The 288,358-nt window shown below is 46.5% G+C and overlaps 2 protein-coding genes and 1 pseudogene across 2 annotated transcripts in view; 1 reads left to right on the forward strand and 2 right to left on the reverse strand.

The window, feature by feature from the left end:
- The window catches only part of Adam12 (ADAM metallopeptidase domain 12), a 275,101-nt gene extending 271,222 nt beyond the window's left edge, over positions 1-3,879 (reverse strand). The window contains exon 1 of the mRNA XM_070011400.1: positions 3,798-3,879. Coding sequence (XP_069867501.1) covers positions 3,798-3,879 — 82 coding nt within the window. The remainder of the gene's footprint in view (positions 1-3,797) is intronic.
- A 36,548-nt stretch (positions 3,880-40,427) lies between these two features.
- CUNH10orf90 (chromosome unknown C10orf90 homolog) lies at positions 40,428-239,044 on the reverse strand. The gene is made up of 11 exons (XM_070011476.1): positions 238,964-239,044; positions 236,988-237,391; positions 221,024-221,096; positions 109,362-109,453; positions 99,860-100,904; positions 61,142-61,432; positions 58,470-58,651; positions 56,228-56,405; positions 44,476-44,539; positions 41,353-41,452; positions 40,428-41,266 (listed from the first exon to the last, which is right to left on the reverse strand). Exons 2-11 carry the CDS (start codon positions 237,213-237,215, stop codon positions 41,228-41,230), a joined length of 2,292 nt encoding a protein of 763 aa, XP_069867577.1. The 5' UTR covers positions 237,216-237,391; positions 238,964-239,044; the 3' UTR covers positions 40,428-41,227.
- On the forward strand, positions 229,778-230,612 carry LOC138819827 (small ribosomal subunit protein uS5 pseudogene; annotated as a pseudogene).
- Positions 239,045-288,358: the final 49,314 nt, after the last annotated feature.

Raw genomic sequence — 288,358 nt, forward strand, 5'->3', positions numbered from 1 at the left:
CTTTTTATAGATTTTGCAAAGAGAGTTTAACAACATTTAAAAATGGATCTAATTGTTGTTTCCATAAGAAAGGAAGAGAACGAGCCAAGTGCCAAGTGTGAGGAGGAACGTGGTCTGTGCACGCGTGGCCGCCACGCTGGGCTGGCTCTACAGTGTGGTGCGGATTCTCAGGTGCTTCTCCACACACCCTCCAGAAGACTACAGGCAGGAACACTCGGAGCAACAATCAGAAGCAAGGGGCTGGGGAGAAGACCCAACCAGAGAGGGCCCATGGCTGGAGGAGACGTTCAGCGGTGGCTCACATGTCTTGCAAGCGTAATGCCTTGTGTCCCACCCCTGGAAAATAAGAAGAACCATGTAAAGAGGATGGGACAGTGATTTCCTGCCTAGCGGAAAAGAGAGGATGGAATCCATGGACTCTACAAGAGACGAAGTAAGCCAGGGGAGTAGGTAGGGTCAGCAGAACACGGGGAGCGCTGGGGAGAGGCATTCCTGTGCCCCCATCAGAACCAGCTCAGGCTGGCCAAAGGCCTCCCAGCCCCGGGGCTCTGGGAGTGCCTGCCACTCTGCACGGATACGCGGTGTGCGTCCAGGGACAGAGGCAGAGACGTCTGAGCTCAGCACTTCCAGACCCACGGATGTAAAGTGGTAATGAGCCGGACTGAAAGCAAAAGGATTAACTTTAAGAACATATGCATGGCGGCGTGGGGTCCCCTTTCTCCCTGCTCCAGAGCTGAGCTCTAGCCTACCACCGGCTTAGACTTCTAGTGGGAGACGAGAGGGTTCTTTCCTAGAGAATGTGATTAACCTGAGCGAGGGGAAACAAGAAAATCTAACCCGTGATAGAGGGAGATCTCCAACAAAATGAAGGCCCTGCAGCTAGTAACTCTATCTGTGGAGACACATGGGATTTCCAATGTCTCACAATTAAATGTCAACAGAAAGCCCAAACCAGACTGAAAGAAAGTCAAAGAAAAAGAATCTCAAAGCTAACATATTCCTTTAAAAAAAATCATCCTGGGTGGCTAACAGTGACTGGATGGTGTATTCTGAAAACCTTATTTTCCTGTAAAAATGGAATTGGATATCTTTGCCTTTTGCTTTTATTGCCCTATTAGTGCCTAGAAAGAAGATGTGACAGCAAGAGACATGGCCACCACCATGAGACCATGAGGACTTCAGCACAAATGCCCTAGCTAACATCGAAGTGTGGCTGCTACAACAGAAGGCGCTGTGTCTCTGGCGGTGTCACTGACCTTCCAAACCTCACAACCGCTCACTCCAGGAGGAAAAGAACTTTGAAAACACTGCCGCAATCAGCTGAAAGCAACCTCCACACCCAAGTACTTAAAGCTGTATTCCCAAACCCTCTTCCTCAGGAAGAGGCACCCCACCAAATCACCCCACAAAGGAAGAGAAAGCCACAGTGCTGAGAACAGGCCAGTCAGCAATGGAAGGACAGGAGGAGCGGATCTGGGATTTGGTAGGAAAGGTCATCCCTAGGTGACCTCTGACCCCTGTGCCACAAAGTGATCAAGTCACACGGGGACAGGAAAGATGATACCAAGGAAAGAAGAACTTGCATGAGCCAGGCACTGGTGGTTCACACCTAAAATCCTAGCTACTCAGGAGACTGAGATCTGAGGATCGAGGTTCAAATCCAGCCTGGGCAATAAAGTCTGTGATTTTACTCTCCAATTAAGCACCAGAAAACTGGAAGTGGAGCTGTGGCTCAAAGTGGTAGAGTGCTAGCCTTGAGCAAAAGAGCTCAGGGACAGTGCCCAGGCCCTGGCCCTAAGTTTAAGCCCCAGAACTGACTGGGGGGGGGGAGGAGAGAAGGAGGGAAGAACTTGTATGGTGCAGCTGGTGGTGGACAATACTGACCTTGGCAGTGGCCTTAGGGAAAGCACAGCCCTCTTGGTGGAGAGAAAGCAGCCAAGTGTTCCAGAAGCTTCTGCAGCAGGGCTCTGACTGCAAGCTATGTCGGTGGGAAGGTCCTCGAGATGGAGGACAGGTCTGTGGGAGTACATGCTGGTATCTTCCTAAGTGCCGCAGGCCCCTGGGTGACTTGGTGAGCATCAGCAGGGGCGGCTGGAGGAGGCAGATGGGGCCGCACACACTGGGGAGGAGGGACGGGTGAGGATTGGGACCTGAGGACTTGGGTTCTGTTCTGAACCATGGGGTTGAGTTGCCACAAAAGGCACCAATGGGGCAGCTGTGCCTGAGCGCAAGTGGAGCCAAACTCAGGACAGCCCTGCCCGCAGCCAAGCTCGTTTCTTCCCTTGCCAACTGTGAAGAAATGTTTCACTAGTTGTCTAGATTTGCAAGCACCCTCCATGACATGATTTGCGGATGGATTGAAATTTGATACTGAGAATCCTAGGGTGAATAAGCTACGGATCCACGATGGCATTAAACGTGCTTAGGTCTTGAAGCTAGAGGTAGTGGGGCACACCTGTAATCCTAGCTACTCAGGAGGCTGAGATAGAAGGACGGCCATCTGAAGCTAGACAGGGCCAAAGTTAGACCTACTTACTTAGCTATTTGGGGGTAGTGGGGCTGGGAGTAGAGGGGAAAGGAAGGGGGAGCAGGGAGAAGGGATGGGAAGAGGGAATAAAGTGCCTGGAGTCCTATCTACCCTACGAACACACTGTCCACTAAACTTGTAGTCCTGACATAATAACACCCCCTATGAAATGATTTCGTATTATTAGCTTGATGTAATAAACATGTTCCTCTAAGGGTCATCTGTGTCCCGCAGACCTCTGGATACATCGCTCCACATTAAAGACCACCGGAGGCACACTCCGAGGCTCTGTTTAAAATCTTGATTGCAATAAACATCCAGAGGAACAAATTTGTAAAAAGAAAGGAAAAGGAAGGGTGGGGGAAATAAAAAAAAGTCTCTCGGGTTTCTCAAACCGAACCTCCCCTTGGGGCTACTGTTACTTTCATTTGCAGGTCGCAGGGTTCTTTGAGGGGTCCGTGGCATTCTTCCTTGGCTCTTAATTGTGTATAATGGGGGGGGGTCCTTTTATAATTAATCACGAGGTTGCCATTCGGCCTTTGACATTAGCAAGAACAGTGTTCTGGCCTCCTAAAGAACGGGGTGGCGGGGGGGGGGCTGCGACCACCACGAGGTAAACCCCAACCAAGAGAGCTGCTGAAAAACAGCTGCTAGAGACCCGCGGGAAAGAGGGGAGCCCGGGGGCTGGAGACCGCGGGCCAGGGCTCGTGGACGGGCCGACAGCGCCCCCGGCGGCCCCGGGGCGGCGCAGCACGGCACGCGGCACCTGCTGAGCGCGTCCCGAGCACGCGAGCCGCGGCCACAGGTGCGGGCCGCGCGGGCTTCCGACGCCGGCGGCTCCGGGGCTGGGGGAGCGCGCCTGGCGCTCACCCGAGGCTCTCGCCCCGCACGCGGAGCCCGGCACGCCGCCGTTTACCGCCCAGAACCGAGCCTGCAGGGGTGCGAGGGTTCCTTCGACCCTCCTTCCACGTGTGGGGCGCGGCGGGAAGGTGCGGGGTGGGTCTGGTCATGGACAAGGAGGGGAGCGGCCGCCGCGCGGGGCGCCCCGAGACGGGAGAGGGGCGGGGAGACACCCCACGCGCGCGCGCCCCTCGGACGACACGTGTCACGGAGCCGATGTCACCGGGAGAGGAGGGGACCTGGTGGCCCCCCAGGCTGTGAGCCGGTGCCCGAGTCAGGGGTCCCCTCCTCTCGCTTGGGGGGGTGGAGCGGGGGTCGGTATCCCGGGGTCCCGCCGCCGCGCGCGCCCGGGCCGGGCGCGGGGACTTACCTCGGGCCGCGCGGGGCGCCAGCAGCGCCCCGGCCAGGGCGAGCAGGAGGGCGCGGGCGGGCGCGGGCGGGCGCGCAGCCATGGTCGCCGGGCTCCGGTGCGGCGGCGGCGGCGGGCAGCTCTCGGGGCCAGCGGCCAGCGCCGCACCATTCCACGCGGGCTCGGGTCTCCGGCTGCCCCCGCGCAGCGCCCCGCCGCCGAGGAGCGACTCTAGCCTTGCATTTGTTCCTAAAGTTTCCCCCGGTGTGCGCGCGCGCGTGTGTGTGAGTGCGCGCGTGTGTGCGCGCGCCTGTGCGCCTGCGCGCGCGCCCTGGGCTGGCGATCGCTGAGCCCGGCGTCCGCCCGCCCGGCCCCGGCGCAGCGGCGCGCGGCAGCCGTCGCGGCGAGGCGGGCCTGTCAAATGCATCCACCGCCAACCGTGGCCGCTCCGGTTACCGTGGAACAAATGAGCCGCCCGCCCGCCCGGCCCCCGGGCGTCCCGCGGGTCCTAGAGACCGCTTCTGGGGACCCCGCCCCGCCCACCGGGCCCCCGCCCCGCGCGCCGCCGCCGGGCTCGTGCGTCCACCCCTGGGGGCGGCTGGGTGCCGGGGCGGCACCGACGTGGCGGGGGGGCGCGGGCGGGGCGCTCACGGCTCGCCCCGGGGACGACGGGGCGGTGCGCGGGGGGGGGGGGGAGCGGGGGGGGGGGGGCGCCGAGAGCCCAGGCGGCGGCGGCGGCGGCGGCGGCGGCGCGGTCCAGCTTTCCGGGCTGAGACTGGAAAGGATGACGGGGCTGCTCGGCCGCCCGGCTCGCGGGGAACCGGGTGGGGGGGTGCGAGTGGCGGGTGTGGACGGCGATCCGCAGCCAGGCGCCCCCCACCCCGCTCCCCCCCAGACCCCCAGGCTTCTCGCGCCGGAGGACCGAGCTAGCACTGCAGCTTCTGGGCCTGGCGCGTTGGATGCGTCGCCCTGGGGTTCATCGCCATGGACCGGCGCACGGTTTCTTTCCCGGGGCCAGGACTGGGTGAAGAGTGCAGGGGGAAGTTTCCCCAAACTCCCCCCATCCTGAGAAGCACCTGGCCTCTCTGGCGTCCCCTCCTGGGTCTCCCTGAAGGCCGTTCCGGGGGCGGGGGGCGCCTGGGACAGCTGGGGGAGCGCCAGGTGTTTGGCAAAACACAAGTGAAGGAATGGACGGCCTGGCCATCTAATCCCAGCCCCCCCTCTCCCATCCCCCCCTCCCCGGTTTATGAGGCTGAGCCTCGCTGTCGGTCCCAGTAACAAGCTCCTCCCTGGAGCCCAGGCAGGGGCGGTGAGCCGGCCACACCAAGGTGGCAGGACGTGGAGAGGGTACCCCCGTGGGGAACTCCGTGGGGCTCCCCAGAACTATAAGGGTTCAAGGCAGCAGCCGCCCCCCACCAGACTAATGAACTCAGATTCTCCTAAGTGGGGCTGAGCCAGAACAGCTTTCAAAGCCCAGGTGATTGTACTGCAGCCAGCCCGCCGAGAACCAGCACAGAAATTCCATTCTGCCCCCTGTGCCAGCTTTTGGAAAAGCTCTGGTTGGTCAGCACCATCCTGCTAAAGTAGCTTTTCTCCCTGGCTCCCTGGGGTGCTTGCGAGATTCCTCTCTCCCACACCAGATCTGCCCCCTTCATAGGGGAGGAGGATTTGAAAATGAGCTTCGAAGAGGTCCTCTTCAGAGCCAGCCCTGGACATGGAGCCCGGGGCCCGTCCCTGCAGAAGACAGCCTTCCTCCTAAGCAGAACTGCATATCCCTTTGTCCATTGGCTCATTTAATCGGAATTAGCAATGCTACATTAGGGGAATGGAAAGCCAGACCAAAGAGGAATGCCTCTTCAAAGACTTGTGTGTCTCTGAGGACAACCAGGTAAATCACTGTTATTAGGCAGCGTGAGCTGGTGCCTTAACCTATGTAACAATAATTAGGTTTGCGGCGTGCTACATCATTTATGATGAACTTGGTGCCTTCCAAGAGTTCTGCCACCACGCTGCACTATTGTCCATCAACGTCCCCAAAGCACAGATGAGGAAACCATAGCCAGCATACAGAAGTTGAGGAGCTAGCTCTCCCAGCCATGGCCACCGAGAAGCAGCAGCTCCACTCAGCCTCAGACCTGGCCTCCCGTAGAGTGTGAGTCTCTGGCCCTGAGGCCCCAGCTTCGATTTTAGCATCTGTTAGTTGAGAATAAAATAAATGCAGACCTCCATGCTGAAAGAGCTCCAGCCAAGTCTTCCCACGCACCTACTCCCTGGGAGCTTGCCCGTGGGTTCTGACGAGGGAGGTCTGGAAAGACGGGGCTTAGCAAGTGCTGACCTAGGTGATCTTGGCTCCACAACTACCCTTCCAGAGAACTCTGGGCCGGGACTGAGCAGTCGTTTCCACTGCAGTCAATGCAACAGACCTGCAGCAGGGTGAGCACAACCTGGCTCCAGCCACTGACAGGGAAAATGGTCTCTCCATCCTGCAATGAGCCTGTGCTCAGGGCCGCCCGCACTTCCTCTCCCAATGCTCCAGTTCCTTTCACTCTTTCATGGTCAGCTGTCACCCTTTCCTACAAATGTTTAATCTTTTAAACTTAGGAACTGTAATGCTTTTTCCAAAAATGGTTCAATGTGCCACTCTCCTCCCCAAAGACTGTCTTTGGGTTTGACTGAATGAAATGAAGCAGTCATTGCATCATTGCAGGGAGAGAGAGAGAAGGGGGGGGCGGAAGGGAGGAAGGAAGGAAGGAAGGAAGGAAAGGAAAGGAAGGAAGGGAAATCCTAGCTACACACCCCATTTCCCAAACCTCTAGATCATCATCTCTATGGAGTGAGAGGTCTGGCTGATACTCCATTCCTAAAGACTTCATGCACAGCAGCAGCCGGCTAGGCCAAGAGCGAAGCTTGGGTGGGGCAGATGGTCTGCCTTCAGATGGGAATTCTGGTCCCCCATTCCCAGGAAATGGAAGCCCACACTGCATTCAATACTGGATTGTGAGGTAATGGTGTGGGGTCAGAGGCCAGGGTCTGGCTCATTAAAATTTCAGATAGATGGCTTGTTGTCCCTTCCTTTCTAGAAGAATTGACCTTTGCGATCCTGTTTCCTGTGTGTGCTATTTTTGTCTTAAAAGCCTGGGCATTCACAATGAACAGGGCACTTATTTCCTACCCAAGTTCACATGTAGCTCAATGGACACTGAGAGAGAAAATGGAGAGCAGTGTTGTAATGGCAGGGTTGTGCAGGCAGCTCCCCTGATGTGGGCAGCTGAGTGGAGAGCCGGCCTCTGCAGCGCTCAACCTCCTGATGGAACTTGAGACACAGTGGATCTCGCACAACAGCTTTTCTCTCTCCAGGCACAGCTCCCAAAGCTTGCTGCAAAAGTAAACAAACACAATCACCCATGATTAAGATTCCTGGAAATCTTTTTAATTCCATCTCTTAGAGAGGTTGACATTCGAGTTCCTCTTGGCCTGGAATAATAGAGTCCATTTTCCTTTTTGTAGATTTTTCTCGCTGCAAGAACCCATGCCTCCCAGCCCCTCAACTTAGAACCTGCTCCTACTGAGTTCTTCTGGGAAGATCCAATCCATGGGACTCATGATCACACAGAATCCACACTTAAGTACCCCCTTGGCACACGCCAAAGAAAGAATGGGGGGGCTGGGAGGCTGCTCATGAGGAGCAGAAGGGCCAGGAAAGGTCCCATCTGTGTGTGTCTGTGTCACCTGGCAGTTGTCCAGTTGACTTACCCACCTATGTGTATTGTGAAGAGACCCCACCCTCCCTACCTCAAGCGCCCCACCTGCACTGGGAAAATGGCGCCAGCTGCTGAGACAGCTCTCATACTGTGCAAGGCAGAGGAGGAGAGAAAAGAAAGGCAAATAGAAATGTCAGCGACAAATATGAACTCACAGGAAGGACAGCACAGTTGAAGCTATTCCTTCTTTCACTCAAGAAGTGGCAGGGGTCCCAATTTTTTTCTACAATACTTATCAAGAAGACTTCCTTCCCTCTCACAAATGCCTTGGTTTGCAAGCAACAGGTTGAGTTATCCTATCTACAGCTAAACCTGTCATTCGTATGACATGTGTAGCAAGAGGAGGAGGCAGGCACAGGGGCCTGGCTCTACAACTTGACTTGATTCCTTTGGTGGTGGCTGGTAAAGAGCAAGCAGCAACTATGACACCTGGAACACAACAGTCACAAGAGTGAAGCCTGCCAAGTTCCTCTGAGCATCTTCCCAGTGCAGTTCGCTAGTCACTCTCCTGCGCTGACCAGCCGCTGTTAGAAAGTCAAGTTATTTTTGGTCGTTGATTGTTGATTGTTCATTCATTTTTTTTTCACCAGCTACATAAAAACTTTGGGCTTTGCTGTGTCTTGAGTAGATTCAGGAGAAAATGCAACAGGAAGTCATGGTTACTCTTGGAGCAAAGATACACTGCCAGGGTCCTGTTCTGTGCCTCTGAGGGTCCAGAAGGGTCAGGGTGGATGAGGGCTGTGGTCAGGACTTACAGGCACGCTGGAGATAAGCTGGGGTCTCCATATCTGGTGTCTAGCAGGCTTCCTCCCGGGGGGAGGAGACAAGACCTATTTTACAATGATTTTCAAGGAAATCCAATGTAAGGGGGTACACCTGTTCTAAAAATGTGTTCTCTTTTTGCAACACTAAGATTTGAACTAAGAGCTTTGAATTTGCTAGGTAGGTCTTTGTGTGCGTGTGTCACTTGAGCCCTCCTCTTTTTGCTCTAGTTGTTGCTGCTGTTATTTTAGATAGAGTTGTGTGGTTGAGTTCAGGCTCGATTGAACTAGGATCTTCCCCTTGTGCCCCCACACAGCTAGGATGTGGTTATTCACAGTTTGTTGAGATAGGGTCGCACTAACTTTAGCTGGGATTGGTCTTAAGCCTCCTACCTCGACTTCCCAACTAGCCGGGACCACAGGTATACACTGCTGCACTTGGCCTACAAAGTTCTTTTTTTTTTTTTTTCAACCTGGATGTCAAACTGGGCTATTTTCCTCTAACCCCTATGCTTGATATCGGAACATAACCTGGACACAGATCTGCGCGTGTACTGGACGGTGGCTCCCATTTCTTCTTTACTGTTTTAGGCAAATCAGCCCCTGTTTCTTTCACGTGCCTCCTGGGTCCTATTTTCACTCTCTTTAATCACGTTGATTGTTCTCCTTTGGACCCATTCCACTTTCATGATTTCTCTCAAACTGAGGAGGCCAAGTGTGGACACAGAGCTCCAGGCAGGGATGCAGGGGCTGTTGGATTGCCTCTGGTGGGGTCTGGGCCTCTGAGACTCCTCTGATTCTCCACTGGATCTGGGAAATTCTGGGGATGAGGGAGTTGGGTGCCCTGAGATGGGTGTTGCTGGTCCTGTACCCCATCTCCCAGCCCGCCTCGCGTGGCACACACACTCGCTTCTCCATAGTTATTTTGTTTCACCTCCTGGATCTCTCTTTGGATCCTCTCGATTCATGGGTTTTTTTTTGGGGGGGGGGTAAGGGGACAGTCCTGGGCTTGAACTCAGGGCCTGGGTACTGTCCCTGAGCTTTTGTGCTCAAGGCGAGTGCTCTACCATTTGAACCACAGTGTCATTTTTTAAACTTTTTTTGATAGTTAATTGGAGATAAGAATCTCATGGACTTTCCTGCCTGGCTTTGAATTGTGATCCTCAGATCTCAGCCTCCTGAGTAACTAGGATGCAGATGTGAGCCACCAGTGATTGGCTCCTGGTAGACATTTTTTAATAGTTTTTGTTGGTCATGGGGCTTGAACTCTGGGCCTGAGCGCTGTCCCTCAGCTCTTCAGCTCAAGGTGAGCACTCTACCACTTGAGTTACAGTACCACTTCCGGTTTTCTGGTGGTTTATTGGAGGTAAGAGTTTCCTGCCCCGGCTGGCTTTGAACCGCAATCCTCAGATCTCAGCTTCCTGGGTAGCTAGGATTACAGGTGTAAACCATTCGTGCTTACAAGACGTTTTATTCTTATGGCACAGAAAATGGAGTCATTGGGAGTACCATGACTCATACCTCAAATTCTAGCTACTTGGAAAGCTGAGATTTGGAAGGATCACAGTTCAAAACCAGCCCAGACAGAAAAGTTTGAGAGACACTCCCCCTGTCTAGCAAGCACAAGGCCCTGAATTCAAACCCTAGTACTGCAAAATAAAAATAAAAAATAAAAACAAAGGCAGGAAAGAAGGAAGGAAGAGAAAAGGAAAAGAGAGAAGGAGGGAAGTGAAGAAGGAAGAAAGGAGGGAGGGAAGGAAGAAAGAGAGGAAAGGAGAAAGGAAGGAAAGGGAAGAATGGAGGGAGGGAAGGAAGAAAGAGACGGAGAGAGAAAGGAAGGAAAGAAGGAAGAAAATGGAGGGAAGGGGGGAGGGAGAGAATGAACAAATGAACGGAAGCAGTCCTAACAGATGGCATAACCTTCTCTGACCTGGACACAATACCCCAACCATCTGTCAGAGGGACCAACTACTATTGGGTTTAGCCCCAACTCTGCTTCCTACAACCGGTGCCTTACCAAAAACCCTTAAAGCTTTATTCCAATTGTCCTGTGAAGCCATGGAGTTTGGCCCCTTTCCTCTTTAAAAAAGGAAATCTTTACTTTCCTACTGTCCACGTTGACATTTTCTTAGGCAGTTCTTTCACATTGCTCATCCTAGCTGAAGCCTCCAGACCTCGTGGGCTGAATCCCTTTCCTGGAGCGCCCCGGCTCCTTGGGATTAGACCACAGCCACGGTTCCCAGGCTCATCTCCTTCCCACTCTCTAACACACAGCCCCTCCCCTGGGGTCACTGCACATCTGCCAGACGATTCTCCTCTTGTGGTTTTCCATATGCTTCTCTCAAGGTTAGATTGCCCATTGTGCAAGGTGCAGGGCAGTACTGTTTCCCCGAGATGTATCTCTACTGCTCTGGGCAGGTCAGGACTTCCTTTCCCTTCTCCAGTTTGGTGTGCCCACTGCTCACCTGAGGCTTCCCACTTGGTGGGTAATTATAGTCAGTACTGTCTTACCAGACAGAGTCGCTGTGGAGTCAAGGCCCTATCTCACTCACTGTTGTGGGCGCTATGCACCTTTGTGCCTAGCCCGGAGCCTGGAAAGAGAAGGGCAGGTGTTTCTGGTTGATTAAATGAGCCAGTGGGTGACTATGTCTCTAGCTGGGCTTTTACCAATTCTCTTTCTTGTCACTTTTCCACTCCAGGCTCAAGAACGGTGATTTTTCAGACATGTATTTACTGCTGAGGGTCAAGAAAATAAGTGTATGGTGCTTCATTGTCCTGTTAAAGGCTGTCAGCATTGCAAATCAGGCTAGAATGGATTTTCACCAAGCAGCATCCTGTTCTGAGATATGTTTTAGTTTCTAAAGTCCTTGATACTTTTTTTGACGAAGTCTATTACTTCTGGTACTATTTCTAAATTTAATAGAAACAAAATGAAAGCCCTCTAAGGCTCCAAACCACCTCAGTCTGTGTTTTGTTCTAGTAATCAGACAATGGATTAGGACTGTGGTTACTTGAGGATATTACCAACAACGGAAAAAATAAATCAGAGCTTGAGTCAGAATAATTCGAAACCAGAAATGTGTGTTGGTAAAACTCAGAAAATCACATGGAAGAGACTTGGATACATAATCGAATTCTGTGTGTGTGTGTGTGTGTTTTAATCACAATCACATATATTAGAGACGCCTTTCTATCTGGCAGAAGGCCAAAAACGCTTTCAGAATCCTGTCCTGTCAGGAAAATGCTGTGTCTCTACAAGTTGTAGCCTGTCTTGGGCGGCATCTGGGGAAATGCCCACAGCCATGAGGAAGCATGGCATGGGACTCGTGTTATAGGAAGGTAAGGCTGTGGCTGTGGCCTGGTCTTTTGAGACACACTGCCAGCATCCTTGAGAGAGCTGCAGCATTACCGTGGGTGGAGGTGTTATGGAGTTGGGTCCTACGTCCAATTCCACTGCCCTGACATACCAGGAGCATGATCTAATCGTGTGGTTTGGCTACCACAAGCCGGTCGCTTACTCATCTATCTGCGGAGGGAAGCAAGCATCCTGCTTAATCACCCCTGAGAAGATGTGGCCCCAGCCCCAGGCTGGGAAATCTCCCTGGGCTTCAGTCTATCAGCTTGTTCTCAGTGATGAGCCCTGGGCCCGGAGCAGTTGTAGTGCAAGAGCATGGTGTTACACGTCTCCACAGCCCCCAAGGGGCCAAGTCACGGGTTTCTGCAGCTGACCCCTGCTGTGTTCTTCCATGTAGTTTTGTGCTACAGACTTATTCTATACCTCTTTGACCTACTCTTAAGTTCTATTTTGGAAAGTGACACAAAAGTCTCTTGTACTTCTGGGGGAAAAAAAAGGAAGAATGTCCTACAGTGTCCACCAACACAGATACCAGCCATGCAGGCAGTAGAGACTTGGCACACAGCAGCGTTTGTTTTCTGCCAGAAAAAAGCAACAACAACAACAACAACATCTGCACAACTTGTCAGTGAGTACTTAAGAAATTGTTAACAGTCCTCTCAAAAATACAAGCATATATATGTTAACTTATTAGGTTCTTATTTTTAGGCAGAATGCCCGCGCGATGTTGTCAAGTCTGTTCTGACTTACGGGAGCCATGAGTCATGGTGGATTCAAACACCAATGTCTCTCTGCCTAGGAATGCTTGCACCCAAGGTTGCATATCTGAGCTGTTCCCCCAGGGTCAGCTGGTGAAGTAAAATCACATATGTTCTACAAAAGAGATTTCTGCTCTGGACAGTCAGCAACCAGACATTCAGCTCTCCAGTGCTGGTGAGCGTCTGCCCAACAACAATTTGTGGGGATGGCAATGACTCTGCAGTGAGCGTTGACCATGAATGGTCCACACACTTCATAGGTGTTATTTATAAACCTCTCCATGGCTGGGTGAGGCGTATATTCAATTCCCTGGTGGCAGAGGAAACAAAGACTCAGTGGCGGTATTTTAGTAGGTAGAAACACAAATGAAGACTCCCACCCAGGGCTGTTGAATTCCAGAACGGCCATTTTCTTTCCCATACTGACCAAGTAGATTCTACCCAGATTTACTCTGAAATCCTGTGGCCAGCCCACTTCCTTACCACTTAGAAAATAAGCGACGTCATTGACAGATGATAGATAGCTCAATTACAAATGGAGAGATGCCGAAGGCAGTTCTCCGGGTTGGGCCTACAGAAAGGATTTTAGTGAAAAAATGGACTGAAAGAGGAATAAAAGCTGGGGTTTAGTGAGCAGCCAACATACTGATGCTGGTTTCTGCGATCTAACAAATGGACTGGGTGGTGGGTAGTAGGGAAAGTTTTGGTACTATTTTTATGTTTGTACTGAAGTCTTCAGTTATCCCAAAACATGGGAGGGAAAATAAGAAGGAAAAATAGAATAGTTCTCCCATGGGTCCTGACTGGAAAATTCAAATCAAGGATTACACCAAATACTATTAACTACAGGCAGAACCTACATGACCAACCCACCAGCAAGTTAGGACGAACAAGTCTGCTTTAAAATGCTATTGGCTGGGTGCCTGCGATCACACTTGTAATGATAGCTACTTAGGAGGCTGAGAGGTGAGGATGCTGATGTGAAGCCACTTCAGGCAGACAAATCCAAGAAAGGCTTAAATTAACCAGCCAAAAGCTGGGGGTAGAGGTGTGGTTTATACAGCAGAGCTCCAGCCTTGAGTAAAAGAGCAAAATGAGAGCCAAGGCCCTGAGTTCAAGCCCTAGTGTGGACACAAAAAGATAAATAAGTAAAAATACTACAAACAAATCATAGGTTATTCTTCTTTGCCAGCAGAAAGCCAAAATGGAGCTATAATCCAGCATAAAAAATGTTGATATTATAAAGGGGTCTCACCCAGAAACGCAACAAATCAAAGAAAGGTTGGACAAATGGGATTGCATGAAATTGAAGAGCTTCTGCATGGTAAAGGACTTAGCTAGCAAGATCAATAGAAAACCCATGGATTGGGAGATCTTCACTAGCCATACAACGGACAAGGGTTTCATATCTAAAATATACCTGGAACTCAAAAAATTAAATCCCCCAACAACAAATCCTCAAAGAAACAACTGCCCAATAAATAAGTAGGCTAAAGACTTAAAGAGAAACTTCTCTAAAGAGGAAAGAAGGATGGCCAATAGACACATGAAGAAATGCTCAACCTCTCTAGCCATAAAAGAAATGCAAATTAAAACAACATTGAGATTCCACCGCATCCCAGTTAGAATGGCTATAATCAAGGTCTCTAATAACAACAGATGCTGGAGAGGATGTGGACAGAAGGGAACCCTACTGTACTGTTGGTGGGAGTGTAAACTTGTTCAACCACTTTGGAAAGTAGTATGGAGGTTCCTCAAAAGACTCCACATAGAGCTCCCTTGTATCCCACTTTTGGGCATTTACCCAAATGATCACAAACAAGACCATACTAAAGCTACCAGCACAACTATGGTTATTGCAGAATTATTTACCATAGCTAAGATATGGAACCAACCCAGATGCCCCTCAGTAGATGAATGAATCAAGAAAATGTGGTATATATACACAATGGAATTCTATGCCTCCATTAGAAAGAATGACATTGCTCCATTTGTTAGGAAATGGAAAGACTTGGAAAAAATTATATTAAGTGAAGTAAGCCAGGCCCAAAGAAACATAGGTCCCATGGTTTCCCTTATTTGCAATAATTAGTATATGTCTGAGATAAGCAGAAAAGGTCAAATAAATTGATGTTAGGTAAAATGAACCCCAAGATAAGGATTCAAATGCTCTTTCTTTCTTGCGATTGTTTCTAACATATTTATAAGATGATTTCTTTGTTGCTTTGTATGTCCCTCCCCCATGGTATAACCCCTGCTTTCATTGTATTTGACGTTGGTATAATTTGTAGAGGGGAAGGGAAAAAACAAATCATTTAAATAGGGATACAGGTGGACCCATTGCAACAATGAGATGTACAAGTCATTATGTTGAAAAACAAACTTTACAACTTTGGCTGGGGGGTGGGGAAGGGATGGGGAGGTGATAGAAAAGGAGGGGAAGGGGAACCAAAGGAGGAGGCAACAACGCTTGATAAGAAATGTACTCGTTATCTTGCCCATGTAATTGTAACCCCTCTGTACGGTATTTTCACAATTAAAAAAAAAGAATTAAAATAAATAAAGGGGTCTCAAAAGCCAGGTAAAGGGCAGTTAATAGTGATGCACACTGTTATACACTGGTGTATGCAATGAGAACATTGTACTATCACACTGTTTCCTAAATGAAGAATCAACTATAAATACTTTTTCAAAATTATCCCATTCTAATGAAGGTAAAGGAATTGGATAGAGAAGAAAGGAACAGGTTCATTTTCTCTGAGTATATGTTGGTGTACTGATTCAGTTTTGAAACCATGAAAGTACTTTTACATAATTACAAAATAAATTTCAATATTTAAAAAGAATCAGTCCCAGAAATTAAAAAAAAAGTAAAACAGATAAACTTAGATAAATATTGACTCCCTGCATGACCACCAAGAAACTCTCCCCATGACTTTCAAACATTGATTTGATTGTATTTCTGAGCAAGGCTTACCCTGAAAATAAAATAAGCAACACAAAAGGGCAGGGGGTGTGGCCCACGTAATGGAGCACTTGCCCAGCCAAGAGCAAGGCCCAAAGTTCAATCTCCACTACCACCATAATAATAATGCTTTTAGCTCCCCTCTGAACCCAGCAACCCACTTTTGGGCATTTAACCAAATGATCACAAACAAGGCCATACTAGAGCTACCAGCACAACTATGTTTAATGCAGCATTATTTACCATAGCTAAGATATAGAACCAACCCAGAGGCCCCTCAGTAGATGAATGGATCAAGAAAATGTGGTATATATACACAATGGAATTCTATGCCTCCACCAGAAAGAATGACACCACTCCATTTGTTAGGAAATGGAAAGGCTTGGAAAAAATTATATTAAGTAAAGTAAGCCAGGCCCAAAGAAACATAGGTTCCATGGTTTTCCTTATTTGCAATAACTAGTATATGTCTAGGACAAGCAGAAAAGGTCAAAAGCTATGTACATGTGACCATACAAGATGATGCTAAGCGAAATGAACCCTAAGATAGGGACACAAGAGGTTGTATCTATGTTGTTCTTTTTAATGTACTTATAATGTACTATGTGATTTTTTTTGTTTTTTTTTTTTTTTGTATGTTCTTCCCCCATGGTATAACCGCTGTTTTCACTATATTTGATTCTGGTGCCCTGCATCTTGTATATACATTTTGCTAATTTGGGGAGGGGGAGGGAAATAACTAAAAGCTGAAACAAGGATACAGGTTGACCCATTGTAACAATGAGATGTATAAGACACTATGTTGAAAACAAACTTTACAACCTCAGTGGGGGAGGGAAGAGTTGGGGAAGTGGGGAGGGAAGGGATGGTAGAGGAAAAACAAAGGAGCAGGTAACAATGCTTGATAGGAAATGTACTCATTACCTTACTCATGTAACTGTAACCCCTCTGTACAGCATCTTTACAATAAAAAATATATATTAAAAAAAGATGGGGTGACTTAAGCAACAAATCTTAATGTATTAAAATACACCAAATAACTTTGTACTCATACGTCTGTTAGCACAGGTGAGAGCCAAGCAAGCGTCTTTGGTGGCTCAAGCTGCTGGGAAGCCAAAGTGTTATTTGGAAAAGGAGTCAATGAAGAAACAAACCAAGCATTTCTCCCAGCTTTCCAGTGTGAACTCTACCCTGGGGTATGCAAACAGCTGGGGATGGAAACTTCTCTCCCTGGAACTGGGGCAGGTCCTAAATGGAGAAGGTACATCTCACCCTAGGTGGTGAGAGATGCAGGAAGAATTATCATGGGCATTAACTGCCCAGAGCTCATGCCTCCCCAGGAAAGCACGGCACAGACATCTCACCAAGGGGATTTCCAGGACATGAAAGGAAGGGACAGGCATGTTCCAAGACAAGCCCTGGCCCAGAATGGGCTGTGGGAAGCCCGCATGTGTGTGTGTGTGGGGGGGGGGTGTCACAGGGCAGCTTTGGCACATCTGGGCGCTTGTTGGAAATGCAGATTCTCAGGCGCTACCCCAGGCTTGTGTCTCAGATTCTGTGGGCTGAGGCCCAGAACTGTGCATCTTAAAAACCTTACCAGAGGATCCATTTGCTTCCCAAACACAACTAAAACAAATAAAAATGTGAATCACCCTAACCTGAAGGACTGGGAATGTACTTTCATTAACAAATGAACCACGAGAACACTGGAAGAGGAGCCTAAGGATTCAAAAAGAATTTTCTAAAATGATGAAATGAGATATGCAAACCTTGATGTGCCCCTGGATGAAACAACCTATGAAAGTATCTTTAATAAGAGAAATGGAAAAAATATGAACGTCAGCTGGCATTTGATATTAAGAAATTGTTAATATTTTGAAAGTATGATACTGAACTCCTGGTTGTGCTTTAAGCAACCTTTTAGCAACAAGTACTTAACCGGATATATGTTAGTTGCTACATATAGACGATATATACTTTCATATATGTAATATTACACTTTGGGGTTTGCACTCAAGGCCTCACACTTGGTAGATATATGCAGTACCACTCAACCACACCTCCAGCCCCAGCAACAAATACATAAACATCTGGGCATGAAATGATGCCATAGCTCAGAATCATCTGTAAATAGTTCTGGGCAGAAGCTAGAACAGTGTTAATAACTGCTAATAACCAGAACAGTGTTAATAATTATAGAGACTGGGTAGTGGACATGAGAAGGGCTCATCAAATTCTCTCTCTATTTAATATATCAAGCTTTTCCAGCAAGACAGTTAAAAGCCAATTCAAGAGAAAAATATAACAAATCTAACAAAAAGTTAACAGCTGTTAAATTAGATTGAGTAGGATAGATATTTTAATTTTTCTGTTATTCTGTATGCTGGCAAATTATTATATAAAGATGAAAAACAAAGTTCAATTAAAATCAAGATAGATTCTCATGCTTAAAATGTGGGTATCACTGTAGAAAACACTAATATATTTACTTAGGTTATAATTGAAGTTTATATACAGAGATCATCTCGGCTGTTATGAGCGTGTAACATACACACGGTAGGATGCATGACTATTAAGCAGATAGCTTCCTGAGTTGTATGTACATAGCCTATTCTCATAGGTCATGAGACAAAATGCTTCCATTCTTTGGGTCCTTCCTTAAAGCAATACCCTATAGGTAGCAACTGTCTAACGTCACAGAGGTCTAAATAACAGATCTAAGTAGACCACAGGTGATCTAGCTTCATGCATTCATCTTGAGGTCTGTGAGATCCATTTGCATGTGGTAGTAGCTTATTCTTTTGAATGCAGCATACTATTTCTTTTTTTAATTTTTTAATTTAAATTTTATTGTCAAAGTACAAAGGGGTTACAGTTACATAAGACAGTGAGTACATTTCTTGTCAAGCTTTTTACCCCCTCCCTCATTTTTCTCCCTTTCCCTCCTCCCATCCCCCCCCAGTTGTACAGATTATTTCCAACATAGTGTCTTGTGAGTATTGCTGCATAGTATTTCAGTGTGTGAATCTACATTGATGTATTGATTTATCCGTCCAACTACTTGATGAAAATTGGGTTGCTTTGCAGTGTTCTACTATTCTAGCACTATGAAGATTCTAATTATGATGAAGATAATGGCAACCAGCACTCTTGTAAATGTCTCTAAGGACGTTAATTACCTCTCTATTCTTGTGGACTAGATCTTCCAGTTCACAGGAACACAGATGTTTAGGAGGGATCTGCCTCAGTCTCTCCAGCATGGCCATAGCTATTGTCACTCCTACCAACACATTGTGACAGCCCCAGTGTTTCTCACTCACGGGACACGTACCTCAAATGGCTGCCGCTGTGGCCATTCCAATGCCGCCATCTTGGAGATCTCAGGACACCCCTTCCTCCAGCTCCCCTGGCTTTTCCTCCCTATTCCCCCTACCATTCTTATTGCCTCTGGCAGAAACATTTGTTTCCTGCCTATCTCCACCAGTCTTGACCTCTCTTCCCTCTCCCCTCCCCTTACTCCTTTTCTTCCCCTTCCCCTCCCACTCCACCCCAGGTAGGACAGGGGGGCGGTGTGATTCCTCACTAAATCATGGTGATTGACATTGGCTCAAGCAATGTTTGATAGAATGAATGAATGAATGAATGAATGAATGAGTAAATTATCAATGCATACTTTTCAGAGTTTACAAAGGTATTAACCTGTTAGGAGTTGATACACTGTTTATGAACAACTAAATTCTTTGGATCAAGTGAATCTATTCCCATCACTATAGCTAACCTAGGAGACTTTAGCCCACAGGTCAAAGTGCTCCTAAGGGCTGGGACATATTTCTGGTCTCTGGCTCCTCATTTTTGCTGTGCCTGGGGTACAGTGGAGCAGGACAGGCTGTCACAGGGGCTGCAAGGTTGGCACCTGATTTGGACAAGCCGGTCTGCTTGAGAAGCCTCCCTCTTCCCCCTAGGACCTCCATTTTGCTGGGATTGCAGAAAGCAACATTTGCACACTCTGCTTTCATTCCTTTTCATTCCAGCATTTGCACACTCTGCTTTCACTCCTTTACATCCCAGCATTTATTTGCACACTGCTCCCACGTGAAGCCCTGGTGGGGCGCCAGTGCTCTGGCTGTCCAACCCCACCTCCGCCAAGCTTCCGGCAGCCACCTCCCGGATGCACGTGCCAGGCGGAGGACAATCCCAGACGTGCTATTCTGGATTTCTCTAGTAGACATGTGCCCAGAAAGGCTGACATTTGTATAATGGGTGATTGAGAATTCACTGCTGGGTTAAAATAACCGAGCGTGTGCCTCTGTGCGGATCGTTGTAATAACCACTGGCGATGCAACAACAAACCCCATCTTGCAGACAAATATTTGGCTTTCTGTGAACTTGTGCAAAATTGATCACACCCGTGGACTGCCACCTGCAACTTGAATTGCAAACAGTGAATGCGCACTGCTAGATACAGACACTGCCGCAGAATGAGGACAAGACTCAAGACACTGAGCGCTGGAAGGGCAGAGCTGTGAAGAGGAGGCCTGGGAGTTGGATCCAGTTAGCTGAGTATCACCTCAGATCAGCCCAGAGGAGCTGCATGCTGCTTCTGCTGTGTTTATCTGACTGCATCGCATGAAGGCCCACAGTCAGTACTCCACTCCCAGATGTCTCCCCAGCCCCCCACCCGCCCTCACCCACAGGGCCCTCACCTCCACATCCTTGAATCTGTGTACGGGGAAACCCCAGAAGGTCCAGATGGCCAGTGCTGGGCTCTGCTAGTGAACGGTGACCCATGACCCCAGCCAGGCTGCCATGTTTCCAGAGATCTCCTTGGACCCGTAGTGGAGATAGCACGTCTCAGTGGGGCTGAGGAGCTGAGTGCTGAGAGAGCTTCCTGGGTGCTGTCATGCTCCCTTCCTTCTCCCCCAGGGAAGAAAGTCCTGTGTGGACAGGCCTTGTCCCTCACGCCTAGGGGCTGGGCTGCGAAGGGCAGGAGACGAGGCCAGTAAGAAAACCGGAGGCATCTCGGAAAAGTCCAGGCAGTCCCTGACCTTAACCAATGCCTACACAAGTAAGCTGGGGTACAGAGGAAGCTGGGGCGGAGGGCTTGGGGAGGAGGAGGAGCTGGGATAGGGTGGAGAGAATTGAAAATGGAGGATTCCAAAGAATTGAATATAAGTTTCGGGGTTCTATGATTTGAGACTCCAAAGGGAGGAACTGGACTGCCTCTGGTTTGTTTGTTTGTTTCTGTAGAACCATGCTGCTAGAATGAGACAATCCTCTCTCATCCCTGGACTCACATATGAGCGAATCTGAAAACTCAGCAGCTTCCTATACTAAGAATGGTGTCTCCCTCTCAGCAAGGCTGGGGCAGAGGGGCTGTCCACCGGCTCTGCCCGCATCCCCACAGCAAGCACAGCTTGAGGAAAGCTGGTCAGATACACCAAAAAGGAATGAAGGTCCAGGAAGGGGTTGCAATCAGCAGCAATGATAACAGCTCCCTGCTCTTCCTGTCTACCCAGCCACTTCCTCTTCTAGCACTAAGGAAAGCTACATTCGCAGGAAGCCCGGGAAAGTGAGGGCGTCCAGTTTCCAAGGCCAACCTCGAGGTCTAGTCAATAACTCAGAAAAATGTGACCCACCTAGGATAGACAGTAAAGATTCTTTTGCTTCATTTAACATCAATTCAGATCTGTTAAAATCTGCTCCTGGTGTCTGAATTCATAGGTGCAGACATTGATAAGGACTTTTGGTATATACCGTCATTCAATAAAGCGATGGTTAAGGCTAGTAAATATATGAAAGATGCTACCAAGTCAGGAAGAGGCAAACTTTCCAAAAATAGTGACATGAAATAATTCCAGTTGAAGAAGGAAGAGAAGCAAGAGTTAAGAAAATAGCATGTAAATTATTCCAACTGGGTTTCCACTCTCTGTTTATCACTAACTCTTTGCTTGCTCTCTCCCGCTACGTGACTAAATATAAAATCATGGGAAATACACCAAAATACTCACACTGGATTATTTTGGGTTGATAAAATTAGGAGTGACTTTTGTTTCTCATTAAAATGTTTATGATGACCATTTTTCCCTTAAGATATATTTGTTAGCTCTGTTGCTCTCAAAGTCAATGGCTTAACCTAAAAACCACCGTTCTCATGATTTTATGGGTCAATGGGGTTGTTCTGTAGGTCCAGGTGTCAGCCTGTGGTCCACTGATGCTGAGGGTGAATTGGGATGTCCCTGCCAGGCTGTGCTGAACTTGCTGGTGGGCTGGGGGTGGGGTAGGGGTGCTGGGGTGGGTCTGAGGACTCAAGCTGAGAGGAGCACCACTGCTCCTCATCCTCTCAGGGACCAGACCAGGGGACCAACAAGAGAAGACCACCTCCGGTGGCTAGCTAGCTATTCTTTGCATCCTCCTGAATCACATCCTCCCACATACATGGGCCTAGTCAAGACTGATGCTTGGAGAGGGAGATGCGGCCTCCTCACAGGTGGTGCTACCTGTCAGTCACCCTGTGGAACACCGCCCACCTGGGTCTAGGAAGTGGCGGCCATACAGGAAGATAGATGAAACATGTGAACGTGGGCGAACAGTTCACTTTTAAAGCATGTAACTCGAAGGACCTCTTTGCTGACCCTTGAGGAATTTTGATGGAGGGGTGCAGAAGGCAGGGTTCCTAAGAGAATGAGATATTCCCAGAAGTGGAGAACCGTTTGCAGCCATGATTAGCTATGCAATCGATTTTTAAAAGCCAAAGCCAGTGGGTACTCCTTGACCTCACTTGGATGGGCTTTTCTCAAGGGCTTTTTTCCCCCATTAATTAAATGTCAACATTGTAGTAGTCAGGACTTGAGTTCCCAGGCTCATCATGCTGCAGTCTTGGGCTGTGCAGGTCCTGTTCCAGTAAGAGAGAATCAGGAAGAAAAGTTAAGGGTGCCAGCCAGTATCGGCTGACCTTGAAACGAGGGAGCATATTCTGGATTATCAAGAGCAGAAAAGGCAGAATAGAAGGCAGAAGAGCCATTTGGGGTGGTTCCAGGCACAAAGAGACAGGAGAGGTCCCAAGTTTCAGAGCATTGATTCCCCAAGGCCAGCTCAGCAGGTGGCTTTCTGTTGACACAGGCAAGGAAACAGAGATGGAGGGAACCTGCTGCAGGGAACTCAGTCCGCTGACAACCGAATGAGCCGGGTGGTCGTCCCACCCATCCCCAGCCAGCAGGAGGAGACTCAACCCTGCTTGCCTGCCGACATGGGGGTGGGGTGGGGGGCTCTCCAGTGAGGCCCCCAGTGCCCTTCCACAAAGCTCTAGCACTCTGAGTGTGTGTCGTTTTCAGTTGTGAAGGTGATGATAGCTCTACAGACTGTCAGACCTCAAAGAACAGAGCCAAAGCCATCCACACCCCTGTGTTCTGTGCGTGGCGGTGCTGCGGCAAAGCCATCCACACCCCTGTGTTCTGTGCGTGGTGGTGCTGCGGTCCAGGCACAGTTTGTCTGTTTTGCCACCTTGATCCGATGGGGATCACACTGGACACACTTCTTGTCCCTGGCTTTTGTAAGGCAGGTTTGAACATTTTCCAGGGCCAATCAATTGTCTTTCCTGTCCTTGAGACAGACCATTCTCCAGACTATGGCACAGTTTACACCGAGGTCACTGAAGGCCAGGAAGTCCTTGGTGTCCAGCGGTGGGGACACCTTGGTGGCTTCCCTGGAGGCAGGAGGAAAACCCCACAGGGAGCACACAGGTGGCGCCAGGCTCCTAAGCCCATCCTCTCTCCTGGCCAGGCCTCTATTCCCGCCCAGAGATGCCTTCCTGACAAGAAGACTAGCACTTTCCTTTGAGGAAAGCTACTCACTCTACTCTAGAGAAGAATGACAACTTTCTAGAATATCTCCCCTCCTCTTTTCCCCTTCTCCTCCTCCTCTCCCCCTCCCCCACCCCGCAACACCAGAAACCCCAAGCTAACCTCAGCACATTCACAGTCAGGGCCTTGGAGACTTCTGGAAAAGTGGAGATCATTCGAACCTCTTGACCACGTTCTGCTTCTGCGCAGTAATTGGCTGACACCGGACAAGCACATTTAATTGTTGCCAACTCACTAGCAGGGCTTGGCAAAGAGATAGACATCCCCAGGTGTGCTCTGCCGACCGCATTCATTCTGAATTCTGAGGTGCTGGTCTGGGTTTTCTCTAGAACACATATCTATAAGCCCAGCTACAGAGGAGGCAGAGATCAGGAGAGAGGCCAGCTCAGGCAATAAGTTAATCAGACTCCTCATTTGAACAAGCAAGAATGGTGTGATGGGGTTATGCTGGTAATCCCGGCTACACAAGAGGCAGCCCTGGGCAAAAAAAGGGTGACACTCTATCTATAAAATAAGTAAAGCACAAAGGGGCCAAGGAGTAACCTCAAGTGGTAGAGTGCTCATCTAGCAGGAGTGAGGTTCTGAGTTCAAATTCCAATGCTGCCAAAGAAAGAGAAAGAGAAAATCTTTAAATTGCAAACAGCTGCTTACTATACATCCAGGGCTCAGTTCCTGCCCTTGACTGCAGACTTAGGTATGTGTTGCTGAGGGACAGGCCAACTGCCTGGAGCTCTGGCCGGCGCTCCAGGCCCTGCTGTCTGCAGACCTGTTCCTGACACCAGAGCGTTTTCTCCCAGGCGCTTGCCTGAGTGCCCTCCTAATCCCCTCTAATTCCACCTGGACCCTCATCAGATGCCCTTCCAGACATCAAAGAGCAGCGGCCTTTCTAACATAATGGCTGTCTTTGTTATTCCTGGGACATTGGAACCTTTAAAATGTCACTTCCTCCCAGATTTCATTTGGCAGAAATGGGATGGATTTCCAAGTTAAAACTTGCCTTTGGAGGTTTATTTCTAAGGACTGTGTCTCCTTCTGTTGTCGATGGCCTGGGCTCTGGTGTCCTGACACAGACACAGACACAGATGCGGGTTCTGAGTCGTCCCCATCTGACGCACATATCCAGAGACATCCAGGAGGCCACTCCACTGCTGTCATGGAGCCTTGGTCATCGAGAAGGTGGCTGTCATTTGCTTTTCCCTTCAAGCAGCAGTTACGGTCGCCTTCACCTTAGGAATGATTTTGTTTTGTAAGATCTGACACTTTTCACATCTGGACTGGCTTTCACCAAAGCCACGGGACGGACTGTTCTCCTGGAGCACCACTGGCTCCGCCTCCCTCTGCTGCCTTCTGGCACCCGCCCCGCCCCCAGCCAGGAGACCGGCCAGCGACTGGCCAGCGTGGCGTCCTGCCTTGCAAGGCCATTGCTGTTGGGATCCGTCCCTGTGCAGCCCCACTTCCACCCCACCAACCCCAGGTGTCCCTAGAACTGGAGCCTGGAGGCACTGTCGCACCCCGCCGCACAGGACACTGAATCGTTCAGATCAGAGAGGCAGCCTGGAGGTGGCTTCCAGAGCAACCTCAGGGCCTTCGTGAACCTCCAATGAAGCCGCGACCATTCATATCACTGTCACACGAAACAGACTCCAGGCCAGTAACCGGGGCTCTGCGAACTGGCCTTTGTGAAGGTGGCACTGTGTGGTCAGGGAGCAAAGGTTCTAGGTCACTGCCAGCTGGCCCTCCACCTGCCCCCACCCCCCACATAAAGGCTCACGAGTGCCACCTGTCACCTGTCCTCTTATCTCAGGGTTAGCTCAAGTGGCAGGTAGGTTTGTCTACGGAATCTTTGTCCACGTGGTAGCTCCCAGGAATGCCAGAACAATTCTAGGTCACATGAGGGAGAGGAGGAAGCTTAGGGAACTGAGAAGGGAGAAACGGAGTCTCTGCTCGGATCCTGAGAGCCCATGTCTTGGGTTTTTGTGGCCTTGGAGCTGTATGTGAGGCAGGGCGAGTCTGGCTCACAGAGCCGGTGCCCGGTCCTCTCAGCATGGGGGGTCTCCTTCAGAGGCTCCTCCCGATACACAACCCACCTGCCCACCTCCGGGCGGTGCCGACGGCCACAGGAACTGTGCTGGGCTTTCTCTGCTATCATTTCTCCATCGATGCCATCTTAATACACGAAACTGGCCCTTCATGCGATCACTGCTTTTACCACCATTTCCTAACCATTTAGTCATTTCCTAAGACATTTGGCTTATTTATATTTTACTCTCAGAAGGCATGCTGTTAGCACATTTCTTATATAATGCCCTGTTAAGGTTTTAAAATAGTTTCATAGAGTTCCAGAAATAGGATTATTGGTTCAAAAGAAATATCGCAAAGATACGTTGCTAAGTCGATTTCAAAGGAGTTATATCAACTTATTGTCTAGCCAGTGGTTGAAACATTACTTTAAAAATTTGAGAGATTAGCTGGGTGCTAGTAGCTCACAGCTGTAATCCTAGCTACTTAAGAGATTGGAACCTGGAGGATTGTAGTTCAAAGCCAGCCAGGACAGAGAAGTCCGTGAGACTCCATCTCTAATTAACCAGCAAGAAGCAAGGCTGGTGACTTAGCTGAGGTGGTAGAACATCGACTTTGAGCCAGAAAGCACAGGGAAAGCTCTTGGCCCTGATTTTAAACCTCAGAGCCATCAATAAAATAAAAGAGATTCAACAGTTAAGGTTTACTTCTTGAGATAATAGTTGCTTTTTTTGTGTCTAACTACAAAGGCAAGAAGTTTGGAAAATACAGAGTTAGAATAGAAGGATAAAATAATGATACCCTATAAAAATCATGACATGAAAGGACATGAGAGCAAATTACTATCAGAAGAATAATGTGTAATTTTTGCATAGCATGTGCTACAGTAGTACATATATACTATGATATTTCATTAAGGCATATATGTGCATTGTGTTATAAAAATTGATATGCAAACATAGGTGCATGGATGAAGGCACCATTTTATGCCAAGTTTAGGACTGGTCTTGTTTAGCTTTCTCTGCAGCAGGCTTTGCGGTGCCATTCTGATGTAATCGTTACCACGACCTCTTTATTCTACCCTGCGGATGTGAACGGCTCTTTTCCTGTGGAACCTTTGTTGCTTCCCATTCTCCATGAACAAACCTAACATTTCCATCAGGTCCGGGGTGCGTGTCTTGGTGACGTCTTGAGAAGACCCCTTCCTGGAAGGCAGGCTATCCAGGCCAACCTCAGCCAGCTCTCCACATGTCACTGCCTTTGTTATGGCCAGAGCTGGAGACATAGCCCAGCTCAAAGCCTCTCTGTGGGAGACTTAGGGTGTACCCCTGGCTTGGGGACCTCAAGGCTTCCAGATGTAGGAAACACAGCTTGGTCTTCGGAGCCCAGGTGTACCACACAAAAGTGTCATCTCTGCAGGGGTGTCCCGCTCCATCCTCCTCCTCCTGGCAAGCGGGCAGCTTCTGTGCCAGGCTTTGGGCCTGAGCCTGTGACTCAGGCTCTGAGTTCTTCAGCCAGCTGCCTGAGCCTTTCTCTTTGCTGGCAGTGATATGTACTCTGCCCCCTGCCTCAGGCAAGCTGCTCTTCAGGATGGGTGCAGGTCAGAGGAGGGATGAGACAAAGGAGACTGGGGCAGGGCAGTCGCTCAGTGTCAGGGCACGGATGAAGAGACAGTGCTGTACACCGTCGGATTACATGTCCCCCACCCTGGTTCCAGTGAGGGTTTTCAAGTCCTAAAAAAGAGGTTAGGAGCAAGTGCCAGTTGCTCAAGCCTGTAATTCTAGCTACTCTGAAGGCTGAGATCTGTAGGATTGACTTTTAAAGGCAGCCCAGGCAGAAAAGTCCACTAGAATCCATCTTCAAAACAGCCAGCAAAAAGCAGGGCTGGAGGCATTGTTCAAGTGGTAGAGTGCCAGACAGGCATGCAAGCCAAGCAAGCATGATACCTTGAGTTCAATCCTTAATACTACTCCCACCCCCTAGAAAAAAAATAGAAAAATTACACAGGAGATTGAAATTGGATAGATTTAAGTATTTGATTATTTTAATTACATTTCTTCCAATATTAGCTTTGCTGAACATTCTCATGTTTGTTGTCACAGTGTCTCTTGAGTGAAGGGCTCTAGGGTCTGTCCACTTCCATTTGCCATCTTTCTATTGGCATATTTTCCCTTAATGAGCTGAATGAAGCCATTATAAAGGATCTTGCCTCCTGGAAAATTGTTTCATGTCTCCCTATGTGTTCTATTCTATGTCTTTGATATTCAACAGAATCTGAGTCTATTCGTCCTGCTAGGTCAAAGAGTTTCCACCAAACAAGTTAACAGAGAAATGAGTTTCTTACCACCGTTCTCGAGGCTGGGAGTTCTAGGGTGAGGCACCGGCAGTTGTCTGTCTATTTCATGCATGGCGCTGCTTGCTGAGTCTTCACATAGAGGAAAGCACCATCAGCTCCCATAGGCCTCTTTTTTTAAGGATGCTGGATCCATCTATGAAGGCTCTGTCTCAAGACTCAATTGCTTCTGGAAGATTCTGTCTGTTGATTACACAAGTGAAATTTGGAAGGATGCTTTCAATCATCGCAAGCAGTTCCTCATTTTCATATACTCAGATGAGAGCCCGTTCCCCCCTCCCACTTCCATCTTCCCTCCTTTGCCATTTCCTCTCCCTTCCTCTTTCCCTGTTTTCTTCCTCTCTCCCTTCCTTCCTCTCTTCCTTACTCCTTCCCTCTTTCTGTCCATTGCTTTCTTGTATGGAGCCCAATATTTGTAGAAACGATTCTTCCATGGCTTTTACTGCAACAGTTTGGCTTTCCATGTATTCATGCATTGTGTACCCCATACCTCTTCTCCTGTCACTTTCAATTTTTGCACCCCGTCTTTCTTGGTTGTACTTAGGTGAACTGAGCATAGTGCGGTCAGAAGGCGCTCAACTCAGTGTTTACTGTTGGCTGATTGAAGGATTATGAAAATCCTTTAGGTTCTGATGATTGTCCTGCAAACAAGTTCTAGAAGCCATGTTCTAAGTGGCCCCCTTTCTCCCAGAGAGTCTGCTAGTTGAAGTCAACACCATGTTAGAGCCACTTTCCCTGAGAGGATACCAACACCATGTTAGAGCCACTTTCCTGAGAGGATATCAACACCACGTTAGAGCCACTTTCCTGAGAGGAGATCAACACCACGTTAGAGCCACTTTCCTGAGAGGAGATCAACACCACGTTAGAGCCACTTTCCTGAGAGGAGATCAACACCACGTTAGAGCCACTTTCCTGAGAGGAGATCAACACCACGTTAGAGCCACTTTCCTGAGAGGAGATCAACACCATGTTAGAGCCACTTTCCTGAGAGGAGATCAACACCATGTTAGAGCCACTTTCCTGAGAGGAGATCAACACCATGTTAGAGCCACTTTCCTGAGAGGAGATCAACACCATGTTAGAGCCACTTTCCTGAGAGGAGATCAACACCATGTTAGAGCCACTTTCCTGAGAGGAGATCTTCCTCTGCTAGTGGGAAGAGCTTCCTGCAGGATCCTGCTGTCTGATGACAGGAACAGATCTAGCTTGAAGTCAGCAACTTCCTTCCTCTTCAGAGGTTTGAATGATGATATAGATTCCTGTATTGAAATCCCAAGCAGGGTGCTCTGGATGCACTCAATTTTCAGGAAGAAATCTGATTGGAAATGTTGTTCTGGGGGCAGAACTATTTTTTTTTTGGTCCATTGTTGGACTTGAACTCTGGGCCTAGGCGCTGTCCCTCAGCTCTTCAGTTCAAGGCTAGCACTCTACCAACTTGAGTCACAGCAACACTTCCAGTTTTCTGGTGGTTTATTGGAGCTAGAGTCTCACAGACTTTCCTGTGTGGGCTGGCTTTGAACCATGATCCTCAGATCTCTGTCTCCTGAGCCACTGGTGCCCAGCTTAGGGCAGAACTTTTTGACTCCATGTGGACCCCTTGACCTCACGACTGTGATTCTCTTGATCTGTACAAATCAATATTATTTCTCTTCTTCCCCATCAGGAAAACGGAAGTTGAGATTCTAGTGTCTGGCGAAACCAACGTGTCTATCCCACACATTATGTTGTTAATAATGCATTTTTAGATGAAGTCAATATTTTATGAGCTATTAATAATCCATGTGCTTAGGGAAATGCATGCATTTTATAGAAGGAAAAGAAAATGATCAACTTTGAATCTTTGTAGCACAGCGTACTTGTGACCTATATTTGATGAAACTTGGTCTTGAAAATCCGCATTGATATAACTTGGACATCTCAGGATTCGGGGTTTGTTTCTACGTGGGGTTCAGTTGTTGCTCAGAGTTTTCTCCTTTTCCTGATCCATTCACAGCCCCGCACAGAGACAATGCCAAAATGTCTATTGGGAAGAGTTGGCCTAGAGTAGATAAACCACACTCAATGACACTGAAGGCGTCTGTGATGCCTTCTTTATCTCAGAATGTGATTCTACCAACCTTAGTAGCAATTTCCACTCTGAATTTGAAGAGGGTCTTGCCTGTCCCATTGACGTTGACTGTGGAGAGAGAACTTGAGCAACGTTTTCTTTCTTACAGGGAGTGAGACATAGTAGGGAAAGTAATGCCATAACACTGATGAAGGAACAAAAACTAAGTCCCTATGGCTGGACTACATTGAAGTGGGGACAATGTTTTTCCACCTTGGGTACCAGTTGCTGGGTGAAGCATGGTGGAGACCCAGAGCCAGGCTTTGCATTCTGAATGACATATTATTCCACATCATGATGTTATGATAAACTTACTTTATTCTTTCCTATTTCCCTGGCATTTCATACTAAGGATACAAGATTCCAAAGCAAAGATGAGTTAAAACATCTTAACAGGCCCATATCAAGCATTGAAATAAAAACAGCAATAAGCGACCTCCCATCTAAGAAAAGCCCAGGACCAGATGACTTTACAGCGGAATTCTACAAGGCCTTCAAAGCAGAGCTCACACCAATACTCCTCCAACTCTTCAATGAAATTGAAAGAGAAAGTTCACTACCGAACTCATTCTATGAAACCATCATAACCCTCATCCCAAAACCAGGCAGGGACTCATCAAAGAAAGAGAACTATAGACCCATTTCTTTGATGAACATTGATGCAAAACTTCTCAACAAAATTCTGGCCAATCTACTTCAACAATTCATCCAAAAAATCATACATCACGATCAAACAGGATTCATTTCAGGGATGCAAAGCTGATTCAATATACGCTAATCAATTAACATAATTCATCACATCAACAGGGGCAAGGATAAGAACCACATGGTTATCTCAATAGATGTAGAAAAAGCATTTGACAAGAACCAACACCCCTTTATGATGAAGGTTCTGGAAAAATTAGGAATCCATGGAACATTCCTCAATACAATAAAGGCTGTATATGACAAACCTACAGCCAGCATTGTCCTTAATGGTGAAAAACTAAAGCCATTTCCTCTTAACTCAGTAACAACACAAAGATGTCCACTCTCTCCACTTCTCTTCAATCTAGTATTAGAATACCTAGCTACAGCAATAAGACAAGATGCAAACATAAAGGGGATCCAAATAGGGAAAGAAGTAGTAAAACTCTCCCTCTTTGCAGATGACATTATCTTGTATTTAAAGAATCCCACAGACTCCACTCACAAATTACTCAAGCTGATTCAAAACTTTGGCAAAGTAGCAGGGTATAAAATTAACCCTCAAAAATCAATGGCTTTTCTGTATGCTAACAATGAGAAAAGTGTGGCTGAAATTAGGAAAGCAACTCCATTCGTAATAGCCCCACAAAAAATAAAATACCTAGGACTTAACCCAAGAAGTGAAGGACCTCTATGATGAAAACTTTAAAAACTTGAAAAAGGAAATCAAAACAGAACTTAGAAAGTGGCAAAAACTCCCATGCTCCTGGATTGGAAAGATCAACATCGTGAAAATGGCAATACTTCCCAAGGCTATCTACAAATTCAACGCGATACCTATCAAAATTCCACCCTCATTCTTCAAGGAAATAGAAGAGGCAATACAAAAATTCATATGGAACAATAAAAGACCCCGAATAGCAAAAATGATCCTCAACAGAAAGAACAGTACTGGAGGAATATCAATACCAAATTTCAAACTCTACTATAAAGCCATAGTAATCAAAACAGCTTGGTACTGGCACAAGAACAGACCTCAGGACCAATGGAAAGGAATTAAAAACCCAGAAATGAACCTACAGACCTATAGCCATTTAATCTTTGATAAGGGAGCTAAAAAAATAGAATGGAAGAAAGACAGCCTCTTCAGTAAATGGTGCTGGCAAAATTGGTTAACTACTTGTAGAAAACTGAAACTAGATCCTTATATATCACCATGCACCAGAATCAACTCCAAATGGATCAAAGACCTCAGAGTCAAAGCAGACACTCTGAAAACATTACAGAATGGAATAGGAGAAACCCTAGGTCTCCTTGGCACAGGCCAAAATTTTCTTAATAGAGACCAGAAACACAACAAATCAAAGATAGGTTGGACAAATGGGATTGCATGAAATTGCAGAGCTTTTGCATGGCAAAGGACATAGCTAGCAAGATCAACAGAAAGCCCACGGATTGGGAGAAGATTTTTCACTAGCCATACAACAGACAAGGGTCTCATATCTAAAATATACCTGGAACTCAAAAAATTAAATCCCCCAACAGCAAATCTTCAAAGAAACAACTGCCCAATAAATAAGCGGGCTAAAGACTTAAAGAGAAACTTCTCTAAAGAGGAAAGACGGATGGCCAATAGGCACATGAAGAAATGCTCAACCTCTCTAGCCATAAAAGAAATGCAAATTAAAACAACATTGAGATACCACCTCACCCCAGTTAGAATGGCTATAATCAAGAACTCTAATAACAACAGATGCTGGAGGGGATGTGGACAGAAGGGAACCCTGCTGCACTGTTGGTGGGAGTGTAAACTTGTTCAACCACTTTGGAAAGTAGTATGGAGGTTCCTCAAAAGACTCCACATAGAGCTCCCCTATGACCCAGCAATCCTACTTTTGGGCATTTACCCAAATGTTCACAAACAAGACCATACTAAAGCTACCAGCACAACTATGTTTATTGCAGCCTTATTTACCATAGCTAAGATATGTAACCAACCCAGATGCCCCTCAGTAGATGAATGGATCAAGAAAATGTGGTATATATACACTATGGAATTCTATGCCTCCATTAGAAAGAATGACATTGCTCCATTTGTTAGGAAATGGAAAGACTTGGAAAAAATTATATTAAGTGAAGTAAGCCAGGCCCAAAGAAACATAGGCCCCATGGTTTCCCTTATTTGCAATATACTAGTTAGTATATGTCTGATTCAAGCAGAAAAGGTCAGATAAGTTGATGCTAGGGAAATGAACCCTAAGATAAGTATTCAAATGTTTTTTTTTCCTTTCATGCCATTGTTTCTAACACATTTATAAGATGATTTCTTTGTTGCTTTGTATGTCCCTCCCCCACAGTATATGTTCCTCCCCCTGCTTTCACTGCATTTGTGTTGTTATAATTTGTGGAGGGGAAGGGGAAAAACAAATCGTTTAAATAGGGATACAGGTGGACCCATTGCAACAATGAGACGTACAAGTCGTTATGTTGAAAACGAACTTTACAACTTTGGTGGGTGGGGGGGGAGAGGAGGGATGGGAAGGGGAAAGAAAGGAGGAGGCTACAATGCTTGATAAGAAATGTACTCATTATCTTGCCCATGTAATTGTAACCCCTCTCTACAGTATTTTCACAATTAAAAAAAAGATTCCAAAGCAAATGCATTTTAATTTTATTTCCTTGAAGCTTTGAGGTATACTATTTTCTACTGTCTCTTTAGGGAGAGGAAAATTACTTAAACTTTTAGGTAAATCCATAAGTCCATATTTCCCTTCTTGGGCTCACTTACACCATCTACAGCAAGGGATCAACCTAATCATTCACTGTTCCAGGAGACTGGCTGAAATCTCAGTCCCTGTATTCCAAGGAGAAAACACCTGGGCAAGTCACACCTGTCCGCTATCCGACACCATCTCCCCATGCGCAGTAGAGAACACTCAGTGGAAGCACCTCACCATCATGCAGCCACTTGCCTGTGAATTGAGAGGTGTACAGGAAGAGGGGTACCACGTCACCAGGATTTCCATGACACACATCATTCCTCACCAGCCTTTGTCCTGGAGGAGGTCCAGGCAGGAAAAGTCAATCTACTCATCCATTCCTTCTCAAAGTTGGGCCTTCTCATTGTGCTGAAGGAGATTCTGGTATTTCAAAGAGAATGCTTTCTGTGTATCATGTCCCTTAAACACACCAAGATCTCCTTCAGATGTTTAAGGTGTTTCAGAGCTGGAGAACACACTGGTTGGGGAAGGATAACCTGCATTGAAAGATGTTGTCTGTTTTGAAGATGGCACTGAAGGGAATTTTCAGGGTGATTTTGATATTATGATATCCCATTTGCACCTGACATTAGAAAGTATGGCCTCTCCAGCCCCTATTAAAGGAAGCCAGTCCAGAGCCCACGGCAGTCTGCCTCCCAGGGTTCTTCTGAGATTAGGAGCTTGAAATGGGCATGATTCAGAAATGCAGAGGGAGCAATAGTTCACTGGCCATGAGATTTTTTTCCTTCCAAAACAAATTGGGGACATTCCAGAAAGTAAGAGGTCAAAGAGCAGCCCTGAACCCTGAAGGCATGTCTTCTGATATCCTTCATGAGATAATTATCTAGAAAGCCAAGGAGGGAAGTAATTCTTTTTTTTTTTTTTTTGTCAGTCATGGGGCTTGAACTCTGGGCTTGGGCGCTATCCCTCAGCTCTTTAGCTCAAGGCCAGCACTCTACCACTTGAGCTACAGCGCCACTTCTGGTTTTCTAGTAGTTTATTGGAGATAAAAGTCTTACGGACTTTCCTGCCCGGGCTGGCTTTGAACCACGATCCTCAGATCTCAGCCTCCTGAGTAGCTAGGATTACAGGAGTGAGCCACCGGCACCCAGCTGGAAATAATTCTTTTGAATCTACCGGCCTTCCAAGAGCTATGCCTAAACACCTAGGTTGCAGGAGATTATCTATTTGGTAAGGGCAGAGAGACTTCAGGCAGGACAAACCCAGAGAAGTTGACCACTAGACTGGAGAAGGCCTTTAGTCTGGTTCTCTAGTGAGTTTCCAAGCCTTTCCATGGAGCATGCAGAGAGCATCAACAAGTTTCCTTATGCCACACAGGATAGTGAGCAAATGGTACCAGAGTATGCCACCAGAGTGTGCCGGGGTGAGCAAAGCCCTCTGCAGACCATGGGGGCCAGCTTCCATGGGAATCACCACCGACCTCAGGGGGTACACAGCCCCTGTAAACACAGAGGTAGAGCATACTCGGAGAGGAGCGGATGGCCTTGAGCCCTGGGAGTTTCCCTGCTGTGGACCTGAAGAGGTGACATCAGGAGAATGGGCAAAGGTCATTGACTCTTAGGGTCAGCCAGGTTTCTGTATGAGTGAGCTCAGGCTGCTATAACAAAATACCACAGCCTGGGCAGCTTGAGCAGCAAAAATTCAGTTTTCACCACTCTGGAGGCTAAGTCTATGCTCAAAGCCCCAGGAAGGAAGGTTCCATGCAGTCTCCGTTCTTCAGCTTCCTTTCTGACTCCCAGCCCACCGATGGCCCATGGTTATCCAGGGACTCCGGAGGCAGCTTCGGAGCGCCTGTCTTCCTCTCTCCTCCCAATAAACCCATCCAATAGCTGAGTGCCATCTTGGGAAGGAAAAGTGTGGCAGCACAAATTCAAAGACCCAGTGAGCACCTTGGCAGCCATCACACCCCAAACAGATAAAATCCATGAATGAAGTGAAGCTGCTCAGGTTCTGAAGGGGCAAGATGCGAATTTTTCACCATCTCTCTACTTAGTGTCTGAAACCGCAGGTCATGAATGGGGCTTACAAGGGCTGCCGTTTATCTGGGAAGGGTAGGGGTGCTGTCACCAGCCAGGAGAGGGGAGAAAGCACGTGGAAAGTCAGTGGATTCTGGTTGGCATTCTACAATGTTTTGCTAAGATAATAATTATTTGTTTGTTTGTTTTTTAAGTTTGCAATGTGCCCTGAACTCATTAGTTCTCTGTTAGATTTTGTCCCCTACTTAGGGGCAGCTCACAATCAACTGGCCGAAGCCAATTCATGTGCTGGGGTTGAGGGACTAATCTTTCTCAACGACTGATTGAGAAATTAGGCTGGGGACATTCAAATCTGAAGCAAGAGTAAAACCATATTTCACCCATTTAAATCAATTGCACCCATCTGAGACATGTTGATATCCACCCCTGCTCCCAGTAATCCAGGCAAAAAGTATTCATTAACCAGACTGAAACTTGCTAAGGAAAACACACACACACACACACACACACACACACACACACACACACACACACACACACACACACACACACACACACACACACACACACACACACACACACACACACACACACACACACACACACACACACACACACACACACACACACACACACACACACACACACAGAGTATTCTGAGTTATTTTGCCATTTTGATTTAACAAACACTCTAGTGAAGAGAACTAGGCCTGGAATCACACTTCTAACTATGTTGGCATATAATAATTAAACCTGGCCTAACTGGCCTCAAGGTGTAAGTCTAAGCACAACACAGAACCTCTGTGTGCTGGGAAGTGTGGGATGGGTCAGCACATACCTGGTCACATGGCCACTGTCGTCTTTAATCCAAGAGATGCCGCAAAGGACCAACAGAGCACTGAGGGGAAGTCTGTGGCCATGGTGGGAAGGTTGTAATCCCCGCCCCCCCCACCTCCCCGCCTAACGTCCCTGGGCAGCCAGGCCCCGAAACCTACTGGCTTCAGGGAAAGGACATTACCCATCAGAGGGCATGGCACGGGGGCCTTGTCCTCTTTCTCTGATGTCGCTTGCAGCTGCTACTGCAGTTCAGGCACATCAGGAAATGAAAGAGGTTGAAAGCCAGGGAGAATTTTCCCTAAGACTTGAAAAGGATACTTTTTTAAAATGTTCATTCTTGGTGCTATTTAATTTTTTTAAAAAAATTTAAAGATATCTATCTTCAGCAGCCTCTTAGAACCTCCCCTTCTGCTCCCATTGCAGCTTTGATAAGAACAAGGGAGCATTCTTGTAAAATGGCCCAGATGACCTTGTTTTCTGGCCCCTCACCTCCCCGGCCATGTGCGAATAGCTGAAAGAAAGGCTAGCTCCTAAAGTCACCTTTCCCAGCGTACCGTGGCTGTCAGCTGGCATCCAGAATGCGTACATGAACCTTCTCAGAGAAGAAAGAAAAAGAAGAGAAGAATCGCAACACCTTGCCTTCTCTCTTCTCCTCTCTGGACTCTGCAGGCTGACAACAGCCTCAGACTACTGGAGGCTCACCATCAGGAGGAAAAATATTCCCTTGATCCTCAGGGAAACTGGCCAAAGTTAACCTTCCAATCCACTTGGCTAAAACATCTGGCTGAACAAAGGAGCCTCCGTCTCCCAGCCAAACGGCCCCTGGTCTGGGGAGACAGTTCCCACAGAAGCTGTGCTCTCCTGCCTGGGCCAGGCAATGTCCCCCCAGCATCGGGGTGAGGGGGGGAGGCAGTAATCTCCTGACCTTATGAGGTGACAGGGGAGTGTGAGAGGGCCGTTTGAAGGTGACTTGGTTCCAGGAAGCAGGCGGTTTCCACTAGTGACAGCCAATTTGAAAAGGTTTCTATGGTGCTAGACATTTGTGGGCAATTATCAGGTATTAATGAAAGTACAAATTCCAGGAAGCTTATCATAGGGAACCATCTGCTGACGAGCTTACTTTAATCACTTACCAGATCATTTCCTTTGCTGCTCGCGAGCATGCAAAGACTCTCACACAAACCACAGCAGGTCATTCTTTTACCACATTCTTATTTTCTTACCCAGAACTCTCACCAGCCGCTTAGTTCCCTCTCCTTGGGTAGCCACACCCAGTCTTTCCTCTCCCCTTGTCATTCTGCATTTGATACATCTCAGATTTAAACCATGGGTCAGTTGATGACTGGGGCCAGCTCATTAAAAAAAAAAAGTCTGCTTTCTATTTTTTTTTTAACCAGCAAGTGTTGAAATGGGAGAATTCCCTGAGACATAGAACTCTTAACGTTGGCTCCACAAATAGTTCTTTCAAAGAGCCTTGTTCAACTGAATAAACTTCTGCTGACTCACCCAGGGAGCTCACAACTTCCAGGAAGTTTGGTTGGCAACAGCCACTGGCTGCAAAACCCAGGCAATTGTTTCTCCATTATTCCATTACCAGTTGGCAGAGTAGACAAATAACCAAAATAGGAATTCTCCTTCCACATGAAGTCATAGAGACCACAGGGAGACCATTGCTAATTCTACCTGGTCTCCCCTCCTGGTTCGCTGATTTGCTGAAATCCGAAAGAAATAGACCACCGCTTGAAGTCTCATTTTCCAAATGTGGCCTGGCTCAGGCTCCTGAATCTCATCTAAAACCTAACACTGCAGCAAATGTTGCCTCGAACTATCTTCTCACTGGAACCAAAACACACTCAACGGTAAATATGCCCATTCCAGGAGAAAATCTGCTTACTGAAGTTACAATGGAAAATTTACCTACATCCTCAGCGTCCTCAAGATCTTTCCTGAACGCTGACTTGAGTGAAACATTCCAGGCCATGACCGTCAATTCCTGAGAGAAACTGAACCTTTGATTTCTAGAGGCTGTGACTTCCATGTGGATCACCACATTATTGTATCATCACACTTCCTGTACCTCAAGTTAAAGAGTAAGAAATGTGAACATCCGAGAAACACTGTTTAGCATTCGGAACAATTTCTACAACCATGGAGGGGAAACAAGTTCAATAGAAAACCAACTTGAACAAGTTTTTAGCCTCATCCTGAGCCGGCTGTCCAGAGAAAAGACCCATCAAAGCAGACACTACCACGAAGTCCTAGCCCATTCTCCAATGTCAGGCATCTGACTCAAGAACTAGCCTCATTATTCAATGGCATTTAATCAGTTATATACTTAGATTATAAGACTTGACAGCAGGTTTATGAAGAGAAAAGCTCTTCATTATAGGTTGGCTATCAAGTGTCTCCCAAAAGACTCATCAATTGAAGGCTTAGTCTTTAACTGATGACTTTGGGGAGTTCTAGAAACCCTGGAGGTACCAGAGGAAGCTGACCACTAGGACAGTGATGGGTAGAGGACAGGTCTTGGGGGACTCTATATAGAGTAGGTTTGCCCATCTATTTCTCTGCTTCCTATCAGTTTCGAGGTAAGTAGCCCTCCCCCTCCCCAAAGGCTCCTGCCACCTGAGGCTCTACCCCAATTCACAAGCCCAGAATCAACAGAGCTAAGACCCAAGGATTGAAATATTGAAGTTGTGAGCCAAATACAAATTTTCTCAATTATTTGTCATACTAACATAAACATATTCCATGAACTTTTGTCTAAAGTTGACTATCTGGATATTGATTCTCTAAAATCCTAGTTAACATAAATCTGTTTCTTGAAAAGTGTCAGAGAACATTCCTCAAGGGATTGGGTTCCAATTTTAAGTGGTCAGAAAAATCTTTGGAAACTGATGATATGAAAGAAAAGCAAAACATGAAAGTGTGTTGGGATCTTCATTATCTAAGATTGTTCTTAAGTATTAGATTCAATTAAAAAATCATTCTTCCAAACAAAACGAAACCTCCCACAAGCTCCAAATAGACGTTCAGTGTAGCACTTAGAAGAAGCCTTGTAGATCGCTGGAGAAGGAACTAACCTTAGGTGAGCTGCTGAAATGGTCCTTCAGACAAGAGGGCATGTACAAGCACTAAACAGCTGTGACAAGAGCTCCAACACAGTGGGCGTCTGGAGCATCTCCTAGCCATACCTAGGAGCTTTGAGGAAGACCAACTCCACGGGCCTGTGTGCTCTTTCTACCTTACACTGTAGACAGGAAAAACCCAACGAGTGTTTGCCTTGAGACAGACATCCATCACTCCACCCACACTGATTTACTCTGCTTCCATAGCAACCCCACAAATGAGGCATTTTCAAGAACTGGCAACTAAGGAAACCAAGACAAGGCTTAACAGATTGCTATGTCAGTTTCTGACTGTATTTGTCTGTCTTACCTCCCTCGTCACCCTTTTTTGCCTGCTCTGGTAAAATGGATCCAGGCCCCTGGAAAATTTTCACTTTGCATGCTTGCCCAATATCAAAATTTGTCAGGAGGGGGTGCTGCAGAGACACAGGAGGGGGTGTTTGCTGGGCCAGCAGGAGCTAGGCCCAGACAGTGCATTGGCAGTGGCTTCTCTGAACTGTGAGCAAAAACCCTCAGGGAAGCGCCTCCCTGTGCGCTGCAGATTTCTGGCAAGTTCAGAAGGTAGATTTCCAGCAAGTTCCATCAATGTGGCTGCAGAGGAACTTCCCTGTCACCAGCTTGGCTGCATTCATTCCTCTCGACACTCTTCCTAGGGGAGTACCACTCATGTATCTGATGTTCCTGGCTGTTTCCTCAGAGCTGCCTTTGCCCTCACTAGAAGATCCCTCCCTATACCTCTTGTATGCTTAATGTGTACAGTCATCTTTCTCACCTACCCCATGATATTCTCACCCAGAGGCAGCTTGACACCCTTCTGCGGGTGTTATCAGACTGCCTGACCTGGCCTGGGCAACCATGGGACATGGAATCTAATTCTACTAAAGGGCAGAGTGTGCAGGGGACGGTGCCCAGAGAGAACCTGAGCTCCTTTGTAAAGTTACCCAGCGGACACAGAAAGGACCACAGTGCTCTGGAAGAGGAACCCAGACAGAGGAACCCAGAGGGAGGAGGAATGGGACAGGAAACGGACAGGGGTGTCTGCAGGACTCCTAGTCCATCCTCCAAACTTCTGAGATACCCTAGGGATCTCTGGGGTCCTGTTGCTACCCTGTTTCTACCCTGTCTGGAAGGCAGCCTCCCGCACTGGGCTCTAAGACCCTGCAGTTTCCATGGTGGCCAGGGGTGGCGGCAGAGAACACTGCACTCTGGGGCTCTGGTAGCATTCCACACTGAGTGCTGTCAGCATTGCTCTCAGTCCAGATCAGAATATATATCACAGACATATTTACATTTCTGGTTAATTGCATTTATTTCCATTTATTGGTTGTAAAAGCTAGTTGATTCTAGCTCCGCGAATAAAATATTTATAAATAACGTTTGGAAGAACACATAGCAAAGGTGGAACCGTTAAGGACATTTCACTTTTTGGGGGCGGGGGGAGGGGGCCGATGCAGCAAGCGCTGAAGTCCCCACACGTTCAGTCAGCTCTGCCTTCCACCCATTGATGGCGACTCTTGAGTTGAACAAAGGGAGGTGCTGTTGTTGGGTAATGGACGCAACTGCTGACAGCTCCCTGGTCTGACCATTCTGGGTCATGAAAATAAACCAGTCTACTTGCTCTTTAGTCTTTGGCATGTTGCCTTCTTATTTAAAAAAAAAAAAATCAGCCTCTAGGATGAGGTGGTTCATGTTTGAGGTGATTTCTCAGGTTTTGAAGTTGTGGAATTTGAACAACAAAAACAAGGACTCTGGATCAAAAATACGATGAAAAAAAGCACTCCCTCCCCCTCCTCCAGAATCTAAGCACACTAAGTGGCTTTCTGCTGCGGTGAAATATCAGAAGCACAAGGGAAAGTCCAAAATTCCATCAACGAAGGGAAGGAAGCCTAGTGGGTTATTTAGGGTTGATTTCCCTGCAACAGATTGACCTATTTCATGGTCAATTATTGTTTCGGGTTTGTTTGGGTCATTCAGGAAGGGATACTTCCTGTAGAAAAAAAAAATCAAAAGTTGTCATGTCTTGAAGACACAGCTAAGTTTAATGGCTTATCCATCTTGAAGTCTTCACGGCTGTGGGCACTCGGGTATAGGGCAGCCTGGGGTCACACTGCGTTTCTCTGAAGGAGCTGGTCCAGTAATTGCTGCAGGGGCAGGGGGCAGAGATGTCAAGTTCCGGTTCTGTTCTCTGAGCCACACACACCGCGCCCGCTGGCCCAAAGCCATTTACCTTTTTGAAGACTTCAGCGCGGAGTCTGTTACTCTGTAAGATCACCCTTTTCTTCTGTTCTTCTTTTTTCTTTTTCACTTCTGGCAAGTTATTATAGATTCTGAAACAGATGCAAAGAACATTTTGACTGGCAGCCGACAGCGTGTGCCTGCAGTGGAGGGCATCCTGTCTTATCAGCGGGCGCTTTCATTTCAGAGGGAGAACCCTGCATGTGGGCCATCTCCGCGTGGTGAGACACCCCGCGCCGGGCTTCCCAATGTCCCCGGGACACAGCGACGTGGCGGGGGGCAGGACCTTGCTCATCTCTCCATTTCCTGGGGCAGTGCAACAGAGAGCTGGGGAGCCCAGGTATTTCGTTGGAAGTCACTTCCCTCATTTCTTCATTCCCCGTGATAAATGCTTACACATAAAGTGAGCGATCCTAAACCTACCGCTTGGCCATTCTGAGTGTAAGCTTTCCCACTAGTGCCTTTGTCTGGCACCCTATTTTTGTCTCCCTGGGTTTTAGGAAAGGAAGCAATAGCTATGTGGGAGTAGCAAAAATTATAATGATGGACATTCAGAAATGCTTCTGTTGGATTTTTAATTAGGTTTTTTTTTTTTTTTCAAATACATCCCAGGCCAGAGTCTTATGTCCTTGTCCTGATGTAAAATCAGGATCTTTTGAGTTCATGACAAGCAGGGGCCTGGGACTCTTCTTCCAGCTGCTGTGCCCAGTGGGCACCAATGCCAACCTGATGAGCTGTGTTCCCACCAACTGCAGCCTGAGCCCTTGGATTGCAATACCCATGGCATGCAGCTAAAACATCTTTCTCATTTTCTCTCATGTTTGAAAGCCAGACCAAATCTATTTAAGATGTCCTACACTGAAAATAATGAGGACAAAGTAGAATAATGATGATGAGGGCAGTATGAACATGTGACATCTTGGATGCTGAACACTAGAGTAGTCACTTATGTGAATTAACTCAAACTCACTATATAGTTGGAGGAAGCATCTGGGGTTCCTGTGTTAAATATGTGAATAACTGGAGCCCAAGACGAGGAGGCTTGGGTAGAGTCCTTGGCTGGCTGATGGTGGGCTGAGGTGTGAGCCTTCATCTGTTTGATTCTTACTCACTAAGCGCCACTGTCACCTGGCCTAAATCTGCTCACGAGACCTGGGAGAGGCGAGTGCTTGCCAGTGCCTAGCACACTGTGGGCAGCAACATGGATAGAATAAACACAGACTAGGTGAATACTCAGTTGTCTAATCTAAAAAGGTCCAAAGGAGAAGTCCATGAAGCAATCAGAGAGAAACTGACATGGTCCAAAAGTGAACAGTGGAAAGCCTTTGGTATCCAGAGACCACTCTTTCTGATCCAAGAAGCCAAATAAAAAGTCTCAGTGACTACCCCTGTCACCCCTGTGTGCTCTCAGAGAGATTCCCAAATAAGTTGTGTACCCCCAAACAGACTCCACACAGTTGGCACCCCTCAATGGATGCTTCAGAATGTCAAAAGCCAATGTGGATAATAACCATCTTCTGATATGTAAAAGCTCCCAGACATATTATGTAGACTGACAATATGCACCCTGATGCCACTAGTGGTTAGAATAAATCACCATAGCTACGTCTTACAAACGGAAGTTGAATTTTCAGGTAGAGAAAGACATATAGCAGGCATCCTAGGAGGTAGGTCTGGGGCCGAGAAAAGGAGAATGGGATAGAATTCCAGCTTCATCTCCCGTGTTTGGGATTTTACACAAAAATGCAATTGAACAGTATAATTAAAACCAACTAATATAAAGAAATGACAGTCCTGAAGAGACTGTGGGAACCAGGACCGGATCCCAGCCTGGCACATTCCACGGAGTGGAGAGCAGCTCAGCTCCCCAGTGCATGGAAAACAGTCAGGGGCAGCCCAGCGCGCAGCACCAGCAGCGCCCGGCCCCACCAAGGAGATGGTTCTCTGGGCATCCATTGTTTCCTCTTCAGGGAAACGATAGGGCAACAGTCTCTCTATTAATGCTGCTTGAAGACCTGTTCTTTTAGGTGCTTCGTTGGAAATTCTGACTTTGGAGACTGAAAGAGGAAGACTTGCTGATTTCCCCCTCACTCCACCCCCCCACCCCAGGAAAATGAAGGTAGAATGCTTCAATGTTGCCGATGCAACATTGCCCTGAAGAAACGGCACATCTTCAAACCTGGTGGTTTAGAATGCTGTGAAGCAGATCTTTAACAGGAAGGGCTTGCAGCCTCCTTCCTCCGCCAGCCCTGACTCCTCCCGGATGACAGAAGTCACCTGATTATCTCAGAAACAACACAGTCATGGTAAAACCAGAGCTTTGAGGCCTGGAATGGAAGGGGTGGGGCCGCCTTCTGTGGCCGTGGTGTCTCTCAGCGCACTGTCAGTTTGCTTTAATTGTCATAATCCTTCCCCGTGCGGGGCACTTTATTATAACCTAATGACATTTTCTTTGCACGAGCAGTGGCCAGCATTGCTGAGCTTTTACGTTCAGCTAAGAGGCCAGGTCCTAGGAAGAATGGCAGCCTTTGTGTGCACCTCGGTGGTGAGAATTACTGGGCGTCTTGGACAGCAACCAGCCGGGCAAGACGGAAAATGTGCCAGCAGTGGACTGCCAAGCCTGCTGGAGACAGAGCGCCAGGAAAGCGGGCTGTGGCCCCTCTGAGAGGGGCTCCATGGCTCCCAGTTTGGATTCCTTCCTTCAGGCTCTGCCACAATCAGGACCCTCAGGACAAGCAGCTTCTCTCCTTCCTCCTCGTGAAATCACCTTCAAAGGCGCGGAGGCACAGCGCTCTTGCCCAGAGTGACGAGGTCAATGTGTAGAGGAGTTCCAGCTCACAGTCTGGGGATCACTCGGGGACCAATTACTGGATCATTCCAGAATCCAAGACCTACCACTTTCCTAACACTAGTCCAAGAGCAGCACGAACACTCTGAGACACAATTCTTCAGTGAGACTCATTTTAGCCAGTTTTTCAGATCTACAGCCAAGAGGACTTGAGAGCATAAACGTGGTCCTAGAAGTAGACAGCCCCGCCAGACAGCGCCTGGATTCCCCACCCCCAGCCACTCCAGTCCCTCCCCAGCCCCTCAGCATCCCGTCACCACCACGCACCTCTTAGAGCGCATATGCATCTCCTTCTCGGAAATACACCTTTCTTTGGGTTTGAACAAGTTATCTGGAAGAAACGGAAGAGAATTCATTTCAGTAGGGATGGAATATCACTCTGGCAACACTGGAGTGGTTCAGGAAGTTCTCTGTGCTTTGTTTCTCCCCCTAAGCCACAATCCTGTGCAGAACTCAAGGATCATAAATGGTTGTGTTTTGACAACTAGCCAATCAGCTGCTGGCTTTAACAAGAGTTAGGTAGACACAAAGTGCAATGCTGGCATCTGACCAACGCTGTGAAGCTGCTCCTCTTAAGCCTTCCTTTAGCAACAGAGACTTGTGGCTTGCAGTGGGGAGTGTCAGGTGCACTCACAGAAAAATTCCCCCACTAGGTTTACGAGGCCTCTAAGGGCAGAAAACCTCCCCGCCATCCCCTAAGAGTTTTGAGACAAGCAGACTCTTCTTGTGCCTGCAGTCTTCTATCAAGGGGTGCTTGGCTGCAACATAAAAACACCATACCCCCCTTTGCTAATGTTGGAAGATGGTGTCACGGACACCATCATGGTCCCCTATGCTCAGAGCAAGAACACTAACTACAAAAAAAAAAATGGAAACAGGAATGCTTTTCAATGTAAGTACCTATTACTAATCGTTATGCTGTTTATGTATGGTACACTTAACAGTGGTATGTGTTTAATAATAACACTTCCTTTTTACAATAGCTGAAAAGGAACCTTTTGCAATGAATTTGAAATGTCTAAGAGACTCTCAGCCCTACAGATTAGCCAAGGGCCTGGCATACACATAAGCACAGCAGCTTTCTAGAACACTTGAATGTAACCAGCTCATGGCGTCCACTTGGAATAAGCAAACAGGAAGCACTATATTCTTGCTAAGCAGCACAGATAGTCTATGACCTCCAATGAAAATATGGGTGTGTTTCTATTTCTCTCTCTCCTACACCCAGGCCTGTCCAGTGGCTCATCCATAACTTCTATTATGGATGGATCAAACCATAACTTCTGAGGCTTGAGGATGTGTAGACTCTTCCAGAAATGTCCAAGAAGGTGGAAAAGACACAAAATCATCTAAGAAAGATCTTCCCTTCTGAGAACAGAACACATCTGCTACCAAGAATCAAAGGAGAAACAAGAGAAAGAAATCAGGACATTTCCAAGACAGAGGAAATTCATTAGTACTTAGAAAGATCAGGGAGGCATGGAATCAGGGAGAAGACAACACCACTGTGAGACATAATCGGCCAAGATGACTCCCAGCTCCCCATCCTGGTATTGCCTCAGTTCTAGACAGAGACAGGCCAGAGCTGAGGGCATCTAAAAAGTCCCAAGAAGGAATCCATGCCAACTGAACCTGTCAGGATCTTACTGAACAGCAAGTTACTGCTTGAAGAATCTACTCAGAAGATCAAAGGCTGAGACTCCATTCTGGATTAGCATTCCTTAACAGCTGCTCCAGACAGAGTAGTGGATCCAGAGTAGACAGATGGAAAGTGTCTGGAGGGGATACAAATGTAACAAATTGTATTTGTATGATTTTTCACAATCTCAATTTAATTGTGTGTGATCTAGTTTAGAAATAGATTTTTTAACCAATTTATTTCCACAAATAAGCATTCTATTTTCTAGAGAGAAAAAAGAAGATATGAGCCCTCTGAAACTTCTATTGTTTTCAGAACTCTTTAAAGCCTGCTGTGCTGGAGCAAAAAGTTCAGTTCAGAACCAAGCAGCCCACAGTAAGTGCCATACAAGGAGAACTACCAGCCGGTATCACCCCACAGCTGAGAGGGAAAGAGGGAAAGACAGAAAGGAAGAAGGGAGGAAGGAAGGAAGGGAGGGAGGGAGGAAGGGAGGGAGGAAGGGAGGGAGGAAGGAAGGAAGGGAGGAAGGGAGGAAGGAAGGAAGAAAGGAAGGGAGGGAGGGAGGGAGGGGAGGGAGGGAGGGGAAGGAGAGGGAGGGAGGGAGGGAAGGAGGGAGGGAGGGAGGGGAGCAGGGAAAAGATACTAATATTCCTGGAGCAAATAGGTGAAAGATAGTAAGTGCTCTGCCAATGTCTTCCAATCTCACCAGAGGAGGAAGAACACTCCTGTCTTGAGTAGCTCTGGGCACATTGTGCTGGGGGGTGGGTAGTCAGGAAGGGAAGGAGTGGTATTATACAGCTGAGTTGTCTGAGTGCTGATTTGCAGTGATCCTGCTAGTGTGTGTGTGTATGTGTGTATGTGTGTGTGTGTGTGTTCTTTTCATATCCTGACACAGTCTCACGATGTGGATGAGTCTTCATACTAAACCTGTGACATGCCAATGGTTGCTTGCATCTGAGCGCTGAGGTCATGGATGCTGGAAAGGGCAAGTGTTACTGCTCAAGTTCAGACTGTGAAGGCCTGAGGACCAGGGTGGGGCTTCAGCTCCTATCAGCCCAGAATCACCCACACCTGGCCTGAATCTTAGACCACTGTCCACAGTCTCAGCCACAGAATGCATATTCCCAGAGCCTTAACCAAGTATGCCTGTCTTCCCTTGGAAGATGGGAATTCACTTCTCACATGTCCCTTTCTCCCAGGGATTTCCAAACTAGTATCTCCAGATGATTCTAATATACACCAGAATTAGGAGCCACTCACATTGGATTTTGTACTTTACATGCCTATTAAGGAATTTGTCTCCAGAGCAAGAGAGATGGAGAGTCACAGGGAGATCTGACTTTCAGTGCTTGTAGCTGATGGAAGTCATTCCTCAGAACATGAAGGGGGTCTGGGAGAGGCACCCATGTAGCAGGGAGGTCCGTGGTAGAAGATGGCAGTTCTCAGTGGGAAGGGTAGCTATGAGCATACTGGGATTGTGGGGCTGGAACAAAGCATCATGACTCCCAGGGTTTGGGCTAAGCAACCTATTTACTTGACAACTGCCAAGCTTTTATGTCCTTGGCATTAGGAAGAAGGGACATGAAGATAAGTAAGACGAAGAGCTCAGAGCCCTGGATGAGAGCCAGAGTAGGGCCTTTATGTGCCAGAACCAATGTCTGTATGGGGACAGAAGAGATCTCATGGAGGAAGGTCAGACAGGCCTGACCCAGGGCCACGAGACCAGCCCACAGCAAGAGCTGGACTTTGGAGGGCATGGGTGGCATGCATTCTAAGACAACCAGGCTGATTTCAAGTATACAGCTGGCTGTACTCACTCAGTGATTTCCAGAATTTGAATTCAGTTTTAGGCACATCATTTCTACTTAGCTCACTGGGGTAGAACCTGTAATTCATTTGACATAGGCAATAAGAGTGTGGTCTATCTTACTCTAATTAGCTAGCCAGAAATCAAACAAGACCTTTCTACACTACAGAGATACGGTAAAGTCTCACAGGTGGTATGCCTCTGAAGTGCTCTTCTGATGAGAAAAGCTTGTGGTGGATTTTTCTCTAAAGCCGCTTCTTCTTCTGTGGGATCCTCTCTGTGGCAGTGAGCAGCTCGTCTGGGGGTCTGGAGGGGGAGTGGAAGCCCGCTTGTTGGCATGTACATGAGACAGAGGGCACTGTCATAATTGGGAAATGCAAGATGCAATTTCTGGCCTAGCCATGTGCAAGGCCTTTGTTTCATCTTGAGCCTCACCAAAGGAGCAAAACAAACAAAACCTCAGCATGCTGCTGGCATGGAAACAGACATATGGACCAGACTGAATAGACAATCCAGAAATCAGCTCATGCCTCTGTGTATGACTGATCTTTGACGAGATTGCTTCTGCACACTCCTTTTTAGAGAATGAAGCGGGAAGGGGTCTCTGGGCAAGCCGTGTGAACTGTCCTCCAAGGTACGGGCTTCACTCCTGCGCGCAGGGCTATCCCGTGAGCGAGGAGCTCGGTCAGCATCTCAAGGCCTCCAGGCAATCCGGGAGCGGGGCTGTTACCAGATGGGCTTCACAGAGGCCCTGCTTCCTTGGGGAGGGCAGTGCTGAGAGGGGCCTGCTGTGACCTCAGCAGTCCAGGGGGGTCTCTTGCATATGCTCCCTGGATGCAGGTTGGCACAGGGGGCCTGGGCCACAGCGGTGAAGAGAATCCTAGTTCCCACAAAAGCTATGTCTTTAAAAAGAGAAGTGGACTCTGCTCTGTCATCTTGAACCTTGAGCACTGACCTCAGCCCTCTTCCTCTGACTGCCTAGGGGTCTCATCTTCTTTGATTCCATGCTTGGAATCACACAGCTATCTACTTGCCCAACTCTCTCTCTCTCTCCAAGTAGCACACAAGGCCTCCAAGGACAGAGGAGTCTCTTCTTGTATTCTGCTCTGCAAACCAGGGCTCTGTTCCCTATCTCTCTCTGCAATCGATGTCCCTGCTCCTTTACTCTTGGCCGTGAGACACAAGATGCTTGGTACATGTGGTTTATATGTACTCTGTGTATTATAGGTATGCTTATATGTATTCGTATGTATTGACTGGTTACTCTTCAAGGAATCCAGCAAGGGACAAAGCGATCTGACAATGTTAGCTCCCTGGGACTGCTTAGATGGTCAGGCCCACACCAGCTCCTAACTCACATTGCAGCTTGCCAAAGGTTTGTGAGACCATGAGCTGGGCTCGTGTGAATTCCATTCACCGGTGTCAGCAGCATCAGAAACTCTCCAACTAAGTCAGATCCCTACTAGACCCCAGGTACCCCAAAGGGAACCTCAATAAAGGGTTCCTGTCCACTGACAATAAAGTATAACCCTGACACGTCCCCCCACCCTAGGAGCTGTGGGACAGCAATAGCCACAGGCTGTAGGAAAACAATATGGGAGCTTTGTTCCCCCTCGGATTCAGTAAGGGTCGGGGCAGTCCTTAGTGACCTCACTCCATGTGACACAAAGTTCAGCTTCTTTCTGCTTACATAATGATCATGTGAGCATTAGGAAGTTAAATGTGATGCTTTTACGATGCCCATATGGTGGTTCTTTTGATTTGCCTGACTCATGGTTACTTCAGAAGACCTCAGTGAGTGTAATTCTTTGCCTGGGGCTCTGTGCCCAGCCCAGGCTACCTGAGCGCTAAAATATCACTTCCTCCCCGCTCAGCAGGGACACGGAATCTGCTTTAAAGTTTCCTAGGACTCTTGGGAACAGTATGTCTAAGTGTGTCCCATAAACTGTGGAGAAGCTACAGGAACTACCAACTACCATTCCCCAAATGTCCCTTCTGCATTTGACCTCCAACTTTTCTATTCCCAGTTCAATTCATTCTCACAGTGACCCAGGAAAGAAGATCTCTCTTCTGTATAGGTGAGAAAATGGAGCTCTTACAGTTAGGTCTCAGAGTAAGTGGGCAAGAGACTGAGAATTGAGGCTAACAGAATCAGTGGGTCTTTCTCTACAAAAGATAGCTATGGAAATCAAAGCAGCATGGTATGGGGCTGGGGACCTGGCCCAAGTTGTAGAGTGGGTGCTCACATGCATCAGGCCTTGGGTTCAATCCCCAGCACAGAAAAGAATGAGGAAAGGTCAGGTAAATTTCTGGCCTAGCATGTGCAAGGCCTTAGTTATATCTTGAGCCTCACCGAAGGAGCAAAACAAACAAGACCTCAGCATGACACGGAAACAGACTTATGGACCAGACTGAACAGATAACCCAGAAATAAGTTCATGCCTTTATATACACCTGATCTTTGACCAAAGATGCTGAGAACACCATTAAATAGTGGCATGATAGTCACATGCAGAAAAGGAAACTGGAAATTCCTTACCCTCTCAAAATAGATTAAAGTCTTAAATGTAATAGTTGAATTTGTAAAACTCCTAGATAACATTATGGGAAAGCTTTTTAGTCCATGCAAAAGTTCTGGGGTTGTGACCTCTAAAAGCTTAGACAACAGAAGCAAATGTTAATAGAGTTGAGTCAAACTGAAAAGGCTATACACAGCCAAAGAAACTATCAACAGAGTAAAGAGATGGCTCAATAAATGGGAGACGGCATTTATAAATCACACATCAGTTAAGGGGGCAAAGTCCAAAGTACAGGAGAAGCAAAACCCTCAGTAGCAAGAACAGAATCTGATTTTAAAAACAGGCAAAAGACCCAGGTAGATGTTTCTCAGGGCCAGCATTGAAAGGCAAGTGTGAACACTGAACAAGAAAATGCATATTGAAAACACAAGGAGCTGTCATTTCATGCCCCCGAGGATGATGGCTAGGAAAAACCACCCTATAGAAAGTTCTGAGGAGGTGCTAGAGAAACAGAAACTGGAATACACAGGCCCCTGCTGGGCCTAAGCAAACTTTCATTTCAAAGGAAATGAGATCAGTGTATTGAAGAGCTGACGTTGTCCTGTGTGTTCATACAGTGTTAGGTGTATGAACAGCCAAGACATCTATGCGCAAAGGAATAGAGGGTGAGACTATGATGCGCGAGCACGCGCGCACACACACCACTCACACAGGTGCACATACCTGCACGCAGGTAAACACACATGCAACCCCCCCACACACATATGCTCACACACGCATAGGCACAATGGAATACTATTTCACTATTTTTTTAAAGAAATCACGTAATTTGTGACAACCTGAGTGAATCCAGAGGATGAATTAAAACGCACAAAACTGCAGATCCCTCATGCAGGCAAAAGGGTGAGTCCCTAGGTTCTTGGGACAGGTGGGAGATAGGGGAGACGCTAGGCAGGGTAGGACACTGGGGAAGTGCTGGTCAAAGGAACGGAAGTTCCACCCAGAGCAGGGAAGATGTTCCGAAGACCTTCTGTACGGCATGGCGATTAGAGTTAAGAAAGTGTTACATTTTATATTTGCCGAGAGAGATATTAAACACTCTCATCACCAAAAAAAATGTATAAGGTGTTGGTCTGCTAATTATCTTCATTTAATTATCTCACAATGCATTCATGTATGAAAACACAGTGTACATCATAAATACAGACAACTGCTGTCAATTAGACCTTACTGAGGCTGAAGGAAAATAGGGGTATGTTTTTCAGTGACAAAATTCAAATCACGCCACTTGTCCCCATGCGGCTGAGTGACTGCACCCAGGATGAGTCTGGAGGAGGGGCCGTTCACGGAGGCCAGCACGTGCTCCAGTTCCAGGGCTTTCCAGTGTATTTTAGAGAATAACAAAATACGGTGAGAGAGGTGACCCATTCCAGGTTGGTGGCCAGGTAGTTTACCCTCTTAGAGGCCCTACTGGGCTGATCATTTAGCTGCTTTATGGGACAGAAAAGAAAGTAAGTTTGAAGGGGAATTTTAAAATACAGGGCAAAGTAATCTCTCACAAAGTTATTTTCTCACCTTTTCTCAGTTCAGTGTCCGTGCTATGTGGTGTTTTCTTTAGGCTGTTCCTTGGACTGGAACTCTAGAGCCCTGTGCTCACTAGATTCGTTTTTGCTCACAGCCGGTGATCTACCACTCTATCCATGACTCCAGTTCCAGCCTTTTGCTGATTAATTGGAGATAAAAATTTCTCAGGCTGGAAGTCAGGTGTTGATGGCTCATGCCTGTAATCCTAGTTACTCAGGAGGCTGAGATCTGAGGATCACAGTTCAAAGCCAGCCCGAGCAGAAAAGTCCGTGAGACTCTTATCTCCAATAAACCAGAAAACCGGAAGTGGCACTGGGGCTCAAGCGGTAGAGCCTTGCCTTGAGCTGAAGAGCGCAGGGATTGCACCCAGGCCCAGCATTCAAGCCACATGACCAAAAAATAAAATGTCAGGCTAGACATTTGGCTCACACCTGCAATCTTAGCTTCTCAGGAGGCCAAGATCTGAGGATCACGGTTCAAAGCCAGGCCTGGCAGGAAAGTCCATAACTTTTATCTCCAATTAACTACCAGAAAACCATAAGTTGCACATTGGCTCAAAGTGGTAGAGTGCTAGCCTTGAACAGAAAAGCTCAGGGACAGTACCCAGGCCTTGAGTTCAAGCCCCATGATAGAAAGAAAGAGAAAGAGAGAGAGAGAGAGAGAGAGAGAGAGAGAGAGAGAGAGAGAGAGAGAGAGAGAGAGAGAGAGAGAGATTTATCTTAAGATTTGTCTGCTCAGGCTGGCTTTGAACCCTGAATCTCCAATTTTAGCTTTTTAAGTAGCAAGGATTACAGACATGAGCCCTAGCACCCAGCATCTGCATGCAATTTTAGTTGTCCTTTAAGTCTAATTCTGATCAATAGACATTGGTCTTTTCTTTAATAATAAAAAGCAACAAACGGTGATGGTGTGGCACAGTGTGGCAGCGTCTACTCTATAGTCCAGTGTGCAGGTGGGTGTCTGATCAGAGAAATAGTGACTTCAGTGACATGTCTCCTGTTTCATTTCCTGACTGATAAAAGTAAAAATTGACTTTTATCTGATAAGCACATCTTAAAATTCCTTCGTGATTAATACTGGGAGACTAACACAAATATTTATTTTAACGTTTTATAGAAAGACATTCAGGAGATCAGATCATCAGCCAGGGCTATGCAGCCTGATCGGCTGGCTGGCTGGGTGACACATGGCACATTTTTATGAGCACCCTGACTTCTGCTGCCATTTTGGATCTGCTGGGTCATATCTCCTTGGGCTGGATGCTCAGGGAATGCAAATGAATGTTAATGCTTGCTCCAGCCAAGAACCATCAGCCAAGGCAGAGCTGCAGAAGGAAACCTGCAGTGCCTTCTGGAGGATTCAGTTCTTCTACTGATCCGTGATTTGAATGGCTCTGACTTGGCTCGCCTTGGGAAGTGTGGGTGATGGAATTCAGATTAAATTGCACTGACGGGCTACATACAGCTGGGTATCTAAGTGGCGTGGCGCGGCGTGGCGTGGTATGTACCTGCCACTGTTTGTGTTCTAAGAACATTGTCCACACACAGATACCATACAACCTACAGTGAATAAAGAAAGACCATTAACCAGCATGTAAAGCCATGAGTGTTCAGATAGTGCAGGATGGATGGAGGGCTGTGTGGGAGAAGGGGAAGCTTCTTTTACAGATTTAAAGATTAAAGATACAACTTGGGCAAGACCAACGTAGGCATGCCAGGTGGATGGAGAAGGAGCTCACTCATTTGGCCACATGGGCAAGGGTTTGGGCTCTGCCAGGCTTTCTGAGTTGGGTGGAGAGTTGCGTTGTATGGCTGCAGATGTGATTCGTCAACAATGAGGCCCTCAGCTGAGATGTGAGAATTATTACAGACCACAGCATGGGTTAAGGGGGCAGAGAAGAGGCCTGATGATAAAGAGGTAGGTCTTGGCTAGGCCTCAGAGGGTGACAGGGCTCAGACAAGCTTCTACCAGGCCAGAGGTGGCAGGTTCAGGCTGTGAGGAATCTGGGTTATGGGAGATGGATGTACTCTAGGGAGTCTTGGGACCCCACGTATGGGTCAGGTCCTGGTCTGAGTCACTGCAATGTGTCAACAGGGGTGGTGAGGGCGGCTACCCACTCCCTGCAAGGACCTGTGGGCACAGCACCCTTCACACACACAGAAGCCAAACCCTCCTGCCCACAGCTCCCACTGCTTTGGAACTGTCCTGCTTCTGGCTCTGTCTGGAAGGTAGAACAGTGCCTCATTCTGAAAACTTAGTTGTTAGTCCTGGTACTCTTCATCTTGATGCAACTGGAAGTCTCCATCGGAACTGGGCACTATAGCCAGGGCCCTTTCAATGCTATCACCCCTGATGTGCCAAGAGGGGCCTCTAGCCCTAATCAACATACACACATACATGCACATACACATGTACACAGGACATACATGCCACATCCTACCTCGGAGCTTTAGAGGCTGCTCAGAATTCACAACCAACAAGGAACAGCTGGTTTCTGGTCTTTGTCATCATCATCTCTGCAAATCCAGGGCCTCATTTCTCCTGGCATTGTCAGGTGTCAGCATTCCCACCTGGGCCCCTTGGTCCTGTCCCTGAGCCAGTACTGCACGGAGCCCTGACTGGAGGCTGCTATCTGGGCACAGAGAAGCAGACCCAAGTCTTCCTTTCACCAGACACCCTGACACTGCAGCCCGCGCTCGTTCACGCTCATGATTTATTAACTAATTTAGCATGTAAGGAAAACATCTGCATTTTGCTTTTATCATCTCGCCAGCAGACAGGCTGAGGACAAGACGTGTGCTGTAGACTTGTTTAATGGGGCCTTAAACATTCCCTCCCACTTGCCTGAGCTGGCAGGGGCTCTGGTTCCAGACTTTGTCTGATTTAACTGACCTACACAAACAAACATGCAAACAGAGTTCTCACCAACACATGGGTACTGTAGGGGACCGCTGAAAAGGCCATGAAGTCAGAGCCGGTGAAGCCCCTTACCCGCAGCGTTCCACTTACCAGCACCGTCTTGGAATTGGAGGAATAAAAAGGTCCCTCAGTTATTTAACACTACGGACTGGGCCTGGATCCTCCTGTCTTGTATCCAAAGTTTTAAGATTTGGTCCATAGGTAGGTGAACTCACATTTGCTTTGCACACAACATCAAAGAAAAATGTAGTGAGTTGAACTGTGTCCCCCCCAAATGATACAATCAAGTCTTAGCTCCTGTTGGAGACCCTTAATTTGACCTTATCATTAACGAAAGGCAGTTAAGATGAGGTCATCCCGGGCTGGGTGACCCAAATCCAGTGTGTGAGAAGAGGCAACGTAGACACGAAGTCAGAGACGTGGAGAAGGAAGGAGGCCCCGTGAAGACAGAGGCGGAGCCTCCAGTGGTGCCACCGTAGGCTGACGGGGAGCAGGGCGGTCAGAAGACCCCAAAGCTTGCCCAAAGACGATGACTTCAGACTCATCTGAAAACCTTGCTGGGGTTCCCAGACACTTCTTCAAGAATGTTCCGGGTTGCAGGAAACAGACGACCTGCCCCTTGGCTGTGGGGGCTGTCCCTTAGAACACCCACTCTTGTCCTCTGCCTCCACTTTCCCTTTCTGAGATCTTCATGATGTTCGCTCGGCTGCATTTCACTATGATTATCTTCCCAGAGGACTTTTACTCAGAAGTTTCCTCATGATTTCACCTCCTGAGCGCCAACCCCCCCTTCCCCCCCCCCCCAACACACTTTCCCTAGGGAAATAAACCTCATTCCTCTATCCTAAGGGATAAAACAGAGGCTTCTCTGGGGCTCCAGATTTTATGATTTGGGTTGGCAGGCGATAAGTATGTGCTCCGAGGTCCCCCATTCCTGCCCTCACCTCCTTTTGTCATTCTTGCTAGTTTAATAGTCTGTTTCTGAGCTCTGTGAAGGAAGCTCTGAGGTCAGTCTTGCTCGCTGTGCTGTCCCCAGTTCTCCTCTGGTTCCTGGCCTAGAAAGGGTCTTGATAATTCCTTCTCCCACGAGTGAGCGAGTGCCCCCTCCCCCGCTGCCCGGGGTCAGCTGACCCGTCTCACAGCGCTAGGCAAGCTGGCTCACCCATCCCTGCTCTCAGCAGGAAGGGGGTTTTCAAGAAGACAAATGTTGTTATAGACAAGCTGGAGTCAACCTCTCGCCCCGAGATCTGTTTTGCAATCTATAAAGGGCAGAGGGGATGTCTTGCAAACATCCGTTAGGAGCCAAGAATTTGAACTTATGGCTACAGTGGTAGCAACTAGAGTGGGAAATTTGTGTCCCAAGTTATTTCTGCTGAGTTTGGTGCCCACATCTAATCTCTCAGAAGACGCTGGCTCCCAGAGCATGCTTTCTGATGAGGCTGAGCTTTGGTTCTGTGGATGTCAATGGCCTCCTTGTGACCTGTCACCCCCAGACGAAGGCTCTGGCCAGAGGACTCCTCCCCAGGCTTCCCCAGGCCCCTGGTAGCTTACCACTAAGCGGATGAGGAATGGTGAACTGCTTTTTGCTGGCACGGATGGGAGAGGAGCTCTGTTTCTGCCCCAGCTTCTCCTTCTGCTGGGCTTTTCTCTGCTGGACCATGTGTTCTAGCTTCTTGAGCCGTTCTTGTGAGCGAGAGATGAACTGAGGTTTATGGACCTCTAGTGCTTCCTAATTGAAGTGGGAAAAAAAAGCAAAGAGAAGTAACATCTCCGTCTGATTGGGCCAAGAGAAGCCAATCAAATGGGTGGTACTCAGAGCCCAACAGGCACCTCCCAAAGTTCTCCCATGGCCTGGCACACAGATGCCACAGACATGTTGATGACATAGGTCCTGGGGGGCAGTGCGGCCAGCACCACGATGCACCCCCACACACACACACACTGCAGCAGGACCCAGGGGTAACAAGCATGGGGCCTCCTGAGTGAAAACACAAACCTCTGCACATCCATTCTTCTGCCCTGTCAGGCCACAGGTTGCCAACGGACCAAAGCCCAGTGCCCAGCACCCACATCCCAAAGAGACACGGGTGGGGGCGGGATGCAGGGGAGGGGGCGGGGTCGCTTGCTCCCGCTGGAGTGGGATCTTAAGAGGTGGTGTGCTCTCTAGGGTGAACAGTGGGCCTTTGCAGGAGAGACCATGGCTCAAGGAGACCATTTTCCCTCCTGAGAATGAGCTGCAGGGAAATCTTTGCCTCTGCAGAAGGGTTCTGTGGGTGGAGAGCCAAAGTCTCCACATCTCCTTATCAGCCTTGACCCTCCCACTGCCAGCACTGATTCCCCTGCGTGCTCCCACAGTTGCTCCTCCAGGTGTCCCCCTGGGTGCTCTTTGGGCACACTTCACCTCTTGGTTCCCCATGGATTCTGGCAGGAGAGTTTATTCCCATTGGGCAGATACAAACCGAGACTCTTGATAGCTTGGTAGATGACTCGGGCCTGCGCGTCTCTGCCTTTCACTGTCTTCAGCCCACAGGCTGTCCCTCCCTAGAGGGACATCCCCAGGCCAGCCACTGGCTCAAGTGGCTATCTCCCCATGCACATGGAGCACATGGCACCTCACACTGCCTCACACGACAGAATCTGTGTGCTCAGCTGGCCTCCATGTCTCATGGACAGAGCTCTGCCGGCGGCAGGGGCTCAGCACAGGCCACAGGGGGAATGCTCCTAAGCCTCGTCCCTCTCCCAGATCTCCAGCAGGCATTGTGCACGAACGCGCGTGCGCTCAATCTGTGTTATGTGTGCATCCCCAGCAGGGAAAAGCATCTTCTGGGTTCAGGTAAGTGCCAGCCACCGGGTACTGGGCATTAGGAGGCCTCACCCACTGGTGGTCAGCCTCAGGAGACTCCAGGATTGGAGAGATGGCCCTTGAGAATGGTTGGTCTGGGGGTTGCTGTGTTTTCTGTGCATATCCCAAGAGAGCCACGGAAGCCAGGATGCTTTGGGGCGCCGTGAAGATTTCATTGGGGCCCAGCGAGGCTCAGAAGTGCAGGAGTCAGCAAAGGGAACCACTGCTTGACTTTCAACCAAATGCCCGCCAAATGCCTCCCCACGGTCACGCATGGCTCGCTAAGCAGTGTGTGCGAACAAGAACTTTCTCTGACATTGCTTAGCACCTTATTCCCCACCCCAGTGTTTTAGAGATTGAATTTAGGGCCTCATGCTGACTAGGCAGGTGTTCTCCAACTTGAGCCACACCTCCATGTCTCCAGACCCTTTTCCTTTTTCTATTGGTTATCTTTATTGTTCTATGACAGCCTGGGTAGCGATTCTCCTACTTTTGACAGACGAGAGACACTGCACCTTGCCAGTGTGCTTACCCATTAGCCAGAATAACAGACACACACCACCATACTCGACCATTGGTTGAGATGGAGTCTCATGAGTTTCTTTTTGCCTGGACTGGCCTTGAACTGCTCTGATATCCTACCTCTCAAGTACTTAGGATTACAGAGTTGGACTACCACACCTGGCTTTTTTATGACTTTAACCATGTGTGTATGTGACTTCCACAGTTAGGAAGATGTCCATGAAACCTGCTGTGTTCTTCCGCTCATGGTAGAATTTGATCCTCATTCTAACCTGGTCAATTAGTGAGTGTCATTATGTCCATATTCACACCATGAAACAGAGGCTCAGAAAAGTTAGGGAAGGAAGCCAGAACACACAGCCATGACAAAGGTGGGAAAGTGAGGTCACAGGCACCCTAACTTCCCAGGACGGACCTCCAACACCTTACCTGCAAGGTCATGAGGCTTGTGGGTGTCTGTTGAGGCTCAGAGCCATCTTCCAACAGGTCGGGGGTCTGTGGTCTATCGGGTTGTACTGGCGAGAGGGGTGCAGATGAGGACTCTGGTGTGCCCCGGTCCTCTTTTTCGCATTCTTTTATTCTTACAACTAAGTCACAGCATGTATAATCTCCTAGGAGAGAAGATTTAGAATTCCATTTAGAGGGCACCAAGTGATTTCCTCCTGGCTCCTCAACACCATTAGACACAGGAGACGATTTCGAAAATAGAAACGCCCATGGGTTATTAATGGGCCTCGTTAAGCCGACAAGATCACAACTCATCACAGACTGTCCCGGCTACCCTGGTCACAGGGAGGCACATTCTCAATCAGCCCGGCTCCACGACTGGCTAATTACACCACAGAGGACCTACTTGGCTTCTGATGTTTAGAGCGCCTTAGCTGGAAATGAAACTTCTTTATTCTGCGCTTCATATTAAGTGTGTCCTGTACAATTATTACAGTTCAGTTGTTTCGGGACAGCATATTAATCTCTTGTGTTTGCTACACTAATGATATAAGGACAGAGGATGGTGTGAGATTATTTATACCTCCCTTTAATTTGCCAGAGTCAAGCATTGGCTTTTCATAAGTAATTGGAAGGATTTGGCCCTCTGAGCTACCTGGGCCCCTTCCTGGGGCCATTCTATTGTCTGGAAAATGACAGAGAACAAGTTGATCAGACAGGGCTACCTCTGGGGTTGCAGAGGGAGGTTAGTAAGTTCGTTCCCTGGTACCTCCTGACCAAGGTCTTAGCCTGGAACACAAGAGCTGATCCTTCAACTCTCCTGTCCCCATGAACTTTCCTGCCCTCCCCATTGTACCTGCCACACCCCATCCAGTCTCAGCACACTTCTTGGCTCTAGACCTGTACAGCATCCTCCTCACTCCACCAACTCCCCTATTTCCACCAAGTCCTTCTGATTCCACTGCCAAGATCAAAAGCTGAGTCTTAGGATGCCCCTCCATTCCCAGGACAAGGCCCATCCCTGCCGCTGCCGTGTGCCCACGAGGAAGCAGCCCTTGCCATTTCGGCAGTGTGAGTCCTGAGGTGGGGGGATACCAGGATGTTTTGGCCCCAACCTGTGGCTTTCTCGGGGCTTGTTCCCAGGGGATCCATTGCCCAACATCACATGGCTTAGAGGTTCTCATGTCACTTTCTCATTTTGGAAATCATCTTCTGGAGTTTCCCATCAATCAGCCTCCCTTTAGGCATAACCACTAGCCCAGGCTACTAGCTCTACCTCTTATCTTCCAACTTCCCTGCTTTATACCATCACCACCACTGCCAAATTGTCCCCAGGACCCCCCACCCCCACCCCAAGCATTTTCACAGATCACAGGGAAGCCACACTGTCCTTGCACACCTCTCCATCTTTCTCCTCATCACTAGAGTCAGCAAGCCCAGTGCTGGTCTTCTGAGGGCTCACACCCAGTAGACTGACTGTTTACTCTCCTTGGTGGCTGGGTCTCAGCCTCATACTGTTTCCTTTCTTTGGAAGGCCATATTGTCTTTGGGACAGGTGCCTTTAGAACAGATCTGCACTGTCATGCTACCCTTCAATCCTCTGTGTCCTCACACCAGGCTCTACCCACTCCGCTCTGGTCCCCAGCCCTGCCCATATTGTTCCCAAAGTGCTTTTCCTTCAGCTCTTTGCTTTGTGTCTTGCTCTCAGCCTCCAGGATTCCTTGTCTTCAAGTATTAGGTTTAAGACTCTTAATGCGTTTCAAGTTCCTGTTCAAGAGCATTTTGCAGGCAGCTGTCTGTCCAGACCCTCTCAGGGTGTCAGGCTGTCACACGTGGAGTTAGGCGGCTGGCTATCTCCTGCACTGTACTGAGAGCTTGGGAGGACATACAGCAGGTGCTTAGTAGTGGCTTCAGTATGGATTCATGAACACAGCACTTGTGATCAACTTTAGTTTCAAGTGACACTGTTTTTTTGGCAATTACTATAATCATTTTTTAATGTTTACAACCCAAAGGTATATAAAATCTGGTAAAACTTCCTGCCCTTTTACAGTTTGCAGAGAAAATCTGTACAGTAGTAGGGAATCTAAATTCTTTTGCTGACGACAGTACCACTCAGTATTTCCTGTGGTATTATTGCATCTTGTATACATCAGTGTTCTGTGTGTTACTCAGGAGCTGGACCTCTAGGGAAATGGTATCTATTTTCTACTTGGTTCCTCCTCCATGAGGGGCTGAGATAAAGATCTGCCTTGTGAACACTGAAACTCCAGAAAGCTCATAGCAAACCTGTGCTGGCCCGTAGGGGCCGTGTCCCTCAGCCATTATCCAAGCCAGTCAGTGACCCGGCCCTCAGCCAGCCTGAGGGGCCGGGAGGTCCGGGTCTCCTGCCTTCAGAGCAGTCTACCAGTGCTCAGCCTCAGTGGGCCCTGGCCCAGAGCCCCATAGGGGTGAAAGCCTGTGGCCAATAAGGGCTGCCTTTTAATTCCCTACAAAAGTTTCACCTGCCAACTACAAAAACCAATCCTGTTCCCTCTCTGCTCTGAACACCTCCATGAGGTGAGTTTGTGGGATACCACCACCTAAAATACACTGCGCCAAATTCAGATGGTCATCAAGACATAATGGCTTCCACCACCACCCTCGCTCCTTACCTTTGGGGAATTCTCTTCCTATCTGAACACCACTGTCTTCTTGTGGAGAGGAGCATGAGTCTTGGAAGGGACAGAGAAACCCAGGCAAAGGGGCTTTGGGTATCAGGAATCTCGGAGATTGCCTCTCTGTGGGCTCAGAAAGGTCGCTAGACTGACCATCGTCGCTTGGTGAACTGTCCCCATCGGGAGGAGAGTGTTTAAAAGGCTTGTGTTCCACTGAGGGAGCTGACAGTGTCACACGGGATTGTCCTTGCTGTTCCTTGCTGCTTCCAGAAAATACTTTTGTTTCTACTAGAAATAAAATGAGAGTTGTGCTCAAAATATGTGACGAGTCCACAATCTTAAGTTCTGATGTCTATTGGCCTCCACTCTCTCTTAGAGGTAGTCAGTGGGTTGACTACCAAACTTTCAACATGTGGTCTGCATTCCTGAGAAGACGGTCCCAAACCACAGCACCTTTGGCTCTAAAGGGACCATGCTCAGAGGTGGAGTTAGCAACTCACATTAATCCTCTATCAGTAGAGTGGAAAACTTAGCACCTTGACTCTGGGGCCAGTGTATCTGGTTTCAAATCTTACTCCCACCACTATTAAGCTTCACTGATAAAACCTAGGTGAGATAGTAATGAGTTTATCACACCATGTATTATTCATTTACTTTTGTATATTTTACATAATTGTCTTCATTGTAGTTTACATCTCAAAAAGAATTTAAATTATCAGTTAAGATCAAATATTCAAACTTAGGTAATAACAGAATATGATAATAATGCATAAAATGTGCTAGTATATAGTACACTTAATGAACCTTAGTTAGCATTATTGTTGCAGAAGTACCAACGGCCAGAGAAGGCAAGCACAGAGGTAGGAAACAATCTATCAGGTCACTGTGCACAGCTCTACAGGCAAGTGAAATGTGTTGCTAGTTTCCAGGAAGCACCTTATGTCCACTAACAGGGGACGAGGGAAGTAAATATGAACACCTATGCTCTGCAATCGTTCAAAGGAAGGAGCAGAAGCTCTTGTGTGAATGAGGAATAATCAAGTGATATTGTTAAATGAACAAAGCAGGATTGGGGATGCTGTGTGGGCTTTGCTTTTTCCATATGCCTACACATGCAGAAGTTCTGCAGAGGGCCCTGGTGGCGGCCACTGCCTCGGGAGAGGGCAATGCAGGACAGGAAGTGGAGGAGCAGAGACTTTCTCTTCATTGCCTGTTTTAGACACCTTACCCCATGTCTGGGCAGGGGCCGCTGCTGCCAGTGGCATAAATACATCATAGCCATTCTGCGTGTTAACACAGGAAAAGAAGACTGGTGAGCTGTTGGATAATAACAACTGTTCCAAGATTCTTGCTCTGGTTTCTCAAATGTTTACTATGTAAGAAAAAGGAACACGCACATGACTGCCAGCTTTGAGGAGAGCAGCCACGTTCTGATATCTGCTCCTCCCCTCTGTCCCTGGGGCCTCTGGGGTTCTAGCCAAAGAGAATGGTTGAGTATGGGGTACGCAGCAACGCCTTCAGATCCTGCTCTGCAGAATCTACCTCTTGACTATGGGATGCAGCCCAGGGGAGTCAAGTCCCTTGTTCCCCATTCACCAAGGGCATGAATCCAGTGCCCCATGTTCTTGTGAACAAACAAAACACAGGTGAAGTTCTAACCAGGGTCCAGGGCTTCCCACACTGGAAGTTCTGTCTACACAAAGGGGCAGGTGTTACTAAGCCCTTATTGCTTGGCAAGGCTTGTTTACTTATTATAAACTTGGACTTCACTAAATCTTACAGAAAAATCTTTCCAAACTTCTATCTCAAGCATCGTCAGTGATGTCTAAGTATAAAATATTATAGGACAGTTTGACAACATGAATACCAGGAAGCTGAAACATGTTTTATCAGGGGTGGGGAGGGGTTATACACAAGGAGAGAGGAAGGGTGGGTGAGTACAGTCATTATATTCAATGTACAAATGTGGAAATGGAGCCTTGTAATGAGGGTGTGAGTGGGTTTGGGAAAGATGGGGAAGAATGACACATGGGGTGACATTGGTCAGGACACATTGAACCCACAGCCTGGCTCGATGGGTTGAAAAAGAACATTATGGTCAACGTTCTGAAATAGTCCTTCTTTTTAACATGATATGGATTTTAATTAGAAACTCCCACAAAGATTCAAAAACGAACTTGGTTATTAATCCAGTTTACATGCATCTTGGTATTAGGTTCATCTATATCTATATCTATATCTATATCTATATCTTGGAGAATGATCAACCCATATATCTTTTCTTCCATTTTCAACTAAGGTCTACCTGTCTCTACCTGGTACGATGGAAATTCTCAGTAAATAATAATGTGGGGGTCCGATGTTTCACTTCGGTCTGGATAGCAGAGTGCAGTCACTGTGCTAGAGGAAAGAAGAGGGACTCTGACAGCTCCTGGATCAAGTCTCTTTCTGTGAATGCTGATGCAGCACCACTGGCCACCAAGGTGGCCCGGGGCAGGCAAGGTAACCAACTCACCCCCACGAGGCCCCAGGGCCGCCCCAGACTCTGCACGTCCCAAGGAGCACAGAAAAGCAGCAGCCTGTGCCAGGCATGTGTGTGAGCCTCCTTCCCAGGTCTGGGGCATGAAGAGGCTGGGACCCTACAAATGTCCTTCCAAGGGAAGGAAATTTCTTGGACTAGTATTCATCTTGTCTACTATTGGTTGATGAGCTTGACTGTCCATCACACTAGAGCTGTGCCACTGAAAGTGAACAAAGAACACAAAGCCTGCCCCACGGTGACGCGGGATCCCGGGATGAAGAGGAGCTTGGGGCACTACACAATGCCTACTAATCCTTCTCTCAAGTCCATGCCATTGTGATGTACGACATCCACAATGTAAAGCTGCTGTTCAGATGACCCGCCACGCTGCCCCTCGGTGCCACCCGCCTCCAGTGTCCTCTCTGTCGCCTCCTGGATGACATCTACTCTCCACCCAGATGTGGCACACCTGAGCGGTGAGCACCTCCAAACACTGCTTTTGTCTGTATTTTCTCCCTCACCAACATGCCCTCACTACCTGAATAGCCAGCTCTTGTCCATGTGGCATTTTGTCCACTTGGCAGAAGCTTCTAGAGAGAGTTCAACAGTCTTAGCTGGACCACCATTTCACTGACAGCGTATGGGATAGGGTTGTAGGGCAGCTGTGTCTAGAGCAGCAGGTGCTGGCCCAGGGCTTGGAGCTGGGCTGTGGTGGGGAAGCCACTGACCCGCTGTGGTGGGGGAATGGGCTGCTCTACTCTTTCTGGTTCTCATCTGAGCCTGTTTGACAATAGATCTTACTGGTTCTATTTGTTGCTACCCTAAGTAGCCCAGGCTGTCCCCCATCTCCACACCTTCCACCAGCAGTGGGTGTCTGCAACTGAGATCAAGCTCATCCACTTGCCCTTCCTCCTTTGTCTGTGGGGTCTCCTCTAGCAAACTCTAGAACAATAGCATCTAACTAGGCCTGTGAACGGCCATGCCTGCAGAACTGGACACTTGTACAAACAGAGACAGACAGAGACAGCATTCTTCTCTCTCTCTCTCTCTCTCTCTCTCTCTCTCTCTCTCTCTCTCTCTCTCACTCACTCACTCTCTCTCCCTCACTCTCTCTCCCTCGCTCTCTCTGTCTCCCTCTCTCAGTAGGATGTTCTGCTTCCCCTTCAATCCCTGGGTCATGAGAGTCTGCTGCTCGGAGCACGGAGAGCAGCCCTCTATGCAAGGTCCACTGATCAATGGGCATAGAAGAGGACATAGAGGAGAGAGGAAAAGGCCGACACAATGGTTGTTCTAGAAAGGCATTACTTCCCCCAGTACGTCTTGTTTGCTTTATTATTTTCCTTTCAAAGAAGAGAGAAAACCTACAGCTATCTTCAATTACAACACACAGAAAATGGAATAAAAGACAGTGGAGCTGGCCTGTGGCCTCTGAGAAACAAGGGAGCAGAAACAAAGAGCAAGTCTTCTCCATGAGCAGGGGCAGTGGATGTGTTCCTGCCCCCTCTTTCTCTCTCTTCTGTCTGTCTCTGTCTGTCTCTGTCTGTCTCTGTCTCTTTCTCTGTCTGTCTCTCTGTCTCTTCTCTGTCTTGGGAAGGCTTCATCTTCCAGCTGTGGGTTAAACAATTTCCTCATGTGAAAATGGAGCTGCCCCTGATACCACTGCCTGTTGTCCCATGCAGACTTCTGTTTAAAATCAGACAGTGATTGTTTCAGTGTATCTCTGCTCAGTCTCTAAATGGTGACACCGCAGCTCAGGGCGGAGGAGGCAGATAACAAACGGGATAAGAAGCTCCACACAGAGAAGGAGGATGTCTTCAGCAGGGCTCCCAGCCGGTCCCTAACACAGTCCTCCATATTTGCACGGTGCGCCACCCGGACGAGGAGGGACAAGTCAGAAGTGCAAGGGCTGAGCCACATAAGGGGAAGAGACAGCAGCTGGGACACAGGCTGGGAAGGACGGAGAGGCCCGGGGATGAGGCACACAGTAAGGGGAGGCCCTCCCTTGTTGGAAACGAGACTTCCTGCAGATTCCAGACCTTTTCAGACAGTGGACAGGTTTCTTCTATAAACGCCAACCGTCGGCCTTCCTTCCTAAAGAAAAGGCCCAAGGGGGAGGGGGAGGGGCTAGTGGCCAAGACACAAGGCATGAGGCCACGGGAGACGGGTGAGGAAGCCAGGGCCAGTGGCCGGGCAGGGACAGCTGCTGTTGGAATGTCAACGTGGCCACAAGGGGACAAGCGTACAAGTCCAGCGATGAGCAGCACTGTGTGACCACCGCATCACAAGAAAAGGAAATAACCGCATGGTGTGCAACCCGTGCCAGTCTCGGGTTTCAGGACACCATGTGGGAAAGTGCACTCAGTTCCAGCAAGATTCATTCATGCCGTTCCTACCGAGCCGGAGCACATATCCCCCGCCCGGGAGAGCCAGGAAGGATCCAGGATAACTACCCAGAGCTGTTTCTCCAATTATGTCATAACCCCGGAGGGCCGGGAGATTTATGAACATGGCTCTAAAACACACAAAAGGCAGAAATCTCTCTCTCCCCCTTTTTTTCTTTCTCTTTCCCCTCTCTTCTCTCTTCTCTCTCTTTCTCTCTCATTGACACACACACACACACACACACACACACACACACACACACACACACACACACACACACACACACACACACACACACACACACACACACACACACACACACACACACACACACACACACACACACACACACACACACACACACACACACACACACCTGTTTCCTAACCACAGAAATACAAAGAATGATCCAGACACCCAAGTTCTGGTTAACTATTAAATCACATCCTTCTCCCTTCCACTCAGGAAATATTCTTACCTCACCAGCTTCCCACAATGCTTTATCCCAAAGCGTGACTCAGATCCCAAAGCACACAGGAAAAGAACATTTTAAGCATTTCTTAAAACGTAGCCACATTTGAAGGGGTATTTATAGGTTTCAGTTAGATAGAGTTCCATTAAATGAAACTTTCTAAATGATAGGAGTATAATCACTGTTTAAAACTTTTGAACCATAAAAATGTATTCAAAAATTAATATTCTGCCAGGTCTGGGGGTGCATACCTATAATCTCAGCAGCTGAGAGGATAAGACAGAAGGATTGCAAGTTTAAGGCCAGCCAGACTGTATAGACTCTGTCTCCAAAAAGAAAAGAAAAGAAAAAAATCTGTTCACTCAGAGAACCATTCAAAGAATTAAAGTAAGCCAGGTGCCAGTGGCTCATGCCTGTAATCCTAGCTACTCAGGAAGCTAAGATCTGAGGATCACAGGCCTTGAGCCAGGCCGGGCAGGAAAGCCTGTGAAATTCTTATTTCCAATTAACCACTAGAAAACTGGAAGTGAAGCTGTGGCTCAAAGTGGCAGAGTGCTAGCCTTGAGAGATAAAGAGTTCAGAGACAGCACCCAGATCCTGAGCTCAAGCCCCACAACTGACAAAAAAAAAGAAAGTTAAAATAGTGACAAGATGACACTCCCCAACAAAATGCTCTTGGTGGTCTTCTAAGGGGAGAGAGGTGGGGTTTTTTTGAGAGCAGTAATACAGCTATGAGGTACATCTCAGTATCAGGAGCTATTGCTCTGGTCAGCAGATCGAACCATTAGTCCTTCGGGAGAATTAGGAGAGAGGAAGTGGCCCCACTGGAGATCAGTGGAGATGTGATGGCTGGAGTCCTGGAAACCATTTTATGAACATAATGAGAAGCATGCCTGGAAAAGAGGAGAAGAAAGGCAAAGGCCAGTGCTCCTAAATGGGACATTCACTTGGAAGAATCTGTGTTTGGGAAGACTGAGGTGGATCTTCCAGACAGCCAGCTGTGACTGTGGGTGTTGTCAATGCAAGTCATCAGCTGCAAATAAATCACCTGGGGTTAACTGACAGAGCCCAGAAAGACTGACAGCCAATGACCATGGGCAAAGTCAAAAGGAAAGACCACTTATAAAGCCAAGAGCCAGTCAACACAAAATACTCTCAAGTGTGAACTTTCTTATCAGTCAGGGAAGGCTCCAGTATAACAGTGAGCAATGGCCTTGAAGATAGATCAGGGCTTCCTTTTCCCCACTCAGCAACAGCAATGCTTCTACCTGCGTGCCTGCATGGTCTTCAGGCAGCAGACTTTGGTGTTCTAACCTTGCATTCCTAGGTTACGAGTGACACCCCACCTCAGGTGACACACAAGCCTCCACGTAGGGTCCCTCCTGCCTTAGCACAGTTGTCATTCTTGTTTAGACAGCTGTTTTCTGGTAATACCTGAATGTCAATCCTACTTGCTCGTTTTATGAGAAGGCAGAATGCATGGGCATAGAAGCACGTGAGTTTATGCTTGGCACTCATAATCGTAATCATCGTCATTAAGATGAAGAAGAAAGTGGCCAGGTGCTGGAAGAATCCAGTCAAATGGATGGTCCTGGGACTTGAGCCAGGAGCTGGGAGGGTGAACTGGTGTGCTGAACTGTGAAGGAAATGGAAGAAAAGAGCCAACTACAAACATTAAATACACGCATGTGACCAAAGACGGGGCCTGAAAGTGTGGTCTATGAAATGAGGGCGTTTACAGTGCGGCCAGGGGCCCTGAAGACACATGACTCCCCTTTCTACTTCTGAGTGTGTTTGCGGGACACCAGCCATGGTGGTGAATTTGTAGGGCTTTGGGGAGCTGGCGCCTAGAAACACACACCTGGCGGACACACAACACCTCTATTTCCAGCTTCTTCGTTAGCCCCCCCCCCCAACTCCCACCCCCAGTCAGCCAGCCAGACCCTCTCCTCCATCTCTAGATCTGGAAACCCCATTTGGGGAGGATATAAATACTTCAGAGGGTTCCAGGTCAGCAGAGGAAGCAAATTCCAAGGCTGCAGGATTCCCGTGGAAATGGCCCTGCGCTCTACTTCTCAGCCCCGCTGTGATGGCTGGAAGCGTTTCCTAGCCTCGCTCACACGAGCCTTCTGGTTTTCTCACACGTTTTACAGACCTCAATCATGTCAACCAACTCAGCTGGAAGCTCGGGGCCCTGCGTGCATCTTCTCCTAAGAATGCCGCGCCCTTTGAAGAACTATTTTTAACAATCAGAGTTGGAGACACTCCCAAGGGCCTATATGAAGAGAGATGCACATGCCACATGAAAATAGTAACTGGGACTAAACTAAGCCACAAAGGGGGCTGAGTCAGCACCCGCCAGGCCCCAGTCAGAAACACGGAGCCAGCGGGATTTCCCAGCCTCCACCTCCTCTGACTTTTCTGCATTCATTCTACTCTTCTGCTTCTGGCTCCGTTCCCAAGCGATGGTCACTTCCAATGAGATAAACAGGTAGTGTCACACCAGACGAACAGACGGGCTGCACGCTAATGGCTCCCCTCCAATGCCCACTTCCTGAGTGCCTTCCTCGTCTTCACCAAGAGAAATCCCTAAGAAACAAAGCGTGTGCGGGGGCTTGACTCATGAGACCACTTAGAATGGGAAAAGGGAAATGTGTTTAACCAGCTGTTCAAAGCTAGGGTGGCTATTTTGTCTCATACTAAAAGCATTTCCTTTATGCTCCTGAGAAGGGAGGGATTTCTTTGTGAGAAATAAATGTATTGCCATCTGCAAGAAAAAGATGCACCAATTCAGAACAATGGAAAGAAGGTAAAGTCACTTCTTAATAGCAGCTTTTTGTTGTTGTTTTTTTCCTGAAGCAATTTTATTTCCTGAAGTGCTTTTATTCTTTCTGGCTAGCAAATGATGAGAAGAGAGGAAGTAAAGATCTTCCCAACATTTTCAAATGCTCAGTTGATCCACAGAGCTAAGTGTTGTAAAGCTAAGTGTTAGTGTAAGCCTGCATTGTCAGCAGTGAGTTACACCGAATGGCCACAGGGTGTGGATTTTCCCCATACCACAGAGCTGTACCCTGCCCTCTTTTATGGGTTCGAATATGCAACAAGTTCAAACATTAGGGGGGAATAAAACCAGTTCACCAGTTTTCACTGGGATTATAAACCTCTGAACATCACGGTGGAGTTTTTCCAGAGCTCTTAGGCACATGCCATGTTGGCTGTGTTTTACACCCTGGGGTCTAACCCGCCCTGCCATTGTTGGAACTATGTATGCTTCCTTGTTGATAATTTTCAAAGAAATCTTTTAGAACTAGTACCGCTTTCTTTAAAACGTGGGTTTCCAGCCAACCACTAATGGCTCATGTCTATAATCAGAGAGAATTGGGGGACTAAATTTGGGAGGATTGAAGTCTAAGGCCAGCTCAGGCAGAACCATTTCTAAACACCCCCCTCTCAACAATGCTAGCCATAATGGGAAATCTCACACACGTGTACCTGGGCAGGAAGAGAGACTTTATCTAAAACAAATGACCCTCCTGAAAAAGAGCTAGGGGCATGGCTCAGTAGTAAGGGCACCTGCCTAACAAGTATGAGGCCCTGGGTTCAAATCCCAGTTGTGTGTGTTTTCAAAAAGCAGTTCTGAGGTTGCAGTGGTGCTTATAGATTTAAGAAAAAAATCAAATTGTTATTAATAACATCTCACAGGCGAGCATTAGGGAAAACACCCAAGGCATGAGGGATGAGGAGAGAGTATACACGGGGCTCCTCAGCCAGCACGACAGAGCCTGTCCTACCCAGAACCCAGGGCTGAGAGTCCAGCCAGAGAAGGGACCCAGGAGCTCCCAAGGGGCCTGGGTCGTTGGCCCCAGCACGGTCTGCGTACGAGCCTGGACTTGAGCAGGCCCAACCCTGCACAAGGGCACAGGCTGCAGTTCACAGTCTGCTGCTGCTGATCCACATAGTGGTTGACTCTCTTCCTCCACAAAGACACCTTTCTCCCATTAAGGCTAATGGGAGTCATGTGGCTGGGCTGAAGGCATTTCATTTTCCAAATTTTCTAAAAATAAATTGTGGAGAAGGAAAGCACATGCACTGTTTCTATTTGGAATGGTAAAAACACAAACAAACAACAACAGAAAAGAAGCCAGCGGGCGTGGTGCCCTGGAGACCCATCGGTGCCTTCTCCAGGGTGGTAGCTGAGCCTCCTGCTCCTCCGAGTGTCCACTCAGGATGATGGACTTCCCTAGTGACAGCAGCCACGCCCCTGCGTCCCTGACAACTGCACCCCAACCTCTTCCCTGCAGACCAGGATGCTGGAAGGTTCTCTTGGCACGGGACTGTGGAGTGAGTGGCTCCCGATCTGGGGAGGGGCCGAATTCCAGGAAAGCTCCCTGAAGAGAAGGTTTCTAAGAGGAGGATTTTTTCCTGATGACTTTCCTCATTGTGACTGTGTAAGGGAAGAGTGAAAAAAAATGCCTCTGGTCTTGAATATAATCAAAGCACTCTTAAAACAATGAACACACATATGCCTGCCATAAAAGCACCAAGGAGGAGGAGCATAGCCCAGGGCCACCGGGACATAAACCAAGACCCTACCCCAAAAGTAGCCAATATCCTAAGGGACTGGAGGCGAGGTTCAAGTGGTAGAGCACCTGCCTGGCAAGCTCTCAATCCCTAGTACCACCAAAAATTAAACCAAACGATAACACCCTACAGACATTCCTTGAAAGGCAGTGACAAAATGTTCATGCCAAACAATCGGTGAACACCACTGCATGCCACAAAACTGCCTCCTCTAAGCATAGTGGTTTCCAGTTAGGCGCCATTTTCTGTCTCCTGTTGTCTTTAACACTCTGATGTTGCATAAGGGCCATTTCAGTCCTTCAAGTCCATTTCCCATGGCTTGGATTTGCAGGCATCTTCCAAGCATAGTTGCATCTCCAAACAATTTCATCCTGGGCCTGGGACGCTCAGGCCCTTCTAGTCTCTGCATGGCGATGAAAGGCCATCATCCCCGGGGTCTGATGAACCCAGACTACTCCCCTGCCTGTGTCTCATGGGACTGCAGCTGCTCAGCACGGGGTCCTGTGGGGGCTGTGATAACCCTGGGTCCTGTAGAGTCAATGACTGATTTGCCTCGTCTCCTCCTTCCCCCACTAGATGGAACCCATCAACAAGTGCTGTCAACTCTCTCAGGAAAGCCCACCCAGACCCACCCACTCTCTCCATCCCCTGCTTCCCCCAGGATGTAGAGGAAATCAAGTAGGCTCAGGAAAGTCCTCTGCTTAGGTCTCCTTGATAATTCCCAGCCCACCTGAAGTAAAACACATGCTCCTCTCCCCACGATCCTGGACTGCTTCCTCGGAGCTCAGGGACGCCTGTGTACCAGCCCCACAGGCCTTGGCCTCGTCTCCTGAGTGTGCCACCTCTGTTTTGTGTCATGCCAGGAACTGCTATACCAGCACTTCCTTATGCCTAAAATGCCTGTTCTTTCTACCATCACAAGGCAGGCTCCTTCCGGCCACAAAGACACTGACTCCTAAAAAGAGCTTGCAAGGACCAACCCCGTGCCATTCGCAGATGTTCTGTGATGCCCTGCCACCACTCCGTTCTGCATGCTGACATGTCCTCTTGTGTGTCTTAGCTGACACTAGATCACTGGCTTGGTCGCAGGGAGGGCCCTGTGCTGTTTGAGCAATGCCTAGCACTGAGTCAAGGCCTGGCACTTGATGGACATTGCCACGTGCCTCACCTCTTCCCTGTTCGATGACTCACATCCTCAGGGCACTTAGCCCTAGAAGAGCTAGGTCAGACCTGTCCGTCAGAGGATGGGAGATAACGAAGACAGGATTCCCACAGCCTCTGCAAGGCAAAGCATCAATGATTCAAGGCTATCTGGAGGCAGCTTCTGGGTCCAGCCCTCCAGCTATGAGCCAGGGAGATGTTGGTAGCAAGGAGACGAGGCTTCTGGACGACACGGGGATGGCAAAGTGGGTAACGTGACAGAAGAATGCCTTAAACCAGGAGATAATCCCACCGTACTCTCAGATTCCAGAAGTGTCTCAGTTCCATTGACTCCAAGAAGAGGAAAAGCTAGACTAAATCCACATGCTGAGTGTCAGGGCATTTGCACCCCCCTCTGGCCCTTTGTTTTCCTCAACGCAGTCCCCTCTGAGCTTAGGGGTGTGGTGGAAGCCACTATACTTGAGTCCATTCAGCTGAAGGAGACAGGGAAGGTGGTGGAGACAGGGAAGGTGGCAGCAACTCTTCTTTTAATACTCAGCAGCCCAGGTGCATGACTGACTGCCCTTCTCCACTCTAAAGCTCTTCTAAAGTACATGGCAAAAGCCACCAAAGCCAACCTCTCTGTGCACACTGCTGGCACAGTAGTCTAGAACATGGAATGGCAGATAAGAGCCAAGAGGCAAGGGCCTCCACTCCCTCCGCTCCTTCCGCTCCCTCTACATGGTAATGTAGCCAAGGCTTTTCTCTGCATTTGCAATTACGTGTGTAGATTCCCAACACAACCAGCCAGGGGGAGGGAAGGAAGCACCAGAACCGCTTTGCAGGCCACGCGGATCAGACAGCAGACCTCGTGTGTGACTGAAGGTAGTGAGATGCTCAGGCTTTGCCTGCAAATGGACGGAACATTCAGCTCCTTGTAGGGGGAAAAATCAGAAATGTAGGGGAAACTTTCTCTGCTAGAGAAGGAAGTAAGAACGCTTAAGGGATTCTTAATTTTGGGGTCCCCTGCACCAGTACCATAGTACATGGTTTACACAGCAACAAGCACTTCATTGCAGTTTTTTTAAAGTACCTCTCTAAAAGGTTATTACTGTATGAAGGAACACAATGCAAGAAAACTGCAGTTTGTGGATTACATATTCATGAAGCCGGTGTAGACAAATCTTTTTCAAAGCCAGAGCATTCCCCACGCTGGTAAGCATGTGGCTGGCAGGTTCGGATCCAGGCAGACTGCTGGGAGTCCCATGACACGAACTGAAGACTTTTCCCTCCCTGCAGGGGGAGCCCGAGCGAAACAGGCCACATGGCACTTGGCATTCGGGTCCTTGCTAGTCTTCTGACTTGTACGTTAATTTCTTCTGGTTGAGGAGCTAATTCAACTCAGCTGCACAGACTCCAGCTTGTGTGCTTTGCGTTTCATAATGTAATTAACGATTCACATCCAATTACATCACGTTAAAAATCCTTTCCCAATCCTTTCTCTACTAATCCCAGCCTCGATGCCTCCTGTGTGAACTTGATCGATGCCCAGGAGGACAGCAGGAAGCTCATTTGCAAGTAGTCAAGGATGTCTGAAAATGCACACATCTTTTGGGGCTTTGATTTGAGATTGCAGGCTTTATTTCTTTCTTTCTTTGTAAAAGAACACTAAGACAGAGGGAATACAGATTTAGAATCAGATAGTGGCATTCACTCTACAAAGAGATCTGATGCCCGTTGGATGCAGGTATTGCTTCTCTTATCTGCCCTGGGGAGGCTGCTGTTTGGTGTAGAACAGATGGCTCCTGTGGTGGACGCTAAGCATCTTTCCCATTATCATCTCCTGTTTAGGACATCAAGCCTCCAGAGACCGAGGGTTATGTCCTTGGTAATATTCAAGGCTTTCTGCATTTCGACTCCCACTATGGGCTGTTCCAGTCCCTGGAATGACTTAGCATAGGGTCTGGATGTCCCAGAGTCTTGGATGTGACTCATTTTGCAAACATGGTTTCAGTAGACTTCTTTCTCGCCTCCTCATATCTCCTCTCCTCCCTCCTCACTCTTCCTCCCCCAACCCTTCCCCTGCTCCCTGGGTGGATCTCAAAGCAGAGAGCGTTATCTGGCTCTTCGCTGTGTCACAGTAGCCCTCAGTACTCTGCAGTGAATGGAACTATGAAATCGGTTATTTTGCATTCCTGGTCTCTTATTGCATTTGTCAATCTTTTAAACCATCATTATTTTGAACTACCCCAATACTGAAAAGATAAAGAATAAAATAATGTGAATGTAAAACACAAGTTCAAAATGACTTAGGGGTCACTGTTCACTGTTCAAATGGCATAAGGGTTTTTCCCTATAGTCATAAGAGTTAATACGCTAAAGACCATTTACCCCAGAGAAAAATACACTCAAAAACAGATAGTGATACAGAATACAAGAAGAGAATATAGATGGCCCATAAACAGAAAATTCTTCCTTATTGGCCATTTGAAATTACTATTAAGTTTGAAACCTATCAAATTAGCAATATGTAAAAATGTTTACTGAATTCTAGGGAGCGTATAGACAGAAATTCTTACACTGACAACAGAGTACCCATTACCACAGGAAGAACCACAGGAAGGCCCAAACTTGCTCTCTGAAAGCGGCAATGGAGTTTGCTAATCAAGCTGTGGAGTATATTTTATAAGTTCTCTTAAAATCAATTGATAAAACAAAATCATATCCTTTAACAACACTCAAATAATTTAGCCAGCAATTTTCCTTCCAGGAATATATAGCTTAAGAACAACCAAACCTGTGATTAAACTTTTATATACCCAGATACTCTTTAGATATTTTCTCAAATGGTGTAACATCAGGAATCAAGCTAAAGGTACAACATTAGGTATACAGTTTAAATGTTCACATATGATATGAATGTTAGACTATTAGAGGTGAGTATTTGCTATTTCATGTGTTTGCAGAAACTTTTAGTAACAATGCAACTAGGGCACTCTAATTCATGGCTTCATAAAAAACTAACAATATTAGAAAAATGTCAGCAAAGTAATTCTCAAAGATACTGTGCAATAATGTAAATGCTAATATCATCTCCTAAGTTCATACCATAGCTTTAGAGCTACCAGTGAGGCATTAGATCATAAAAAGTAAGGTGTTTAGGACATCATCAGGTCACAGGGGTGGAGGCATGTGATATAGTATCAGTGCACTTATTAGAGCATGCCAGAGAACTGGTAACTTGCCCTTCACCATGTGAGGATGCAGTGTGAAATCAAGTGTTGGCCAACCCTCAGCAGAATCTAACTATCTTGGTCCCTTGGACTCAAATTTGCAGCTACCAGAACTTTGAGGAATAAATAACCATTCAGCCTATGATATTTTGTTACAGTAGCATGAACAGAGAAGAATGTACTATTTACATCTACTTATACATTGAAGAATACCGCCGGATACTGGTGGCTCACATTTGTAATCCTAGCTGCTCAGGATGCTGAGATCTAAGAATCATGGTTGGAAGCCAGGCCAGGTAGGAAAGTCCTTGATAGTCTCATCTCCAATTAATCACCTAAAAACTGGAAGTGGGGCTGTGGCTCAAACTGATAGAGAACTTATAGCAAAAAACATAGCTAGCAAGATAAAGATAAATAGCCCAGAGAACAGGAGATTTTTACTAGCTATGCACCAGACAAGGGCCTAATATCCAAAATATACTTAGAGCTCAAAAAAGTAAGCCTCCCTCAATAAACCCTCAAAGAAATGACTACCCAATTAATAAATGGGCTAAAAACTTAAAGACAAACTTCTCAGAAATCAATAGAGACATAAAGAATGTTCAACATCTCTGGCCATAAAAGAATGCAAATCAAAGCAACACTGAGATTCTGCCTCACCCCAGTTAGAATGGTCAATGTCAAGAAAACTAACAATACACATGCTGGTGAGAATGTGACCAAAAGGGAATGTTACTACACTGTAAGTGGGAATGTAAACTTGTTCAACCACTCTGGAAAGCAGTATGTAGGGTCCTTAAAAAACTAAACATAGAGCTTCTCTATGACCCAGCAATTCCACTCCTAGGCATTTATCCAATTGACTACAAACCAAGCTACACTAATACCACTAGCATGACCATGTTCATTGTAGCATTGTTTACCATAGCTAAGATATGGAATCAACCCAGATGCCACTCAGTGAACATAAAAATCAAGAAAATGTGGTATATATACACAACAGTTTTCTATGCTTCCATCAAAAAGAATGATATTGCACCTTTCATACGGAAATGGAAAGACTTAGAAAAAATTACATTCCGTGGAGTAAGCCAGACCCAAAGAAACATAGGTTTCCCTAATTTGTTGTAAATAAACTGTGCCTATAAATCTAAAAGTAAACACTCTGGATGGTAAGACATAAAAAAATACACTTGGACATGATAAATTATACATTACTCTAGACATTCACAGTGAGAGCAAAGGAGGCTATTCTGAAGAGAGGATCACAAAGGCTCAATAGCTATGGGCACATGATCATATACAATGGTATTTATCAAAATGAACTCCAGGAAATGGAAACAAGGGGTATTTTATTTGTTTTCTCCTTTGTTGCTGTTTTTCTTTTCTGTACCTTTTGTCTTGTAAGTTTATCTGTATGGGGGCAGGTAAGGGAGGGGCACAGAAGTGGTGGGACAAATGGTAAACAAATGTTCAAAATGAACTATAAAACTTGTCGGGGCTGGGAGGAAGTGAGGGGAGGGATGACAATGTTCAAAAAGAAAAGTGCTTATAACCTAACTCCTGGAACTGTAAGCCCTTGGAATATCAACTTTACAATAACAATTTTTTTAAGCTGAGAGATAGTGCCCAGGCCCTGAATTCACGCTTCAACAAACAAAACAAAACAGAACAATAACAATGACAAAAAAGTGCATATACAGGAAAATGAATTTTGTAAAGACAATAGACTTATGTAACAAATTTAATTTCCTAAAAGCTTCAAATATTCTAAATTTAAAAATATGTGGTCTTTATTACAAGATAATAGTGGAACAAATAAACACAAAAGCTATTATTTCCTGCAATATGGTAGAGTAGGTATCCCTAAACTCTCCTATAATGAAGCAACTAAACCCTTGGAAATAAAATTTAAGTATGCACGTTAAAATTTAGGAAGCAAAGAAACAGCAGGGTCAGGAAGAAAACTGCAGAACAATCTTGCTTTTGTGGGAGGTGATGTCTGATCACATAGAGTTTGGGATGTGAGGCCAAGCAGAGGCCAGGAAACAAAACTCTGGACAAGAAAATGTGAGAAACCTCTACAGCTAGTTCCCTGTTGGGGATGATGCCAAAGTCCACATAGCCTACTTAGTGTGAACAACCACAAGCTGAAAACTTTGCAGAGTGAGGAGTGAGCCCCACAGAGCGAAGCATGGGAATTCTTCTGTAGGAACTTCCCTCATTCCAGAAATTTCCAGTAAACATGAACTTAGAATCATTATATAGAATCGTGTGTGTGTGTGTGTGTACAAAGAATAGAAGTCACAACACATACAAGAAACAACTATTACAGGAAGAAATCAGCAGAGAAGGCATACTGTAGGTTCAAGATTTATATTTATACCTTGGATATTATAAATTACAAATGCAGAGTATAAAAATAACTAATGTATTTAAAGGCTTAAAAGATTTAAAAGTATGGGTAATAAACAAGAGTCTAGAAAAATGGCTAGAATGAGTGCCAAAAGAACCAAAAACCACTTCTAGAAAAATACAGTGAGATTAAAAACTGACGACTTTTGATTCACCTAAAAGTATAATTACTGAAGTAGAATATAAACCTAAAGTATTAAACATATCAGAGAAAGTCAAAGAGATTGAAAATGTGAAGATAATTTAGGAGAGAGTAAAATAGAATGAGACCATATAAAACATCGAATAAAAATCTTGAAAGGAAGTAATAGTCTGAGTAGTTCTCAGAACTGATAAATAAAAACAATCAGAATCATGAATCACAGCACATCAAGATGAAATCCACATTTAAATACATGACTATGAAGCATAACACCAAACACAAAGAGAAGATCTTAAATATAGCCCCAAAGAAAAGCTCTAAGTATGACATAATTACAGCTCTATTCTCTATGACAAAAGGAAAAAACTTAGTACCTTGTTACAGCAGCATGAACAGACCACAGCATACTATTAAGTCTACTTGTATGCCTAGTGCTGGTGGCTTTCTTTCGTAATCTTAGCTACTCAGGAGTCTGAGACATGGAGCATGGCAGTTTGAAGCCAACACAGGCAGAAAAGTCCATAAGACGCCATCTCCAATCAACCAGCAAAATGCTAGCTTGAAGTTGTGTCTCAAGATATAGAAGGTCAGTCACAGCAAGAATGTGAAGCAAGCTGGAGGCCTTGGGTTTAACCCCACACCAGCTCCAAAAGGTAGTTGAATAAGTCAAGATTTCAAAAGCCAAAAACACTAAGATACTGTTTTCAAAGAGCCAACAGGAAATCTTTTTCAAAATAGAATGGTGTGCAGTGTCAAGATTTTTAAGAAAATGGTAAAATAACTATGGTTTTAGAATTCTTTCTTCCCCCAAAGAGACTGTTTATTTCCCACAGTTCTCTATTTTAACATATGATATGTAAAGTGTGACATGTCAATGGACAGCTGACATCAGAAAATAAAATCTAATGTACACAGAAGCACAGGCAATGGCAATCATGGGGTACATGTAAATAGTGTATAAAAATAATAATTTGCCAGAAAACAAACCAACACAAGGATAAAACTAAGATGTGCAATATCCTTAGTGAGATGATGGGACTGAAGATGTCCTATGAGTCAACACAGTGAGGGAGAAAGAAATGTGATTAATTTTAGGATTGGTTAAATTCATGTTTCAAGTTCTAGCTTGTCACTAAAATAGTGGAAGAATAAAATTTCCAACTAACAGAGACACAAAGCAGGATGAGAAATAACTTGATTTAAAAATAATGGTTTAAAGAGATAATAAGGCAAAGAAGAGAGAATACTAGAATGCTAAACAGCATGATAGAAATAAATCCGCACTTATCAATTACCAAAACACCTGCAAATGGCCTAAACTTTTATTTAAATCTTAGAGAAGATCTCAAGTATTTGAGAATATTAGAATTCAAACAAGCAACTGAAGACAATGCAGGATATGAAAGGATATATTTATAAAGATACATGAATCTGGGGGAGGGGGAAGATGGGGAAGAGCAAAAGCTTAGTAACCCAAATATGAAAGTCAGCTGAAAGCCTTGCAAATATATGGAACACATTGAAAATAGGTCTCAGGGATCAAAGATCAACTGAAGGAATTAGATCAACCAGAGACTAATTAAAAATATGAATGAAATAAGAATAGACATGCAAGATTTCTGGACATTATCTAAAGACCAAACCCACAAATCGTGGGTATAGAGGAAGGAGAATAGGTGTCAGCTAAAGGCATAAAAATTACATTAAATAAGCCGGTGGCTCACGCCTGTAATCCTAGCTACTCAGAAGGCTGAGATCTGAGGACCGTGGTTCAAAGCCAGCCCGGGCAGGAAAGTCCATGAAACGCTTATCTCCAATAAACCGCCAGAAAACCGGAAGTGGTGCTGTGGCTCAAGTGGTAGAGTGCTAGCCTTGAGCTGAAGAGCTGAAAGACAGCGCTCAGGCCCAGACCCATGACTGACAAAAAAAGAAAAAGAAAATTACATTAAATAAAATAGCAACAGAAACCTTTGTCTATCTTGATGAAAAGGGATGATTAGCCACAGAAAGCTTTCAGAACAGCAAATGGGCAAGATCAGAAGACAAGCTTGCCTCAACAATTATGTTTAAAACACTACAAAGAACAAAGACTGAAAGCCGTGCGAAAGAATCAGCAAGGCACATATGAGAGCAAACCTATCAGAACAGCAGCAGACTTTCAACAGAAACTCTAAAAGCAAGGGGGGGCATGAGCTGGTATTTTCCAAGCCCTGAAAGAAAATAACTGTCAATCTATATTAATATATCTAGCAAAGCTATCCTTCATAATTGTAGGAGAAATAAAAAACATTCCGTGATGGACAAAAATAAAGCAAACTATGATCACTCAACCAATACTGAAGAAGATATTTAAAGGTCTACTATCCACAGAAAAGGAAGATAAACACACGAGGAAAACACAGGAGAAAAAAAAATTAGATGAGTATAGATTGGAACAATTAACATTGTGAAATGATTATTCTAGCTAAAGAAATCTACACACTCAGTGTAATTCCCAAGAAGATCCTAATGCCATTTTTCACAGAGATACAAAAACAATCCTAAAATTTATCTGGAACTCAAAAGATCCCAAACAGCCAAAGAAATTCTGAGCAAAGAGAAAGATGCTAAAGGTAGCACAATACTTGAATTCAAATTATACTACAGGGCCACAGTAACAAAACCAGCACTGACAGGAAAAAAAAACACATCAATCAATGGGATAGAATCAAAGGTCCAGAAACAACCTCACACATCAAAGGCCATCTAATGTTTGACAAGAGTGCTTAAAACCTGTTTAGGAGAAAGGAAAGTCTCTTCAACAATTGTTAGGAAAACTTGAGGATCTACAGGCTGAAGGCTGAAAATAGACCTCTATCTCTTATTCTATACAAAAATTAATTGAAAGCAGATTGAGGAGCTGGGTGCAGGTGGCTCATGCCTATAATCCTAGCTACTCAGGAGGCTGAGTTCTGAGGATCATGGCTTGAAGCCAGCCTGGGCAGAAAAGTCTGTGAGACTCGTATCTCCAATAAACTACTTAGAAAAAGCCAGAAATGGTGTTGTGGCCTCAGTGGTAGGGCATAGAGAGTCTCGGGGATAGTGCCGAGGCCCTGGGTTCAAGCCCCAGGACTGGCAAAAAAAAAAAGTAGACTAAGGATCCTAATCCTTAAAAACACAAGAGGAAAACATAGGGAAAACACTTGAAGATCTAGGGATAGGCAGTAACTTCTTGAATAGGACTCTAATTGTTAAGGGAATAAGAATAAGACTTGGCAAATGGGACTGCATCAAATTTAAAAGTTTCTTTGCAGCAAGAGGAACAATTACCAGAGTGAAGCAATTACAGCACGAGAGAAAATCTTTGCCAGCTGTTCATCTGTTAAGGGATTAATATCCAAAATATACGAAGAGTTTAAACATTAAATAAGAAAAGAACAAATAATCCAAATAATACACAAGCAAGTTAATTGAACAGACAGTTCTCAAAAGAAGTGCCAATGCCAATAAATTCATAGAAAAATGTTCAACATCGTGAGTCATAAAAAAGAGTAAATCAAGGCTGCGCTGAGATTCTATCCCGTTTATCAGAATGGCAGTCAGGAAAACAAACAACAAATGCTGGTGAGGAGTGGCAAAGTGGAAATCTTCCTACACTGACAGAGTGAATGTAAACGAATGCAACGAACACAGAAATACGTCCTAACTTTCATCAAAAAACTAAAAATAGAGCTGTGATCTGACCCTCTAGGTGTCTATCTGATGCAGCATACGTCAACATAAAAGAGGGAGAAACATGTGCTCCCATGTTTATTATTATATACTCAGAACAGCTAAGCTGTGGGATCTGTAGGTGTCCAACAACGGATGGATGAAGAAGCATGACAGATATACACACTGTGAAGTATTATCCAACTACAAAGAATGAAATGATGTTGTTTTTAGGAAAATGGATGGAACTGGAGCTCTTGTTGACTGAACTGAGCCCAGCTCAAAGTGCCAAATATTACATTTGTGATCATATGTGGAAGCTAGGCCTACGATGATGATGATGATGATGATGATGATGATGATGATGATGATGATGATGATGATGATGATAATGTGACATGACTGTAAAAGGTGGACTGTTTGAGGGAGAACAAATGGAAGGAAACATTGCTTGGAAGTGGAGGGAGACAGGAGGCACTTAGGGGGCCATAATAGAGGGGGTGAATTGTTCACAGTATACTGTTCACATCTACAGAATTATCATATATGGACCTCCCCTTGTATTATTAATATATCCTAATAACAATGTGAAAAAGAGAATTCAGTAAGCAAACACTGGAAATAATACACTAAGGGCAGAAGTGAATGTTCAGATTGAGTGTCCATTTGCTATCATATTTTTTGGTGGTACTGGCATTTCAACTCAGGGCCTTGCACTTGTTAGGCAGATGCTCTAGTTCCTGAGCCACAGCTTTAGCTGGAGTATCCTTTATCTGGAATACTTGGGCCCAGACACCAGACAGATAGGGGATTGGGTGGGGATTTTGGAAAATTCACATATACATATTAAGGCATCTAGGGAAGGAGACCCTAATCTAAACACAAGATACATTTGTGCTTCATGTACATCTTATATTATCTGAAGACAATTCCATGCAGTATTTTTATTAATTTGGGGCATGAAACAATATTGTATGCTAGTATAATACCAAAACATTTCAGATTTTTCAGCATTTGAGATTCTGAATTTCTGCATTAAGGATGCTCAACCTAATAGAAAACTGACAAATAACAGAATAATGTAGATTTTTGGACAAACCTCAGATGGACTGATAAGGCAAAAGAAAAGAAAAAAGTTCTGAATTATCAGGAATTAGAGGACATCATTATGAATGCAGAATAATAACAAAATCCTATGAAAATGTTTATGTGAATAGGTTATATCACATTGTGATGAAATGTCACAAACTGTCAAAACATAGAGGCAGACACCCTGGCTGGTCACGCTGCAGGTTAAGAAATTATATTTATAATTTCAACTTTTCTCACCAACAGAACTTCAAGCCCTTATAACTTCACTGGTGATTTTATCCTAATACAGGGACAACATAATACTAACAACCCCAAATCTCCTTCAGAGTTACAGGAGAAAAACAATCTTTCCAGTTTATATTATAAAGCTGTTATTTCCTGATTCCAAAAGCAATGGCATTTGGAAGGGTGTGTGGCTCAAGTAGTGGAGGGCTTACCTAGCGGGCAGGAAGTCCTGTGCTCATACTTATTGCTTCCAAAAAGAAACAAATCCAAACAAAACCACCACCAAATTAAGCATTTTAAATGAAAGCAATATACCAATGCTTCTCACAAAAAAATCTGGAAAACTGCATGTAGAAGCCTGCAATATATTTATTTTTAAAAGTATAATTCATCATGATCAAACAGTTGTCCCAGAAATATATAGCTAGGTTAACATGAAAATCAATGAATTCCCCAATGTTCATTAAATAAAGAAGAAAAACCCTACTATTATCCCAAAAGATGACTAAAAGGAACTTGTCAATATTCAATACCCGTGAATAATTGAAGTTCTCATCAAATTAGCAGCAGAGAGAGCAACAATTAAAAAATATTTGAATAAGAACTGGACAGAGGATCTGAGCAGACATTTCTCCAAAGATATATGAATGCCTGACAGACACAGGAAAAAAATGTTCAACATCACTGAGGGCTCATTAGGGAAATGTAAATCAAAACTACAATGAGATACCCCCGAATAACAATTAGTATGAATTATAAAAGCTTAAAATAAATACAAAATAAGTATTGGTGAGAATGTAGAGAAATAAAACCCCTGTCCATTGCCAGCACAATGTCAAATACTGCATCTTTCTAGAAAATATTTGGGCAGCCTCTCAAAATGTACACATGGAATTAATACATGTAGCAACAGTTCTACTTCCTGAAATCAAGAACTCAAGAGTTCACCGAAGCACCCTTTGCAGTAGTATACAGATGAAAGAAAGCAATCCAAGTGTCCATCAGTGGGCGAATACAGTAGACACAGCCTATGACAGAATATTATTTGGTATCAACAAAGAAGGAGGCTCTGACACATACTATAGCACAGGCAAACATTGAGGATATTGTGCTAAGGAGAAAGCAGCCAATCACAAAAGGATACAGAAATATAGATATTGGTTCTACTTATTGAGGTTCCTAGCATAGTTAAACTCGTGCAGACAGGATACTGGTTGCCAGGGAATGGAGAGTTAGTGTTTGTTAAATGAGGACAGAGCTTTAGGGAAAAGAGTCCTTGAGACCAATGTGCAAAACATCATCAATTCTCTTAATACCACCGACACCATGGAATATTAAACAAAAAAAGTAAATTTTGTGTTTCATGTATCTTATGATTAAAAAAAGTTTAAACAAACAACCAACCCTGCAAGATGTTGGCGGCTCACATGCTCTTGAAAGGCTAAGAGGATTGTGGTTCAAAGCCAGCCCAGGCAAGAAAGTCCAAGAGAGTCTTATCTTCAATTAGCCATCCCCAAACTGGCAGTGCCTCCAAGTGGTAGAGTGCTAGCCTTGAGCAGCAAACCTCAGGAACAGTGCCCATGTCCTGAGTTCAAGCTCTACACCCAACAAAAACCTAAAAAAAAAAAAAATTAACAGGAGTGGCACGAGGCTTCAGTATACATGGAGTATGTAGACATCCTTTTAAAAATCCCTACAGCTAATGAAGAATGAACCAAGGATGTCCTGAACTGTCACTTCTACTCAGATTCTACTGGGAATCATTTTACCAGTACAATAAGACAAGGGAAAAAAACCATTTTATCTGATAGGGAAAGAATAAGTAAAACTTGTTCACAACAATATAACTATATAACAACATAAATTTTGTTTTCAAGAATATAATGATTACAGAAAATTCTAAGGGATGTACAAAAACACTGCTGTATATACTATGGGTTATTAACTGAACTACAAGATGCAGTGTCACTCTATAAAAATCAAATATATATGTCATGTGTGGGCAAAAAAAATGGGACTGAAATTTTGAACAATTGGCATCAGCCTGGCACAGTGGCTCAAGCCTATAGTCTTTAGTGACCTTGGAGGTAGAAATCAAGGATCCTGGTGTCCAACCAGCCCCAGGGAAGAAGTACCTCGGGAGACGCCAACTCAACCAGTGGGTGGGTGCAGTGGCCTGCACCTATTTTCCCAGCCTCTGGGGAACCACCATGGCTGGGCATAGAGGCTTCCGCCCCCAGGAAAGCACAAAGGAGGACTGCGGCCCAGGAAAACCCAGTGAGGCCCTGCCCTGGAAATGACTGGTGCAAACTGGGCTGAAGGTGTGTCTCCAGTGATACAGTGCCTGCCTAGCAAATGCCGTGCCCTGAGCTCCATCCCCACGGCTGCAAACAAATGAACAATGTAGTAGAACTTAGAGTATGAAATAATAAAGGATAAATTAAACAGAGTACCTACATGATCTCTATACTGAAGACCACAAGAATGAGAGGGAAGGAAATCAAGAGCATTCGTCTTGGCAAAAGCCACCTTCCACAGAGCGCAGAGCTGGTGTACTGCAGTGTATGTGGGCTTTTATATGGGAACAGAGAGAAGCTATGTGGGTGGGGGGAGGGTGCTTGGACAGAGTTCGAAACTTCTGAAGTGAAAGAAATACCGCCCATGATGGCAGCCAGATGGCAGCCAGAGCCTGCCCCTGCCTGAATTCTGGAATGACTAGGTACATTACACGCCACACGTTCACACTTAGAGTCCATTTTACAGGATTCCCCCAGCTATTGTGTCCGTAGATAGTAAAAACAATGTTTGCTACTCTAACAACTCAACAAGGAAAATTACTACAGGGAAACAGCTACCTCAGTCAGCTGGGGCCCCGTTTAAACAAGGACTCCACACTTGGTGGCCCTGCGGGTCAGTTCTGACATAAGAGCTGTCTTGTCAGTGGTCCTGTCGATGACTGGCAAGTCATTTAGGGAAACTGGATTCCAGACACAAGGAATACACCCAGGAGATTGATTATAGAGTCAAATAATGCCTGGGGAAGGATGCAGGCTACAGAGGGCCCTTCTAAGCCTGTTGGGAAACGACAGAGGGAAAGACCAAGGCAATAAAGGATCTGAATGTGAAAAATCTCCACAAGCAGGCATGGGGACTAAAGGCAAAGTGACATCCTGGAATGAATCCTAGAACAGAAAAAAGGCATTCGTGGAGAAGCTGAACGTGGAGTACTTCACTGTACTTCACTTAACAAGTGCTGAGCCAATGCCATTCCTTAGTTGAGATCAGCGGCTCTCCACGGAGGTGAGGTTGCATACCTGGGCACATCTGACAACATCTGGATGAAGACATTCTTGGTTGCACACCTGGTGGGTTAGGAGACATGCTGCTGTCCTCTCTAGGTGGAGAGCAGGGAAGATACAAACTCCTGCAACTGGCAGGACAGCCCCAAAGCCAGGGCCTGCTCAGCCCAAGATGTCCATCTCACTGAGCTGACATGTCCTTTCTATTCAGTGACTGAAGTTGCATAAGGTGAGAAGGCCAGATGCAGACTATCCTTGTAGCCTTTCTGGGAACCCAAAACTATTTTAAAATGTCAAGTCTTTAAAGAAATGATCACAAATAGTAACAGGTAAGCTATAGCTGGGCATGGTAGAGCACATCTGCAATCCCAGCTGTGCAGAAGTCTGAGGCTGACCTTGGGCACAGAAGCCTAAGACTCTGCCTGGAGAAGAAACTGAAAGCCAAGAGGCAGGGGCATGGCTCAGGTGTGAGGTGCCGAGTTCAAGTCCCAGTACCACAAAAAAAGAAAAAATATTAAAATACAAAGGCTCTTCCTATATAGGCAGAAAGACAAAATAAGAAATGCTTAGAGAAAAGTGAACATGCAAAGCTCACAAGCAGCATTGTGGGTGTGAAATAAAACATGAGAAAAGGGGCTGGGAAGGTGGCTCAGTGGTAGAGCGCTTGCCTGGCATGCCTGAGGCCCTGGGTTCGATTCCTCAGCACCACATAAGCAAAAAGAAAAAAGCTGGAAGTGGCGCTGTGGCTCAAATGGTAGAGCGCTAGCCTTGAGCTGAAGAGCTGAGGGACAGCACCCAGGACCAGAGTTAGGCCCCAGGACAGGACCAAAAAAAAAAAAAGAGAAAAGTCCATTTGTCTATGGGGAAAAAACACATCAAAGCCATTTTTCACCTGTGAAAATGGCATGGGAATTTTTATAAGACCAATACCCAATGCTTCATATGTTTGGGGAAGCTGGTATTTATGCTTAGACAGTACTATTTAGAGGATCCTTTTGAAATCTACACTCAAAAGGCTTAAAAATTACCTATCTTCTGCATGGAAATTTAAACTTGATTTAAGAAAATCAGATGATATGTACTATTTAGCAACATAATTTCATAAAAAGGTAAAAACTAAAACCATGATTATTTTTAAATTTTAGGAAATTCATATAACAGAAGCCTTTTTGTCTATTAAATGACTAAAAGGGGGAAAATAAGATATAATGTGGGCCAGTCTTGGTTCTGTGAGATTCCCAAAGGCCATGTGTGTGGAGAACGCAGGTGATCTGTTTGGGAGGATAGTGGGAAATGACCTGGGAGGGTATCTCTGGCAAACAGAGATAGAGTAAGCTTCCACATTTCTCTTTGTATAACTGTGAAGGAATGACAGCCCAGGAAGGAGAGGGAGGGCCACAGCTCAGGCAGGTTTTGAGTCTGGGATGCTCAGCACAGCTTGGACATGGTGATGCAGGTGAGCCGAAATCCTCCTTGCTGTCCAGCAGCTGAACTTCTAAATGTATCCCTCGCCTGCCCCCCCCCCCCCCGTGACATCCATGCATGGATGAACCACCCGCCCAACCCCTCAGTGGGGATGTCCTGCTCCACTGCTCACAGCCCCTCTTGCTGTCATTTCTGCACTTAGATGGTTCACTTGATCTTACATGCCCACGTATGCTTATAAGGGTCAGGGGAGGATGCCAGAGGAAGTCAGTCATTGCCTTATGATCCACACACATATACCAACTGGCCCCAAACACATAAGCATTGTTCTCCAACATGCCCCAAACACAAAGTCCTGCTGAATGTACATCCAAGACTCTTATCCACTTTATTCAACTGCAGGCCTACCCGTGGACTCCATGTCCTGCCTGAATGGTGAGCCCATTTTAAGTAAAATTGTATCATTTTCTTTTTTATAATTTCTCGTATATAATTTCAGCCAACTTGTATGCTTCTGCAAAAAATAAGACAAATCCATGAGTGGCTTTTGCACAAAAAAATGTCCCATCAGATCCCATATACTTGTAAGAGGTGATCCTTGAAGATAATTCTGAATTTTCAACAATGTGGAAATAGAAACTTTAGTTCTTTTTCTTTTCTTTGTAAGTGAGCGGGTTGTGCTGATGGCTCATGCCTGTAATCCTAGTTACTCAGGAGGATGAGATCTGAGGGTGACACTTTGAAGCCAGCCTGGACAGATAAAACCTAAGAGACTCACCAGGCTCTCGCCTGCCATCCTAGCTACTCAAGAGCTGAGATTTGAGGATTGTGGTTCGAAGCCAACCCAGACAGGAAAGTCCATGAGACTCTTATGTACAGTATATTACAAAAACAAAAGCTGGAAGTGGCTCAATGGCTCAAGTGGTAAAGCACTAGCCTTGAGCAAAAGAAGCTCGGGGACAGTGCCCAGGCCCAGAGTTCACACCCCAAGACTGGCAAAAACATCATCAACAACAACAAAACACAGAGACTCTTATTGGTAATAAACCAGCAAAGTGCCAGAAGCAGAGGTGTAGCTCAAGTTATGTGGTGCTAGCTTTGAGTGAGGAAACAAGCAAGAAGGTAAGGATCTGAGATCAAGTCCAACACTGGGCACATATGCATAACACACACACACACACACACACACACGCACACGCACACGCACACGCACACACACACACACACACACACACACACACACACACACACACACACACACACACACACACACACACACACACATAGAGCTCCAGGAGAGGAAACATGACTTGCTCAGAAGATGCATGCTTCTGGAACATAGGGAGAGTTGAAAGATCTACACAAATGACATTATATAATAATGACACAATGGTCATCTGTTTACTGCAGGTTTCTCAGCACAACACCAAAGCACAAAGAAGCAAACATGGGCTCACTGAAGATGGAACATGATGTCTGCACGCTAAACACCCCGATTCACTGAGAAAAACGATTAGGAAAAAAAGAATCTCTGGAGCTTTGGTGTTCAACTTCACACTCCGAGCTCCTAAGGGGCCAGTCTCTATGTCCATCCTCTGCTGATAACTTTGGATATTCCCACAGACACATATCGCAAAAGTGGGCAAGGACAGTGACGTGAGGGCACAGACTCTAGTATCAAATTTCTTGACAGCAATGTGCTCACTGCACCTGCCCATGCAGTGAGCTTTCTAAGGACCTCAATCTTGAAGAGCCTGCTGACTGCTGTTGAGTAGCTGAGGATCAAGACACATGGAAGAGGAGATAGAATGTTCTCCAGAAAAGGCTCTTAACCACAGCAACAGCAACTTGCAGCCTTGGGTCAGTGTGCCAGCAGTGGAAAAGCCCCCAAGTGTGTCTGATGTCCTCTCTGGACAAAAATGCCTTCCCAGGCTGGCTGGAACAGCCCTAGACCAGGCAAGTCCCTCAAAGTACCTGAGCTGTGGGCTGGGGCTCTATCTACAGACACCCTCACATGGATGTGCTCTAAAGGGAAAAACAAAGGAACATGGGATAGCACGATAAAAAATGTTTCTGCATTTTAACCAACTACTTTGAAACTCCAGTGTAAGATGTATTTCTGAGCTTACTCTACCATTGTCATCCATCTCTTATTCTCCAAAGTTAGTTACTCACACAAAAGAAAATCACATTTTTACAGAAAGAGCTAAGCTTTGCTTTAAGGTTATTGGGAAAGAAGAAAAACTTCACCAAGCCAGAGGAATCAAACACATTATTTCTCATTCATTCCCCCCACCCCACCCCAGCCTGTTTTCCCGGATCACTTGTATCTAGAATATATTTCCTTACAGAATCGATCGCACTACTAACCACTTTCTCTTCCCAATCTCAGCCTAAAATTGGCTTCCTGTAGACAGCTCAGTCTGTACCGAAGATGATAACTACAGAACAGCATGGAGGCCCTACGCGGAGCCAATGCTGAATTGACCAGCACAGGATATGGTGAACCACTGGCAGAGCGAACTAAGACACAGGTGGGTCCAATCGACAAGGCCGTGGGCATCCCTGTGGACACCCCTCACCCTCACCATTCCTCATTCGCATGCAGGTAGCTGTTCTGCTGTTGTCTCATTATCCAGCCAACCCTCTTCAGGCCTTGAATCCATTTCTCTTCATCTGTCCATGGTAAATCTGAGCAAATGGTAGATTAGCCAATGACTTTCTCTTAGATAGGTAAGGATGTGACCTATTCATACAACTGATGGGGACTGCTTGGGAAAAAGAAAAGAGAAGAAAAGGTCCAATATCCACAGAGCCTGCCAGGGTTTCTGAAACAAGCAGCTTTAGTCCCTACAGACTCCAGAAAATGGTGTAAGGATCGTACTTATGACTGGACTGGTGACAACCCCATCTGGTCAAGACTTATCAAGAGTTAAACAAACAAACATCTCTGAAAGCCTTCAAAATACGTTTGTAATTCCGTGCACATTTCCTCTTCCTGACCATTAAATCTGACCATCTGAAGGACACTTAAGCAGTTCCAAGAACAATCCTTGATTATTTGGACTGAGAACCTGGGGGAAAGGAGGGAGACAATATTTGGAGATCTCATGCCTCCAATTCTTTCAAAGCAAATTCAATCGTTTTCATTACTTCCCACCACCCACTTGTGGACAGTGAGTCTTGGTCTGGGTGGGTGGAGCAGAGCTGCTGTGAGGCTCCAGAGCTGACCTCACCTCCAGGCTTTGTGAGGTCATCAGAGCTCACCCAGCACACAGGCCCTGAGCACCAATTTCTGTGTTCCACGGTGCTCTCTGCTGGTTGTGAAGTGGTCAGTACCTAGGACTCTGGTGGCGACCCCATTCTCCAGAGATGAGCAGGAAGAAGGGAAAGGACACCCCTGAGAGAGCAAATGGGTCTCACTCGAAGGGTCCACCTTGCATGATGAGGACCACATCTGAGCTCTGTTCCTGTGGTTCCTGTAGAGCCAGAAGCCAGCCGAGGGCCTGGTGCCACAGCTTATTTGGTAAGTAAGGTGAGGAAGGAAAGCTACTCCAGATGGAGTTCTGGTCTGAAGTTGACAGGAAGTGCCAGGCCTGAACACGTGCCCCAACCGTTGGCAAGTAACATGCAAGTAACTGCTCTTCTAGCTGACAGAAAGGCAAGCAGGGGGCTACATGGCAAGGTAGAATCATTAGGACCTTTGTGTTTAGAACATAAGAGATAGAATCAGAGGGAGCCAGGAAGGCTTGGCCAGAAGGAGGGTGGGAAGACCCAGAGTGGACAGGGTGGAGGCCAGGGATGAGAGAGAGCTTCCCTTCCACTCCAGTATTGCTTCTTCCGCACATTCCAAGACTCGATGTCTGACAGCATGGGGGATGGAAAACCAGGGCTCCCCAATTGAATGAACTGATGCACCAGGAGAGAGGAGCTCAAGATACTCTGTGGCCCACTGGCTACATCCACAGATGGACAGATGGAGCCTGCACAGACAGCGGACAGGCACCCAGACAGGGTGCCCATCTTGTGAGCCATGTGGTCTCTTCCAAAGAAGTCAACTCTGCCGTGGGTAAGATCAGCCACAGAACAATGTATAAACGAAGATGCTTGGCTGTGTTCCAGTGAAACTTTATTAATCAAAGCAGGCTGAGGTAGGCTTTACCCTGTGGGTCATAGCCAGCTGACACCTGCTCTTGTGATGAGAGACCAGTTTCATTGTTCGTTTGTTAGTGAACCTCAAAGCCCTTGTCTTATCTTGTGCTTAATAAAATAAAATGATGGGGCTGGGAAGGTGGCTCAGTGGTAGAGTGCTTGCCAAGCAGGCATGAGGGCCCTGGGTTCAATTCCTCAACACCATGTAGGCAGAAAAAAGCCAGAAGTGATGCTGTGGCTTAAGTGGTAGAGCGCTAGCCTTGAGCTGAAGAGCTGAGGGACAGTGCCCAGGCCGAGTTCAGGCCCCACATCAGCAGTCCAGGGACAGCTGCTCCAGTGCCACTGAGAAGACAACCACTGGGGCAGCCCAGGAAACCTGGCAGGGTCAACACACCTGCGAGCAGTGAGTACCAGGAGCTACCCAGCCGCCCGGCCCACTGGCAAGCACTGAAGGCTCTCCTTCAAATGCGACCCCAGGATCTGAGTCCTCCCCAGCGTGCTCCCACTTTCCCTGTGTCGAGCTGCTGCCCCCATTCCCACTGGCCTTGCCCAGGTTGCTTCTAGCCCTGTAGAAAGAAATCATCGAGGGATGGGAAAACTGACTGGTGCGTCTTCTCTCCCCACAGGGAGTCCTGACCGGTGTGTGCCCAGGGTGTTCTTGTCCCGTGTGTACATGAAACAAAGCTTGCTCACTATGAGCTCCTGACTGACTATGCCATCAGCACACAGCAGACACAACACTTATTTGCTTCTCCTAGTCATCTGTATCTTTGTCACTAGTGACAGAAAATTCCCCGTGGGGCGATCTCAGACCAAAGTCCCTGAACTCGAGCACTAACAGAAGCCCTGTCTGCAAAGGGGCCCTCCTCAGAGAAGAAACACAGGGTGAACAGGCATGATAAGAGCATTGCCCTCTGCCCGAAAGCACTGAACATTAGAAGAGTGTGTTGTATCTTGTTAGAAGCCTTGGGAAGGAAGAAAGCTTTAGAGCTGGGCGGGGCGTGTACAATGCAATGGGCAACAAGCAATGGCTCTAAGCCAACCGTGTTTGAGGCCAGTGTCCCCCACAAAAACAGCACCTTTCGGACCAACACCGGACACCCCACAGAGCAACAGGGAGAACTGCCGTGCAGGCCGGGAAGGATTTCTGAGGCAATTTTCTGATCTGATGTATTTTAACTGCATCAAATGACATGACCTATTATATATCTCATTGGAAATTCGCTTATAGGTCACTGGTCATCAAAGGCTGGTACTGCTGCATAGGTCAGTGAGAAGTTCTTAGACACAGCCTCCCAATGACAGAGGAGAAGGGTGGTGACGGAGGGACACAAGGCCCTTACTTCTCTGCACCGGGCTATCACTAGCAAGGACATAGCAGATGTCCAATGTTCAGCCCTGGGACTTAAGGGCCATGTGGACTCCAGCAAATCACTTAATCTTCAAGCTTCATTTATAAAATGGTCAGCAAAGGATAATGATACTCTATTTACAGAATGGCTTGAATGATTTAAAATAATGACTCTAGACTAGAGTCTGGCATCTAGATATCTAGATTCTTACACTATGTGTGTTGTCATTAGGAGGGAAATGATGATGATGATGATGATGATGATGATGATGATGATGAAATTTTTCCTTATTATAGATGTATGGGTTAGTATAATGCCCTTTTCCACAGTGACAGCAAGATGCTTACTAAAAATTAGGGCAAAACATCCAGGACCAGTTAAATAGGTTTGTCCATATTCCACTCATTTCTCCTAATCTTAGCAATCTTTCTGGGTGCATTTGCAAAGACTCATTCAAGAATATAATCTGAGTCCTGATGGATTCACAGCCGAATCCTACAAGAGCTTTAAAGATAAATGAACACTAGTATACCTCAAACATTTCCATGTAATAGAAATGGAAGGATCACTACTAAGCACATTTTATAAAGTAAGCATTACACGCATCCCCAAACCAGGTAAGGACCCAAAGAAATAAAGAGAATTATAGACCAAGCTCTCTGATGAACATAGATACAAAGCTCCTTGATAAAATACTTGCCAACAAAATTCAAAAGCTAGTAAAAAATTATACACTATGATCAAGTGGTCTTTATCCCAGAGATGCAAGGCTGGTTTAATGTACATAAATCAATAAATGTAATATACTACATTAACAGAATCACATGATCATCTCAATAGATGCAGAAAAAGCCTTTGACAAATTCCAACATCTGTTCATGCTAAAAGCTCTAAAGAAGCTAGAATTAGAAGGCACATACATAGAAATAATAAAGGTTATATAGGACAGACCAACTGCCAGCATCATATTAAATGGTGAAAAACTAAAACCATCTCCTCTAAAACCAGGAACAAGGCATGGAAGTCCATTTTCTCCACGCTTATTCTATATAATTCTGGAATTCCTAGCCAGAGCAAGAGGCAAGGGGAAGAAGTCAAACTATCCCTCTCTGCAGATGACATGATCTTATATCTAAAGTACCCAAAAGCTTGGGAATGGATTCCCAAGTTCCTAGAGCTGGTCAATAACTATGGGAAAGTATCAGAATATAAATCAACACACAAAAATCATCAGCCTTTCTGTACAATAGACACCAACAATGTACAAGCAGAGGGGGAAATCAGAAAAACAATTCTATTTGCAATAGCCTCAAAAATAGGAATAAACCTAAGAAAAATACCTCTACAATGAAAACTATAAAAACCTGAGGAAAGAAATTGAAGACAACATCAGAAAATGGAAAGACCTCCCATATTCATGGATAGCTAGAATTAATACTGTGAAAATGGCCATTCTGCCAAAGGTGATCTACAATTTTAATGCAATTCCCATCAAAATCCAGTGTCGTCCTTCACTGAGCTAGAACAATCCAAAATTCATATGAAACAACAAAATACCTTCAATAACCAAAGCAATTTTAGGCAAAACAAAAGCTATACTGGTGGTATCACAATCCTAGATCCCAAGCTCTATTATAGAACTATAATACAAAAAAATTTGGTACTGGCACAAAAATAAGCCTGATGATCAATGGAATAGACTAGAAAACCCAGAAATAAAACCATATACTGGTTATCTGAATTTGACAAGGGATCCAAAAATGTGTGGTGTGAAAAAGATGGCCTCTTCAATAAGTGATGTTGGGAAAACTGAACATGCATATATACAAGACTAAAATTGGATCCCTGGTTGTAAACATGCACTAGTATCAGCACAAAGAGGATCAAAGACCTCAACATAGACCTGAAACACTGAAACTGTTGCACATTAGAACTTATAGGCATAGGCAGAAACTTTCTGAAGAGAGTCCTGGGGCACATCAAATAGGAGAGAGACTCAACAAATGGGATTACACCAAAACAAAAAAAAATTTCTGCACAGCAAAGGACATAGTTACTAAACTAGAAAGACAGCCAATAGACTGGGAGAAGATCTTTACCAGCAATACATCCGACAAAGGCCTAATGTCTAAAATATACAAGGAACACAAAAAACTAACCTTTTCCAAAACTAACGAACCAATCAACAAATGGAGCTAAAAAGAGACTTCTCAGAAGATGAATTAAGAGTGGCAAAGAAAAACATGAGGAAATACTCAACATCCTTGGTCTTAAAGGAAATGCAAATCAAAATAACTCTGAGATTCTGTCTCGCCCCTGTTAGATTGGCCAGCATCAAGAATTCAAACAACAAATGCTGGCAGGGATGTGGAAGAAAAGGAATTCTATTGCACCGTTGGTGGGAAGGTAAACTAGTGCAATCATTCTGCAGGCTGTCTGGAGGTTCCTCAAGAAACACAGGACTTCTCTATGACCCAGCTGTACCACTGGTGGGCATCTACCCAGAATGGCACCAATCAGGATACGGTGAAGACATCTGCACATCCATGTACAGTGCTGCACTATTCACAATAGCCCATTTATGGAAAGGGCCCAGATGCCCTAGAGTAGACCAGTGGATCCAAAAAATGTGACACAAATACACAATGGAATTTTACTCATCCATTAGAAAGTATACAATTATGTTATTTGCAGGGAAATGGATAGACCTAGAACAAATCAGGTTAAGTGAGGTAAGCCAAGCTCAAAGATATGAAGGATACAGTGTTTGCTCATGTGTGGAAGCTAGATCTAAAATGATGATTTAACCATGACTCAGGTGTTCACACACAGCCACACCAGTGGAGAATACCAGGAGGGGAGGAACTCAAAGGTGTAACTCTCCTGAACATGTGAAATACTATTTATTGAGATGAATCCCAGAAAATGGAAACATGGGTCAATTTTGTTGTTTTTGGGGTGTGTGTGTGTGTGTGTGTGTGTGTGTGTGTGTGTGTGTGTTCAAATTTTTTCCTTTCCCTTTTCCTTCGTCTGCTTCTTGGGGGCCGTGGGGGTCAAAAATGGGTGCAGAACGGGAGAGAGGAAGAGAGAACAAATACAATCATGGTATTTACTATACACTATGTGAAAACTGAATTATGCAATTTGTAGGCTAGGGCAAGAGGGGGAGACAGGGGAAAAGCAAAGGAAGGGAATGACATTGTTCAGATGAGAAATGTATGCATTATCTGAATTGTGAAATGGTTACCCCTCTGTAATAATAACAATACAATTATATACATACATATATAGCAATTAAAAGAATATAATCTGAGCCAGGTCCTGTGACTCACGCCTGTATCCAAGCTATTCAGGATGCTAAGATCAGATCCAGACGAAAGTCACCCAAGGCAGAAAAGCCTGAGACTCCATCTCCAAAACAAGCACCACAGAGCAGGGCCAGAGTGTGGCTCAAGTGACAGAGTGCCACATGTGAGCAAGCCAGCCAAGGGAGCATGAGGCCATGAGCTCAAAGCCCAATACAGACCATAAACAAATCAATGCAAAGAAGGCAATCTGTAGGACTTTCCACTAACCCCATGACTTGAACTAAAATGGCTTCAGCTCCACTTCTAGAAGCCCTAGGCAGCATGTAGGATGTAGCTTGGAGAGAATGATGCTGAGGAGGAATTTTGGGAATTCTTCATATAAAAAGCATCCGATTCCATCTCTAGGAAGAATGGAGACTGCTAATAGCATGTGTAACCACAGCAGGCTGCCAAGAGGGCCTCAGGTACATTTATGGTTTCAGACAGGAAAAGACAAACAGTGCTTCGGAGTCTTCATGAGTGCTGCCATGGTCTGAGCACACTTGCACGAAGGTTAAAATGCTCTGTCGGGCTGGCGTGTCAGCAAGCATACCCTCAAAACACAGCTACACCAGGCCAGGCTGTGGTCGTTGGTGTCAATGAGCTATCTGTGTTCCTAAACCTCAAGCAGGAACGATGCTGAGTATTAGCATCTGAGTGAAACCTTACACAAGCCTATGTGTGTATGAGTGTGCGTATGTGAGCATTTGTATACATTGGAGGCACATACCCCAATCTGTGGACACCTCCCCGCCAAAGCTCGGTGGCTTTGGATATTGTGATGGAGTAGCCCCTTTCTCAAGGACTCCATGTCAGGCAGGTGGAACAGACATGCTTTGAAGCCTGAGCACTCTCAAAAACGACCAGGCCATTCAGGTTGGGCGCTGGTGGCTCACACCTGTAATCCTAGCTACTTAGGAGGCTGAGATCTGAAAATCAGGATTCAAAGCTAGCCAGGACAGAAAATTCCATGAGACTCATCTCCAATTATCCAGCAAAAAGCCAGAAGTAGGGGTGTAGGTCACGCAATAGAACAGAGCTCTAGCCTGGAGAGAAAAAGCCAGCAAGAGCACAAAACAGTCTTAAGTTCAAGCCCCAGTTCTTACACACTGACACGGACACACACTCACACATACATATACCCCAACAACAACAAACAACAAGTTCAGCCTCTGCAACTGGTACTCAAATACATAAGTTCCACAAGTAGCTGTCATTTGTCCACATGCACTGTACTAGAAAATTAAGATTGGCAACTCTTAAAAAAAAGTTATCAAGGCTCCCCTGGCTGCTTTCTTTGAATGGCATGGAGGACTACACTTACTCTAGACTGTCCTTAGCACATATGGTTAATCTAAGGCCAGGAGAATTAGAGTTAGCTTATACTATTTGCTTAAGAAAATCCCTTACAGACTCATCATCAATTTGCAAAGCCATATCCAAAAGCCTTCTCTGCACCAATCCAGTCCTGATTTGGGGGAATTTCCTCTGCTCTTATTCCTCAATCTGCAATGAATGTTTGAGCTGCAGCTGTAGTTAGCTCTAAAGTTCCTCTGGTGAAAAGTGGTATACATTCAAATTATTTCACACCACGTAAAGACAGGGAGGTGTATCACCAGGGTGGCACACACAGCATGGGTTGTGTATTTTTGGAATCTTAGTCAATAAGGAAGATCAAATGCTTCGCTTAGGCAGTTTCTTGAAATACGGATGTGGGGTTTATCTTGGGAACATGGTTGGCCACTTACATTTGCCTTCTTGCAGTAGTCTGTTAAGACTCAGTCTAATCAATCTGAAAGCCATATCAAAATTGCTTTTAAAATCTCTGAGCATTTAATATATCTACACTTGTTAAAATTAATTACATCATTTAACGTTTCTATGCACATTATAGTTTTAAATGTTTTACAGTTATTTTTATTAATTAATAAAGCTTTAATGGACAAAAATTGCATAGTAAGGTTATTATGCATATGCTGCATTTTCCACTTTATTACTATTATCTTTAAATATTTTCCCCAAGTGGAAAGTCACTAATTCATAAACCAATCTTTCTTAAAGAAAATGAGGCAGAAAAATAGGAAGTTTAAATAGAAGGGAAAAGAAAACCGTGAGGCTGGAGTGGGCAGTACATGCCTGTAATCTAAGCTACTCAGGGGCTAAAATCAGGAGGGTTGAGTTCAAATCCAGCCTGGGAATTTATGTGAGACTCTCTTCTCAACCAATAACTGCACAAGTGGGCACATCATGCCTCTCATCCTAACTGCATCTCAGTAGGAAGAAGCTAGGTGTGTATCTGTATAATGTGAAGCCTAAAATGGATTAACTTGAATCTACATACTCATCCAAGCAGGGAGTGAGACCCTGTTAAAAAACAGGCTGGAGGCATGGCTCCGTGGTAGAGTGCTTGCTTAGCAAGCATGAGGCCCTGAGGTCAATAGCATCAAAACAAAACAGAAGAAGATGCAGCTGCTCTTCTCCAAAATAGAACTCTCCCTCTCCTGACTTCTCAAGAAAAGGCAAAGGGTCTCAGGACAGCCCAGCATGGGAATCTTGTCAGGTTTCATAGATGGCAAGAACAGCAAAGAGAACCAGTCAAGTGGTCCCAGAAGACAAAACTCAAAGCAGGGATTGCTCTTGCTGCAGCAGGCTGGCGAAGCTTCCTCATTTAGAAAATGCCCAGCATTAGTGGCTTGCACCTGTGATCCTATTTACTCAGGAGGCAGCAAAGTCTGTGAGACTCATCTCCAATTAACCACCAAAAGGCTGGAAGCAGAGCTGTGGCTCAAGTGGGATAGATCCCAGGCCCTGAGTTCAAGGCCCAGAAATGTGGGGGGGGGGGGGTAGGAATGAGAAGAAAAAGAAAATACAAGGTATTACTCAACACCACGTCTGTGAAAGCGATGTGTGAACAGTATTCGAGTGACTGAAAAGTCAAAACTGCAGAAGTCTGGAGGGTCTCACACATGCAGGTGTTTGACGGCCAAAGAGCCAACACGCCTGGGCTTGGCTGAGCCTTTCGCCTTTCCTTCTCACCCCAGGGGTGGGAGCATGAGGTGGAACCACCGCGCTCTATTCCTGGCCACTGTTAGAAGTCAGAATTGGAGGCTAGGCCTCTCACAGCCTGGGAGGAAACGGTGCCACCTGACATCAACACCGCGCCATGGGTTTCCACCTGGGAGGAGGAGGAGGCGAGATGGAAGCACCACCGGGGCTCGGGGCCGGGCCCCTGCCGCAATCCACTCACCTGCCCTGCAGCTCCAGCCGGGAATGTGGATGGACAGCTGGCCGCCAGGCCCGCCGGCGTGCTCTCCTCTCCTCTTCTTGACGGCCAGCTGCGGAGTGCCCGCGTCGACGAAGCCCCCGGTACCCAGGCACACCCGCTCCGGGCCCGGCTTCTCCTTTGGCCGGCCGTCGGGTGGCTGCGCGGGGCCCCAGGGCGGAAGCCAGGCTGGGCCGGGGAGGTGCAGGGGTGGCCGGCCGGGCCCGGGCTCCAGGCCTCCGCCCCTTGGCTCTCCGTTCGCCGTGCCGTCGACTCCATCTGCCGTCGGCCTGTGGGAACTGCAGTCGAGGCTGAGCGACAGCACGGACCGGTGCGTCCCGGCGCGGGGCCCCGGGGCCGGCTCCGCGGGCACCCACAGGGTCTTGTCCAGGTAGTAGATGGCCCGGGGGCACGGCCGGGACACGCGCAGGTGGACACAGGAGCTGAACACCAGCGGGGCCTGGCCCGACGGGGAGCCGCCTCCGGGGTCCTCCCCATGGGCGCCCGGGCCCCCGCGGCCCGCGCTCAGCCTGGCGTGCGCCTCGGGGCTCCCGGGCCTCCCCGGGGGGCCGTTCCGGGGGAAGTCTGCGCAGGGGAAGGGTCCACGCGGCCGCCGCGGGTGGGGGCCGCCGGCCAGGCCCGGGGGACACCGGCGCGCGGCCTCCTCGGCCTGGCATCGGGGGCACAGCGCGTCCCCGCCCGCCTCCCACGCGGGGCCGCCGGCCGCGGGGCGCACGCGCCGCGCGGTGATGGTGATGGACGCAAAGCCTTTGCACGGGCCGGCCGGGCCCGCCGCGGGCTCCGCTGGCGCCGGGGGGCCTGGGTCCTCGGGGGGCGCCGGGAGCCTCCGTCGGTCCGGAAACACGTCGAAGGCCCTGCGGAAGGCGGGCCCCGCCGGGCAGGCCCGAGGCTGCGCCAGCGCGCACGGCAGGGGCAGCGGCCGCCCCGAGTCCCGGGGGTCGTTCTCCTCGATCAGCCGCGAAAGGACCACGGAGGAAAGCGCCTGTGGGTGTGGTGATGCCAGCGTCTCCTGGAAAACGGAAACAGAGCGCGGTGAGTCCCCGGCCCGTGGGCGCGGCTGGCGCTCCACGAACCCTCGAGGGCCGGCTGCACGGCCTCCGCGGGCGGATAGCACACAGGATCCGTGTAGCAACGATAACAATAACAACAACAACACCTGATTCGGCGATCGATCGCGTTACCTGTCTAGTGTGAGCTTATGTAACCACGTGTTCTGTGAGTGGCGATCATCATCCCCCACAGATTCAGGGGTCCTCAAAGACAAGGTACATCCTGAGGGGAGAAGACAGAATGGGGGGGAGGGGTGACTGGCCCTGGCAGGCCGGGGTTTGGGGTTCTAGAGTGCTAGGAGCCCCCTCCTACCTGCTCCCGCTCTGGTCCTTCACTCCTGCTGATTTAGATCAACTCATCCCCTGCTCCTCTCCCCCCCCTCCCCCAATTTGGCTCACTACTTACAGGAGAACTCAAGACAATGGAAGCCCAGTGCCCTGGTGGACAACTGTCTGGACACACACTGGGACAATCAGGTGATTTCACCTCCCAGGCTGGGGAGGGAGGGAGGGGAGTGTGGGCCAAGACTGATTAGGACCAGCAGTGATGTGGCGTTAGTGCATCTCCAAGCCCAGCTGCAATTTAAAATGATGAAGGCGTTTCCATCCACCATGTTAAAATGATGAAGGCATTTCATGCTGCCTAATCAGAAGATCGTAAGTCCTAACAGTAAATCACTGGTGTGTCCAAAACTGTGTGATTTGATTTTTTAATATAGCATCTAACTAGACTCTCTTTGGGTAAAACCTGTTTTTTAAAAAAAACTGTCTAGAAGGGCAACCATGTAAAAAGCACGCTGGGAATGTGCAGAGTATGGAACTCAATTTTTTTTTTTTTTTTGCCAGTCCTGGGGCTTGAACTCAGGGGCTAGCACTCTTACCACTTGAGCCACTATGCCACTTCCAGGTTTTTCTGAGTAGTCTATTGGAGAGAAGAGTCTCACCGACCTTTTACTGTCTGGACTGGCTTCTAACTTCAGTCCTCAGATCTCAGCCTCTGAGTATTAGGATTTCAGACATGAGCCACCAGCACCTTGCCCTTTGTACTCAAGATTGGCAATCTACCATTTGAACCAAACTTCCCCTTCCAGGCTTGATTTTTGATGATCCGTGGAAGATAGCACTCTTATGAACTTTCCCTGCTTGGGCTGAACTTAGAACTGCTGTGATCCTCATCTCAGCCTCTTAAGAAGGCAGAATTATAAGCCGGGTGCCCGTGGCTCACACCTGTAATCCTAGCTACTCAGGAGGCTGAGATCTGAGGATTGCGGTTCAAAGCCAGCCTAGGCAGGAAAGCCTGTGAGACTCTTATCTCTAATAAACCACCAGAAAACTGGAAGTGGTGCTGTGGCTTAAGTGGTAGAGCACTTGCCTTGAGCTGAAGAGCTGAGAGACAGTGCCCAGGCCCAGAGTTCAAGCCCCAGGACTGACAAAAAAAAAAAAAAGGCAGCAGAATTATAGGCATGAGCCACCAGTGCCCTGCTGGTGCCACTATTTGATATCTATTATTGCACATATTTAAAATGAACCTTTGCATGAGAATGCACAGCATCAAGATCCATATCAACAATTCTCTAGATACAGCCCATTGCTTGCAGAGAATCTTCACCTTGGAAGCCCCAAAGCATGTCTGGGGTACCCCACAGATCCCCAACCCCAACATGCATGACATCACAGTCTCCCAGCTCAGAGATTCTGATTCTGGTGGCTGTGGGTGGGGCCTGGGTACCTGCATTTTAACCCATATTATGGCGATTCTAATGGAGGTGATTGAGAACCACACTTGGGCTGCTAACAGAGCCCCGATGCTGCTGGTCATCTGAGGGACCACTTTTGGAGAGGACAGGCCTGCTTATGTTAGGACCTGCAAGACTGCTTGCCTGAAGCAATGGAGCATTTTTCTTTACTTCAAGACAGAATCAATACCCATTTGGTCAACTATTGATTGAGTGTTCTCCAGCTGGACATCGGAGCTGCACATTCACACAGCCTCGGGGTCCAGCAGGGGCCATCTTAGCAGCCCGTAGGCCTTGGATCACTTCTGCTGGATATGGGGAGCATCTCTATCACCTCATATAACGTTAGTTAGATTTTTTAAGATATAAGAGAAAGTACAAATTCAAAAGGAGGTGAGTACAGGAGAAATAGGTAAGAGAGTAATTTTAAGACCTGTTGTTGTTTTTTTAATCTCCAGCTATAGGAGAAGAACAAGGACATTTCCCCTTCTCCCTCAGTCTCACTGCTACCTCCCACTTCAAGGTCCCACTCTGCTTCAAGGTCACAGGCTGTGGTGTTTCCAGGGCACCAGGCTGGCTGAGAGTCCTGCTGTGAGTGGTGACCCTCACATTGGGGACCCTCCCCAATGCTCAGGCCTCCTCCTCAGACAATTCCGGTAGCATCCCTGGCCAGGGCTGGTGGCAGGTGTCAGTGTTTCCTAAGCTCGCTGTGAGATACCAGCGGGCAAATGTTACTGTGCCACCCTCCCGTTTACTCACGCCTCTCCCCCAGATCACGTTTTCATGGCTCTGATTTACATGAACAAAAATGGCAGCGCACCTGGTGCCTGTGTGAAGGCCCACAGTCCCTCCCATTTTAGTTAAATTTAGTTCTGATAATAATTGTTCCTTCATTCCCTGCAAAGTGCATAATCACACTCAGTGGGAACTCCTCTGACACTTGACTTTGGAGGAAAAACACACAGACATACAGACACACACACACACACACACACACACACACACACACACACACACACACTATCTCAGAAGCTACAGCATCAGTCTTATTTTCTAGTGCAATGCTTGTCCAAGTTTAAACGTGTACAAAAATGCGTGTGTGTTGATTTCTGGGTAATTCCCTCCCTAGGCTTACATTGAATCAAGATCAGTGGGGAGAAAGCTCAGAGTCTGTATTTTTAATAAACTCTCAGTGCTCCTTCCGTTCAGATCTGATGGAAAGAAAGCTTAGCTTAGTAGATGGAGGCCACTGGGACCCATCCTGAGCTATAAGAGGCTATAGAACCTTAGAAAGCCTTGATCTCCAGAGTTGGAGTACAAGGAGAAGACGGGTGGTGCCTATGAGAACATAGGCTTCCTGAAATCTCTGGTCCCATAAAGACCTGGGAATCAACAAGGAGATTTTGCTAGACATGAATGGCTATAAGCTTGGCTTGAAGCTGGGGCAGAAAAGACTCCGACACTGGCAACATAGGCTTGCCTCCGTTTGGGCTGAGTTAGGGGGCTCGGGCCAGAGCTGTGGTACCCACACATCGAGGGCTGCCCTAGGGCTGTAAGACATGGACGCCATGCTGGAAGGGCACAGAGGCCCGAAGACAGGATAAGGTGTCAGTCACCATTTTATTTTCTGGGACATGGCAGATGTTACTGTGATTGTGACCCTATCAAAAGAAGAGTGATGCTGACCTCATTTCTGAAGCTCTGGAAGCATGTCAGACCTCAGGGGACACTGCATGGGGACTCCGCGGATAGCCACCCAACTTCACAGGAAAATCTGGTGGCCTTCTCTTCAACTAGGGAAGGGATGGAGATCATAAAGTACCTCCGAGTCTAAGGAATTCCAGGAATGGCTCTTCCTATGGCTCAGCAGCCATCAGTGGGTCACTGATGGCATCAAACCCACCAAAGAAGCAGTCCCAAGCTCTGTCGTGTGTCAGTAGGAGGTGCAAGGATGCATGTGAGATCATCTGAGCTACACAAGTGAAATGGTTCAGCATGTCTGATACGCTGAAATGATCCTAACAAGAATATATAATGAGTGTGCTGAGATGTGAGTTCTTTATTCGAAACATACAGACATGGTCAAACCATTTGTCTAATTGTTCAGTGTCTATTAACTTTGGTAAAATGCCAGGCAACCAATGCTGGGGGCACTGGGCTCACTCCTGATCTCAAAGAGTTAACAGCCTAGAGGTAGCACCAACTGGTGATTCATGTACCAGGACAGAGTAACTCCCAGTGTTTAGACTCAGTTGTGACAAGAGCTCCCCAAAAATTGGAAAGAATGAAAAGGGAAACGCTTTACTCTGTGTTCTTTGAGATACATAATACTCAGGGAAATTTTACTTAAATCCGATTTTCTAGTTGAGACCTATTAAATAATCAAAGATAATGTGCAACCTTTAAGAAAATCTATATTTGTTTGCTGGAGCGGTTACAACCATGTCTACAGGCTGGGTGGATTAGGCAACAACTTACTGTATCCTCATTCTAGAAGCAGGAAGTCTGAGGTCCAGGTGTTGGTAGGCTGGCTTTGCCCCAGGCCTCTCTCCATGTCTGTCCTCCCATGCTCTTCCCTCTGTACCTGCCTGGGTCCTAATCTCTTCCTCATCCATTCATACTGGATGGGGGCCCACTGTCATGACCTCATTTGCATGTCATTATCTTTTGAGAAATCCTATCTTCAAATATAGTTACATTCTGAGAACTGGGGTTCAGAACCTAATCTATGAATCTATGAATCAGCTCGTCACCCACTACAGCCATCATTTTTGTTATTGTTCAATGCTTCCTCTGAGCCTGGGAAAGCAAGCAGGACAATAGTAAGGGTTGTGTGATATTCCTAAACCAGCTACTACATTTAAAAGTGGGTGAATTTGAAAAGTAATTGCATCTCTTATTGCATATATCTTCCCAAATCAGGATGATGCCCCATCTGCCTTTTAGACAGAGTTAACTAAACGTGGCATTGAAAAGAGATTTCTTTCATCTAAAATAAAGTTAACAGATGTAAGATTTGACATAAAAAAGTGAGGAAAATTATCTTGCATTTAAAGTAGCACACTCAAGGTTAGAGAGAGGTCAGGTGAATAGCTGGATTTGTGTCTTGCTTTGTCAGTAAACCATCCGTTTTCTGACCACCACCATTCCAACACATTTTTTTTACAATTTCTTTTTCATAGATGCTACGTTACAGATATTGATTTCTTTAAATGCTTTGAACATGATTTTGTAGAGCTGGTAAATGCACTCATAGTTTTATGGTTTTTATTGACTGTTTTTAACTTTATATTTATGCCTTAAGGCATATGACTAAGAAGGCCATCATTTCATAAATTGAAATAAGAGAGAGATGGGAGGCAGATGATCAGAGAAATCCGATCCTGAGCTCCTGTAGTGCAGATACAGCTATTCCTGGAGCAATTTATTTCTCCAAAGGATAAGCATCTAATCCGATCTGTACCTTTGAAATCTGTAGGCTTTTTTCCCTCTACAAGACAATTCTTTCCCTTTCCAATGCTTCTCTGCAACCTACAACCATGTTTTTCTGGTAGATTCTTCGGGTACGTCTCCTCTCCTCTCCTCACTCTGCAACCGTTACCTCCATGCTGGCTGCCAGCCTGCCCACCCCCACTGAGCCTTCTAGAAGCATCATCAATGCCAGGTAATCCATCAAGCCAGTACCATTTCATCCCAGACATAAGTGCATCTTGGTTGTATGCACTCACTCTGCTCCAGAGCAATGGGGAAACACAGATTCAAGACAAATGGGAAAGTCTGAGTTCTTCTCACTCTCTATTGTGAAGCGATTATCTTTCTGTGCAGTTACTAAAGACCAGAAGATTCATGCAGGGTAACCTGAGGTACTGAAAAGCTAGCAAGAATCAATTTTTCTCCAACATTTATATTGTGGTAACACACACACACACACACACACACACACACACACACACACACACAATCTTAACCATTTGAAGTGTATTTTTCAGTGACATCAAATATATTCATAATGTGGTGCACTCATAACCACCATCCATTTACAGAAATTGTTCCATCTTGTAAAATGAAAGTCGGTACCAATTAAATAAGGACATCTCCTGTTCTCCCGTCCCCAGGGTCCTGACAACCAGCAAGACTGGATTTTTTTAACTGATTGAGTGGGTGAGTCACAAAATGCACAACTGTATTGTATGCTCTGCAGAAATTAAAACTAAAAATTATAAATTAAGGAACACGTGGAACTGCTTGTGATGGAATATTATGTGATAAAAGAGAGCTATGAAAGTTAATGTGCATTATAGCCTTTTATAAGAAAATACATGGAAAAAAGAAGAGAGGTGCGCATGCACACACATGTTATATATTCTTCCTTATGCATGTCTTTATTTTGCTAAGTTTGCACTTAGGGCTGTCATTTCCTTGGTGACCAGGAAAGCCTGAACTATTTTAAAGACAAGAACACTTTCATATTTCACTCCTGTTAAGTAATCACTTGGCAGAAGAGGAGGCCTCGTGTCATGGCTGTGGCTTCAGTGCGTTTTGGAAGGGAAGTGATGGATCTTGTGCAGCCTCTGGAGAGATGCAGAGATTGATGGCACTTACACAGGCGCTGCATCTGCTGGCGAGTTTCATCATCTTACAGCATCCTTAGAACTCACAGAGGGACAACGCTTTAAGCTCAAAGTTAGGAGGGAAAATTGAAAGTCACACTGCAGATCAAATTAGATGACCCAAGTGACTCTAGAATGGACGTTGAGAAAGTGTGAATGTGAAGGGATGGTCAGCTTATACACACACACACACATACACACATTCACAATTCATATATGTGGGGTTCAATATCAAACCCAAGGCTTTGTGCATGCTAGGAAGTCACTCTGACACTGACCTATGGCCCTCAGCCCTGAAAAAAAATTGGGGGGGGGGGTCGGTTGTGGGGCTTGAACTCTGGGCCTGGGTGCTGTCCCTCAGCTCCTCAGCTCCTTAGCTCAAGGTGAGTACTCTACCGCTTGAGACCCAGCACCACTTTCGGTTTTCAAGTGGTTTATTGGAGATAAGAGTCTCACGGACTTTCCTGCCCTGGCTGGCTTTGAACTGCGATCCTTAGATCTCAGCCTCCTGAGTAGCTAGGATTACAGGCGTGAGCCACTGGCGCCTGGCTTTAAAAAAAAGTTTTTTAAGAGTAGGAAGCCACAAGACGTGGTGACTTAAACTTATAAACCACTTGGAGGGTAGAGACCAGAGGATAGGGGCTTGAGGTCAGTCTGGGGGGAAAAAAAAGGAACTTCAAGAGACTCCATCTCAACCAATGTCAAGGTATAGCCTTATCCAGTGACATAGGAAAACACACATAGGAGGATTATAGCTCAGGCTGGCCTGGTCATAAGCTGAGACTCTACCTCGAACATAACCAATGAGCAAAGAGGCCTGAAACTCGATTTGCATGATAGAATGCCAGTCTAGCAAGTGGAGTCTTGAGTTCAGTCCCCACTACCACCCTCCCCCATATTTCCTTCTAACCAGCTTCCCTTCCCAGCCCAGACTCTCCCTGCCCACTGCCCCTCCTCCTCCACCCAGGGGTCCCTCTCCTTCTCAGGGAGCAAGTCAATTACAGACAGGCATGTCTGTTTGCATGCAGAGACAGCGAGGGTGGTACTTCCATTTAGAAAAGACTTTGAATGTCAAACGACAGCATCTCAGGACCCAAAAGAGCATCCGTTGTCTGTCTTGTGGGATTCAGGGCCTGGGGGGTCTTGGGAGATGTGTAGAGCTTTGCTAAATGGGAAGTCAACAGTAATTCCTGAGATGAGCATTTAGATGAACAGATATGTTTTCTGTTTAAATCTGAGAGATTTAGATAATGGCAACAATTCGTACAATTCCACCTTCTCATTACAAAAGTTGGTGGCAGAATTACCCCCCCCCCCCCCGTAGGAGGGGCAGCTGGCATCTGGGGACAAGTCTTTAATGTCTGAAGGCCCACACGCAGGTCCTGTTACTTGGGAAAAGGTTCCCTCTGCAGCCATCCTTGAGAGCAAGGGGCCACCAGAGGGGCCCTGGAGATTAGGAACTACAAGCTTTAGAGCAAGTTGGCTCATCTACAAAGTGGGTCCAACAAAAGCACCTCCTCCCAGGGCTAACAGCAGTATGAAAGGAATCGATGTGGGGACAGAGCCTGACCTACAACACGCACCATTAACCATTAGAATCAGAAACGCTCTGCTGTACAAATATGACCTCTCGTTTTCTTCCCTATTCTGTTCCACCGATGCCGTTTGCAGTTCAAACAGCCTCCACTCGCTTGTTAGATTTCAGAGAACCTCTTGCTGCCCTTCAAAATGGATATTATCTATACATAACATGCTCCATTATGCTCTACAGTATAATACCCCCCTCTTTCCCCATGCATTAATTCTATTCTAAAATAGAGATCGATCACTATGCTCCTCTATATCACCATAAATTTACACATTGTTGGGAAGATTATAGAAGAACAATTAACTATGTACTGCATCATTGGGTGGAATGATTCTTAGTCACAGCTGATTAGATGTTTTGCTGCATTAATTCAGTTTTTGATGAAACAAAAGACAGTGCAAGAGCATTTCAGGTGTGCCAGTGTGACATTTCACAGCCAGGTGCATTCTGCAGATCACCCTAGGAATCACAGGCGGACGTTACCTTGACGAAGTCTGACCCCCTCTCTGCAACATCCGATGGGAGGCTGTTAAGGGCAAACTGATCTCTTGTACTGCAGTGGTGGGCTGGGAATCCTAGACAAAAGCAGATATGATTGCTACTTTTAGTACATGAAAGTATAAAATGAGTACATAATTTTAATTTTACTATGAAATTTAATGTCCCCTGCTCACATATTATACCAGCCAATAGTAAACCCAGTATGTTTCAACCCATAATAAAACCTTGCATATTTCCATTCTTTATTCCATTCACCTCCATTTGTACTCTCGGAGAGAACATTATTGTTTATTTTATTGGGATGAAAGAATCCTTCTTCTGTAGCAATGGAACAAGCATAGCCCTATTACATGCTTGGCATTTGGAATTTATGCCAGCAGATGCAAAACAAAAAAGTCATACTTTTTAATTTTCCAGAATTGATAATGTTAAGAAAGGCAAGATCATGGCTGGGAACTGGTGGCTCATGTCTGTAATCTTAGCTTCTCAGAAGGCTGAGACCAAAAGATTATGGTTCAAAGCCAGCCCAAGCAGACAAACGGAAGAGACTCTTAGCTCCAATTAACCAGCAAAATCCAGAATTGGAGGTATGGTTCAGATAGTAGAGGGCCAGCCATGAGGAAAAAAAGCAAGTGAGATCTCAAAGTCCTGAGTTTGAGCCTCAGTACTGGCATGAAAGAGAGAGAGAGAGAGAGAGAGAGAGAGAGAGAGAGAGAGAGAGAGAGAGAGAGAGAGAGAGAGAGAGAGAGAGAGAGAGAGAGAGAGAACACAAGAGAAAACAATAAAAACACATACACTTTTGCATCTAATCTTGGTGCAGGCACCATCATTGGAGAGGCAAAGCGAGACTCCAGCATGGATGTTAACACTGTTTTAGAGTACCAAGGATACTTTGCAATGCTTCGTGCCCAGCCTTGGTGGTGTGGACGCTGCAAGACACTGGGTGCATGCACAATCCTCTGTACCAGCTTCTGCCCCCCCAGTGCTGGGTCCCTCAGTTCCAAGTGCACTAAAGATGCATGCATCTACAGAACTGCTCTTCTCAAATGCCTTCATGCAGTAAGCCAGCCCAGGATCACCCCCTCAGCCCAGAGTAGTTCTCTCGAGGAAAAATCACTCTTAAACGTAAGCCAGGGGCATTTCAAAGGCTGCCTGGGGCTGAGGGGAGATGGGAGACCACATTAGCCACATCCCTCAGCACGGACACTCCTGAGATCTCTCCCAAGGACCGCTGTCAGAACGAGAGGCAAACATAACCCAGCCAGGGGCGTGATGTCTTCAGGCCAGGCGGGCGCTTTTGCCTCCACAGGGATAATGTTCTGGGGAGGTGAATTTTCCACACAGCGATTAGCCCCCAGCTGCAGGAACTAGTGACAAGAAAGAAGGAACTTCAGATGGTGGCTCTCTAGAGCCCTACATAGGAATGGCTTGTTTTATTTAATTAGATCAGTTTTAGGAGCAAATGACATGCGATGGTATTTTCGTATTTGGCTGATTCACAAAGGGATTGAGATGTGGCTCAAGTGAGTTCCCAGGGTCGTCACAAGCCAGCCTGAAGCCCTGCTCCGGCTCCAGTTGTCCTTGGGGCTCTAATTCTGACGTGTGGCGATCTATGACGATAACCGCATGACAGAGATGGTCATCTGGGATGATGTGCACAAATGACTTCTCGTGAAGCACAAATGGAAGACCTGAAGGTCTCATGGATTCCTGCACAGAGTTGATGCATCACGACAAGCTGACAAGACGAGGGATAAAGGCAGACAGTGCCCAGCCTTGGAGGTGTAGCGTGGTGTGTGTGATAAGAACATGGGAATCAGCCCAGCCTTTGAGCCAGGTAGGTGGGGTCTGACCCAGCCTGGTCCCAACTGACCCGCAGTGGGTGACCTGCGCCCATCTCTCTCCTGAGTGTCTTTATCCATCAGTGGAAATGGTGATACCTCCCCCTGCCATGTGGTTCTTGTCCCCTCCGCACTGAGGAACCCACACGTCCCTCGGGCAGGAGTGAGGTGTGTAGTTAATGAACCATTCATAGGGCCATGTGGTCGCCACGGTGGTGGTACCAGTGGTCAGGAGAAGTCACTGGAATCTGATCCAGCAATGAAGCACAAATCCAGCTTTTGGTACTCATGTGGCTTTGAACAAGTTACTTAGCATCCCTTGGCTCCTAGCTATGAAATGGAGATGATGGTGTCTGTCACTGGAAAATCATCAAGTGACCCAACCGGACAGTCCTTAGAACAATGTTCGGAACCTCCCATGGTGCAGTAAACACCAGCTCCACTCCAGTGAGGAGGAGGGAAAGTGTCACGTTCGGGCAAGCAGGGACAATGCGGGAGCTTCCTGCGGCTGTCGGAACAGATGACCACTACATACCTGTGTTATTCCACAGCTCAAGGTCTGCAGCTCACCAACGGTCTCACTGGCTAAAATCGAGGTGTCCGAAGGATCACATTGCTTTCTAAGGCTCCCAGGAGAATGACTCTCCCCTTGCCTGTCCTCCTTCTAGAGACCAGCCATTCCTTATTCATGACTGTACCACTCCAGCCTCTGCTTCTGCTGTCCTGCCATCTGCCTCTGCCCTCTCACCCCCTTCTAACAAGGGCCCCTGCATTAGAATGAGCCCCCCTGGATACCTCAGGATAATCATGGCATCTGGGTCACGGCCCAGCACTCTGTCACACAAGGTCACGTATTCACAGCTGCTGACACTAGGGTGTGGACATATCTTGGCATGTCATTATCTTACCCACTATAGAGTACTTGAGGTGGCTCTGGTAGATGGATTAGATGAAATGTACAGCCCTCCAGTAATATACATGAAATGAATATACATACAACATACACAAAGAGGGAGAACGTGAAGTCTCTAAATATATACATGGTATATGGTTATTATATTGTTTTGTGACAACAATTATATATTGTTATAAAACTATATACACACATAATGAACAGGAACTCTATATAATCTACAGATATGATGAAATATATGTATATATATATATATATATACACATACATAATGAACATGAAGTCTATATAACAACACACACATATGTGAAGCAATATGTACAGTGTCCCAACTGTAAAAAGGAAGGAAGAGATGGATCACATGACTGGAATGTTTAAACTATGTGTGCCAAACACACAAATACAGGAAAGCAGTCACTGCACCCAAAAATGTCCCTGGCACTATGCTCAGGCTCTGAACAGCGCAGGATATGCACCAAAGGGACTGTGGGCCAAGCCGACAGGCCAGCCTCGTGTTCACCTTGTGTGGCTCTGCTTAACCACGTCCCTCCTTACTTCAGATTTCTCCATCCGAGAAATTCAAGCACAGAACTGGCACCCTTAAACCTGATCCCATTCCTGTTTGCTGGGGAAAGCACTCCATCCCCTGCTGATGGGCCATGGTTCCCAACAGCCCACCCCTTCCTTCTTCCCGGAGAATGATTCTCCATGCTGGACCACAGCCAATGCGACCCTGTGAATAGAAAAAGCTGGGACATCGCCACTATTTGTGCCCCAAACATAAACCAAAGGCAGACTTCACCATGGACAATATCCTGGCTCGGGGAGTCGCCCTTGCTCACCAGAGGACTGATACCCACACACACCCATCCTCTGTTCTCAGGAAAGAGGCAGATCTCCAGCGGAGAGGAGATGAGGTAGCATCTGACCTCCTGGAGCTCTCTTACCTGGGCCGGGGGAGTAGGCAGGGGAGAGGAGGGGGACCAAGCCACAGCCAGAGCAGAGGCTCCGGCATCACGGGTCAGCTTGTAAGAAATTCAATCCTTGTGTCCCAGCAAGGGTCCCCAATGGCGTCCTGAGTGGGAACCCAGGACGGCACTCAGGTGCCTGTGCTTTGCCAAGTCTCCACGGTAGCTCAGGTCCAGATGATCTGTGGGCCCTAGACCAGCGCACCACCTGTAGAGGTGAGACTGTCACCCTAGAAGGGAACCACGATGCTTCAACTCAAAAACGACCTATGAGGTTTAAGAAACCACACCTAGCCCGTGGGCACGGAGATCTGAACTGGGTTTCAATTGGAACAACAACTGTTAGGAATGTCAGTGTGCTGGCCTCTTCCTTTCTGCCAGCTGTAGAGCTTGAACTCAGGGCCTGGGCACTGTCCTTGAGCTTCTTTTGTTCAAGGCTAGCACTCTGCCACTTGAGCCACAGCTCCACTACTGGCTTTTTCTGTGTATGTGGTACTGAGGAATTGACTCCAGAGCTTCATGCATGCTAGACAGGCACTCTACCACTGAGCCACCTTCCCAGCCCATGGCTTTGATTTTGAAGCTGGTCACCACTGCCACCATTGGTTTCCAAGTCACTTGAGGGTGGCAGTGCCCTGTGTTCAGGTCCTCTGTGCAGGGGTGCACTTCCGCTCACTCACCTATGACAAGAACTTTGCTCTGCTCAGTTGGCTGGGAAGATTGTGCTTTCACTTGGGATCAGCTTGATCCACATACACAGAGCCGCTTGTATCCCCTTTGTACATCCCTCGAGAAGAGGCCGCACAGGGGCTGTGCCAACTAGGCACAGGTGCTGGGGGCAGGAGGCCCTGCACTGAGCGAGATCTCTCCCAGCGATTCCCCTCCCGCAAGATGATGTCACACCTTTGCTGTCCTGGGTCTCAGAAAGCCAGAGGGCTCTTCCAGCCAAGATGACCTTCTCGCAATAGTTTAGGGGAAGGGTACGGATGTTGGAAACAGGTGTTCAGAGGACTTGGACCAAGATGAAGGCAGCAGAGCCCAAGCAGAGGTCAAAGGAAAGGGGAGGAATGGCTCAAGTAAAATACACAAGCAAGAAAATCCCATGTATTTGGAGAAGAGCCAGTAGTATGTTGGTGAAGTACAGAATACAGTTCCAGAAGTGTACGTAACTCCTGTATATTGTCCAACACTACTTAAATTGTCTCTACGGAAAGAGCAGACAAGCACCATCATGTCCGGGCTAATGAACCAATCCATCACGCTACCACGCCATCGGTTAAGCCTGGGGCTGTCGGCACGTCGGATGAGCTTCAGTGATTTCACATCTACCTGCTTCATGGCAGAGGCGGGGGGAGGGAGGGGAGACACCGCGTCTCCTCCTAATGGATCTTAAATGACACCCCTCCTTTCTTATCTAACAGGAGTCAAGGTTGACTCTGAGTTCTCACAAAGCTCAATTAAGCCCTTTTACTATTGTGGAACAGATGCTTCTCATACAGACTCACTTTTCAGGTTTAGATGCATTAATCACCTTCGTATGACATGACTCTGGTCACTACCCAGAGCCCCCAGCGACTCTGTCCTTCTGTGGCTTCCAGGGCCATGTGATCTTCATACTGTCTTTGGAGGTGTCAGCTGTTGCCTGTCACATCTTCCAAATCCTCTAGGGACCAATCTACCAAGGAAGGGCCCAGGGCCCCTCTGTGAGCAGCACCCTGGACTTCAGCTGCCTCAAAGACACCTCCAATTCCCCTTGTCCAAAATGGGACCCCCCCTCACACCCTCTTCTCTTTCCTCCTCCTCCTGCTTTATCTCCTTGGAGAGAGAACACATCCTCCCAGCACCCTCCGTGGGAATGAGGCCCTCTGTCCTTTCCTTCCTCACCTGCAACATCCACCTGCAAACCAGCTGCTTTTACCTTGAGAAACCTCTGCCCCATCATATCAGGCTGGCCTCTCTGGGCTGCCTGGTCTCAGTAAGGTCACAATTGGGTTGATGACGCTACCAGCTGTGCCTCCTGGCAGGGGAGCCGAATGCCCTTGACCTGACCAGTGGTGGCCCACAAGGGGTCTGGGGCAATGCTCCCCCATCAATTCTCATGCAAGAGAAACACTGCTCCCAAGATCAGGGCCTGAGCAACATACAAGCACAAGTAGGTCTCCTAGAATAGGAACCCTGGAAATAACCCCTTCCCCTTCCAGGCGCAGCTAGGTGTCCATTTCTCTGTGGCCTTCTCTGTACTGCCTCTCCAGCTTTCCCGCTGGGCCACGTCCTCACCTTGACCTACACAAGGCCACTCTCTTCTTGGTCCCTCCTGCCTGTGTGTCCCCCTGGGTTGGTGCCTGGACTGGTTCCCTAAGGCTGCTATTAACAAATGACGACACTCTGACTGCCTCAAAACATCTGGAATTCATCTTGCCAGTGTTCTGCTGGCTGTGAGTTTGAAGTCCCAGTGTCAGCAGGGCTGGGCTTCTCTGAAGCGCCAGGGAAGAATCCCTGTCCCCCTACTCCCAGTGCCTGGTGGCTGCTGGCAGTCCTTAGCTGCTTTGGCTCACAGGTCTCCACCTCCACCATCACAGGCCATCACCCCATGCCGCATGACTCTAAGTCAATCTTTACACAGATTCCGGTCACTGGATAGGCACTCATCCTAAGCCAGTATGACCTTGACTGACCTTGGCCCCATCTGCCAAGACCTCACTTCCAATTGACCTCTTTCACAGGAATTGGGATTAGACCTGCCACATGGCTCAACCCAGAGCAGGGATTCCCAACAAACCGTGCCCTGTTGATCTGTTCGTGAGTCTCTCTCTTACACGAGCTGAAGTCTTTAGAGGAAGCTCAACCTTCTCACTGCCTAGCGCAGAGTCTGGCCAGCTAAAGATGCTAAGTGTAGCCTGGACAAACATACATGACACCTAAGGAAAGAAATAATAGCACATACCTTCCCCAGATACTTTGATCATATTCCACTGATGTTTCAAAGCCATTTGCTTCACTGCAAAGGCCATTTAATGACACAGACGCATTCACGAAATGAGAGAAATCTTGGCAACAGTTTACATCTGTAACTACTCTCAGAATGAGAAAACTCCCAACCTTCCACCCTCAGCCAGGTGAGGAATGTAGGAATGTTACCTGGCAACAAGGGGCGGGGCCTATGTCTACTCAAGGCATTTCTTCTAGGGACCACTATGGGGCTGTACCTGAGTCTCTCCTAATAAATAAAATAAGTTTTCTGACATGACTGCAAAGCTCTCTGCAGAGCATTGATAGACCACAAAGGGCCGCTTCAAGTATGGTGTACTGTCAGATAAGAATTTCTCTCTTCCCGGTGGATGGGGGAATTTGATCAAGATACATTATTTGTTTTTTAAAAATTTTATTTAACATTATTATTATTATCTTTCAGTAGTTGCACAAAGGACTTGTCACTTAATAAAGCTGTTTATGCTTTTTAAAAATAATGTATCGATCAATGTCACCCCTTTCAACATTCTTACCCCTACCCCTTCCCTCGCTGTTTTTTATTTTGTGGGATATACAATAGATTCTTGTCTACATTTTCCCTCTCTTTCCCCGCTTTATTCGTCTCCCCTTTTCCCCTTGACCCCACCCACCCCTTTCTGCTTCCTGGTGTTTGGGCTCTCCCTTGAATTTCAGATAATACATTTGTGTAACCTTGCCTACCACCTAGGGTATTTACTCATGAGTGTGTAAACTAAATCGAGTTTCCACATGTAAGGGGAACCATGCAACCTTTGTCTCTCAGGACCTGCCTTACTTCACAACATATTTTTTCCAAGTCTCCCCATCTCTTTGCAAATGGTGCGATCTCATTCCTTCTCATGGGTGAGGAATCCCGTTGTGTGTGTATTCCACATTTTCTTGACCCATTCGTCCATTGAGGAGCCGAGCTGGCAATTTTACTGTATTCTCTTTTGTAATCTTCCGAATTAATGTTCAGGAGTAGAATTTGCCGGTTCTATGTTGAATTGTTTTTTTGAGGAACTTCCACATTGCTTTCCAGAATGGTTGAACACATTTACTTCCCCACAAACCTGCATTAGGGTGTACCTTCGCCAGTATCTGTTATTGTATATATTTTTTTGATAAAGCCATTCTAACTGGGGTGAAGTAGAATTTCAGTGTTGTTTTGATTTGCATTTCCTTTTTGACCAGAAATGTCGAGCATGCTTAACATTATTTGCATATATGAAAACATAATAGTCAAATCCACTGTCAATTGTAAAACTGGGGGTGGATAAAATAGAATAATAGAGGAAGGTTAAATATGATTAAAATACATTGTATACATAGATGGAAATATTATGAAATTCCCTTTATATGATAATTCATATATATTTAAAAATTCTCAGCTGGACACTTGTAATCCTAACTCCTCAGGAGGCTGAGATCTGAGGATTGCAATTTGAAGCCAGCCTATGAGACTCTTATTTCCAATTAACCACCAAAAAGCGAGAAATAAACCTTCGGTTCAAGTGGTAGTTCACTAACCTTGTGTAAAAAAACTAAACAAAACAAAAAACGGGGACAGTACCCAGACCCTGAATTCAAGCCCCAGAACTAATAACACACACACACACACACACACACACACACACACACACACACACACACACACACACACACACACACACACACACACACACACACACACACACACACACACACACAATTCTCTCTTCCCAGCCTCTCCTTATTTTACCTTCCATGGACTTCGATGGTGCCTTTTCAGGCAGCATTTCAATCAGTTTTAGAATTTCTTGGTGACTAGTCTAGTGACTCATGCCTGTAATTCTAGTTATCTTATAGGGTAGAGATGAGGAAAGTCATAGTTTAGGCAAGCCCAAGCCAAACGTTCACCAGACACTCACTCAACCAATGGTGGCCAGGCATGGCTATGGAGGGGGAGACTGGGAAGGTCTGAGTTCTAGGCCTGCCCAGGGGGAAAATGTTCCAGGAACCCTATCTCAACAACAAAAGTGAGCATGTTGATACATACTATCAGTCTAGCCATGGTATGAATTGTAAATAGGAGGGTCATCCCCCACCTTAAAAATAACCAGAGCAAAAAGAGCTGGAAGTGTGGCTCAAACGGTATATACAACACTTGTCTAGCAAGCAAAAAGCCGTGAGTTCAAATCTAGTGTTGCCAAAAACAGGTTCCTTAGCATGGGGTAGAGTCACAATGTTAAACTGTCACCTGCTGGTTACCAATATTTGCAAACCAGTCTGTTTAAAGGGTTGGGTGGTACAGAAGCCTACTTAGCATAAAGCTGTTATAATAAGCTCTCATGTAATCTAATAAGCCATCTTTGACATGCATGGTAATAAATATCATCTTAAAATTCATATATGGCTGTGGGTGGTGGCTTATAGAGATAATGATGTCTCCTTATATTCAAGAGACACATTCCCAGCCCTAGCAAATGCCTGAAACAGGGTAGTATCAACCTCTCTTCTATGTTTTCATAAATTATTTTGTGTGTGCTGGATGGGGGACATGGACTAAGGGCCTAGTAGCTATCTCTGAGCTTTTCTATCCAAGCCTCAGCTCTACTTCCAGCTGTTTTGATAATTAAGGATAAGAGACTGATGGACTTTCCTACCCAGGCTGGCTTTGAACCATAAATCCTCAGATCTCAGCCTTCTGTGTAGCTGGTATAAGTGTGAACCACCAGATCCTGGCTGGTGGTTCATAAACTTCCATAGGTATGATAAAGGACAATTTACAAACTAGGCACAGTAGCATGTTACCAACAGTAACATAATAAAATGGAGTAATTTTAACAAGAATATACTGAAAGAAAACATTGAAAACTTATGAATTGTTTGTTTCTGGAATTTGCCACTTAATATATATTTTGTAGTGAGCTATAGGTAACAAAGGAAGTGAAGCCTCACATAAGGGAAACTAGATGGCTGAATAACCAGTAAACACTGATGAAGAAGCAAGCAACATGCTGGAGAAGTCATTGAACTAAACACCCTGGGCTTAGCTAGCCCAGGTGCAGATGAATCACAGCTCAGGGGTGAGCTCCAGCAGCCCGGGCTAAAGGGAAGAGCATCACTCATGACCTCGAGTGACCTATGCCAGCTCACAGGGAGCGTGTGGACAGGTCCCCACAACTCAGGCCGTCACACGAATGGGCAATGTCTAGGGGACTTGGAGCCTGGCCAGTGTTGCCACCAGGGGATAATGGCCACACTTCATATCTTGTTGACCACAAGACAGACATTGGCTGGGCAAGGTGCAAGCCCTGGACACCTGGTGGCCTTCTGAAGAGGGTGCTAGGAAGCTGGGTTACATTTAAGTAGCTTGCCAAAGGTCACTGTCCACCAGCTGAGACGTTGGCATGTTCCGAATCCCTGTGCCCCTGGGGGAGGTGGAAGTGGGACATGTGGCCTCGTTGGCTCCTGTGTGAAAGAGCAGGGCTGGCCTGTGCCTTGTGGGGCTCCAGTGAAATCAACAAAAAAGTTTTTTATGGGCTCTGCCTAGGGCTTTCCATAATGGGTCCCCAGGAAAAAAGAAATATATTATTATCCACAGTTTTACATATAATTTTCCTCTCTCAGAAAATTGGGCATGTAATAAAGATATTTTAAAAGCCTGCCTGTTGGATTCTGCCTTCCCAAGAGCTCTGGCTGACTAAGACCCCAGGAGTCTGAAGTTGTTCCTCCAGTCCTTGGTGCCCAGGACAAGGAGTCAGCCTCTGACTCATGTAGCTGGAATGAGTCTTCTTTGCAGGATAGGTTAAGGCCACTGCCTTCAAAGACTGAGGGCAAGCAGCATGATACCATGTATGAGAGCCACAAATGGTCTCAGAGAAGCGAATGCCACTGAGGCTCTGAGCTAGTACTGCAGTTATGAAGAGATACAAGAAGACATTTTCAGTACAATTTGGATTTGATCATTTTCTGGGGCTCTTTTTCATTAATTATAAAAAATACAAATAATGTGAAACTCACTAGCATAGGCTGTTATTTTTATTTCTACTTATTGATTGATAAATTGGTTGATGGATGGATTTTGGCAGTACTGAGTAGAATCTAGAGTCTTGCATACATGTTAAGCAAGTGCTTAAGTCTTTTTATCTCTGGTTTTTTGAGATACGGTCTTGCAAACTTTGCCTCAGCTGGTCTCTAACTCACAATCCTCCCCACATAGACAATTTTTACGTTAAGGATTCAGGAGCATTAAGCTCATCACCACTGCCACTCTCTGCCATCTCCAGGACTTCTTATAGCTTGCAAAACCAAACCTGAGTCCTAATGTCCACTGTCCCATGTCAAGTGCCCTTCCCCTTTCTCTACCGCAGAGGAGGTGGGACAGATGGCATCTGGCTTTTGGGGCTCATGCATTCTACTAACACAAAGCCATCCAGGTTGTGGCCTGTGCCTGAATTCCCTTTCCTTTTCAAGGCTGAGTGGTAGCCCATCCTTTCCACTGTATGGACACACCAGGTGGCTTACCCATTTATCAACAGATCCTCAGGTGCTTCTGTGACTAGTGTCGCATTGAGCAGAGAGGCACACACACACCTGCTCAAGGTGCTGCTTTGCATTCTTTCTTGACGCTTTCTTTTGCTTTTCATTCTGTGGTTCTCTCTGTCTGGAGTCTTAGTGTGCAGTATTTTCTTAGCGCACAGAAGTTCTTTCTTGAAAGATAGGTAGAGGGAAGGTATAGAGAGGTATATAGATAGATCAAGCCAGTGGTCACTTAAAAACATCTTTAAAAAGTCATCTTTTCCTCCCTACATAGCCATGGAGGGAGGGGGTGATGGACACAGGTCTTGTTTTAAGGCCTATTTCTTTTTTTAATTGTGATTAAGTGATTACATAAATTTCACAAATTTCATAGTCTTGTGAGATAGTGATACTTTGGTTAAAGTCACAGACACATTCTAACCTTCATGGGGCAAATTGTCATTATTGTGCTTAGTGTCAGCTGTTCCCTCTTTCCCTCTCCTTCCCTCCCTCCCATCGCTGCCCTTTAGTTGATTAGTTCATTTTCATTGATGTCCAGTGCAGCTGACGGTCCCACTGTTGTGTTTTCCCCTGTTTCCCTGTGTTTCTGTGTCCTCCTCCTAGTTTCCCTCAGATGTGCGCATATATACCATATATGTGGTCAGCAGCATGGGGTTATTCAGTAATGATTCGACCAGATAAGTGGAGGTCCTTTGTTTCTCGAGTCTTGTTTACTTTGTCATATCTCCTTACGTTTTGGATTTAACATCCACACATCAAGGAGACCATGTTTGTCTCTTTGCTTTAAGGCCTGTTTTGAACACAGCGGTCTCTGTTTGCTACCCCACATGGACTGCGACACGGAAGGAGAGCGATGCTTTCTCCAGGCAGGACAGACTCCCTGGAGCTAGGAGGCAGCCTGGCTCAGGGGACACCAAGGCCTGGGAGTGGGGTACTAAGGCTTCTGTGCCATTCCTTGGGAAGCTGGACCTCACTTAAGCAGAGAGCAGTGGCTTGGGCAGCAGCAGAAGCTACAGGAGAAGTTAGAAGAAGCGGGCTTTGCCTCCCTTGCTGTGGTCTCATGATGTTCTGAGAAGAGTCTGGACAGTCAGCATAGACCCTGGGTTGCTGGGTGAGGGGTGAGGTGGGCGAGAACTCTGCCATTCCCCAGGCACGGACCCTCACCTAAGTGCAGGCACATGGCTCGGGCAGTAGGAAGACACGGAAGGAGAAATTACGAGTTGCTCTGGCTGAATGATATGCTAGGAATAGTCCAGACAGGCAGCAGGGACCCCACCCGGCCATTCAGCTCCAACTCCTGAGCAGGCCAGCCCCTCTCCCGATCTCAAACTTCCTAACTGTGACACACAAGCTGCATGAACTACAGAGCGATGTGTGGCTTGGCTGTGGGGTCCTGGCTGACAGAGGCTAGCAGCTGAGGGGGCATTTGAGTGAGGCAGGGGGTGTGGAAGAGGGGGGCAGCTCCACGGAACCTCACTTCCTCATTAAGTAGCAAATGCCCTTGTTCGCATCACACTCTTCTTTGTCTGGCTTGATGAACGTGTCGTATTCAAGTCGTGGAGCAGTTTGGTTTTGGTGGCGGGTGTTTCTGCCTTCACAGGAGGGGGCTAGCAGGAAATTGGGGTCAAAAAGACGCCATTTCTCTGGCTTCATCCTAAGCGAGAGCCAGATAATGAGGTCAGGATTCCAGTTACCAGTTGCCATCGACCAGACAACGTTGTCTAGGATGAGCAGGGTGATTATCTAGCTGTGATTGCAGGATGGTCAACATACATGGATGGGAACTGAGACGGACTGAAATCTCCCTTAAGAGCAACCGGGAGTGGATGTGACCCAGCTGCGAAGCACCTGCGCCAAGGAGACCAAAAGACACAAAAATGTTGGCACGGGCGTCAGCATGCATTTCACATCCCTCGCCAGCAACGTGACACCTGTTTGTAGGACTGGGTGGTTTCTTATTTCTCGTCCGCACAGCTGAATTGGCCAGAGCAGCGAGTCTGGTTCCCGGAGTGGAGCTGCAGAGATGATTGCAGGCAACAACCACGAGATGGACAAAGGAGGCTGGTGCCGCATCTGAAAGCCCCCAGTGACAAATCTGTCATTATAGGAACCATTAGCTACACACGGCTCCTCAGGGGTCCAGGGAAGACACTCCCTGTCGCCCGGCCAGATCCCAGAGCCTGACATTAGAGGAAAACCTCCCAAGCTGCAACCATTATCCAGCACCCTACTTGGAAAAAAGAGTAGCTTCTAGAGACATCCTCAGCAGCTTATTTGGGCATGATCATTAGAGCTAGGGCTCGCTCTCCCTGGACAGTTTCCCTACCAGTCCTTGGGCTTTTTGTTGAGTGCAGCCAAGCTCTCAAAAGATCCTATCCTTATGATTCCCTCCTGCTCTATGGCAGGGCCAGTAGAGGGACAGGGACCAGGCTGCCCGCCCCTTCAAATGTGTGGGGTGTACCACTGCCACCGCAGAAAACAGGAAACAGGTCAGGGAGAGGCGGGGCTTGGGGAGATTGACACTCCAGCCAGGAAATTGAGAGCCAGACACACTCAGAGGAGTCTAAGCCCAGGTCTTTGACACTATTTCTGCTTTGAACCACACCCCTTCATGCTGGACCAACCTATGCTTATATATTGATTATATATAAATATATTGATTATATATTTTTAAGAATGATGAGGTAGATTATTGACACATCATTGCTGACATAATGTAATTGTGATTATTGAGATAATTATTGAGATATAATTTACATACTGCAAAGTTTGCCCTTTAAAAGCATAGACTCATGATGATATTTCAATCATTCCCCAAAGAAGACCCATATTTATTAGCATTTATATCTCATGATTGCCTGGCATCCACTAACACACTTTCTCTTTCTAGCCTTGCCTATTCTGGGTATTTCATATAGTGAGATCATATGATACAAGGCCTTTTGGTTGCCTTTTTCCCAGTAGCATGGAGTGTACAAGGATGTGCATGCTACAACACACAACACACATTAGGGTACCTTTCTTTTTCATAACCAAGAAATATTCTTTTGTATGAAGATACCCCTAGTCTCCATCTATGTGTCAGCAGACAGACACCACTTTCTGATTATACTAGATAATACTACTCTCCACATTTGTGTGCAGGTTATTGTGTGGACATACACCTGTGTACCTAGGGAAAACTGTGTATAAGTCATCGTGTGACATACACCTGTATACTTTTGTGTATGAGTTATTTTGTGGACATACAACTGTGTACATTTGTGTACAGGTCCTTGTGTGGACATGCAGCTGTGTACCTAAGGTAGAACTGTATAAGTCATCATGTGGACATATACCTGTGTACATTTGTGTACAAGTTGTGTGGACATACACGTGTATATTTGTGTACACATACCACATGGACATACCCCTGTGTATAATGTGTGGACATACACCTGTGTATATTTGTGTGCAGATCATTGTGTGGACATATAACTGTGTATCTAGGGTAAAAACTGTGTATATATTATTGTGTGGACATACATCTGTACACATTTGTGTACAGATAATTGTGTGGACATATACCTTGCACACTTGTATACAGGTTATTGTGTGGATATACACCTGTATACTTTGGGTAAAAATTGCTGGGTGGTGGAAACTGCATGTTTTAATTTTTGAGGAACTGCCACACTGATTTCCAAAGTGACTGTGTGATTCTGTGTTTTAGTGACAGCATATGCAGACTCCATTCTTGTCCAATCTTGCCGATGTTTATCATTGTCTCTATTTTCATCATAGGCATCCTACTGAGTACTTTGATTTGCTTTTCCATAATGACTAGCAATGCAGAGCAACTGCCCACATACTTAGTCATCATTCCTGTGCCTTCTTTGGAGGAAAGAATACAGCAGTATTCAGGCAGTACCCCACACTTGTGGACGATCCAGGATGCAGGCTTTACCACACAGAAGCTCAGGAATGCTTTTTGACCTCACACATATGTGGACTTGAATCTGAGTTTTCAACTTAAGACAAGTCATCTTACTTCTCTCTGACTCAATTTACCTCTTTGCAAAACAGGCAGCACAATATCTCTTTTGTTGGATTGTTATGAGAGCTAAGAGAGAAACTACATGCAAGACCTGTAAATGCTCTGCCCGCCATGTGGGAACACTGAAGACAGTTCATTTCTTTGTGTCTACAGGAAGAATTTCTCTACGCCTACAGCATCCACTATGAGCCAGCCACTGGTCTAGACACTGAGGTCACCATAAAGAGCAAACTAGAAAACCAAAACCAAAAGGACTGCTATCTATAAGCCTAGCTATTCAGAAGGCTGAAACCTGGGGGATTGCAGTTCAAAGCCAGCCTGGGCAGAAAGGTCCCTAAGACTCTATCTCAACAAAATGCCAGACAAGTGTTAGAGTGTCAGCCACGAACAAGCTGAACAAGAGAATGCACTTTGTGTTGAAGCCATGGTATTGGCATATGCGTACATGTACACATACACATACCCGTGTACACACACATACATGTGCACGTGCATGCACGCACACACACACACACACACACACACACACACTCATCTCTGCCCTTGTGGAAATTATATGCAGTTTAGCATTCTTAAAAAAAGTTAATGATGCTAGTTATTATTACAATTCAACATCTTCACTCTCCGTTGCAAATTACGTAGCAGCTCATCAGAAACCGGAAACGAGACAGACAAGACAAAGGAAGTTTTACTAATGAACTTGAACTTTAGAGAGAAATGAAGTGTGAGTTTCCATAATTACAGCTCTCCCCGCCAGCTCCCAGCATGGCCTTTCTTTCCTCTCTGCGCACAGACTCCAAAGGGGAAAGGTCTGAGAAGTGGGTAAACCAAGCCTCAGGGAAATAGAAGAGAAAACACTAAAATTCGACTGCCCCAGCCATTTAGACAAAAGAGCTCTAAGTCAGGTTTCCCAAGCTGGGGGAGTCATGGAACTTTTATAGAGACACATGCTGCCTGAAAAGCAGGCCCAACAAGGCTAGGCAGGGCAGGGCAGGCGGAGTGGAAAGCTGTGGGAGTTAAGAATCTGGTAGATGGCGCATCCTCCAGAGGTGGCAGCAAATCCTAGGTGAGAAAATCAGGTCCTGAGATCACCAAGGCCTTCTCTGTTCCCAGCATCTGGTTCAGCAGTCATGGTGGAAATACAATCAAGAGTTTGCATTCAGCTCCACTTCAGAGCACTGGGGTAGGCTGACTGAACCAATCTCAGTCTGAACAAGCCTGAACTAGTCTCAGCCAGCACAGGGCAGAGCAGCTATGAGAGCAGAACCAGTCTGAACCAGCCTGAACCAATCTCAGCCAGCACAGGGCAGAGCAGCTGTGAGAGCAGAACCAGTCTGAACCAGCCTGAACCAGTCCAGCCAGCACAGGGCAGAGCAGCTGTGAGAGCAGAACCAGTCTGAACCAGCCTGAACCAGTCTCAGCCAGCACAGGGCAGAGCAGCTGTGAAAGCTGAGCCAGTCTGAACCAGTCTCAGCCAGCACAGGGCAGAGCCGAACCAGCTTGAACCAGTCTCCTGCCTTCTCTAGGTGTCCTCATCTGTGAAGTGACTCAGCAGCCTGATCACATCTGCCAGGCTAGTCATAGATCCTTCTAGAAGAGTGACATAGTCTGAGGGAAGAGGCTTCCAGCTGGACCTGTTGTGAAGTCCAACTGCCTGTGGGATTATCTGGGGCTAAATGATGTGTGTGTGCACACGTATGTGTATATGTATGTGTGTATGCGAGTGCATGCACAAGCATGTGCCCATACTTGAGTGAGCATGTGTGCATGGCTGACAGTGCCAGAGTGGTTGGTTTACATCAGCTCCTTACAAGCTGCCTGTAGCCAGTTAGGCTAGACCACAGCCCACACACCTCAGGGGTTTGGGAAAGAAGGATCACTCAGGAGCCAGCCAGGAGACATGAGCATGGCAAGGGAAGGCACAGGCGAGCTGAGGGTTCAATGCAGTAACTACCTGGGAAGGGCCTGCTGGATGGTGACCCCGCTCTCCCTGGCTAGAGCCAGACCCAGTGGCTGAGGATCTCCATGGAAGCAGACCCAGGACGAGTACTCAGCAGCTATAAGCTGTCTGGTGGCCGCCGGACAAGCAGAGTTCCAGTCACAGGTCCAGGAAATAAAGCTCGATATGTCAAATGCGTCCCTCCAGTGGAGTGGATCACATCAGAGACAGACTTCAGACTGTCAGGACTTGAGGACAACATGGATGCATTGGAACAGTCAAATGAAGAAATGGGGGAAAAATAAAGGAGTATGAATAGAATGTGCAAAACCTCTGGGACACTGTGAAGAGACCAAAATGAAGAATTATGGGTTTAAAAGATGGAAAGGTTGCTGGGCACCAGTAGCTTACGCCTGTAATCCTAGCTACTCAGGAGGCTGAAATCTGAGTACACCAGTTCAAAGCCGACCCAGGTAGGAAAATCTGTGAGACTCATCTCTAGACCACCAGAAAATTCGAAGTGATGCTGTGGTTCAAAGTGGTAGAGCACTAGCCTTGAGTGAAAGAATTCAGGAACAGTACCCAGTGCAAGCCCTACAACCAAAAGGAAGAAGAAAAAGAAGGAGAAGGAGAAGTGGTACCAGGTAAAGACATAGAAAACATGTTCAATAAAATTGCCTATGTACACATTCAGTCATGAAGAAAAGTAAAGCAGTGCAGTTAAGCTTAGCTCAGGAGCTGGGGTGGACTCCTACCTTCTCCATGGTTGCTCACAGGCCGTCTAGGCCCTGCTTTCTTTCTGTATCTATCTACCCCAGCTCCCCACCTCCACTCTACCTTCCACCATTGCTGGGTAACTCCGCGGTGATCTCCCTGGGTGATCTCACATGCCTACTCATTGACTTCTTTGTCGATGCATGGAGTCGGCATCAAAGGCTGCCATCTCAGTTCCCGGCATCCCAAGTGTGTCTTTATTCCAGCTCCATCCATCGGTCTCCATGGCTCTAGGAACCCTGACAAAGAATTCCCGCCTTTATAAGCTTTGAGTTCCCAGGCCTGATCAAAGTATGTGTGGTGGGGGGGAGGCACCAAGGATGAACCCCACAGAGTGAGGTCTAGACTCGTAGGAATAGTTGGGCACACAGTGAATGCCAGCCATACAGAAACTCAGCGCGGCTCCTGATAGTGGATTAGGCATTCGTGTTTCGCTTCATAGTTAACAGGCTTCTAGCCTTGTGACACAAACATTAGTCTTGAAAACTTAAAGACAAGGTGAGAGCCTTCCTGTAGTGTCTGTGGTGATTTCCCAGAGGTGACCAGTAGCCCAGGCTTGGGCCAGAGCCACAACCTGCAGGCCTCCACAGGGAAGCCTGGGGACAGGGAGATAAGGCAGCAGGGGGTTTGCTCAGCCCTGAGGACCTGGCACCAGCTCCGGCTTGGGCGCCTGCTTCCTGTCTGTAAAATGAGAATGCTCGTCACATTCGTGTTATGGAGTTGATTACGGCATGGAAAGCTCTTAGCACAAGTGCCTGGCACGCAGCAGAAGCTAAGAAGTGGCAGCTGCCAATGGGGATAAGAGCTAATTAAATGTTTGCTGAGCTGGGCTGAATGACAAGTGCTGAGCTTCGAGGTGGACCCGGGGTTCCGACGGTACCTTTCCTCTGAGCTCAGGACGTCTGTGGGCAGTGGAAGCAGCTCAGTCACAGCCCCAAGGATGCCCAGGCTTACAGAAACCCACCCGAGGGGAAAGTACCCCTGCTTCTCCTCCCTCTACTCAGCCCTAGAATGGCCAATTCCATGCCTCGCAGGCTGAGGAAGGCGTCTTGCCCAGCTAGCCAGCTCCCTCAAGAGGCCCCGTGTGGCTCAGCCAGGGAGCAGGTCAGCCCACCTGCAAGACTCCATGTGGCCCCTGAGCCACATGGGGCCCAACAAAGGCCTCAGGACCCCAGGACTTCATGCATAAAGCACTTCCCTGGTTCGGTCACTGAGCCTTTCTGGGCAGCAATTCCCAGCCAGCACCTTCCCCTTCTCACAGTACTTGTGCTTGCGGTTGTGAGTGGGCATTCCCCTTCAATTCTCTGAGCCCCGAGGGTGTGTTGTGCCGGCCACCGGCTCCTACCGAGCGTGGGAGACATGGCGATACCTGGCCCCTGCCATCACCGGCTCCACCAACCAAGGTGCAGCCAGCGCCGCCAGCTCTCTCCACTCGCCCTCCTCCATCTCCTTACTGGTCAGGCAAAGGAAAATTGTGGACTCCTGGGTCACCTGGGGCCCTGGGTTCCTGCCAAGAAGGCCAAATGCCTTCTACCTTTGGTTTCAAAGGAGCAGCGGGCAGGGACGGAAACGCGCAGAAAGCTCCTGCTCACTTCGTGTCCACAGCCTAGACAGACGATTCTGTGCTCCTGAAGGGTACCATGTCACCTTCCTCCTGGGAGCTGCTTCCCGATTAACGCCTTGAGGGGCTAAGGATGGGGCACTGTGTCAGGGAGATCACACACGTGGAAACAGATGCACAGCACTACGTGGGTTCCGGAAAATTTTGTTCTTTTCTTCCCTGCCTCTTCTCTCGTTTTATGCCTGTACTGTGGCTTGCACTCATTTGGCTTTCTTGCTCATGTCTGATGCTCTACCACTTGAGCCTTGCCTCTAGTCTGGCTTTTAGCTGGTTATCTTGCAGATGGAACCTTGCAGACATTGTTCTGCCCAGGCTAGTGTGATCTAAAACCCTCCTGGCTTCAGACTCCTGAGTGTGTAGGATAGACATGAGCATCCAGTGTCTGGCTGGGTGTATGAGTGAGTGAGTGTGTGGTCCTGGGTTAGAACTCAGGTCCTCATGCTTGTTAGACTGGTACAATACCTCTTCTAGCCATGTTTTTGTTGTTGTTGTTGTTAGATTTCGCTGATGATTTTTAAGGTAGTTTCTCACTCACAGCTGGGTCCATCTCTGAGCCATGATCTTCTTGCTTCTAGGTTTACCACAGTCTCTGAGTCACAGCATAAGCCACCATGTCTGATATTGCAGACAATATCACGGACTTTCCTGTCCTGGCTGGCCTAGATCTGTAATCCTCCTATTTTCAGCTTTCTTCCTATCTCAGCTTGAGAGAAGAGGTAAATGCCCCTCTGCCCATCCATTCTCAACCCATATCTTGAAAGGGGGTCTTGGGAGTTTTTCTGTCTGGCTAGCCTCCGGGTATAATCCTCCCATTCTCAGCCTCACAAGTAGTTGGATTCCAGACATGAGTGCCCAGATATTGCTCCATTTTTAATAGACTGTAATTCTAGCACTGCAAAACATGAAATTGTACTTGGGCGTCTATAAATCAAGGGCACTGTTTGAAATTCCTGGAGACAAAGGGAATCGTGAGAAAAGTATTCACAGTGAAAGCCCATCGCGGCAGGCCTTCTGACATATACATATACATAACCAAACTGTAATTTTTTCATTGCCTTTATCTTGGATCTTCCCATTGAAAATAAATGTGAAGAAATCACAGCCATTTCTTCCGCAGGTGACAGAGACGCGCTGTCAAGCGGTGTTACTCAGCCAGGCCTGTCCTCCTGGCTGTCCTCATTAGGGAACACGGTATGAATAACAATGAGCTACAAACCCCCTGATGAGACGGAGATGTCCTTGAACCTCCTGGCGCCCTTCGCTCAGGCTCGCGTTGGGCTCAGATCCCGGCTCTTCTCCATCATGACCGGACAGGTGGAACAAAGCCTTGATTTCTACTGAGGTTTTCATGTTGATTTATTTACCTTTGGTGGTATACGGGATTGAACCGAGGAGCTCAGGCTCACCTGTCTACCACAGCTGAGTTTTAGGCCCAGCCCCACACAGGGCCATCGGGCCCTGGGGACAGGAGGAGGCATGGCTGACACATTCCTCACATGTACGCTCAGGGCTTCCCCGAGGGCCTCTGCCCAGGGTGCTGCTGGGAACCTGGGCCACCCTGGTGTGGGTCAGTCAGGGCTACTGTCGGACGAATCCTCCAGGGTAGAGTTTTCAAATGACTTTGACTTTGGGGAAGGCCTCTGGCAGTGGCAAAAAGGAGCAGGGATGGGAGGGAGGGAGGGAGGGAGGGAGGAGGGAATTGGAGAATCTATGGGGCTGCTAAGCTCTCAGCCCTGGCTTGGGTGCTATGTAAGATCTCAGGAAGAGAGAGACCACCCTGTTTCCTGCACTTTCGTGGGGAGCCCCAGTATTTTATCTCCTTTAGTGTTCCCAGCAGCCTTGTTCCTTGATGGCTTAAAGAGAAAGGAAAACCCAGGCTGGTGGTTCATTCCTGTAATCGTAGCTACTTGGGAGGCTGAGATTGCATAATATGGTTCAAGGCTACCCTGAACAGAAGGGTTCACAAGAGGCTTCTCCACTGACTGCTAGGTACATTGGTAACACCTATCGTCCTAAACTATGTCGGAGGTAGGGATCAGGGGAATCATAATTCTCTCACACCCTGGGCAGAAAATCCTTGAGACTCCATTTGAATGGAAAGAAGTTGAGCATGGTCTACTATGAGATCATACATCTGCCATCCCAGCAATGACAGGGAGCCTATAATAGGTGGATCATGGTTCACAAATGCACCCGGGCAGGAAAGAGCTTACTTCCAAAGTAACTTGTGCACAAAAAAGGATAGGGTTGTGGCTTGGTGGCAGAGCACCCGCCTGGCAAGTGCAAGGGTAGTACCTCCATAAAACAAAATTAATAGCCATGAAAGCCCAGATCAGAGACGCTGCACAATTTGAGGAACAGCGAAGAATTTAAAATGGATCTGCTGCCTCCAAACTCGCAACTCAACACACGACACTGGTGTCAAAGCAAGGGCCTTTCCCTGCGCTCTTCACCCAGCAACCCGGCAGCACAAATCCAGGAGCGAAGCCACAGTTGTGTTTTTCTAGACAAGACTGCTCTTGAATTCATTCACAGGCCTGCTTGGGTCTGATAAAAACATCTTCTGTTCAAAGGAGCCCTGAAAAGCCCACAGGGAGAGGCCTGGCCAGACCTGCAGGACCCAAGGCGTTTGATCCTTGTGGGCTTTGCATTTTCCTATAAAATACAAGACTTCCAAGGGCTGGATTTGGCAATCTAACCATTTCCCTGCCCATGCCAGCAACCCTGCAATCAGAACGCTTGAGATTAAACAAACATAGGGAATGAAAATAAAGAGGACGGAAGTGGGGCTGGGGCTTATCTTCCTTTCCAACAGAAGATAACAGGTAATTGTATTTTTTATCGCTGGCATTGGAATTGGAAAGCAAAGAAGGAGCAGAGGCTGGTATCCCCTTTGCGACCCACAGTCCACTGCTGCCACTCAGCACCAAAGTCGAGTCTCCTTGATATTCTAATGCACAACTGAAAAACAGCCCCTGCAGGACAAAGGAAATACCAACCATGCCACTGCCCTTAGGAAGGCCTCAGAATGCTGACCGCCCCTTGAAGTCTATCTCTCTGCATAAAAGGCACGTTAAGTTTGCATCAGTCGCCTTCACTCAAGAAGAGATGCCTGGACATGGAAGACAAGATGATTTGGGCCTTCCCAGGAAATGAAGACACTGCTTTCTAGAATTGCTCTCTACTTTTTTAACTTCTACAGCTTGATGTGACACCTGTGAACTCCTCCTGTCCACCGATTCTCTGTGGCCTAGCAGTGAAAGGGCTCTTTCCCCTGTAGATAACGCCCCAGGTTTTGGCACATGGCTGAACATTTTGAAGATATTAAAGTTTGCTAAATGTGGCGATGGGTTGAATTGTGCCCCTTCAGTATCTTTGGGTTCAAATCCTAACCCCAGCACCTCACCCTCGCAGAAAAGCTCACTACAAAGGTGTTCAAGTGAATGTGAGGTCGTTAACGTGGGCCCTGGTTCAATGCTTACTAGTAGAAAGGACACATGTTGCCAGGCACTGGTGGCTCACACCTGTCCTAATCACTCAGGAGGCTGAGATCGAGGATCACAGTGCAAAGCCAGGCCAAGAGGAAAATCCATGGGACTGATTGCCAGTTAACCAAAGCTAGAAGTAGAACTGTAGCCAAAAAGCTAAAGGACAGAGCGCAGGCATTGAGTTCAAGCCCCAGTACTGGCTCATATGTGCCCACGCATGCATACGCACACGCATGTGCACGCACATGCACACACACACACACACAGAGGAAGATGACATGTCGAGATGCAGGCAGAGATGGGGGAGAAGTTTCTATAAGACCAGGGCATTCAGGACTCCTTGGGAGCCACCCGGAGTCAAGGAGAGGCATGGAGCAAATTCATGGTCCTTTGAAAGATCTAACTGCTTCATGTTGGCCCCAGATTTCTAGCCATTAGAACTGTCAGTCCTTAGTCTTCAGACATAGTTCAAATCTTACAACTGCGAATCTATCCATTCAGTGGTTTTAGTCTCCTAATTTTCATGTTGTTTTGTTATAGCATCACTAGGAAACTTACATGAAGATTTTCCAGGTGCCATGCAGAGTTAAGGCGTATCATTTCATTTACTATTTAACATAAAGGAAAGCTGAGGCTCCGTGGAGGAGGAGCTGGATCTACACTCCACATTTCCAAGTCCAAGAGTGAAAATTCAAACATATGTCAGAGGACCTGGAAGCCGGTGCCCCTGACCCCTGCGCTGGCCTCCAATGATTGTAGACATGACTTCCCAGCACGCCGTGGTGGGAGGAGGGTCCTCTCGAAGTGATTAACAGTGAAGCTAACTGCTAACCGGGCCAGGGAAACCCCAAAGCCAAGGCACCATTAAAAATTTAATATGATGGTAGAGGCATAGTGCCAGCTGAGCTGGCGCCAGGAACTGGTCTTTGGCTGATGGACAAGAGATTCCTGCCACAGAAAGCTGAGCCCAGAGCTAAATGAGCTTTGAAGTTGATTAAACCCCACAGCAGCAGGGAGACAGAGCCTGGGGGCCGCCCCCGCAGAGCACCGAAGGAAGGAGAGTTCTCCTCCAGTGGCTCTTGGGGGAACTTCAGCAGTATTCTTCATGTTGGGAATAGCCACAAACCCTACTGTCGTTTGTATTAGTGAATTTAGCAAGGAAAGCAAACCTAGTGTGAATGAAAGGAAACATCTATGGCTAGGGCTCTCTTTGGCAGCAGAGGCAGGCTCAAATTATGATAGGGGCGTGTGTGTGTGTGTGTGTGTGTGTGTGTGTGTGTGTGTAAGGGAGAGAGAGAGAGAGAGAGAGAGAGAGAGAGAGAGAGAGAGAGAGAGAGAGAGAGAAGGAGAGAGAGAGAAGGAGAGGGACAGAGAGGGAGAGGAAGGAACATAGATTTTATCCAAGGGGACCACCTCCAAGTCCATCGTATGTTGAACTGTGAGACCACATAGATAGATGCATTTAAGTGCATCTGCCGCTCCATGTCCCTGCAGCCAAACTGCTACGCACTTATACCACAATAACAGTCTAAAGGAAATGGTCAAATATAACAATCCGGAGAACATTGTAAAAAAAAATAGCCAAAAGGAATATAATCCTTATTTTGTGATTTCTACAGAAATGGGCAAAAGTTCTCAAAGTAATATATTCTCACAAATGTGTGAAAATTAATTCGTTCCAGCATGGAGTTATGCAGTGTATTATATGAATGTTGGATTTTTTTTTACAGTTCTGCATAAACAATGAGACTTACTTGCTGAACCATGAAATGCCACCTAAGAAATGGTCAGAAACTGGGAGCCAAGCAACCATCCCCAAGAACCCAGGGGCTGCGGCACAGTGAGCTAAGGAAGGGAGCCGGGGGAAGGAGGAGCAGAGCAAGGGTAGGAGAGATTTGGGAGGGGATGGCTGCCTCCAGCTCAGAGTTTATGGAAGCACTACTAAAACCACTGAGAGAGTTGGCATCATTTACCCAGAATCAAATCAAGCTCCAAGGATCAATAACTGCCACGAAGAGCAGCAAAACTCAATTAGGAAATATCAGGAGAAACAGATGACGACACAATTATAACACATTGGAGAACACCTCTCCAAAACAATGGGTAAAGATCTATCTGAAAGGCATCCAAAATTCTACTGGAGGACAGGAAAAGAGAAAACAATTGTTGTATTCAGGCCCAGGAACTGCATTATTTAAAGTGTGACATCATAGGAATAAATGCACACTATTCATTATTATTCTATGCACGCAGACTTTAAGCCAAGTTCTGTAGAAGCACATCCATTTCATGGTTATGGGCTTGATGAGTCGGGCAGTGTTTGCAAGAAGTAGGCAGTTCTTGGAGGCAGACGTAATCACTGCAAAGTGACCAGCTCATGAGTTTGGACCAACTGTCCAAACTGCTCATGAGTTTGTACCAATTGTCCAAACTCATTTGTAAAGTTCTGTGTTTATCTAGGACTGGAAAACCTGACTCACGACATTTTTACGGAAGACAGAAGATACATGAGGAAGCAAGACAGTGTTGATGACATGCGATGAGAAGTGAATAAGCGGGGCTGGGAAGGTGGCTCAGTGGTAGAGTGCTTGCCTCACATGCATGAAGCCCTGGGTTCGATTCCTCAGTACCACATAAGCAAAAAAAGAAAAAAGCCAGAAGTGGCGCTGTGGCTCAAGTGGTAGGCACTAGCCTTGAGCCGAAGAGCTGAGGGACAGCATCCAGGCCCCACGACCGGACCCACCCCCCCAAAAAAAGCTCAGAGATAGTGCCCAGGAGAAGTGAGTAAACATCAGCTTGTAGCTTGAAGCTCACCATTATTTAAAGTACTGCAGTGTCAACACAGGAGAAGAGGGATCAATGAGCACTATTGAAACTTGTAGTTTTAAGAATTTATTTTATCAAAGAGAGATTTCAAATCAAAGGAAACAATAATTGTAGCCTATTTGGGAACAAAATAATTTCATGGTTCACAGGTAAAGAAAAGCACCAAATGAAGTTGAAAGTAGATTAAAGGTACACAAATTAAGATGTGAAAATGTTTACATATAGTCCAAGGTTGTTATTGTTTTGTTTTGTTTCTGTGGTGCCGGAGACAGGGCCCAGGGCTCATGTGTCCTAAGCAACTTCTCTGCCACAGTGCTAAGCTCCGCTCAGAAGAATCTATGTGATAATACTCAAAGTCTTTTTAAGAAAGACAAAATATCCAGAGGTTATAAAAGATTATCAACTAATGCATAAAACAACTTGTATGTGAAAATTATTATATACAAACAAAACTGGACAACATGCAAAAGTAAACATTAATAATTGGACTGTAAAAGTAACTTCTGTGATTTGATTAGAAGAAAGCACATAATAACACTGAATTACCTGAACAAGAATTTCATGGAAAAAATAAATATAATAAGATAACGTATGCTCAAAAGATGCCAGAGCTGTTTCACAATTGGAGAAATGCAAATTAAAGCAATAATATTAAAAAAATACTATCGCACATCAATGTCTTACACATCAATGGGCATTGTGAAGAATGTCAAAAGACATTGCTAGAATGGAAGAAAACCTATAAATCATATCATCTGAAACAGACTTAATAGCCAGAGTGCACAAAGAACTCTTAATCTCCACACTAAAAAGACAAGCAGCCCAATTTAATTATGGGCAAAGAACTCCAAAAGGCATTCTCCAAAGAACCCACAAGCGCATGAAGAGCTGATCAATATTATTAGTCTCTAGGGAAGCACGGTGGGCCTTGCATCTGTGGCTTATGCCTGGGATCTCTGCTACTCATGAGGCTGAAATTTGAGGATTGAGGTTCAAAGCCAACTTGGGCTAGAAAGTCTGTGAAACTCTTATCTCCAATTAATCAGCAAAAAGCTGGAAGTGGAGCTGTGGCTCAAGTGGTAGAGTGCTAGCGTTGAGCAAAACACATTCAGGGACCATTGAACCCCACGATCAACACACACACACACACACATTGAGATGCCATATGGTCCCACAAGAATGACTGTAATAAAAAAAAATAAGAAACAGAGCAGAACAGAAAATCACAAGTGTTGGCAAGGAATTTAGGGAGAATGGAAGCTGCTGGTAGAAGGTGATATGGTATGCCTACTGTAGAAAACAATTTGACATTTCCCCAGAAAGCCCAACCTAGCATTGCCATGTACAGATGCCTATTCAGACAAAATCCTCCAAAGATGTCCTTCCACCACTGTTCACAAGAGCCAAAAGGTGGCATGAACCCAAGAACCTATCAACAAAGGAACAGATAAGTAGTTGTGTGTATGTATAGAGGACTCGTGTTCCGGCATGCAGCAGAGCAACACAGGGGCACACGCCACAGTGGAGGCAGCCTTGAAGGTGACAGATGGCAAACAGGAAGCATCACGCACTGTACTAGTCAAATACAAAATACAGTTATGATACATAATATCCACAGCTATGAAAAGCCAATGAGTAATGTCAGGGGCTGAGGACCAGGGAATGGCTGTCCGTGGGGATCAGAAAGCCTGGGTCTAAATGGAGGTGGCCGTGTGTGTGTGTGTGTGTGTGTGTGTGTGTGTGTGTGTGTGTGATCAGAAAGCCTGGGTCTAAGTGGAGGTGGCCGTGTGTGTGTGTGTGTGTGTGTGTGTGTGTGTGTGTGTGTGTGTGTGATCAGAAAGCCTGGGTCTAAGTGGAGGTGGCCGTGTGTGTGTTGTGTGTGTGTGTGTGTGTGTTGTGTGTGTGTGTGTGTGTGTGATCAGAAAGCCTGGGTCTAAGTGGAGGTGGCCGTGTGTGTGTGTGTGTGTGTGTGTGTGTGTTGTGTGTGTGTGTGTGTGTGTGATCAGAAAGCCTGGGTCTAAGTGGAGGTGGCTGTGTGTGTGTGTGTGTGTGTGATCAGAAAGCCTGGGTCTAAGTGGAGGTGGCCGTGTGTGTGTGTGTGTGTGTGTTGTGTGTGTGTGTGTGTGTGTGTGTGTGTGTGTGTGTGTGTGTGTGTGATCAGAAAGCCTGGGTCTAAGTGGAGGTGGCCGTGTGTGTGTGTGTGTGTGTGTGTGTTGTGTGTGTGTGTGTGTGTGTGTCACATGAATGGTCTCAGTGTAAAAGAGCAGTGCGGTGATACCTTGTCTTTCCCTTTATTTGGCTCTCACTCTCTCTCTCTCTCTCTCTCTCTCTCTCTCTCTCTTTCTCTCTCTCTCTCTCTCTCACACACACACACATGCATTCATACATATCTATGAAAGTTAAAGAGTGGGAATATGGTATCTTAGCACACTTTGGCTCAAATGTAAACATGGGAAAGGGAAATTTGACAGTATCTCCTAAAATTGAACATGTACATGCCCTAAGACTCATCAATATCACTTACAGAATTCAATTTCACATGTGTTGATAGATAGATATAGATGAAAGGCAAGTAAATATATAGGTGATAGCTTGCAAGCTAGTTAGATACGCCCTGGTATTTTACTGGCTTATAAAAATGAAACAAATTAAAAATAAAAATCTGGCACACATGTTGTTATGTTTAGAACCCTGAAGAGAAAAACCCAAGAACTAATTGTTGTCTAATTGCCCTGAACATCTCTTAGGTCACCCATAATTTGGGTGTGTGTGTGTGTTGTATGATTTGGTAAGTAACTCTGTATAGCAATAAAAGGCATGTGTATTAATTTACACTATAATGTATGACACATGGTACCACAAAGAGATTGTAATGAACCTGAATCACTCAAGTGTTACACTGCTTAGACATCCTTCAACAAGTTTGTAAATATTCAAATTTGCCAGCTTTGCTTGTTGACAAATAGACAAGCATCTCTAAACTTTTGTTCTTTCTCCTGGAAAAAAAAGAAGATGATTTAAATACCTGCTTCAAAGGGGTGGTATGAGGATGTAATGAGTTAGATAACATTTTAGTGCCTAGTCTTAGCCATGCTGTAAATGTGGGGTGTCAGGTCCTCAGGGTTCATGACAGCAAAGAGGAAGCAGATAATTTCCAGATGACTTTTCTACAATCCACAGTGAGTGGGACTGTGGCAGATATGGGCATGAAATAATCTGGGCATGGGGTACTGTGGGCATGGGGTACTGTGGGCATGGGGTACTGTGGGCACGGGGTACTGTGGGCACAGGGTACTGTGGGCACAGGGTACTGTAGGCAGGTCTACCACTACACTATGTCCCTATGGGAGCTAGGAGTCAACCAGGTTGAAGCTCATGGCTGTGGCTGAGAGGTAATATGCTTGTCCCCAATGGGTCAGATTCAATTTCTACATGCCTGGACTATTCCCATTAGCACATATGCTTACAAGTTCCCTGGGTTTGTTCTCTAGAAATAAATAAACTGTTGAAGAGAAAAATCAATTTTCATTAGCAATGCCATTACTTTCAAGAAAATCCTTGCTCTGAGAAAAGTGTAAAGGACACTTAGAAGGCTGATACCAACTTGACCTTCCCTGAAGGACTCATTGTGCCACTGGCTCAAGCTTTGGGACTGTCACCTTCCCTAGGCCAGGGGCCAGAGCTCCAAGGTGGTAGGTCAGAAGCTGGCATGCATGTGCCAGGCCTGGGAGGGAGGCTGCTGGGGCAAACTGGGTAGTCTTTGGTATCTCTCGATTTGGCCGCCTCAGCTAAATTCAGTTCAGTTTAGCACAGATCTAGCATTGTCAAATCTTCTTCTTCTTTTTTTTTTTTTGGGGGGGGGTCCGGTCGTGGGGCCTGAACTCTGGACCTGGGCACTGTCCCCCAGCTCTTCAGCTCAAGACTAGCACTCTACCACTTGAGCCACAGTGCCACTTCCGGCTTTCTTTTTGCTTATGTGGTGCTGGGGAATCGACCCCAGGGCCTCATGCATGCAAGGCAAGCACTCTACCACTGAGCCACCTTCCCAGCCCTCAAATCTTCTAATTATTCAAAAGAAATTCTGTGCCTGAATTTTTTTTTCCTTTAAGAAATCTTCCCATGTCTTGAAATATTTTTTTAATGAGTCCAAAGTGAAAGACAAAAACTCTTTTTTCCCAACCAGATTCTTTGATGGACCAAGCCTGTCATAGGCAAACGATCCAGAGTTCTGGGGTCCTGCCCAGCCTGTCGGGAGATGGCAGGTGGCTTTCCATCCCTGTGCTTTCCTGAAGAAGCCTCTGGTGCCCGGCCCATGACCTCTACCATGACATGTTCTTGGTAGAAGCCATCACTAGAAATAACAACAAAAAAAATCATAGGGCACATGGTCCAGGCAGAGAGCACATGAGCAAGTTTTGTTTTCTTACCATTAACACAATCAATGGAATTTTGTAGCATCTGATATCTCCGCTCTGGAGTTTTTAGAAAGATTATCCTAAATGAATTTAAAGGAGAGCAATGGGATTAGGCACAAAGAAACTACAATGACACCAGGCAAGGCTAGAGAAGAATTGATGTTCCATAAGCAAGGTGAGTGAATAATTGTACACTTCACACCTCGGGTACCACTTTGAATCCCAGTCCTTCCCACAGGTGCAGCCCGTCACGTGTGTACCATGGAAAGGGGCGCCGGCATGCCCAGCCTCCTTCAGCACCGCTTGCTCCTCCAGCCTGAGCAATGCGGTAGGGTGTTGGACGTTGAAGTCAATTCTTAGAATGCATTCTCCCATCTCTGTGCTGGCAAAATGATTTGTAAACACATCATCATATCCGGAGGAGTCCAGTGCGGACCCACGCCCGCTGTCCTTGTATGAAGGCAAGTCCCCTCCTCCCGGTGAGGCCTTGTCTCGGGCAGTGTGCTCTCCAAGCCAGGCCCACTAGCATAGCTTTCAGCTCTGTCCCCTGGCCTTCCCCTGATCTCTCTCACTGGCAGCCCAGTCTGTGTTCCCAGGGAAGCATGGGACAGGAGGTGACACTGAGTTTGGGCGAGCCTTCATATCCTTGAGCTCCACATCCTCAGATGCAGTCAACTCCACAATGAAAATACTTGAAAAGATCAAGACTATACCAAACACGTACAGGCTTTTCCCTTTCCATCATTATATACATAATATAACAACTAATTACACACATTTATATTAGGTATTAGACGTAATCTGGAGATGACCTCAAACACAGGAGAGGGTATGGGTTATAAGCAAAGATTCATTATATTTTGCATGGGGTTGGATGACTGTGTGGGGCTGTAAGGAGGCACCCACCCCAACATCACAGGCAGCGTGGAGCAGGGAAGCCAGGCCAGAAGGGAATGAGAACTTTCTACCTTGGGAGCAGAGGAGCTTACCTTGGGTCCCTAAAGACCACTTGGAGGAGGGAGGATGCCAAGGCCACACCCCTGCAGTGTGAGGGAGAAGATAGGGGAGCTGTGATTGGCCATGCCTTACTATCCCCTAGCCAAGGATGGACCAGTCAATGCCTATTGGGACCATCCCAGGACCCATCACCACCCAGCTAACATGGAGTCCCACCTTGGGTGTCAGCCACTCAAGCAGGGATCTGGCAGTCACCATCTGACTCCTTCCTAGCCAAAGCAGGGTCAGAAGCCAATTAAAGCAAAAGATGTGAGTGAGACCTAGAGTTTCATCACATAGAATGAAATGCCCAGGTTTTAATTGAAAAAGTGCTGGTTGTAACAAGATCCAGGAATATCTCAAGCTAAATGAGGAAAAAACAACCGATAGATGTCTACGCTGAGGTGTGAAAATGTGTTGGAAGATAATGAAGCAGCCAGAACAAAAATGCTTCAACAAGCCGTCCTAAGCACGCTTGAAACAAGTGCAGGGGTAAAGGTTTCCAAGAAAAGGAAAAAATAATAATAAAGTCCTAGCAAAGAAATACAAACACAATGGGCTGGGAAGGTGGCTCAGTGGTAGAGAGCTTGCCTTGCATGCCTGAGGCCCTGGGATCGATTCCTCAGCACCACATAAGCAAAAAGAAAAAAGAAAGGAATAGAAACACAAAAATGCCAAAGAAAAATATTTAGAATACAAAACTAAAATAACATAACAAAAAGTTAGAATGGGCAGAATAAATAATGAAGTAGAAGGCAGAATAATTGGAATTACCTGAACATTGGGAAACACAAACACAAACACACACACACACACACACACACACACACACACACATACACACACACACACACAGAGAAACTGGTCAGGTGCCAGTGGCTTACTCCTGAAACACTAGCTACTCAAGAGGGTAAGCCCAGACAGGAAAGTCTGTGAAACTCCTATCTCCAATTATCCATCAAAAAGTCAGAAGTGAAGCTGTGGTTCAAGTGGTAGAGTGCCATCCTTCAATGAAAAAGCTAAGCTAAGTGCCCAGGCCCTGAGTTCAAGCCTGTCTGTCTCACACACACACACACACACACACACACACACACACACACACACACACACACATCACACACACACACACACACTCACACACACACACACACACACACACACACACACACACACACACACACACACACACACACACACACACACTACATACCCTGAACACAGACCCAAGGACCTGTGAGATTATAACAAAAAAATCTAACATTTATAGCATCAGAGTCCAGGGGAGAAAAGAAAAATGTAGGGCTAAGAAAGTACTTCTATTTTTTAATGGCTAAAAACATCTTAAAATATTTTTTAAAAAACAAAAGATATCACCCAACAGAAACCAGACAAAAAATATTCCACATGAAAACATTCATAATTAAGATTTCTAAAAGACAAAGACAGGAGAAAATCTTGAAAGCAGCAGGTGAGAGATGTATCTTACCTACGTGGGAAACAGTAACAGCCGATTTCTCATAGATAACTGTGGAGGGAGTTCCAAGTATATTTTAGATATGAGGCCCTTGTCTGTTGTATGGCTAGCGAATATCTTCTCCCAATGTGTGGGCTTTCAATTGATCTTGCTAGTTATGACCTTTGCTGTGCAGAAGCTCTGCTGTTTAATGTGATCCCATTTGTCCAACCTTTCTTTGACTTATTGTGTTTCTGGGTCTTTATTAAGAAAATTTCAGGCTATGCCAAGGAGTCCTAGAGTTTCTCCTATTCTTAACTGTCAATGCTTCCATCAGAAGGAATGACTCTGTCCCATCGTTAGGAAATGGAAAAGTGTGGGAAAAAATCATATTTAGTGAAGTATGTAAGCCAGACCCAAAGAAATATAGGTCCCATGGTTTTCCTTATTTGCAATAATTAGTATACATCTAGGATAATCTTATCAGATGAGCAGAAAAGCTCAAAAGCTATGTACATATGACCAGATAAGATGGTGCTAAGTGAAATGAACCTCAAGATATGGACACAAGAGGTTGTTCTTGTTGGTTTTTTTTTTTTTGTCTTTTCTTTTTTGGTACTGGGGATCGAACCCAGGACGTTGCACTTGCTAGGCCAGCACTTTGCCACTGAGCTACATCCCAGCCCGTTCTTGTTGTTTTTAACGTATTATGTGATTTTCTTTTGTTTCTTTTGTATGTTCTTTCCCCTATAGTATATCCTGTTGTCACTATATTTGATTTTGGTACCCTGCATCTTGTATATACATTTATCTAATTTGGGGAAGGGAAGGGAAATAACAAAATTCTAAAACAAGGACACAGGATGATCCATTGAAACTGATATTCATAAGACATTATGTTGGAGGAATGGGGGAAGAACGGGGTATGTGGGGAAGGGAAGGGATAGTAGGAGAAGAACAAAAGAGGGGTAACAATGTTTGACAAGAAATGTACTCATTACCTTATTCATATAACTATAGCCCCTCTGTACAGAATCTTTACAATAAAATAAAAATATAAAAAAGATTATAAAAACCTTTTTTAAAAAGAAAGAAAGGGGGCCTTGGCCTGGAGCTGCTGGCTCACATCTGTAATCCTAGCTGCCCAGCCTGGGCAAGAAAGTCTGAAACTCTTATTTCCAATTAACCACCAGAAAACCGGAAGTGGTGCTATGGCTCAAAGCAGGGAAGTCTGAGACTCTTATCTCCAATTAACCACCAGAAAACCGGAAGTGGTGCTATGGCTCAAAGTGGTAGAGTGCTAGCCTTGAGCAAAAGAGCTCAGGGACAGTGCCTAGGCCTCAAGTTCAAGACTCAACCAATAACAACAACAAAAAAAGAAAGAACACTGAAATATCAGGAAGAGCAAGAACACAGTAAAGATAAGACCAAAGAGGCTTGCATTTTGTGAATTATGTTGAAAGTTAAAACAAAAGTTCAAAAATTAATAATATTGTCTGATGTAGTTCTAAATATATTTATACAAGCTGAACAATTATCAATAAGGGAGAACAGAGGGAACTCGAATGTCTGTGCATCGCTTGAACTGTTAAACTAATGTCATAAACAGACATAATGATACTATGAGTAATCATTCAAAATGCCATATAAAGACATAAAAATATAATTATTAAATTATAATGGAATTAGAAATAATATTTGAGTAGCTCATAGGAGGCAGAATAAAAACCCAGAGAAATAAAAGGCAGAGAAACCATAAAGAGGTTGACTTATGAAATAACATTAGTAATTATATTGAATGTAAGTTGTATAATATACAAACTAAAAGATGGAACTTAGCAGAGTAGATGGAAAGGCATAACTCAAACATCCGCTGTCTATAAGAAACTCATATCGACAATACACTTAGTGAGCACAAAGGTAAAGGACAGGAACATATATATTAATCACGGGGCACTCGACTATCAGATAAAACAGGCATCAGAGTAAGAAATTACCAGAGTAAGAGAAATATTATGTAATGACCAAAGGGCCAATTCAGTTGCAAGGAGACGTGGGAATCATAAATGTGTATAATCCAAAAACAGACTGAAAAATGTGTGAAAAGCTCAGAGAATTGAAATGACTAAGAGATTCTGAAAATATATTTGGAGACTTTAATATCTCTCTCTGCTGCCCTCCCTCTTTTCCTCTCTTCTTTCCCTCAACAACACAATGGAGCAATACAAACGGAGCGTGGCACCCAAGAGCAACAGCACAAACATGACTTGACAATGCCCAGGGAAAGTTTACCACAACAAACCATATCCTGACCTATAAAACAAGCATCAACAAATCTAAACATATAGAAATTATGCCTAATGTGTCTTCTGGCTACATAGGATATAAACTAGAAATTAGTTACACAAAAAGAAAAAGGAAAATCTCTGAACACTGGAGACCACATAACACACTTGTAAATAATAAAAGGATCAAAATTACATCTCAAAGGGAACCAGTATAAAATGAACTGGGTGGAAACTGAACAAACAGCAAATCACAGTTTGTGGGACTCAGCTATAGCAGCTGAAGAGGAAAAACTATAGCCTTAACTGCATATAATAGAAAAGAAGAAAAGTCTCTGAATAATAACCTAAAACTTATCTTTGAAAAATTAGAAAGTGGACAAATGAATCCCCAAAGCAAGCAATCAGAATAAAGTTAAGCAGAAATGAAATGAAAAACAAAAGTATTAAAGAGTTAAGAAAATTATGGCATTTTAAAAACATGAATAAAATCAATGAGCATCTAACAAGAAAAAAAATAGAGAAGAAACAGACATCGCAAATCAGAAACCTACTGGACTTGATGAATGTAACCTGTCACCTAGCTACATGGGAGGTAGAGATGGCAGGAAGGACATTCAAGGCCAGCTCAGGCATTTAAAATAATAACAATAATAGGTTTTCATGAGGCTCCACCTCCATCGAGGGCTGCTCAAGGTGGCTCATGCCCGTCATCCCAAGCTACAGGGAAGTCCAGCTATTTGCCATAGTATGCCAAATAAAGAGTTTGCTGCAGTAGTGCTGGATTTTAATTAATGCTACACGGGCATACCAAGGGAAAAAGCAGGGCACGCTTGTAATCCATTTTTTCTGTGTAGACGTTCATTTCAGATTTAAGTAGACACAAGGTGAAAGACGTGTGCACAATTGTTTTGGGTTTTATTTTGCATAGGTTGTGTGTGCCAGTCTTGAGGCTTCAACTCTGGGCCTCATTACTGTCCCTAAGTTACTTTCATGCTCAAGGCTAGTGCCCTACCAATTTAGCTGTAGCTCCACTTTGGGCTTGTTTGGGTGGTTAATTGGAGATAAGAGGCTCACAAACTTTCCTGCCCAGGCTGGCTTCAAACCATGAACCTCAGATCTCAGCCTCCTAAGTAGCTAGGATTACAGGGGTGAGCCACTGCTGCCTATCAACATGCATAAATCTTTAAACAGTCCCAGTAAGTGAATTCTGGCAATAATGGGTGGTCCTATTCATTGTCTCAGGCAATCCGATGGTCAGGCCTGGCCTTGAGACAATGAGAGTCACTATTGTCTGGTGGTGGTCTGTGCCTTGGGCGAAGTGTCATCAATTAGTGCAGTCCTTCCTGTGTTGACTGTAAGATAAAGACTCAGTGCAAAGGACCCGGATGTAAAATGGATATGGAGACGCCTGCTCTAAGATAGCTCAGGAGTGCCAGAGGGAATCGAGGCTTCTCAGCAGAAGGCGGCTCAATGCTCCCCATGGGGTGGGGACGGGGTGGGGACGGGGGACCATAGGTAGAGGGCACGGGAGCTTTATGTTGCGTTTCTTTATAAACTGTATGGTGACCTGCAATTATCTCCACATTTTAATTCAAAACAGTTCTAATGCCACTGGAATTCTCTAAACCAGAATTAAACTGCCCCTCCTGTGAGTTTCTTCCTTTTTGGGGTATCAGGGTAGAGAAGGGAGCAGGACCAGGGCAGAGGCAGCCGTGGCACCATGGAGGTCCCAGATTGAAGCCCTTGCTCGTCATGTACCAGGAGCAAAACCTTGAGCCAGTCATTTATCCTCTCCAAGCCTCAGTTCTCCCACACGGAGATCATTCAATCTACTTGAACGAGTTACCTTAAGGGTGAAGAGACCACTGACGTACACCAGTGCCTGGCAGTAATAAACGCTCGGTAAAATACCGGCTTCTACCTCTTGCAATGTCTCCTAAAGGATTCAACCCACCTTGCCTGGTACCCATGTTCCTCCCAGCTGGACTGAAAATTCCTTCAGTAATCTACTAGGTTCTATTCATCTGTTTTCCCTCCAGGACTTACAGCCTTTCCTATCCTTGCTGTGCCATAAATGTACCTTAAATTGAATTCATGGAATAAAGTATTATGTAGGGAGGACAGAGGCAAAAAAAAAACAACCATAAAGCAGAAAAGCTGAAAAATGAATAAGGAGAACGAAAATAGCCTTGTTAAATGAAATGCACTCTATCTCAGCAGAGCCAAGGAGGCTGCCATTGCTCTACCTTCCACATTGACTCCAAATGTGTGTCTGAGATCAAGGCTGCATCTGAGGTCATTTAATAAAATGCCTCAAAGGAAAAGGCACAGACGTTCACGTGGCTGAGACCACAACTGTTTTCCTTACAAAGAAGAACAGAGTCTTGAGGCCTGCAGGCTGCTAAAGAAGAGGACTGTCTGTGTGTGTTGATGAGGTAGCGAAGAACACCAGTGTCTGTGATTCGGTTCCTCGGCTCATGTAACCTGGGCTCCCTCCTGCCTTTCCAAGGTGCCTCTAGCCACTCCTTCTATTTCTTCACATTTGGAGATAAAGCAGGATTTACTGGAGATCATTCAGGAACTGGGAGCCTGCCTCCCAAGAGTCTTGGTGGACAAAGCAGCAGGGAGGGTTGGAATAGGAAACACGGGGCAGGAAAAAAGACTGCTGAAGTCAATGGATTTTTTTCATCAAAATGGTTTGGGCTCACTCCTGTGAAAGCTTTTCTAGGGAGATTCTCGTGCAGGGAGCAGGGCTCCCCCGTCTTCAGGGGCACAGGGATCTCCCGTCTTCAGAGGAGCAGGGATCTCCGGTCTTCAGGGGAGCAGGGCTCTCCCATCTTCAGCTCACTGCTGTTTTGTCAGTACCAGGAAGCAAGCACTCAGTAAATATTTGCTGAATGAGTGACGGGTTTGCTTTGTCAAATCCAAGGATGCAGATCCACTGGAGAGCGTAAAAAGAGAAGTCCACCTTTGTCTTTCCTCCACACTGGTCCACAGTCTCCCTCCAGGATAACCAAGACAACAAGAGATGGACATGTCCACTAAGCAGGCTGAGAAGGGCCAAGCAGGAAATCCCCGCACAGGAGACTGCTGCAAAGGGGTAGCCCAGCGACATCTTCCCGGGCTGCTAAGCAGCGATCACTTCTTTGTTTAGAGCCAATGGAGAGGGTGAAGGCTGAGCTCTGGGAGAAGATGCTGGCTTGTGAGGATGGTTCACCAGTGATGGGCCAGGGACTGCTATCCTGCTCCTAAGACCATCGCATTTCCCCTTGTTGACTGTGCAGCTCACTGACTTTCCCTTCCCACCTCCTCACACTCACCCACCGTGAAACGAAATGCAGCAGCAACAGGTCCTGCCAATGGGGCAGAGGGTGAAGCAGCGAGAGCTGAGTTCCTGACACAGGAGCTCTGAAGCACCACCTTCTCCTGTGCGTGACCGGTGGAAACAGGGTCTGTACCTGGTGGTCATTGTGAGAAATCTCAGAGAACAGGAAACACTCAGGACACTGTTTCTACACAGCCAGGGGAAGAAAACATGTCCAATAAATGGTCCAGGTCACCTGGATACCTGTCAGGAGGTAGGGCAGAATAAACTTCAACCCCAACCTCATGCCATATATATAAAAAAATCAATTCCACAAAATCATAGGCCAATATAAGAACAAAGAGTACAATCCTTCTATAAGAAATCCTCAGACAATAGCTTCATGACTTTAAGATACACATTTCTTGAAAAGCATATTAAAAAGCTCTGATTTAAAGAAAAGAAAATAAGATAGATAAATTGCACCTAAAAAAATCAACACCATATTCATCAAAAAGACACCATGAAGACAAAGAAAAATCAAGTTAAGATGTGGGAAATGGTATCTACCATACTTATATCTTATGCCCTGAATATTTTAAGAACCCCTTCCAATAAATAAGAATGATATAGAAAGCACAATTTAAAAGCTGGCTGAGGAACTTGAAAAGGCATTTCATGGGAGAGGAACCCAGTATCCAGAAAGCATTCAAAGTGGTTCATCACCATCAAACCGGAGAATGACTGACATGAGGAAACAGCTGAACAAAATTTGAGATGCTTAACTCTACCCAGTACCATCCAGGGCATGGGCAAAAGCAGGCACAACTCCAAACAGTGCTCCGAGCAAAGATAAATTGATCAACTACTTTGCAAAACTGATGGGCCTTACAAGATAAAAACAAAACAAAATAAACAAAAAACCCCACAACATACACCTACCAGCTGTCCTATTTCTAGGTGTATATGACCAGAGAAGGCACACACAGAGTGTGCAACTTTAATGTCCACCAACAGAACAGCAAATTGGTGATGACTGTCCATGCAATGGAACACTATGTATTCCACTGTGAAAAAAAGAACATTAAGACATCAAAACACATCAAGACAGAAATGAGTCTCATTGTAATGCCAAGCAACGTAATCTAGACACAAAGTACATGTAACATGATTCTGTTTCCTTCAAGTTCAAGGGGCAAATTCCATCCATTGCAATAGAAATCAGAATATAGAGCATCTTGACAAGGCAGCCAGAGGTAGTTATGGGTGGGAAAAAGACATAAAGGATCTTCTGAATCACTGAACATATTGTCTTGATCTAGGTAGTAGTTGCACATTTTTACATACATGTATAAAAAGGTACATGCTGGCTGGTTTATAAGCCTGTGGTTTATACCTCTAACAATAGCCACTCAGGCGGCTGAGATCTAGCACTTCAGCTCAGAGACAGCCCACGAAGAAAAGATCATGAAAATCAATTTCCAACTCACCAGCAAAATGCCAGGGTATGTGGCTGAAACAGTAGAGTATCAGCTGTGAGCAAGAAAGCCAAGTAAGACCATGAGGCCCGTAGGGTTCAAGCCCTCTACCAGCACACACACACACACACACACACACACACACACACACACACATCTAGCTGTGCACAACAATTACAGATGCATTGTGCACACAAGATGTCCCATTACACATAATAAAGATCCGCAAAGCACAATGCAAGATAGAGAGCCATCAATGGAAAGGTTAGCAATCTATCATTTCTGCTAATTTTGTCATCACAGTGACAGATTCCTCTCCCAGCCCATTCTCCGCTACCGATTTTCCTACAAAGACTGCAGACAACACAATACTTTTAAAGCTAAAAATAACTTGTGTGTTCTCTTTTGTCTCAGAAAATGTATATGAAGTCAAAGAGACTTTTATTTCCAATGATGACTCCTGCTGATTACACCCAGGCAAAATATTCAGCGAAATGTGTGGTAGGTATAATCAAGCAGCATTTAACACAGGCAAGGACAAAAAAACACAAGAGACTGTAACCAGGGACCAGGGACCCTGGAACAACCCAGGTATGACAGGTCTTGCTTTAATCCCACGCTCTTGTCTTCCTAGGGGATTTTCAAGATTCTTGAACACCATCTCCTAATCCCCCTTTTCTTCTGGGAGACAGGGCTGGGTAGGCCCCATTCAAATGGGGTGTCATCTGGATGTCATGAAGGGTTTCACCTTCAGATCAGGCAGTCACACCAGAAGGCGCACACTGACACAGATGGATGGTCCCACCTGACTCGTGGGGTCTGCCATTGCTTACTAATTCACCACCTGACTTTGGGTTAACCTTGAGTCTTTACAGGCTAAATGGACTGGGCTTTAGGGATTAAAGGGGCAGGAGTGTATGTGTGGAGAGGGGAGTGGTAAATAGAAATGTAAAATCCAGTACTAGCCCAGCACTAGCCTCCAAACAAAGCACCTGGGAAGGTAGACAAAGTTAGTTGACATGGCTCAGCAGACCCTTCATGTCAAACCCACTTAATCAAAGTTGGGCTGGAACAAATGGAATGAGCACCAGACAGAATGACCTCTGGTCCTGAAAGGAGGAAGTGTTGCTCCCCGTGGGAAGAGTCGGTACACTTTATAGAAGCTGCTCGCTATTAGAGAGAGAAATCACTGCATTCTACAAGATGGCACTATTGAGCCTGGCGAGGGGACTCATGCCTGTATAATCCTAACAACTTGGGAGACTAGGATCTGAAGATCATGGCTGAAAGCCAGTCTAAGCAGACAAATGTGTAAGACTCTTCTCTCCAATTACCCAGCTAATTGCCAGAACTAAGGCATGGCTCAAGTGGTAGAGACAAACAAAAGCTAGAGGCCCTGGGTTCAAGCCTTACTACTGACAAATAGACAAATGAATAAATGAAAGTATTACTAGTGATGCCTAGATCAAGTTCACATTTTAACCTGCCATTAAACATCTGCAAAACTAGATAGTTTGAACCCGGCACAGGTGGCTCACATCTATAATCCTAGCTCCTTGGCAAACTGAGGTCTAAGGATTGTGGTTCAAAGCCAACCTCGGCAGGAAAGTCCTTGAGACTCTTTTTTCAAATTAATCAGCCAAAAGTAGGAACTGGAGCTATAGCTCAAGTGGTAGAGTGCGAGCCTTTAGCACAGAAGCCTGGGACAATAACTAGGCCCTGAGTTGAAGCTATAGGACCAGTACCCTTCCCCACCCCCCACCCCACACAAAGTATAGCATTTGGGTGAATGCTATACTGTGAGTGTGTGACATGTGTCAATCTCCAGTCAACCAACTTGGTGGGAAATGCCTGTGTCAGCCATCTCAGAAGCATCCATGAGTCTCCACTGTCTGATATTGTCCCAAACCAGCTAGGTGCCTGGCATGAAGTTCCACCAATGTGGAGCCAAAGTGACTGTTGTCTGGAGACTGGCTGCACCTCTAGCAATCATTTCAGATGTTCACTGACGGAAAACTGTGATAGGCACCATTGATATTCACGGGTCCAAATACCAGCACTCTGCACTCTGAAGGAACTAGGGTGTAAGAAATTAGGATGGGTGGGTCGTAGGGGGCACTTGGAGTAGACACCACGCCAAGGGAGCTAACAGGACACCATCTACTCCCTCAGCCTCAAAATAGAGCACAGACTGTCTCTTCTATGGTTACCAAATGCAGGCATTTCCAGATGCTTTTCTAGCTGGAAACTTATGAAATGATCCTTGAAATTATATTACCAAGAGAAATTTCTCCTCGTTGCTTATTTTGATATAATTTCAATAAATATATACGATGTGGAAATTATTTCTTCATTTCATCTTGGTTCCCAAAATGAAATTCTATTTACAAAGCAGAGTCAGTGGCGTTACAGCTGCGCGTAAGAGCAGCAGCACGCTGTGGGCTGAGGGGCCAGGATCCTGGGACGCAGCCAAAACACCCGAGGGCCCAGGTTGGGGTGGAGTGGGACAAAGTGTATTCAGAGTCACTCCTGGGGGACTGACTTGGGCTTCTTAATCACTTGTGACAACTATGATTTCCTGAAAATATTGTGGGATCTTTGGAAAGACAGGGCAGCAGAGGATTCCCCTGGAAGTCTCTGGGATTCAACAACATGAACAGCTGCTATGACCCTAAATAACCTATAGGAGAGCCTGTATCCCGGAGCCCAAGGGCCAGCAAGTAACCGCAAGGTCTTGGTGGTAGGGTTCAGGGCCACCTCTCCAGAAAATGCTCTGTCCAAGAGAAGTGAGCAGTTCTTCCCAGGAGAGAGTCTCAGGCGATGAGTTGGAAGTGGTAGTGCATGCCTGTAGTCTAAGCTACTCGGGGGACAGAGTTCAGGAAAGTCACAAAGGCAGTGAGAGATGGGTGAGCTAGCAAGACTCTATCTCAACAAGCCAGGTAGGCTTACTGTGAAGCATGCCTGTATTTTCCAGCTACACAAGAAGATTCTGTTACCAGCAAACAGGGAGGGGGAGAGGGAGAGGGAGAGGGAGGGGGAGAGGGGGGAGGGAGAGAGGGAGGGAGAGGGAGAGGGAGAGGAAGAGGGAGAGAGGGAGAAGGAGAGAGGGAGAGGGAGGGGAAGGGGGAGGGGGAGAGGCTATCTGAAGCCTAAATGTAAAGCAAGGCTGAACTGTGACTTGAGTGGTAGACTTGCTGCCTAGCGAGTGTGATGTCCAGAGTTCACTCCCCAGTGTCACCACAAAGTGAAGAAAGAAAAGATCAAATGCATGATAGATTATGCACACTCACCATCCAGATTGAGAAATAAATGTCACCAAAATCACTGAAGCCTCCCGTGCCCAAGGAGGGTGGGCCTTTTGAGGTCCCCAGAAGAAGGGGCTTGGGACCCTGCCCTCCCCCTGAAGGGGTGCTCAACCTTCCACCCTGAGTACATCTGCCCCGCCCTAGCCCTGAGTGCTGCCATGCTGCGTGTTGTCAGACGTGTATGAGAAGCATTGTAATGTTCTGCCCTGCTCAAATTCTCTTTCTCAATTTCCACATTTTGAGGTTCATTTGGGTTAACCCTTGCTGGTCCATGGAATTCCTTTATACTACTGTGCATGTGAACATGTGATTGCTTTCCATTGTTCCTTCCTTCCTTTTTTCCTTCCCTCCCTCCCTTTCTCTCCTTCCTTCCTTCCTTCCTTCCTTCCTTCCCTCCTTCTTGCCTCCCTCTCTTCCTTCCCTCCCTCCCTCCCTCCCTTCCTTTTCTTCCCTTATTTCCAAATCATTTGCATCAGGCTGGTGATACCCTGGAGTAGATCATCTCTGAAAGGAGGTCATCCCTGAGGGTCTACTCCCCACTCCTACTACTACTGAAAAGAAACCTGGACTCCGACTCCTCCTCCATCCCCAGCTGCCGGTGAGGACCAGGCTCCCTGGCAGCTCCTCCCTTCAGCCCGTGGACCTCGCCTAGGTTCGCCCCTTCCGGCACTCACTGTTCACGTCTCTTCCCGCCTGTGTGGTGGGCACGTGCCTGCCCAGCCGTCTGCTTGTGGTCCTCTGGATGGAGGCTACCTCCATTCTCACTGACTGTCAGTAACCCAGGCCAGGCCCCAACATCTCATGAACATGTTACCTTACCAGTTTCATTAATGGTAAGAGAAGAGCAGACTCTAGTTTCCGCGACCGAAACCTGAATCTTAACCTGCCTCTGTCCAGGCACCATAAAAAACAAATCCTCCTCTGGTGACTTCTCCTTGCCTTTGGGGTGAAATCCAATCCCCAAAGCAATAATGTGGGCATCTGCTTGTGATCCGATCCCTGGCCACCCCGCCAGCCACGTCCCCTGAGACTTCACTCCAGAGGAGCTGGGGAATGTCACGGGTTGGCTGTGTGACACAAACCCCATCTACAGTTGCTTCTGCATCTGTTCATCCCCCTCCATCCACCACCTGGCCGGTGTGGGCTGCCAGTCCTTCCAGACAGCTCACAAGGCCTTCCCCCAGTTCTCAGCCATCTAAGTAGGGCCCCCGCTCCGTGGCTCCCAGCCCCCCCCCCCCCCCCCGTGCTCGGCACGCCTGCACAGTGCTGGAAGCTCTCCAGTCTGTCCTCTCGCTAAGAGGTGGGACTGAGAGCAGGGCCACGCACATGCACACCTCACACCTCCAGGACCACACCTGTCAGGGATGGATGAAGGAGGGAACACTCTATCAGGACACCTGGAGGTCACAAACAGGTCAGCCGCCTCACCACTGGGAATAAGACAACGTGGCTTTGCTGCATCACTGAACTTCACTGCTTGGAGCCAACTTGGACTTGGTAATTTCTGTAGAAATCTCCCCTCATATATTACACGCTGGCTGGTAACCAGCCAATATTCTCTTGCACATGGTGGGCTCTTTACAACCACATTGGTCCTCGCAGGCCACTGCCAGGCCTCTACTGGTCCATATTCTCATTGTCATTCCTGGTGCTTTGCTCTGTTTAATGTTTAAAGGGAGCTGTTCAGATGTGGTCCCACTTTTCTGATAGGTCATTAAAATGAGCATCCATTTCCAAAGTCTGAAATCCACGCCAGGGTTTATACCAACGTCAGGGGGCCCGGCAGCCCACTTTTGTGGACACTTGGATTTCCTTGTCAATGACCTTCATGCTCCTCCCTCCCCCCGCCCCCCCCCCCCCCCCCGTCACTCTCCAACCAGCAAGGAAGGGCCTGCACCATACCTCTTCCAGTGACATTCCGTGTGGCTGACCTCAGGCTGAAAGCAGCCAGGAAAAGTCAGGGACATTCTCAATGTCCTCCAACCCTCCCTCTTCTCCTCTCACCTCTGCACCAGAGCCAAACACAGCCTCTTAAAACTGTGGCTGCTGGTGGAACTGATCCAAAGAAGGATCACCTGCTGTGTCCGAGAAGACCCACAGGCTTTAAACTAAACCACCAGCCAACCAATCAACCAAAACCCATCCCCTTGGAAGGTGCTGCTGTAAGTCTGTGTATAGTGGCAATCACAGAATATCTGAGAAGGAGGATTCACAAAGGAAAGAAGCCAAGCACAATGGCTTAAGCCTGCAATCCTAGACATTTGGGAGGCAGAGGTTGGGGGAGCACAGATGGAGGCAGGCTCAAGCATAAAGTTCGTCAGCCTTTGGCTGGGTGTGGTGGTGTGTGCCTGACCTCCCAGCCGTGGGGGAGCACAATGGGTGGGCACGGTGATGCACAACCATTGATCCCAGAGACACAGGAAGCACAAGAAGCAGGAGCTCAGGCCAGCCTAGACATAAAACAAGACCCAACCTTGAAAATAATCAGTGCAAAAGGGAAAGGGGTCTGAATGTGTGGCTCAGGAGGTAGGGTGCCTGGCTAGCAAATGCATGGCCTTGAATTCAGTTCCCAACAGAATCCAAAAGAGGAAGATTGGTTTTGGCTCGTAGTCCTGGGGTCTGGGAAAACCCAGTCTACAGCAATGGAGAGAACTTCACATTGCTTCAGATCATGGCAAAGACAGGAATAAGCAGACCCTGGAGGAAGAGGGAGACACGCCAGGTAGACCTGCTTTGTAACCATTTGTTCTCATGGTGGCAAACAGCCACCCCCCCCCCAAAAGTGAGGGGCCAATCAAGGGGGTGACATTCTGAAATCTCTGCACCACCACCCAGATCCCAACACTGCCACCTTGAGAAGCCAGCCTCTACCTCATGAACTCTGGGGAGGCTCACTGAGGCCAGAGCAGGTGCCAGCTGGGCAAGTCAGGATATTCCATGTCATAGCCTACAGCGGAGTCGACGTCCTCCACTAAGCAAGTTGGAGACAAGTTTTCTAGAACTTGTGAAACATTTCTCAAGTTCATAATATTTGACGGGAATACTGCTGAAATGAGGCCTCAAAGGTTTCAAAGAGTAGGCACACCGCCACACATTGTTTATAGAAGCTACCTTACAGACAACTGGGAGAGTCCCCATTTAGATTTTAAAGTTCTGATCCTTTTCTATTTCCCATTACAACAACCAGCTCCCTTTTAAAGAAGCACATTTTCAATGCATTGTATTTGCTCTTCATGATAAATGTTCTATCTTCTATATGTCATATCTATATGTTAGATCTACATGTAATATGTATATATTATCTATGTGTATTATTTCTGTATGTGATATCCATGTATTAGATGCGTGGTATATGTGTATGCAATCTCTATATGTTATATGCATGTTATGTGTATATGTGATATCTCCATGTCACCTATATATGTTATATGTTACATGATACATGTTATAGCTGTATGTGGTATGTGTATATATCTATATTATCTATGTTATATAAATATTATCCCTTATGTAAATGTAATGTTTCTACCCAGCCAGCCCTTTGCTTTCCCCAGACTCATCAGCTTGCTCTCTGAGCAAAGCCACGTATAAGAGAGAATATTTTCCTTCTTAGTGGATGATTCTTCCTGGCCAGAAAGAATTCTTTCAGAATAAAGTAAGCACACCACCCCCCTCCTGGTTTAAGTGGGTGGGAAGCAGCCAATGGTGGAAATACAGCAGTGATCCCAACCTCCATTTCTAATTTCAGCATTTACTTGCAACAGGAGGAAAACTGAAATTAATTTTCCACTTTACTTCATTGGCAAACTATTTCTCACTTTTCTGAACATTCAAGGCATGGTGATAAATAGCAAGTAATAAGATGCCGTGGGGTGCGGCGCGTGGCAGGAGCCGTGGAGCACATCCCCTGGCACCGGCACCAGGCCTACCGACCCCGGGGGCCCTGAGCAGAGCAGCCGCCACTGCTGCTGGGCAAGAGGCTCCAACCAGAGTTGCGTCATGCAGGGTCGTCGGCAAACACAGAACCGCACTTAGCCAATCATTTACAAATGCAGAAAACAGTGCCATTCGGGGGTCTCAGGAGAACAGTCAGCGTGGTTTTCCAGGGCTGTGTCAAAGGGGCCTTCAGAGCCTATGTCTGAACTGTGTCTCCTGAACCATTCGGGAAACCACAGGAAACTCAGCCTCAATCATGATGTGTCCTCCACTTCCTGACCCTGGCTTTTACCCCAGCTTCTCTCTAAAGTGGTGTTCAGAGTGAATACAAAATATTGAGTCAAAAGGCAGGTATCTGTGACTCATGCCTGTAATCCCAACTGCTCAAGGAGGTTGAGATCTAAGAAGCAAGGTTTGAAGCCAGCTTGAGCAAGAAAGTCCATGAGGCTCTTAGTTCTAACTAACCACCAAAAAGCTGGAAATGGAGTTAGGGCTGAAGGGGTAGAATGCCAGCCCTGAGTAAAACAAGCTAAGGGACAGCACCCATGCCTGAGTTCAAGCCTCAGGGCCAGCACCCCATAAATAATAAATAAATAAATAAATAAATAAATAAATAAATAAATAAATAAATAAATAAAGTCAGTGTGTGCAGTCAAAAGTACCAGATAGACTTGAGGGCTGGGAGGTGGGAGGGGAGGGAGATATAGTGGGGGCAGATGTTCCGGAAGAAAGAATCTTTGAAAAGTGCACTAAGAATGTAATTCACGGCCTGCCTCTGGCACCCAAACGTTGGCCCTCACCCTCTAATTAATCTTAAGGGCAGCCGCTTCTGCCCTGGCTCCAGGATGAGAATTCAGCACACATTTCATCCGGGCACAGGCAACCCCTGGCACACAGCAACTCCATGGTGATGAGATTGCAGAGCGGGAGCGGATGGAATTCTGCAGAGAGTGGGTATGAAATCGTAGGCAATTCCATCCCATCCCTGCTAGGCGGGTTTCTGCTGCACTCATTAAAAATTACCCTCAGCATCAGGCTGCAGGGCTGACGCATTGCCGGAGCCCTGGTGACAGAAATGGAGGTGAATTTTTGCTCTGGGCCACGGCAGCCACAGAATGTCCATTGCCCAGGGAGGCTTGCATGTCACTGAGAAATGTCACCTTCTGGAAACACAGCTGCAAATGAAACAAGGGGGTGCTCAGAGAAGCAATGGCTGTGTTCCAAGCGGAGCCACAAGCAGAGACAGCGGCAGGCAGAGAGAGAGAGGTGTATGCGTGGCGCGGAGGGGACAGCCCGGGGCCTGCTAAGCACCCATCAACACCTCCAGATATGAGTGCCAGCGAGACTGGAGAAGTGTAAATTTGGAAGTTAAGGAAGAACAAACCCCTTGCTGGGAGCTGAATTAGGGAGGTAAAAGCGGTGCCCAGAAAGGTCCTGGCATCAGAAAACAGTGCCGTTTTAGTGTAAAGTACTTGCCTAGCGAGCAGCAGGCCCCAGGTTTGATCCCTAGCACTATAAATAAATAAAAATAAATACTCTGCCAGTGTTGGAGTTGGTGGTTGACGTCTGTAATCTTAGCCGCTCAGGAAGCAGATGTCCAGAAGATGAAGGGTTCAAAGCCAGCCCAGGCAGAAAAAGTCTGTGAGGCTCCATCTTCCAAAGAACCAATAAAAGTAAGGCTGGAGGCATGGCTCAAGTGGTAAAACACCAAATAAGCAAGCTGTGCTATGCCATGAGTTCAGATCTCACTGCCGAATAAATAAAACATGAATGAGATCGCTGAAGCCTGGCGCAGCCAGAGCGCATGGGAAAGGGGGTCCCTTCAGTAGGACCACTGATGGGCCCCGACCCCTGCACCCCAGCAGGAGATGCTGCCCGGAGGAATCCACAGCCCAGCAGCTCCCTGCCAGTGTCAGTTTGGGGCTCTTGCTGGCATCGCCCGAGGAGCTGTGAACCCTGCTGGGACAGGAGGTGACCCTCCTGCTATGTGCCTGCTCCCCGGCATCTACCAGCCTCTGAGCTCCACAGGCCTTTCCTGGCCACCCCACTCTCGATGTCGAAGCAGAATCCAAAGGCCTGGCCCCAACCCGGGCTGGGCATCCAGTGTCACTGTGTGATGCCATCGCCCTCAGCCGGGCTGGAGTAAGAATGAAGCCTGTCAGCCCCAGGAGGGATGGGAGCCAGGCCCCTAACAGAAGTGTTCGTGGCTGCAAGAACACGGGAGCCACAGGACCCAGTGACCCAAGGGAGGGCCTGGCTCTGGGTGGTGACCCTGCTCCCCACCCCCACCATCTGCCCAATGTGGTGGCCTCACCGTCAGAGGGACACAAAGTAACTGCATAGAGCCATCCCTCAGTGCCCGCTCCCTTTCTGGACAGGACCAGCTTGGCTTCTGAAGTCACCGTGTCAGTGGCGACTTCTGGGTTCTTCCAGCTCCTCAAGGCCACTGCTAAGATCCTGTAGCCCAACTGAAGGCGCTTCCCAGACAGCCAAGCCGGCCACATCTCTCCCCACCAGGATGGCCAAGCACCTAGGCCCGCCCCTCCCTTTATGACCTAGTTCTTCCATGATCCTCAGGGCGGGAGTGGCTCACTCTGCTACCTGGCCAGCTCACCTAGACAATGAAAGAGCTGCCTTCCCAGGTCAGCCTGTGGGCATCCAGCTGGTACCACCACCCGCCGTGGTGGTGGTGATGGGAGAGATTCTACCACAGGAAGCGGCCCACGCCACAGCGCAGCAGAACCCCCGGCACGCCAGCTTCCTGAGGTTGCAGGCAGCAGCACACGGTTGGCTGGGCCAGCGGCTGCAGCGGATCTCGTGGTGAACCCCAGGGGCCCAAGGCAGGGCTCCCATCTAGAGGACCCCTGCCGCAAGCCCTCCATCTCACACCTGACAGAATGGGCCCCAGGGCCCCAGCTTGTGCCCTAAATGACTGTGAAATGGGTCCCAGCAGCACCAGTGGAACCAGCCTGCCCGCCTGGGCCTTACCACTGCCTGCCCCACGCATCCATCAGTGCCAGGCACTGATCTGCTCAGTCTGCTCTTCTGTCTCCAACAGGGCAACGGTTTTAGGGAAACCTCAAAATATGCCTGCAGGGGACCAGAACATGCCACTTCCAAACATACTTGAGCAGATTTCCAGCCGCTTATTCCGAGCAACTGAGGCTTTGGAGAAAGCCAACCTTTTGGAAGAGAAACTTTCACCGGGAAAGAAAACCTGAAATTGTCTGAGAAAGTATGCGTATCAGGACAGAGCAATTCCAGACAGCTGTGATTACCCGAGAGCAGAGAGACAATAGCTGCAGGATAGACAGGCTGCATCCCCTTGTATTTTCCCTTTCGCTAGCCTATAATTTACCTCATCAGCCGCGAAGTCTCCAGCCCTGTGCCTCACCTTTTTGCAGCCCAGGCTGCCGGCTCATCGGCCCCTTCTGGCCCTTCTTTCAGAATCGTGCTTTGTGGAACTTCCGTGTGCACATAATTAAAATGCTTTCCTCCCGCTCGCTTTTCTTTCACCAGTTCAATTCCTAGTCCAGCCACAGAATGTAGAAGGGCTGAAGGAAGCCTGACACAGTCACAGTTGCCTCCTTACTAGCTGTCCTGAAGATTTATCTGATTGCCCATCTGACATGGTGTAGACCAAGTGTGACACGGCGCCCAGACTACAGGGATGGTTGTGCTAGCGGCAGCCGTGACGAGCGAACAGCCTACCAGAGTGCCCTGTTGAGCACCGCTTGAGCTCCCAACAAAAGGAGCACAGCCCAGGACATCCAGACATTGCTCATGTAGCCCTTAGACCAGGGAAGTGGGAGTGGGGGCTAATGCACCATGGGAGTCTTATTCCTTCCTTAACGGACACTCCCCAGGGACCGGGCAGGGACACATCTGCCTTCTCAAGCAGGGACCGGGCGAGCAGAGGGTAAGACACGAAGCACGTACGACAGGCTTCTCAGCCTTGGCACGGTTAGCACTGGGAGCAGAGCATACATTCCCTGTGGTGGGAATGGCTAGACCTCCAACCCAGTGTGACAGTCAACAACGTCACAGTCATCACAAATGTCTCAGACTTGTGCTGGTTGAGAAGCATTGCCTAGTCGGCTCTCTGCCTGTGGGGCTGCGGGAGCAGGGCAGGGGTCTAAACCCCGGAATCCTGAGGATGTGCGGGCTCAGGAGATAGCTGAAAGCAGGCGCAGTGTTGCTACGAACTGCCTCTCAGGAAGCTGAGTATTTCAGGATCCGTCAGCTTCGTCACCATCCTTGTGAAGTCCCAGTCCCTAGTTTTAGGTGAGCACAGGTCATGAGGAAGCAGCCTCGGCCTGGTCCCTAAAGATCACCTCCTAAAGGGCCCAGAGGAGGCCACCCTCAAGCAGCCTCAGGGACAACGGCTCTCCATGGACACCAGCCCCGCAGACGTCAGAGAGCCGCAGCCTGGCTCTCAGCCGAGGGGAACTCTTGTCCCGTCGTGTGCTACCAGCATTGGTGGAACCAAACTGCCCCTGCCCCACTCAGCAAAGACACCACGGTCTACAAGATGACTTTCTCAAGATCTTAGAACATGCAATGGGGAACCAGAGGCACTGAGAACGATGACAATTCATGATGGCCACCCGCTCCAAGACCGGAGAATGTCACTCAATCTGATCCTCTAGGTTCTCCACAAATGAGGAGACAGGTCGAGCCATCTCTGCAGTAGGAAGAGCTGGAAGCAGAGGCTTCTCTCCTGACATCCAAACCATACAGATTCCTGCTGGGGATGGAGGTGAGGGGGTAGGAGGGTGACTCACACAGACCCCATATCTGGTGCATACTTGACCTCTGTGGCAGGGGGTATCCACGTACCAGGGCCACCTGTTCCCGGAGCCTCGCCTCTAAGCCTCACCCTGTCCCAGAGCAGTGTCCGCTCAGCCCAGTCTGCTCCCCTCTGCCTCCCCAACACATCCAATTGACTATTAAAATTGATATTCAATTATCGTGGACTCCATGATAAGTTTGTGTTGACTCAATTATAAGCTTAGGAATAAGACGCTAGGCCCAAGGTTTAATTTCTATGATTTAAAACTTATACTGTAATCCATTTTCTGTCCCTCCTCCTAGAAACAAGATAAAAGACACTTGTAGGAGCCTCAAGCTCTGCTTTTGATTTTGTAAGTCCTTTCTACTAGCATGTGGGAAGCTGGCATGTTTCCAGGGAAATGGGAAACTTCTCGACGCTCAGTGGTCCCAGGCCCTGCACTGGGGCAGCTGAAGGCACTTCAAAGCTCCTTTCTCTTTGAACAAATTGGGAACCGAAAACAAAGGGATGAGAAAGGAGCCATTCTAGGCAGCCCTCTCCATCCAGCGGGAGAAGGAAGCCCAGGCTCCTTTGCTCAGCCTTTGATGAGCCCCGGGGCTGCATTCCTCTCTAAAAGTTCCGCACGTGGCCCAGCATCTTCCGTCTTCCCGCGCTGCTTTGAACCTGAGCAAGCACAGCCTTTCATTCACCCTCCTCTGAATCCCTCCTCCCACCCGCTCACAAGCAAACGTACCTAATGCAATCTCACTGGCCACTCGGGACACAAAGCAAACATCAGTACTGCCCCATAGCTCCTGGCCATCTTACTATCCATGCTCCAGAGGTCTCCTTTTGGGCAACTCTGCATTTTTAAGTGACTCAGTCAGTGACCATTCACTATCATTTCCAGTGGTCTGGTGAATGAACGTATCTTCTAACCAGGACAGCACTGCACGGTGGGCTCCGGAGCCCAATGGCTGGATTTGAACTCTGACTCATGATGCAAGGGACAGTTTGGGGTGAATTACTTTACCTCCCTGCCTTTTGCTGTTTCTTCCCCTTGCACTTATTTTTATTTCTTAATTACTATATGCACATATATATATATATATATATACACACACACACACACATATATATTTGTGATGCTGACAATTGAACCCAGGGCCTTGAGTATGGTAGACATACGCTCAACCCTGAGCTAATGCCCATTCCCAGTTTCTCCAATGTATACACATTTATGACTAGGATACTTATATCCTGGGCCTTGAAAGGTATCAAGCCAAACATTGATTGTCCTTTGTAAGGTTTCAGGTAACCTAATAGTCTCTGAGGACCCCGTCCCCCTCCCCCCACGGGCCAGGACCTGTGCCAGATGCCGGAGATGAGGCTGAGCGGAGAGTCGACTGGGACCCCACCCCCTGCAAGACGACACAAGAAACCGAGCAAGTGATCACTTTTGGGCTTCAGTAAACGCTAGGATGGACCCCCAGAGGGCAAATGAAAGATGGCAGGACAGAGCCGCCTCCCAGGAGAGCCAGCTGAAAAGGAGACGGGGAGAAGAACGTGACAAGGAGAGGCGAGGGGCCCCTGAGCTGGGGTAGCAGGGTGGATGCCTTGGCAGGAAGGAGGGCCTGAATGGGAACGGGGAGAGGAGGGCTGGTGAGCAGGAAGGGCGGCGGAGGCAACTAGACGCGCTGCCTCTTAAGAGCTTCCCTTCCGCGGCTGTGAAGAGAATGATCCATGAGGGCAAACCAGAGGCGAGAGCAAGCGGGCTGTTTAGGTGGCAGGGTGGGTGGGGTGCAGGGACGTATGATTGGAGAGGAAGGGAAAACGAGACTGAGGAGTCAGGCCCGGGAGGTGGAAGGAGGTGAGACGCTCCACTTAGGAATGTGCAGAATGTGCGTCACCGTGTGAAGGTGGCACTGAGTAAGCCGCTGGCTGCACGGATGTGCAAGTGCTCAGAGAAGGCTCCGGAGAGCCGACCCCTGGGGAGTCCCGGGGAGTCCCAGCTACCTTGCCAGGCACCCATGGGACTCTACGAGATCCCTTCTCTCCAGGATGGTCCAAGTCCAAGCCACGCGGGGGGTGGGGGAGGGCGTATAAGAGGGTGGAGAGGAGGGGAGGGGTGCAGAGGATGACTGAGGAAGGAAGCTGGCCACTGCCAGGCTGCTAGGAGACAGAGCCAGGCAGGACACAGGGTGCTGCACCCACGCTCATGACAGAGCAACAGCCACTGAGCACACAGCTGGGGCCAGGAGAGCTGGCACAAGGGGCAGGGGTCACCTCGGGAAGCAAGTCCATGAGAGAAGAGAACTGGGATGCTAGTGGGGAGTGGGGGTGTTTAAGACAAAGAAGGTTTATGTACAAATGGAAACAATCCAGGTCAGGGGTACAGAAGGAGGAAGGTCTGCCTCTGGAAGGAGAGAGGCTGGGGTAGAAGAGGGAGGGCCAGGCCACGGCAGAGGTAGACACAGCCTGGCTCTCTGGGTAGACCTCACCTCACAATCACATCTTAGGACTTGAGAGCACAAGATGACTGGTGATCACACAGCTTCAGGGGCTGGAACCAGGCAGGCCCCAGTCCCCAGGCATCTCTGGGAGCTTCGGGCCCACTCCCATCCTCCCCACCCATCTAGCTTGTTGGTAAGGCAGGGGCTTCTAGGGGCTCGTTCAGGCTTTCACCATAGACTCTCTACCAGCACAAAGAATTTTCACATGAGCATCTCTGTCTGTCTCTTCCAGGGCTCACTGGATCAGGTCAGGTCTACCCAAATAATCTTTCTTGTGATTAAATTGAATAGGACGAGTGAGTCATGTCACCATGGAAACAACATGCCATCCCACTCCCTGGTTCTGCCCACTCGCAAGGGGAGGGCATCACGCAGGATGAATGTGTCTGAGGAAAGAGGGAAAGATGGAGACAGACAGGACCTGTTAGGAAGATCTGAGTGAGGAGGACAAGGAGCTTGAGCCAGCTTTGTGCTGACCAAGTTCAGAGGGCCTGAGCTTGGAGTCCCGTCCTCTCCTCTAGGACCTGGAGGCCTGATGTGGGATAGGCCACGGGTGGCGGGGTCCAGACAGGAACCGTGGGGTACACACCAAGCAAACGCCTTTGGCAAAACCACTTTAAAGAGGAGTACAAATTAAATCCTAAAAAAGATAGGAAGTGGCGCTGTGGCTCAAGTGTTAGAACGCTTGCCTTGAGCTGAAGAGCTCTGAGACAGCACCCAGGCCCAGAGTTCAAGCCCCACAACAGACAAAAAAAAAAAAAAAGCCCCTCCTCCCCAATTAAAAGAGGAGGAAGTGGAGTAGCCAGGTGCCAGTGGTTCACACCTGTCATCCTAGCTGTTCAGGAGGCTGAGATCTGAGGATCACAATTCAAAGCCAGGCTGGGCAGGAAAGTCCATGAAATGCTTATCTCCAATAAACCACCAGAAAACCGGAAGTGGTGCAGTGAGTCAAGTGGTAGAGCACTAGCCTTGAACTGAAGAGCTGAGGGATAGTGCCCAGGCCCAGAGTTCAAGCCCAGCAACCAACTAAGAAGAAGAAGAGGAAGAAGAAGAGGAAGAAGAGGAGGAAGAAGAGGAGAAGGAAGAGGAGGAGGAAGAGGAGGAGGAAGAGGAGGAGGAAGAGGAGGAGGAAGAGGAGGAGGAAGAGGAGGAGGAAGAGGAAGAAGAGGAAGAGGAGGAGGAAGAGGAAGAAGAAGAAGAAGAAGAAGAAGAAGAAGAAGAAGAAGAAGAAGAAGAAGAAGAAGAAGAAGAAGAAGAACAAGAACAAGAACAAGAACAAGAACAAGAACAAGAAGAACAAGAAGAAGAACAAGAAGAAGAACAAGAAGAAGAGAATAAGCAGAAAGGGAGAAAAAGCCCAAGAGGAGTTTAGTGAGGTTTGGAGTCATTGCTCAGAACAATCTGTCACACTCACAGCTAACCTATGCTAATGAGTGTTATAAATGCTCCACCAACCAAAGGGTTGTTGTGATCACACCCACTAACACCAACCCTTGACATGGGTAAATCAATTTAGAAAGATTCCCCAAAACTCCAGAAGTATTTCTGAATCACTGAGAACCATGGAGGATAGATAGATAGATAGATAGATCTCAATCTCAGTGGGAGAGCACTTGTCTAGCATGTTCAATCCTGAACTGGATCCACAGGGGGAGAGGGGAAAAAAGTATCACCTTCTAGTTAAAAAGAAGAAGAAGAAGAAAAGAAATGGGATGCTTTTTTAAAAATTGGCTACCCTGCACATTGCATACTGGCTGTGCTAAATGATTCATTGTGATCCCTAAGAACCAGAAGCAAGAGTGTGCATCTAAAAGAAATATCTCTTTAAAAATTAAATAAAGCCCAAACCTCTCCATGAGGGTTGGTGGAACCCTCCTGGCCGAGTGCCACCCTAATCAAATTCCCCCCACTTTATGGCGCACCCTGGTTTGTGCTGCATTATCTCCCTTCTTTTAATTCTCCTGCACGGCATACTTTATGCCTACAGACGCAGGAACTCCTTAGGGCACGGACTTCATTAAGGTTTCTGTCAATCAGTGGAGAGTTATGAGCATTTTCATGCACACAATGAACTTTGTTCCTGGCCCTTCCGGGTCCTTCTTCCTTTCCCACCACTCAGCTGCTGATTCTTTAAGGTGCAGGACTCAAATGCATTTAAATGGACCCCAAGAAGTGCATATATTACTACCCGGTTAGCAGTTTTATTTCATGGTGCCATAATGCAGTGCTCAATGATTCTTAAGCAATAAAATGAGTTACTTTAAAACTTCATTAGGAAAATTTAGAGACTTTATAGGATTCCTGGTGAATTTCTGAAAACTTTGCTTCTCTCTCTCTCTCTCTCTCTCTCTCTCTCTCTCTCTCTCTCTCTCTCTCTCTCTCTCTCTCTCTCTCTCTCCTCTTCTCTCTCTCTCCTGGAAATTCCCGAAAGGCGTTTGTTTTGTTTTTTAGCTCTTCCAAAGTCATTCTCAAGAGCACTGTTTCTTATACTCTCACTGAAGGTATTTTGCCCAAAAGAAATGAGAAACCACACAGGAATGCCACCCTTCCTGTGAGAAACCGATCCTGCCCAGGGTCCTGCTGATGTTTCTCTGGAGGGGCTGTTGCTCCATTGAATGCTTCCTCCTTTGGGGCTATGTTGGTCCCTCGAACATACCTCTGGTCTCTCCCAGAATCTTTCAAACTAATGTGATCTCATTTAAAAAGGGGGAAAAGAAAAACTACTGGAGTCATAACAGAATTTCCCTCAAGGTCCCAGAAATACATTTTCTCCAGGCTGCCCTATCGCTGATGGTCTCCGAAGCCACTTCTATCCGCCTCCCTCCACCCAGAATAAAACCACCCTTGGCCCTGGACTTCATCTATTTCCATTAAAATACCTGCACTGGCAGGCTGGAGCTTGCCAGGGAAGCGAGTGCCGGCTTCGGTGCCAGTTCCCGCTGCTACAGAAGTCGCAAGCAGAGGCACAAAGCAATCAGAAGCAGCCTTCGGAGGACAGCACTCAGCCACTGACCTGCAAGGTCCCTCTGGGGGCGTGGAGACTTCTTTTAAAGTGAGAAGTCACATTTCAAAGGCAGGAGTCCTTTGTTCTCACCCCCCCGGGGGCCAGAGAAGGCTGGTACTGAGCCAGCAGCCCATCTCACCTTGCATGATGCAGTCTGAAACGTGGACATCCAGGCTGCTCCTCCAGCCCAGACTCTGGGTGCTGGGGACAATCTGTCACCTGTTGCTGTGCCTCCAGGAAGCCTCTAGGGTGTCTGAGGCCTTAGGAGGTGGCTGGTGGATGATGAAGACGCTCTCACCTCCCGTCATTAGCATTGCATTCAAATGATACCATTAGGATTCCATTTGGATGAGGCAAATGAGGCATCCACTTCTTCCTGCTTCAAAAGACATGTGCTTCCCTTATCAGGATAAGGAGTCTGGGAAGGCAGGGACCCCCAGGAGGATGCCCCCTGGGGCTGACTCTCTCCACCTGCCCTGTCACCCCTGGGTGAGTCTACTTGCAAGAGGAGAATAACTTCTCCAAGAAACCCAGGATGGTAAAATAAGACCTCAGGGCTCTGGATCCCAAACCCCAGGCCAGCAACCCGACAGGCATAAGGCCCCAGGGCCTATGCACTTCTGCAGAGCCAGCTCCTGGAGCCCACCTTCCTCCTAGCAAGTCCAGTGAGGGAGCAGACTGGCACGGAACCTCCAGCAGTGCTCTGACTAAGTGGCTCCTAGCTACAGCAATAAGCCCAGGACCATGCTACTTGCTCTAGGGTCCTGAGCACCCCTGCCCTGAATCCTCCCACACGTCTCCTGTGCTTTGCCTGCCCTGGATCATGTTTTCAAGATCCTCTCTCCACTGCTGAGCAAATGTTCTCCCTTGTGGGACACAGCCCTCTGCCCAAGACCTCCCTGGACCTCCAGCTCTGCCAGTGAACTACTCAGAGGGTCCTAGCCTGCTCTTCTGCAACCCACACAGTCCCGGACACAGCAGGTGCTCACTGACTTTTAAACCTGACCAGTGTTGGTACGGTTTGTTCAAGTTAAACTGCACACAGACAGAGAAGGTAAGAATGAGATCTTGAAGACAGGCCCAGTCCAGTTGTGTAGGTAATTTGTTATATGTTTCATTTTGCTCCTGGGAGCAGGAGGTGAACAGGGTGTGTTTACTTTATATTTAATTTTGGACCTCACACATTGCATGAGCCGTGCTCCCATTCCTTTTGCTCTTGAGTTTATTGTTTGGATAGGATCTCTAGTTTTTGCCTGACCTGCTGTAGACCTGACCACAATCCTCTTACCTGAAGTGCTAGAGGGCTGCAGGTACCCAAATGTGTCCTAGTTGTTTCTGAGATAAGGTGAGAGACGTTCTCAACTTTCTTTTCTATGGTCCTATGTTTGAATTCTGGTCCTGGGTGTTGTCCCTGAGCTTCGTTTTGCTTGTGACAAGCACTCTACCTCTTGAGTCACAGCACCACTTCTGGCTTTTTTTGAGTAGTTTGTTGGAGATAAGACTCTCATGGAGGTTCCTGCCCAGACTGGCTTCAAATTGCAATCCTCAGATCTCAGCCTCCCCTTGTAGCTACTTAGTAACTTTTGACCTAGAACTATTGATCCTCCTATCTCTGCCTTCCAAGTAGCTGGGATTATGAGATTGAACCACTGAACCAACAATGTAAGTCATTTTGGATTATCAAAAATGTATTATATCCTTTGTTCCAAAACAAATCCTAGCAATCAAAAATTAAACATTATGAAGCAAATTCATTGAAATAGGGAAAGAGGGATACTTTTACACTCCACATGAGAAAACCCTTCAAAGAAAGATTCCAAATCCAGAAGTGATAGGAAACTGAAGACTATGACTACATAAAATTTTTGAATATTCTGCAAAGTGAGAAAACATATACCAAAACAAAATCAAAGATAAAAACTGGCAGGAGATCTGGGCATGATGAGTCACACTTGAAAGGCAGGCAGAGGCAGGAAGACCCTGAGTTCCAGGCAAGCTAGGGCCACATGGAGAGACCTTGTCGCAGAAAACCAAAACCAACCAACCAACCAAACAGGCAAGCAGTATAACTGGCTGGAATATATCAAACATTCCTGTGAGACTGAAGATGAGCTCTTAAATAAGGAAAATCAAAGGCAAAAATGTACAAAGAATGCAAATGGACAGATTAGAAGAGAAAGAAAAATCAGAAATGATTCATAAATATGAAAGGATGTTTAACTTTACTACAAAGTAGGAAATACAGCCAAGCACTGGTTACTCACACCTGTAATCCTAGCTACTCAGGAGGCGGAGATCTAAGGATCACAGTTCAAAGCCAGCCCAGGAAAGTCTGTGAGACTTCTATGAGATGAAAGTAGAGTTATGGATCAAGTGGTAGAGTGCTAGCCATGAGCAAAAGAAGCTCAGAGATAACACATAGGTCCTCAAGTCAAGCCCCAGGACTGGCAAAAAAAAAAAGAAATATAGCTTATTAAAATCCAAGAAGAATATTAAAAGAAAGAAAGAAATAAAAATCAATCTTTAACCAAAATAATAATTTAATTATTAGCAAGCCATACAGGATGATTATATAGAGGTGACTTAAGATATAGTGAAGGGATGGATGCAAGGATGGTTTCCACAGGAGATTCCAGCTAGGAAGTTCAGGAGTGGGATGCAGATGTTCCACACCACTTCCATTCAACATGCTACAAGAGGCCAGGCTCAGCAACATGAGCAAGAAGAGAGAGAAGAAGATGGGAGAGGGGGGAGAAAGAAGAAGCATGAGAGAGAGAGAAAGAGGGAAGAGAGAGAAGATGGGAGAGAGGAGAGAAGGGTAGAGAGGAAGAGAGAGAGAGAGAAGGAGAGGGAAGAGGAGAGCAGAAGAGAAAGGTAAGTCTAATCACATGATAACCATGACCATGTATGCAGAAAGCCCAAATGAACCTATAACTCAAATAAAATCACTAAGTAAAAGTAGCAGGATTTGGGGGTTTCAGAAAGCAGAATACTAAATTTAGTATCAACATACAAACAGAAAACAACAAAAACAATAACATCAAAAAATCAAGAGCAATGCTGGATGCCGGTAGACAAACAACCAGTAGAAACAAGCAGAGTCCAGCAACACTGTCTTGTTTATGGGAAGTGTGCATCCTGACATATGGGGAAGGCCTTCCCAGGAAGGGACTGGCTCTAAAGGGAGGAGATGGATCTGGGACCTACCTCTCACTCCACAATAACTCCTGAGAAAGCAGTCATGGTGTACTGGCGGTCAAACTGTTGCTCACCAGGTGAAGTCTGATTAAACCTGCCCATTGCACACCCATCAGAATGGCTAAAATGGAAAAGCTAGAAAAATACCAAGTGCTGGTAAAGAGTTAGAGTCCCTGGAATTCTTAAACAGAGCTGCTGGTGGTATTAGCCAAAGCACTTTAGAAAACTCTTCCTTTTCCTCTGATTCAGAGAGTCACCTGTGGGTACCTGCTCAACAGAAACACCCCCCCCCCGAAGACAGGCACGAAAATGTTCAGATCGATCCTGCTCATTACAGCCCCAACTGCAAAGTCTTCAAATTGTTCACAACAATACAACAAGCAAATGGTCTATACCTGAGCAGGGACATTCTCTTAGTAATAACGGTACTTGAAGACAATACAAGCATTTCGTAGGTGCCATGCTGGGGGAAGGAATCCACATGCAAATGCATGTACACACACAAAAAATGTGTATATATATACATATGTATACACACACACAAAGCTTTGCATATACACACAGATATTACCTGAACCCAGCAACATGGTATATAGAACAGACCCACAATTGGGCCAGCATATCAATCCCAAGAGCAAAGGTCAGACTCCAAGGAAGCTGGACACCTTTTACTTCTTGGTCTGGGTCCTAGTCACGTAAGTGTGACCATTTTGAGAAAATTCACAACTGTGGGCATTGCTCAGTAGATATAATGCACATCAGGGAAAGAAGCATTGTCTGGGCTTTCAAGCTCAGGGTACAGAGCCACTGGCTCAAGCAGAAACCTCACATGGCCTTCTTCTCAGTGAAAGCAACAACCACGGGGTCAGACTCATCAACCACTCCCCGGCAGGTGTTTCTGTAAGATGTCCCTCTGGAGGGGGGCCTCACGAATTTATATTTCTCGAAGCTATTTTACACAGAACAAATATCGTTGAACTCTGTTCAAATCAAGCCCACTGAAATTTGTAAGACGTGCCGAGTGTGTAAAATGCATGGTGAAAGAACAAACAAAAAAGCCAATGAAATCAGGAAATACCTACCATGGGGTCAACTGCGTTGTACTGCAAACTAACTCTCCCACAAGTGGGCATCTATGTAATGAGAAACAGCTGCTTCTCATTGAACACAGTGCCCGGCACTGTAGACATGTGTATGCCTGTGTATATGTGTGTGCACGTGTCTATGTCTTCCTTTGCTGGACAGATACCTGCACTCCCTCTCTCCTCTAGGTATGTCTCCCCGGCTAGTGACATTGTCAGTTTTCTCCTGTGTACTAGGCCCTGCCCTTCCAATGATATGATTGACACTTGAACAGTTGTAGCAAGAGGCACTCATTTACCTTCACAAGGCAAAGCTACAAATGTCTGACTGGGAAACACTTACACTGCTTGTCTGAGCCACAGACCACTTAGGCTAGCTGCACACGGCACCCCGTGTCCCCTCTGCCCTTGATCGGCCAGGGTACACCCGGGGTCTCCTTCCTGTGGGGCAGAGGCAGAATCCAATCACAGGAGAGTTAGCAGCTCCTGCGGCTAGCAGCTTGGTGACAGTCAATTTCTGTTTGCGGTAAGGGATCAGGCTTCCTGTCCAGGAGCTGACCAGAAGGGGCAGTGGCCTCCTGACCCTGGCAGGACCAGCACCGTCCTAGCCTCTGTGGGAGCTCCTCCTTCAGAGCATCCTGCAGCAGGGCCAGAAGTAAGCCCAGAGCCTGTATCCAGGATGCCCTTAAGGACCCCCTGGAACCCACTGAAGGGGCTTGAGGTCTGGCCAAGGCTCCAAACCTGCGCTGACCTTTTAAAACACAGCACTGTGCTCAGACACCAGTGTCTCACACCCGTAGTCCTACTTATTCAGGAGGTTGAGATCTGAGGATTGACGTTTGAGGTTCAAAGCCAGTCTAAGCAGGAAAGTCTACAAGACTCTTATCTCCAATTTACCAAAAAGCTGGAAGTGAAGCTCTGGCTCAAGCGGTACAGTGCTAGCCCTAGCACAAAAGCACAACGACAGCACTCAGGCCCTGAGTTCAAGCCCCAGGACTGGCACCAAAAAGCACTCTGTCTTCCTGCTCTGCCTCCTCAATAGTTCCTGCACTTTTGCTCCACAATGAGCAGTGTTCTGCCTCCCTGGGCTCCCTGGTTGCTCTATTGCTGGTTGTTTTCTGTTGTTATTTAATGCTTACCTACATCTTCATGAAGCCCGAGGGCCTCAGGAAGCCAGCAGGGAAGACTGGTGAACTGGGAACCAATTGCCTCACACTGTATCTGGGAGAGAAAGCAGTGAGTGACATCCAGATGGGATTTCTGTGGTTGAAAAGGAGACCATTCTAGGAGAGAGGTTGTGTTTGTGTGTTATAATGTAACTATGGAAACAAATGGGGAGCTGTGCATCTTTCCATTTGGGTATCTATATTTTTCTCCTCAAGATTACTTTCCCTTCCTGTCTCCTAAGCATCATAAAAATGATGCAGTCCAGAGAAGCAAGCCTTATCTCTTACCGCCTCCCACCACCAAGGGCTGAGCCAGAGGCCTCCATATCAAAGCTGAGCTAAATGACTCACGATGGGAAAACACATATCACTCCCTGCTCTTAGGACAAAGTGGGCGGCATCACAAAATCAAAGATCAAGAGACTGTTCCCTTAAATGGTTCAATCTACAAGAATGTCTCCCAGCCTCAACGGATGTTGCTGACATTTGGGACAGTGGTCTTGCACCTGGTGGGAAGGTCATCAATTTCTACACAAACACACATACACAGTGGGTGCTAGCAGAACTCCTCACGCAGTTGTCAAACAAGATCTCTCTTTGCATCTCTCTAAGGAACAAAACCGCCCTCAGTAAGCCACCACTCAGAGGTGGGAACGGTAGACCAGTTCACCTAAACAAAGTGCAGGAATCCTTTCTGTGTGTGCACCCGTGGACACACACGTTTTTATAGCTTGAGGAAAATCCAAGAGTTGAATTGTCCACCATATCTCAAGGTAATTTTCTTTTATCTCTGCAACATGCAGACAGAGAAAAGTGATTAGAAATTCTAATATAAAGAGCTCAAAAGTGGCTCAGCCTCAAATGTCACTGCGTTCTGCTTGGGATTTCAACATGAAAACAGATCCTAGGTTGTCTGAAAGATCTCTTATCCGGCTTAATATTTCAAATATAAAAGCTTCGAATGTATGTTCTTAAATTTCCTTCTGTTTCATATTTATGAGCGTGGTGCTATCAACTCTGCTCTTGAAGTAATCATTTTGGGCATGTCTCTGCCCGTGCTTCAGCCCAGCACGGCGAGCTATTTCTCTTATTGTTTGGAAGGTGTTGTGTCCTGTCCAAGCTTTGATGGTGGGGCCACCCCACAAAGCCAGCTGTGCACCCAGCTCACTATTCGAGCTAGAACTTCTACATTCAGCTTTGACAGCTCAGTCATGCACAAGGACCACTGAAAACACAGTTTGGCTACCAATGTGCCAGCATTGGTCTCAATTCAATGATAAACAAAACTGGACAAAAAGTCAGTGTTCTGTCCTGGGAAGAAAAACAAAAAGCAACCAATGACAAGGACAAACAATGTGTTGATCTTTGGAGCTGCCCAACAGGCCCAGGGGGCATTTTCAGCCAGAACTAGGGACGGGGGGAGGCGGGGGCAAAGCCATGTTCAGGTTGTAGACATTTTTCACACACAGCCATCCTGAATCTCCCTGTCTAGGACAGACACCCCTTGTGTGAGTTAGCCCCACAACTATCCCCCTCCCCTGGGGTTTAACGGCATGAGGGACCAAGAGTTGCTTTGTCTCCTCTCAATATGCAGCTGACTCGGAGCAGCTAATATTTCTGGAACACACAGGTGGGTGCTGAGGAGCATCGTTTCATAGTATCCCAACCAAGTTAGCAGACATTGGCTCTGGACAATGCAGGGCCCCTGAATTTCCCAGCAACATGGAGGTAGGATGCAGGAGATGATGGAGACAGACTTCAGTCTGGGAATCCCAGTGGCTCAGGGCAAAGATCATGAAGGCAGGAATAAGGCAGTCAATGAATTATTGAAGGTAGGATTTGGGCCTTAGAAGAAAATGGAGCAGGCAGGTGTGTGGGGGTGGGGGGCGAGGAGGCAGGGTAGGTTAGATGCAGCATGCGCAGACAACTTATAATTCAGAGACCAGGTTGGAGAGGCCCGTGGGGGCCAGAATGAGAAGCTCATGAGGTAGGTATTGGGCTGAGGCCCTGGAATCTTACCGCTCCCCAGTGAGTCTGCAGACCAGCACCAGCTTCAACAGTACAACCCAGGGACAGGCACTCTCCAGGGACCTCTGCCCTTCCCCACCTACAGATACTCCTGAGTGGGCCCAGACATCTCCTGATTTGATACAGGTCTGGACTCTGTACTGTCAGCAATAAGAAGTCACTGAAGAGTGTGGAACAAAGAAGCAACTTAATGCTCATAAAAACCAAAGGAATTACAAATGCAACAGTGGTACTCGCTAGTAAAAATAAACTATACAACTTGTGGGTGGGGATGGGCGGGAAAGACTGGAAGAGAGTGAGAGTAAGGGTGACACTGTCCAAAAAAATTTGTACTCATTACTGGACTTATGAAACTGTAACTTCTCTGTACCTCCCCTTTATAACAACTATAAAAAATAAATTTAAAAATACTGAAGCAACTTATTTTTTTCAGCTACACAGAATATGAATGGTTAATGCAAAGCTTAAGTTCTTCATGTCCTAATTCCCTAACTTTAAAGGCCCTTAGAGCATTTTAAAATATTTAGTCTTAATTATGCCAGGAACCGTTGTGCCACTCCACTATTTAGACTGTGGAAACAGCCATCGTGGTCCAATACCCAAGGTGACAATGAAAACCACAGCAAGTCTGGCCAAGAAGAGAGAGACTGGAGGATGCATGGCTCAGAGCACCGGTGGCCCCCAGGACTGGAGGCCTGTGGCATTTGCACTTTCATTAAATGAAAGAGCATTTGCAAGTCCCTGAGTCCTGGAGGTGGAGCCACAGAAAGGCAGGTGCATCCTGAATTAACACAACCACCCTTGGTGAGTCAGTCAGGCGTGCAGCATGCCACTGCGCACCTCGCCCTGGTCACAAACTAACCAGTGAGAAGCTAGGGCGGAAATTGCTAGTGTCCTCAGAGTGGTCATCCACTTCCATCTCTTTCCCAAAGGTCTTCAATTTCATATGGCTGCTCAGAAAATGACTATAGAACATTTTATTCTTTCTTCCTTTCTCTCTCTCTTTCTTTCTTTCCTTTTCTTCCTTCCTCCCTCCTTTCCTCCCTCCCTCCCTTCCTCCTTTCTACCTTTTTTCCCTCTTTCCCTCCCTCCCTCCTTTCTTTTTTCTGTTCCTCCCTCCCTCCTTTCCTCCTTCCCACCTTCCTTCCATTATTCTTGTCATGGGGCTTGAACGCAGGGCCTGGGTACTGTCCCTGAGCTTTTTTCACTGAGATTAGCACTCTACCACTTTGAGTCACAGCACCACTTCCAGATTTCTGGTGGTTAATTGGAGATAAGAGTCTCACAGAGTTTCCTACCCAGGCTGGCTTCAAATTGCAATTCTGAGATCTCAGCCTCCTGAATAGCTAGGATTACAGGTGTGAGCCACCAAGGCCCAGCTTAGAACATTTTCTTAATTGGTTCCTTTAATTCCCCAGAAGTTCAGGGAGAGGTGTCAGACTTGGAGTGTCAGAGACTCAAGAGACTCTCTCAGCCTCTGGATAGAAGGGCAGTGATCACAGCTACAAGGTGAGTAAAGAATAGGTTTGATACAGGTGGACCCATTGCAACAATGAGATGTACAAGTGGTTATGTCGAAAACGAACTTTACAACTTTGGTGGGGGGTGCGGGGAGGATGGGGGGCAGGGGGTGGGAAGGGGGAAGGGATGGGAAGGAGAAACAAAGGAGGAGGCTACAATGCTTGATAAGAAATGTACTCATTATCTTGCCCATGTAATTGTAACCTGTCTGTACATACAGTATTTTCACAATAAAAAAAAGAATAAAGAAAAAAAATTTGAAAAAAAAAAGAATAGGTTTGATGTAAAGATTCTTACATTCTGAAGTATGTGCTTTTGTCCTGCCTGCCAAAGACTCCTCAGAAACTCTACTTCTTCTCCACTCTATACCTTGAGAACCAACCAAGGACCAAGATCCCAGTCAATGATGTGCCCAGAGGCCTGCATGGAGAGGGACCGCCATGATCTCTGCTCCATTGGGAAAAGAGAAAATCAGGTAGAGGACAAGAGCCCATCCAAGGTGACCTCATGACTGTCTCTATAGCCACTCCATTGTCACCTCTGATGGGGCCAGTGATCAGGGGCTGTGCTTGCAGTGACTGAGTCCTCCAATCTATGACCTGAGGACTTCACGGGTAACAGCTCAGAGTCCTCGCTCTCTCTGGCCATTCATATAACTCATTACTACTGTTTTAAATCATGAAGGGTCCTGAGCACTTGAAGACCCTCGCCCTTGCCATAGCCTATGGCACATGGGACACATCTGACACGTTGGGTGTGCGTGATGAGGCCTGTGTCCTTAACTTGGGGGCCATCATCCAGGGCCACAGATGAGGCAGCTTAGGCCAGAGGGATTTATCACTTACCATTCCAGAGCTGCAGGCCTGTGAGGGGGGCGGCCATGTTTGCATGGCAGGTGCCCTCACGTGGCAGGTGCAGGAAAGCGAGAAGACATTTCTTGGTGTCTCTCCTTAGGGGGCCATTAACTCCCCTATGAGGGTCCCACCCTCATGTCCTCATCTAAATATACCTCATCTGCTCCCAGTCTCACGCCAATCCTGTCCCCATGGAGGCAGGGCTTCTGTGTAGAATTCTGAGGGGTCACATTCAGTGCAAAGCATTGCTCTATTCCTTTAAGAGTTGAATTCTACTAGCACTGGTGGCTCAAGTCTGCAATCCTAGCTACTCAAGAGTGAGATCTGAGGACTGTGGTTTAAAGCCACTCCAAGCAAGAAAGTTCATGAGACTCTTATTTTCAATTAACCAGTAAAAAGCCAGAAGTAGAGCTGTGGCTCAAGTAGTAGAGCACTAACTAGCCTTGAGCAAAAAAGCTCATGGATCACAAGGGCCCAGGCCCTGAATTCAAGCTATAAGACCCTGACCTCCCCGAACACATACCACTAGTGTGTTCTGTTTGATTTGCCAATATGTGATATTTTTAGATAATTAATGAAGCATATTTGATATTAATTTTGTGATTTTCTTTCCACATAAAGAGCTGGTAAAATGATTTTTAGGGCCCCACCATTTGATAGACCTATAAAACAAATAGGCAGGCAGAAGCACTGTTCAACTGCAATTGTGGGGTAAATATTATCCAATTCCTTAATCCACACCATGAAATAAGCTGCCATGAGGACACTGCAGAGTGTCCCAGGGGATCAAGTGGTGCCAAGAGGAGGAGATGTGTACTAACTGCCCACAGATGGCTCGTGGGAGATCAGCATTGGTGGCTGCTTGAGTCAGGATCAGCTACCAACGTTGATGAGGAAGTGACCACTGCAGCAGAGACAGTCACACAGCACAGGAGGGACACTGGCCAGGGTCAGGTGAATCAGGTAGTGTGTCACAGTATGGGGCAAGAGGGGTAACAGGAGAGCAGCAGACAGACAAGAGGACAGAGCTCAGACACACCAACATCTAGGGCCCGAGGAAGAAGGAGCCAACGTGAAGGATCAAGAAGGGGGCTCAGCAGGTGGAGAGCAGCCTGGAAGGCTGGGACAGAAAGAATCTTGGGAAGAAAAAAGTGGCCAGCTCTGTGAGATGGCCTTAAGGGGAGGTGTCTCCTGGTGAGGTGGTCACGTGACCACACGACTGTCACCGGTGACCTCAACTGACTGACACCTCTCATGGATAAAGGGGATAGACATGAATGGGAGCAGAGGTGTGTGTGTGTGTGTGTGTGTGTGTGTGTGTGTGTGTGTGTGTGTGTGTGTGTGTGTGTGTGTGTGTGTGTGTGTGTGTGTGTGTGTGTGTGTGTGTGTGTGTGTGTGTGTGTGTGTGTGTGTGTGTGTGTGTGTGTGTGTGTGTGTGTGTGTGTGTGTGTGTGTTCCTGGGGTTTGAACTCAGGGTCTCATACTTGTTAGTCAGGTGCTATACCTTTTGAGCCAGACCTTCAGCCCCCTTTTCTTCATTTATCTTTTTAGAGAGAGTCTCACATCTTCCTCTAGGTCTGGATATGTTCCTCTTACACTTTTCTGCTGGTGTGGAGCCTCAAGTCCCCCATTTCTATCTCCCAAGCAATTAGCTGTGAGCCATCAGTGCCCAGCCTGGTCTGTGCATATACTTCTGAAAGTTTTTCACCAAAATGTAGAGCTTTCCAAGAAAACAAAATGATGCGCAGAAACTGGGGGCAGCGTAATAGCCTGCCATCTGTAAGACCGATGAAAGGTTCTCAGAACACGCTGGCCTTTCTCTTAAACCATGGAACTCAGCCCTCATGGTGCGTCCGTCTGCAGTTCCAGTGATTAGTCAGGCTGAGAGTATGCAGAGATCATTAAGATGGCAGGCCACATTTCAGAAAAGTGGCAGCAGAGTGGGGGGAATCTTCCCTAATTGATACCCATGCAGCTGACCTCCACGCCGCACTGATGGATAGCTCAGGCTCTGCCACAGAGACGCAGAATGTGCTGGCGTGGTCTTTGGAGGGCTGCCACCCCTCCTGACAAACCCATCCTTCATCTCCCCACAAGTGACAGCATCAGGAAAAGAGGATCTAAATTATTTAGTGTCACGGGTGGCCTGTTTTCAATGTTTGAACTGCTGAGAAGGTAAGCTGCAAATGAGGCATTGTGGGGAATTTCCAGTGGCCAGAGACAGAGCAGGGGACACAGAGGAAAGGGGCGCACACCTGTCAGGAGGAGCCTGAAGCCTGATGTCCCCACCGGGGAGTCACCCCTCCCTGGACCGCAGCTGCCATCTTCTATTGGGTTTACGTCGAATTCTAAAAAAAGTGAAGCCTTAGTTTTTCAAGCAAAACTTTCTGAAGAGGACCCCTCAATCCATGGATAAAAGTAGAGAGGTGCTGGTTGGAGAGAGAGGAGGATCTGGGATGCCGCACTCCTAGCAAAGCACAAACACGTGTGCATGTGTGTGCACATGTGCGCACATACACACATACACACACATCACATCTCAACATGGTTCTTGCCTTTTAAGTGAACCTCAATCTTTATCTCCCATGACACACAGAAATCATTGTGGAGTGAATCACAGAGTTGAGTCTAAGAGTTGAAACTACAAAATGGACAGAATAAGACATAAGAATGGATCTTCATGCCTTGGGGAAACTAGGTCACTTTGTCCAAATGCAAAAGGTACTAACTATAAAAATGATTGGACCTCATCCAAATGAATTGTTTCTGGTATTTGAATGATACCACTAAGAAAGTGAAAAGGTAAACCACAAACCTAAGAAAATATTTGCATTATATATCTATCTGGTATATAAATGCATTAAAATGGTTATAATAAGCCAATAAGGGGACAAATAACTCAGTTTTAAGAAATGATCTAAAGACTGTTAAACATGGTTCACAGAGCTATGTGAATTACAAATGGGTTCATGAAAAGATTTCCAGCATCTTTCCCTATCAGAGAAATAGAAATGAAATTTGCAATGAAGTATCATCGGCCACTTCTAAAATGGGAATTTAAGAACAATGGTAGCTTCAGAACTAGGAGAGAACAAGGGAAGGAGTGACATTGTAAGAAAAGAAATATACTCTTTGCCTGACTTAGTAACTGTAACCCCCTCTACATCACCTATTTATAACAATTGTTTTTTAAAAAAAAGAACAGCGACACTGTCAAGTATTGTGCCTGTGTGGAGAAATTCAACCTTTTTTGTTGTTGCTGTTGCTGGGGATGCAAAATCATACAGCTCACTTTGGAAAATGATTTTGGTACTTTCTTATCAGGTCAAGCATATGTTTATCACACAAACCAGCAATTCCACTCTTAGAGATTTACCCCATCACCTCTACCCTGCCCCAGAAAACTAGATGTCCACATAAAGAGCTGCCAGTAGCAGCTCTAGGCCTGGCATCGACTCCAGCAGAACTAGTCTTTGACCTCCTGTGCCGTGTGCTACTAACTTTGTTGCATAATTACACCTTGGGTGCTTTTCTTGGAAGAGGGAAAGAAAGAACATCTCCTTTTGTTGTTGTTGTTGTTGAACATCCAACAGTCTGACCACACGAGAATGAATATCTTTGAACAGCAAATCCACTGAAAGGAGATATTTAGAATAGAACCTGCCTGATCCTCCAGCTATGCCACCCAACAGGTTATGATTTAAGCATCCATCACACGGGGAAGGCTCCACGCCCCGTGCCTGCACTCTCCTTCATTCTTACGCGTTTTCCGTGTCTTCCTCCAGCAGACCTGTAATTAAGCTCTCTCCCAGCACACCGCAGCACTTGTGCCTGGCATGTGAGCTGGGCTTTAGGAAGAAAGCAGCCATCAGCATGGATGTGCTTATTCAGCGGTGGCATTTCTAAGATGATTTAAGCAGGCTGTCAAAACAGAGTGGAATTAATGAGTTTACGGGGGAGTGCGTCCCTCTGCCAACGGTGTGGAGGGAAGAGAATGGGCAAAAGCTAGGGAAATCGAGCCTATAGTCCTTCCTTCCTTCCTTCCTTCCTTCCTTCCTTCCTTCCTTCCTTCCTTCCTTCCTTCCTTCCTTCCTTTCTTCCTTCCTTCCTTCTTTACTTCCTTTTCTCCTTTCTTTTGTCTTCCTTTCCTCTGTCTTTCTGTCTTTTTATTCTTCCCCTTCCTTATTCTCTTTCCCTCCTACTTCCTTTCCTTTCTTTTCCTCTCTCCTTTTCTTCTTTCTTTCCCTCTTTCCCTTTCCCTCCCTCTCTTCCCCTTGCCCCATCACCATTCTCTACAACCCCTTCCTCCCTTCACTCTTCCCCACCACCCCTCTCCTCATTAAATGATGCTTCCATCAGGATGGCCTTACCTTCGTATGCGCGCACTGACAACCTTGTTATTTTGTTGACAATGGCTGAGATCTGCTGGAAACACGGGGTCTCCATTGAAACCTGACATGTCCCCCTCTGGGATCTTTGTAGTACGTCTCCACGGCACTGGGTGCACAATCCCGTGTACTATGGAGAGGAGGATGCTGGGCCTGTTGGCATTCTGCTCATGGAAAGGCTCACCATCCATGGATGGAAGGGCAGACAGTGAGGGGAGGCCAGGCACAGAGGCTGCCAGGGAGCAGAGGCTGGGTGGGACCTTCAGAGGCCATCTTCCTCAGAGACGTGCTACCCCAAAGCATTCTAGGTTTTTAAGTGCTTCACTGATAGCTTTACGTGCAATTAGGTGGATTAGACAAACTGGTAACAGGGATTTGGGCACTAATCCCCTTCCACTTGTTAATATTAATTAAAGTGCTTTTTCCCCCTCTTACTATATAACAAACACTACTTCATTAAAGGGAGGAACAATGACAGAGGAGCACAGCGTGGTAGGGCAGTATTTTTCTAAGCAGGACAGCCTTCAACCTTGCTTTCATTTGTAGTACACAAACTTTGTGGTCCACAGGAAACTCAGGGAGGAGGAAGAGGGAGACTATCATTTACTTTCCAATCTCTATTGAAGTTCTGAGACACAGGTGTCTGTCTTTGCCTCTGAGAATTTTGTGATTAGCCTCTGCTGGAAAAGTAATCCAACTAAGATGATGAGGTCTCATTGGCATGAACAGGGTCCCGTGATGTGTGCATGTATGTGCCCAAGTGTGTGCGCGTGTGTGTGTGTGTGCACACAAGAGGGAGAGGGGGTGAAGAGAAAGGGAGAGGTGATGGCATTACTCATAGCTGAAGAGGCCCACAGGGCTCAGCCGGTAGGCAGCATGCTGAGCCCGCACCTCCCAAGCCGTGCCTGGGGGGCACATCTAGGGAGAGCGTGCAGGGAAAGGTTGCCGTCTCCCCTGGTGGCCAGTGAGCTGGAACAATCCCGGGCCTGGTGCATGCAGAAACCTGTGCGGTGCGCGGGCAGAGCTACTCAAGGAACAAAAGGAAGAGGCAGAGAAGAGTCCATGTGCCCACACAGCAACCAAAGCCCTGGAGTGCTCCCCAGCCGTGTGCAAGGCAATGCAGAGCCTAACCACCCACACCCACCTCGGGAGCCGTTCGCCTCATCTTGGTTAACTTTATATATATATAACGAGACAAAAAATAGCCAAGTCCTCTTCCTGCTTGAACTAAAGAATTTGCGAGATGCTGTATACATGTGTGTGTGTGTTCATGTATGTATGTAAAGGTACAATAGAAGTGTGCATGTGTACACATATGCTGCGCACGTGGAGGTGTGCTTTCCCACGTAGGTGTGCATGTACGCGTACGTTTTGTGTAAGTGGGTACTCACTGAAAGCAGCCAAGGGGGAAACATTGGCTTCTGCATCCCTAGGCTCCACTTGGGAGCTTGTTCCTCCGCGGTGGCCACAGAGCGAACATGGGCCCCACTGGGTGGCTCAAGCCCATCATCTCCACTACTTCAGGAAGGCTCAGACCTGAGGGGGATGGTTCCAGGCCGGCCTGAGCAAGAAAGCACATCGCTAGAGGAAAATCTAGGTGTGATGGCGCAAGCCAGTGAGCCCAGTGCTGGTGGGAAGCCTCAGTAGGTAGATCACAGCTGGAGTGGGCGACGGGTAAGACTTTCATCTCAAAAATAGTCGCAGCAAAACAGGCGAGAGGCCTGCTTCCCACTACCTGTGTGCGAGGGTGAAGCCCCGAGTTCAAACTCCAACACCACCTCCGAGTAGTAAAATAATGAAATAACACCTCCGGTTAAGTTAGCCAATTTATCTTTTGCCTGAATTGCTCGACTATCTTGGCTCTTCATGTTCCCCTCAGACTTCATCTTCAGTTCAGGGCAGAGTTATAAACCCACATGTATGCGCTTCTTCAAAAGGAGAAAGAGATTGTTTGGGCTCTACTTTGCAGGGCCCCGAGCTCCACTATGGCAGGCAGGAAGATAGCCCACATAGCCCAGGAATGCCCATGTGGGTGGGACATGCTCTCTCAGCCCAGACACGGCAAAGCCAGTTCGAGGTCTTCTTCCCTTCAGAAGCCAGAGAGTTGGTTTTCCTGCCGCTGTCAACATGCACAGAGGCAGCCAAGCTGAGGTTCTGGTAAGAGGAGCAGATATTACTGGGACAACAATTTAGCAACCCTTCCCAGCCACTTCCACCAAGCCTGGACTCCTTTTGCTACACGGATCCATGTTAATAAGAGCTGACAGTCTAATCAGGGAAAGAAGGTAAATTTTCATAATAGGGCACAAGTGGCATGCATATTTTTCCATTAATGGGTCTCGGGATGTAGCCGCAGGGCCCCTGCATAAAATGTAGGCATTCCCTGCGTGCCCTCTTGAACCTTGTGTCCCACCAGGAAGGCTCAGAAAACAGCTGAAACTAGAGGCAAGAAGACCTGTGACCGTGATACATATTGCAGATATTAAAAGAACTCAATTTTCAAACAAACGTAGCTTCCGATCTCTGTGCACACCAAATCACTTAATGGCCATGTCCAACCTTACAACCAGAATAGGAAAAAAAAAAAAAAAGAAATTTCTCTCTGAAAATAACTTCTTGTTATTCTAAGGCAAATGGGAATTTTGGTCGAGCATCATGATTATGGACCGCCATAGGCACCCTCCAAGAAGCAGACCAACAAGAAGCCATATGGAAGTTGGGGTGAGCTTCTCAGACTCAACTCTCTTCTCTCCCAGTCCCAAAGTCCAGGGCCTAAGCCTGGGCCTGTCAGGAAGCTTCAACCCAAAGCTTGGCAGGCTGCAGTTCCTCCGGGGCTGGTGCTGCAGAACCCTGAAGAGCTCTGGGCCCTGGGCGGGAAGAGCCTGGATAACTGCCCAGCAAAGATGCTAGGGAGAGGGAACCATAGAGAGTGAGGCACGCCATCAGCCCTGGAGAACAAGGCAAGCAGCTTTCGCAGCCAAGGAGAAAGGAGGTCCCCAAGGTGCTAACCCTGCCCTTGGGGAAAGAGCCTGCCAACTCCACCAGGGCAGTGTTCTCCAAACCTACCAGGACTCTGAGAACAAGGAGAGCTGGGGTCTGGGAGCTTAGTAGTTCAAGAGGGGAGGAGTCACCGGAAACTGGGATCAGGGAGAGAAAGGGAAACTGTTAGGCAGATAAGGGACAAAAAATAGGGGACCTCACAATGGCAGATAACATGTGGCTCATCATGATGCCTCTTCTTCCCACAGTGCCCTGGGATCTTGCTCAACCAATGGAAAGAGCTAGGTTGGCCCACACAAGCCATCCAGCTGTCAGTCTCTTCTATTTTTTTTTTGCTTTCAAATAAACCTGTTCTGTCTGTTCTAAACACCTTCCTGCCCTTTAATTCTTTCATCGGCAGAGAAAATGAACTTGTACCCTAAGACAGCATCAAGGCTGGTCCCTATACCAGGGCATCCGGAAACCAGCCAGTCTCTAAATCAATCAGAGGATTCAACTGCAGCGTTAAGAAGGGGGGAAACTCCTGTACCTGAAATGTGACCTTTGAATTCTGACACTTGACCTGAGAATTGAAGGAGAGGGTGACCACTTTGAGACCAAAATTAGTTAACTTGAAATCACTTGGTGGACTGGCTGGTCTGCAGTTCCTAGATGGTGAAGCTTCTGCTCCAGTTAGGGAGCATGTCCTCCCCCTTCCCCACACCCCTGCTCCCCAGGACCCAGGGAGGACCCAGGCCTTCTGGGGTCCCCTGCCTACATGTCATAATGTGAATGTCAGGACAGTGGGAAACCTATGAAGAATCGTACTGACATGATTAGAAGAATAATCGTATCCTTTGGGCGATGAAGTGATATTAAAATGATGAGCAATGTCACCTTTGTAGATTATTATCAGTAAGATAAATGACTTGGGTTTTTTAAATACTTGTGGGAGAAAGCAATTAGGACCCGCCAGCACGGCCCCCTCCATCGCTGCTGGGCTGCTCCATCTGGGCTGTGACCTGGGCCTAGTTGAACCTTGAGATGTAGGTGGAGGGAGCCATGTTCTATGGCCCTGGCCCCTGTGCACCTGCGGGGTTAACATAACGGGGAGACCACCACCGCCCTGGCTGCTGCTTTCCAGAGGCCAGTGTGAGTGTGGGGGTGGGGCCTAGCCTGGGCCCCGACCCTGGGATGCAGGGAGCAGAGAAGGCAGGGAAGAGGTGCTGTAAACATCTGATCCTAGAGCTCCAGAACGGTGCTGGCAGGGGCAGCTTCAAAACTCTCCGAAGTGCCTTCAAGGTCTCTCTCCCCTACTGTCCCCGCTTCCATCGGCACTGATCTACTACGCATGCTCTACTTGATCACATTTCTGGTTTGTTCTCCTGAGCAAGGGACCCTTGCTCCTTACAAAGTTAGGCAACAAATTTTCTAAATCTTTCTATACTGATTCTCTTGGAAGAATAAATCCCAGCTTCTAAGTTATTCCTTTCCTCTCGCATCTTACTATATACAGTTAGAAGTGGTCATGCAGGAACTTTGGTATTTTCCTTACAAATCCTTCCTCACATATGTCCCAACCCTCTGTTCTAGGACACAGACCAAATTCTGCCAACCTTTTGCAATTTCATCCCAAAGGTCACCTTTATTTCTGCTTCCAATTCCTTGCTCCTTATTTCCACCTAAGACCTCATCGGATTCACTGGCCATGTTTCCACAATTCTGACCACACCCTCTTATGAAATCTTGAAGATGTTCTAGACATTTCCAACATTTCTTCTCTTCTTGTAAGGCCTCACCGGAAGCACCATGAATGCTCCACTCATGTCAGTGTAGTTTTTCTAGCCTGCTCCTCCAAACTCCTCTGAATTTACTCATTATCTAATTGCGCACTTACTTCTATACCTGCAGGTCTTCATTCTAGCTACAACCTCACTTCTCTGTTCCAAATTCCTGCCTTCGTTTGTTTCTTGCTGCTATAACAGAACATCACAAGCTGAGTACTTTACAAAGAAAAGAAGTGTCTCCTCATGATCATAGAAGCTGGGAAGCCCAAGATCCAGGTGCAATCACTCACCAGAGCTTTCACTCTGCCTAACCCACTGGGGAGATGGAAAGGCAAAGAAGCATAGGAGAGCAAGAACGGCAGGAGGCAACCCCACACCCTTTTAGTTTTCAGTATTTTGAGGCAGGGTCTTGTCATGGAGCCCAGGGCTGTCCTTGAACTCTGGATCCTTCTAAGTACTGAAGCTATACTATACCTAGCTGCAAGCTCACTTTTATTGCCCATTCTTGCAATAAGTAACCCACTCCTACAATAGCAATATCAATCTACTCAGGAGGTCCCCACTCCCATACTGCTGCACCAAAGATGAAAATTCTAATACATGAATTTGGAGGGACACATGGGAACGATAGCATCCCTGATCCTTAAGAAGCCCACAAGTAAAACTGTTTGTGAATCTTAACCAGGGTATAGTTTTTCTCCCTGAGTTAACATTTGTGTGGACTGGGTACGTAAGTGATGGCAGCTGGCCCTTCAACACAAGCCCAGGATGGACATGACAACAAACTCTACAACAGTCGTTTTATGCCTTACCACCACATGCTTGGAGGACACAACCAAACAAAAGCCAAGCACTGGTGGCTCACACCTGTAATCGTTGCTACTCAGGAGGCTGAGATCTGAGGATCATGATTTGAAGCCAGCCTGAGCATCAAAGTCCATGAGACTCTTATCTCCAATTAGCCAGCAAACAGTTGGAGGTGGGGGCATGGCTCAAGTGGTAGAGGGCCAACCTTGAGCAAAAAAGCCAAGCAAGAGTGCAAAGCCTTGAGTCCAAGCCCCAATACTGGCACACAAAAAGTTTCAATTCTATCCAACAATGTTTTAGATGAGGCAAGAACACTGTATTCTAGAGCTACCCGGAGGATTCATCATCTTACTACCATCCTGTGGGAGAGAGGAAAAGTTCACAGTGGCTACAGTACATTGACTGTCTCTATAGAAAACACTGGTCACAAACCTAATGAGCCGTGTTTTCATCAAACACTATCTTCACATCAAAGAATGATGGACAGACAGATTATGGTTTCTTGGATGTGTGTTGTACTTGGTGGATATTTTTCAAGAATAAGGTAAGCCTGACATTTTAAAGAAACAACAGATATTCTCAATTGTCAATAATGAAAGTTGAACTTTCAAGTGAAATTAGAATTTGGAAAGTTTGTATATGCATTCACAAGCTGACAGCTTCTCAATAATTAGAGATTGTTCTGTGAGTTCAATGAATTCGTTTCCATATATAGTAAAATGAGTTGACATTTTGAAGATCTGTATAACGCAGGAAATTACTATTTCCAAATCACCAATGCAGGTGATAACAAAATCACTCTTGGATGAAGAGATTTATTCACCATATATGATCTACCAATGGGTTTTGAGGTAACAAAGAAAAGATCAATAATATAAGGTTTTATATTCAATATTTCAATACCATTTGAAAAGATCCCTGTTGTCATCTAATGCAAAGTGAAATAGGCCAGTCAGAAAGTGACAAACGCTGTACAATGACACTTATGCAAGGTATTAATCCAAATGGCAGAGACAGAAGTGAAAATGGTGGCTTCCAGGGCAAGAGCACAGGATGGGGAGTTAGTGTTTATCAGGCCGAGTCCCACCGTTTACAAGACAGAAACGAAGACTCGAGATGGAGGGTGATGATGATGCGTAACACCACAGGTGCACTTAGTACCGCTGAACTGTACATTTAAAATCGTGTAGCTGGTAAGTTTTATGTTGAGTTTACTTTACAAAATGGAAGAAGAAAGCAGCTCTTCACAAATTCTGGCATGACTTTGAGAGGAAGTTACCCATAACATGTGAAAGGGCTGTTTCTCTACTCCTCCTTCTCCAGCCACGTACCTGCATGATGTCTGGCTCTCGCCCTCTGTACCAACCTGCACATCATACTACTGTAGATCATGCGCAAAAGCAGATGTGTTCTATCAATCCAGGCATCAGGAGGCATACAAAATGTGAAGTGATGCCAAATTTCTCATACATTTTTTATCTTGAAAAGCATGCCTTTTATAAAAAAAATCTACGTCAATAAAATAGCTTTACATGAACTTACTTATTATAAAAACAAGTGTATTATAATTGGGCGCTGGTGGCTCACACCCATAATCCTCAGTAGGCTGAGATGTGAGGATCACAGTTTGGGAAGTCCATGAGACTCTTATCTCCAATTAGCCACCAAAAAAAGCCAGAAGTAGAGCTGTTACTCAAGTGGTAGAGCACCAGCCTTGAGCACACAAGGTCAGAGACAGCGTCTAGATCCTGAGGTCAAGCCACAGGATTGGCAGTTTTCAAAAAAAAGGGAAGGGGCATTTTAAAAGTCAACAAATCTGTGCTTGAGTTTTAAATCTGTGCTTGGTTTAAACTTCCGGTTCAGTAGAGTGGACAGAGAGAAGTCCACAGTGCTGAAAGCCATCTGAGGGTCTCTTGTGACCTTAAAGGGTGCCTAGGAGTCATGACCAAAAATTCATAGAGAACCACTGACTCAGGATTTTATTTCTGCTACGATGGCTTGAAGTATAAGAGCTTGAAGGCCTGGGCAAGGGCTTTAATCCTGCTCTGCCTGAGTTTTCTCATTTTAAAAATGGGGACAAGATAATGTACACCAGTGGTTTAATGGCTGCTCGGAAGTTATTTCTGGAACGTGTATGGTCAGCATGTTCTGGGTCCTGACACAAGCCCAGGCCAGCCTACCCTCCCAGAGTGCTCAAGTCTGCCAAGGGAAGCAGGCAAAGCCGCTCAAATAGGTAACACATTAGCACCTGGAATGAAGGATATTGAGGGGCGGGGCAGGAATGCTCAGAGGCATGGGATTAGAGCAGGGGCCTGAGGGCAAGTCTTGTCAAATGCCACCGTCCAAGGCCCACCTTCCATAATCTGGTCTTATGGGTCACTGTCAGCAAGACCAGCGGAGGAGACGGGCAAGAGCCCTGAGCTGTGTGTCGACTCCTGCCACACTTAGAAACAGCCTTGCTTTAACACATAAAATGACCCGCCTGAGCAGGTACTGGTGGCTCCTGCCTGCAATCCTAGCTCCTCAGAGCACTGAGATCTGAGGACTGGAGTTGGAGGCCAGCCTGGGTGGGAAAGTCTATGAGGCTCTAAGTAACCAGCAAAATGCCAGAAGTAGAGTTGTGGCTCAAGTGGTAGAGCTCTAACCTTGAGCACCAAAGCTCAGGAACAATGCCCAGGCCCAGGGTTCTAGCCTCAGGACCAGCACACACACACACACACACACACACACACACACACACACACACAGACACACACACACAGACACACACACACACACAAACACACACACACACACACACACACACACACACACACACACACACACACACACACACACACTCAACTGAACCCTGTTCTTCATCCAGGCCCCTGGCTCCAGCCCAGGACCTCAGATGTGGATGGTCCCCATGGTAGGAGGGCAGGTACCTCCTCTACCTTGCTTACTCCCTGCTCCAGGCACTTAGTAGGCCCTTACTGGACAGTCAGTAGATGAATGGGTGACAAATGACTCCATTGTGATTCTCGCCACATATTAAATCAAATGCTTCAAAACACTTTAGAATGGGAGTTAATTGCCTCCTCTAGTCATTATTTCAATCCACAGCTTTAATCAAATCTTCACTCTACCAGAGTTAACTAATGTAAAATAGACCCATGGCAGGTTAGCAGGGAGGAGAGCGCAAAGGCGGCCTGGTACGGCACTCTCGCCCTTCCCAGGCTTTCTGGACACCAGTCTTGGCCAGTGTAGATGTGTGGGAGGCTCTGGGTTTCTTCTCCTTTTCTTCATTGGTATATTATTTTTTACTTATGGTATTTCTACATATAACAATGTAAGAAGTAGTTCACTCCATTCAAACAACATAACTTCACTCCTTGAAAGTCTATTGTTTCTCAGTATCACCCCATCTAGAGTTGCATTTTCTTAAGTCCAAGAAGAGGCACAGTCATTCTCCATTTCCCATCCAAGCCCCCTCCCCAGACTCGGGAAGTACTGAACTACTCTAGCTCAGTGAATTTCCTTGCTCTGGATATGTCATTTAAGTGGAATCGTAAACTTGGTAGTCTACAATAGCTGTCTTCTTTGACACAGCATGATGTCCTCAAGCTTGTCCATGTCATCCATGTGGTGGTATGGCTCAGTACTTCATTCGTGTGTGTGTGTGTGTGTGTGTGTGTGTGTGTGTGTGTGTACTGGTCCTAGGGCTTGAACTCAGGGCCTGTGCTCTGTCCCTGAGCTTTTTGCTCAAGGCTAATGCTATACCACTAGAACCACGGTTCCACTCCACTTCTGGGTGGGTTTTCTTTGGAAGTAAATGGGAGATAAGAGTCTCATGGACTTTCCTACCTGGGCTGGCTTTGAACTGAGATCCTCAGATCTCAGCCTCCTGATTAGCTAGGAATATAGGTGTGTGCCACTAGCACCTGCTTCATTCCTTTTTATTGCCAGATGATATTCTACTCTATGGCTCAAGCTCGTTTTACTGATGGATATTTGATTTATTTCTAGTTTTTATTAAGCTATTATGAATCATGCTTCTGGGAACATTTGCATGCAAGTTTTATGTGGTCATGTTTTTATTTCTCTTGGGTTAATCGCCAGGTCACACGGCAATGGTTTACCCCTTTGAGAAATTGCCAGATCATTTTCCAGAACAGCCGCACCATTTTACATTCCTCCCCTCAGCACTGTATAAAGATTTTAACTTGTTCACACCCTGTCAACACCTATGATGAGCTGTTTGTTTCCTTGTAGTTTTCTATTCATTCTTAGACATTCCCCAGAGAGAAGGCTCTGGTAGAGGTGGCTTCAGTTCACTGAACTCCCCACCATGGTGGCCGCACATGGACAGCATTATTCTAGACCTGCTTCCCAGCAACTGAAGCTTTTTAGAGTTTTCTCTCTACTCCAAGCTCACAGAATAGCTGTGGTACCCGGCTATGCACACAGAACCCAGACAAATACCACATGTGAATCCTATATGATCTAGAACCCTCCTGTCCAACATGTGGCCATAAAGAGTTAGATTTAATGAAATGGTGTGAAAACAAAACATTCAGCTATTTTGTTACAGAAGCCAGAGAAATGCTGAAGGCTCTTATGGGACTAGAGACTCCTAGTGTAGATGGAATACACTTCCACCACCCACCAACCGGAAGTGTCTATTACATAGCACGAGGGCACAGATGAGGGCGCTTCACACCACCGGCCTGTGGAAAACTCTAACAAGAGTGGCTCTGTCCCCAGCCCCTTCCACTTAAGTCCCTCCACCAAATCCGACCCAATGGGCCATTCAGTCAGGCACCCAAAGAAGCTCAAAGTTCTGGGGAAATCAAAACATAAAGAGATGAGTGTGCTTTTTATGCAGAGATAAAGACGGTTAGATCTCCAGATCTCTCTGATGGAGGACTTCCCCACCCCCTCATCAGTTCAACAACATTTAATCTATTCTTTTCACTCTTCAAAGTCCAACTATTCAAACCTCAATGATTGGGTTGAGAAATACTAGATATGTCAAACGATCTCTTTTAGAAAGCTCTCCTTTGAAGAACTGCCAACATTCATACATGTCTAAAAAAGGAATTTGCTGCACAAGTGCTACTAATAATTAGCAGTCAATTAACACGTTTCCATTTCCAACATAGCAGAAATGTTATCTGGGTTGTTTGTGGGAGAAAAACCCATCCTTGCCATAGTATTGTGTTTTACATACAAAAGTGGAGTCGGCCTTGTCTATGAGGTATAGGAATTGTTAGCTTTCCGCACACCTTCAATGATGAGGATTATTCAGAGACATTCACTTATACTTTGAAAAGAAAGGAAGTACTCTTACTTTCGCATAGAAGATATTACCTAAATTACCGTTCTACACTTCAGTGATGTCCAAACAACAAAGCAAGACCATTTTAATCAACGGAGAGAAAATGTTACCATTAACCATTCAAACTGGAAATGCTATATGAAGCAACTTAACAGCCAAATTCTCCACAGAGCTCCACCGTCACCCCTACACACCACCACTACCACGGCTGCCCCTGGCTAAAGACCAATGAGCTCATGCGGGGTCTGGTTTTAAAGGGGCAACCACCAACTTGTCCATCAGAATAAGTCAAATTCACAGTAAGAGACCTGTAAGTACCTCTAGCAGGGCAGAGGGGACTTCTTCCCTCTGCCTAAAGGCTTCTGGTATACACGGAAGCAAGGTTTTCAACACCGACTAGCTGGAGAGAACATGCGGTCCTCGGGAGGGGCGGGTGGCAGAGCAGGCCTCCACCTCTCCTTCCTGAAGATCCGTGACTAATGCAAAGGCCTCCGTGTCCTCCTCCCTCTTCTCACCCAGTTGTGCTGTGTCCCCCCAAAAAAACAGCAGCCAGACTTCAGAAAAGGCCAACGCCATTGTGAGGCGGGTATGTTCCAATGACACTGGAGACAGAGAAAGCCGAGTGAGTCTAGAACGGGCCCTGCCCCGCACCCCAGAGGCTCCCCACTGCCCACTTATCATCCCTGCCTTACACAGGAAGCCAGAAAAACTGAGCAGCTCATCCAGAGTCACAGAGTATGGTGAGTACACGGCCGGCCATGACCACAGGGGGAATAAAAACAATACAAAAAACTGGGTGAGGGCCTTCCAAGCACAATGTCAAGAACAGAGTCATACAGCCTGGGCAGATGCAGAGAAAGGCACATGAAAACCTGTGGCACCTGAATCTCCTGAGCAGTCCCGAAACAAGTCCAGAGCTTACCCATGTCCGTGGGGCCAGGCAGTCCTGAGGGGAACTGAGGATTCTGGATAAGGAGACCCTTCATCTTGTCCTTTTTTTTTTTTTTTGGTCAGGCATGGAGCTTGAACTTGGGGGCCTGGGTGCTGTCCCTGAGCTCTTTTGCTCAAGGCTAGCACCCTACCACTTGGAGCTACAGTGTTATTTCCAGTTTTCTGGTGGTTCATTGGAGACAGGAGTCTCATGGACTTTCCTGCCTGGGCTGGCTTTGAACTGCAATCCTCAGATCTCGGCCTCCTGAGTAGCTAGGATGACAGGTGTGAGCCACCGGCACCTGGATCCTTCATCCCATCTTTAAGGAGGTCCACAGTCTACCACCATGGACTTACATGCCAACCCAACCTTCAACACCAGGAAGGGTTACCAAACTTGAAGACTAGCAATGAAGAGAGAGGCAGCATCATTCTTCTCATAAGAGTGATGTAGAACCACACAGAGAAGTGATATTCCTTATGAACTGTAGCAGCAGAAATAATTGTTCTTCTGTTTCAACTGGTGGGCTGGGGATCAGCCGGCACTTACACCTGACAGTCTTGTGCAAAGTCAGTGTCAGGAGATCAGAGAGGATTTTGTACAGCGTTCCTCTGTGCTGGCTGCTTTGTGGAAATGAGAGAGCCCAGGATGGCCCTCACTGAACTGTCTTCATGTCCAGCTCGGGTACTGGGCTCTCTCCAAGTGTTCTCATCCTCTAGCGGGTGAGTTCATGGAGGTGCAAAGTGTGTTCTCAGATGCTTGTCCTCACAGGCCTCTCTGTTCCGCTCCTTTGCTGAATCCCTTCGGCCATTCCAAGTCAGTGGGAGAAACCACCGAACAGTGAAGCTACTAGAATGCTGGGGGGCCATTCTCCAACAGTCTTTCCTAAGTGACCCCAGATGTGAAGGCCTGGGTACTGTAAACTACTAACGCCAATCTCTTCTGTTGAATGAGGGATATGGAACTGGACAAGAGTCTCAAGCCAAGCTACTGTTCTTATTAGGATGTTGCTTGCTCTACTTTTCCTCCCTTAGGTATCAGTTTGAGCTCAGGACCTCCCACTGGCTCAGCTGGTGTTCTACCTACCACCCGAGTCATATCTTTGGTCCAGCATTTGCTGGTTATTTCAGAGGCAGAATCTAGTAGGCTCTGACTGCAAACCACAATCCTCTGAATCTCAGCCTCATGAGTAATCAAGGGGCGTAGGCCTGAGAAGCCAGGCTAGGGTATTTCATACTGTGACTTCGGCCACCATTATCTGTGAAAAAGATGCCTTTAAGGTGATGTTAGAAAGATCCAATGATTTGATTCAAGCTCATCATTTTAATTTCCTTGAGTTTTATTCTCTAATCAAATCCCTTTGCCTTATACCCATCATCTTTCTTTCAGCTATTCAGCAAATGTATTTTTTAACCATGTATGATGTATGAGACCTTCTAGAGACCAATGGGACAGATAAAGCCTTCAGTCAGATCAGGGTAAAAACTGCAATAAAAAAGGGGGAAACGAATTACAGGAGAGACAAAAAAGAATCCAGATGGCTTGAGCTCAGGCTCTGCAAGCTTTTGGCGACACCTCATCGCTGCAAGTTTCACCACCCTCCCCACGCCAGCCAGTTCCCATCTGCTTCCTATTTGACACATGTCAGGGGCTACCTGAGGGGTAGCCACCACTACCTTTTGGCATCTCAGATCTTGCATTCGTGATGAGAGCATCTGAGAGTCCAGTACTACTGACCAAGAGTAGCTGGATGCAGGGCTGGTCCATGTCTCGGGGTATAAATGAGCATCATTTCTGCTGGCTGGCTGGCCAGCAATTCGCTATGCACTTGAGTCTTAGCTCTTCTGCCGGACCTCTGCCACTCCTGCCTACGCTGGCCCTCAGTCCAAGTCTGAGTGTGTTATCTGTTGTATACTTCTCTGCAAATGTACATCCTAATCTGTTAGCCTTATTCTTTTACCAATGGCTCCTGAACACAGTAATAAAGCATGTTCAGCCACCTTTGCTTCCATTTCCACAGCAGTCCTCTTCTAACAAGCAGTAGGTAAGCCACGCCAATCCATCCCAGGAGAATGGTTTCTGGGCCTCCTCTGAAGAACTGGATCAACAGTTCAAACATGGTTTCACTTACCTCCTGAAACCACCAGAGCCTGATGTCCAGCTGACATTTGCTGATGAGGGAGGTGGCCTGAAGAGGGGGCTTTGGAAGGATTTCCAGGAGAGAGTTGTGAACAGATACAGGCGCAAGCACAAGGGAGGACCACGCAGATTGCATGCTGGCAAGTGTCCGGCACTCTCTTGATTGACAGCATGGGGCTCTTTGTCCGCTTACATAACTCTGGAGGTCAGAGGCAGGGCTTTGGGGCCATGTGAGCCTCATCTTTCTGGTCTTCACAATTTATCTCCTTAATTAATCACCATCCACAATTAAAGCTGAGCTTGTGGCGATTTGTGCCACTTGAAGAGCAGAACCTTTTGAACCTTGCTCTTTGCTTATCTCCTCCTAAATGAATCTCAGGAAGGAAATGGCAAGTCTTTCCTCCTGTGACCTTCAGTGCCCAGCAAAATTAGGGCCTAGGACACTGATATGTGACCTGTCTTCCTCTTTCCCTCACCTCCATTTTCTAGCCAGATCTATGAGACATAACTTGGAAGACAATACTGATCAGGGACTGAGATCCTTGGTTTGTATTTGTAATAAATCTGACATATACCATTTGATGAAAATTAAAAAGTGACTAATTTCTACCAGGAGAAATTTTCTTCTCGTCCTGATACCCAAAGAGACATAAAATAACACTCTGCATAAATAAATACTACAAATTTCTGTCTGTATGCTGGGTGAATTGTCTTTGACTTTGTGACTCTAGCTTCCCCAAACTACTCTAGCCACTTAGAGCCCACCCCAACGGAGAAAATTCCAGGTGCTTGGTCTAATTTGATCTCCAACCAGAGAGTATAGTAAGACTGATGCTTGATCTCTAATCCTTTCCCCAGGGCACCAACGAGAAGAATGTTCTACTTGCAAGTTGGCAAGAAAGAACATCACAGCGTGTCGTGTGTCCCACAGCAAGACAACACCACCGACCTAAATACCTGCGCAGAGAGGCTGCTCTCCCCTCTGGTAATGACTGCTTGAGACAAACAACTAGGTCGAGGCCTCGCAATGTGGGCTCTTAGGTGACTGCCTAGAGCCTGGCTTCTTAGCAGGTAGAATTCTATGCATACACACACCACGCACACACAAAACTTCTCCATTATTTCACTGCAGGAACAGCATTTTCCAATACTCTGCTCCACTCAGGGAATGGTGGTCAAGGTCTTTGCTAGGACATAGAGCTCCCGTATCAGAGACTGTGTTCTTGTCTGTGCCCTGGGCTCCTCTCTTAGATAAGATTTACCAGGCTGATCTCTTTCTCATCACACAGTTTATCTCTACAGTGAAAACCATCTGCTATGAGCCTTCCCTCTGTCTATTTACCTTGAATTTGCCATTATAGGCATAGATTATACATTCAGAAAGAGACAGACAGACAGACAGAGACAGTGGGAAACAGAGACAGAGAGAGGCAGAGGGAGACAGAGATAGGCAGAGGCAGAGATAAAGACACAGGGAAACAGAGAGAGAGTATCAGTCACCAAGTCCATGAGCAATAACATATGCCACTTTTTATTCCGAGCTGGCTGCAGGCCATGGCTGATGCTTAATATTTATTGAGTGCCCATAATGGACGAGGCCCCTTCTGACCCTCCTGTGGATGAGCCTTCCACAGGGTACAAAATATCTTCCTAAGGGAATAAGCCTCTCTTGCCGGGAAGCGTAGAAGGGAATCTTAAAGCTACAAGTAATTTTATTACCATATTTCATCGATTTGAAGGTGCCTTTCAATCTTTACAATCTTCTGTGGATGCATCATTATTTCATTGGACCTCAGAAAGAAAGACGTGGCTGTTAATTGCAAAGGGCTATGTTGTATGAGATGCATCTCAATCACAGAGAAGTTAAAATGAGACAAAATGTGCATCTTGGAATTGATGAGATAGGCTATTTCTAGCTGGCTCTGCCCCTGACATTGGTGGGAAAACTCCGAGCCATTGGTGCTAGCACTGACCACCCCTACTGAAGAGTCTAAGGCCAGAAAGACCCCACGCCCGCATAGCCATCTGTTCTCAAGAAATCCTCCTTCCTGATTGGCCAATGTTTTTATTAATTTAATTTATAGACAGATGCATAGATCAGACAGACAAACATCCACTTTCTGGGATGTGAGTTAGGCCTCTTCCTTGTTTTAAATAAACCCTGCATTTGCTTAAAGGTAATTCTCAAAAACACTGTCTCTCCCCCATAACTCAACCACCCCAGCTTCTTTTCTTGCTTGCTGGTGAGTGTGTGTGTGTGTGTGTGTGTGTGTGTGTGTGTGTGTGTGTGTGTGTGTGTGTGTGTATGTGTGTGTACAAGTGCTACTAGATCTTGAAGTCAGGTTCTGAGTCTGTCTCTTAGCTTTTTTGCTTAAGGCTGGTGCCTTGAGCCACAGCTCCACTGCTGGCTTTTTGATGGTTAATTGGAGGAAAGAGTCCCAGGACTTCCCTTCTCAGGCTAGCTTTGAACCACAGTTCTGTATATTAATTGTACTACAGTATACTGTGACTGTGAAATTTTGATGAGCATGGGTCCTCAATGTCAATTAAATTTTAAAATAATTCACTCAGTAACTTCGTCATGGTTAGTGTTGTTTTGCCTACATGAAACTTATGAAAACATTTTCCCACATCATTGTCTAAATCCTGGTTATTTAGCTTAGGTCTGCAGTCTACCCAGAACTGATTTTTTTTGGTTCAAGACTATTTTTCTCCACTGTGGTCGTCTCTTTGTGATAGACTAGGTGATGTAGGTGGGCTCAATCTTTGGTCTGTCTGCTAATTCCACACTGTCTCCATTGCTTTAGTTTTATGGTCCTTTTTGGTGGAAGGAAGTACTGGGGACTGAACTCAGGGCCTGAGGCTTGCTAACAGGCACTCTACCAATTTTACAACATTGTACAGCCTTTTTTGTCTTAGTTATTGTTTATGTAGGGCCTTGTAGCTCTGTCCAGGGCCAACCTGGAACCACAGACGTCATACTTCTACTTACTGTGAACTGATACCATAAACACACACTACTATGCCTAACTTATTGACTGAGCTGGGTCTCTCTAATATTTTTCACAGGCTGGCCTCAAAACACAATTCTTCTGATCTCTGCCTCTAAGAAGCTAGATTACATGCATGTATGAACCATCACACTTGCCCAGCCTTATCGTTTTATTTAAGGACATATAAAGCATTGAAATGTTTACATTATCAAATTGTCACTTACACAACTGATTTCTTCTTTATCCTGACCACAAGAATACAGGCCATGCCTACGGATTGGGAGAAGATCTTCACTAGCCATACAACAGACAGGGTCTCATATCTAAAATATACCTGGAGCTTAAAAAATTAAATCACCCCAAAACAAATCTTCAAAGAAACAACTGCCCAATAAATAAGTGGGCTAACGACTTAAAGAGAAACTTCTCTGAAGAAGAAAGAAGGATGGCCAATAGACACATGAAGAAATGCTCAACCTCTAGCCATAAAAGAAATGCAAATCAAAACAACATTGAGATTCCACCTCACCCCAGTTAGAATGGCAAAAATCAAGAACTCTAATAACAACAGATGCTGGAGGGGATGTGGCCAGAAGGGAACCTTACTGCATTGTTGGTGGGAGTGTAAACTTGTTCAACCACTTTGGAAAGCAGTATGGAGGTTCCTCAAAAGACTTCATATAGAGCTCCCCTGTGACCCAGCAATCCCACTTTTGGGCATTTACCCTAATGTTTACAAACAAGACCACACTAAAGCTACCAGCACAACTATGTTTATTGCAACATTATTTACCATAGCTAAGATATGGAACCAACCAAGATGCCCCTCAGTAGATGAATGGATCAAGAAAATGTGGTATATATACACAATGGAATTCTATGCCTCCATCAGAAAGAATGATATTGCCCCATTTGTTAGGAAATGGAAAGGCTTGGAAAAAATTATATTAAGTGAAGTAAGCCAAGCCCAAAGAAATATAGGTCCCATGGTTTCCCTTATTTGCAATATCTAGTATATATCTGAGTCAAGCAGAAAAGCTCAGATAAGTTGATGTTGGGGGAATGAACCCCAAGATAAGTATTCAAATGTTTTTTTTGTTTTTTTTCCTTTCATACAACTGTTTCTAACATATTTATAAGATGATTTCTTCGTTACTTTGTATGTCCCTCCCCGTCAGTGTAACCCCTGCTTTCACTGTATTTGATGTTGTATAATTTGTGGAGGGGAAGGGAAAAAACAAATCGTTTAACTAGGGATACAGGTGGACCCATTGCAACAATAAGATGTACAAGTCATTATGTTGAAAAACGAACTTTACAACTTTGGTGGCGGGGGAGGATCAAATGGGGGGAAGGGGGAATATGGGAACAGATGGGAAGGGGAAACAAAGAGGAGGCAACAATGCTTGATAAGAAATGTACTAGTTATCTTGCCCATGTAATTGTAACTCCTCTGTATGGTATTCTCACAATAAAAAAAAAGAATACAGGCCATGGAACTTAAAGGAATTTCAAATGCATTCAATGATATTTGTATTTATTGAACATTAATTTTAGCACCTTTTCTTGACTCTTCAATTCACACTCTTATTTTTTATCTCAGAAGCTAGCAGGAAAAGGTAGAAGACACTCCTTGAAGAATAAGGGAGAGGTGAGAATTGTCAACAGTCCAGAATCATTTTTATTGCTTAGGTAGGAGGAAAAGGCTAGAAAGACGCACGTGTGTATTTGCTTAGTTTTCAACTTATGACATCATCTAAACATCTCAAATTCTAATAAAAGGGAAGGAGGGCATCTCTACTCCCAGTAAACCAGTAATTATACATTTGATGTATCTCAGCCTAATTTCTATTTCACAAATACATTTTATCACTGCTAGCTAAACTGACACAAGCATTATAGCATGTTTGGTATTATTGAACTTTTCACGACTTCATTTAAGGTGAATGTAATATCTGATTGTACATATTGGTAAATCTTCCCGCCACTAACAAACTTTTAGGTTGCTTATAGTTCTTTTTAGAAGAATAATGAAAATCTTTAAGTTCTGAGTTGTTTACCTTCTACTGAATTCCTTCTTCCCAATGGACTTCAGTAGTTTACCCAACCATTGGAAATACTCCGTTTCAGTGTAAGAATTGTGAGGTCATTGACATTTTAATGATGTTGAGGATTTCTCAGTGTATTTGCCAGTCATGTCTCTTTCATCCTTTGACTATTGACAGATCATACATGGTGTTAATAGTTTTCTTATCACTTTGTATGGTACTTTTCTGATGACAAAAATCATCATTGTCATTCATTAGACTTGGTGGCCCTGCAGGTCAAGGACAATGTGGGATTTATCTGCGTCTGATGGATGGTGACACATGACTAGCTCACAGCATGCACTCAACCAATATTTGCCAAGAGTGAATTAAGTCCTATCTGTTGCAAGCATACTCCCCCCCTATAAGGCCACCGTCTGTGCCTTGTGCTTGGAAGGCACTAATAAATGTTGATTGTTTATTATGATAATGATGACATACGGTATGTTTATTTTCAGTGGCATCTGTCATGAATAAGAGTCCCTAACTTGGTTACTGCAGTCTAACCATTTTAAGGATTGCGGAGTTTTTTTTGGAGGGAGTTGTTTCACATATTAATAAAATTCTCTAAATGATCAGTGTAGAATCAATATGGAAATGTATCAAGGACTCCCACACACCCGCGATCGTCAATCCACAGCTCCTCGTGCTCAGTAGGTATTTCACAGCTCAGCAATATTGAATGCAGGGCACTTAATCCCCTCGAAAGAACCTGTGAACAGGCTAGCTCCACCTTGCTACCCTCCCTGCTCTAGCTCGACCTCTCATTGGCTCACCTCCAGAAACTTCAGCTCCACATCTTCCTGGTCCGCCCCTCTCATGGGCTGGCTGTGATGCTCTATCCCTATCTCCATCCAGACTTGCATGAAATGTTAGCGTCATGGGCAGGGGGTGTGGCTGGCTCTCATTCTTCACCCCGAATGCATCTCCATCCCCAAGACACAGCAGCTACTCAGCATTCACTGCTGATGAACATAAGTGATTGAAATGAGCTCCATGTCCATCCCCCTTGGTAGGTTCACCGGTCCATAATTTCATCAGAAAGACCTGGACCCAGCATTCTACTCTTCCAGCTTAGTACTGAGCTCTTCCTTTTTTCTCCTCCAACTCAAAACCTTCAGGAGTCTAAGCCTCAGTACTCTGTGGCAATAGTTCTCAACAAGTACTGGTCCATCAGCCACAGGGTTCACCTGCCAATGTCCAGAGATAATTGTGGTTTTCATCACTGGAGGAAGGAGGTGCCATGGTGCCTAGTGTACAATGCATACATCTGCATCCCACCCTGAATAAAGAAACCCTGCTTGCTGAAATCCTCCCCAATAACTTCGGCACTTTGTTTCCTTTACCCACCACTGACCCCAGAATTGGAGAAGTGACAGGGAGACTTGTCACTGGCCTGGCCACAATGGTCCTGCTGCAGCCAAGCGCTCTGGCTCTCTCAGAACCGATCCCACCATGGTCAGAAAGGCTCATATGCTCCTATTAGAAAAAAACCTCAATGACCCTTCAGATCCCTACTTGACACAAAATTATTCAATTTACATGTGCAATCACATATTTTCATACATATTCCTCATTGCCACAAATTAAGTAGTATGATTGGAAAGCCCCGCATGCAGCATTAACTATATAATTTGATTTTAAAGTATTCTATGCAAGCATCCTCCCGAAGACACAGGGAAGTGAAAGAAAACAGCACAGCCCCCTAGCTGTGGCCAACCCGGCCCGTCTCAGAGCGCTCAGACCTGCTGGATGCACCTATAGCTAGATGCCACTGCAGACTCCAGGGCTCTTATTCTTAAACATAGGTAAGAGCATGCTGCCCCTTGCTCAACACCTTCCCTGGCTCCTGAGAGTACAGGACACTCAACTCCTCTCCTTATGGCGTCAAGTTCACCACTGTCTTCTTCATTGGCTCCAGGATGGCCTCTGAGCTGTGCCCAAGCCCTACGGACATGCCTGGCTCCAAGGACTCCAGCTCTCCACACTGCACAGGCCGCGTCCTCCATCACTCAGGTCCTCTGATGCATCTTTCTCCAAGAGGCCTTCCCTGACCACCTTGATGAGAAGGTATACCACATCCCAGGCCACCCTCACGGTCACTGTCCTTCACGGAGCTCGGCACCAAAGCAACCCCAGCCTTATTTGTCCGTCTCTGCAGGCAGAACAACTGTTCCATGCAGGAGGGTTTTGTGTTTTATCTTTTGTGCCTCTACCAAGGCTTATCTCAAAGTCTCTTGCTCTGACTTGTTTTTCTTTTCACTTACAGCTAGTGCTCTATTTCGAGGGCTATACTTACAGTCAAGCTTTTGTACCATTAATTGAGATAGAGTCTTGTGGGGTATTTTTATGCCCAGACGGACTTCAGACAATCCTTAGATCTCAGCCTCTTCAATAAATAAAACTACAGTATAGGTGAGCGCTACCAGTTCCCAGCTGCAGGATGGTTTTTGATTGTTCAAAACTATAGTCTCGAGTCCCTGAACACTTTCTAGAATACATTGGGTATTTAATGTGTGTGTGTGTGTGTGTGTGTGTGTGTGTATGTATGTGTGTATGTGTATGTGTGTGTGTGTGTGTGTGTGTGTGGTACAGGAGTTCAAACTTCAGTAGATCTGCACTTCCAGGTAAGTATTCTACCTCTGATCCAAACCTCTAGTGCTTTTTTGGCCGTAGGTGCACATGAGTGAACCTCGGTCTTCCTGTTTTGTGCTTCCTGCTGTTACTGGAATTACAGCAGCATGCTACCACACCCAGCTTCTTCCTATTCTTTTTTTAGTTTATTATCTTTAAGTAGTTGTACAAAGGAGTTGCCATTAACAAAACTTCCTTTCAGAAGGAGTGTCCTAGCTTTCCTGCCCAGGCTGGCCTGGAACTACAATCCTTCTAATCTCAGTCCTCACATAACTGACAGGTGTGCCACCCTGGTACTTGGCTTATTAAATAGATTTGGATATCCCCATTATTGTATTGGGACTTCTATTCCCATGATGCAAAGCAGCAAGGAACTTTGCTGATCTGCTCAGCAACTATGTTGGTGGGGGGGGGGACTCTTGCTGTGTGTTTTTTGAGTGCAGGCCCTACAGGATGATTACAAGATAATACAACATGGTCTGGGGGATGTGTGTGTGTGTGTGTGTGTGTGTGTGTGTGTGTGTGTGTGTGTGTGTGTGTGTGTGTGTTGTTTTCCATTTTGAGGTTTCATCAGGAGCTGCCTCTGGCTAACCTAGGCCAATGGGATTTAGGGAGCTCGCAGAATTACTATGAAGACTGAGAACAGACTTGGCACCTGGCAGGCGCTAAGCAGGCTCCTGGGAGTGAAGCAGCAGAGAGTTAGGAATGGTTTCCTAGCCGAGCAGACAGGCAGCAAGTCATGGAGCCAGGAGAGAGGCCGTGACTATTCTGTCTTTCCATTATTTATTCCAGGGTCTGTGTCCTGGAATAGCGCATCCATGGGTCATTTTTCAGCCTTATACCAAGCGAGCAGTGCAGAAAGAGGGAAGACTTAGAAAAATATGCCCAAGGATACCTCGCACTGCACAGGAGGGAACAGGGCTCGGGGAATTCCCACGGGCTGCCGGCCGTGGGTTGATGTAGCCCTAGAAAGAGTCCAGTTGCTGGTAGGATAGGGAGAGAGATTTAAAACGTTAGGACTGAGCAAATGCAACACACTCCCGCTCTTCTCTGGCTTCCAGGAGCTGACAGCTATTTACTACTAAATCTGGACTGAAGACTCTGTGCTGAGAGCAGGGGGGTCCCAGGAGCAGGGGTCTCAGAACGCCCCCCCCCCCGCTTCTTCCCTTTGAGAAGCCTGGAGATTATGCCTAAGCAGACACCTGGCATTTCCTCCCGCAGCCCCAGGGCCCAGCCTCACACAGGTGCTGAGCAAATGTCTCAGGATCTCTATCTACCAGAGCGCTCTTCTCAGTGTGCGCTCCACATGAACAAGAAGCCTGCCTGCTGTGCAAACACCAACATAAACAACGTCTGTATCCACCCATTCGCACATGGGGTACTCTAAGGGAACCCCAGGAAAGGGAATAACTCATCTCAGTATCCAGCGTCATCTTCCACACTGACTTGACCTGGCAACACGTTCCTAGCCTGTGCCATGAAGTTAGCATCATTCTGCATCACTGACATCCAGGAGGATGTACTCTTTGGGAAGCCAAAGTGGTCCTTGCTCATGCTGCGAGGAGGGGCTGAGAGCGCAGAAATGAGGGAACACAGTGCGCCTAGCCAGGGCATGCACCTTTCAAGTTCGCTGTGTTAGTGCCTGTGTATCCAGCTTCTTAATCCCTTGTCAGATGAATAGCTGGCAAAGATTCTTGGATATATCAATCCTTCATCTTCCTTTGAAGCAATCGCAGTCCTCAGAAAGCTCTCGTCTGTGCCCATTATCTTCCAGTATTTCCCCTATGTTTTCCTATAGTAGTTCCAGGTCTCCCATTAAGGCCTTTCATCCGCGTTACATTGATGTCTCTCACTGGGGAGACAGGGACCCGCTTTCCTTTCCTACCAGCACCATTTGATGAAGACATCATCCTTTCTCCACCTTGATTTTCTGGCACCTTTGTCAAAAGTCAGACAGCTCTAAGTGTGTAGGCTTATTTCTGGGTCTCCTAGACTATGATGTTGGTCTCTGTCAGTTTTTGAGCCAGTTCCATACTGGTTTTGTTACTAAGGCTCTGTAGTATATTTTGAAATCATGGATTCTGAAACTTCTACATTGATCTTTTTGTTCTGGATTGCTTTGGCTATTTGAAATTTTTGGTGCTTACATATGAAGTTGACTGACCTAACTTTTTGATGACGTGGGGCCTGAACTCTGGGCCTGGGCGCTGTCCCTCAGCTCTTCCGCTCAAGGCTAGCACTCTACCACTTGAGCCACAGCGCCACTTCCAGCTTTTTTCTCTTTCTTTTTTGCTTATGTGGTGCTGAGGAATCGAACCCAGGGCCTCATGCATGCAAGGCAAGAGCTCTACCACTGAGCCACCTTCCCAGCCCCTCGTTCATTTTTCTAAAGGTATCAAAGGCTCAAAGTGGAGTGACAGGTGACAACAGGAAAATGAGCTTGAGGAATGACGTCCAATCACCTTGTTTCTTTCCTTGTCCGTTGAACTTTGATGACCATCTCTAATTCCTATAATGGGTGGTTTTGAGGCTAGATGCCTTGAAGGAAATGCTGATTCCTTTGTACAGTGTGGAAGGCTGGGGCACGTGTGTTTGATTGGGGACCCCTGCACAGTCAGGTGAGGACAGCTTCTCAGGAAGGCTGGGAGCAAGGGGGGACTCCCCAGCAGCAGCCCTGTGTAGCCCTCGGCCCAGGCCAGTTCTGGAGACCAGTTGTTGTTTCAGGATTTGCATCTCTGTTGTCCCACTGAGACCATTTATCTCCAGGACCCACAGTCATCATGAACAGGAAGTAGGGGCAGAGGTCACCCGGTGTCCTGGACAGGACATAGGGGCAGGGGTCACTCAGCTTGGTGAATTGCTGACTAGAAACTTCCATTAAGCTCATGATTTGTGGTCACTTCCAAACCCGTGTGTGTGTGTGTGTGTGTGTGAGAGAGAGAGAGAGAGAGAGAGAGAGAGACTCACTACTGTGATGACAGAAACTCTGGCTGCTTCAGATGTGTTCTTCCAATGCAAGCAGGGATTATGGCATCTTTGATATCACAATTAAAATGGATCAGTCAGGGAAATGATGATTGATCCCTGAACTATTGTGCTGAACTGTTGGGAGTGCTGAGATAGGCCTTGAGCAGAAACACTGAATCTCAGGGATCGATAACCTGAGCTGTCTCCGTCCTATCACTGCAGGCTTCCTGGGTAGCTGGGATGGGCAATTCAAGAAACAGTGTGGCTTTAAAAGTGCTCCACTGGGGTTGGGAAACCTCGATGTTTACGTGACAGTGTAACTCTCCTTGGGGCTGTCGGAACTTCTACTATCTTCTTACTACAATGACATCCATGCGTCAGGCACTGGGGCTGCAAGTGACAGAGGCCATTCTGATAAATTTGATTAAGCCGTTGAAGCCAGGCTGGCCCTCAATGAATGGTGACTTTTTAAAAGAATAACAGAAATAACTGGTTATTTTCGTTTCTAAGGAATGATTCCACCATGGCAGGCTTTGTACAAGACTGTAAAAATTGCGTTGTGCTCCCTAATGGAGAAATTGCACTTGAACAGCATTGGACTGACTGAGAAGAAGATGGGGGGCGGAGGGAAGACACCAAGGAATAGACTTCTTGCTTATCTCCTGCTGGCTCATGCCTCTAGTTCAGAAGTCATTGCAGTGTTGGTGACGTTTTGTTTTATTTTGCTCTGGTTTTAAGCGGAGGCATGAATACAGGGGGATCCACCATGAGAAAAATAATCACTTCCAGTTCCCCTTTGAAAGTCAGATTGGGGGATGTGACTAGGTACTCTCATTTCCTGTGGGCACCCAGCAAAGGAAACTCAGGTGCCAGCTGACTTGCAGACACTATGTTCCTAGTGCCTGGTTTATTTCTCAATGAGCCAGACCAGTTTTCGCTGAATATCTGCTTGCTTTCTTCATCTAAACTAGTGCCTGTCTCTGGGGAAGATACCTAAAATTATTCCCAATAAGTATATTCCTACCATGAGGATGTGGCCTTCTGGGCCACACTTGAAACTCATGTGACAGTATTGGCTTCCGGCTCTCTCAGGACGGGCCACTCATTTGTTCTTTTGGCCCACTCTGATATGTAAAGTCTAGACATCTCTTTGGCTTTGAGATTCTTAAGATCTCCAAATGCCTTTTTGTTATAGGGTAATGGCAAAGTGGGTGTCTTATTTATTTATGTACTTAGCAGACCTTTCCCAAAGCCAGCACCTAGTAGAGGTGAGAGGGCTTGCCGAACAAACGTGAGAATGGAAAGGGCTGGGATGTTGACTTGCTCGTTATTTTGTGGGTTCTCCACACATAAAGAACTGATGAAGCCTCTCTTTGAGGACTGAGTGCCTCTGGGGACAGAAAATAGAGTCCAAGGACTGATGGCGATCTTTCTGGAGGTCAGCCTCAGGGACATCCGTGCGTCCTATTGGCTCTGCCTCTCGGCAGTGAGAGCCAGTCAATAAGTAATTTCAGTTGGTTTTGCCAAGTGGACAGTTCTGCAATCTGGCAGTTACCCTCCCGACTGGTGCATCTCTGCAGTCACCAGAATGCCTGCCTGACCTTCATCCAGTCTCTGCAAATTCTCCGCAGGCCAGATGACCTGCCGGCCATTTACTCTCCACTTTCTGCATTGGATAAGATTGACCTGGTAATCCACAGGAGAGGGCCTCTGGGATGTGAATGCTCTGTTCCACTTCAACACCAGGTTAATATGTGTCTCTCCTACACTCCTTCCTGCCCAGCTGCTGTGTAGATGGTCATCTTCCCTGCCCTGTGGCCACTGGCCTTTGAAGAGACTCTGTAGAAGAATCAAGCATCTTAAAAGAACTCCTTGTGCACTGCCAGTGGACCAATTTAAATTCCAAACATAGTGACATCCTTGCTGAGACTGGAAGGCAAGAGGCAGCCTCTAAATGTGACATTTCGGGTCCGAACTGCTCATGAATGATGAAGGCTGGTTTCCACAGCATTAATCCACCATCATTGACCTCTTGGTGCATTAATTGTGAAGGGTGAAAACTTCCATGACGGCTGCTTCTGAAGTGCTAATTCCATTGTCTTTGGCAAGAGAACAAGAAGTTCAGCTTATCTTGTCTAATGCAATGACACAGGCAAACTCCCTCTGGCAAGGATTTGTCCTGAGCAGCCTCCAGTGGTCACCACAGACGGAAGGGAAGCAGCTGGCTGGTGGCCGAAAGCTTGAGCCCAAGTCCCACGCCCCACACATCTCAATTACCAAGGAATGTCTGCCTGGGAACAAATGGCAGGTGTGAACAGCAAGAGCAAGGATGGAGCTTCCAGCTGCCTGGCAGATGCAGACATCTGAAGGGATCTATTCTTTACACAGTGACTTGAAAGGGGGAAAGTTTTCAAAGTAATTTTTAAATTCTGCATATTTAAAAGTTCAGTTAAACTTCTCAGGGAAAAAAGGAAGCCCACAAGGGATTTGTAGGGAAAAAAAATAGTCTTATAAGTAAAATGTCTCTCAATGCTGTGGATTCACTGTGGATACAATTTCTCTTTCCATTTGTGAATACATATCCATACTCGGTAATCAGCAAAGACAGGAGCTATCAACACTATAAAGGGCTGGCCCGGGACAGAGCCTGGCGGAGAGGGTTTGATAAAAACACGGCACTGTGAATGTGGTAGTGGGCGCTGCTAACCGTAAAGGCTGACCATGAACTTCACTGTAGTCACCAACTTCCCTCTTCACCTACAACTATAGCTCAGAGTGTTCCAGCATTAGCTGGATTGTTCACATCTTTTTCCTCTTAAAATACAGATCATAAAAATAGCGACCACCTTCATGTCCGCCCCACTGGAGGCTCTGTGCCAGCATGGCTTCACTTAGTCACGTCAATGTTTGTAACAAGAGGGCCGAGCAGGTGCCCTTGCACTTCGCCAGCCTGCCTCACTGCGCTCATGGAGGGAGGAGCAGGGAACACACCCAACACTGGCCAGGCCCTCTACTCCTTATGGAAGTCCTGAAGGTGAGTGAATGCTCTGTGAATGAAGCTGATGGGGCTGGGGGTACGAGACAAGATGGAAGGAGGATGACTGTTCACTTTTGTCTGCTCTGAATCACTAGAATACGAACTTGAAGATGGCAGCATCCCTGAGGGTCGTGTGACATGCTGAATACTCAGCCTGGCTCTTGGCACTTAGTAAATGCTGAGCCACAGGGGAATCGCCACAGTATGACTTATCCACCTCTATCTTCCTTGTCCACTTTGAGGTTCCAGAGCTCCGGGAAGGACAGGGGCTGGAACAGGGAGAGACTGAAATCGAGGGCTCTGGCAGCATAAACACCAAGATCCAAGGAGCCACGGTACAAGCAGCAAGGCCAGGGTGAAAGACTCATAGAAGAAATACAACCTAACCAAGGAAGCCAAGGACCTCTCGACAAGAACTATAAAATTTTGAAGAAAGAAATTGAAGTAGACATTAGGAAGTGGAAAGACCTCCCTCCACTCCTGGATTGGCAGAATTAGTATCGCGAAAATGGCCATACTGCTGGAGGCAGTCTACAAATTCAATGCAATAGCCATCAAAACACCAATGTCATTTTTCACTGAGATAGAGAAAACAATCCAGAAATTCATATGAAACCACAAAAGCTCTGAATTGCAAAAGCAATCCTGGGCCAAAAAAAAGTAGTGCTGGAGGTATAACAATTCCAGACTGCAAACTCTACTACAGAGTAAAGAAAACAGCTTCATACTGGCACAAAATCAGACTTCAGGGCTAAAGGAACAGAAGAGAGGATCTAGAAAGAACCCAAGAGACCGATAGTTGCATAACATTTAATAAGGGAGCCAAAAACATAGAATAGATGAAAGACAGCCTGCTCAATAAATGGTGCTGGCAAACCCGGATATCCACATGCAAAAATACTAATATTGGATCCCTATCTGTTACCCTGTACTAATATCAAGTCAAAATGGATCAAAGATCTCAACGTAAGACCCGAAACCTTGGAACTACTACAGGAAGGAGTAGGACAAACATTAGAACTTCTCAGCACAGACAGGAACTTTCTGAGTAAAGTTTCAGGGGCTCGGCAAATCCAAGAAAAGAACTGACAAAGGGGATTGCATCAAACTAAGGAGTTTCTGTGTAACAAAAAAACATAGTTAACAAGCTAAAAAGATAGTCTACAGAATAGAAGATCTTTGCCGGCTAAATTTCAGAGAATGGCCTAACGTTCAGAATACGCAAAGAGCTCAAGAAACTAAACCCCAAAGAATCAACAACCCAATTAATAAATGGGCAAACAAGCCAAATAGAGGCTTGAAAGTGGCCAGTAGACACTTGAAAAAATGCTCAATATCTCTGGCCATAAATCTCTAGCCATAAAGGAAATATAAATCAAAACAACACTGAGATTCCATTTCATCCCAGTTAGAATGGCCATCATCAAAAACACAGACAGTAACAGATGCTGGAATGGGCATGAGGGAACACTTTGCCCTGCTGGTGGGACTATGTACTTGTTCAGCCTCTCTGGAAAGCAGTTTGGAGATTCTTCAGAAAACTCCACATAGAACCACCCTATGACCCAGCAACCCCACTCTTGGACATTTATCCAAAAGATTGCAAATTAGGATACAATTAACCCACCTGCACACCCATGCTAACTGCTGCATTCACCGTAGCCAAGGCATGGAATCAACCCAGATGCCTCTCAACTGATGAATGTATCAGGAAAACGTGGAATATATACACAGTGGAATTTTTCTCACCCATTAGGAAGAATGACATTATATCATTTGCAAAGAAATGGACCTGGAAAAAATTATGTTAAGTGAAGTAAGGCAGGCCCATCGAGATAAAAGGCATATATGTCTTCTCTTGTATGTGGAAACTAGAACTAATTTATAAACAGCCACATAAACACATAGGAGGCTGTCTGCAAGTGGACACAAATATACTAACCCAAAGTATGGTATTTATTTGCAGGGGGAAATTTAAATGGTGTTATTCCTTATGAAAAATAACTCACAATCCAACACAATGAATACCAGGAAATGCACTTGAAAGGTAAAGAGGCAGGGGTGTGGAGAGAAGGAAGGTGGACAAATGAAGACAGGAAGGGAGAAAGAATGCAATCGTAATAGTCAATGCATATTTTACAAAATGAAGAAAATTGAAGGGAAGGGTTGGGTTGGGTGAAAGACAAGATGCAGTGTACATTATAAACTGATTCGTTGAATCCACCATACAACTCCTTTGTAAAACTATTTAACATTGATTTAAAAAAAGAATACATTTTTAAAAAGAGCCACGAGGTACAGCACCCTCTGTAGGCCAAGGACGTGTCCCCATGGATGTGGAGCAGCAGAAAGACAGGTGTCTGTGGGGATAGACACTGGCCTGGTTTGTGTGGTTGCAGATGTCCTGTAGAGGTGGGACAGAGCCAGCACCAGCATCCTAAGACACAGACTGGAAATGACTGGGAAATGTCAAGAATGATCTTGTATCCAGCTCTCCAAACCAGAGGTACCACCGAGGCACAGGTTGACCTGCTGACCTCTGTGCCGCCAGGTATCTAGCCCACAGCTGTCTATCGGGACCTAACACTGTGTGGGCGCTGCATGGCGCAAAGGTGATGCTCTGGTTCTTGGGCTTTGGGGAGGCCTGTGGGAAGCTGGCATCTCCTAGACCTTCAGCACACAGCAGGCACGCTGTCCTGTGCATCAACAAACGCCGGCGAAAACCTTCGGGTATAAATCAGAACTCCCCTGTTCTGATGCGCAATTCGGAGCCCCATAGGTTCTTGGACTTTTCTGAACCCCAATACTCTTATCTTTCAGTAGACGCTACCTCATGGGGTGGTTGTAGACAGCAGCAGAAATCCTTATAACATGCAGGGAGTATCTGGGCGTGAGGCAGGCTGCCCTGTGGCTCCTGGATGAGTGGCATGAGGCACTCTGACTCTACGTGCCCCCTGGGGACAGAAACTTTCAGTTATTTTCAGTGCACTTTCAATGTGCTTTCAGCCATTTCCATCAAGAAGCAGGGCCCATTTTCTCATCTCTAGACTTCTGCTTTGACCTAGATGTGCAATGGCACGTTCCTCTTTCTGCTCCTGGCCTGGCCTTCACCTTGAAGAGTTTTCAGACCAGCTGGATTGAGCCGAGGCTTCACCAAGCTGACAGCTTGCTGGTCCCAAACCTCTGAGCAGAATCCTACCAACATCGCCACACCAGACCCTGGGAGCTATAGAATGATCAATGGTCAATCAACTTATCAAGAACTGGGGCGGGGTTGGTTTCCACCTTTCTTGTGCCTGTAGTTAACTAAATTCCATTACTCTATAGATAACTAGTCCTCCCCCCGGATCCTCTGATGTTATGAGGACCTCCTCATAACACATCCTGATCTTCATGGAGCCTGGTTTGACTTTGAGGCCTGCTGCCATCTTTCAGTTACACCCCTCCCATCATCCCCATATGCTGAGACCCTTCCTGGTAGGCCGTGGCAAGCAGGCTCCGCAGGCATTCCCCGGCCTTCCTTCAACAGATAACCATGAAGTCATGTGCAGGGGAGCCTTGGATATTCCAGCCCCATGATTCCCTGCGCAGGCCTGGGGCAGAGCTATAGACACCAGAGGTGAGGTCACCAGCCATTTGCTGGTCTTCAAAGTGTAGGCCACAACACAGACCTGATCCATCCTGCAGGATGGCCTGGTCAGTGTGACCAAGGTTAAGGACAGAGTAGACCACTGCAGGGCTCCTGGCCAGGAAGCTGTGGGGTAAGCTGGGAGAAGAGCAGAGCCTATCCTGGGCCAAGGATTGAGGGATGAAGAGGAAGGAGGCAAGGGGACCGTGTGAGTCGATGTCACATGCTGAAAGGCCAATTCCCATATTGCCAACCGGGAAGAAGCCCATGGATCATCCTTCACCTCTAGCGCCCCTTCTTAGCCTCTCAGCTATAGCATATAAGTGGCTATAGGTACCTGCCTTTTTCCAGAAGGTGACGAGACTAGCATCCTGGATGCTAATGATCAGTGATTAAAGTTAGTTCCAAATCATCACATAAATACCCAGTAAACTAGGTCTGAGGTCACAGAAGCAGCAGTGGGAGAATTGGCCTTTCACCCCCGACAGAACCTGTGTTCCCCGTTGTGTCTCCGAGGGCAGGGACACTGCATTGGCCGCACATTTTAACCCATGCTCAGAGTCCATATGCCCAGACCTCATCTCCAGACACAACTTCTGGGAGGGAAGTCCCTGCCCTGTCCCGCCCATCTCCCTCTTTCAAAGCTGACTAGGGACAGCTTTGGCCAAACCTCCGCCTCCAGGCAGCCTGTCTGGATCTTTAACCACTTTCATAGATTATCACTTAAATCCCATGAAAAGAACAAATCAAACTTAAGCACATGCAAGGCATTAGAGAAAGCCGCATTCAGAGTGGAGTGCAGAGTTGGCCTCCTGCCAGCACCCGCTTGAAGGATCTAAAAGAAACTAGAGGCTGAGGGTCATTAAAGCTAAGCTATTTAATACCGGAAAAGGAAGTGTATTTTAAAAGCACCGTCCCATTAGTCTTAACTATTGCTTCATCCCATCTTCCAGTTAAAACCCATAGCACATTTCTACCTCCTCTTCATTCATGGGAATGGAGGGGTGTGAGTAGGGGGTGCATGGCTCTCTACCTGTGCGGAGTGAGCCCAGAATACCAGCTTGGGCTTGAGACATTAAAGACAATCACATTCATGAGAGCCATTCACTCAAGTGACTCAGGATTTAGGAAATGGAGTTCAGGTCAATAAGGAAGTGGTACTATCTCTGAGCTCCCACGGCCGCCCGTGGTGAAAATCTACTCACGCCACAGGGTTTCAGGTTAACGATGGGAAATCTCCATGCTCAAAGAGAGAGCTATCGATTTTGATTCAAGTGGCCCATCCTCTCTTGAATCCTTCGAGTCCGGTGGTCCTCCTGCTCCCTCCTCCTCTCAATTCTCCTGGCCCTACTGGACCACCAGGGCCTCGGGGAGGCAGTCTGCACACACCCCAGCCTCCCTTTTTCTGGAGCTCTATCTGCTTTCAGTGGTTTTACTAATTGGCTTCCCTAAGAGTCCACTTTAAGAAAGATTTCTATTTAAAAAGAGCACCAACTGCTTTAGGCAAGCAGTCTCCGCGAGCTGGGCCTCCTCAGTGGCCAAGCATGCATGCAAAAAACCAAAAAGACCCGAAACTTCCTAGCTGAATCCTAAATTAGTGTATAGGAGCCTGTCCCTTCACACAGAGATCAGACAAAGCATTATCAAATACCAGCCTGAGGGGAGAATGTTCTGGAAAGTTTTCTATCATAAAATCTCCTCACATGCCCAAAGTAGGCAAGTGACGTGAAATTCAAGAATCACGCGGAACAGGTTGCCAGAGCTTCCCGATCTCCTGCACAGGAATACAGCCTGCCCTGGGGCCAAGTATGTCCTTGCATCCTCTTGGAAACTGGCTGGGGTCGCTGGGGTCACTGGTCCCAGTGATAACCTGCCACTTTTAATACCAGATCTCCTGTAGCAGGCACAGGCCACCCTGACTACTGTATTTCCTTGCCATGAGCTATGGGGAACCTTTGCAGCACTAACCTGTATGCATAGAGACAGAGAAGACCCATTCCTGAAAACCAAGGAAGAGAAATTCTCTCAAAAAGAACATGCCTCAAGAATGGTTTTATGGCCCACAGGCTGGTCTGATACCAGGATGTAAAGCAAGCAGTAAGAGCCCTGGGCACACAAGGGTAGGATAAATGGCTGGGTTTTATCTGACAGCTGTTCTACTCAGTGTCCCAGTCCTTTTTGTCCCTTCTGGTTCTGTTAGAGTTCACTTGCCAAATAATTCCTTTCGCTCTGGGAATCCAGACGTTAATGTGAGCTTTACAGGAAATACCACAATAACCTCAAAAATGCTTTTGATTCTGTGTGTTGCTCTCCATTTATGCTGTACCTGTTTATATATTTCATTTACATCCTTTCCTTCAGTGGCCAACTAGCAAATGCAGCTGCAACAATGCCACTTGAGCTCATGATCAAGTCTGTACATTCCAGACCTTATCAGCCTGGGATGGAAGGGGCTGACTGAATAGTGGGAGGGAGGGAGAAAAGCAAGGACAGGAGTGAAGGTGAATCAAATCAGAACAGAAAACAGCATCTCACCCTGCTGTCTCAAGCCTTTTGATGCTGGCCAGGGTGATAAGCCTGTTTCTCCATCCCTCCAGCCCGAGACTCCTCAAGCGATGTGGCTCCTGCTGCTAATCAGCCATGTCTTTCCAGAGCTGTTCTCTGAGCAGCTGGGCTTGGCACTCAGGCTAGTAAACAAAATCTGACAGGACCTGTGCTCTTCTGAAGCTCATGGTCTGTGTGGGGGAGCAGACAGTCATCAAATGCAAACAACCATCAAATCCTGACTATAACATGCACAGCACAGGAGGAGATGGTGGGCTGTGATTGGCTGTGGACCTGGGTGGGGCCTGGAAATTGGGCTGTGATTGGTGGATCGGAGTGGGACCTGGAAGGTGGGCTGTGATTGGCTGTGGGTCTGGGTGGGGCCTGGAGTCCTCCTTTGGCTTTAGGATCTGTGATGGCTCATTCGATTTCCCCAGATGAGAACTAGTGCTAAAGCATAGCCATGCTGCCCATTTGGGATTTCGAGAAGATCTCCTGTCCAAGCCTGGTGGCAAGGGGCTACTGCTACTCATCAAAACACTCAAGCTCTCTAGTGACACTTCCCCAAGGCATGTTCTTTCCCAGAGGAGGGCACTGCTGGATGCCTTCCTGCAGATTTGGTGCCTGTGTTCAGCGTGGGATTGCTACGCACCAGGTGCCCAACTTGGCAGCCCGGGCAAGGCAGAGCGGCTCACACGTTATGAGAGGGAGGAGAGGCAAACTTCTTCCTATACCCTTGTAGAGTGAGCTATAGTGACCCCCAACCACCTCACGTCCACCTCCATCTGGTTCCATGGTCAACTCCCCGGCCACCAGTATATTTAAGGCAGGACCAAGCTTGCATGTCTTGGAAAGGAAGTAATAAAAAGTGTTGGATACAATTCTGTCTGACTGGAAGCCACACAGCGAGGAATCTGCAGCTGAGCTCTTTGCATAGTGCATGGTTTAACCAATTATTTTTTAATTAGATCATGTACCAGGTGATGGGCAAAGAAGCAGCTAGAGGCAGAAACTCACCTGAGGGAGGAAGGAGGTTGCTCACTGCAGGACTTATAGGCAATTGCAGCAAAGTGGAGTTGTGGCCGACAGCCACCGGGCAGAATCCAGGAGAGGATGTGAGCATAATTCTCTACCCAAAAGAACACACAGGACTGTCACGTAGCCCTGGTGACAAGGGTGGTTTGGTCTGTTTGCTTCCAATAATGTTTTCCCCAAGTAGGTTCAATAAGCCTACACGAGCCTCTCCACATCTGCAGGAAGACAGAGCGGCTGTGTTTTGTTCTCCAGCCGTCAGGATAGCAGAGACTGTCTTCTCCATCTACAGTGTAGAGCAGACAGGGTACTGAGTGGATGGGGACTGCTGCAGATCCAAAGCAGCCACCCGGGGTGGCCGAGGGAAAACCCACAAGCCTCTGACTGAAGCCAAGCACTGCCAGTCTCTGGGCCTTGGCTTTATAATCCAATTCTTGGCAGGCCCTGCTCTTTAGGCTGGCTTGGGAAGGTCAAAGGTACCTTGACGGAGCCAAGCAGCCATTTTGTGCAGAATATGTCATTTGATTTATTGAACAACTACACTCTGGTGCCGGAACCTAGTAGTAGAGCCTTGAGGAAAACCAAGTCCATCCTCATCCTCAAAGCCCACCGCCTTGAAGGCAAGCAAGGAGACACACCAGGCAGATAAGATAAACAATGATACACACAAACTGCTCTCAGGGAGCCAGGGTGGGACAGGCTGCATCCGGGGAAGCTGCTGGCAAAAGGATGGTATTAGTCAGAGCAGTACAGAGAAGGAGTGGAGAGAGGAGGCCGCAATGCTCAGGATGCAATGAAACTGGAGGAAAATCTAGAAGGAAAATGTAGACAGAGAGTGAAGAGCACTCTGCTGTCTTCAGGTTATACTTTGTCCTCTGAGGACCACTGTGGTTTTTAGCCAGAGAAGTACATTGATTAAAGATACTCTTATAAATTGTTCAACAGATGAACTCTCCCCATAGCCAGAAAGGAATCTGTAAAAAGAAAAAGAGACTTAAAGGAAGAATGATCAAAATGGATGCTTTAAAAAAAAATTCTACACAGTCAACTTCAGTAACTAGAACCATCATAAAGTCAAGGCTTCAGAAAGAATCCACCTGACACCCCTTGAGCTTCTATTCCTGTCCTCACAGAAGCTACATTTACAAATGACTTTCTTCAGTAGGTGATCTACTGAAGAAAACAGAACAATGCTCCTCAAAGCAGGACCAGGGGCCCATGTTTGATTCAGGGGAACTGTTTGACTCATAACTAACAAAATTAAAACTATTGTTAGGAAGACAGCAAATCTCTGCTCTTATAAAAGCTGGAATAAAGCAACAATTCTTCTCCAGGCTTAAGTGAAATATAATGTCTCTAATTCCACCCATCTATCACAACCCACCCTTTGAAAACTGCCAGTTGGAAAGGTCGGACTTAATTGATCAGGAGGGAGAGAATTTCCTGCCATCCTGTCTTCCTTCATAAGCCAAAGAGAATCAGTAATTTAAAATTCCAGGTAATCTTCATCAATTTCCCTTATTTATGCGTCCTGTCTGCTGTTTTCCCCCAGAAGTGGCCTGAGGAGACTCACCTGACTCTCCATCATCCCCTTCTAGAAGCGTGTGCGCAGAGGGGTAGCATTGATGCACCTGTTTTATAATATGCAGAATTGGAATTTGAAAGGGACTGTCTACCTTCCTCTGATTTCAAAAGCAGATGTGACTTTGAGTAGAAATTGTCATCTTTCCTACATTTTTTTCTCCTTTCGGGTTTGGGTCCTATTAATCACTGAAATTTTATCCAAGCCAACAGATTTCAAAGGCCTTGCCAAGAGGACAATTTAGCCATAAGAAATCAGCTCCTCGTCCTCTGCAGCTTGGAATTTCTACAGACCTAGACAGCAAAGAGCTGCCTTGTGCAAATCAAAGAAGTAAAAATGAGAATCCCCAGCCCACATTCCCTTCAAACTTCCTGCCCCAGCACCATGAGCCTTGTCAGGACTCAGCTACCGGTGGATCTAACTTCTGAAGAGGCTGCTGCCCACGCCACTGAACTTGAGGGTCACTGCAAGGAGACCAGAGAATCCTAAATCAGTCAAGTCTCAGGAGAGCTAAGACATGAGGAACAGGAATGATTGATCTCAAGATGAAATGCAACTGATAGCGAAGTCCATGCTAGCCTGGGAGATGTCTTCCTTTGGAAAACAAACCACCCACAGAGGCCTAGTCACATCTCTTACCACAACAGTGCTCTTCCTATTCAGGCCTGTGGGTCTTTGGGTTCGCAGCCTTATCCTCTTCCCAGACCCACATTCTCTCCTGCAGAAATCTCAGCTGTTTTCATGGCTTCTCAAGACCTGTAGCCCTGCTTGCCTTTTTATTTATTTTTCCAGTCCTGGAGCTTGAACTCAGGGCCTGGGCACCATCCCTCAGCCGCTTTATGCTCAAGGCTAGTGCTCTACCATTTGAGCCACAGCACCACTTCTGTCCTTTTCTGAGTAGTTTAGAGATAAGAGTCTCATGGACTTTTCTGCCCACGCTGGCTTCGAACCGTAATCCTTCGATCACAGCCTTCTGATTAGCTAGGATTACAGGCGTGAGACACTACTGTCTCAAGAGCAAGCTCCTGCTTGCCTCTTGAAGTCTACCCAAACACCCCCTGCTTCTTGGATTTCTAGAGCAGATGTCACATTGGCCTCTCCCTGTCCAAACCTTCCTATGTAGGACCCTGTCATCTGTACCACCCCATGACCTCTGTGCCACCCCATGACCTCTGCGCCCCTGACAGGAAGTCCTCACCAGAGGCAGCCTCTCCATCTTGGACTTCGGCCTCCAAAACTTTGTGCCACATGCACTTCCCTTGCTTATAATTTACCCTGTCAGTGGGATTCTGTGAATAGCAGCAGAAAACAGATTAAGACGGGGAAGCAGGTTCCTGATCCAAATCCCCTGTGCTTTTCTGGAGGAGAAATCTGGACCGGTATGGGGATAGCAGCCCAGCTGAGCTCAGGGCCATCATGGTAGAAAGGACTCTGTGCTGATCACACCGCGTCAGACTCCTCTGCAGGCTCCTGGGCCTTTGCTAGGCCTCATCACTGGCCTGCTGAGTCCAGTTTGCACGAGGAGCCTCATTGGACCACATCCTGGTGAGAATGCTGCCAGGCTGCTCTCCAGGGAGAGCAGGCCCCGTTCTGGTCCTCCCACTTTAGTGTCAACTTCTCGTAAGCTTCCATCCACCAAGGGTCTCACCCCTGCCCTCTGCATTCAAAGCCGAGCTTAGCACTGTATGGAAGCCTCCCCCATCCCCAACGTCAGAAGCTCTGAACAGAATCTGTCTTCTTATTTCTAAGAACTACCCAATGCAAATTTGTACCTATGGAACAACCTAAAAGGAAGACACCCAGAACACAAGGGGGCGCTGTAGAAAGTCAGCCCTGGGGAAAGGTGTGACTCTTTGCTTTACACCAGAACCCCAAGGTTGCAGTCTCTCTTATGGTGTTGGGTCATAATCAGCCCTCTGACAATAAAGACAGACTTCAAAAAGAAAGCCAGGAAATAAGTCCCCATCCCCACCTACAGTGACTGGGCCACTTCCTGCAGCTTAAACCATCAACCCCCAGCCTGGGGCCAGCACACACTGGTCCCTGTGTCATTAAGGGATTCTGCATCTCTGGAAGAGCATCCACTATGCAAGGCCCAATTAGGCCCACCTTGGCCTGACCTGATCATAAGCCAAAAAGTGCCAGGATGTATACTGAAAGAGTTCCCAGATCCAATGGCTCTCACAGCCAGCTTGACTCTTTTCCTTAGGCCTGCCTTTGCCATCCAGACAAAAGCATCTGTCAGTGGAGTCACGTTCACAACACAGGCAAGTTCTGGCTTGGGTTTGAAAGGGTCCAAACTAAATATGTGCCACTACTGGAGGAGAAGCTACAAACCGTGTTCCAGGGGCCTCCAGAGAGAGCCAAGTACAAAAGCTTCTTTCAAATAATCTTTTCAGCATTGTGAACATTAGCATACATTAATAGACAAGGGGGTTCATTGTGATAGGTCCATAGATGCGTACAATATACTTGGAAGAAGTTCTCCACCTTCATGAGATCCCCCTTCTTCCCTTATTAAAACAGTATTTGTTGTGTCCCATTAGGACCTGGTCACATATGCATGCAAACCACGTTGCTCCTCTTCACCCTCTGGGTCCCTCTCCTTCCCCCTCCCCTTTCTGCCCAGGATGCTAGCTCTCTAGAGAGTCCCGCCTTGTGGTCTTGCATTGACTATGTTGGTTATGGAAAGAAATACAGGTACTTAACATCTTCTGGGAAGACATGTGTGGGCCGAAAATGAAGAGAGAGGCTATACACGTGTATGCACACATATACACATGGAAAGGCATTGTGCAGATGTATTTACACGCACATACATTTTTTTTATCCACAGTAGATCATCGGCCGCATTTATTCATCAAAAATTGAAGGTTGAAAAACTAAAGTCTGCTACATGAAAACATTCTTTTGGAATTTGTTTTTGCTTGAGCCACTGAGTTGAATATGCCCTTCACTCAGTAGTCTTATTACACTACTGTCGGAAAGTCTGACCTAAATCCATATGATTTCTAACCGGAAGGAGGTGGGGGGGCTGCTTTCACATAATTTATGTTAACAAACTTATCAAAGTTCTGAACTGTAACCGTCTCACCTGCTGTTTTTACAGCTCCTTGGCTATGAGCTGAAGCCTCATAAAAAATGATTTATGGATGCACAGCTTCCACACCCACATTGAAGTTGCACGCATTCTCTGCTGAGAATATTACCTGTGTGTCCTCCTGCCCGTTCCTGGAAGAACACTCAGTGCGGCCCTGAACCCGCCACTCAGCACCTGGGTCACCTCCGCTCCAAAAACACCGCCTGAGCAGCCAATGCTCCTTTGTCATGGTTTGCTTTTACAGAGTCTGCTGGCTGCTGGCAGAAACCCTGAGGGTTTAGAAATTCAAATCAGCCTCAAATCTTGATGGAACCTCTTAGCTAGCATCTCATGTTTGGAGGGAAGCGAGGCTCCAGTGTACATTTCATTATTAACAAAAGTAAAGGAGAGAGAATGAGCAAATGAATGAATGAATGAATGAAAAATGAATGAATGAATGTAAAGAGCCCAGTTTTTTACCTGCACTCAAAAGACTTCCATTTCTTTCCCAGGCAGAGGGATCTTTGGGGGATGATAAAAGCTGACTGTGGATCTGGAAAATAAGCAGAAATCGTTCTCAGTGTTATGTTTTCGCTTGCCTGATACATAATCTTCAATAATGTATCTTATTTTTTAAAACAAATAAACAAACAAAAATCCCTAGGAACATGCATAGACTGTCTCCTTTCTCCCAGGAAAGAACTAGGGAGTTTGTGAATGCATAGCTCTATTTTCTCCAGAGTTAACTCTACCAGTGAATAAAAGATATGTTTCTGATCATTTCAAAATGCACCAGAAGGAAGAAAGGAAAGAAGGGAGAAAAGCTGTAATCAGCCAACATCGATTCTGCTGTGGGTTTTGTTAGTAGATCAAAGAACCACATCTAATAGGTCAGTTCCAGCCCACCGCTGTGCTGGTGGGAGGCAGAAGACCTAGAACTGAGAATTCAATAAATATTGATAAATGGATAAACCGTGAGCAATTAAGTTTCAGGAATTAGCTTTTAAAGCCCAATAAAAAGAAAATAAATGCAAACAGAAGTGTGCTGCTGTCTTCACTTAGGTTGGCAGACTGGTTGCTCTGTCAGGAGGCAAAGGTTTGTTCTGCAACGCTGTGGGTGTGACGCTTTGGGCTGTGGTGATCATTACAAAACTCATTCAGGTCTGCCCACATCTCCTTCAGCCCTCCGTGCCCCATGGCCTGACCCAATTGACAGCTCTATCCTAACCTGGGCTCACTCTAGGGTCTTGTTCGGGTCCTCGGGTCATTTCAGAGCCCCAAGTCTGAGCGAAACTTCCTGGTACCCACTTCCCCTTGTGGGGAGGGGAGGAGGGGCTGGGAGAGGCATCAGAAGATGCTGCAGACAAATGATGCCCCTGCCTCGGGGAACAGGCAGCCTTCCCTAGACACTGTGGGGTATAAGGAATGGGGCGGGGGGAGGGGGGCGGGTGTGGGAGTGTGGACAGGGCTGGGCTGAGATCTAAGAAGTCCGTCATTAGCAGCATTGCTGTCCCCTCCTGGCTCCACTCAGCCTTGGCCGCCTAGCAACATGATTATCGATTGTAAGTGCTGACAGCCACTGTGCTATCACCAGAGCCAGTCCCCAGCTCCACATTCCCCAATGTCACCTCGTCATGACTATGAGAAAGACCAGCTGCCACCAGCCCCTCTGTGGCAGCTGAGGGACCAAGGGCCCAGTGGAGGAACAGGCCAAGGTCGCGGCGGGAAGGAGATGAGATGGAGCCAGGTCTCCAACCAGTTTTTATAGCAATGTCAGACCCAGGGTCTTGCAGCTCCCACCCGGCCTGTTCTAAAGATCATCGCCATTATCACTCCTGAGGGTTATTATCTGGCTAGTTAGCACTATCTGGCAAAGCTTGCAAGTAAGCTATTATCCCTCCATTTGTCCTTTCCTAGGACTTGGAACACACACAAGAAAGACTAGATAATGCACAATCACTTTTCAGAAAGGAAAACGGTGGTGTGATGTAGGATGTGAGGTTTAGCAGCAGCGGTGATCTATGTCTCTGCTGCTTTGGCACAACCCACCCAAGTAGGGCTTTGGGGGAGGCCACACGAGGAGCCCCCATAGTCATTGGGTAGTTACAGCTCAAACAGTAGAGCTCCTGAGTTCAAATCCCAGGAAAGGAAGGGAGAGAGGGAGGGAGGGAGGGAGGGAGGGAGGGAGGGGAAAGAAAGATCCCAAGAGGTCATAAAAAATATGGAACATTCCAATGTGCCAAAGTCTTACTATTACCTCCTTTTTCACTCCTAAAATCTCTTAAGAAATGGCCGGGAGGCCTGAGCATGTCTGCTATTTCTGCTTTGGAGAAGGTTCTGGTTTTTGTTGGGACTAAGGCCCAGGAATGGTAAACTGCCTATTCACCAAAGCCGAGGAAATGGTGTCTGTCAGCTCCACCAGCCCTCCTGCCTGTCACCCGAGGCAGCGGCCACCGCTTCCCAGAGGACAGGTCAGCCGGTCAGCACCGCCCGCAGGGATTCTGTAGTCAGGCTGTGACTGAGATACCAACAGCAAGTTCTTCCGCAAATTCCAGCGGCAGTGGCGCACACACGCGCAAGCAGCCCGGGAGCTGTGGCTGAATGCGCAGCTGTGGTTACAGGAAGCCGCACGCACACGTAGGACTTCACACTGCATAGAGCAACTTGCCCGTGTTCTACTCTTGGAGCCTCCCAAGTCCAGCAACTGGGCCTACGCCATTGGCACACTGCTCCAAGATACTCTGTTTGGGTCCAGAATCCATAGAGGGCCCATGTCTGACAGTTTCCCTCCCTAATCTGACAGCAAACCTTACCTAAACTAACCCACGGCTATTTATGATGGCTATCTTATTATTTTATTCCATTTAGTATGGATTTTTATTACCAAAGTATCAGTGAGTTTAATTGGAAGGTCAGCTTAGAGTCTCTGTTCAAGCTGTAGATTTGTAAAATGGAAAGAATTGCTGTTAGCCATATTGGCTCCCCAGGGTTTGGGATGGAAGATGGAAGACCAGAGCCAATGCACATTCAATGCACATTCAACAATGCACATTCAACAATGCACATTCAACAATGCACATTCAACAATGCACATTCAATGGACACTGGTGACCAGCCCTCCACTCCTCACAGTAACTCCCTACCACAGACCCCCCTACCACGGACCTCCCTACCACAGACCCCCCTACCACAGAACTCCCTACCACAGATCCCCTACCACAGAACTCCCTACCACAGATCCCCTACCACAGATCCCCTACCACAGATCCCCCTACCACAGACCCCCCTACCACAGACCTCTCTGACTGCTCTGGATAGAGATACATATAGAGAGAGTACAGAATGTGCTCTACGTCCTAGATCTACCTAACCAGGAGATGTCCATCCTGGTCCAGATACTCCCACATCACCACGGAATGCAGGCACATAGATGTTCCCTTCCCCAGATGCAGCTGCATGCAGAGTGTGTGTGTGTGTGTGTGTGTGTGTGTGTGTGTGTGTGTGTGTGTGTGTGTGTGTATATGTGCATGCGCGCATGCGCACGCATTTGCCTGGGAAGGGTCCTGAATGGCGCTGGGACTTCATATACCTCAGGAAAGAAGAGAGTGAACAATCGGGGATCTTAGAGGTCTACACAGATCCTCCCTGCCTATAGCCTCCCTGGATACTGGCAAAGTTCAAAGTAAACCAAAGGGAGCGCCCAAATCTATTTCTCTTCCAAGGAGTCAGAAAACAAGGCTGAATCTTCCCTTCAGGACAATGATACAGGCTGTTAAAGTCCAAAGCAAAGCCAGTCACCAGTTTCCACCACCTCCACAGAAGGTTTGTTCCATGGGGAGACAGACCCATAGAGTGGCTAGTCCTAGGCTGAATAATCCTGCCTCTCCAATAGCAGTCAGAGGCACCATCAGATGGTCTTTGCCAGAGCCACAATGTTTATTTTCAATCTTATGAACTCTCTTCTGCAACAGTAATTAGTGTCAGACAGTGTATTTTCTGGTTAATGCAACCCTGCACCTATAATAACTCAAATCAGAGATTTCTCTCTCCCCCGTGACTGCCTCTTCATACTTCATCTCTTCATGTTTACATCTGGTTTAACTTTTCCTAATCTAAAATAAATCAGCATGAAAAGCATCAGATTTTTCATTTAGATTCTCAATTGCCTTTTATTACCGAGATAATATCCCTTATCTGATTGTGAGTGGGGGCATTGCTCTTTGTCAGGACGTGGATGAGCTGCTGTTCTTCAGCCTCTCTCTCTCCTTGCTCTTCTCTTCAAGGGTGGTGCCTGGTGGGGCTTCTGATTTGAACATGGGACAACTCGAGATGTGGGGGTGTATTTATTATCTCCATCATTCTTCCCCCGTTTACAACATAAGCAGGAAGGCGGGGCCTCTCCACTGACCCAATGAGAGGAGGTCTGCACACCAGCTCCACCCACCACAGCCTCGGTTTGTTTGCAGGTGTAAGTGACAGCAGCAAACCTGAAAAGCTCATGACTGGAAATTTCCATGCAAACACCGGGCTGGGGGATGGGGGGGGGGAGGGGAGACAGAGGAGGGGGTGGAATAAGTCTAGCATAAAACCATGTTAATCACCCAGGAAGTAAATCACATTTAGCTGAAGTAATTTGCAGAGCAAAGAGGAAGGTGTCCCTGGATTCCTTGAGGATTCCTTTCCCTGCACTCCACCTCTTATTTGCAACATTTGCCTCTTAGGTCAAAAATTCCAGCAGCAGAATGCATTTCTTGTACCATGTGGAAACATTTTCCTGAGTAATTGTTTACCCTCATGCCCTTCTTCCCTGAAGTTAGAGTCCTGTGTGGCTAGAACCACTTCAGTACAGGGACCTGAAGTCATGCTGACTTTGGAATGCCCCCAGAAAGTTTTGAGAATCCAATAACCCACTGGAGTCTATAACCTTTGACTCCATGGAGGTTGTTTTTCTGCTTTCAAAGCAATACAGGCAAAAAAAAAAAAAAAAAATAAGCACCAAGCAGGGCAAAGGCAGTTTCTGCCCCCGGCTCACCTGTCCCCAGAACTCCTGGCCGGGTGACAGACTGGAGGGGCAGAGGGAAAGGACATTTAACATTTGATACATTTACACTCCTGGCTGCTCTATGCTGTATGGTTTGGGGCAATCAGACTGAAAGCAATCTAAAATGCGTCCTTTTTATACCTGGTTTTACATCTTCTGCAGAATTAGGGATATAATGACTTGGGCTCGCTGAAGGCTAGCACAATTTGGTCCCTAATGGCTTTATCAGAGGAAAATTATAACAGCTGCACTCTGGCTGTTCCATGAGCTGCACCCTGCTAAACGCTTCATGGCGTTCTATAATCTCCATGGCAACGCTGGAAGGAAGGGCTCATGATAATCCCATCTTAAAGGCCAGGAGGCACTGCTCTTCATATTACTGCTCATAGAAAATGAACAACAGTGTGGTCAAGAACTGAATGTGAGTAAGTTCTAGTGAGCTTTGAGGACACAGGGCAGAGAAAGCTTCCAGTCAGAGCAAAGCCTAGACCACAATCTGCAGCTGCCCAAACAAACTGTGCCCTTTGAATATGCATGAATATTCATGTATGCAAACTATATAATACTAAGGCTGGTTTGTAAACCACATATCATGAATGAGCTCTGATTTAGACTAGAGCTCCAGTTGAAAGCATAGTATAAGAAAATCCCAGTTACTGCCGGCAGGAGTCTTACCATCTACCCTACTTCCTTGTCTATAGACTTGAAGATTCTGGGTGCCTTGGGTAAGAACACATGCCAGTAACACCGCCTTTCTCCACGTGACTTGATGTAAAATGCTACAGCCAGTTGCCATCTCCTTTGAGGAAAATACCTCCACTCTTTTGCTCTTCGCTCAATTCGTTTCCCTGATACATTATTTTTTTATAACCTGGATTTTTCCCCCCAAGATACTCATTTTTGGAGCTATCTCCAGTTCATTTTTGGATGAAGAAGGAATATAGATTATACTGACAAAGAAATGAAATTATTTCAGTATTTAGAATTCGATTGATAAAAAAGAATGATAAAAAGTATAACAAGTGACTTCTATTTTGTAACTTCCCTGAGCAAACAGCTGGTATCCATGAACACATCTGTCTGACTGTCTACACACCACTGGGAAATGAGCGAATCCATAGGGCAACCTAATATAAGTACTAACCCAGAGAAAGATCTCCAAGATGAATGAAGTCTCCTATACTCACTTTCACCCTAGCCTTGAGTTTCCATCCAAGATGTCCTTCATGTGGTTTTGCTCACTTATTCATTCATAATGTATTCCAGAAATAGCTAGTGAAGGCTGACCTGACCCCAGGAGTTCAGGATGTCATAGAACAAGTCATGAGCAACCTTCTACCTGCATCTCTCAGAGGTGGCTACGGCCTGTGTGCCTTCAGTCCAATGGCTCCTTGTATTTCCTCTTCGCCAATACAAGTATTTGAAAAATAGCTGCTAGCAAGACTAGTCGCGTGGTCCCTAAAATTTCCCTGTGTCTTCAACTTCCCTCTACTGTGGGCAGATCCTGGACTAACCCTTAGGATGACATTACATTACATGACAGAAGGGTTTGCTGATGCAGTTAAGGCTGCTAAGCAGTTGACACTGCATCAGTTGAAAGGGAAAAGACATGAGATGGGCCTCAACCTACCGAGAAAGAATTCTGAAAAAGTCAGAAGAACCCAAAGCAGAAGACGGTCTCTTGCTGGCCTCAAAGGGCCAAAAAAATTAAACCATGGTTTATAGTATCTGTAGCTGAAGCCACATGGCAAGGAATTGGAGAGCACTGAGGGCAGAGAATAGTCCTATAACCACAGGGGACCGAAGTCTTCTAGTAACTAGAGATCTTGGAAGAGGACTTGAGTCTCAGGGAAGAGCTAACCCTGGAAGGGAGTGTGTGTATTATTTATAACACCTTTCCAAAAAGTCTTGGTTCCATCATTTCTGCTATGAATTATCCTGGTCAATTATCCAGCTCATGAGTCATATTTTCTAGATTCTTTGGATGGCTGGTAATTTTTTTGTTAAATGCTAGATGTTAAGAATTCTATATTTTTGGGCTGGGAAGGTGGCTCAGTGGTAGAGCGCTTGCCTTGCATGCCTGAGGCCCTGGGTTTGATTCCTCAGCACCACATAAGCAAAAAGAAAAAAAAGCCAGAAGTGGCATTGTGGCTGAAGTGGTAGAGTGCTAGCCTTGAGCTGAAGAGCTGAGGGACAGCGCCCAGACCCAGAGTTCAGGCCCCACGACCGGACCCAAAAAAAAAAAAAAAAGAATTCTATATTGTTGGTTGCTAGATTTTGGTAGAGTCTTATAGAGAGTATTGAACTCTGTTTTGCTGTTAAATGGCTTGAGGACTGCTTGATTCGTTCAACAACTAAATTCTACATGGTTACAGAATGTCTAGAGTACGCTTCATGATTACTTTAGTGAAACTTCCAAAACATGGGCTCAACCACATTGCCCCTTCATTCAATGAGGTCCTTACATCCTGATGGAGGAGCATTGGGATACCCATGGCCTGAAAGCACCGAACATCTTCATCTGATGATTCCCCAGGACTGTGCTTTCCTGGTGGCTAGTCCTTTGGTTCCTCGGCCTACACAGCTCAGATGGATTTTCAGCCAGACTCAAGGAGACCCGAAACACACCTCTGCAATTCTTCCTATGCCTGGCTTCTTCCTCAGGACTGTGCCCTCACATTCTAGCCACAGCCACTTCTCCTGAGCCCAGAAAGAATCAAGACTTTAAGTTCCCCTGTTCTGGGTTACCAAGTGGGAATTGTGGGTTGTTGTTGGTGGTGGTGGTGGTGTTGTGTGTGTTTTACCAGAAATTCCTCCCCTTCCTCAGTCTTTTACCTTCAGCCTTCCCAAACATCCATGAAGAACGTGGCCACACATCTGTCTCCTCAATGTAGTCTTGCTGAGTCCTCTGGGGGCCAAAGCTCTGGCTGGTACTCACTGACTGCCTTCCCTACCACCAGAAGGGATGGGGACCCTGCCTTAGTCACCTGTGTTCTCAGCATCTAGCAAAATCCTGACACACAGAACATTCTGGATATCTATCTATCTATCTATCTATCTATCTATCTATCTATCTATCTATCTATCTATCTATCCATCTCTCTATCCATCTATCTACCTATCCGTCTATCCATCCATCCATCCACCCATCTATCTACCTATCTGTCTATCCATCCATCCATCTACCTATCTATTACCTATCTATCTATCTATCTATCTATCTATCTATCTATCTATCTATCTATCCATCCATCCATCTCTATATATATTTAAAGCCATAGCCTATGTTCCTCCTTGATCTCTCTACTCACTAGAGAAGGAGTAGAACCTACAACAGAAAAACAAGACAGGAGGACCTCTGTGCTGAAGAGTGGCCTGAAGGAAGGTGCATGGGAAGTGATGCCTGAAGCAGGAGAGAGGAGGGGAGCTGCCTCTGCCTTGAGCCCCACGTGCTCAGCGTCTCCATGCTTGCATTTGAGCCCCTCTGGATCCAGCCACTGCCATGCAGAGTCTCCTGTCTCCCACTGGGCAGCCAGGATCATCACTCCGGGCCCCACAGACATTTCTCTTTGGAAAGATGTGGCTCATGTGACCCACCCAGCTGCAGCGAGAATCAATGGGGCAATTCAGGGATCAGCCAACGCCAGTCTCCTTTGTTCTATCTCTGCCTCTCGCAGAGCTACATACAGCAGCCCAGCCTCCTCCCTGGACGGCTCCAGCCACACACCCATGCCTCTGTACACCAGCTGCCCCAGCATGCCAGCTCACACTGGTGTCCTTGTCATTTTCTTCTCAATTTGTGTGTTGGCAAAAGATGGATCTGGAATGTCAGGTGACGGTTTCTGACCTGCTTCAGAATCAAGGTTTCACATGATATCAGGTTAAATCGGTGCGGGGGTGGGGGGGGGTTGTGTGTGGACCAGTTTAGACCATTTATCTATTAGACACTAGCTCTGGGTTTGATCCTCAGCATTCAAGAAAGCAAAAACAAACACAATCACTACAGGTGTCTAGAGCATGCCTCTCCCAAAGCCCAGGGGTCTGCATTTCTACCAAGCTCTCTTCAGTATTCTAGAGCACACAGAGGTATGAGCACTGTTTAGTCCTCCTTAGACCAGTGCATGTGTTCCATGGAAGGTCCATCTTACATCAAAAATCCCAGGTGAACTTCTTCTCCTCTGGGGAAACACCAAATGGCAGATGATGCCGGTGCAGCGGGAAGGCCTGGAGGGCCCAGGGGCCCAGGCTTGGGAGGCCATGGTGATTCTGTGGAGGCTTCGGTAGCAGCCTTGGGAGAAGCCAGGGTCACTGCCCCGGGGCTCGTGGAGGCAAGGCCGAAGACAAGAAATGGATCCCCGTCACCGAACTGGGCCGCCTGGCTAAGGACATGAAGATCAAGACTCTGGAGGAGATCTATCTTTCCTCCCTGCCCATCAAAGAGTCTGAGATTGTTGACTTCTTCCTGGGGGCGTCATCCAGGATGAGGGGTTGAAGATTATGCCTGTGCAGAAGCAGACTCGAGCTGGCCAGCGCACCAGGTTCAAGGTATTTGTAGCCATTGGCGACTACAACGGCCACGTTGGTCTGGGGGTTCGGTGCGCCAAGGAGGTGGCCACTGCCATCCGGGGGGCCATCATCTTGGCCAAGCTCTCCATCGTCCCCGTGTGGCGAGGTTACTGGGGGAACAAGATGGGCAAGTTTCACACTGTCCCGTGCAAGGGGGCAGGCCGCTGCGGTTCTGTGCTGGTGGCACTGGGATCCTGTCAGCGCCTGTCCCCAAGAAGCTGCTGCTGATGTCTGGAACCATGACTGCCACACCTCAGCCAGGGCTGTGCTGCTACCTTGGGGAACTTCGCCAAAGCCACCTTTGATGCCATCTCTAAGACCTACAGTTACCTGACCCCTGGCCTCTGGAAAGAGACCGCATTCACCGAATCTCCTTATCAGGAATTCATTGCCCATCTTGTGAAAGCCCACACCAGAGTCTCCGCACAGATGACCCAGACTCCAGCTGTGGCTACAACGTAGAATCTTATATGAGAATAATAAAGTGAATCAAGCCTGTAAAAAAAAAAATCCCAGATGAATCCGGGCACCTGTGGCTCAAGCCTATAATCCTAGCTGCTCAGGATCATCTCTGAAGATCACAGTTTAAAGCCATCCCAGGCAGGAAAGCCTATGAGCCTCTTATCTCCTATTAACCACCAAAAGCCACAAGTGGAGCTGTGGCTCAAGTGGTAGAGCACTAGCCATGAGCAAAAAAACCTCAGGGACAGTACTCTGGCCCTGAGTCCAAGCCCCAAGACACACACACACACACACACACACACACACACACACACACACACACACACACACACACACACACACACACACACACACACACACACACACACACACACACACACACACACACACACACACACATAATCCCCAGGTGAGACAGGCATTGGTGGCATATACATGTAATACTAGCTACTAAGGAGTATGGGGCCTCTAGGATCTGAGTTCAAAGCCAGACTAGGCAGAGAAGTCTGAGAGACTCCAATTAACAAGCAAAATTCTGGACTAGAGATGTGGCTCAAGTGGTAGAGTGCCAGCCATGCCAAGCTAGCTGAACAAGCACAAGGCCCTAATTTCAAGCTCCAGTGCTGACCAAACTAAATGAAACAACAACAACAATAACAAGATCTGCCCTGATGGACTGAGGCATGGCTCCAGTGGCAGAGTGTTGCCTGGCAAGTTTAATGCCCTAAGTTCAATTTCCAGTACAAAAGAAATAACCAAAATCCCCTGCTACCTGCTGGTACTTTCCGAGTTCCATGACTTTCTTATGCAGGAATTGGACATACATGAACTTTTGCTCACTGGTCTCATCAGTGGTGGGATTCTCAGCTGACCCCAGGTGTAAATTCTATTCAGTTCACAAGCAATTATAACTAATCCCTGAATTCCTTCAGGTGCAGGGATTTCTCCTGGCCAAGAAAATAGAAGCGGAAAGGCTGCTTGCAGAGAGACCATCCCGCAGGTAGAGGCCACCATTCTCCCTGCATCTTCCCTAGGTCTGAGGGCCACAGTTTCATGCCTTGCTGCATGGCTGTGTCAGGAAAAAAGGTTCACTGGATCTTGGATGATGACAATGTGCCTTGCTATGGTTCTGCTCCATGCTGGGCACTGTCCTTTATGTCATTTCTCTTCTAATCCCGCCAGCAATTCTATTAGGTTATTACTATCCTCAGGTTTATGAATATAAATGGTAATCTGAGCTCAGAGAGGCCAAGAAAATTGCCAAGGTCACTTAACTAGTAGACATGCAAAGTATTTCAATCCGGTGAATTCACCTTGAACCACACCAATGCATCTTCCCTCCCACCTCCCATTCCTCAACTTGACCGGCATGTGGACAGGGTCTCCCTATCAATGCCCACTTCTGACAAAACTGACAAAAAAAAAAGATAGCACATCTAAGAATCCTTTCGCCTGCAATAAAAGCTGCACAGGACAGTGACTGATCACAGTGAGTCTCTTGGTGGCGTCCAACCCATCACATATCCTACAATATTTCCTCTGACAGCCAACCTTTCCCTCACACAGGGGTGAGAGAAACGTTGGAAGAGTATGTTGAGCAGGAAGTGTCATTTGGACAGTCTATTGGGAATGACCAATAGAAACCCCAGTGATGACCAACAGAAGGCCCCAGCATAGGCCCAGACAGCATGCAAGGTGTCAGGTTAAGACCTGTCCTGTTTGTGGAGTGGCAGAGCCAGTCAAAATATCCACTGTCCGGGCTGAGAAGGTGGCTCAGTGATAGAGCGCCTGCCTTGCATGCCTGAGACCCTGGGTTCCATTCCTCAGCACCACATAAGCAAAAAGAAAAAAAGCTGAAAGTGGCGCTGTGGCTCAAGTGGTAGAGTGCTAGCCTTGAGCTGAAGAGCTGAGGGACAGCACCCAAGCCCAGAGTTCAGGCCCCATGACCGGACCCAAAAAAAAAAAATGTCCACTGCCCTTTGCAAAAGGGTCTTTTCTCAGCCTGCTCATTCTGTGGGGGTGGTGCCTTTGTGGTAGCCAGAGTCACCAGCAAATCCCAGGAAATACCTAGTAGGAAGGCCAGGACTTCAGGAAGAAAAATGAGACACAGAAGACTTTGATCTGGTTAAAGCTCTCGAGCTTGGTTGGAAAATACACAAAATTGTTATACATCTTTTGATAACTGGGAGAAGAAAGAGAATGCTTGTTTTGCCTCTTGTCTGGTCTCAGTGACTTCTTTATTCCCTGAGTCAAGTCATTTTGAGGCCCACACACTTAAAACTTGAACACTTTGATTTCACAAGACTTCAAGACACCCCAGATGCTTGAAAGTATCCATGAAAGCCCAGGGCTATTTTTCAAACCTTGGGGAACATCAGAAACACCTGGGAAGAAGTCTACTTCCCACCATGATGAAATAGCCAGGCAAAAGCTATGCAACGAAGGTTTCCAGGCTGTAGACAGGAAGCCGTGCACAACCCGGGCCTCGGGGAAAGGGGCATCTAGAGGGGAGGAGACCTGCGATCATCTCTACCTGGATGTGGTTTCCAGGTCGTGGCTCCGGAAGGGAAACCCAGGAGGGCCTGAGGTCTCACTGGGGAAGAAGCAGACATAGGACTCGTGGCAGCCAATTCAGCCAGCATTTGTGAAGAGCAGGGAACTTCAAGGAAATAGAAGAGTACCAGCCGCCTATAGGGGACTCTTCAAGTCTTTGGCTGAATATTGATCAGTACCTGCTTGAGAGAAAACTACATGAAAACAGAAAAAGAAACTACTAGAAAAGGGTAGGACCTCTGACAGATCTATAAAGAATGATGTTCTTGACAACCCCAATGCCAGATGTCCGATATGTGAGACATCAAGTAGACTCCTCAGAGGGTCCTGTCTCCACAGGGGGGTGGGGTTAAGGTTAGGCAGGACCACTCTGTTTGGAAGCAAGGGAGCTTCCCTGTGCATTGTGGGAAAGTAAGAAGATCTCTTGACCCGGCAGAATCAGCAACCCCTTGCCTCAAGTTCTTTCCCTTTTCCCCTCTGCTTCTCAGAACGGTCTTCAAACATTACCAAGGAACACAGGCGTCCCTGGGAGAGAAACAGCCTGGCACTCAAGCCCATGTTAGGTCTGTTTCCAGAAATCTCTAAAGTAAGCCTCAATGGCACCAAGTTGTTTGCAAGTAGCTTAACCTCATGCCAGAACAAAGCTCAATGCTCTTTGCAGAAACACAACCAAACCAAACATTCAACAGTGCAAACTTCACAACAGCCAACATTTGATTTAAAAAGCTGCAAAGAAACAAGAAACTATGACCCATAATCAAGAGAAAAACCAATCAACAGAAACGAATGATAGTGCTATGATGAAATGAGCAATGGGACCTAATAAACACTGTTATGCGTCTTTTCCAGGTGCTAGAGAAAGAAGACGTTATGAACTGGATCAGGAGAAAAAACTGAAGTAGCCATTCGGTGTGTCTTCTTATTGTGTATGTTTATGGTTTATTGCCAATATGATGCTGGGCGCAGAATTACGGTGACTTTGGTGGACATACACACACATAGGTTTTAAAAGTTCAACAAGGTCCTAATACTCAATGAGAATTGAACACTACTGACTAAATCCTCCCTCCATCCTTATCCCCATCCCACCCCCAAGAATATGGATAGAGAGATGTTAAGGTTATAGAAGTTTTGAAAAAGATTGAAAAGTATGATAAACTGTGATTTCTCCATGCAAAAGCCTTCCATTGCTACGTCATGACTAAGCATGTCAGATGCTGTTACCTCTCACCTAGGTCAACGTTGGCACATGAGCTCCAGGCTGGACCAACAACCAGAAAGGTCTTCACCATCATAGAAGAGATTCTTAGTCACAGTCACATGCTAGGGATCCAAGCACATCGCAAAGCTATGGCTTCACTTCCTAAAGTTGGCATCACCAATTGAGCCTGGCTTCACAGGGGCTCTCAGAATGTGTCCATGCCACAGTGTGGATCAAGCAGAGCTCAAAATGGGGCAATCCATGGTTCAATATGGCTTTGCTGATATCTGAAATTATTAGATGCATATACAGGGGGAGAGGTGCACTTAATAAGCTGCATTTTAAGGTCAACAGAGACCCAGGCTGTGCACAAGGACAAGCATCCTGAACTTTATCTACTTCCTACCCGATTAACTTGTGTAAGGAAGGAAGTGGAAGTAGCTGGCCCACTCCAGGGCTAGAGTTATACAGGTCACCGCTTGTCCTGTGGAGAGCTATGTTCTCCACGCTTCAGCGCAGCTCAGGACTCAGGCATGTCACTACAGAAATCCCAGTCTGCAAACCTTTCACTCAACTCAAGCAGATAAACAGGTGCTCCCAGGCAGAACTTGAAGTCTACAAGGTTTCCACAGGCACAAAATCCTCAAACTCACTTTTAGAGGAGAACAAACCATTTCTTTGATCCAGTACCTATGTGTATTCGGCGTGTAACCCAGTGACCTGGCTCATTTTTCATTCACTGGGCACTTTATGGTCACAGTTCAGGGCAGGTTAATGGATGACCAACTCAACTGAAGGAAGAAGAGGAATCCCTGGGTCAAGTCCAATGGCAGGGCCTAGAGGCTATTAATTGGACTGTCTCATTGGTTCAGCTTGGGAAATGGAGTAAGAAACCTTCCTCCTTCCTACTTTTTTTCAATCTAAATGTCTCAGTGAAGACAGTCATAATAGCTAAATGGACTGGACATGGGATATGTTAAATGCTAAAATGTTTGCTACCCGATGTTGAGAAAAGCTCCGCATGTGGAAGGACAGGAAGCATAGATCTATCTGGCAATTTTCAAACATGTAATCAAGCCCTGCCTGGACCACGTCATGCATCCCAGATGTGGGGAAAATGGCACAGGTGATCAGCCTGACTGCTGCAGAGAACAGCAGAGACTCATTCAAAATGGCACAGGTGATCAGCCTGACCGCTGCAGAGAACAGCAGAGACTCATTCATTTCAACAACAGTGGCTGGGCCATGGCTGTGACTGGTCATGGAGGAATAATGTAGCTGTGATGGTCACTGAACTTTTGTACATCTCAGCTTTGCACACCATTATCTTCACTGTGGCCATAGTAACCAAGGAACAAATGAAGTTCCACGCATAAGAACATGAAGCAGCTGGCTATCACGAAAGGTTTAAAACAATGTTGAGAACTATCGTAAAATGTATGATGATGTAATTCAACAAGTTATGTCCCCTCTTTGGAGGACTGGAAAATAACCTCAGAGAAAATTATACAATGATCAAATTCTGTTCCCATCCGATTAATTACTTGTGAATAATAACATCTCTAGTTTCTTTCAATTATATTCTAATTGCACACCTATTGCTGTGGTTGATTGGGCCATGAAGTAATGAACAGCGATTACTGAGTTTAATTAACACCATTATTCCGGTGGCCTTTCCATCTCTGTTGCAAACATGGAAATTCACTCTCCCAGCACTGGAACTGGAAGAAGCCAGCCTTGAACCCTGCAAAACCTGTTTCTTCCACAATGTCCTGGCTTCCTTCTGTTACCACTGAAGAACAAAAGATCTGAAAATATGTGCCAGCATTTGTGGGGACAGGCTTCACTAATAACACCATCAATAACCAGAAAGGTTGCCTTCTCATTAAGCATTAGCAATTTGCATATTACATTCATCAAAAGAGATGGGTAAGTGAGCTATCTGAGAGTCAATTACAGCGTCGTTCATAATTTATTCCATGAACAAGAAAGAGCTGATCAGATTTCACGTGTGTTTACTTTCCCAGATGATAACCGCTTACAGCTGATAGCAATTGCGGAATGCAAAACTATGTCACGGACGAATGTATCCATCCCACTTTGACATTTTAAATCTCCAAAGTTTCCCTCTGCTCCACAAAGTTGTCTGTGCTTGTGCATTAGAGCTCACCCTCAGAAAAAGAAAAAACAAAGCCCTTTCTTGAACTGTTCTATTTTAACTTGATCAAGGCAGGTCTTGTATAGCCTCCTGCCTAACATACCAAGAAACAAATAGGAATTTGTTTGTAAAGACATTCATTCCACTGCAAATTTCCAGAGCTAAGAACATTGAACTCATAGAAATGTAGTTTCTAAATGCAATACCGATGACCTACTGCAGAAGTCTTCAGAGCCCATAAAGTAGTTATAAATTTGGAGGTTGGCCATATGTAAATTACATTGATCCGGCATGCTCACCCCAAACAATGCTGCAACAACTGGAACAAATTAATTTCACTACAGATAGATGTGATAATTTTGTGAGACCCAACCAGACACCAGAACCAGGAGTGTGATTGCACACTCACTTCCTGATCATGGGTACTGAGCTCAAATTCAACTCCCCACCGGCCCAGCCGTACCTCATATCTGCTGGCTGCCTGCTGGGTACCCGGAATACCTTGGCACATGTGGATGAGACAAACTTTGGCTCTTCTCTGGGAAGGAAACCAGTTGTTCTTCACAAAATCCATGACCATCGCATGGTTTTTCAGCTCTGTGCTAAACGTGTTTATCTGAAAAGTCCGGTGCCCGGGCCATCCGGCGGCGTGGCCCTCAGCGTGCAGCTCCCCCGGGGTTTCTGCAAGCATTTCCAGCTCGCTCAGTGATCCCCGGAATCTTGTGACTCCAGCCAGCCAGCCTGGCAAACACAATTTTCTTTGTTTCACCCAGGTATTGAGTGCAGCAGGAGGGACTTGGGGAGCACCCTGGCCAAGCCGGACCCCGTATTCTCCAGCCCCACAGCCAGAGTTGCAGCGTGAAGATTCTAGATGTAAAAAAATTTAAAAAAAAAAAAGTTCAAGGGTGATCTTTGACTGTGACTGTGGGGTGGGGGGAGGGGGAAGAGAAAACAAAACAAAGCAAACACAAACTTCTGGCCGTGATCTGATCAGCGCCAGCCTCACGCCTGAGCTCCCAGGTGGGTCTGTCCTCTCTGATTTCAAAGGTGCATGCTTCTTCCCACCACTGTCAAGTTCTGGACACAGGATTCGCTGCTTTACCAAGAGGTTCAATATGTTTTTCAGTCTCTAGGCCCTCAGATCCAAATAAATTATTTACAGAACTCTGTACAAAGGAACCTGGAAGGATAATTGCTGCTTTTTAGAATTCCTACTTTTTTTTCTTGCCAGGACTGAAAGGAACAAGCACACACTGCCTCCTGACACAAAGAGCGTCCTCAGCCCTTGAGAAGATAAGGGGCCCATTCAGGAGAAAGGGACTCAGGCACAGAAGCCATGGCTTGTAATGGGCCCTGGGAAAACAGCGTGGGGTACACACGCTGGCTCGCGTGGGGACTCCAGTCTGACCTAAACCGTGGAAGCCCCCTTACCACCCTGGTCCTCAGATTCCTCCAGGAAGAGCCACAGAGTAAAGATGCCCTACCACCCCTCCCAGGGCTGCTCATAGGTTCCGATGAGAAAAGCACAGCGAGAAAAACTCTGCAGGTGAGGCTTTCCTGGGAAGCATTGTTCACTAGGCACGGTTGCATGTTTTCTGCCCAAATTATCTTTCTCTGCTCTGCCTCCACATTTAGAAGTTCTGAGGCTAAAAACGATTGGATTCTGCATGTCAAATCATTTATAAGTGTAGACCTATGGCCCTGTACAGTGGGCCATGCCACAATCCTAGATTACTTGAAGGAAGGATCCTGGCAGAAGGTTACCTGGGGAAGAAGGTCTCAAGATCCCATTCCAGCCAATAGCTGGGCACAGTGTAAGACCCCTGCCACCTCAATTATGTGGAAAACACAAGAAGCTGAGTCTCAGCCTGGGCTGGCCAAAGCATAAATTTTACACTCTCAAAAATAATCCAAGCAAGAGAGCTGGGGGACATGGCTAAAGTAATAGGCCACCCGAGTTCCAAAGCTAGCACCACCAAATTTTAAGAAAAAATAAGAAGAAGAACTATAAATCCTGGATACTACTCTTCACTTTGTTATTTCAGGTTTTGCTACTATTTCTGTGATCTGTTTGTTCTGGAGGTTAAGATGGAGTCTTGGGTGGAGGGTGGATGCCTCAGGCCAGGCAGGCAGATGGGAAGCACTGTAGATGCTTCCAATGCAAACACAGGTGGCTCTTTGCAGGTAATAACTGCGCTTTCAACAAAAATGAGTCCTCAAAAATTTAATTTACGTTCCTTCTCCCACATTGCAAGCCACTGGGGAGGCTGGATGAAGAACCCCAGTGTACAATAACCTTCCTGAAAACAGAGTTGTGGGACTAGACCCTACATCTTGCTCCTTGCTGCTGTGGGTGGAGCCCTATAAGTCATAGTCAAAGGACTTATATTGGGTAGCAGGAGGCTAACCTCGCACCTTTGGAGGCAACGGGAAGCTTACCACGCAGAACTAAAACAGAAGAGAAGATGGAGGAGATGTAGAGGAGATCCTTCAGACCGATGTTCTCGTCTGAATGTGAGGACTGCAGGACCTCAGAATAAACACCAGCCGGAGATTATAAGGTTGTGTTTGTCCACCATGCTTTCCACAGTGCCGCTCTGCCTCGGTTCTCTCAAGGATGTCAGTGACGTGTCAAGACCCAGCTAATGGTAACCAAGGCTCAGCTGAAGGCAGATTTGATTCAGACCTCAGAGTCACACTGAACATGGCCCAGTGAGAAGCACTGGAAGGACACCATCTTGGATTTGGAGGTTCTGTGATAAAGACAACCAGAGAAGAAATTTAGGCAAGAACGAACATCGAATTAAACAAGAATCTCGAAGGAAGAGGGAATCTGCTTGTCTGGTTTAGGCCTAGGACAGCCAATCCCTGTTTCCTGGAGTAGCCATCAGAACCGGTCAGTCCCTGCTCATGTGCAGACCTCACAGCTCTGGTAACAAACTGTCATATTCTTTTCTTTTAGCACACTACAGAACCCTGGGCTGTGTGCCATCCAGGACTTCTCATGTCACTCCTCTTCCAAGGCCAGCAAGGAGAGCTTTTCCGAGTTGTCTGGTCCCAGGCATCACCAGGGATTCTGGAGTCCAGCCAGGCCATGGGCGACTTCCTTCTCTCCCTGGCTGCTAGCAGTGGTGGGACTTTGTCTGACTAGCATGGCCACGGGAGAAAGCTATAGCATGGCCTTGAGAAAGCCTGCAGGAGTCTTGGGCAGGGCTGCCCAGAAGCCTCGTGGCCCGCCGTCAGATCAAACCACTTCCTTCACGGAGGAGGAGATGGAAGGCTAGAGGGCAAGAAGCTTCTATGAGAGCTTAGAAAGCTGGGAAGGGAACTGGATGGATGGCTGGGCGAAGACTCTACGCTCAGGCCCAGCCTGAACTAGCATGGGTTCTCCCCCTGCAGCTTCGGTTCACTTGATCCAGTAGCCTCTGACGAGTCCAACAGCCAAGGGCTGGTCAGACCTATAGCATCAGCGAGCAGCTCCCCCACCCTGGGGTAAGCCCTCTTTGGGAAAGGATCTAACTGGGCTGGTGAGGGAGTGCTGGTCGGCCCTGGAACATTGCTTCTTACGTCCAGCTGGGCCACGGCTGCACTGCAGACATTGTCTTCAAGTCAGAACACCACGGTTTCCTGTGACACCCACAGTGCCAGCTCTTCTGCTTGGGCAAACTGCAAAGCTAGTTTGGACTCTGTTTCCTCATGCACTGAATAGGACAAGTACAAGGCCTTTTGCTGTGAAGACCGAAGGAGCCATGGCCTGACCCAGGGAGAGGTGGGAACCGGGGTGGGGAGTAGTGTGTGTACTTTAGGTACTAGCTGACATCACCACAGGTCAAAGACTAAAAATTAGTACTTGTTACTTTAAAAACAAAGAAGGAAGATTACTAAAGGGAAACTAGAACTGACCCTAACCCCTGGGTTTGTTCCAATGGCTCCAGAGCCCTATCTCCTTCTGCCTATGAGTTCATTGAGAGACTCCTATTGTCTTTCTAATGCTTTCTCTCTTAGGTCTCAGCTACTGCTCTTCAGTTCTGCTGCTTACAACCCATAGGGCTTAGTTAACCTTCCCAACTCCATTTATTAAATAGATGCCAATCATTTCTGTGTCCTACTCTGTACCAGGCAGCAGAGATGCAAGATGAAAGGGCCACCCCAATTCTGTGAGAGTTTGCTGTCCGCCCATTGGACAGAACCATTGAGGGGAGGTTCCTCTAAGCACCAGGACCTTCCAGGACAGAGTTTACACCATGATGGTGGCTCCAGAGAGTTCTCACAGAAGGAGCATTGCATGAAGTCTAGAAGGATGACATGTGTGGCTGAACTTACAGGTATTTTCCACACACAAAAGCCAACTGCGGCTAACCAACCCTCAATCTGCTCCATACAACTTGTCCTAAAGCATTCATAACTGAGTGAGGACAGGCATTGATGGAAGCCATATATACGGGGGCTTCATGTATCCTTTAGTATTCTCTTCTTAAAGCAAATAACTCTGCCAACTGTGAATGTGAGACCTCTGGCCTTGCTAGCATCCTGCAGACAGCCCTACTCAATGTCTTAAACAGGTCCTGGAAATGACTAACTGAAGCCATGAAATTGTCAGTGACTTTCTTCCCTGGACATCAAATCAACACTCATCAACTTTGAATGTGCTTATTGTCAAGATATATGGGAAATTAGTCTTTCTCTCTCCTTGTCCTGGATGCAATATGCAGGGCTGTAGGACATGCACTGAAGTATTTAAATAATGAATTATTCAAAAAGAAAAGGAACTTCGGGTACCTGATGCCAGAAACCCATGCCTGTGAATTCTTAATCTGTTCTCCAATGGGATTAGCATTTACGACTATGAAAGATGTCCTAATTATGCAGTTTCAGAGTTGATTTTCTGCAGGGCCTGTGCAGATCTAAAAAGCATTAGGCAACAATAAAAACAGATGACTATGAATTTCTGAATTCATAATTTCATTTTCCTTTGGGGGGGGAAAATGACATGGTAATTTATGGGCATTTCACTCATCAGGTGGGTACTGAAGTTTTCTTCCTTTTTTTCTGAGGCAGAAACTTACTTCCAGCGTTTCTAGCTAATCATCCTTTAAAACACAACAAAACAACACAAAAATACTGATGTGTGAGGGCCACAGGGCTGTCTGACACAGGACTGATTTGATAGGCTTTCGCTCCCATTGGTTCCTACCCACTGAGGCACTAGAATAACACGAAAAGACTGGGAAGGAGACAGCCTTAACCAAGGGAAGGAGAGGAGGTGAGCCTGCAGCATTTCTGTTGTGCTGAGTACTAACCCCAATGTGACGGAAAAGAGCAATCTCTAGCCTCATCAGGCAACTGTGCTCCACAAACACTTGTTCAGTGGATGGAGGAAAGTAGAAGCAATCCATCATTTTATATGGTATCTTTCTCTCTTTTCTAAGCAGAAAACTTTTCTGCTTCTTTTATAGTGTTTGGAAGTCAAGATTGTTTGATATTAGGCAAGTAGCAAGCATGAAGTACCACAGGAACAAAAGCAATATTGCCACAATTACCCACAGAATTCACTTCCTGCCCTTTCTGTAAGCAATCGATAATCATTTATTTAGTACCCACTGGTGTTCAACGCAGTGCCAACTGTTCTAATTAAATATTCAAAGCTACTTTTAATGCCACTGAAAACCAAAGCAAAGCAAACCCACTGGGAGGAGGGGGTTTTTTGAAGACAAAAAAACAGCATTTTCCTATTTCCCCTCCAGTGTCTCCAACAGATGTTGCAAAAGGAAAACAATGACTTTATTAGAAACTATGTTTGCTTTTGAAGTATAGATGCTGGCAAGCAAGAGTTGAAGCTAATTTTTTAGTTGGATTTTGTTGTTATTTTTGTTTGTTTGTTTTCACTTTTGCTCTTTTTGAAGTGCTGAGGTTTCAAGGGCTTCCCACTTGTGAAATAGATGTTCTACTACTTGATCCACACTTTCCAGCTCTTTTGCTCTGATTATTTTAGAGACAAAGTCTTGCTTTTGTGTCCACCATGGCCTGGATTGAGAGCTCCCTATCCCTTTCTCATTTCCAGCTCCCTGGGCACCCAGACCTAGGTAGAAGGTCTCTCCTCTGAGCAGGCTGCTCTCTCCCCTCTCCTCTCCTCCAGGGTCTCCACCCTACAGCCTTCTTACTAAGCTGTGCAGTGCTCCCCTGCCTGTGTTCCCAGCCAGCCGTGTCACTGAGGGGAAATGGGCCTCGGATTCAATTTCTCCTCCCTGCCTGAGATCACAAAGCATTCCTCCTTAGGTTTCCAGCATGCTTTCTTTCACCTGGCTTGTGTTTCCCCGATGCCCAGCCTGTATTGGCTGTAAGTTTCTCTGTTCCTCACCCTGGAATTAAAATTCAAATCAGATGACAGCCTTGTTTTTAAGTGAAGAGAACAGCCTTCAATTGGAGAACTGAAATGAATTGGACATGGGGGAGGTCAGGCTGGTGTCCTGTTCACAAAGGCAAAAACAAGGAGCCTGAGGGTTTGTTGTTCATTTAGTAGAGAATCCAAATCATCAGTTTCTTGCAAGAGGCTGTAAAAAGTTGTTGTAAAAAGTTAGAGCTCAAGTCCTCTAAAGGAAGGGGGTGGTCACACTGCAAGTGACAGCTGGAAAAGGTATGGTTTAATGTGCAGTCCCTCTGCAGAGTGCTCAGGGAACTTTCTACCCTCGGGCTCCAAACCTGGCTCATCCCCAGAGTTCCCAACGAAATGTCAGGGAGCTTGAGTTTCCTCTCACTCACATATTCCCACCAGGGACATTTACACACTTACACACTTACACACACACACACACACACACACACACACACACACACACACACACGAGCCTCTCCACCATGCCAAGCACAGGGCTAGGCAATTAGGATGCAAACTTAAATATGGAATCACATATATTAGCTCCTCTTCCCCTTCTCTCCCAGAAGCCAATGAGATCTGCCCCCAAGCTTTTGGTAGATCTTAAAATGGAATTGCTTTCTTTCCTTTATGGAAGGAGCGCATTATTTGCAGAAATGTTACTGGGCAGGGGGTGAGTTCAGTGATACTAGGGGGCACAAAACCTAGTGTTTGATCCCTAGTGTTGGCAAAAAAGAATAAAATCCTCTAGAAGTGCTATTGGTCGCAGTCCACTGAGTTTGACCCTGCAATCTTGCTGACTTCATTTATTAATCTTGTTATTGTTTTGATGGAGTCTTTAGAGTTTCTGTGTGTAAGAGCTAGTCATCAGCTGAGACAGTCTGTAGTCAGGTTCCCTTTTGATGTCCATGCCTTTTGTTTCTCTCTCCTGTAGAAGTGTGATGGATCTCAGTATTGTGATGAACAGAAATATGCTGAGCTGCTGATCTTAGACTAAGAACTTTTCATGTGTCCCTGTGGATATGTTGTTAACTCAGGCTCATACTAGGAGGCTTTGTTGAGTAACAGTGCATTCATCCCGAGTGATGTTTAGACAACTCTGATGATCCTGTGGCTTTCGTGCTTCTTTTTGCTGATGTGATATCTCACATTTCCTGATTTTGTATCATTGAACCATCCTTGCCTTCCAAGAATGACTCCCACTTGAACAGGGTGAATGACCTTTGTAATGGGAATTTAGTTTGTCAGTATTTTCTTTTTTTTTTAGGGAGGGGGTCTGGTCGTGGGGCCTGAACTCTGGGCCTGGGCACTGTCCCTCAGCTTTTCATCTCAAGGCTAGCACTCTACCACTTGAGCCACAATGCCACTTCTGGCTTTTTTTTTCGGGTTATGTGGTGCTGAGGAATCGAACCCAGTACCTCATGCATGCAAGGCAAGCACTCTCCCACTGAGCTACCTTCCCAGCCCTGTCAGTATTTTCTTGAGGGTTTTTTTTTAATCTATCATGATCAGGGTACTACTGGTGGGTAACTTTTTTTTCTTGTAGTTTTTTGTCTGCCGTTGGTATCAGGGTAATGCTGGCCTTACAAAATGAGTTTTGAATTATTTCCTCCTTGTTCAACTTTTTCTGAGAGGGACTGGTGTTCTTCATTTTAGGAATTTGCAGTGAAGCCGCTGAGTCCTGGGGTCTTCTTTTGATGGCAGATTTTTTGTTCATGATTTGCTCTCCTTACTTTTTTAAATTTTCTGTTTCTTAATGATTCAGTCTTGGTAGTTCTGTGTTTCTACTTTATCCATTTCTTCCAGACATTTTTTAAAAAAATCATATTATTGTTCATAGTAATTTCCTATGGTCACCTATCTTTTAGGTATCAGGTATTCCCCCTTATTTTTGTGAGTCTTTAATTTAATTAGCTAAAGGTCTATAAATTTTATCTTTTCAAAAAGTTAATTCAATTTTGACTTTTTATATTATTTTATTAGTGTGCTTCATTTGTCCTTGGCTTTTTAAAATTTTGTCTATCTTAGTAACTGGCCTTTCTTTTCTCTTTCTAGTTCCATTGAGTTATTTGGGCTCTTCACTTTTGGCAGAGGTGTTTATTGCTATAAACTTCCCTGTATGAATTGCTTCTGCAGTATCTCATAAGTTATAGTATAGCACAATTCTATTTTGTTTCTCTAAAGACATTTTTAATTTTTTTTTAAATTTCTCCTTTGGCCTATTGGTTGTTCAATAGTGTGTTATTTAGTGACTTTTTCAAAATTTCTCCTAGTATTGGCTTTTGTTCATACCACTGTAGCTAAGAGGGATACTTGACTTACATTTGGGACACTTAAATTTGTCAAGATTTGTGTTTTGAACAACATGATCCATCTTGGAAAATGTTCTGTGCATATTCGAAAAGATAGTGTCTTCTGATGCTGTTGGATTGAAAGTGTTGCATGTATCTATCAGGCTCATTTGTTCTAAAATGTAGTTCAAGTCCAGTGTTTCTTTACTGAAAACATTACTTTTCTCTCTGGATAACCCATCTCATGTTGAAAGTGGGATATTGAACCCTTGTACTATTATTATTGCAGTTCCTCTATACTATTACCTCTGTTGATATTTGCTTTATAAATGTAGTTGCTTTATAAGAGTTAAATATACTTTCATAATGGTGATACCTTCTATAGATCATATAGACTACTTTATCATTATGTAATGGCCTTTGTCATCATTACAATTTCTCACTTTTAGTCTATTTTATCTATTTTAAAGTTTAGCTGTCCTTGAACTTTCCATTTCTACATGCCTGGAATATATTCTTCCATCCCTTCATTGCACATCTATGCTTGTCCTTTGTTTAACTGTTTATAAGCAGCATAGAATTGAGTCTTGTTTCGTTTTTATTTATTCTATGTCTTTTTTTTTTTTTTTTGGTCGGTCATGGGGCCTGAACTCCTGGTCTGGGCACTGTCCCTCAGCTCTTCAGCTCAAGGCTAGCGCTCTACCACTTGAGCCACAATGCTACTTCCAGCTTTTTCTGCTTATGTGGTGCTGAGGAATTGAACCCAGGGCCTCATGCATGCAAGGCAAGCACTCTACCACTGAGCCACCTTCCCAGGTCTTATTCTATGTCTTTTGATTGGAGAATTTAATCTATCAATATTCTAATTATTAATAGGAAGATTCATTACCTTCTGGTTGTTTTCTAGATCATTTGATACTTTCTTTTAAACTTTTTGGGATTAAATGAGTGGTATACTTTGATTTCTTATCTACTATAGGTTTCTATCTTGTAGGTACTATGAGGATTACATAAAACATAGTTTATACTCTAATCATCATTCTGCTTTTCATAACACTCTGTCTACATAAACCCAAGCTCAACCACAAGAGACAGATCATAGCATGGAGAGAGACTGTGTGTTCATGTAACTAGAGCCAATGAAAGAATCAAGCTTGGATTCAAGCTTCTCTATTACTCTCTCTCACTCAATTTCCAGTGGTCACCTCATTTTCTCCATATCTCACACGTCTCTCTATTAGCAGATACAGGAACGATTTTATGTTTTCTTGTATCTCAGCCAATTGTGTTCACAGGATGCTGCCTACGCTGTGATCTTTAATCTGATTAATAGGCTCAAGACCCATTTTTATTTCCTCTTGTCTTGTTCTGCGTTTGTTCTATCAATCAAGTCACTATGTAGAAAGTAACCAAACTAACAGCAGCTTATTCTTCCCCAGCTCAGATATCCTGGTTCCATTTATCTTGCTGTTGCTCTTTCACCTTGTTTCTTTAAAGGATTTCATGAACATTCACATGTTTTAAATTAGAAAAATATGCAACCTTGTAAGAGAAAGCTATCATGTGCTTAATGTACTACCACCTGACATCCTTGTAAGCCATTGTAGACAAGACAGGGTTTACACATGAAGTTCAAGGCTGCCTTGAAGACATCTTCCTGGAAAGCCACTGTAGGTCAAGGATACTGTCATTCAGATCATGCTTTAAATACACAAAAGAATCTGGATATAAAAAACACTTGATAACACATTATTGCCTACATTCAAGAAGGCTTGTGTAAATATTAATTATTTGCAAAGATGTTGTTGCTGGGTTTTTAGTTCTAGCTGGTAGTTTTTTACCCCCTTAGGGGTAGCCCTTACATCACATGATCTTAAGTTCCACTAAGCATTACATAAGGGATACATATTCAATTCAAGATGAGCCAATGAAATTCTCTCAAAGAGGCTTTATAATGAGGCATGGAGAGGTTGAATCAATGAGTTCTGAGAGACCTTAGGAAGAGGATATGGACTAGACACCTACACACAGTAAGAACCATGTTCAGAGAGAGGCCTGAAGCTGCCAAGGGAGGTAGATGAAGCCTTTCATCAGCAGAGACAGTATGGAAGAGAGAAGAGGCAAGGAATCAGAGCACATTAGCCAGCCTTTCTTGGATTTACCCTATTTGGAATCCAATCAAAATACTTTTGCTCTAACTCAAAGTTGGGCATTACTTAAACTTGTACACATAGACTTCAATACTCTGAAGTCAAGGACTTACCTTGGCTGAGATGCACTGGGTGAAGGCATTAGATGATGTAGCCCAAGAATCCAGCAGCCTCTTATCTACTCATCTCTCTCAATATTGAGATTTCTCCCAGGCAGTCAGTCAGCTTTTCTCTCTCCGCCTCTTTCCTTTCTTTTTAATTTACCAGATGTTCATGAGTGGCCTCTGGAGAAGGTTTTCAGGGACATACTGCCAATTATCTTCTGAGCAAAAGTCCAAGTCCTCATAGTGGGAATTTTCAAGGCTTAGTGCACTCCTGCCTTCATTTTAACTAATAGACATTTTAAGTTCAAAGGATCTTTATACTAAAAAACCATATGGTCCACAAAATCTTGATCTCAAGTATTCTGTTTAATTTAAAACCAACTTAATCTTATATTTGTTTCATGAAATGTTTTCCTTCCTGCTTCTGGGGTCAGTAGATAGAAGTATAGACCTGGGAAATAATCCTAAACAGCTACAGGTTAGTAGAAAGTTAAGTAAGTACATGTTGGTCAAGGTTCTTACGATTGCACATGACAGCAAGCCACTTTCAGCAGCTCAAGGAATTCAAGGATGGGTTAAAAAAAAATCAGACTTTGCTGGGCACCAGTGGCTCATGCCTGTAATCCTAGCTACTCAGGAGGCTGAGATCTGAGGATCACAGTTCAAAGCCAGTCCAGGCAGGAAAGTCTGTGAGACTCTTATCTCCAATAAACCACTCGAAGACCAGAAGTGGCACTGTGACTCAAGCAGGAAAGTGCTTGCCTTGAGCTGAGGAGCTGAGGGACAGCGCCCAAGCCCAGAGTTCCACAATGGTAAGAATCCATAGGGAATGTAAGACCAACTGGACCGTGCTGTCCCTCTGACCCTACCACTGAAGCTTATCACTTGACAATAAAGTAGGCAGATAAGGACTACTGTAGAGAGTTGAGCTAAAGCTTAAATTTTAAATATTTCAAGGAATTGTGGGGAATGATGTCAGTTAGGAACTCAATAAATTGCCGCTTCCCTTATAGATGTCCCATGGAACTTGTGAAACACTGAGAGAAAAAAACTGGCAAGAAACCCAAGACCATGCAAGTTGCATGCTCAGGGTAGGTGACATGGGAAACTAAGGAAAAGAGGGGAAAACAAAATCCAGGGAACATTCAAGTGATGGGAAAGAACATTCCAGACATTTTTCACCTTAATTAAGATATTTTTTCTTAATAAAATCAAAAAGAAATATTCAACCTGTATGCCCCTCAGGACAGTCACAATACATTCTATTGAAGAAAGAAGTATAAGAAATAAAATTGTACCCCCTAAGTTTCCAACAGTGGCCATGTGGTACACAACAATTTTAAATGAGCTAGAAATAGAGATATTTTCCATAGATTCATGAATGGATTTAAAATTACTTGGGGACACTGACAACTCTATGGAATTAGCATATTAAAAAAATAAGTAGGCATTCTGAAATCAAGCAGCATGGAACTGATTATAGACTCGAAGGAGAGAAACCCAGAAAAACAAAGAGGAGCCAGATCAAAATGGCCTTCACCAGGCATCCCTTGCTAAGGACTCACAAACACCATGAATGAGGACAGAGCTGGTGGAAATCATCAGAAATAACAAAAAGACTTTTTCTTGTAGTGTCAAGACTATTATTCATACTATAAAAGAGAAAAAGAAAACAACTGAACTGCTGAAGGGAAAAACAGCAAACTGTGGCTTATCTAACATTAAGAACATACAATGCCCAGAAGCACATGAAGACAATATGGTAATGTGCCCGTTCAGGGGAAGTGCAGGGGCAACTTGCTCTTGCTGTGCTTCTTTCAGGCCGTGAATATGCATTTGTGGGCTTTTTAACATAATCTGTGGAACGTTTGGAAAAGTGGCCTCTGTTATGGCTCCAAGATGGCGACAGCCTGAGGCACGGAGGAGCTGGCACGACACAAAGGACATGGTGGACAAGTCCTGGGCAGGGTTCGTGTAAAACAACTGTGTAATCCTCATCCCAACCCCAGTATGCTCCTCATTCTATTTGAGGGTGAGGTAGGACCTAGACAAGGAAGTGACCTGTTGAGGGTCACCCAGGTAGAGGTACAGTCAGGAGGAGGAATCCATCTACCTGACTCAGAGGCTTCCCTCTAAACGTCTAGGGGAGTAATTCTCTACATCCAATCCCACTCATTGAGATATGATGGTCTCTTAAGATGATGATAAAAATGTCAGCCCTAGTTCTCAGGGAGATACTGGGATAGGTCAGAAAACAAGTCTCAAGGAAGCCAGGCAAAGTTGGGCGCCAGTGCTCACACCTATAATCCCAGCTACTCAGGAGGCTGGATCTGAGGATCGCTGTTCAAGGCCAGCCTGGGCAGAAAAGGCTATGAGACTCTCATCTCTAATAAGCTACTCAGAAGAAACTAGAAGTGGCACTGTGGCTCAAGTGGTAGAGCACTAACCTTGAGCAAAAGAAGCTCAGGGATAGTGCCCAGGTCCTGAGTTCAAGCCCCATGACTGGCAAAAAAAAAAAAAAAAGGCCAGGTAGTCACATCATGCAGGAGCTTTTCCCAGGAAGCTCCACGGTTCATTCAGCAGCTGTTCATTAAGTGCCACTGAGATTCTAATCATGAGACCTAAACGGCACAGACAATGTCTCTCTTTCAGAGACGGAGTTATGCATACCCACCATCCTAAGGGAATAACATGGTGGCTAGTGACTCTAAGATTTGACAAATCTTCCATGGACAACTCAGGTCAAAGGTAGTGAGGAAAGGAAGCTTGTGAAGAGCAGGCACATGAAAATTCACCTATAAAAATTTATCTAAGTGGGGGGTAGCACAGGAATGGAGGGGGACAGAAGAACACATACAGACATTATTTTCAATGTACATTCAGTAAAAACAAAGTGAACTCTATAACTTGAGAGTAGGGATGGGAGAAGGAAAATGAAAGAAGGGGTGACATTGACCAGGAAGTATTATATTCATAACCTCATCTATGGAATTGAAACCTCTTTGCACAATTACATAATAATAAAAACAACAACAATAACAACAATAAAATCCACCAACCATGAAAATTCACCTACAAAAATTCACCCATGGATAGAGTTCCGGGAAGATGGCGAAGAGAAGCTGGAGGCTAAACAAGCTCTCGCATAGAAAGCAGTTTTAGTGCTCCAGTGAACAGTCCTAAGCCAGAGAATCACACCAAGTATGCCATCACAGTACAGAGAGTTAGGCCAGAGAGGAAAAATCCAGGCAAGGAGACAGATCTGAGTACTTGCCGGCAGCCATAGCCACCATAACTGCAACACAGAGAGTCCGGGACAAAGGCACCAGATTCGGCAGGTGAGCGGATTCTACTCAACACCAGCAAGAACCAACAAGGAGCAGACATGATCATCCTGCAGTTCGCAGACCAGAGACAACCCAGGAACCAAGACTCGGTGTGAGTAGAAGCCTGATGTCCTCACTCCTTCTCAGGTAGCCGAGGAGGGAAGGCCACCCTGCACCCTCACTACCAGAGATCTGCATCTTTGATACTGACAAAGGCCTGACTGAGCAGCTAGCTCCAACTCAGGCCTTGGAAGAAACAAAAGTCAGTTAGCAGGTCACAGGAACCTAACCTGACCTGCTAGACTCAGCTCCACCCAGGAAAAAGTCACCCAGCCCAGGCCGCCAGCCCCAGGAGGGGCTTTCTTCACTGAGTAAACAGAGCCAGAGGCTGCCCTTCTCTACAGCAGCCTTGACAATCAATTGAAATACAGTAAACATAAACCCTGAGAATGGCTCCAGGCTGGGCTCTGTGAGTGTCTCAGAAGCTAGCCCCTCAGGGAAAAGCTACTGTTTGCTGAAAGGCCTCAACTCTACCCAGAACCTAGCCTCATCACAGCATCTCCAAACTAGAGGAAACAGCCATCTCCCTCTTTTGTGAAACTCAAAGCAGATCTCCCTCCCATTGAACTAGCGTGGGAGAAGAATCACAAAATCCTGGTAAAGCAGAGCATTTTTCTGCCTGCTCAAACTAACCGACTTAAGAAACCAACCAAGCCACAGGAAAGTCAAACACCACAAGCAGACCGGAGACTCCAACTAGAGACTGGTTATGGACACAAGGGAGATACAGGATCTTCCCATCCCCCCCCCCCCAAAAAAAATCAAAGAACTCTTTTTTTGTACCTTTTATAAAAAAATTTTTTCTAAAACTTTTTTTTTAATTTTTAACTTTTATAAAAAATTTTGTTTTCTATTAACTCTTTTTTCTTCCTCTTGTACTTTTTATTTTAGGGGTATAAGTGTGTGTGCTTTTTTCTTTTTTTTCTTTCTTTTCTTTTTCTTTTTCAAATTTGTTTTTGTTTAGCTCTACTGACCTTTTGATCCTTTTTTTCTTTCCTTCTCATTCTTTTTACCTTTTCTTCTCTTTTGTTCTTCTTTGCATGACTTAATTGCTGTTCTGCTCATCCTCAGATATACCCATAGTTGATTATTAGACCTTATCCCCCATTGTGTTCACACGTAACCCAGAAATTTATTACTCAATTCAAAACTTTTTAGACTTAAATTCCTTAATATCAGTACTACCTCTTTATATTTATATAATATTTTAAGCATTTTTAAGTTTTTCACATCTCCTTTCTATCCCTACCCTTATCTTATCCTATCCACATTCTTCCCTGAATATTACGTTTTAAAATTTGCATAATTTTTAAGTGTTTCACTTTTCAATTTTTAATATTTGTTTTTCTATTTTTTCTTATCTCTTTTTTCTCTTTCTCTTCTTTTGTTTTTCTCTCTCTCTACTATCATTCTATCCAACCTATTTTCTGCTTTGAGATTAGGACTTAGTTAACTTACCTTCTGCCTTTCCACAGCCCTCTATTCCTATTTTTACCCACATCTCTCCCTAAACCTAATAATTTCTGGTTTGTCAAATTCTTCTTTGCGGTTCGTAGCCCATTAATACATAGTTGTTTGATGTTGAATAGATATATCTGTTGAACTAGAGTTTATCTGCAGACTTTTGACTGTGCAACTACAGACTTTGGTTGATACTTACCTTATGATAGTGTTCTAGCACAAAACTGGTGTTACTTTCATCCCAAATGGGCAGGGCAAAACACAAGAAAAATGGCAAGTCCAGTATCTCAACTCCCACTCATGATAATCAGGGGACAGAACAGATAATGAATAATCCAGAGGAGAGTTCCCAAAAAGTTCTACAAACACTACTGGTAAACATTGTAAATGAAAAGATTGAAAACTTGCAAAGGACTCTGTATGAGCGTGATAGGGAGAGAGAGGAGGCAAACCAAAGGTCAATACAGGAATATCATGAGCATGAGGAAGCTACTCAAAGATTGATACAGGAATTGTGTGAGCAGCTTGAGAACACTCAAAGAGAAATAAAGGAATGGTGTGAGCAGGGTGAGATCAGTCAAAGAGATAAACAGGAATTGCAGGAGCTGGCCGAGAACAGACAAAGAGAAAGTCAGGGATGGCATGAGCAGGCTGAAAACACTCAAAGAGAGCAACAGGAATCGTGTGAATGTGAGGAAGCTAATCAAAGAGTAATACAGAAATTGAGAGAGCAGGATGAGAATACACAAAGATCACTAAAGGCAATCATGGAATCCATAAACAGAGAGCTGAAAGAACTCGGGGAGTCCACAAAGGGAATGCTGAATGGAACCCAACAGAAGGAATGGGAGTCCAAGGAAACCATAACCAATCAACTAAGTGATTTGAGAATAAACACTGAACACCAAATTAAGGAAGTAAAGAAGTTCATACAAGATCTAAAACAAAGCTCCAACAAAGAATTTGAAGCCATTAAAGCTGACCAACTAGAAGGAAAAGAAATAAAAAACAAAGTAGAAAGTTTTGACAGTAGGTTAGACCATGCAGAAGATCGAATCTCGGGGATTGAAGACAGCCTAGATATTATAGAGAAAGAACATACAACCATCCAAGACAAATCCAAGAAATATGATAGATCTATTCAACAGATGGAAGACACCATCAGAAGGCCTAATCTGAGGATAATGGGTGTAGAGGAGCACCTAGAGACAGAAGTTAATGGTCTAGGAAATTTGTTTAACAGGATCCTAGCTGAGAACTTCCCAAACATGCAAAAAGATAGGCCTATACAGATAAAAGAAGCTTTTAGAACTCCAAATAGACCAGACCAGAACAGGACATCCTATCATCTCATCTCATTATAATCTGCACAGGATCAATTCAGACCAAGGAAAAGATCCTTAAAGCTGTCAAGGAGAAAAGATCAATCACCTATAAAGGGAAACCAATTAGAATCACCTCAGATTTCTCAGCAGAGACAATCAAAGCAAGAAGAGCTTGGAATGATGTATGCCGTGCCCTAAAGACAAACAACTATCAACCAAGAATACTGTACCCAGCTAAACTCTCCTTCATAACCAAAGGCCAAATAAAAACCTTCCATAGCAAAGAAAAATTGAAACAATATATCTCCACCAAACCAGCCCTACAAAAGACTCTTAAAGATGTCCTACACATAGAAAACCAACAAACCACAATAAAGGCCAAGAAACTGCACCCAAACTGTGAATCCAAGAACCATAAGAAGAACCCAACTGCCGCAGCCCCCAAGAAGGTAGATAAAATGGCAGGGACTCCCAAATACCTCTCAGTCCTATCTTTCAACATTAATGGACTTAACTCTCCAATTAAGTGACATAGACTGTCTAGTTGGATTAAAAAGGAAGATCCTTCTATTTGTTGCCTTCAGGAGTCACATCTTGCCCATAAAAACAAACACATTTTCAGTGTGAAAGGCTGGAACAAAATCTACCAAGCAAATGGCCCCCATAAACAGGCGGGAGTTGCAATCCTAATATCAGACAAAATAGACTTCAAATTAAAATTAGTAAGACGAGATAAAGAAGGTCGCTACATACTAATTAAGGGATCTCTCCTTCAGGAGGATATTACAATTCTAAATATCTATTCGCCAAACAACGGAGCACACAAATTTATCCAAGAAACACTACTTTCCCTCAAATCCCACATAAATCCAAAAACATTAATTGTTGGGGACTTTAACACACCACTTTCCCCACTAGATAGATCAACTCGGCAAAAACTCAACAGAGAAACCGCAGATCTAAACAACTGCATAGATCAACTGTATTTAACAGACATCTACCAAATATTTTACCCAACAGCATCAGAATTCATGTTTTTCTCAGCAGCACATGGAACATTTTCCAAAATAGACCACATTTTAGGCCCCAAAGCAAACTTGTCCATATTCAAAAACATTGAACTTATACCTTGCATTCTCTCAGACCACAAGGGAATAAAATTAGAACTCAACACCAAAAGCCACCAAAGAAAGTCCTGTAACACATGGAGGCTGAACAACACACTGCTGAATCACGAGTGGGTCATGGAAGAGACTAGAAAGGAAATTCAAATGTTCATGATATTTAACAAAAATGAACATACAAACTACCAGCTCCTCTGGGACACAGCAAAGGCAGTACTCAGAGGCAAGTTTATAGCTCTGAGTTCCTACATCAACAAATTGGAGAGATCTGAAACCAACAATTTAATGAGGCATCTGAACCTCCTTGAAAAAGAGCAGCAAGATAATCCCCAATCCAGTAGACGGAAAGAAATAATTAAAATTAAATCAGAATTAAATGAATTAGAATCCAAAAAAACCATAGAAATAATCAATAAAACAAAGAGTCAGTTCTTCAAAAAAATTAACAAAATTGACAGACCCTTAGCAAATCTTACCAGAAAAAGAAGAGAACACACCCAAATAAATAAACTCAGAGATGAGAATGGAAACATCACCACAGAAACAACCAAGATTCAGAACATTATAAGGGAATACTTCTCAAATCTTTATGCTATTTATAAGATTATTTCTTTGTTGCTTTGTATGTCCCTCCCCCACAGTGTAACCCCCGCTTTCACTATATTTGATGTCAGTATAACAAGTGGAGGAGATGGGGACAAACAAGTCGTTTAAGGATTCAGGTGGACCTGTTGCAACAATGAGAAGTACAAAATGTCATGTCAAAACCAGCTTTACAATGTTGGTGTGAGGGGGGGAGGGGGGTATGATTGGGTGGGGGGGAGGGGGGAGGCTGGGAAGGGAGGTGAAGGGTAAACAAAGGAGGAGGCTGCAATGCTTGGTAAGAAATGTATGCATTATCCTGCCCATGTAATTGTAACCCCTCTGTACAGTATGTTCTCAAATAAAATAAAATAAAATTAAAAAAAAACTTTATGCTAATAAGTTTGAGAAGTTGGCAGAAATGGAGCTTTTCCTAGCAAATATTTACATGCCGAAACTAAACCAAGATGAGTTAAATCATCTTAACAGGCCCATATCAAGTATTGAAATAGAGAAAGCAATAAGAGACCTCCCATCTAAGAAAAGCCAGGACCAGACGGTTTTACAGTGGAATTCTACAAGGCATTCAAAGCAGAGCTCACATCAATACTCCTCCAACTCTTCAATGAAATTGAAAGAGAAAGTTCACTACTGAACACATCCTATGAAACCATCATAGCACTAATCCCAAAACCAGGCAGGGACTCATCAAAGAGAACTATAGACCCATTTCTTTGATGAACATTGATGCAAAACTTCTCAACAAAATTTTGGCCAATCGACTTCAACAATTCATCCAAAACATTATACATCACGATCAAACAGGATTCATTTCAGGGATGCAAAGCTGGTTCAATATATGCAAATCAATTAATATAATTCATCACATCAACAGGAGCAAGGATAAGAACCACATGGTTATCTCAATAGATGCAGAAAAAGCATTTGTAAAGATCCAACACCCCTTTATGATGAAGGTTCTGGAAAAATTAGGATCCATGGAACATTCCTCAATACAATAAAGGCTGTATATGACAAACCTACAGCCAGCATTGTCCTTAATGGTGAAAAGCTAAAGCTATTTCCTCTAAACTCAGGAACGAGACAAGGTTGTACACTGTCTCCACTGCTCTTCAATCTAGTATTAGAATGCGTAGCTACAGAATAAGACAAGATGCAAACATAAAGGGGATCCAAATAGGGAAAGAAGAAGTAAAACTCTCCCTCTTTGCAGATGATATGATCTTGTATTTAAAGAATCCCACAGACTCCACTCCCAAATTACTCAAGCTGATTCAAAACTTTGGCAAAGTAGCAGGGTATAAAATTAACCCTCAAAAATCAATGGCTTTTCTGTACACCAACAATGAGAAAAGTGTGGCTGAAATTAGGAAAGCAACTCCATTCGTAATAGCCCCACAAAAAATAAAACACCTAGGAATTAACTTAACCCAAGAAGTGAAGGCCTCTATGATGAAAACTCTAAAAACTTGAAAGAGGAAATCAAAACAGAACTTAGAAAGTGGCAAAAACTCCCATGCTCCTGGATTAGAAAGATCAACATCGTGAAAATGACAATACTTCCCAAGTCTATCTACAAATTCAATGCAATACCTATCAATATTCCATTCTCATTCTTCAAGGAAATAGAAGAGGCGATACAAAAATTCATATGGAACAATAAAAGACCCCGAATAGCTAAAATGATCCTCAACAGAAAGAACAGTACTGGAGGAATATCAATACCAAATTTCAAACTCTACTACAAAGCCATAGTAATCAAAACAGCTTGGTACTGGCACAAGAACAGACCTCAGGACCAATGGAAAGGAATTGAAAACCCAGAAATGAACCTACAGACCTATAGCCATCTAATTTTTGATAAGGGAGCTAAAAAAATAGAATGGAAGAAAGACAGCCTCTTCAGTAAATGGTACTGGCAAAATTGGTTAACTACTTGTATAAAACTAATGCTAGATCCTTATATATCACCCTGCACCAGAATCAACTCCAAATGGATCAAAGACCTCAGAGTCAAAGCAGACACTCTGAAAACATTACAGGATGGAATAGGAGAAACCCTAGGACTCCTTGGCACAGACCAAAATTTTCTTAATAGAGACCCAGAAACACAACAAATCAAAGAAAGATTGGACAAATGGGATTGCATGAAATTGCAGAGCTTCTGTATGGCAAAGGACATAGCTAGCAAGATTAATAGAAAGCCCATGGATTGGGAGAAGATCTTCACTAGCCATACAAGGGACAAGGGTCTCATATCTAAAATATACCTGGAACTCAAAAAATTAAATCCTCCAACAACAAATCTTCAAAGAAACAACTGCCCAATAAATAAGTGGGCTAAAGACTTAAAGAGAAACCTCTCTGAAGAGGAAAGAAGGATGACCAATTGACACATGAAGAAATGCTCAACCTCTCTAGCCATAAAAGAAATGTAAATCAAAACAACATTGAGATTCCACCTCACCCCAGTTAGAATGGCTATAATCAAGAACTCTAATAACAACAGATGCTGGAGGGGATGTGGACAGAAGGAAACCTTACTGCATTGTTGGTGGGAGTATAAACTTGTTCAACCACTTTGGAAAGCAGTATGGAGGTTCCTCAAAAGACTTCACATAGAGCTCCCCTATGACCCAGCAATCCCACTTTTGGGCATTTACCCAAATGATCACAAACAAGACCACACTAAAGCTACCAGCATGACTATGTTTACTGCAGCCTTATTTACCATAGCTAAGATATGTAACCAACCCAGATGCCCCTTAGTAGATGAATGGATCAAGAAAATGTGGTATATATACACAATGGAATTCTATGCCTCCATCAGAAAGAATGACATTGCCCCATTTGTTAGGAAATGGAAAGACTTGGAAAAAATTATATTAAGTGAAGTAAGCCAGGCCCAAAGAAACATAGGTCCCATGGTTTCCCTTATTTGCAATAACTAGTATATGTCTGAGTCAAGCAGAAAAGATCAGATAAGTAGATGTTAGGGAAATGAACCCTAAGATACATATTCAAATGTTTTTTTTTCTTTTGGGTGATTGTTTCTAACACATTTATAAGATGATTTCTTTGTTTCTTTGTATGTCCCTCCCCCATGGTATAACCCAGGCTTTCACTGTATTTGAGGTTGGTATAATTTGTGGAGGGGAAGGGAAAAACAAATCGTTTAAATAGGGATACAGTTGGATCCATTGCAACAATGAGATGTACAAGTCATTACGTGGAAAAATGAACTTTACAACTTTGGTGGGGCGGGGGGGGGGAGTATTAGTTTGGGGGGCGGGGGAAGGATGGGAAGGGATGGGAAGGGGAAACAAAGGAGGAGGCAACAATGCTTGATAAGAAATGTACTCATTATCTTGCCCATGTAATTGTAACCCCTCTGTACAGTATTTTCACAATATAATTTTTAAAAAAATTCACCCATGAAGATTTACCTATGGAAGAGAGGCCGGTGCACCCAGTGGGTCACCAGGACCCGGTCCCAGTGAAGGACTCGGTTTCCTCTGAAACCCAGAGGCCATCCTGCCCTGTTTTACCTCTTATCTCCCCTACAGCCTCATTACCACCGTGTTTATTCAAATTTCTTCCAGCAGTAAGTATATCTCATGCAGCAGCACAGGAAAGCCAAGCTTCCTGCTAGTTCCAAACTTCTGGTCCCCATCTCACACCCTGGAAGGTCTGATGGTGGCCGCCCCTCAGTGGTACTGGGTCAGATTTACTGATGGTACAAGATGAGTTGATATAGACAGATTGAAAGGAGACAGTGATAGATGGCTATCGATAGGCATAGGTGTATCTAGATATGTATGGAGGTAAGCCCCCAATTTCCACTCTGTCAGTAATAAGGTTCTCTCTTCTTCCCTATCTCCTTATCTTCTCTTTAGTCATCATCGTAGCAGACAGGTGAGCACCAGGCAGCTGAGCACTCAGTCATTCCTTGAACTTATAGGGGGCCAGGTTACAGATCCTTTTCCTCTGTGGCTTCTGAGACAGAAGCACAAACTAATAGAGGCAGAGCTGCCTGCTTATTGATATGACTTCAGGGGACTGGGTATCAGTACAGAATTCGTATGCACACCCAAAAGGTCCCTGATAGAAACAGGAGGGTCTTATCATAAACGAAGCCTTCCTAACTCCCCAAGCTCAATGCAAACTCATTCTCACTCTGAGAGTCTGCAGATCTTCTGGGCATATTTTCTTGGTTTCATCTTCTGGCTTTTTTCTGTATTTGGTCTTGTAAGAGATGCTTACGCAACTGCTTTTCTCTGCTGAGAAATATTGACCCCTGACTCGGGCCCATGGATTCACTAGGAGCAAGAGAAAGGCTAAGAAGACCAGATTTCTCCATTCTCTTCCCATATCCTCTTTCCTGGGTCATTCTCTCCTACAGTTGCTTTTCGACCATCTTGGAATCCAAGAAAGACCACCTGGCAGGCATCAAGGACTCTTCTTGTAAGAAGGGTACACCTGAGCATTCCTGAGGTAACGGACAGTCTCATGCCACCTCTGACCACTTCTGAACAGCAGCATGCTTGTAACCTGAGACTGTCTTAATTATATGTATCTATTTTAACTGTGCATCCTGGATCGAGAGGAAACTCCTGGAGTTTGGGCCTGGCCATCTACATCCTGGGTGTTGGTCTCACGCACCATATCCCATTTCCCTATGAGGACCCATTGAGACCCTATGAGTCAATCATGTTGTACGTCCTACTAACCTTGGATACAGCCTTGCCATCCTCAACTACTTCCCCAAAAGGCATCCTGAGGACCACAGCTGCCATTGGAAAATGTCCACCTGTTGTCATCCTGAGTCTGGGGAGGGGCCATGTGGGGAAGCCTCGTACTTGCTTTGGCTTTCCCCTTGGTGCCAGAGGAAATGGCTCCAAATCCTATTAATTTCCCTGCCTTTGCTTGAAGTTCTCACCTACATTCACATAAAATAAGAAGCTAAATCCTCTTGCCAGAAACAAATGGAGCCTGGAAATGCCCTAATTGGAGTGTCCTGGTCTCTCTGAAAAGAGAAAATGTGGGGTATCCCAAGGGGGTGGCCCAGCCCGTCTGCTTGCCTCACTTCTCACTGCGAAGCATGAGTGGCTCGGCTTGCTTACAGGATGGGCACGTGGCACCAGCCAGCCACTCAGCGTGCAGCTGCAGGCAGTAGAGACGTGCCTGCTGAGCCCACCACCCCAGACCCCTGGCTCCTGGGCCGTGGGCTGTGGGGACGTTGCTTGTCCTCGGGGAGAATGTCATCTCTGAGGATGAAAGACCTGGGATGCCCCGAGCCACTCCTGAGAGTGCCCACTGAGAAATTGCCTTTTTCCTTCTAGATGTGAATGACCCAAAGAGAGCATTGCTCATCCTTCCCGCAGTGGACGCCGAGGAACTCAGCAGGCTGACAAGCACGCTTGTTCTGTGCAGAAGGACCGCCAGGAATCCATGAGAATCAGAGGAGCCTGGAGGGGACAGAGCAGGACAAAGGAGAACTGTGCTTTCCGAGTTGTTAGGCTCGATTCCATTCACCTGCTGCGCCTAACAAACGAAAACCCTCTGCAAAGAGGTGACGCGGAGATTTACATGGAGTAGGAGCTGCAGCCCCCGGGAACCAGGCAGGAACACGTGTAAAAATGTGATAAGGGGACACAAAACTTGCTGCACAGCACTCAGCCAATTTCAGTGACTTTAGTACAAGAGAAACCAGGATAAATCCACAGATCTGAGAGCACAGGGGCTAGGATCCCCAGGTCCTGGGTAGCAAAGCCCTAATGTTGTCTCACAGAGGGGGTGGGGCACACAGGGAGGGAAAGGAGGGTGAATTTCACCCTTCAGACTATGGAGATCATTAGCTGCTCTTTCCCTGAGGTGCCCTGGCTCCATAGGTGCTCAAGACAGAGTGCTGGGAGCTGCCAGCCCGGTAGCCAGCAACAAGAGCAGCTGAGGCTAAGCAGGAAATGGAACTGGAAAGGTTGCCAAGTGCATGCCGAGCAAGAGCAGACTTGGAAAGCAGAACCCAAAGGGTTCAGCCCAAAGGGCACAGCCAGACTGTGGTCAGGGAGCAGGGTCTCTCACTCTGAAGGGGTACGATTTGGCTATGGCAGGATTGTTCCAGAAAGCAAGCTTCACACCCTCCCCCACCCCCTACCCTTGGCCTTCTAGAGGCAGGAGACTAAGGAAATGCAAAGGGGAGCATGGGCTCAAGCACAGGTCAATGAGAGGGGAAAAATGTAATTAAATTTTCCAACCAGACAAGGTGGCTCTCGGAGGGTACCGACAGGTGTTTCTGAGTAGCCAACCCATTCACTGGGCTTCATTTCAGTCTAAGATGGGTCAAGAAATAGCGGTGACATCACAGATCTTTCATTTACCAACCCAGGTCACTAAATCATGGCCCAGAGTCAAATGTCATTCAGTAAACATCATCTCCCACTGTTGGGACAGGGACCCTGTCCTTGGCTGAAAAAGATTTAATACTCCAAGTTCCTTACACTTCAATTTAAAAATTTATCTCACCCTAGATTCTCACCCTAGAGAGGACCCCATCTTCGGTCTTGCCTGAATTCTCATCAGAAGCAAGGATCAAAGATAACAGGCTCCACACCCAGGACCTACATGCGGCCTACACCAGGTCCCTCCACACCCAACCAACCCACACTCTGAAAGACCCTGCTCTTCTGACTGAGTGTGAAGCACTTGCCCAAACTCCTGGGGTTCCACATGTCAGATCAAGCAGCTCACTCCTATCTACCAAATAAAGTGTCATGGTGAAGGCAGAAAAAGGAGATTTGTACCTGGCCCAGGAAGAGAGGCATATTTAGTATGCAGCCATCTTCTGTGCACCAACATGAGCCTTAGATTTGGGAAGGGGTAGAAAGATATGCATCATTATTAAATGCCCTGGTCACAGGTATGTCTCCATAGATCATTTTCTCAGTCCTTGTTTAGGGAGAGGTTCTGAAGTAGTTGCTGTCCCTCTTGTCACTGATAAGGATAAACCAGTCATCCTCACCTTGCAGATGGCCCATCTTATAGGTTTCTGCCATTGCTTTTCCTGGGGATAGTTCCCTCCCTCCCCCTTATAAGCATATATGCAGTAAATCCTGTCCTTCCTGGATTACAAGATGATTGAAAAGTGGCTACAGAGAGAACAGCCGAGAGCAAAGGCAGACACAATATGGAGACTGAGGTGGCAAGCCTTCCTTCTGCTTTTATTTCATCTGTTATACAGGAATTCAATTGCAAGAAACAGAGAAGACACATTTCGAATTGGGACTCTTTATTAGAAAGCCCGTGGCTGCAAATGGACTCCTGTTTCAAAGCCCAAGGAAAGGAATTTGCACAAAACTTTTAAAGACAAAACCCCCAGGTTTGGGGTGGAGACACAAGCCCAACCAAAGCAAACCGTCTAGGGAAATACTCAGGGGGGGAGCACCCTAAACCAGCTAGAGAAATAATCAAGGGTGAGCATTCTCTGTAGCAAAGCTTTCCTGGGGCTGAACAGTATGATACATCTGCAATGCAGAGAATGGCCTATCTCACCTCTTTTTGGAGCTTTTTGGAGCTGGGTGAAAAGCCCCCACCACCCAGAAAGACACCAGGATGGTGGTAAGAACAAGACATTGTTCCTTAGACCCAGTGTCCTTGTTCCAATCCATAGGCCCAAGTAAAGAGTCAGTGCTTTTCAGAACCTGTTACCCTTCCAGGCAGGCTGAGAAGTAACTTGGATACAACTATGATGTCTGTCCTCTGTGACCAATGACATACAGGTGGGGTTGATTTTTTCAGGCTCTTTCTTCTTCCCACCCCCCACCCCAACACTTGGCATTGTCTGCAGGTATCACAATGGAAGGCACTGTTGGCAGGGGCCAGGGGTGCAGCGAATATTCTATACTGCACGGGGCACCTCCCACGACAATCAACACTGCCCCCACTATCACGGAAGCTGAGATGGAAGCCAACCTCGGTCTCATTTAAAAGGTTAAATGCAAAATGGCGCTATGTTCCCCATGGCTAGGTTATTCCAGGAAGTCTCCATCTTTAGACTTCCTTCTTACAATTCCAGATGGAGTCCTAGCCACTTGGGAAGCTGAGTTGGAAAGGATTATTTGAGCCTTGCGTTCAAGACCTGCTTGTGTGACATAGAGAGTCCTTCTCAGAAAAGAAGAAGGAAGAAGAAGAAGAAGAAGAAGAAGAAGAAGAAGAAGAAGAAGAAGAAGAAGAAGAAGAAGAAGAAGAAGAAGAAGAAGAAGAAGAAGAAGAAGAAGAAGAAGAAGAAGAAGAAGAAAGCGGGGACTGGGAATGTGGCTTAATGGCAGAGTACTTGTTTGGCATGCATGATGCTCTGGGTTTAATGCCTCAGTACAAAATAAAATAAAATAATAATAATAATAATAAACTGTAAAAAAAAATCAAGGTGTACCTCAAGTGGTGCAAATGCCCAAATTTCCAGTCATCTCAGGAACACAGTGACCTGAACTTTGGGTGGTTGCTTCATTTTACCCTCCAGGCTGTTTTATATGGAGGGAAGTGCCCTGAAGAAAACCAATTGAGGACAAATGAATTGCTCCCTCCTCTGACAATGAAACGGGAAATCTGCCACTTCACCAAACTGGGGTCATTACCCTTTGAAAGATGTCTTCCCTTTTGTCTGACTCAAACTGGCCATTTTTCATGTAAAATACAAGCTAACTGGGAAATTACATTTCTACTCTTTTATAATACAGATTAGAGAGATGAAGAAAAATCTGCCATAAACAATAGAAAAATCCATTATTCAGATGAAGAGCAGCCTGCAGGAGGCCCACTTGCTTGAGATAGAAGCTCTAAAAGCTGCCTGTGGCTCAAGGGCCAAAATTGATAGTCTGGTTGTACAGAAGAAATCACCCTGGAAGAAAAGGAAATACTCAGAGCTCAGGCCACTCCCCACCAGTTACATCCTCACCAAAGCCTTCAGAGGGCCAGTTGCAGCTCAGACTGCTGGCCTGCCCTGCGTGTCCAGTCTGGAGGAACTGAGATACACAGAGAGACAGAGAGAGGCTATTTATCTGTGTTCCTGCAAGCTCTCTGGAGATGCACCGCTACCAGGCAGGGACCCAGGTCAGTCCCGTGTACAATGCAGCCAGTGTGAAGGGCCATGACTCTGCAGAAGCCAACCCACAAAGTTGCATTCAATCAATCAATCAATTACCTTCGATCAATGCAATCCTAAAACTGAGATTCTTTAATGAATAGGGTATGGAAAGGGAAAAATGGTATGTGGTAGAAAAGCCTAGCCAATCATACTTGACCAAATAACAAGGCAAACGTGAGCGGTGATCAGCCATGCTATTATCACGTGTCCTCTTATATGACAGGAAGAGGGACCTCTGAGGTATTCATTCCTCAAATCTCTAGTTCCAGCCTCGTAAGGACAAGACATCAGAGGAACTCAGATTGATGTCAACCTACAATAAGACCACCATACTTTTCAATTATCAAGGTCATACGGAGAAAGAACTATGAATTGGAGACCCAGGATGATACCCAGGTAAGTCCATACCTTCAGGAGCAGCATGAAATCAATGTCACTTCCTTGCTTTGATGAGTGATCTGTAGTTACATAAAATGTGCATGCTACTGGAAACTGGGAAGAGGCCTATAGGAGGTCTATCTTCATAGCTCATCTATACATTGACTATTATTTTAAAATAAAAAGCTCAAACATGGGGGCTGGGAAGATGGCTCAGTGGTAGATACTTGCTTTGCATGTATGAGGCCCTGGGTTTGATTCCTCAGCACCACATAAGCAGAAAAAAAAAGCCAAAAGTGGCACTGTGGCTCAAGTGGTAGCACACTAGCCTTGAGCTGAAGAGCTGAGAGACAGCGCCCAGGCCCAGAGTTCAGCCCCACAACCAATAACAACAACAACAACAACAACAAAAGGCTCAAACATGAGAATCTTGAAACTAAGATGTTTCTCAACACATTCCATAATTCATAAGTGATAAAGAGGGCAGAGATTTACTGCTACTCCTCTCCTCCCTCTTTGGAGAAGTCTCTGGTTTGCTGGCTATGAGGAAAGTAACACACAGTACTAGGTGGCACACGGTGGAAGTGTGGGAAGATGCTTTTGTGTCAGTAGGAAGAGGCTGATGGGGAAGGTGATAACAGAGATACACCAGACAGTACTGAGATGTCAGGAAGTAGCCCAGTTTGTAAGACATGGTTATAGTAAACATTTGAGAAGGAGAAAGTGCTCACTAGCCCCTAAAAGGAGTGGATGACATTTGTAGGAGGGACATAATCTCAAAATGTCCCCCTACAATTTCCTATTAATTACCACAGAAAATGGTGAATTTACAGAGAGGAAGTTGGCCAGCTTTCCTCAGCTAAATGATCAAATTGACCATCACACCAGCGCTGGGTGCCTCCTGACACACCGTACCATGGGCGTGCAACATGCCTCTGATGGAATCTGAATCTGAAACCCCAGACAGAGCCAGCCCAGGGAGACGCCACAGGCAATAGAAAGGCCAAGGAATTGCCTTGATGAAATAACAACTAACTGCCAGCTCTTGTCCTGAATTGAACGCTGAACTGGACAAGTAGCTATGAGGACATTGTGGGAATGCTAACACGCATTTGGTAACAGTATTATATCAGTGGGAAATTTCCTGAATTTGTTATGAAGATGTAAGGGCATGTTTCATTCTTAGGAAATATACACAGAAGAATTTAAGGGTGAAATTGGAGAAAGTCTTCAATATAAGGCCCAGAAAAAAAATGTAGATAGACAATAGTAAATTGGGGAAGAATATAAATAATTGGTGAGTCATAGAAGAGAATCTTGAAACAATTTTGGTAAATTGTTTGTAACCTTTCTTTATCTTTGAAAAGATATCAAACTGGAATCAGAAAAGCACTTATCACTAGAAAGATAGTAAGTTCATCAAAAAAAAACAGATTCATGCTCTAGGCCCACCTCCATAGAGGAACACGGTACCTAGGCTACAGCCAGTTGCTCAAGCAGGTTCAATATGGAATTAAAAACACCTGGACATTATATACCCATGAATAAGCCCAAGTCACATGATAATCCTGCACACCTATCACCATTCTACTTCCTGTTCTCCCATATCAACTACTCAAATACAGGAAACTTGGCCTGTGACATGGTAAGATACTGGGTGTAAAGACTATTTGTAAATGGCACACACACACGCACGCGCGCACACACACACACACACACACACACACACACACACACACACACACGAGTAGTGGCTGTCATTGTTAACTTGCGACCATATCCAATGGACCATGTGGATGGTCTCAGGCTGTGAGCTTCTTGAGCCAGAGCTGGTTGTCTGTACTTTGGAGTCCTACATAAATCCAGCCCAGCACCTGCCTGGCATGCACAGGGCACTTAGTGGGCAAGGGAGAGCAGCTGCCTGAGGGAAGACCTTCAGTTAGCTCCCTGTGACCTTGTCCCCTGACCAGGACCTTAGTTAGGCCCCTGACCACCTCTGACCCTTCCTTTACTTCCTTCCTTCATATCCTCACTCATTGCCCGCTGAACTACTTGCCTCTCATGTCCGTCTTTCCTCTACCCCTCCTCTAATCTTGTCTATTGCTAAGCTGCGAACCCATCAAATTCCAGCTTCATGGCCACCTCCACCCTGAGGCTTCTCTGACTCCATTCCTGCCCTTCCAACTGCCCCAAGACACCCAGGAAGGGCCCTGGATGAGTGTGTTCACACAATAGATTCTACACTCCATCTATCCTGCACTGGGGGCTTTTCTATAGCCCCTCCCCCAGAATCAGCTCCACGAAGGTTCAGACAGTGTCACAGTCCTCCTCACCTCTCCAGGGCCTGGCTGGCCCTATGAACGCCCTAGTGGAGCGGAGGAGACAGACCGAAACACAAGCGCAAGACCGCAGTACACAGGCAGGCAGCCTCCACCAGCTGCAAACGTTGTGTGTAGCCGGCTTGGAGGCAGCCTGGCATCAGGGGCCTGCCTCTGACACCAGGTCATGTGGTGGCCATCCTAGCTCACCAGCTGTTTGCCCAGGGGCAAGTTCCTAGATGCTTCTATGCCTCTGTTTCCTGATGTGTAATGCTAGGGGTTGGAGAAAGAAAGCACCTGTATTTCAGAGACAACAAAGTAAAAAATGCATGCATGAAGCACTCAAGAAATGCCATCTGTTACTATTTGTTGCCTACTAAGAGAAATCTCTTTTTTTTGTCCAAGTTCCAGAATGAGATGAGTTTCAGCTTTTGGCTTTCATGGCCCGAAAGGCCTTCCTTGCTGCCCTCAAAAGCGCCCTCCCCTCCCCGTCCTTCTTGGACCCTCCTCTCCCGCTGGGCCACCACTTGCTTCTTGTGTGGAAATTCCTGGAATGGAACATTCAGGAAGCCAGAGAGAAGTCAGCACATTGATCTTGAAATTGAGAAGTGTGAAGGGCAAGCTGGGGCCAGGGCTAAGTGTACTGACAAACCACCAAGAAAATGTGCTGAAATCCAGACCTCCAACTCTCCCCACTCCCCAGGGGTTTCCTTTCTGGGGCAGGGTGGGCCAGAGGTCATGCCTCCAGGCTCCCCCTGGGATTCTGATGCCAGGTGCATCTGCAGAGAGCATGTGAGAAATGTGAGACACTGGGTCACAAGAAGCAGGTTCCTGTCCCTGCTCACAGGACATCTGGAAGACGCCATCCAGGAAGCCAACCTCCTGAGGAATGCCTGCCCCTCACCTCAAATCGGAACCCCTCTCCTTCAGTTGGGCAGAACAGCGACCCACGGCTTTCCCCTGAGCCTTCCCTCCATCCGTGAGCTGCCCCACGCCTTCTGGATAAGCTCATGTTTCATGCCAGCTTGTGTTGCTGGCAACATCTGCCCTGACCTGATGTGACTCAAGGGCCGCGTCGTGTCCAGCTGGGCTACACGGCAGGAGTGTGACCGTGTTCACCAAGAGCTCTCCCAGGAAGGGCTGTCTCCAAACAGGACGGGGTAACACACACACTCCAAAAAAGCTGTGGTGTATTCCAGGTGTCAACAGCAGCAGCTATCAACAGTCACACTGCTCCGCAGTGTGTGATTCCGCAGGAAAAAGCAGCCCTGGAGGGCAGTGTGCGACCTGCCTCCTGTGTGCAGCAGCTGAAGGGATGAAAAGCAAGCAGACTGCCCGGGTGAGGACCAGCACAGGAGGAGGAACGCGGGGAAAACAGCACACAGCCTCCTGGACTGGAAACCTCTTCTTCCCAGGAGTGCAGGTAGGCCCACCAGGGACCCGAGCAACTGCCATGCCATGCGGTAACACACCAGATGGAGAAGCCTGGGATGCAGACACAGACAGAGTGGCCTGTGCCCTTGGGCAACAGAATGAGCTTCCCACAACCCTGGGTGGGGGAAAGGGTGGAGAACAACCTCTTCTTAGAGTGACCCTTAGAAAACCCCAAAGGGATGATGGAGGAGCAGGAAAGGGATGGGATGAGATGAGATGGGATGGAAGGGAAGGGAAGGGGAAGGGGAGGGAAGGGAGGGGAGGAAAAAGTGATTCAGTCTACAGCACATCCTTCCTGGGCTCCACAATCCTCCAGATGCTCTAGGCCCTGGGAATCTACCTGGGAAGGAAGCCAGGTGTCCCACCTGCCAGTTCACACCCACTAGGATGGCTATGGTAGAAAAAGAAGACAAATAGCAAGAATGGAATGGGTTAGAGGAAAGCTCTGCAGAAGCTTTGTGATAGTCAACCACAGAGCTCCCTGCTGGTCCAGCAAGTCCCCAAAGAACTGGAGACAGAAGCCAAACGAAACCTCATGCACAATCATTCGTAGCAGTGTTGTTCACAAAGCCAAAAGACAAACTTGAAGATGCTTATGGACAAATGCTGAGTGGATGCGGTCTGCCCATGAAATAGGATGCTATCTGAACACAGGAAAGAAGTACATGCCACAACCCACATGGCCTGGTAACATGCTAAGTGTCAGAAGCCAGAAGCAAAAGGCTACATACGTACGACTCCATTTATACGAGGCTTCAAGAAAACACAGAGTAGAATAGTGGTTGCCTGGGATTGGAGAAGGCAAAGGAGTTGGGGGAGACTATGGGTAATGAGCAACTGTTTATGCGATTAGAGATGGTGACTGGATCACATTATCAATGTACCAAATGCCACTGAAGCATTTACACTAAGTGGTCGAAGTAGCATATTTTAGGTTTTATACATATATTGCATCACAATTCAAAGCCAGAGCTTAGAATTTCAAGAAGCAATAACAACAACAACAAAAAAGCTTCACCCTGATTGTTAGGTTTTTAAACAGGTAGCCGAGTAAGAACAGCACCACGCACATGGTATTCAGGTAGGGGGTACGTTTATTCATTGTTCTGGCTGGCACCAGGCCATGTTGGCCCTCCACGCGGCTGAGAAAGGCCTGGGAAAGAGAGAGAGCTAGGAAAGAGAGAGCTGGGAAAGAGAGAAAAGAGCTAGAAAAGAGAGGAAAGAGCTGGGAAAGAGAGGTGGGAAAGAAAGAGCTGGGAAAGAGCTAGAAAAGAGCTAGAAAAGAGGGCGTCTGGGCCTGGGCTAGGCCTTATCTAGGGTATGGGCAGAGAAAGGTGTGGCCACATCAAATTCAGATGTGACCTCAGCGGATGCAGATGTGACCTCTTCCAGGTGTGCCAGTTGCCTAGGTAACGCAGGTACTGGGCGGAGACTTTGCTGAGAGGAGGGTAGAGTCTGCTCACCATCCAGGAACAGACCTTACACTGATGTTCCTGTGATGAAGTGGGAAAGACCAGACACCAGGGGCCACAGAAGAGAGGCTCAGAACCGGATGTGGGCAGGGGCGTCAACAGGGTGGGTGGCTCAAGGCACTGGCATCTCCATTGGAGAAGAAATAGGGGATCTGCCCAGGCTGAGACTCAGGGACGTGGGGAGGGGTGAGGAGAAGGCTGTGGGAGGAGAGGCAGGGGAGTCAGGGCAGGGGAGAGGTCAGGGGCCTGGAGGAGCCAGTCAGGTGCACACACCCCTGCAGGGAGGTCCTGTCACACCATGCGCATGCGGCTGACCTCACAGCCGGGCAAAAGAGATCAAAGTGGTTCCAGCTGTCTGAACAGGGGACAGGGAGCAGAAGCCAGGACAAGTTCCAATCTTCCAAGTTCCTCTGGAACTGCTCCCCACACCCCTGTCTAAGGAGACAGAGCTGGGAGCTAAACATGGATAAAGTATGGCCTCCTCTGGTGACAGATGCTGAATGCAGTTCTAACGGCTTTCTCTGTGTTCCCTGGACGGGATTCAGCCAGACAGTCTGAGCCTGGACCCTGGGCCCAACATTCTGGGCCATCTGGGGAAGCAGGCTGGAGAAGGAAGGGCAGCACAGACCCTCTGCTTCAGCTCCAGCTACAGAAGGTGACCCTGCAGTGCCTGGACCTCAATACCTGTATTGGCCTTTCTTTCTGCTCTCCTGTCTCCATCCCTTGGCTCTCTCTCCCAGTCAACATTTAGCTGTCCTGAAGGGCCGAGCCCTGGCCTTCACTTCCCCTACATGTGCTGGTGATCTGTCTCTCCGGGACTCCTGAGAACCCAGGTGAAAACAGCTTGTTCCTAAGATGCTGCAGGAATTTCCTGGACTTCCTGCTGTCCTGGGCATCTTCCAGTTGATTAAATCAGCCACCCTGCTCAGCTTGGAAGCACCTCCTGCTCTCAAGAGTTCAGCCACAAGCTGTGATGAGCAGCCACTCCCAGACACTCAGATTCCAGTGGCCTCAGAGAGCAGCTTCCTACACAGGTCACAGGTCACAGGTCATAGGCAACTTCCATTTTGTTCTCCCATTTGCTTCCCCCACAAAGTAATATTCTCTGCAAAGGGCAGAAACATTAACTTGATAAAAGATGAGGTTATTGTAAATCTGTAGAGGTTAGAACTGAGTTAAAATCATGAAAGCAGCAATAAGGCTGCAATTAATTGGAGGAATAAATGGAAGATAAGATGCTTTATCTAACACTGCAGAACACAACTGAGAAATTCATCCTGAGAATATAAAACAGATCTGTCCTGGGCACGAGGGGGACGGGGGAGGGGGTGGATGCAGTCAGAATGTGTGCTGTACACGTACACCTGCGGAAGTGGAATGTGGAGGTTGTTGAGTGGGTTTGGGAAATGAGAAGGGGAGGAGTAAGAGTGGCCAGGGGAGGGGTGGCGGTCCAGGCATGGTGTAGGCATTTACAGACATGCCACATGAAACTCCCTGTACAACCAATGGATGCTAATTAAAAATTATTGGGGAACTTGGCATCCTACCCCCAGCCACCTTGAGCCACTCATTGCTCCTGTGGCCTCCGGTACCCTGCACCCTTCCCCACACCCACTGACAGCTGGGAAAATTCACCACTGCAGAGCTCTGGGACGCTGCCTCTGCACTCTCTAGCTGAGCTGATGGAGTCTCCCTCTGGGCTTACTGGGGACCAGGAAGATGCCTGGTATGGAGTGTCATGAGCCATCTCAGAGGCCTGGCCCCTCCTGGCTCCTTGCAAGAGCAAGTGCCTTGCAGACAGAGGCCAGCTCATCCCAAGTCAGGCATCTGGTGGCACCTGGAACCACAGCACTTGGAAGACTAAAGCAGAAGGACTGGAAGGTCAAGGCCAGCCTGGGATACACAGCAGGACATTATGCCAAATGAATGAATGAATGAACTTCAAAGAGAGACCCATCTTGGTTTACCAAACTGTCAGGGTAGGAGTAGGCATGGAACATGATCCTTGTCGAAGTCTCACCAAGGTATAACTCAGGTTCTCTTGACTCACTCCTGAAGGTGATTTATAGCTAAAGCAACAAAAAACAGGTTCTCTGAGTCCTCTTCTGCGTTTTATTTATCTTATATTTGTGCCTACATGTTTTGAAATAAAAGTTAAAATTTTTACTCTCTTCATTTTTTTGGTTGACTTCTGGCTAAGCCAACTTTACCAGGGGGTAGAGGGTGGACAAACAGACGCGTGGATCAAATGGGCGGAGGTGACCGGTGGCTGCTCAATTTTCCCACCTAGAACAGGTGCCCCAGCTGATAAATACAGAGATAAACTTGGTTGAAGGAGGCCCTCGAAGAGGCAGGCAGGATTAGATTGGGCTTGCAATGGCTTTGCTTGGGGAAATTCTACATGAAGGAAAAGCAAGATGCAACTAGGAAAAGGGAGCCAACACCAGACCATGACAGGAATGGAGGAGAGGAATGAGGCCAAGTCCAGTGCCATCTGAGGAAGTTCAGTGGAGCAGCAGGCAGTGCTTGAGCAAGGTCAGCAGGTAGAGACATCCCGTGGCTCCTCCCAAGTCCCCGAATCACTGGCTGGCAGTCATCCATGCGAGGAGTGGATTTAGCATGAGGGCAGTGATAAATTTCAGAGCTCAGCAACTAGGGATCTTTTTGGTCACTTACCCTCCCAACAATTAGAGGCTTGTGAGTTTCCTTCTGGTGTCTACCCCAAGCTGCCAAGCCAACAAGAATGATCAGGATTAAAAGTCCAGAAAAGAGAGATTCTGAAGGGAAAAGCTGAATGCCATTGGCTGGATTACTCCAGAGGGCATTTCAAAGTCTAGATTTGGAAAGAAGCCGAGCATCTGGTACAACTCAACAAAATGTGATGTAAAGAGCTACTGCCAAGGGACCAAAACCAGTAGAGCGCTAGTAGACCATTGAGAGTCAAGAATGTGGATCTATGGGCTGGGATGTAGCTCAGTGGCAAAGCGCTTGCCTAGCAAGTGCAACGTCCTGGGTTCAATCCCCAGTACCAAAAAAGAAAAGACAAAAAAAATACAGTTTAAAAAAAAAACAAACAAAAAGAATGTGGATCTAGTTCTCCTCAATATTAGGTGGGTTCTGGGGTTGCATAGAAGTCAAGCTAAAAATGTAGGTGGAAACTTCTGGAAAGCAGAGTCTTGTAAGATAAAGGTTTGCATGCAGCACTTGGCAAGTAAACATCTTATAGAACATACTTAAAGAGCTCATACTTAAAGACAGTCTTGGACTGTCCAAGATTAGTCAAAGTAGACTGAGCCTTTCTAGACTGCTACATCAACTCAGCAGAAACCCTGATTGAGCTGGAACAACCAGCCACCATTTACTCGGTGTCCATCAGAGAAGTGGACCAAACCCTGCCTAGAAAAGAGAACAGTGTGGAGACTCCAAACTGAAAATAAAATACGAGGTATGCCATGGGACCCCAAAACCAAGAGAAAAGGAAATCATAAACAGTAGAATTATACCTACGAAATCCAGATCCTAAAATCAGCCAGCAAACTCTGTAATTATGTTTAACAAGTCTATGATAGAAAAAAAAAGGTTTAATAATATTATAGAAATAGATAATGTGGTGAGTTTAGCATAGAACCATAATCTAATCACAAAAAATTAACTAGATATTTTCCAATTGAAAAGAATATTTGAAACCATAAACATGATTCTATCAATACAGATATATACATAATTAAACTAAATATAAATGAATAAAGAATTTCAATTAAAAGCCCTAAATGGTCAGATTAAAATTTTAAATGATTTTATTCTGCTGACACCCAGAATAGAAACATACTTGGAGACTTAAGGAAAAGACAAGACAGGCAAACCACAACCAGAAGTCACAAGGGCCAGAGGGCTGTGATCTGAATGCTGTATCCACTCTAAGTCTGTATGCTGAAATCTAAGTCCAAGGTGGTGAAATTAATTAAAAGGTAGAAGAGGGAAGTGAATTCCGGGGTGCCAAAGAATGAAGCAATCACACTTTAAGAGTTCAATCCTCATCCATGGAATCAATCCCTTCATAAAAGAGGCTCAAAAGAATTCACAACAGCCAAAATACTGAATCAAGTAAAATGTCTATCAGTGCATGGACAAATAAAGAAAATATAGGCATAACAAATATAGGTATATCTATATATATAAATAAGGTACTATATTATACATATATACACACATACATATTTAGGCACATGCATATGTGTGTGTACATGCATATAAAGCCCTATCACTTGTGGTATCAGAGAACTAGATGGCATTATATCAAAGGTAATAAACCAAGAACAGAGAGATAATATATATTGTCACATACAGATGGAACTCAAAAGAGCTGCTTTCATAGAAGTAAAAACATCAATGGCCACTAGAAGCTAGAAAACTATTTGTATAGGGATAACTACTTAGTCTTATAAAGGTCTACTGAAAAGTCATCAGAGACATATTTAATGGTGAATTATTAAAAATTTTTCTACTGAGACTGCAACCAAGATCAATATGTCTACTCTTGCTGCTTCCTGAACTTTGTACCAAGGTTTCTGGATGTTGAAATAAGGCAAGAAAAGTAAGCAAAATGCATGAGTATTACAAGTCAGGTATGTACAGAAAACATGCAAATGAATCCATGGGTAAACTATGAAGAATGAAGAGTGTATTTATCAAGGTCAACAGATACAAGGCAAATAAACAAAAGACAGCTTATCCCACGCATACAAAATGGTTCCCAATGCTATCATTTATAAGAATATAGGTATTCATTTATATGAAGAAATACTTTTAAGCACAGAACACCTCTAAAAGTAGACAAAAGCCAGATCCTGGTGGTCCCCTAAGACACAGGGAGGGGTCTGATATAAATCCTGTCTGTGCGTTGATCTGTGCCACTGGAGAGGAGATGAACAAGAGAATGACAGGACGGGGTCTAGACATCTGAAGGAGATGTTTGACTGCTAGGAAATGGGTGGATGGAGCCTGACACTGGTGGCTCATACCTGCAATCTTCATACTCAGGAGGCTGAGATCTGAGGATGGTCGCTTGAAGTCAGCCCTGGCAGAAAAAGTCTAGGAGATTCTTATCTCCAACAAACCAGCAAAATGCCAGAAGTGGGGTGGCTCACATGGTAGAGCAAACACAGCCAAGTAAAAGTTCAAGGCTCTGCGTTCCAGCCCCAGTACTGGCACAAAATAAAACTGGATGAATGGTAAGACAAGGAAGAGAAGAGAGGAAGAACAGGAAAGCAGTTGCGGGCATGGCAGAAGTCTCAACAGAAGAGGGAAAAGTGAATCACACTGAGACTCCCCACTTGCCAAAACTTAAACAGAATCAGGCTCAGAAGGAGTCAGCCCAGCGCCTGGTTTGGGAGCGCTCAGTACGCTGTGACTGTGTTTGTTATATTTATTATTGGTTATTAGGCTCGAGCTGCAAACTAATGACAGGTTCCAAGGCTGGACCTCACTCCCAGCGGCTCGGCACAACGCTTTTCCGCCCCTGCAGCTCTCCGGCTGCAGGAAGACCTCCGTAGCGGGTCTGACAGATGTCAGTCTTGTGCCCTCTGCCTTCTGACACTGCTCATCCCATGTGACAGATGTCCCTAGTCACCAAGGCAGAGCTGAGCCCTTCCCTGGCCCAAGGGCTTCCATCCCCGCCCGTTCCAGCTGCGCCCATTGCTGCCGCACAGGGACTCTGCCTTCCAGCTGTGCCCGAGCCAGGCTGCTGGCCTCGTGTGGCCCCGGCTGCCCCTCCCAGCTCCACTTAGAACGCCCAATGCCAAGGCCAGGCCCATTCGTGGGATGCATGAAATCTGATTCTCAGGACAGAGCCTCAGCATCCATATTGTGACAGGAAGCGTTTCCCAGTGCTGCCGATGCACACTAGACACAATCGTGCTTTGTCTTTCCTGTGTTGAGATTCTCGGCAGAATTTCCACAAGGAAGGGCTCGCAGGGGTGGTGAAATAGATGCTCATTTAATCTGGGGACTGGAAGTGACAGCTTGCGGGAGAGGATAAACACTAAGGAATTACATTTCTCTGGAACTGTTTTAGTAGATTCAGCAAAATGACAAAGATGACAAGGAAAGCGTAACAATGAGAAGACACCAAATTATCATCAAGAATGTCCAGACTGGAATTCTCGGCATATAATAGGTGCTCTAGCAGTGAGTAAAACTGAACAAGTTCCATATTTCCTTCTGGGCACCCACATCTGTCAGAGATTCTTGAAGGTTGGGGAGCCAAACAGAATGACGCATGTCTAGCATTCTAGCTACTTAGGAGGCAGAGATTGAAGAATCCTAGTGGAAGGCCAGCGTGGTCAAAATTTCACGAGACCCCCTTCTTAACCAGGAGAGATCAACTCCTGCCACCCCAGCTGGGTGGAGCATAAACAGGATTATGGTTCAGGCCGAGCTAGGTAAAAAATACAAGATCCTATTTCAAAAATACCTGAAGTAAAAAGTGCATGGAGCATGGCTCAAGTGGTAGAGAGCCTGCCTACCAAGTATGAGCCCCTGAGTTCAAACTTTAGTACTGCCCCCCCCCACCACCACTGAAAAGATCACACCAGTCTTAGAAGTTCAGCCAGGCATGATGGCGCACATCTGCAATACCAGGACTCCAGAGGTTGAGTCAAGACTTCCACGCCGAGGTGTGGGTGATGGGAGCTGGGGGCCCCGACCCCCACCCTGCAGTCCCCTGGGCCCGCGTGGATGCATGCCGCAGGTGGCTGGGGAGGCCCAGCCCTGGGAGGCCCATGAGCTGAGGTCAGATTTGAAACATGAGTGGCGAGAAAAGCAGGGCTTTGCTGAGCCATGTCTCATGAGAGCACACCCTATTTCAGAGCCAAGAGTCCCCACAGTGCAGCCATGAGGGTCCCACCTGTGAGGTCCCAGGGGGATGTGCCCCCGGCCCCCCAGGCCCCCACCCCTCCACCCCCTTCCTTCACAGGTGCAGTCATTGCTTGCCTGGCTGTTCATGTCCACCGAAGAGGGAGAGCCCTCTGCACACAGAAACATACATGGGAGTGTGTGTAGTGTGTGTGCATGTGTGTGCGTGCACGCCTGCATACATGAAGGTTGGTGCTGGAGCTTGACCTCGGCATCTAAAACTCCCACTTGGCTTGTGCTTTAGGGCTGGTGCTCCACCACTTGAGCCACATCTCTCTCCAGCCTTTTTGTTAGGTCAATGGAAATAAAGAGTTTCTCATAGTTAGCTGCCTGAGTTGGCTTCAAACCACGATGCTCAGATCTCAGCTTCCTGTGCAGCTGGGATTACAGGCGTGAGCCACTGGCATCCGGCTACTTGTGGTTTGTTTTTGTCCTGCCTACGACACCGTGTCTATTACGACACACCGTGTCTATTCCTCTGCAACTACCTCTTGTTCTTTTTTATTTCCCGGAAAAGCTTCGCACATTGCTGTGTCTAGGGTAGGTGCCAAGAACTATGGCTTGTGCTCAAAGATTTCTGCCTATTTTAAGAGGCAATGTCGAGTTGACCTCCAAAAGGCTTCCAGAGGCCTGAAGGGACGGCTTGGCCATATAACACCCAGCTCTGTCCAACCTCCTAATACCCAGCTCTGTCCAACCTCCTCACCAGCTGTGCCTCAGTTTCCCTGATTCATACAGCTATAACAAGCTAGCCACCTTCCCTCCACCTCCCCACCCCACCCCTGCCTCCCAGGGCCTCCCTGGTAGATACACAGCATAGCCTATGAGCACTCAGGGCTCATCAACAGGAGGCTTGTAAGGCAGCTGGCGCCTGACAGATGGGCAGGGCAGACCCGAACCAGGGCCGGCCCACCCGCCTACCCGCCCGCGCCTGCTCCCGTTCTTGTTTAGAAATCACACTGCTTCTTTGTCCCCAGCGTTTAACGAGCACCAAGCCTCCTCGATTGCAGCGCCAGCCAGGGCCTGCAAGGAATACAAATTGCCCCGCTTCCTTCATAAATTCAGACCATGCCTACTTGGCATTAATTTTAAAAATCATCCATTGCACTCCTTATCAGGGGAAAGGACATTGGTGCATTTTACTGTTATCTTGAAGTTAATTTGAGGCTTTGAATATGTAAGTGTTTGATGCCTGGTGGCCTGGGAGGAGGCCACACCAAGAGCACAGTATATTATATTTATTCATCTCTGGGTTAGATACAGGACCCTCTTCCCCTTCCCCGAACAACCCTGACTTTTAAAGACGTTTCTTTGAAAATTTCATTTTCAGGTTATCGATTCTTTCCAAATGAAGACGCTCCATCCACCAGGCAGAGGAGTTGTTTCTGAATAGTTTCCACTTCTGTGGGACACGTTCTGCCATCTGAGGGTGCAAACTGGTGTCACTTAAGCTATGAGCAGCTTAGAACCCGCCTCGGGCTGTGCACCCCACTCTGCAGGGCCTGCACCCACCACAGCGCTCAGGCTCAGGGGGCCGCTCCTCCCTCGCTGGCAGACATGGGCTCTGCGCTGTCTCCTCAGAGCTGGGATGGCTTTCAGGAAACACTACTCACTTCCCAGTCTGCTATCCTTGTACAACGCATCCCTCCCTCCCTCCCTCCCTCCCTCCCCCATCCATCCATCTGTCCCTCCTTCCCTCCCTCTATCCATCCATCTGTCCCTCCCTCTATCCATCATCTGTCCTTCCTTCCATCCATCCATCTGCCCTTCCATCTATCTGCTCACCCATCCCTCCCTCTCTCTCTCCCTCCCTCCCTCCCCCATCCATCCATCTGTCCCTCCTTCCCTCCCTCTATCCAGCCATCTGTCCTTCCTTCAATCCATCCATCCATCTGCCATGCATTCATCCATCCCTCCATCTGTCCCTCCCTCCCCCATCCATCCATCTGTCCCTCCTTCCCTCCCTCTATCCAGCCATCTGTCCTTCCTTCAATCCATCCATCCATCTGCCATGCATTCATCCATCCCTCCATCTGTCCCTCCCTCCCCCATCCATCCATCTGTCCCTCCTTCCCTCCCTCTATCCATCTATCTGTCCTTCCCTCTATCCATCCATCTGTCCTTCCATCTATCCATTCACCTATCCCTCCCTCTCTCCCTCCCTCCCTCCCCCATCCATCCATCTGTCCCTCCTTCCCTCCCTCTATCCATCCATCTGTCCTTCCTTCCATCCATCCCTCCATCTGTCCCTGCATCCCTCCATCTGTCCATCTGTCCATCCATCCAGCAGGGCTTCAGAACAGATGACAGTGGGACCTGGTGGGGTTAGAGCTGTCCATCATGATTCCTCCCTGTTTCCCTCCTCTGCCACATCTCTCCCACCTAAAGTTTGACCTTGAGCAAGGATCTCCACTTAGAGCAAAGTAGGGTTTTTTTTGAGCACTTCAGACTAGTGTGAGGATCAATCACATAATAAACAGGAGTGTCAAGCACAGTGCTAGGCACAGAGAAGTGTTCAAGAAGTGCCACGCCTTGCTATGTAGTGGTCGGCTGTGTGTGGGGGATGGGGGCAGCGGGCTGCAGATGCCACATTGCTGGTTCCAGGAAATGTGCAAACATGAGACAGAACAGACCACACCTGCAGCCTGGACCCGGGAGGCACGCTGGATGTGCTCTGCAGAGCAGGTTTCCCAGGGCAGACTTACGATGTGGCTTTGGGCTCTCAAGGATGTGCAATAGAGAGAAACAGCAGCAACAAAGACCCAGAAGGTGATGGGAGAGGTTTCAGGGAAACAGAAATAGCTGGGGGCCACTGGAGATTGGGGGAGGGATGCATGAATGGGCACTTGCACAAACCTCACCCCACTCCACAGGAGGAGAGGCTGAGGCCAGAGAGGGCTACATCTAAATACCAAGTCAAGAGAATTTGGTTGGACGTGAGGCCGCTGCTTACCAGATTAGAGCAGTGACATGGTCCAAGCTAGCAAGGCTAATATGGCTGCAGTATGAAGAAGAGCTGAGCAGAAAATTCTAGAAGAGGAGATCAGCTGGAAGCTCATGGGACCCAGGTGCCTGGTTAGAACCATCGGTTGCTTCTCAGCCCAGGCACCTTTCCCAGAAGCCTTCAGGACTGCTGTCACTCCAAGGGGGGAAAAGAAACCAAAAACAAACAAAAGATCAATTAGGCAACAAGCAAACAAAAAAATGTGGGTAAACCTAACACCAGTGATTCCATTTCTGGAAAACACCATCACCTGTCGTAATACTGCTGCGATGTGAACTTTACAGCTATTGTCATCTTGTTTGCGTTGAATGAATCAGCTGACTGGCGGCGAGCAGCGTAAGAGCTGGCAGCAGCAGGATGCTAGAACTTGCTCAGGTCGGCAAAGCATTTGTCTTAAGCTGGGGATACCCCTCCCGGAGGCATCGCCCCGGAACTCCTGTCACCCCAGAACGCCCCATTGGCACTTGGCAACTCTCCACCTGCATGCGTGCACCACGACCAACATTCTCATCTGAGCCAAACCTTACCTCGCAGATCCCTCCTCCAAATCTGCTCCTACTCTGAAGGCCCCAGCCCCAGCCAATGGCCACTCTGCCGTGAGGGCAGAGGCTGTGGGAAAGACCTCTTCTTTCTCTCCCACCCCATGGCCCCTTGGTCCCATCACTCATTGCTCACATTCAGACATCAGGAACACCTCACCTGGGACCAAGCTACCCACTCCTCTCCCATGGATCCATGGATGATTGCGGTGGCGGGGCTAGTGATTCAGATATTGCTTAAATCTTCCTGCCCTTGAGCCTCCAGAACTGTGAGATAAATAAACCTCTTTTCTCTATAAAGAACCCAGCCTCAGGCACTTCATTCTAGCAATGACAAATGGACAGAGAGACCTCCAATAGTCTCTCCTCCGTACTTTAAGAAGTGAGTCGGATCAAGTGTTTGTTCACTGCAGCATCCCGAGGCCTTTCCATTTCACACAAAGAAACCACCAGAGTTCTTCCACGGCCATAGCACCCAACGTGGCCTCCGTGGCCTGGCCTCCAGCTCCTTTTCCAAATCGTCATGGGAATTTCTTGAATGCATACCATAAAATTTCCCATTTTACTTTTTTTCTTTTTCTTTTTTTCTAGTGGCAGTGAGGTTTTAACTTAGGGCCTTGCTGTCACTAGCCAAATATTCTACCACTTGAGCCATTACTTTGGGTCCATGGGCCTTTATTTATTCTCTACATGTGCAACTGTGCTCATGGCTGATTGGTTGAGATGGGAAGTCTCACAAATTTTGCCAGGCCAAGCCTCAAACTTTAATCCTCCTGATCTCAGCCTCCTGAGTAGTGAGGATTACAGGTGTGAGCCACCATCCCTGGATCAACTGTATAGTTCAGCAGTGTTGTGGAGTTACATGCTGTGAATCTCCAGAACGTTTTCATCTTGCAAATCTGAGATCGCTCCCTACCCTTCTGCACTGCTCAAGACACCACCTCATTTCCCATCTTTGAGAGTGTCACTACATGATGAACTCAGGCAAAGGGAATTGCATGGCATTTGTTCTTCTGAGGCTGGCTTCTTTCAGAGAGCTCCAGGCAGTCCTTATAAATTCATCCATTCTCTCCCTCTTGCTCAGTCTACTCTGGCCATCCCTGGGCCACCCGCACATGCCTCTCGATGGTGAACCAGAGCTGGTGTGCAGCTCCATAGATGAACGTCTGTCTCCTGCTCACATTCAGTGCCGGGTGCTGCACTCCAGGTTGTGTGTTTGGTCCATGGGAATCAGTGAATGTTTCTGATCAGGGCTTTGTCTCCTGCCTCCCCCCCCTCCCCCCCCCCCACCAACCCCTCAGACAGCAAGCTACTGCTTTGCCTGCAACGCTCTTCCCTGATCTGTCTTCTCTCCTCTGTGCTCCCTTGACTCACCTGAGCCTCTCCAGTAAAGCCACCAACCCCCCCGTCTCTCTCTCCCCTCTCCTCCTCTCTCCTCCTCTCGGGGCCACACTAGGTAGTCAACAGTTTATCTTCTACTGTTTGTCTCTTTCTTCTAAAATGTCATCTCCATAAAGCCAAGGAATTTGCTTTATTGACTTCTTTACCTCAAGCACCAAAAACAGAGTCTGATACTCAATAAATATTTGTTTAATGAGTGGATAAATAAACTTTGCCAGGTCATTCCATGCATGTATCGATTTTTTTTGTTCAGTCATTATTTAATACACTGAAATGTTACATAGTAAGGCTAAAGTAGATGAATCTACACAACTAATATGAAGTGATCTAAGATTTTAAAAGTTACTGTCATAAAATAATGTCTATAATATATGCATATATAGACATATTTTAGCAAGTGTCTATAAGAATATGGAAGGCACAATTCAATTTTGTATTCTTTCAAACATGATTATTACCACCATGAAGATATATTGCTTTGGTTTTTATGCATTTCAAAACTATAAAAGCTGAACATGAAAATGCACCAGATTGTGAACACCACCATAGAGGATCACTAGATTAATCTTGTCTTCTTTGGGGTCAAGAAACTTCCTACTAGGTGTTTAAAAAAAAAATCTACCCAGTAGATGAGCTCAAGTGAGAGCCAGCAGAAGCCTGAACTCAGTGGGAATGGGGGAGAAGGTGTAATATCTAAGGTGAGGTGTGACACTACTAGCACGGCCAGCAACTGAGAAAATCCAGGGTCTAAGGGGCAAAGAAAGAGCAAGGGAAGAGACATAGTCACTTATGAGCAGGTAATGGACACCGGCTCTGTAGCAAGCCCATGTGGGTGCCATGCTGGTACCTGGGAGCAAACTAATAAATAAGGCACCCAGGCCCTCCAGAACCTAGAGTGGGAGCAGAAGACAAAAGGTGGGGCAGGCACCTGCCTGTAATCCTAGCTACTCAGGAGGCTGAGATGTCTAGATTGCAGTTTGATGCCAACCAAGGCAGAAAAGTATGCAAGATTCTATCTCCAGTTAACCAGTGAAACACTGAACTAGAGGAGACATGACTCAAGTGGTAGAGCAGAAGCCATGAGTAAAAAAGCCAAGTGAAAGCTAGAGGCCCTGAGTTCAAGACCTAGTATCAGTGCGCGCGCACACACACACACGCGCGCACGCACACACACACACACATACACACACACGAGACTGAAGCTATGCTGGGAGATGGGGAGCAGCCAGCATTCAGGGGTTCTCTTCACCACCGGGGTCTTCAGCTAAATGCATTGTTCATTCTTAAGGCTGACAAAAATGACTGCCATACTGAATTCCAACTTAGAGCGTGAGACTATTTAACTTTGAAGTGTTTCTCCTGCCAGCTAAGTAAGTTTCTGGCATGAGAAATGGACAGACTTGTACATGCTCTTCTTGGGGAATCAGACTGTTTATTCTTGTCCTGATAGTACCTTATTACACACATCATTATCTACACAGCCAATTAGGAGACATTCATCTTCTATTTTAAGGAATTGTGATAACTCATTATAGAAAAGGGGAAAAAAATAAGATCAGGCACACTTCATTATGTGTTTTCCCTCAATTAGGTAGTGATCTCCAAGGGTTCATATTTAAAAAGATATAGGTCTTTCTTCTGACCTCAGTCTCATTGGATTTTCTCAATATCAGGCAGCAGATACAGAGATAAAAATGAATGATACACCATAAAAGAAACAAAAAGGATGAATCTGAATTTCTTAGTTTTCCCAAGCTAATTGTTGAAGTCATAAGGCTTGAGAAAAATAATTTCCTGTCGACTGTCTTCAGTGATTTTCTTTCTAGAAATGTGATGGCGATGACAGGAGACTTAGGATTAGTCTAACAAGGTTGATTTTTGCAACTACCCAGCTGAGTGACTTAAAGCAAGTCACGTGACCTCTCTACTATGCATTGTCTGCAAAATAAAATAATCAGCACCTCACAAGCTGTCATGAAGGTTAATAATGTACTTCATAAAATTGTTGTGACAAATTCCAGCAAGAGCAATCATGACTTTTACTTATTTATTAAAGAAGAGTTTTGATTGTATGGATATCTTATTAAAAATAATTGTATATTAAGCTTATCATAACTACCAATTATGTCAATTTTTATGCAACTCCTGCTCACAATGCTAACACGCAAACCCTCTTTCTTTTCACAAATGGCCTCAGCCAAACATTACCTCTACCTCTTCTGATGTTTTTTAAGTCTCCACATCTAAGGCAAGACTATTCTTTATGTGAATTGAATATTTACCGTGCACATGGCCAGCTTTCAGGTATTTGCTATTCTTCAAGGAAAAGTCATCACTAAAATGGAAAGGCAAGAATCTATCAAGCCAAAGCCCTGAGTCTATTTATGATCCTGAAGCCTATGGGTTATTTGCTGGTTAATTGAATGTGTAAGAGCCGGCTATGAGGTTGGATGTTGGTTCACGCAAAGAAGATTCTCTCAGCCTGAGTGGAAGAATCCCATCCATCCAGTTCTGAGGTAAAGCAGAGCAGCCCTGCGTGGGTGCGTTTGGCTGAAAACTGAGATGAAGACATCACTGCTCAGGAGATGATGGGAGACGGGAGATGGGAGATGGGAGGGTCAAGAGGCTTCTGTCTTTCCCTCAATTGAACCCTTGGTTTGGGCAGTAAGAGCTGTGTCTCATATAGGAAGAGGCCTCTTTTTCTCCCCTCTGAATCTCTCTCTTCTCCCCAAAACTCCACCCAAAGACAGATCCTCCAAAACCCCAGTGTTTCTGAGGACAGGTGGCAAGACCCAGGGAGCCCTGCTGGGGATCTTTGGCTGTTCCTGTCTTCCTGCCTTTCTGATTCCCTCAGCTGAGCGCAGCTGAGACTCACTTCCCCATTCAGATCTCAGCATACACCGGCGGTTGTGTACAGAGATACTTGAATTCTCTGACTGGAGCAAAATATTCATCTGCAGAAGCTCCCCTCTTGTCCTTGGCCTTCAAACTCAATGAAGGTGAGGATTAACATCAACTCTCTCCACCAGTGCTTCTTTTAATGAGAAAAACAAAATTGGCTTTGAGGGAGATTAAATAACTCCTCGGATGTCACCGGAGGTAAAGTCAGAAGGAGACACTCCGTAGAAGCAAATACGTGAGGGTAGCCCTTTCAAAGGCTTGAGGTTCCAGTCATTTAGCCCTCAGCAGCAGGTTGACCCGAGGCTGGCAAGACCCAGAAGTTCGCATTGCTTCAGACTCTCTGCTACTTCTTGCATTATTTTTACAGAATCACAGCATTTGCTCGCTTAGCAAGTAGCCACCAACTCTCCAACCTTCACCGGCATAAAGATCATCAGGGGGTTGGCTCAGATACACATGCCTGTGCTGCTTTTCCACGGAGCCTCTTCATTAGGCCCGGGCCAGGCAGGGAGCGTGGATTTTCAGCGCTGATGAAGTTCGCACCTGCTGCTTGTGCAGATGGCCCATGGGCAGCACTGGCAGATACCAAACTGAGTGGTGTTTTCCAGTGAGAGGTATCTTGTTCTCACGCGGCACACTTTAGTAGCATCCAGGCCTGGGAAACGCCCCATGCTTGTGGTCTTTCCCCAAAGGGAAAGAACTGCATAGTACAAATTTTTCTGTGGTTTTCTATACTCATCTCCTGTGCCACATTCATCACGACACAGGACTTGACAGATTAGGGTCATACCCATGGATTCATCTCAGAACAGGACTTGTGGTCAGCTTTGCTTCCAAAGTCTGACATCCCTATGACAACCCTGGAATGTCTGAGAGGTCTAAGATGGGGCGGTGGTGGGCAGTGCCAAAAAACATGCCAGGGGTTGCAGAACTTGGGGCAGAAGCCCTGCTCCAAGCCCGCAGGGTGTGAATAGTTGCAGAGAACAACAGGATCCCTGCTCCTGAGGCCAAGTATTCGTTGTGATCAGCTATTACCATAAACATTCAACTAGTGACACAAGTTGTAATTGCAGAAGCATTGGCTTGAAATCTATTGAGTTCCACAACCCTTTGGGCTGTCTTTTGCCATGCCTTCGAATTTCTCAAATTCCTACTGTGCCACAAAAGGACCCCAAGTACCTGAGATGATGGATGTATTTCTCCCCGAGCTCCTGAAGGAGCTCGCCAATCTTTGCCTGTCACGGGCTTGCTCTGGGGACACATGGAGCTGTGGGTTCCAATCATCAGCCTTTATAGTCTTGTTCCACTGTGGCTTCTGCTTTTGACACTTCCTAAAATGAAAGGTTTGTCTGTGTGGAATGGCTGGTTATAATACAGTTATTCTTCGAGGAAGGAGCACAGGGCTTTGAAAAGTCCATCCAAGTTGCCTCTTGGCTGAAATCTTCCTGGTGTTCTTGACAAAAGATGTGAAAGGTGGAGAAATTTGCCCACTGGCTCCTCACCCGCTAGCATCTCCGCAGGATGGGAGGGACTCCCAGACACCCCACCACTTCTGGCAGCTGCTCTTTGATACAAGCATATACTTGCAAACATACAAAAAGGACCCCTGCTGCTCTTTCATAATGTCATCTCTGATTGCTCTCAGGGGAGTGGCAACCGCCCCCTTAAACAGGGAGCCAAGACATCACAGACCCAGGCAGCCCTTTTCCAAAAGGCCGGTGTCAGCCCCTGGGGAATGAAGTGTGCTTTTTGTGATTCCTACTGACAGTGTTCTGGCTGGGTGCTCAGCCCTCAGCACCTTGCTCTATTTGCTACGGGAAGAGCTCCTGGGAGCTGAACAGAGGGGCGGCATGCCATCTGCTCAAAGGAGACAAACCCATTAGGAGAACCCACTTCAAATGCATTCTTCTGAAAGTTGAAACTCTCCTAGTGGGAGTTTTACTAAGTCAATGTGCATCCTATCTGCATAATCCACTGCTTGGGGCTTTCTGAAGACCATGGGATTTAGCAAGATGCTGCTCTGGGGTGTTAAAAAAGAACAGTCAAAGGGAACTGGTGATGTCACCAAGCTCTGTCTGCAGAGCAAAGGGATCTGCCACAAGACCATTCTTCAGCTGCCAGGTGAGGGGAGACAGGACACACACTTCCATGCCAAACAGAACAGAGCCAGTGGTGCCCAGGGAAGCCGGCCTGTTCAAGGCAATGCCACGCGGCAGGGTACACCCACGGGGAAACATCAGAAGTTAGGGCACCATCAAATGCTGCCGTGTCATGCTTTATAGGTGAAAGCCATTATATTTTTCTCAATTTAATATAGGAATATAGTTTAAAAATCAAGACTAAGCCAGGTGCCGGTAGCTCATGCCTGTCATCCTAGCTACGCAGGAAGCTGAGATCTGAGGATCACAGTTCAAAGCCAGCCTGGGCAGGAAAGTCTGTGAGACTCTTATCTCCAATAAACCACTCAGCAAAACGGAAGTGGCGCAGTGGCTCAAGTGGTAGAGCGCTTGCCTTGAGCTGAAAAGCTGAGGGACAGCGCCCAGGCCCAGAGTTCAAGCTGCATGACTGACCAAAAAAATAAATTAATAAAAAATCAAGGTTTACAGTAACAGCAGCCCTCATCTCATCCTGCTCCAAACCATCCCACGGCTCAGCAACCAACACTGTCAAATCTATGATTTCTTCTGGCATTTTCTACTCTGTTGCTAAACATTATATGCATACTGTTCATTCTCTTTTCACATATACTTTTATTGTTACTATGAAGGTGCTGCACAAGAGAGAGAGTCAGGTAAGGAGGACATTTCTTTCTTGGACAATGTCACCCCTTCTTTCACTTGCCTCCCGTTTCCCCTCCCGTTGCATCATTCATTTTCCACATAGTGTCTACTGAGTACCATGTCTGCATGTATTGTTTGTTCTTGCTCTAGTCTTTCTGAATAGTACCTACCTGCATCCTGTGCCTGCATCCACAGAGGTGGTGTCTGGGCTGGGGATTGGGGTGCTTGCCTTTAGCTCTTAGCACACCTAACCCCCTATTCTCCACCTCACCCTACCCCGCCATCCTCTCAGATGAAACCATCGCCCCTCCTATCCTCACCTCCACCACTGCTGGCTTCCCCTTCAGGGACTCTGTACTTTCTTCCTGAGCAGAAATCCTGATTTCTGAATTCTGTGGGTTTTTTTTTTTTTTACCTCACCTGTCATTTTGTTAGCACAAGTCTCTGGTACTTTTCTTAAAAGGCTGTTTGGGAGGTAAGTTTTTTTAGGCCTCTCATGTTTGAAATGTCTTATTTTACTCTCACACGTGATTGAGAATTGGGCTGGGATGGATTTCTGCATGAAGAGCTGTTGTTCTTCAGAATTTCAAAGGCGTCTTTCAGTTTCCAAGATTCACAGCTACATCGATGCTGCCTGACCCGCTGTCCTTGTGTGTGTCCTGTGCCTCACTCTACAAACCTTAGGGTCTCCTTTGGATGCATGATAATCTGAAATTCCTTGGTATCAAAGAGAAAGAGT

The sequence above is a fragment of the Dipodomys merriami genome, unplaced genomic scaffold (assembly GCF_024711535.1).
Source record: "Dipodomys merriami isolate MVZ:Mamm:240054 unplaced genomic scaffold, mDipMer1.0.p SCAF_82, whole genome shotgun sequence".
Taxonomy (NCBI): domain Eukaryota; kingdom Metazoa; phylum Chordata; class Mammalia; order Rodentia; family Heteromyidae; genus Dipodomys; species Dipodomys merriami.

Bases quoted from the DNA above. Each gene is read 5' to 3' on its own strand.
- CUNH10orf90 (XM_070011476.1), bottom strand. From the start codon at position 237,215: ATGCTTGCAGAAACCCCGGGGGAGCTGCACGCTGAGGGCCACGCCGCC. The intron at 58,652-61,141 runs GTAAGGAGCGAG...CTTCTCTCCTAG, and splicing joins AGGAAGAGAATTCCCCAAAG to GAGATTATACATGCTGTGAC. The intron at 41,267-41,352 runs GTAAATGGCTTT...CTGCCCCTGCAG, and splicing joins GCGCTGAAGTCTTCAAAAAG to CAATTACTGGACCAGCTCCT.